Genomic DNA, 231,264 nt, shown 5'->3' on the forward strand with positions numbered 1-231,264 from the left:
TTATTGTTCCGAAATCGTGAGATGCGATCTGGTGTGATGTAGGTTTCAGAAAAACATTTTCTTTATCGTGCCAACGTTTCAATCTTTATTGAGATCATCTGCAGGGTCTGGGATTTACAAACATTGTTTACATTTAACAAATACATGTAGGATGTAGAAAAAAGTTTCCAACTCAAGAATGGCACAATTACACAGAAGACAAACACTTTGAGTGAGAAGAAATACTTTGATTGAATATAAAAAATACATTTTGCATTGCATAAATTCACTTTTTTCCACATCCTACATGTATTTGTTAAATGTAAACAATGTTTGTAAATCCCAGGCCCTGAAGATGATCTGAATAAAGATCGAAACGTTGGCACGATAAAGAAAATGTTTTTCTGAAACCTACATCACACCAGTCCGCATCTCACGATTTCTGAATAATTATCGATTAACGGTCACTAATCACCTCACATTTACTTCCTTTGTTTAAAAAACTGCATGACCCTCTTTTATCTCATAAACGTACCACTAAGCAAACTAAGCGTTTAGTTCAAAATTATTATTTGAAAATAAACACTTTTGATATGATATAATGTAAAATTGTAAAGTTAATATTACATTTTTGGTTGTTAATAGTCAACCCTCTACCTTTTCTCGCTCAAAGGGAACATTTTTGATTTACATAAAGGTATTTTTAGACATTGGTCAATGATTTGAACAAGTGCCTGAGGATGGTGATGATGCAATACGAACTGCATCATTAGAAACACACCCGTCTGGCCTCAACAGTTTTATTTGTAGTTTCCTTATATATTTTCAAGAAATGGTAATTTCGTAGTACCACATTAATTTAATACAGGAAAATTTTAAAAAACCTTTACGTTGCACTTTATTATTTTTGGGATTTTATCAAATTGCACACACCCAACACAAGCATCTAAGGATGTAACGAGCAATCTGCACAGCATCTAAAAATATGTCGAATGCTTTGTTCAAAAATTGGCTAAACAACTGGTAAAATATTAACTTTGAAGATTTCACAATAAAATAGCTAGAGTATAATGAATTTCACGTTTGTACTTTTATCGTCTGGAAAATATTTTTTAACAATATAAAGTTTTTTATTTAACTACAAACTTTTAACTGCTGCCTAATGCTCTAATGCCAAAATCGCACAATGTGTAAAGTCCTTTATTGGGAGAAAATCTTTCTAATAACAATAATTTTTTTTTTTTATTAACAGATAATCCTTTTAATTTCATCAACAAATGTTTGGAAAGAAAATGTTACCTATAAAACATGCTAAACTATTTCTTTTGCTTCGAAACTTAGCGTTGTTCTTCTAGGTGTTGGTTAACTAAAATTTCTCAACAGTCAACTCTATTTGAAAAGTTCTTTTTTAAATGGAAACTGAAATTAAAACATTCTTTTTTGACTGTGTTCTAAATTTAACAATTCCACTTCGAATAGAACCAGAACTTACAAAAACCTTTATCATTTATCAGCTAGAAAATCGATATAAACTATTCTTTTGCGACCGAAAACTAGGTTTAAAACTTATTTGCCAACTTGAACCTAAATTTGAAAGAACTAGTTTTAAAACTTTTCCAACTAAAACCTGAATTTGAAAGAACTAGATTTAAAACCTCTTTTCCCACTGGAACCTGAATTTGAAAGAACTAGAGTTAAAACTTTTCCAATTAGAACCTGAATTTGAAAGAACTAGATTTAAAACTTATTTTCCAACTAAAAACTGAATTTGAAACAACTAGATTGAAAACTTTTTTCCAACTAGAACTGAATTTGAAACAACTAGATTGAAAACAAAAACTGAATTTGAGAGAATTAGATTGAAAACTTATTTTCCAACTAAAAACTGAATTTGAAACAACTAGATTGAAAACCTTTTTCCAACTAGAACCTGAATTTGAAACAACTAGATTGAAAACTTCTTTTCCAACTAAAAACTGAATTTGAAACAACTAGATTGAAAACTTTTTTCCAACTAGAACCTGAATTTGAGAGAATTAGACTGAAAACTGCTTTTCCAACTAAAAACTGAATTTGAAAAAACTAGACTGAAAACTTCTTTTCTAACTAAAAACTGAATTTGAAAAAACTAGACTGAAAACTTCTTTTCCAACTAGAACCTGAATTTAAAACAGCTAGATTGAAAACGTCTTTTCCAACTAGAAACTGAATTTTAAACAACTAGACTGAAAACTTTTTCCCCAGCTAGAATCTGAATTTGCAACATAATTTATCAGCTAAAAACTCAATATAAACCTTTTTCGCTGGAAACTAGATTTAAAACTCCTTATCCAACTAGCATCTAAATTTGAAGCTTAATTTTTCAACATGAAGAAATCTCACACAATAATTTATCAGTCAGAAATTTAATTGTTATTATTATTTGTTTTTAGTTTAGATTGAGATTGAATAATACTTTTCCGGCTGGAAGCTATATACTTTTTTCCGAGGTAAACGCAATTTTTTGAAAACTGCTTTCTTTCACCAAATACTACTGTAGGTAATAACAATGGCCTAGCAACTGGTAGCGGAGGTAATTAGACGGGTTAGAAATGGACGGGATATGGCTGAAAGAAAGCCCAAGTGCAATAATTTTTGCCATTGATTAATATCGATCTAAAATCTATCTTGTCTATCTAATTTATACAAATTTATGTAAAATCGCTCGCATAAAATTCTGACAAAAACGTCGTTATTCAAAATGAGGGGATGTGCTGGGCTGTTGGTGGCTCAGATTTGGAGAGGGTCGCCATGACGACGGTGGCTTTGACCGGGAGAGCGGAAATTCTGAGGAAAATTGAAAAGAATTTCACTCTATCACACTTCTGTCGTGCCTTAGCCCGGGCGACACTCATCACTCGACCTGCGTCACATCGGGAACGGTGTGATGACCCGGCTGGGAATCCGGGAATGGATAAACGCCGAAACTCATTCGCTGGTCGTCTACCCCGTCTTCCATCCCGATTCCCCCCAGACGGTTTTTAATGACAGATATGCAGAAATGGCAAATTGCCTCTGACGACACTTGACGCCGTTCGAAACCCCATTCCACATCTGGAACCGCTACAACACGAATTTCAAACGGCAGAGTAAGTGAATTTTCGATTCATACGTGTCCGGACGATTGGAATTTCTCTATCAGTCACCATCAATTTAGGATTTTTTTTCAGAGCATTAAAGATTATTTTTACTTACTTTTTCTTTGGATACTGACACTAATCAAAACATTACAACGAAACTAAACAAGAAGAACAACTCAAACAGCCAAGAAGAATTTCACTCTCAAAAACTGAAAGTTATTATTTGTAAAAATAACAAAAACCTTCTCCCTATTGGAAAAGCAAGGCTTTTGGTTAAAAAAAATCTCAAATTTCTTTTTTTTTTTATACAAAAACTACTTACATACTGTAAACTTAATGCAAAGCTAAACTTAACGTAAAACTTTTTTCTTTACAAAAAAACCTAATTTTCTTCTATAACCAACGTAGGAACTTTTCTTTACAAGAAAAAAACAAACTAGAAACAACGAAAAAACTTCTTTTTTGCTAGAAACATAACATAAAAACTACTTTCTATTATGTTAGAAACAATTTTTTTTTAAATAAAAACTACTAATATTCGACTGTAAACATAATGTAAAATTACAAAAACTAATTTTCTTTTATAAATTTATTGTTCATAAAAACCCTTTCTTCTCTAAACTAAATGATTTGCTTTTAAAAAAAAACTACTGTTTTATTAGAAATACTTCTTTTTACAAACAAGAACTACTATAAACTAATTGCAAAATTCTTTTTTTTTTATAAAAAAATTTTATAAACTTAATGTAAGATTTGTTTACGAAAAAACTACTTTTCTTCTATAAACAATGCAGAAACGTGTTTTTTTTTACAAAAAATAAAACTTCATTTCTACAAGAAACAATGAAAAAACGACATTTTTGTTAGAAACAATATAAAAACTACTTTTCGGCTAGAATCAATGTAAAATCTATTTTATTTTTACAAAAAAAACTAATTTTCTACCATAAATTTAATCTAAAACTAAAGAAACTACTTTTCCTCTATAAACTTATTGTTTTTTTTAAAAAAAAAGACTAACTTTGTAAAAAAATTCACTATTTTTCGTGGTCCGCTTGACCAACCAATAACATTCAATTAACTAAGGTTTTAAGTGGAGACAAAAAAAGCCAGTGTCGCGAGCGGGATTCGAACCCACGAAATTCACGAAAATTCAAAAAGGTGGGGTTGAGATAGGAGTTTGATGCCCGAGGGGATCGAAGTCACGATGGCTCGGGTAGTGGAGTGACGGCGTGTCAGGCCGAAGGTCGTGGGTTCGAATCCCGCTCGTGACACTGGCTTTTTTTGTCTCAACTTAAAACCTTAGTTAATTCGTAAAAAAACTTCTACTCTTCTATAAACAATGTAGAAACTTTTTTTTACAAAAAATAAAACTGCATTTCTACAAGAAACAATGAAAAAACGACTTTTTTTGTTAGAAACAATACAAAAACTACTTTTCGGCTAGAAAAAAAGTTTTAAAAAAATTAATGTAAAATCCTTTTTTAGTAAAAAAAAAAAATTATAAATTTAATATAAACCTACTAAAACTAACTAAAAAACTACTAACTTTGTAAGAAAAACTACTACTCTTCTACAAACTTTTTTTGTTAGAAACAAAATAAAAACTATTTTTCGACTAGAAACAAGGTAAAGTTAATTTTTTTTACAAAAAAAATTATCAGTTTTTTTTATTATGTTTTTATGAAAAATAGTATCAAAAAACGTTTTTACAATAAGTTTATAGAGAAAAAGTATTTTTAATGTTTTACATTAAGTTTATGGTAGAAAACTGGTTTCAAATTTAATATATATATAAGAACAAAGAATTTTTTCTTACAAATCTTAATATATTATTTTACTAGAAACTAAACATGAAAACCACCTTTTCCACAATAAATATATGAATAGTATAGTTCAACTAGAAAATCTTTGTCGTTTTATATTTACTAAATTTGATACCTACTACTATTTTTGGTAGAAGCATAATATAAAAAACTACTTTGTCAAATTTTGACGTAAACTCAATTTAATTGTCAAAAACATAGAATCTCCATAAAACATGTTTTTTTCCAAATTTTAATACATTATTCTACTAGAAACTGAACATGAAAATCAGCTTTTCTTCATTCAATTTTATAAAAACACTGTTTTTTCAACTAGAAAAACATTGTCCTTTTATATTTATTTAATTTGAAACTAGTTTTTTTAACCTACTTGGTTACATGAACCAATCTCCTAAAACCTAGTTTTTGCCAGATTCGAAATACAATAACTATTTAACAATTAATTAAGGTTTTTTGTTGAGATGAAAAAAAGTTAATGGCACGAGAGGGATTCGAACCCACGACCTTCGGCAAGATACGCCGCTGCTCTTAGCCGAAGGTCGTGGGTTCGAATCCCTCTCGTGCCATCAACTTTTTTTCATCTCAACAAAAAAACCTTAATTAATTGTAAAGTATTAATTGGTCAAGCGGACCACGAAATTAGTGAATTTAATAACTATTTAACTTCTACAATCCCAGAGTAAATGGAAACCTTATTTTTTTCTGCAATGAATGTATTGTAACAACTATTAGAAACCCAAAGAAGCAATACTATTTTAACTAGAAACGTGTTAAAGGTAATTTAAGACCGTTTTTTAAAACACAATAAAATATTTTTTCTATTTCAAACCCAAACTACTTTTTAGCTGAAAAACTTTACATGGAACTAATTTTAACCAAGATAATACACTGTAAATACAAATTAATTAATTAAAATAAACTTAAGAATGTCTTTTTTTAGATGGCTTAATTGGGCTTTGCTACGTGCTTTGGATGAAATGAACTAACCCTCACTTAGCATTTTCCTAATAACTTTATTAATCATCGATGAAAAAAAAAATTCAGTAGCACATAAAAACAAAGTACGAACAGAAAATACAGTCCCTTAAATGTCTGTTACTAATCAAGGAAAAGATTATATATGATTATATATGATAAAAGAAAGCATATTAAGTAAGTTTTATATCGTAAATTGAAACTTACCTAACATTGCATAGAAAGTATTGATTAGGAGAAAATGTTCAGCAAGGGATGTTTTGATATCTTTGATGGTTGTTTTTACTAATAGTTCGGGTTGTTTGGTGATGTATAATTGCAGAATTGTGCCGAGGATAAGTGTTTATACATTGATTGAGGATGCATATCTGTAACTTTTTTCTATTCACCGAAGCATAAATTGAAAAGGAAAGCATTGAGAAAAATTCGGAATACCGTAAAAAATATGGCAAACACCGTGAAGCAGTGTCCAAATTTAACCGACTTGATCCGACACGGATGATGATGCTGTAATCCGGTTCGGATATCGATCCTCGGGGGCTCACGCAACGCTCCGCCGGGGGTCATAAAGGCGCAGACATGTTCCTTGGACTTTACGGATGATCTGCTGCCCCCTCGGGGCCGTGAGGCGTCCGATGGCCCTCCGTGACTTAAGCCTCATTTCACAGGGTGGCCTGAGAACATCTTCAGATGGGGCTCGTGCCAACGCATTCTTTTCACTTTAACTGACCCATGAAATGGTCACAGCTGCGTCCATGTTATTTACGGAACATGACACTTTCTCGGATGACTTAATTTGTCCCTTTCAGACGAATGGAAGAAATAAAAACAACAGAAACAATTTAAGCAAATTAGCTTAACAATGTCAAAAGAACATTAATTATCAATCAAATCGACAGTAAAAGGGGTGTAGATGAAATTTCTAAACTTGCACAAGGTTTTGCCCATATGTTCCTTGGTATTTTAATTGTTTTAAGTTGTCGAATCAAAAGCTAAACCACTGTTATAAAAAGTAGCATAGATAAAAGAAGAACCACCCAAAACCGTCTTTACCGCAATAACTGTTACCAGATTTTGCTCAAACTTGACAGCAAATTAAATTAACATGCACTGTCACTACCATTTCGCATTTTAATATATATCCATTGTGAAAATTTGGGCCCCCCTATGGTGCTTTGGTGGTGATGGACATTCAAATTTCTCCAAGTAAATGGGTCGTGGACCTCTTCTTTGGTAATGAAGCTTTGGAACTTTGGGTATGTTCAAAGGTCTGTGAATACCATTTTCTATTGATGCTATGTCTTAGAAATCACGAAGCTCTTATATGCAATTTCGTACAGTCTATACTTTTCCTTTCCCTTTACTCAATCTTTCTCTCTCTCCCTCTCTCTCTCTTCTCTCTACTTCCGCTTTTACTCTTGCTTTTCTGTCTATTGCTTCTTCTCTTTTTGTACTCTTTCTTCTCTCTCTCTCTCTCTCTTTCTCTTCCCCTCCTTCTCTTTCTTGCTTACCTTCTTGTTCATGCTGTCTTTCTCTTTATCTCTCTTTTTCTCTTCTCTCCTTCTCTCTCTTACTTATTGCCTTTCTCTCTACTTCCGCTATTACTCTTGCTTTTCTGTTTCTATTGCTTCCTCTCTTTTTGTACTCTTTCTTCTCTCTCTCACTCTCTCTCTCTCTCTCTCTCTCTCTCTGGCTCACTCCTCTTTCTTTTTATCTTCCTTGATTTCTTCTCTCTCTCTCTCTCTCTCTCTCTTTCTCTTCCCCTCCTTCTCATTCTTGCTTACCTTCTTGTTCATGCTGTCTTTCTCTTTATCTCTCTTTTTCTCTTCTCTCCTTCTCTCTCTTACTTATTGCCTTTCTCTCTACATCCGCTATTACTCTTGCTTTTCTGTTTCTATTGCTTCCTCTCTTTTTGTACTCTTTCTTCTTCTCTCTCTCTCTCTGGCTCACTCCTCTTTCTTTTTTCTTCCTTGAATACGATTCATTATATAACCCCACGTTTTGAAATTTGGTAATACGGATTTAAAAATTGAAATTGATGTTGATTCATAAATTTTTTTCCAATCATTTCATTTTTTAAAGTTTTTTTTTAAATGTAATCTTATAAAAAAAACATACATATAAAATTAAACATCAGGACATTGACATTTTAGACAGTCTTATTTAGAGTACTAGACTGAAGAAGCCAGGTCCGGAAGGAGGATTCTTTCCTTCTCCGGATTCGGAACCTAGTGGTTATACCATTTTGCTCAACAGAGATGTGTTTTATCCTAAATAAATTGCATTTTAACTCCGAAAAGAATCTGTTACTATCCTGCCAATATTCGTAGGACGAAATTTAACATCTGATAGAAATATAAACATAGGCCCTAAATCTAAATAAAAATAAAGAGGACTTAAATGGATGAAAAAAATCATATTTACTCTTTTCTTTTCCTTTTCTTCAAAGTATATCTTAAAATGTGAAAAAATAGAGCAATTTAAGTACATTGTTATAACAATGGCAGGACAGGATTGGGATAAAAAAATAATGGCTAATTTTTTAAAATATAAATACGAACATTTAAACAATTCTATATAGAAGAAAGGTCCATGCCTTAAGAGAGTTACGTAAATAAAAATAAAACAGTCATAAACAAAGACAAAATAATAATATTGTAAAAACTGACACACTTTTTGTACCAAAACCTAGACTAAACCTGTCGGATCATCATCAGTCAAAAACCTGAACAGAAAAACACGCAGAAAAAAATTATTTGGTTAGAAATTCAATATAAGAAATACATTTTTAATAGAAAACTAAACAAAATTTTATTTTTTTGATTAGGAAATCCGCTTTTGCCTAAAAACAAAATTTAAATCATCCTCTTTACTATTCCAGTTCACGTTTTAGAAGAAACATTCGTTTTTAGATGACATATTTTTATGGATCATGCCACTTACAATGTTCTCCAGTCTGGATAAACAACGACAAAATCATTTAAAAACGTCAGTATGTTTTCGGCTAAAATCCCAAAATAAAGCATGATGGATTATATAATCAAAAGACATCTGACCACAAAAATAAACCAAAGAAAACTAATTTTTTAAAAGAAGAAAATAATTATAACCTATTTGCCAAATGCAAAACCTACATTTCCGGCTTCAAACTTCGGAAATATTTAATTTGTTGACTAAAAACTTATTATATTATACATTTTTAATAGAAATTTTAACAAAAAATCCTATTTCCTACCCGAGAAAATCTTTTCTTGCTTGAAAAAGGGCATTTAAAACGTATTACGTTTTCCACATTTTAGTAGAAATATTCTAAATGTAAAAACATTAATTTAACGAGGAATTCTCAAGTTAAAAATTTGATTGCTTTTTCAATTTGAGCCGAAGGGGAAAATTGAAATAAACTTCCTAATGAAAAGCACGCGTATTCAGTGAGTTTGTTAGATAAACGAACATTGCTGACTTCAGATGAGCACAAGTGACAAATTAATATTTGAAATTTCTTTCTATTGAGATACTGAAATTTTTATGATTGAATGTTTGTTGTTATAAAGAAAAATTGAATTCGGGATGTGTGTTTTGATTCACTTTGATGTTTGATGATGCGTTTTAGTTTTATTTTCCAATTGGATTTAGTATAAATTTGAATATCCTACGGCAAAACATTTGAGAATTTAAGATCAAAAGACGAACATTTACATGTTTTCACCTCTAATCAAAATTGCCGGCCGATTTCTCCCATCAAAGCGACAAAAATATGAATCCTAATTCTCCAGTCGTTCCGTCGATTTTCCTCCGTAATTGGCCTAATACTTTGAGCAAAAGGTAATTGTAAAGGAATATTTTTTCAATTCATGTCCTGCCTGGGGACGTGACATAAATTCCCCACCGGTATTACTTTTCAACTTTAAAAAATTCCAATGTATTCAGGATACAGAAAAAAACCCCGAGCTTTCATTCGCGTTTGTAAAATATGGGACGTACACGTGTAGATTTTTAGGTCACGTGTGACTGATATCTTTGTAAGAATTGTAGAGATTTTGAAGGTTTCTGCGTTGTAGCTTTTGACATCGTTCAGCGTATCTTTGACGGATTTACATATTGCCAATAGGCAGAATGAGGGAAAGCTATAAATGAACGCATCCTCCATTCAACAACTTCCTGCCGTTTATTTAGAGAAATACAGAGGGAAAAAACCTGTCGAATCGCCGCCTACCGAGAGGATTTGTGGTTCTGTATATTTTTATATTTACTATCTTCTTTTTTGTTGTTGTACCTACATCATAAATTTCAGCCTTTTCCTAATTTTAGTGTATATTCTGGGGGCATTTTGCTTTCTATTTATCTACGTGTAATTACGACAATTATTGGGCAAAAAATTGGTCCACTGGCATTGGGATGATGGTCGTATAAATCTTGCACAGCAGTTTTGATTTCTGCAAGATTTTTCAATTTGTCCCTTGAACAAGCATGGATCCAAAAGAGAAATAATCTGAACTATCTGGTATATATGGCGCTTTTGGACTAACCGGTACATACGGCGGTTGAGGACAATCTGGTGTGTTATATGTGAACTAACACGCATATCTGACGGTTGTGAACAATATGGTGTATATGGCAGTTGTGGGCTATCTACTGAGAACTATCTCGTAAATATGCGGTTGTGGATTATGAGGCGTATATGGCCGTTATGGACTATCTCGTACATACGTCGGTTGTGGGCAGTCTGATGTATATGTTTGGTTGTGGACTAGCTTGTACATATGGCGATTTTGGATTATCCGATTTATATGGTGGTTGTTTAATTATCTCATACATACGCAGTTGTGGCCCATCTTGTACATTTGTCGGTTGTGGGCAATCTGATTTATATGGTGAATGTGGACTATCTCGTACATATGCGATTGTGGACAAGCCCGTAAGTAAGAGTTTTGGCAAGAGTTTCATCCCGCTAAGTTGTAACTTTTCCTTGTTCTAGCAAAACTTCTTTACAGTAATTTCTTGCTGGAAAGGAACATCTTTAAATTTTGTGGAGAATTCTCAAGTTTGTTAATGGCTTTCTTCAGCTTGAACCCTCTTAGCTTGCTGAGGCTCATGTGGGATTCTACTGCTTCACTTTCTTCGGGATGTTGAATAGTGTCTTTCGACATTCCACACCCCTGGCAAGAACGAGACCACTTGGGACCGGATTTGATGTACAGTTTCCTGTACATCTCAACAACCGTCAGTCATTGACCAGTGGTCAATCCTTTTATTTTTCCAGAGGAAAATGCCCACTGATACCTTTTCCAAACTGACGTCTCAATAGTATAGTGGTCAAAAACAATGCCCTTCAGTTTTAATAATTTCACGATGACGCTTCAGCGATTCTAGACGGAATCCATTGAACTAAGGTTATGTCGAGCGAGTACAATATTTGTAAACATACTTAGAAAATGACTAAATCCGAAACACGTCTGACAGTCAAAGACAGCGAGGTCAGGAAGACCATGATCCATGACAACCTACTTGCAGGTTCATCACCCCGCAGACCAAACAGAGAAATAAATTTTTATTACTAAATAGATAATGTAGACAATTGTCTAATTTTATTCTCATTTCTCGTTTTAATTGTGTTTTTTAATTTCCTCTACTCTGATCTTTCCACTTGGGAAAAAAGTAACTCAGGAGTATTTCTGGAGGATTTAATCTCGTCTAGGTGTGTCGTTTGCCAAGGAAACCTTGGACCAGGGCCAGGGACACGGGATGCACCCGATCCTTGAAAGGTGTAAGGTGGCTTCATAATTTTTCCATGAAAAAATCCATGATAATGGATTTACAGAATGGTTGTTAAACCCCGTTTTGTTGGCATGTATTTGATTATTGCTTAGATCAATGTTTATTTCGAGAAAAAACACGTGTGTTTGGAGGCTTTTTCTTCTGGTATGATGGCAAGAATAGACGAACTTAATCAAGCCGCTGACATTCGATTTATGAATACATAGATTCTTTTTTCCGGTTTAACATACAGATCACCCTTCACTGTTTGAAATAGATGCCGAGGCGGAAAAACGTCGTGTAAGACGAAAAAAGCGTAGAGCTTTAAGCCGCACCTGCCAAAGCTTTGTCGATAGCCGGGGGGCTCGTCGGAACAGTTTTCCCCTCTGACATCCTGGTTTCCTAATCTCATTTGACAAGAACACAGCAAAGTCGACAAAGCTCGTGAATACGTCTAACCCCCGCGATCCCTCAATTCAAACTGTCTCGAAACGGTTGTTGTTGAAAACGTCCATTTTTCGGAAAGTGATCGTATGAATTTCCTGATACATATGGTCCCATGTTTCATATGCTCCTATTATGCAATTACAAAGGTCTGGTTTGCATATTGCCGGCTCGATCCCGCTAATTAATACGAGCTTTCTCTCCGCCTTCAAAGCCCTGGAGGACTGTCCCCAATTTTTCTTTTCTAAACTGGATTTCGACAAATTGGTATCTTGAAATATTTGAATATCAAAATTGCTTATTTATCCGTTTTGACTCGAAGTTCTTGAGATCTGTTTTTACTCGAAGTTTTTAATGGACTGCTAATTTATATAACAATTCTGAGCATGTATGAGTTTATGCTTATGACTTGCCGCGATAATCACCTGCTTCGGGTTTTGGCAGTCAGGAAGCAGACCTCGGTCTTACTCATCCTGTTGAAGCTACAGCTAAGTCATTTCAGCCCAACTCAGTTTTTTTTTTTTTTTTTTTTTTTTTTTTTTTAATTCACTGAAGTACAATGGTACCGTACTCGATATTCCACCATAAATACCTTTCTAATAAACGTTCACGCTAATAAATACATTCAATCTCAAGATAACAAAATAGAACAGAAAACGAGATATATAACAACTTTACTACATAAAATTAAACAGCCTTCTTTATTTTATTTAGAAATCGTAAGATGCGGTCTGGTGTGATGTAGATTTCAGAAAAACATTTTCTTTATCGTGCCAACGTTTCGATCTTTATTGAGATCATCTTCAGGGCCTGAGATTTTCAAACATTATTTACATTTAACAAATACATTTAGGATGTGGAAAAGTGAATTTATACAATGCAAAATATATTTTTTATATTCAATCAAAGTATTTCTACTCACTCAAAGTGTTTGTCTTCTGTGTAATTGTGTCATTCTTGCGTTGGAAACTTTTTTCCACATCCTACATGTATTTGTTAAATGTAAACGGCGGTAGCCGAGTGGTTAGCATGAGAGACTCTCACGCCGCGGTCGTGGGTTCGATTCCCACCGTCGCCTCTGGCCCTTTTTTCACGATAACCCCCCCCCCCCATTTGAACACACATATAAGAATTGTCACCATGGCTAATATGCATAGATCATAACGAAAAAAAAATTGATGTTATCGGAACCACACACAGCCTTCTTTGGTTTCAAATGCTCGCTGCATTGCTCGAGTAAAGTTGTTATATCGGGAGAGTTGCCTACTTGCTCTTTGTAAAGATCCAAGGAATGACACCCTTCAATTACGTGGGACCTTTTCTCTACGTGCCATACACACCCAAATTATGTCAATCCAATTTGGTCTGGTGAGGATGATCCCTCATCATTCAGATTCTCCGAGGCCATCCATCGACTATGCTCTTAATACGATAAGAGCTTCTATGCCGATTCATCTCTCTGACCATTCCCTTTTATTCATATTTTTATTGCATTTTTAGACTGATTTAGATGAGATCGTGTCGGACAGATCAGGAGGTTGGGACGTCCCAACTTTTAACTTTGCCAACCCGTAGTGAGAAAAAGCTTAATGAACTCGTATTGATAAAATAAAAAAATTAGAAGCCCAAAAAAGATCAAATTTGTCCAATAAAAACGTTTAGAAAGGATTTGACTTTTCTGGTTTACTGTCAATGTCTTTTCAATCCTACTCAGTGTGAAAAGGAAATTATTGTATATTGCAAAATGCTTTAAATATTAAATTCACTAATTTCGTGGTCCGCTTGACCAATTAATATATTACAATTAATTAAGGTTTTTAGTTGAGATAAAAAAATCAATGGCACGAGCGGGATTCGAACCCACGATCTTCGGCTTGATACGCCGCTGCTCTACCACTTGAGCTATCGTGACCTCGATCCACTCGGACACCAAATTCCCATCTCAACAACACCTTTTGGAATATTCCCTCCGTTTTGCCATTTTTCAAGCCGAAGATCGTGGGTTCGAATCCGGCTCGTGCCATTGACTTTTTTACCTCAACTAAAAACCTTAATTAATTGTATGATATTAATTGGTCAATCGGACCACGAAACTAGTGAATTTGATAAGTTTTATGTAAGGTTTTGGTTGAAATGAAAAAGCTAGCGTCACGAGGGGGATTCGAACCCACGACCTTCGGCTCAATACGCCGCTGCGTGCGCTCTACCACTTGAGCTATCGTGACCTCGATCCACTCGGACACCAACTTCCCATCTCAACCCCACCTTTTGAATTTTCCCTCCTTTTTGCCATTTTTCAAATGTCGTGTAATCGGATTGGATTCTCGACGACAAATGAAATGGCCACGGAGAGCTTTAGTGAAGTATACTTCATTTTAAATCATTAAATTCACTAATTTCGTGGTCCGCTTGACCAATTAATATATTACAATTAATTAAGGTTTTTAGTTGAGATAAAAAAGTCAATGGCACGAGCGGGATTCGAACCCACGATCTTCGGCTTGATACGCCGCTGCTCTACCACTTGAGCTATCGTGACCTCGATCCACTCGGACACCAAATTCAATTAATTAAATTCGATTACACGATATTTGAAAAATGGCAAAAAGGAGGGAAAATTCAAAAAGGTGCGGTTGAGATGGGAATTTGGTGTCCGAGTTGATTGAGGTCACGATAGCTCAAAGGTAGAGCAGCGGCGTATCAAGCCGAAGGTCGTGGGTTCGAATCCCGCTCGTGCCATTGATTTTTTTATCTCAACTAAAAACCTTAATTAATTGCTTTAAATTTTGTCCATAACTGCAAAATTTTGTTTGAAAATACATGTACTTTCGGCCATTTTAGTTTGTCGTTTTCTTAAAAAAACATGACATGTTCCCACAGTTCGACATATCTACTATCCCTTGTCGGTGAATTTAGTCCTGAGATGCCGGCTCCTGTCGAAGATAACGTCCATCAATCAAAATTTTATCGCTCATTTATCCAATGGAGTTACGTGCACGCGGGAAAGCGATATTTACCTCTCGTAACCGTTGCGTGACCTTCGTGGAAAGAGGTCGTGGACCCTGGCAAATATGATGCCTCCTGAAGTTTAAAACTGTTCGTTTTTGACTAATTTTGTACTTACATGTTCAAAAAGCGAGAATACCAGAGTACCATAGAGTACCAGGAAGAAAACTTATGTTAAAAAATTTATCCAAAAGCTAAGAATTTGCACAGTTTGACATAATGAAAAAAACTGTATGCATTAGTTATTCAATATTTTCCCCTTCGGTGAGTGTGCCCAGGTCTTCTTCCTCGTGAATAATTTCTCGATAACCGAGTTGGCCGTAATTGAAGTTGGTGCTTGCTGGCTTCAGGGCAAGTTTTAACTCGACCCTAAGTGGTTAATGGCTGCACAACTTTCCTTTCAGCGTCAATAAAAGCGGTATGTAGTTCTTAGGTGAAATTTGCCGATTTCGCCGATGGCGCATTATAATTATAATTTGTCGAATTTTTCGTAGTCGTCTCCGGGGTGGTGACCCGATCATCTGTTCCGCCTGGCTTCGCCATCCGTCCTATGACGATTTTGACGGGTTGGTTTATAAATTTTAATTTTTTAAGTCAGAACCGTCAAAAAAAAACTATATAAATTAAAAATGTCCAGAAAGAACAAAACACAAATTGGTCTAGTGTTCTAATATACCTAGAAAATAACTCGATCAAATCACCCTTTCACGCTTAATCCACTAAATTGACGCAAAGAAAACCTTCTGAAGAAAAAAATGTTCTGATAATGCATATAACTAATTTTACATTATATGACTATGTATATATTTTTTTATTGAAAAAATTTCCTTAAATTTTTCAATAATACTAGAGGTCTCTATTAATCGATGGTCAACAATGATATCACAAAATTAAATATGGTTTGGTGCAGGATAAGATGGATCGAGGATATAAGAGCAGAGCTCCAAACGAGTAGCCGTATTTTTTTATTGTTGTTCGATCAAAGTAGCGCATGGTGATACTCTGAGACCCTTCTTGTCTGCCATATACAAAACGACCGGAAATCGTTGATTCGTTTCTTTAGAACGATAATCTTTTATTGTGTTCGATTCATATCGTTTTTCTTTTTCCTTTTTTCTTTGGAGCAAGTTGTCTGATACTCTCGTTCTTGACATGCGAAGGTAATTGGGTGTATTCGACAAAAAAGATCTTTAATTTTACAAACATACAAACGAAATTTTTAAAATTGAGGGAGTGAGGCAGATACCATTTCTTCGGTGTAGCGCATGCTAGGATATTGAGACCCTTATTGTTTGTTATACGAAAAATTCACGCATTCGGCCATTCGTATATATCCAACCATGACGCCCAATTGGAATGAATTTATTCCATTAAAAATTTATTTTCAACTATTAAGAAACTTCAACTTTACAGATGGCCTACGGGCCGTTCTTTTTCTGTTTCGCCGGTGCAGCGCAAGGGAGTAAATTGGGATCCTTCTTGTTTTTCAAATATGCGTGGGTTCATCGGAGCATGGGTGAAGTACGTCACGGTGTGTTGTCTTCATGACTTTTTCTCATATTTTTCTTCTGCCATTTGAATTTGGCAAGCTATTTAGTTATCAGATGTATTAATGACGAAAACTTTAGAATCAACACCACCCCACTCAGAGTATGTCAACAAAGACTTAAATTGTTAATATTATCGAATAGGTCGTTACTAAAAATCGTAAAAAATTGAATTTCATTATTGCTAGCAAATGCTGCGTGTACGAACTTTACGTCGAATCAATGGAAAGACCTAGTTAATGACCTCGTCATAAAGGACCACACCCGAGAAACCAGCACCGACTAAAAAGAAAATTGCAATAGAACTTTCTCTCCAATTAAACTTTATTATTGTCATTACATTGTATTAGCTTGACCAGATTTATTATAGGAAAACCATTGAATGACGACCTAATTTTATGTTGCAATTGACAATAACATTTGAAGAAGTAAAAGGCGAGATTGGGAAAAAAATATTGGTTTTGGCCTGAATAGTTGGATGGATTGGTCAAACTTTTAAAACTGTGGTTTCATCTTTGAGAGGTCATCCACCGCAACGGAAATATTGAACAAGCGGAATTTTTGCCTCATTGTACACCGGTCGTGTGATTAAAAAAAAAAATCAGCGATCCGTAGATGGGTTTCCCAACAGCTTTTCCCACTGATCACGTTTTCCTGCTCGATCTTCTTGTGCTTAAAGTGTTGGGCAGTTTAGGAAGTGTTCAACAATGGACCCTTTGTACAACACATTACTCTTTCAAACTTCGCGATTTACGCCACATTTCATAAGATAAAAGCCTCCATGAGTTTTCTTCCCGAAGTCCCCTGCTTTTCCCCTCGAAGTTTCCATGCCGGGGAGGAAGCGTGAAGCGGAAGATCGTATTATATTTAGACTTCGGATTAAAAAAAAATCCAGCCGCATTTAATTTAACGATGCCCAGCGGAAAACGTTTACAACCTGTTCATTAATTACTGTATACTAATTAACAACTCTTTTTTTTCACCTCTCTTTTCAAAGGGACAAATAGAAAATGGGAAGAGGATGCCCGTTTATTTTAACGAATGGAGCGACACGGTTTTAAATAACCGACGACTGGAGTCAACGTACAAGAGCAAAATTACGACGAATCTGGAAAGTCAAATAGGGAAACGGGGCAGAATAAACAGCGGTTATCTGTCTGTAAACAGTCTGAACTAACATTGAAGATTGGCCGGTCTCCTTCAGCAGATACATTTCAAGAATCCGTCTGATTTCCGTGGTACGGGGGGGGGGGCAAACAGCGTTTTGACTAGTTTATAGAACTCCCTGGCTCAGACGACATTTTGTATAAATATCTCCTGTCGTGGAAACTCCATCGGAAATGCCTGGTATTTTTCCTCTCTCGTTTAGATGAAATGCGAAGGAAAATATCCAAGCGTACATACAAAAATATGCTTACAAGCAACGTATCAATCATCTCAAATTCCAATAATATGTCTTTTAATGTCAAAAACATAAAAATCGCTTTTTGGGACCAGAAATACAATGGTTTTAAAAAAATCATCTGGTCCATACAGGCTCTACCTACACGAAGTATGACAAGCAAACACACAAAAATACAAATATATAATGAATATATAAACGTACACAAACAACATATAAACTAAACACACCCACACGAACAAATACGTTTTACAATAGATAACACGAACCAATTTAATACAAAAAATATGCACAATTGGAAAAATTCATAAAAATACACACAAATATCTCAAAAATATATTCACGCAAGCAGGTAAGGAAATCCATACCCTTGCAAAAAAATAATTATAAACACACACAAATACAAATAATAATTTAATACAACACATAAATTCAAGTACACTCTCTCTCTCTCTCCCTCTCTCTCTCTCTCCCTCTCTCTCTCTCTCTCCCTCTCTCTCTCTCTCTCTCTCTCTCTCTCTCCCTCTCTCTCTATCTATCTATCTATCTATCTATCTGTATCTATCTATCTATCTTTCACTCTCTCTCTCTCAAACACTCCTTTTCTACCTCTATTTCTCGTTCCCTTGCTACGTCTCTCTCTTTCTTTTTCTATCCCCTCTCTCTCACTCTTGTCTATCACACTCTATTTTATTCCATATTTCTTTTTCCTCATTTATCATTTCTCTCTCCTTTTCTCTTTCTATCTCTATCTCTTCCCTTTCTATTTTTCTATTTCTGTTTCTATTTCCCTCACTCGTTATTTCTCTCCGTCTCTTTCTCCCTCCCTCTCTCTCTTTCACTCTCTCTCGCCTTTCTTTCTCAAACACACTTTGTCTATCTCTATTTCTCGTTCTCTGACTTGTTACTTCTCTCTTTTTCTTTTTCTATATCCTCTCTCTCTCTCACTCTTTTTTATTTCTATTTCTTTTTCCCTCATTTTTCATTTCTCTCTCCTTTTCTTTTTCTATCCTCTCTCTCTCTCTCTCTCTCTCTCTCTCTCTCTCTCTCTCTCTCTCTCTCTCTCTCTCTCTTTTATTCTTATTTCTTTTTCCCTCACTTGTCATTTCTCTCTCCTTTTCTTTTTCTATCCTCTCTCTCTCTCTCTCTCTCTCTCTCTCTCTCCCTCACTCCCTCACTCCCTCACTCCCTCCATCCCTACTTCTCTCTTCCTCTCCATCTATCTATCTTTCTGTCTGTCTTTCTCTATTTATTGATCTATCAGTCTTTACATATTTCTATCCATCCATCTATCTTTCTTTCTATCCGTCTTTCTACCTATCTATCACTCTATCTTTCTATATTTCTCTAACATATATTGCACATACAGACTAAAAAAACACGCATACGCATACGTACAAACATATACTCCAAGACCACATAAACACAACATATCCATCCACAAACACAAGTTATAAACAAGTAGGCACATTTTCCAAATACAACACAGACAACTACTATAGCTAATGAGTTAAATAAAGCCTATAGTACAACTTGTATGTAATTAGGTTTTCTGTTATCCATGGTATAATTTATAGAATATCTTCTCAGTTCATTGTTTGGAAGTTAAATTTGTAAGAGAACACATCACAATGGCAAATAAATTATTTGGTTTATTGGCGTTTCGGGCTTTATATCCTATCATATCTATAATATGTATGTTTAGAAAGTCTACAAATACAAGGGAAATAATACTTATTAAAATTTCATATGCGCGGCTCATGCAAACTGCGACCTGTTCTTTATGTATACAATCTCTCGATTTTTCTTTACAAGATACGCCCATACACCACCTGTAATACCTGGAAATCGTCCTATGTATAAAATATTTTAGCTTTGATTAAACCCCCCAAAAATCGTGTTTTGTATATACCTCATCCAATTAGTCTGTAGCCACTTTTCCTATTATTGAAAATCAATGTAAAACAATATGTGTGGTGATTAGTGACCGTTAGTCGATGATTATTCAGAAATCGTGAGATGCTGTCTGGTGTGACGTAGGTTTCAGAAAAACATTTTCTTTATCTTGCCAACGTTTTGATCTTTATTGAGATCATCTTCAGGGCTCAAAGTGTTTGTTTTCCGTGTGTCGTGTATGTCTGGCACTCTCAACACGACACGCAAGAATGGCACAATTACACAGAAAAGAAACACTTTGAGTGAGTAGAAATACTTTGATTGAATATAAAAAATATTTGTTGCATTGTATAGATTCACTTTTTTCCACATCCTACATATATTTGTTAAATTTAAACAATGTTTGTAAATCCCAGGCCCTGAAGATGATCGCAATAAAGTTCGAAACGTTGGCACGATAAAGAAAATGTTTTTCTGAAACATCACACCAGACCGCATCTGACGATTTCCGAATAATCGTAAAACACAAGGTATTTTGAAATATTCGATACTTCAGTTGAAAATTGAAAAATACTCGAGAGTGGATACCACTAAATCCGTTTATTTCTATAGAACATCTTCCTAGATCTTCAATCTGTTAAATAATGTTATCGTATGATTTTTGCGACTGGTAGGAAATATGTTTGTTACATACTTTTGACATTGGCCAATTATTGATTACGAAACGGGTATTTGTTTTAAATTTGTTCCATCTTTAGAATTCCCCACATTGTTCCCGTCTTTTTGCTCAGATTTGTTACTTATTTCATAAATTATATACAGAAATATCCGAACTCATATAAACACACCCTTTTGAAGGGAATATGACTAGAAATAAATTTTTTCTCTCGTAATTCCTGATATTAGTAAGAAGATGATTCTATTTCAAGGATATCCTAAATCAAAAGAGTCCCGACGCCTCGGATATTTACGATCTGTCAAAGGTAATTTTAGAACAAAAACTTCGTTTTACACGGCAATGTACAGGTGGCGTCAATCCTAAAAGGATATCAAAGATAGATTAAATTCCAACTAAAAATTGTAATTTTTCAAATTTCGTGAAAACGAATGTTTCAGGGTTTCGGACTTTCAAATAGAAGAGAACATTTAGCCTTCGTGTGAATTGGAAAAGCACATTCGTATAACACAAATTAATTTAGCCGGTGTTCATCGATGTAAATTAAACCACGGTGTTTTCGTGCAAAATTGATTTATGAGTCCATCCATTATGGGGTTGTGGTAGAACATTTAATATTCACTGCAAAATATCATAACTACATACTTGATTTCTTAAGTAAACGTAATGGTTTTAATGAAGCAAAGTCTTTATAAATACTTTTTGCATGTTGCATTTTGTATACAATTGTAAATGGAATATTACAAAAAGAATCTTTTTTTGGCAGAGGGTATACATATAAAAAGAATCTCATCATGTGTTGTACCCATGAGGGGACTAAAATAAAATTATTGTTTTTATTACAGTTTTTAAAACCATTTTGACGACAACCCCTCAAAATGGGGTGGAAATATTTATGTATCTATGGTATAGACTAGTTATATTTTTTCTTTTTTAATTGTAAATTACTTATGTGTGTATCTTCGGATGGCAATTGTACCATAAGGTTTTCCATGTTTAGATGCTGATGATGGGCCGTAAGCCCGAAACGCCATGTAATAGACAAAATTAAATAAAATATTTCAACCACGGAGAAATTGGGATTTTTCATCTTTTGGAAAATAAATACAAAAAGAAATAAAATTGACAACCGAGAATGTTTGGGTCTTGGAGTAAAAGCAAAATGTATCGAGCTCCGACATAGCTTGCTTTTTTCTATCTACACACGCGTTTAATTCGAGGGAGTTGTAAAAATAAACCCGACTGCATTAACCAGATCTTTTCAAAAACGAAGTTCGCAACGTTAGTTTTGCTTCATGCCCTGTTTGTTCCGTTGGTTTGAAAACAAACCGATTGAGACTGGAGAAAATATTCTAAATTTACCGCCTTACGTGACACGTGCTGGTGCTTCGTGTCTTCATCAGGCGTCCTTTGATATGTTGAAGTCTGAAAACTTCTGGCCCAGGGCCAGACCAATAACGAGACCCCTCGAGAGAAATCGACCCAGTCGGCCCTATCTTATCCTTAATTAATAACAGGGATAAGACCCACTTAAGTCTTGAGAGTTTATCTCTTCCGAAAGGAGATTGGATAGGTATAGAGTTACGCCCTTTCTGTAAGACCTGGCAGTAAACGGCCGCTTGTGTTCGTTAAGAAAAACAGATCTGTTGAAATTTAAAAAAAAATCTTTAGGTTGTGAGATTTCTGAAAAGAGAGACGTACCCCTAGTTTGGTCAATCCTTGTTATCGGTGCCTGATTCACTATTTTGGTCTGCTCCTTTTGTGAAGTGTCCAAATAAGAAGGACACCCTTTCTAACTCTGCTTTTACTAAGCCATACCTAAAGGACATAACGAAAAATCAGATCAATGGAGACGGGGAGACCAAGATGTGTGATAAACCTGTTGAAACAAGTAACTTGAAAAGAAAGCTTATAACTAAAAAAAGCAGTTATCTAGGACTATCTTACTACTGCTAATAATTCATGATGAAGCATAATTATTTTACATGTACATTAATAAAACACTACATATTTATTCATAGTCCTTTAGAAACCCCAATGAACCTAACCAATTTATTATTATCCCAACCACCAGACTTAATCACTAAAATCTAGCCCTCTGACACTAAACATGCAATAAAAAAACATGATTAAAAGAAAATGATAGTCATTTGGCTGGATCAGCAGAGAAGCTCTCGCATATCAACAGCACTGTCAATAGGTGGCCGTTGGAGGACCTGACTCGTAAAAAAAAGGGTCATCTATGTGATTAGGCATATAGGCCATACTAGGTTGACACACAGACACTTACGTTGGGTCCAGAGCCCGCGAATGTTTCCAAAATGTGGAGAAAGGTTGTTCAATGTATCTCACCTGGGTGGAGAGATACCTTGGCTCCATATAGAAAGCATGTAGGAATGCCACCTGATATGAGCATTGCGCTTGAGCATGGCATCTTCGTGGGGGCCGCGGTAGCCGGTGGTTAAGGCGTCAGACTCTCGGCTAGTAGATCCGCGGTCATGGGTTCAATCCCCACTGTCGCCTCTGGACTTTTTTTCTGACGCCTAAGGGGACTGGTGGCTGCAATTGAAAGAAATTGACACGGCATTCATCAATGGGAGGGCGGGATCAGATCTCAGTGACCCTGAATTTGGTCCCAACTCACTTCAAACATGAGTTTCTTCGATGGAAGAACACCGGCACACCGGGGACTCAAATTCACACTCGGGTTGCGAGCCCCCAAAAATGGAGCCAGGGATAAAGTACAATAAGCTGAACAGCTGCAGTGCTCAGGGGGAACTCTTCCAGTTCCTGGAATCCATTGTTAAAAAAATGGCAGCTTCTTGGCCCCCTCTTCTGATTTTTAATGGAAACAGGGTCGTTGTATATAGTCATGATGTCCCTAGCACGTGTTGAGAGTGAATGTATTTATTAGCATGAATGTGTGTAGGGAGAGAGGGTCAATGGCAGAATATTGAGTACCCCATTGCCCTCAATTAGGTTAGTTATAAGATGATGAAACAATTGAGATTTCCTTCCTGTCCTACCTCTATCGTTCATACTGATACAATTTCCCTCTTCCTTTGAAGACCAGAACATTTGATTTGTTTAAATTAACTTAGAAGTTCCACAATTGACAATACTCGTATATTCTATTTATCATCCTTTGCAATGTAACTATATCACTTGCAAAAATGGCAACATCATATGCAGAACGCAGGCATCTTATATTCAGATTGCCAATCCATACACTATCCTATATATGTATGGAGATCATTTTAAAAACTTGCAAAGAGGAGAGGAGATAATGGGCATCCCTGCTTTACACCATTTTTAATTAGGTTAGTTATGTAATATATGTAAAGGGTGAGGGAGGATATCAAGTACTCCACTACCCTGATTGAATGAATGGTATGTGAATAAGAAAGAATGTTTTTATGAGTGATAGAGAGTGTGAATTTAGAAATTAGTGGCATTGGGTGTTGAAATAACCTAGCTCTTGATAACATCCAAAACCCAACCTTGAAAGCTCAACGAATAAAAGTGAGGTCTGATCCCAAACTGCGAACAGGATTGGTGATTCTTGAGAACTGCTCGTAATTTATTGTAAAATATAAAAGCTGGAATTGCCTGTGAACTCCAAGAAATGATAGTCTCAACTCTGTACATGTGTGTACAGATTTGAACTTATATAAATCAGCATTAAGTAATTATTGTAAAACTTCTTTCAAGCAGCCTTTCAGATACATTAAATAACTGTAGTAAATCTTTACACTAGTAACTATTCTTGATTATTTTTTACCTTTGAAAATAGATGCACTTAGCACAATTAATCAGTGTCAGTTTTTAATCATTGTTCGGTTTTGTTTCAGATGACTTCGCCCACAACTTCACCGCAAAAGCCCACAGGGGCATCCCCAGCAAGATCGACTGGCGCCCCAATGACAGTGGCCAAATGGCAGTGGTCAGAGAGCACAATGCCCAACACTGGGGCCGCCGGGTGGACTCGGGTTTGGCGCCTCGCACGGCTCCTCCTCCAGGCAAACTGCTAGGAATCCGAGCATCCTAGTCATAGAGACCTCGAAGGACTCCTAGATTAGATTATCGTCATCCCTACCTCCTTGTTCTTTTATTATTTTGTCCACCTAAATCCTCTTACCCTTCACTTAATGCCCCATCCCCCATCCCTTTTGTGTAAATATACTTATTTATTAATTTTTTTTTTAAATAAAGCAAAATTAAGAGTAAAAATCATGTTCAATTATTAAAAAAGCAATACAGCAACCCTATTTCAATTAGGTTTTGTTCTTTGTGATAGTGAGTAGTCAATTCAAAAAAATTAAATTAATAACTTTAGGAATTAAGATTGAATAGTAAAACAACCAAAATATATGTTACCACATGGTTCTCCTCAAGGAAAATGTCAAATTTATAATTTTTAATTGTACTTTTATTACACTTATATACATTGTTAACATTCATTTTATATACATAAAATAATAAAATGTTGTTCTAAATGTATATGTTGCTCTTGTCTTTATATCCTTCTATACCCAATTGAAATTAGTACAATATTACATTTTAAGATTATCCTCTTCAAAAAAGTAAAAATTTATCATAAGTAAATTATTTTTTAATAATTATAGTAAAACAACAATGGAAAGTGATTTGGTGTAAATTATTGTATTAAAGAAGTACAAATTATTAAGTCATCAGATAGTCTACAAGTAATGTCCCCTTACCATGAGACTGCTTATTTTAACTTGTTAAAAAAACAATAAAAATTGGTAAAATAATTCATTCTATATAATCAAAATAGTAATATGATTATATATTATAAAATAATTGGGGATAAGACTAATTAAGAAGAAAATACTAAGTTGTGGCTCCCATCTGGGACTTGCAACACCCTTCAACGTTCTTATTTATTTGTCCAATTGTGTAAATTTTGCAGGGCTAGATTTCCCTGGTTTGTGAGGAACATCACGTTGCTCCTGTCTGTGACACCCTTCGACTAACTGCTTAATTATTGCAGAGTTATGTTTCCCAGATTGGTGGGGAAATCACGTCGTTCCCATCTGGGTGATTGCCCCGTTATTTTCTAACCCTATTATTTTGTGTGGTCATTTACCATTGGTGGTCACAACGGATTAGGCATTGACACGGCGCTCATCACTGTAAGGTAAAGGTCCCAGGTTCAAATTCAGCGGCCCTGTATTCGAACCCGACATACTTACAAATGGGCTTTTTTTTTCAAAAACACCGGCACCCCGAGGACTTACATAACCTCTGCTGTTGCGAACCCTCGTAAAAAGAAGAAAAACATTGGTGGACAACTTACACCACCATTGGTGCTTTCATACTGCACATTCACGACAATAATTACATTCACTCTTAACACACGTTAGGGACACACAACTATCATTGCTATATACAATTTAAAAAACTCTGTTTCCTCCTAGAATTGGAAGAAGGGACCCAGATTCTCACATGTTTAAGCACAATTCTCCTATCGATTGGCATTGCTATGTACTCCATATATGGAGCCAAAGAATTGCACCCTTCAATTGGGTGGGCCACACTGAGCAATCTTTCTCGGCATGCTGGACACATGGCATATTTTTAAACAGGTGAAGATGAGCCTTATTCTATGAGTCAGGTCATCCAACACTATTCAGGAGAGCTTTTCTGTCAATCTGGCCCACTGAGTCTGCCGTTTTCTTTTAATCATGTTTTATTGCACTGATTGTGCCAGATTGAGGTGGTTAAGTTTAGAGGACATCCTGGCCTTAGCTGCCTCGTCCGTCTTTTCTTACCCCCCAGTCCTAACATTTGTAACTTTGTAATACAATATAACTTATTATATAATATTATGTATCTATACATATTTATTATTTATTTAAAAAACTACATAATAAACTTTTGTTACAGGAAAAAAGATTTATAAATTAAATATTAAAAAAAAGATTCTGAAAACCTGTTTCTTTATTAAAACCAAATTTTATGTAATTTATTATGATACAGTGGTAAGTTGTGTGAATGCATTGTAAAGATTTATTCAAGACAATTTCATTTTTTTCTTTTTAATATTAACATGAAGTCAATGAATGGTTATCAAATTGAAAGTAAAAATCACTCGTTTTTACATTAAAATTCAATAAATATTAAACGAATAAAATTAATATCAGGCACAATGGACAACTATACACAAATTAAGTAATAGTTAATGAATTTATTATTACAATGCCAATCAAAACAGTCACAAGTGATGGCAATGTTGCAGACGAAGATGAGTAGTGCGGTCCGATTTTTGCAGCATATGCAATTACTCTTGCCACATAGGTTTGTTCATGGACGGAATGAAACAAATGAGCCATTGGACCTGAAAAATAAAACATTCATAATAAATTTTAATTTAAAAAAAAATTTTTAAACAATACCTGTGGCGTATACATTGACGTCTCCTCCACCGTGCTTGTTTTCATCACTGAGTATAGAACCCTGTTGATGGTAAGAGAAAGAAGTGGTGTTTACATATAACGGATTTTCTCTAACCACTTTACCATCTTTTACGCTATAGTGGTAACTTTTATTTCCGACTACAGTGTAACTTAATGTTGTGTAAGGTACACCGTCAACTTTTGAGCTATCTGCTATGCCTGGTTTTAAAAATACAAACAAGAAATGCACTCAACTAAAAATTTTAATTGTACTACTGAAGATACAAAAGTGGATGTTAGGTTGAGTTGATAGCACTTATACAAATATAAATATTTTTTTTATTACCTAAGATACTATTCCCTCTTGCCGGATATCCATTAATCGCCAACGAGTGGGTGTGATCGCTTGTCACTATAACAAGTGTGTCGTCCAAACTATTGAGCTCTTTGAGCAAAGCCAGTGTGCCGTTAACGGCATCATTGAGGGCGACAGTCTCATCCAAGGCTACTCTGGCTGTACCATTGTGGTGAGCCAAATCAATAAGACCTCCTTCAACCTAAAATTAAATGGAATGGTAAAAAGTATGACAACCAGAACTAAAACAAGATTGAAATTTGTCTCATTACTTTAAAAATGTTTTAGTATAGAGACTCACCATCAGCACAAATCCATTTTTGTTATTGTTTAACACCTTGATTGCGGATGTTGTCATTTCACGTAGTGAAGGCATCCCCTTTGGACCATCATCCCTTATATATTCAGGTACCATGTGTTGCTTTGCAAATATCCCTGTGCAATTTTCAAAAATAAAATTATGGAATTGAATATTTACTCTATGATTTGAGTTCTTACCCATGAGGTAATTGACGACTTTAAGATCAAGTGAGCGGAGCTCCTCGTTGTTCCTGACAAAAGCATGTTTCAAGCCTTGACTTTTTTTGTCATTGATCCATTTCTGTGTTAGAAGCCTGCCATCTTTTCGATTACATTCCCACATATTACTATTTAATTCCGATGCTGGTTGTTGGTCCAACACAGCATACCCACCGCCCATTATGACCTTTAAAGGCAAAAATGAAAACCCTTTATCTAAAATTTTACTTCAATCATTCAATTACGTTTAATTTGTTTCCTGGGAAATCTTCGACAAGCTGTCTTGCAATATCTTTGCATTCAGGCGGTAACGGCACTGGCTTGTAATCTTCACATTCCCATTTACGGCTTGCTGAATGTGCATAAAGGGAACTTGGGGTGGCGTGAGTGACTCTCGTGTTGGTGACAAAGCCCGCCGCCTTGCCTGCCTCTAAGGCCCAAACCGAAATTGATTGCAGTCTTGCATTCTGCTTCAAACTGGCTTTGCAGTCGTTTAATGAGACCGTACTGTCGACACCGACAGTTTCTTGGTTGGTTTTAACACCGGTGAATATAGCTGTGGCTGAGGAAGCTGAATCTGTGACTTGTTTGTTAATATTATACGTCTGAAAAAAATTTAACATATAGCGCTAAATACTTAACGATTGTTTATACATACCTTAAGCAATCCAACATGAGGAAATTTCTCAAAAGTAAAATGGCTAGATTCACCACCATGGTAAATACGAGATGCCACTATGGTATTAGGACCCATACCATCTCCAATAAACAAAACAACATTTTTGGCTTGTTTTTCATTCCGCTTAATGTTTAAACTGGTTTCAAGTTCTTCCATAGATTTCGCATGCCAGTAGTCTTGATTCTCTGTGCAAAATAAAATTTTGAACATGTAAATTTAGCAGTTCAATTTGTGTCTGATCATCCGTCTTACTATTCACTCTGATTTTGTCTGTCAGACCTTTTGCCAACTTCAGTGGCTAATTTTCAGGATGATCAGGTGTAATCTAACTACAAATTTATCTACTCGATGTCTCACATCAAAAATAATCGCTAATTGGCAGTTATTTCTGCATCTTTTTTTTTTCTAGAACTCAAAACTCATACAATTTGCAGGATCTTTGCAACTTAAAAGATCGTGGGGTTTTATTTTTCCAGAACTAAAAAACACATGAAATCTGTAAGATCTTTCTCATTTATTTTTCCCTGTCAAATAATTTAAACTTAAAAGATCTAGAAAAGAAATATTTTTCTAGAACTGAAAAACACATGAAATCTGCTGGATCTTTCACAGAACTTTTACACCTGTCCATTAATTTAAATCAACCAGTCTTTGAAACTTGCTTTTAGATTTTTCAGAACTCGACTAAAACTCTACATCTAGAATTTGTAAATAATTGTTTTCTTTTATATTATGTTCTTTATCACAAGTAACATTTTTCTCTCATTTAACATAAGAAGCTACAAGTAGTATTATCTCTTCGTTCATTTTTCTTTTCACAATTAAATTTTATCAAATTTGGTGGGCGGTATGTTTACGCCGAAGCGTAATTTATTCTATTTTCTTTTTAAAAATTAGTTAATTAAAAAGTCTTGTTACAATTCAATGCAGTTCTTTTTATTTTAACTCCGACCTCTGATTGGCCTGCCGAATGATGAGAGGCTTAGTTGACGGACAGTGTGAGACTTGTCTCTTTTGTTTCCGTCAGTTGTTCGATACAGACATGTTTTTCTCTCTGGCCAGGCGCCTTGTTGTTCTGAATGTCATAAACTTAGTTAACGTCTTTCCTCTCTTGACGAAGTATTTCTCCACCGTATTGCAACACGAGAAAATTATCTACTGAAAAGTACTGTTTATGTTTCACAGCCAAGGTGTTAATTACATTTCCTCAACATTCCCGGAGGAAAATTCTAAGGCCTTGGAGTGGACCGACGGGCATTATTCTGCAGGAGCGAATTAAGGTGAGTGAAACATTGCTACTCTCGGCAAGTGATTTTTCAAAGCTTGGCTTAACTCTATAAAAAATTAATTAAGGTTTTCAGTTGAGATAAAAAAGTCAATGGCACGAGCGGGATTCGAATGTGTGGTTGAGATGGGAAGTTGGTGACTGAGTGGATCGAGGTCACAATAGCTCAAGTGGTAGAGCAGCGCCGTATCAAGCCAAAGATTGTGGGTTCGAATCCCGCTCGTGCCATTGACTTTTTTTACCTCAACTGAAAACCTTAATTAATTGTAAGATGTTGATTGGTCATGCGGACCACGAAACTAGTGAATCTATAAAAAAATCTATTTTTAATATTTGATTTCTGCAATGGGCTAAACCATTGGTTCTTTCACAGTTCTTTTACATCTATCAAATAATTTAAATTTGTCTTTCTTTAGAACTTAAAAGTTCACGTTGTTTTATTTTTCCAGAACTCAAAAATCTAGCAATGGTTTTCTCATGTTCCACTGAAAATCATTAACTCCATAAAAACACCTATTTTTAATATCTGATTGCTAAACATATAAAATCAACAGGATCTTTCTTAATATTTGAACATATGTCAGGTAATTTAAATATAGCATACTTTAAAATTTGATCATAATAAAATTTTGTCAATATTGTTACAATTCAAGAAGAGAAAACAATGGGAAAAAATAGCGTGAAATACTTAAGGCCTAAATAATGCCTAGATTAGGAGATTATTATGTTTACAAAATATTAAACATAAAAATTTCCTAAAGTTTTATAAATATTGTTGCTTAAGCTCTGGTTTCATATAACTTTTAAGTTCAACATATGTTTTATATTTTATTTACATTGATTTTCACAAAAATCAAATTTTGACCCGTTTGTCATTTTCACTATTAGCAAACATAAAAATGTATGTTCGGATGAAAATGAAGGATAAGTTGTGTTGAAAACTATATTCAAGTTTCAATTTCAACAAATCCTGCTTCATCAGATGATGATATGGGCTGTATATATTGCTGTACTCCCAGAGAAGAGATAGTCCTCTTGTTCGAAGGCCAAGGTAACGACACGGAATACATGAGATCTCTAATCAACAAATACGATGTTGTTGTCTTTTCCAACGTCCAATGTCCACTTTCCTCTGAGGCAAAGAGCATTCTGAAAACCGCCGGCATCAAATTCTTCTCCTTCGATGTAGATCTGGTCTCATCGACGCTGTCAGAAGCCGTGCAAAATGATCTGTACCAAATGAACAAAACCAGAATGCTCCCGCAGATATTTATCAAGGGCAAGTACATCGGAGGGACTTGCGAGCTTAGACAACTGCGGTCCAACAAACAGCTTTGGGCCATGACACAAGTTAAAATCCCTTGTACCAGACCTGAAGATGACCTCATTCCAGAACATTGCAAATGCAAATACAACTACAATACTTAAACAAGGACAATAAATTACAATTATCAACAAAAATATCACAATCAACCTGGATATCATTGTTGATTCAATCAACAAAATTATAACTAAAAGATATATGCAATATGATCAACTATGATCTTCCTGGTCTGCCTGATTTAGCTGAAGTATTTTGGCAAAGGATTTTTTGTATATTTTTATCAGTGAAGCGGTAATATTTTCAGAAAAGAATCAGTGAAAGTGACAATTGAACTGCTGTCAAATTCCCTCCAGCTCATGACCTTGTATCCTCACAACTCCACTAAAGTCACCTTTTCTCAAGAAAGGTAGAGGAATTGTCCTTGGTAGTGTATCATCAAGCATAAGTCTCTGTTTACCCAGTTTTTTAATTTTTATTACCTTCCTTTTAGAGATAGTTTTAATGTGTTCTAGTGTTTTTAGGTTTGAGGGGCATGTGTACTGACCACCTGCAACTTTATACCCAGTTGAGGGTTTGTGCTACAAGATTTGGGCCTATGAGTTGTCTCAAGGCTCCTTTTTTAGCAAGTACGGTTGCTGCCTTTTTGCCTGTAATTCCCTCATTATTTAGTTTAGGCTATTTGAAGATCCCAGTTGTTTTTCTTGTTTTTGTTTTTTTCAGGGAATTTAGACTGCTCCAGGCAATTTTTGAGGTGATCACTTAGGCTTGGAGAACCTTTAGTGCTGCCTGGTGTCCTGAAAGAATTATTATTGTTGCAGCTTTGAGATGTTTATTATTTCCTATGCACATTTTTTTATGGTTAGCAGTTTGGCTTAAAAGATGTTTGAGGTGGAGTGGAACGCCATGTGGGGCTTCAAAGTTAGGCCCCTTATACGCTAGTTGTTCTTCTTCAAGTTATGGTATATCAAATACCTAGCTCTATTTGTCCAGTTGTTTTGATTTTTTTCATTTTTTAGAGGTAGTTCTTCTTTCTCCTTTTGGCTTTTTCCTTTGGAAATATTACCATATGTTTCTTTTGTTTTTTCCAATTTATTATCATTTTGGTAGGTATAAGTTTTTAGTAGGTTGTTTTTAATGTTTCTTTTTAATTACTTATAGTTATATGTTCCAGAGTACTTAATTGGTGTTCTGGTACAATTGGTGTGAGAGCTGATTGCATCTGCAGTTTTATAACCCAGTTGGGCTTCTTCATTTTCCTGAAGTCCTCACACCCACATTAAAGTCAACTTTCTTAGCCTATCGAAATAAGTTAATCACCCAAGCTACTAGCTAAGGTAGCCATCAGAGAGGAAATTAGAGGAAGTTAACAATCCTAAGGTTTACTATTACGATTAATCTCTCATTTTTGACAATGATGTCCACATGTTGAAAAACACTACCACTTTTAGCAGTTTCACCATTTTTTTGAGAACCTTTTCGTAATTTTCTTTGAAAACAGTTGTTGAACTAACAAATGTCAATGTATCTGGACTTCATAATTATTTAGGGCATGTTGTGATGTTCCTTCTTCTTTATTGAATAGCATATGGGCGAGTATATTCTGTTTGTTCTTATCTTTTCTCAATTCTGCTTGGCATTTAAAGTTTTTCAATGGTTCTAGATCTGACAATCAAATTTGAGACTTTTTTCTACACCGATTGTGCACTCCCACTACAACATGGATTAAATAAGCATTGTTTAAACTATTCTTGACTGCTTGCTGCTTAATTCTTGTTGTGGAATGTTGGAAGTTGTGCTTCTTCTTCTATTGCAAGTTTTTGGACGTCCACGTCCGCAGATAATGAAACAAGTTGGCAATTATGGTATTCATAAAGTTCCTAACTCTATTTGGCTAGCTAGTTCACCCATTTTTGCTACTTTAATCTGTAAGGCGTTTTTCTGATTTTCGCCACTTCAGTGATTGGTTTGCAAACCAGGATGATCGTTTTCACAAACGAATATTTCTGCGTATTTAGTATTACTATTAAGCTAAACATACGTTTTACATATTATTTACACAAATTAAATTTCAACGATTTATTTGTCGTTTTCATTTTAAAAATGTATGTTTAAAATTTATAAAAATGGAGGATAGATTGAATAGTGGAGTTTTTTTTAAGAATGTAATAACATAAATACTGCTTAATAAGAAGATGAAATGGGCTGCCTACACTGCTGCGGACCTAGCGAAGACGCAGTCCTCTTGTTCGAAGGGCGAAAAGACGACGCGAACTACGCCCAAGATCTTATCGACACGTATAAGATCCTTATTTTTTCCAAACTCGATTGCTCGCTTTGCTACGAGGCTAAAAACATCCTGAGAATGGCCGGTGTCAGTTATTACGCCTACGAGCTGGACATGGTCTCCTCGGCGATGGCGGATAGAGTGCTAAACGAACTGCACGGGATCACCAAGACCAAGAAGATACCTCAGATATTCATCAACGGCACTTACGTAGGCGGGACTTGCGACCTTAGGGAACTGCGCTCCACCCATAAGCTTTGGGAAATGACAAAAGTCAGAATGCCCTGCGTTAGGCTGAAGAAGGATGAACACATCCCGAATTATTGCAGAAACAGATTACAGTACTATAACTAAGTATAATAAATTGTACTAACAAAATTTTTGTTGTAACGATCATCCATGGATTGTATTGTTGACCGACAGAATAATTAAAAGGGTTTCGTAGTTTGATCTTGCCGGATTTGTCTGTCAGATGTGTTTCGGCATTTCACCATCTTCAGTGGTGGATTTAAAACAGTTATGACGCAGTTTACTTCCAGGATTTAAATTGAATACTTTAGAAGAAAAAAACTCATAGTTTGTCTGCATGCCTATCCTAGTTGATAATCCTGTGCCGCCGTTTTTGCCGTACCACAAAGCTAGCTCAGTCAAATCTCTTCTTGGATATCAAACTACAGTCAAAATATCCATCGAATCGCAACAAAAATCATTTAATTGAACTCCATAACTTGCCACAAAAATGCATTAGTCAGTAAATGGCAGCTTAGACTAACAGACAACATCTATGCTATGCTGTAATATTGATGTTATGTCATGTACCTATGATTTCAAAAATAAGTAAATCGGCCGACTTTCACGGCATCGAAGACCGTGAATTATTTTGGGAACTTATAAATTTGTAGGCAGGTATAGAATTAGAAAAGGATCCGATACTAAATTGTATGATTATAGACTAGTTTTATGCAAATTGCCTTTACTGTTTACATATGTCAACAAAACATGTAAACAACAAACAAGAAAGCCCAAAGAGAAACTATAAAAAAAAACATGTGTTCAATATTAAATTTATTATGTTCCCGTAAATTAAGTAGTTAAGCTCCGAGACGTCATCCCGTCTAACCTCCATCCTCTAGAAGCAGTTTCAAAAATGATTGGATTTTTAAACGGCGCTCTTCTGAGGGCGATGTCCTCCCACGCCCCCATCCGCCGGATCCATCGGTTCTGCATAGTCTGACAAACCCACCGAGATGACCTCTTCTCGATATGGGATGCTGCAAGAGTGTACATTTGTCGGAGCTCGAGGAGATGATAAAGGAACACAAGGTCCTTCTTATATCGAAGACCAACTGCCCGGCCTGCGTGGCCATCAAAGACATATTCAATAGGATGGAGGTCGATTACTACTCGTTCGAGCTAGATCAGTACGATCCTACCAAGATAGTAGGCGAGGAGGTGATAAGAAGAACGGGATATCAGCGGGTGCCCGTCGTCTTCGTAAAGGGCCACCTCATCGGAGGCCTTTGTCAAATTCGCAAGCTCTGGTACCGCGGCGAACTTTGGGACGTCACCGGAACCAAGAGGCCTTGTTCAACAAGGAGAAAAGCCTGGGAGTTTAACACCTAAACGAACTACCTATGGCTAAAATATAGAAAACACATTTTTTACTGTAAACATGTGTTTTCATTTATTTCTTCAGGATTTTTATCATTAATTTTATACAAACAGACCCAATTTTGACCCTTGATAAGATGTCAATACTAATCATTAAATTCACTAATTTCGTGGTCCGCTTGACCAATTAATACGTTACAATTAATTAAGGTTTTTATCTCAACTAAAAACCTTAATTAATACTAATATTATTTATTTACCGTTACTAATAATATCTACCTCCTTCTGACAATCATGCCCATATCTTGGAAAGAACCACCACTTTTCTTGGTGTTCGTCAATTTCTTTAGAAACAATTGTTTTGGCCTAAGTCCTAGACTTAGACTACATAATCAAAATATGTTCGGATATTTCTTCTTCTTCGAAGTATAGAAAATTGTCAAATATCTGTCTCTTTTGCCCAGTTAGTCTGACTTTTGTCTTCCTCTTAGAAAAATTTTGGAGAATAAAGTGTTCTGGTCCGATGACGATGATGAAGTAAGGACTGCATTTGCAGCTTTATATAATCCAGTTGGTTTCTCAGACTTGGCTGAAGTCCTCACACGCGCAAAAAAGTAACTTTCTTTTTCCAATCCATTAAAGTAAGTTCAATGTAGAGAAAGTTAGCAAACCTATTGTTTACTATTACTAATATTATCTATTGACAGTCAGATCATAGGTATATCCGTACCTTGGAAAACACCATTTTTAAACAATTTTACCAATTATTGGGTGCCTTTTCATATTTGCCTTGTAGATAGTTGTTGCCATAAGAAATTACATGAACAAATAACAAAGAACATGTTCAGATGTTTTTTCTTTGTGGAGAAAAAGCCTGCAACAATAGGCAAATTAGGATGGTAGAGAGCTGATCACACTTGCTCATTCTTCACATTCCTACAATATTTCCTAATTTATCTTAAAGTTGCACCTTTCAGAATCTCTATATTTGTATTTTTTTTCTCACAAAAGTTAACCAAAAACTTCACATTAAGCTTTCATTGGGACAAACAGAAGCGACTTTTCAGAGACTCGTCAATTTACAAATTTTCAGAAGCATTTCATCCTGTGGTCGTTTTTGCCATTAAACAACAAACCAGCTTCCTGTCAGTCGTGAAAGGACAAGACTCCATATTATAAAGTATTCAACAGAAGTAGTCCATGGTTAAAGTAAGTTGACTTTAACTCGGGAGAATTTTTACCTTAAACGTCTGAAAAGTCATTCAAAGATCATTCATTGTTACGAATAGGTAAATTGAAAATATGTTTGTTGATCGACCTGCAGTTAATCTATGTAGGGTTCCAATGTTCTTAAAGGTCATTAGACAGGTGAAAAAAATACTGAATGCTGGGTTCACCGAGCTTTCGGCACCTTATAGTGCCATCATCAGGGGCTTTCCCAAGGATGAAGAAAAGGATAACATGGACAACAATTGTACAAGCAATAAATTAAGGTTTTTAGTTGAAATGAAAAAAAGTTAATGGCAAGAGCGGGATTCGAACCCACGATCTTCGGCTTGATACGCCGCTGCTCTACCACTTGAGCTATCGTGACCTCGATCCACTCAGATACCTACTTCCCATCTCAATTCTAAAAGGTGCGGTTGAGATGGGAAGTTGGTGTCCGAGTGGATCGAGGTCACGATAGCTCAAGTGGTAGAGCAGCGGCGTATCTAGCCGAAGATCGTGGGTTCNTCACCCTCTCTCCCTCTCTCCCTCCCTCCCTCCCGTATCTATGATTGCAAAAAACCCAAGCAAAATCCTACACCACTCGCTACCCACCATTTTGAACACCAACACAACATCGATTTCTATAATACAAAAATATTACACACAGAACAAAACAAACATAAACGTAACTTTTTATAAATGGTTACATTCAGAACAGACACATGTTAACTCAGTCGCAGCTACGCTAATATCATTAATCAAATTCAATATCAATAATGTACATATAAAAATATAAAACAACATAGAAAACAATCATTACATTCCACACATCAAATAGTTGTACATAGTCTAATTCTTCAAGAATTTGTCCTTCATTTCCGTAATTATCCCCGTCTATATAATCTTGAAAGGATAATCAGGCCGAACCAGTACCCATTTTTTCCCATTGTCGGCTCCTTTCACCTCAAAGAAGCCGACTCCTCATATCTATGACAAAAATGTATTTCTATCCTGACTTCCTTCCTCACCCCTTCAAAATCCAACGTGTATAAACATAAAACATCAACATCTCACTGGCACTCTCAACACCACACAATAATGACACATCTACACAGAAAACAAATACTTTGATTGAATCTAAAATTTCTAGCATTGTATAAATTCATTTTTTCACATACTACATGTATTTGAATAATTTTAACAATGTTTATAAATCCCAGGCACTGAAGATGATCTCAATAAAGATCGAAACGTGGCACGATAAAGAAAATATTTTTCTAAACCTACGTCACTCAAGGCACGATGTCAAATAACTTTTGAACTGGTTTGTTTTTGGAAAATTGGAATTATTTTTTAATCTTAAGCACAACCCAAAATTTACTGTCAGATGTTAAGGAAATTTAAGAAATTATCTAATTTAGAAAGAAATTTGTTAGCGTTTGAATTGGTAAATTGGTTGAAATTATCGAGTCAAAAAAAATTAAACAAAAACAGAAAAACTGTTAAATTAAAATAAAATCAAACACGTGTAAAACCGTATTTTTGTCATTTTATTGGCATTTTATTTATTTGGAAAGATTATAAAATGATGTACGCCTAGGTCACTTGAGGAAGATGTGTTTCGATGCGGTGCTTCGCGGTATTCCAGAATGTACCTAAAGGGGAATCCGCACTGGGCCCGCCATGGGATGCTGCCAATCCAACGAGGTCGTGTTGAAGTACGAAGACATCCTGGAGAACAAAGTCGTCCTGTTTTCCAAGAGCAAATGCCCCGCCTGCTACATGGTGAAGGACATATTCGACAGGCTGGGCGTTGAGTATTATACCTTCGAACTGGACTTGGACGACGAGGACCGCGTCATCGCCGACGAGCTGATAAAAAGGACCGGCTTTAGGACAGTCCCAATCGTCTTTGTCAAGGGCCATCTCGTCGGTGGCCTAGCCCAGATCAAACGGCTGTACCACAGGGGTGAAATTTGGGACGTCACTTTAACCCCGAGGCCTTGTTCGTACAGGAGAAAGCCGTGGGAGTTTAACGAAGTTCAACGCTGAATGGTGTATGGTTTTATTTGCAGCAAGATCACGTATTTTCATATAATCCCCTTTTTTTTAAAAACCGATTGGCGATTTTAAACATTTATATCAACTTAAGCCTTGATCTTTCACGATGGCTTAACAAATAAATCACATGTTATATACTTATTTGTTTTAATCAAAGCGATAGTAACATCGCCAGCTGTATACGCAAGCTGTATTTCATGGAAAAAATGCATCCTTATCGTTCAATGAATGTGATCATCCATCTAGAACTATGAGAAGGCTGTCGGGTTTCAACCGACGCCGGCCGTCATGGGGTGTTGCTGTTCTAAAAAATTAACCCCACTCCAAAAAGTATTGGTTTCGAAGAGAGTCGTCCTGATATCGAGGATGTCTTGCCCGATCTGCCCAGTCGTCAAAGACCTATTCGACAGGATGAAAATTGACTACAGGGCTTACGAACTCGACGAGGAAGACGTCGAAGGCAAAGTGGGCGAGGAGCTGATCACCAAGTTTGGCAGGAAGACGGTGCCGGTCCTTTTCGTCAACGGGCGCGTCATCGGAGGGCTCTGCGATATCAGAAAACTTTGGTACAATAGACAACTCTGGGAACTGGCAGGGCTAAGCGCTCCTCCTTCTGAGCCGACGACATGGCAGAAATGCCAAATTTAGTTGACATCCCTCGTGTAGCGGTTTTCAGCGATCAGCGAAACACATCCAATTGCAACAGGCCATCACATTCATACCAAATAAAAATATGATAAGGGATTTGGTTGTTTCAAGTACCTGAAAATATGCATTCCTTATTCTATAATTCAACTTCGAAAAGCTAAAAAACTAACTACACAACACATCAAACGACAAAATCGTTTGTTTTAATACAAGTTTTGACGTTTAAACATATGTAAAATTAAGAAGTAGAAAATAATTATAATAACTTTATAGGTCGAAAGCAGGTAATAAATAAAGAATATGGCAATGAAGTGGCATAGACCGAGTCGTCCAAAAGGCGACCTACACGGTTGAGTGGCCCAAGACCCCTACACCACACAAGGATCAATGACTTAAAATTGGCCATACGTGATTTACGTACGGACACTTTTGGGCCAAAGCCCGCGTATATGTCTTGCATGCTCAAGGTCTCACTTAATTGAAGGATTCCTTAACTCTATATAGAGAGCGAGTAGGCCATGTGAGAATTGTGCTCGAGTACGGCAGTATTTGTGTCCCCTATTCCCAGTTTTGGAGGAAACGGGTATTTCTGTATATTTTTTCTTGGTAAGAGGTAATATTTTGTTTCGTAAGAATGTATATATGTATAAATGCGTGAATGGGTGTTTAGTACAAGAGCGTCGATGGCGGAATATCAAGTAACCTATCATACCTCAATTCGCCTATACTGACTGTAGTATAGTTGGTATAGATATGTATATAGATTTACTACCCTGAAGGTAGCACTGGCACCTGCCGGAAAGCGACCGCGTAGGTGCCCGTTATGCAAGGATAGAATAACGGTCGAGCACATTTTCAATAGTAAATTATGATTAAATGATGTATATAGAAAATATTTTGACATATCATCGGATTTGTAGTCTTGGGGCACGGCAGCAAGCATAGATCGCTGTTCCGGTACCTCAGGGCAACAGGGATTTTTAAATGTATATAGTTTTTTATGTGTATTTGTGTTGTCTTTATGTTAATTTATTGGAATGAATGTAATTTATTAGTATTAACCAATTAATTAAGGTTTTCAGTTGAGATAAAAAAGTCAATGGCTCGAGCGGGATTCGAACCCACGATCTTCGGCTTCGAATCCCGCTCGTGCCTTTGACTTTTTTATCTCAACTGAAAACCTTAATTAATTATTGGTCAAGCGGACCACGAAACTAGTGAATTGAGTTATTTATTAGCATAAAAGGAAGAGGTTGCTTATAACCCCGCCCCGAGGAATATCGAGTACTCTGGGGGAATTAATGTTTGTCGTGATGTATATACAGGGTGTCCCAGTTCCTTCTGACGAAACTCAGGGAATACATTCTACTCTTCGTTTGGAGCAAAAAATGCTCAGGAGAAAATTTTCGGAAAGTTCTCTATTTTAAAGATATTCGTCAATTTAGTTTTTTCATCTTTTCACTACATTACCATATAAAAACGCTTACAACTTCCAAAATGTTGAGACTACAATAAATCCAATTACACCGTTTGAAAGAACGTTAAATTTGCTGTAAGATACTTCTTTGCAATAATCTGAATGACATAAAATGTTAGCCAATATCAGTTGGAACATGTCAAAATTACAAAATTTAAAATTTTGGTCATGATTGCACGTTCTACTGAGGTTACAAAAAAATACCTACAACTTGTCAAATTTTACAAAACCTTCTTCATCTAATATGCTTTACGTTGATATATCCAGATTTTTAAATAACGTTCTAGTAGAGTTGAAAAATAGCAATTGAATCCTTTTAAAAAAGATGGTTCCTACTCGCATGTCGAGAGACGTGTTTGTGGAAACCCTGCAATCTGACGATGAGCTAAAGGGCTCGAAATCCGGATTGTTGCGAAAAAACTTAATGTGAGTAGGAACCATCTTTTTTAAAACGATTGAACTCCACACTCACCCCATCATTTATAATTTCTATAACAATTGAATGCTCGAAAACATGAGCTAAGGGAAATTTTAAATTTTGTAATTTTAGCATATTCCAGCTGATATTTAAGCTAACATTTTATGTCATTCAGATTATTGCAAAGAAGTATCTTACAGCAAATTTAGCGTTCTTTCAAGTGGTGTAATTGGATTTGTTGTAGTCTCAACATTTTGGAAGTTGTAAGCGTTTTTATGTAGTAAGGTAGTGAAAAGTTGAAAACCTAAATTGACGAATATCTTCAAAATAGAGAACTTTCCGAAAATTTTCTCATGAAAATTTTTGGCTCAAAACAAAGAGTAGAATCGATTCCCTGAGTTTCGTCAGAAGGAACTGGGACACCCTGTATATTGTATGTTTTGTTTCTATTCTGTATTTGACAACCTGAGGTACAAACGAGAGACTAGCATTCTAGGATATCAACGTAGTATATATTTGAAATCGGAGAGTCAGTAACCAGATCGAGACGCTCAAATGGCTGCAGTTTAAAACAAAATACGCGCGAAAGAAGAGAAAAAGAAGGAAAACACGCAGAGGGACGGCGATGGCAGCTGTTTGTCGGCCCATAAACTTCCCATTTTATTACTACCCTATATAGTGGTCTGAATAATACAAATTGAAAGAAATTAACAGCAGTTAAATCAAAAAGGAGTAAAGCATATGGCAGAAATATTTTTATTGAGTTTTCAATACTCATCAGTTATGATTGCTTCCCATGGGTTTTTCCTGTAGTCGGGAGTTGTACCGGTCAGCGTCCACAGTTTCCTGTGATACCACAACCTCCGGATTTCGCATATCCCGCCGACGACCTGCCCGTTGACGAAGAGTAGCGGCACCATTCTCATGGCCGTCCTGTTCACCAGTTCCGCTGAGATCTTCCTGTTTGTGTCTTCTATGTCCAACTCGACGGTCCTGTAGTCGACGTTCATCCTGTTGAAGAGGTCCTTGACGATGCAGCATGCTGGGCAGGACGTTTTCGAAAACAAAACGACCCTCTTCGAATTCAATATTTTATCGAGGGACTCTTTAGAACGGCAACATCCCATAACAGCTGACCGTTTCTGGAGAGTTCATAGTTACAGAGGGATGGTCTTGGAATCGAAGCGACTACAGAGGCGTACTCGGCGGGCGGAGATCTAATTTTCGGGAATATGAGCAATAAATCTTAATAAAAATCTAATACCCAACGCATATGATTATTTTTATATTTTAGTGTATTTTTAATTACATCACTAAACTTATTGTTCTTTTTTATTCTTAAAAGAAAACTATTTTTGGTTTCTGTCAGAGTGAGGTTGTCAATTACGTTGATCGGTTATAACAATATATAATAAAGCGACGATTTAACGGGCAACCCAATCTGTTGAACGGAACTTGAAAGCTCGCCCACAAATACACACAATCATAGGGCGCAGGAACGAAGAGATCACATGACCACGTCCTCATCGTACGTCCAGCAGATATAAAAATACAATAAAAATCAAAATACAATAAAAAATTAATAGAGGATCCGCCAAACCGAAAAAAATACATCGAAATGATTTAAAGTTAAAAAAAGCCATCGGTCCTTGACCGGCGGAGGACGGGTCTAGATTTCGAGAAGGGAAAAAGGTCATGGCTACTGTATGACTGTATTTATTAGCTTGAATGAAAAGTCTGAATGAAAAACAGTTCGTATTTGTAACGAGCGAACTGAATGAACGTAATTTTTGGCTTGTAGTATGATCTCCTGAAGTAATGACGTCTGTTCACCGGCACACCCTGTCTATATAAAAAAAGGAGAAGAGGAAGAATGAAAGGAGGATAGAAAGAGAGACAGACCCATCGATATTATTATTCCCATTGTTCCCAGATCTTAGATTATTGGGGGTATTTTGTAAAAACCTATTCACGCCTCAAAAAAACAAGAAGAGTGGATCGAATCCCGCCATCAATTTGATCCTTGATCATTGACCGAAGAACTGCGCAGTCAGGTTTTTTAATAGTTCATCAACCGGATATTTACATAAATTGAGGGCACTGCGGGCTTCGCCATTATTGTTTAATTATATGGATCTGTAATGGCCTGGTATGATGAAAAGAATCCTTTTTTAAATCAGCCGCCTGTAGTGAAATGTCCTTGCAACTTTCATTACTAAAAAAAGACAGGAAACAAATAGGAAGAACAACCTTCAATTTACAGATTTGTGTTTTCAACATTTTTTCATATTTCCCATGTAAAAGACGTTTAAAAAGGAGAGGTTTAGTTTCATTTATATCTAGATAAGATTTTTTGAAGATCGTGAGATGCGGTCTGGTGTGACGTAGGTTTTAGAAAAACATTTTCTTTATCGTACCAATGTTTCGATCTTTATTGAGATCATCTTAAGGGCTCAAAGTGTTTGTTTTCTGTGTAGATATGTCATTCTTGTGTGTCGTGTTGAGAGGGCCCCACACACGAATGGCACAACTACACAGAAACACTTTGTTCCCTGAAGATGAACTCAATAAAGATCGAAACGTTGGCACGATAAAGAAAATGTTTTTCTAAAACCTACGTCACACCAGACCGCATCTCACGATCTCCGAATAAGGTTTGATTAGTATTGTGGAATTTTCGATAACAAGAGCCGATTTAATCTTGGATTAATGGAACATTTAAGTCTAAATACGTAGTTTCGTTTGATACAGAAAATAGAGCATCAAGGATTTTTCGTAAGATTAAGGATTGCGTAGTTTGACGTTTGGCTGAACCTCTTTCATCCATAAGTCCATCGGCTAAACTATGGTGTTGTAAAGCGGCCTTCTCTTTTTGAGAAGTAAGTCATACAGTTTGTCAGGAAGTCAGCAAAGAATAATCGTCTCATAACTTCTTGGCGTTACAGTGGTGTGTGAGGATTACACGTCAAGCGTTTGTACAATCTGAGTTACCGCACCTTGTCCGCAGTTGGGACGGGAATATGTATTTTTTTATTAGACTGTAGGGGGAAATCATTTTACTGAGAGTGAAGATGGATTTGTCTAAATTTCTTGTTCTCTGTTTTTTTCTTTTTTTCACACCAAGACTCTAGTAGAATGAGGTGTTGTTGAAGGTTTTGAGAGGAAATTACAGGATCGGAGTTACAAGAGAGAAAAGATGTACGTCCGCAAATGTGTGTTGGCTTAAAGGCGTTACGGAAATGGCAGGTGTAAACCTGGAACGGTGTGGGGGCCAAAACTCTGCCCTGAGAAACCCCAGCATGGACATGCTTTCCCGTATACTCGTCGTCCTTAAAAGGACAATTGGGATCTTTAACGTCCGCACCTAGCCTATTCGGCCTTATCGGACGTTTTAATTCTCAAGATGAGGGCTGACGCACCTCCACATACGACAGAATGGTGTTACTGCCGCAGCATTGGTGTAGAAGCAGTTCAGCCACGAAGGCCCAAGACAACCTCGCTCCCCGCTTGCCCATTCCGAGTGGTCGGATCTGCATTAAGCATCAGACCGTATGCCGCGCGCATAGGGCTACCTAAGCCGAAATACATCAGCCTGGTCTCCCGCGCACTCCCTAGATAGAGAAGGCCACTCTATCTCCCAGAGTATTGGGCCTTCTCTAGCGTAGAAACTACCGGATCCGCTCCGGCCGCGGATTTGTTTAAAGTGGAATTGCTAACCACCTCCTAGATGAGACCGCCTACGGTAAAAGCCTCCAATCGAGCTCAGCCTACAACTACCTGCAAAGCATACTCGAGTAGGAGCAACCGATTCATTATTCCCAACCGCCACTTCTCACGCATTGGAGGGACTTTTCAGCATAATCATAGCGTCTTCAACGCTTATACGCTGCCATCCGATCCGCCGGATCCCGTGAGGCCGGGTGTATAACGGTGATCATACGCAAGTTTCATACGAAGGTCACAGGTAGAAGACAGCTTCTTCTCTAAGTTCCCGCAGGGGCGTCACCACAACCACTACGAATCCATTCCCAATGTAACAGGGGCTGAATTTTGGAACATTTCTATTACCCCGTAGTACATATAGTTATGCACCCTCCACCGTCTAGACTCGCTACCTGGTGCTCGAACAACCAAGCTGAACTCATTGCTATCCTGAAGGCTCTTCAATGGCTCGCACAGCAAGTGAACAAAAACGCGATAGTGATGACAGCCGCATATCCATTGATAAAATTAAAAATTACAAAGCACGAAACCTGATGGTATCCGACATCAGAAATATGATAAAATCATTGCGTGATAATGACTGGAATATCAGTATTGAAAAGGTACCAGCGCACACAGGGATCCAAGATAATGAGGAAGCCGACGCAACAGCAAAGGAAGCTACAGAACACTCTGAACCAGAAACAACAATCACAGTAGTGCCGAAAAGCTACGTCATCTCCATGGCCTCGAAAATGACATTGGCCCAATGGGAAGAACGTTGGAGACGTACTGCTAAAGGTCTTCAAACTAAAAACTTCTTGCCAACGGTAGAATCAACGACGGCAGTAGATCTGAAACACCACCATATGCTTACCCAACTTATAAGCGGCCAAGGACGAAATCGAGAATATCTCTATAGATTCCACATAACACGGGATTCGGAATGCGACTGTCCAGGGAGACCTCAACAAACGTGGGACCACATTCGACTGCCCCATTCAAGAACCACGTCGAAAATCTCTAATAAGGGACGTTGTATGTAAAGGTGGACAATGGCCACCCGACCTTCACAATTTGATTAGAGACCACATTGAAGCCTTAAATAATTTTGTTAGCAAAATTGTATTAAATTAATTGTAAATAATAATTGCACATGGTTATGAATACCTGAATCGGGTACTAAATAAATAAATTTAAAAAAAAACCCTCCCCCGTCTATGCAGATAGGATCTGGTACCCTAACCCTCGTGTGCCTCTGATAAAGCACCCGCCGACCCGAAGCCGACACGACCCCAGCATGGACAGGGAAATATTCTGAGAGGGAATTACTGATAACTCGGAAAAACTGGTCAATGAGATAACTGCCAGTATAAAAATAGTAGGTAGAGGTGCCCTTGTGCATGAACTGAAAACCCGGGTTCCAAACTCAATAAAAATCTTGACGATCAATTAATTAAGGTTTTTAGTTGAGATGAAAAAAAGTTAATGGCACGAGAGGGATTCGAACCGACGACCTTCGGCTAGATACGCCGCTGCTCTACCACCTGAGCTATCGTGACCTCGATCCACTCGGACATCAACTCCCCATCTCAACCCCACCTTTTGAATTTTCCCTCCTTTTGCCATTTTACAAATGCAAAAATGAAAAATGGCAAAAGGAGGGAAAACTCATAATGTGGGGTTGAGATGGGGAGTTGATGTCCGAGTGGATCGAGGTCACGATAGCTCAGGTGGTAGAGCAGCGGCGTATCTAGCCGAAGGTCGTCGGTTCGAATCCCTTTCGTGCTATTAACTTTTTTTCATCTCAACTAAAAACCTAATTAATTGTAAAGTATTAATTGGTCAAGCGGACCAAGAAAATAGTGAATCTTGACGAACGTCAAGAAATGTCCCAGAGCAGTACTGCTCAAACTAAAGAAAAGAGGCGACAATATCTACCACACGATTGGATAGTTGAATAACAGTTGAAAAAACTGTTGGTCGGAGATTAAAAAATGTAAATTTAAAATTGTGCGGTTTTTACTACATTAAAATTACATGATGATATTAACTTCTGGTTATAATTAAGCAATGAAAAGCGATTTAAACATCATGAAAGAATGATCCTAATTGTAAAAATATTGTTTATCGCTTTAATCACTCCATTTCAATACGGAAGTCATAAGGATTGATTATATCACCAGGGATAAAACATTCTATTATGAGATAAAATCAGATAAAATCTACATAAACAAAATTTCCTTTGATTTATATTTGTAAAAAATGTACATTCATAAAGAAGCGACAAGTTAGAAACACCTTATAGCAAATTTCATGACTGTTTCGATTCTAAATTGTCAAAAGGTTGATTGTTCAAGCCTAGCGACCTCCTGGCATGTCAAATAGGTAACAATGAACCAATTTCCATCAGTTATTGCATATGAAAACGGAAATTAAGATTTAGAAATGACCTACACTAACGAATTGTGGAAAAATTAATTAAACTATGTTTTGTTTACATGTACAAAAATTGAAGTAAGATTATGAAAGATAGTAAATAGAATATGGTAAAAGTAGAGAAAGAATTTTTTTTTTAAATATTGCGTGCATGTAATGTAATGTATAAGGAAATATTATTTTCGTCAACAAAGTAACCAAAATGATTTTATATTTTCTATCTTTATGGGATTTTAATATCGTTGTTACTTTAACGTTGGGTTGTTCCAACAAAAAGTTGTTTTTTTTCTTTTCAGATCAACAAGATTTTTCAATATTTGAAATTATATTTGAACACCAGATAATTTCTTTTATCGGTAAGGATTTTATCAAAAGACCAAATTCTATGAATTGTAAGAGAATTTTTGAAGTTGAAAAAATTCTCTATTGTACTGTTGTTTTTCCTTATCTTTTGATAGATACTAATTTTTTTTAGAAATGTAAGCGCAATAATTTGTCACTAGGAAAAACAAAAAATTCTTAACCTGTTTTGTTATTTCCAACTGTTTTGTACACACTTCGCCCAATGAATGGCAAGAAGGCAAATAAACGGGGCCTTTTCGAAAATTTATTTGTTATAAATTATTTAAGTAGTTATCACTTTATCTCACTGAGTAAACTGAGGCGTTCTTTAAGAAAGGCGAGGCGGAAAGGCGAATTAGTCGACAATGGGCAACGGAGGCAGAAGATCGACATTGTCCAGAACCATAAGCACCATCTCGCAGAGCAATTTCGGCCGTGCTGTCACCTTGAACTTCTCAGTTGCCTTGAAGAAATGGAACGAAGCTAAAAAAACAGATTCGGCCTATGTGGACACCAACTACCTCCTAGGGACCGTCTGAACTGTTTGGTTTGGGGCAGTCAAGGTACATACTTTGCTGATTTGGTCTGTCAGAACCGTAAAATAAACCGTTATTATATTTTGAGCAATGAGTTTCTACTCGATGTAAAAAAAGGCGCTTTGACAAGCAATTCATAATATTCAGATATTTTTGAAGTGAAAATACATGACAAAAATGAACCTGAAAGTGTTGCTAGAAAAGTTGGTTTCAACAAATTGATGATTTTTGAAAAACAATCCTTAGTTTATGCTTGATTTCATGCACTTTGAAGACTTTATATTAACAGATTTCATGTAAATCCTCAATATTTAATCTATTGAATTTAGATTATTTGAAAAACCACATCATTCCACCCAAAATGTTGTCGCAAAGTTTGGCGTGAATATTTTTCTTCGAGTGAGCTTAGTTTCTTCTTAATTTAAAGCTCCTTCATAACTTACTATTAATAGTAATCACTATTGATTATTCGGAGATCGTGAGATGCGCTCTGGTGTGATGTAGTTTTCATAAAAACATTTTCTTTATCGTGCCAACGTTTCGACCTTTATTGAGATCATCTTCAGGGCTTAAAGTGTTTGTTTTCCGTGTAGATATGTCTTTCTTTTGTGTCATGTTGAGAGGGCCAGACATACACGGACACACGGAAAACAAACACCTTGAGCGCTGAAGATGATCTCAATAAAGATCGAAACGTTGGCCCGATAAAAAAAATGTTTTTCTAAAACCTATGCCCCACCAGACCGCATCTCACGATCTTCGAATAATCATTGATTAACGGTCACTAAACACCACACAGTAATCATTAATATTTAGCGATTTTGAGATGAAAATGCTTGAAAAAAGCTACGAATGAACGTAAACGTAAAGCTAGAAAAGCTGGTTTGTAAGCTCATTTGTTTAGTGTGCCACAAGAATAAAACATGGCACTTTGTCAAACCCAACTCTTGACATTGAGCGTTTTTCTAATTTAAAAGGACATGCATACGAGAAAAAATACAGTCTAACCATAGAAATTTTCGTATAAGCAATAAAACCAACAAGAACAAGCAAACCTAAAGACGATCCATGAGACAAAATAACATCAAAATCATTGAAATTTTGGAAAGCTGAGGGACAAAACCAGAATAATCGGAGACGATGGTTCATGAAATAAACCTTCGGATTCTCAAGTTTCGTTAGTCTAATAGAAGAAAATATAGAAAATATTATTCGGAGATCGTGATATGAGGTCTGGTGTGACGTAGGTTTTATAAAAACATTTTCTATATCGTGCCAACGTTTCGATCTTTATTGAGATCATCTTCAGAGTTCAAAGTGTTTGTAGAGGGCACTCTCAATACGACACACAAGAATGGCACAATTACGCAGAAAACAAACACTTTGAGCCCTGATCTCAATAAAGATCGAAACGTTGGCACGATAAAGAAAATGTTTTTCTAAAACATACGTCACACCAGACCGCATCTCACGATCTTCAAATAATCATTAAATAACGGTCACTAAACACCACACATAGAAAATATTATTGACAAGCACAAATTAAATTTTCTGTGCTTAAGTCTAATAGCTGAATCGTGGTTTGATCGCCTCCTTTTATCCTGCTGTGCCTAATGCCAGAGGTTTTGTCTCCGTGGATTCTTCAGTGATTATTTTGTGAAACGAAAAGAAAATTAAAAAAAAAAACAGACGAACGACAATTCTTCACTGAAATTTTTACAATCACACCCCAGGTCACGAAACCATCATTAAGTCACATTGTAGAAATTTATTACAACGTCAGTTATTTTCTTTATACCAGTTAGAAACAATCACTATTTTAATGAAAATAATACAATTTTGTTTTCTTTTTTTAAGTAGGTTAATGATATAATTAAAATTTACTGAAGTTGTATCCTTGAAACAGGCAAGGTGCAACTTCATTTAGTTAATAGGAATGACAAAATTAATATTTCCGGCGAATTTTTATTCAAAACGATTTCACGTTGGACAGAAACAATTTTATATTATTATGTAACAGTTATTATGACGACAATATTTAACAAACAAGACCCGTCACCAGATATTTACTATTGGTCAGTAATTATATAATTAAATCCTCTAAAAGTAAGTTTATTCTATTGTACAAATATATTTCGCTTCTTTTTTTCTTTTTTTACTTGTTGAAGCAAATAAAAATTGCATTTTCTCGACATATTTTATAGACAAATTATTTACTAATTTAAGAATGGCATTAAGCAAATTTTAGCTACTTCTGATAAAACTAATTAGCATTCGAGCAATTTAATTATTATTTAGTCAAATTATTCTCTAACAATAATAAGCCGAACGATTCATGAAACAATTTACGTTTTATTTATTACCTACCTCATAATATTTTCAAGATTTTTACCAAAGACGATAAAAATATAAAGAATTTCATAAATTTCATTTGTTAAAAACAAATAAACCAGATTGGCATTCATTGGCCAATTGGCACACGTATGTCCACAAACAATTTCTTTTAAATGTACCAAACAGAATGGTGAAAATGGCACGTTTTTAATATAACCAGCCGTGTCTAATTTCGGCAAAATGAGCAATTTTCATTTTTTCACATAACAGATTTTCAAAGGAAAAAGCGAGTTGTTCTATTTTACGGAAAAATTCAAAAATTGGAATTCAGTCTCCCTTGGCTTACCCAACGTATAAAGGCGGATTGTGAGTTTGAGGGAGAGTGAGTGAGTGAGTGAATGAGTAAGAAAGTGAGACAGAAAGAGAGTGAGTGAATGAATGATTGAGAGAGAGAGAGAGAGAGAGAGAGTGAGTGAGTGAATGAGTAAGAAAGTGAGACAGAAAGAGAGTGAGTGAATGAATGATTGAGAGAGAGAGAGAGAGAGAGNTGTGTGTGTGTGTGTGTGTGTGTGTGTGTGTGTGTGTGTGAGAGAATCTGTATTTATTATAGTTGAAAATTAAGAAGGCGAGAGAAACAAAGGAAGGTGAATTGAATTGAATTGAAAGGCTTTATTACCTATACACGCAGATATAGGTCATATTGACCTTTCTTACAATCAACGATTTCCACTTGACAAAAATAAATACAAAATAAACAAATGAATATGGAACATACATAGTTTTAGCTCGAATCAGTATTTAATTTAATATGTAGTGTGTAATATAAAATATATCAAATTGTATTATAAACGATGCATCATTTCAATTTATAAAGACTACAAAAGATAAAAAACTATAAACTGTAAACATAAAATCTTGATGTAGATATAAAAGAAAAAATTTTAAAAAAATTAAAAATATATAATCATATTATAACCATTTAACAAGTGAATTAGTGACCGTATTTATCAAGGAGTATTTGGTAGAAAAAATTATTAAATTTAAGTTTAAAAAACAAAAAAAAATTTATTTAAGTATGATGTAAAATTTATCTGTAAACGTAATTAATTGAATTAATTACGCTTTTTATCTAAGAAGGTCTTGGTTGAGATGAAAAAGCTAGTGACACGAGCGGGATCCCGGCAAAAACCTTAGTGAAGAAGTATAATTAATTAAAATAATGAATACTGTCATTTATGACTAATAAATGCATATAAGTAGACATAATAAAAAACTTATATGTAGATTCATAGACAAGAGGATGATTATACAAGTTTTGAAATTAGTGTTTCTTTTAATTTATTTTTGAATATTTTATTTTTTAGATTATTACTAATTGTCTATGACCCTAATGCTTTTTAGTAAAAAAGAGTTGCTAAGTGTTTTTGTTTTGTATTTTGGAATTCACAACTGGTTTGAATGACGAGTATTAATATTGTGTGGTGTTTAGTGACCGTTAGTTAATGATTATTTGTAGATCGTGAGATGCGGTCTGGTGTGTTTAGAAAAACATTTTCTTTATCGTGCCAACGTTTCGATCTTTATTGAGATCATCTTCAGGGCTCAAAGTGTTTGTTTTCCGTGTAGGTGTGCCATTCTTGTGGGTCCTGTTGAGAGTGGCCAAGAGTGGGAAAACAAACACTTTGAGCCCTGAAGATGATCTCAATAAAATTCGAAACGTTGGCACGATATAGAAAATGTTTTTATAAAACCTACATCACACCAGACCGCATCTCACGATCTCTAAATAAGTATTAATATTATACACATTGTAAAAATATTTATAATTTTCATAAAAATATTGTGAAGTGTATTTAATTATTTTGTAATTGAAGGTACCAATTGCTAAAGTTTGTACATATTGCAATTTTAGGATGCCTAATGGTTTATATTCGTCATAAATTTTATCATAATATTTTAAATTTAGTGACCGTTAATTGTTGATTATTTGGAGATTATGAGATGCGGTCGAATGTGATGTAAGTTTAGAAAAACGTTTACTTTAACGTGCCAACGTTTCGATCTTTATTGAGATCATCTTCAGGGCCTGGGATTTATAAACATTGTTTAAATTGTAGATTTATGACATTATGATATATACATTTTTATGACATACAATTATACTTCATGTACAATTATGCAAGAAAATGTTTTTCTAAACCTTCATCACATCAGACCGCATCTCACGATCTCCAAATAATAATTTTTAAATTTAGCATGAATCTTATTAACATTTTAATACACTTTTCAAGTTTTTATGAATTCATAATTCAAGAAACTCACGACTACAATGCGATCAAGTATTTGAGACATAATGAAAAATATATCCTTTTTTATTTGAACTGATTCATAATATGGCAACTTGTTGCATCTGTATATTAGAGTGTTTTAGAGTGTATATTTTTTTAATAATGTAATTTACTTGCCTATTCCATGATGAATTACATAAATTAATGGATCCATCCGGAAGAAAGAGAGAGAGAGAGACATTCAGATTGACCATTTGTATGAATAAAAGTTGAAAATTAAGAAAGCGAGAAAAACAAAAGAAGGCGAAATAGAGAGGATATGAAAGAATGAATTAATATCGTTTTATTTGAGAAATCCTTGCCAACTTAGAGAGAGAAAGAGAGAGAGATTGATTGATCGTTTTGGTTAATCACACAAACTTATGTCACTTCCACATTTCGTACTCCTAACGTGTGAGAGAGAGAGTGAGATAGAAATAGAAAGAGAGAGAGAGAGGAAGTGAGAAAGAGAGAGAGAGAGAGAGAGAGAGAGAGAGAGAGAGAGAGAGACATTCAGATTGACCATTTGTATGAATAATAGTTGAAAATTAAGAAGGCGAGAAAAACAAAAGAGGGCGAAATAGAGAGAATATGAAAGAATGAATTAATATCGTTTTATTTGAGAAATCCTTGCCAACTTAGAGAGAGAAAGAGAGAGAGATTGATTGATTGTTTTGGTCAATCACACAAACCTATGTCCCTTCCACATTTCGTACACCTAACGTGTGAGAGAGAGTGAGATAAAAATAGAAAGAGAGAGAGGAAGTGAGAAGGAGAGAGAGAGAGAGACATTCAGATTGACCTTTTGTATGAATAATAGTTGAAAATCAAGAAGGCGAGAAAAATAAAAGAAGGCGAAATAGAGAGAATATGAAAGAATGAATTAATATCGTTTTATTTGAGAAATCCTTGCCAACTTAGAGAGAGAAAAAGAGAGAGATTGATTGATCGTTTTGATTAATCACACAAACTTATGTCCCTTCGACTTTTCGTACACTTAACGTGAGAGAGAGAGTAAGAGAGAGCGAGAGAGAGAGAGAGCGAAAGAGAGGAGAGAGACTATTAAATAAAGCCTCGTTGCTTTCTTTACAATAAAAATAAGTAAAGAAGTATCCAGAAAATAAATTTAGCAATTCAAATTAATCATATAAATCAATATTTTTTGTTAAACAAACCTAAATCTCACGGTAAAGTGTCGTACAAGGCAAGTCAAACCATTATAATGAAACTTCCAAAAATTAAAAAAAGGTAATATTTTAAAAAAGTAATATTTTGCATTCGCGCGTGTTCTATCTGAGCACAATGAATTCGTACATTCCAACACCCATGTGCTCGAATTACACTTAAATTGAATCTTCAATGGAAGATGAAGAATGAAGAACAAACATACAATCTGCACCTAATAACCTCTATTGTGTATGCCGCAATTCCTACAATTTTTTCAAGACTCACGAAGAAGAAGAAAAAACTTAAATAATTTCGACTTTTTCCATTTAAATATGTTTGACTTGTCAAATTGCTTACAATAAAGGCAATATTTGAGATTTTGACCAATCCCTAATATCATTTTTTATTTATCATTATTTATTAATTTATTTATAATAAGCATATTAGGTTTTAGTGTATATTTGCACACTTACCGACGACCGAAAAGCACGGCCGAAGTATCGCCAGGAGGAGGAGCAGAGATGGGATTAGTGTCATCGTGATTTTAGTTTGATGACCTGCGTGCGCCTTGGACGATGCCGTCCCCGTCCTAAGTGTACGGCCTATTAAAGTGATTATATATATATCACCCCTCTGCCCTACTCTCGTTCTTTACTGTGCTGCCACCTGTTAGTCTCACAATCCTAGGTGGGATATAAACTGACTAGATGACCATTTGTGTCTTCCAGTCTCCTTCGGAACGTCTGTCTACAATGATTTCAAAAGAAAAGTCGATTTTGAAATCAGGATTTTTCAACTAGACTAGTCCTAATTATTTCTTTTATATCTTAGCTTTTTAACAATGCGTCCGAATGAATTATTTAATCCTTCTATTTACAATTTTAAAATATCATATATTGCAATAATAATTTGTTTATAACAAAATTTTATTTTCTTCTCAGTTAAAGTGACAAATAAAAAAATTATAAATTGCCCAAATTATTTTAAGGTTCAGGATTTTTTCCAATAATTTGCACATACTTATTCATAATAATATAATAAAGTTTTCTATTACAAATAATATAAATAAATACTTTTTTTAATTTAAATCCTATAAGAGGACCATCATCTTGTTAAAATATTTTAAAGTGATAAAATTTTATGCTAAAACAATAAAACAGTTAATTTAGTAGACACGTTATACAGTAGATTCTCCTTATCCATGGGGAATACGTACCAAGCATCACTGTGGATAAGAAAAACCAGGCTTCGAACCATTTTCTTCTGCAAACCAAGCAGTCACTTTCTGTATCGCGTTTTCATATTAATTATATTATGAACGAACTTACATATTTCAGGTTTTTTCAATAAGAAAAATACGTGTGGTAACATACATAAATTTTATTCCACTCAGGAATATGTACATACATCAACAGGTATGTTGACCTCAGGATAAATTCAAAAAAATGAGAAAAAATTATTAGGGGCCTAAAAAAGAAAAAATTTATAAAAACGATCAATTAAATCCATATGGTGATAAAGCAGAAAAGTTCCTCATTCATGTTTCTCAAAGAACATTATAGTTTTTGTCTGGGTTTTAAACTCCTGGAAATTTTTCTGGAGAGGATGCTTTGCTGAATTTGCAATAAGATGGCTACAGAAATGTTTGACAAAGAAAAAACAAAATTTTGCCAGACCCTTCCAAATAGAAACAACAATTATTTGGATAAAAGAATCAAATCTCTTAAACTAATGGAGATGCTTTATTATGGAAAATAGATGTTCCGAAAATGGAACATGGGAAGGAGACAGGAGTCAAAGGCACAAATTTTGACCTAGCAAAATCTCTAGGCCCCCACCATCAATTTTACAAGCTGAGATTCATGCAATAGAACTCTGTGCGCAAGAAATCTTTAAAAAAGAATTAAAAGGTGCACAAATTCTCACACAGCTAAGCAGCACTGAAGGCCTTAGTCTCTTCTACCTTCAGCTCAAATTTTGTTTGGGAATGCCTCCTGGAAAAAGTAATCAGGGTATTAAAGCTGTCAAACAGGCTGAAAAACTGGCAAAAATAGGAGCCCAAGTCCTCACACCGCAAATTGACACACCCCAAATGTGGTGCAATACAATCAAAAAGTGACTTAACATCTCAACAAGAAAAGACAAAAATGTACCCATCTCCATGTATGCAGGAATTGAGGAAAATAATAATTTATGCTTGCCATTGGCCATTTAAGTATGAACCACTAAAAAATGGTAAAAACTGAGATAGAAACCTGATGACTATGCCATGATAGCAACATCAGAACAAGTCCTATGAGATTGAAAAGCATTAGCTCAGAAACAGTGTGTCCACATTAGAATTGCAAAACTAAAAATGGAATTGGTGAAGAATTCGGACATCCTCAACTACCTTAAAAGTGGTGTTCAGTGATAGAAAGGGATACCTAAGTCACCACGACCCCCTCCAAAAAAATAAATAAATAAAAATAAAAAACTCAAAAAAGATGAAACTCATTTGACAGACCAAACCAATGAGACTTGGCAGGCCACAATAATATAAGACGAACTTCTGGTCCATCAGCATATAAAGTTACAAAATTACTTCATTTTATAAATTAAATAATAAAAATAATTATAGCAAAGTAATCAGGACTTTGCTTCCATTAAAATTACGTTTTACTTGTAGGATATGCTGGAAGATAGCTTTGAAGAGTGGAATGCTGATTCTACAAAGCAAGATCTGAAGATGAATTTCTTTTTTTTTTTCATATTAGAAATTTATAAATTGTTTAGGCTTCAATATATTTAAAAAAATTTAATTATTTGAAAGACTGTTTCAATTGTCACAAAAGTAAATGTAACGACTCCGACAAATTAGTAAATGTCAATATTATGAATATGTTTTTAATGAAATTGAATGTAGAGCATTTTTATTGAATATACTAGTTAGCCTTACCATTAGTTTATCATCTCTAATTTGCCTATCTGTAAAACAGCAATCCTAGAACAATAGTTATTTGTTCTAAAATTTTATCAAAGCATAATAATACCTAGTTACACATTATTACATAACAAGAAAATCATATTAATGCTATTTTGTACATTTATAATCGAAAACATGTTATCTACCATGTGAAGGAATCGTGTGACAAATATATCATGTTATATTGTTTTGTAAATAAATAATTTCTTAAACAAACCTAGTCAGATATGTCTTTTCAAACAATCCCATTACTGAGCAATTTAGCAGTTAATTATCAAATTTATATTACAATAAGGCAAGTTTATTGTCTGCTCCATGTGTAAATATGAAAAGAAAAAGATTTTTTCAGTAAGAATTTAAATTAATAATGTATAGCCTGTTTATATAGTTGTTTTCAACCAGTATGAATTTAAATTAATATATAACCGGTTTACACAGTTGATTTCAACATCACCATTTCGTAATCTAAATGAATTTTTCTGGATAAGCATTTTTTATTTATTGGGTTGTAATAATTGAAGGAATGTACTGAGAATATACGGAAACAAAGAGAATAAATAATGTTGTACATAAAGATGTAATTGAAACAATTTAGTAGCATATTTTTTAAAAGATGATCTTTAATTAAGTATTTAGGTTAAAATAGAAAAACCTTAAAAAATAATTTAAGGTTTTTATTTTTATTTTTATTTATTTTTTTTTAACTCACAATTTATAAAAATGAAACACATGGTAATCCAACATTGTGGTTCAAAATATAAAATTGAGTAAAGATTACTATTGCTTTCTACGCGCCAAAGTTTGAATCGATTATTACAAATGGTAAGGAATGCTGTGTTATTATTTAAATAATATTTTAATGTTATGGTGCTCGCACACAGAGGGAAGTTGTATCAATCCATGTCGGACAAGCTGGTGTCCAGGTCGGTAACGCATGCTGGGAACTATACTGCCTGGAACACGGATTACAACCCGACGGTAGTAAAATCCCTGATGGCAACACCATCTCCGACAGTTTCAGCAGTTTTTTCATCAACATCAATGAAGAAAAATATGTTCCAAGGGCAATTTTAGTCGACTTAGAGCCTTCAGTAATAGGTATATATAAAACACCATAGCTTATAAGATTTTTTTACTTTTTTGAAAAAGTGAATTGGCATACTCACCCCACCTCAAATCATTTCTATCAATAGATAAGATGTCTATTTCTAATCCTGTTTTTTAGATGAAATAAAAGTCGGAGCGTATAAGGATCTGTTTCACCCCGAGCAGTTAATAACTGGTAAAGAAGACGCTGCGAATAATTTTGCAAGGGGGTACAACACGACTGGGAAGGAAATAATAGACCAACTGATGAATTATATGAGAAAGCTTGCTGAAGGATGTGCCTGCCTGCAGGGGTTTCTTGTATTCCATTCTTTTGGAGGAGGAACGGGTAGTGGATTCATGTCTTTATTAACAGAAAGATTGTCATTGGAGTTCGGAAAGAAGAGTAAACTAGCTTGTACAATATACCCTTCGCCACGAGTAAGTTGCAGTATGAGTACGATTGTTTTTCCATTAGTAAAAGTAACACAGACAAAAAATAACACACAATACAAAATTGTTAAAAATTTAGAATTGAACTAGGTTATGACCTTCCTATTTATTTTCATTACGATTTCTGAAGTTGATTTGTTATAACTATGCCTTTATATAATTGGCACTGGGTCACTTAGGATGATTGAAGAACTCACTGAAGATGACCCAAAGCCAAAATGTATCCGAGGAACATCAAAACCACTAGTGTAGATGTACCCAGTGCCAATTCAATCTGTTTTCACCCACTCACAGACCAACATTTACCACCCACTTTATATAACTATTATCAAACAAGAAATATCATGAATCATTCATTGGTAAAAGAATATACCTATTGAAAACAAAATTAGTTTAATAAACAATGAAGGTACAAAATTTGATAATTTAACCTGTACAGAATCTGAAGTTTTGTCAAAATTAAAAGAATTTTCAAAATTTAAGAATTTAACCTGTGCTAGATTTTAAAATTTTTGATTTATTTATTACATTTATACAGAATACAATGATTTGTCCATTCACGTACCGGTCGTGGGGCAAGTTGCGAGTTAGGGAATGGAGGTTTTGGGCAAGTATCAATCGGGTTCAAAATTGGTCAAGAAGAACGACAAAATTTCAAAATTCTAAAACTAAAAAAGAATTCTATAATTGACTTGATAAATTTATACATTTCTATAATTGTAAGATTTCCTTTTTTTGTTTGCACGTGATGTACATAAAGTTTGGCCATTTCTGATCAGATCCAACACCGAAGAGGCGAGAACTGCATCTGTCTGACAGACCAAAACACCAATTTCTCACATAATCTTAGTTTTAGCAAAGAAGAACATAGTTGACAATTATAGGAATTCTAGTTCAAAACCTTGTAGACAATAATGGTAAAATTTATTTCAGGTGTCAAAGTCTCCTGTCAAATATTTGACAACAAATATTTTCTTTACACAAACAAATCGTCCTACTCAGGCCAAAACAACTAGGATAGGCATTCCAAAATAACAGGACCAAACTACAATTTCTATAATTATTATCACAGAAATAATTTGTTTTAATTTTGAAAGTGATTTTATCGTCCAGCTAGTCCCATTCAATTAACCCACACTTTAAACTGTTAATCGTGGAAAAAAATTCAATTTGTTTTTAAAATATTGCGATTATAAAAATTATTTTAATATTCATTATTTGTAGATTTCAACTTCTGTCGTTGAACCTTATAATTCAGTTTTTGCGACGCATGCCACAATGGAAAATGTGGATTGCATGTTTATGGTAGACAATGAGGCCATTTATGAGCTATGCAATCGTAATTTGGACATAGAACGACCAACATACTCCAATTTGAACAGGCTCTTAAGCCAAGTAATTTCTTCCATTACTTCATCCCTTAGATTTGAAGGATCTCTCAATGTTGATTTAACTGAGTTCCAGGTTTGATCTATTTTTCTTTTTTTTGTAGAATCTTTTGAAAAATGGCTTAATTCAATTTACAGACGAACCTTGTACCCTTTCCAAGGATACATTTCCCCTTGATAAACTATGCTCCGATTATATCATCAGAGAAGGCGCAACACGAGCAGCTATGCGTATCTGAAATCACCAATTCTTGCTTCGAACCAGCAAATCAACTTGTCAAATGCGATCCACAAAGAGGAAAATACATGGCTTGCTGTATTCTCTACAGGTTTATTATAAAAGTCTTTTTTTTTATAATATTGTTTATAATCTCATGAAATATTTCAGGGGTGATGTTGTACCGAAAGACGTTAGCACCGCTATAACTTCGATTAAATCCAGGAGGGCCATACAGTTTGTTGACTGGTGTCCAACTGGATTCAAAGTAATGCGAATTTTTGTTTAATTCTTGGTTCAGCTTTGTATAAATTTGTATTATCGCAGGTTGGAATAAGCGGCCAACCTCCGGCTACCGTCCCAGGTGGAGATTTTGCTAAAGTTCGAAGGGCATGCTGTATGCTGGCCAATACAACCGCAATCGCAGAAGCGTGGGCTAGGATAGATCACAAATTCGACCTTATGTATGCTAAACGGGCTTTTGTACACTGGTAAGTCAAGGCTTTTGTAGTTATTTGAAATATATTTGTTACTTTTGTAAACATGTTGGTGTTTTTAGGTTCGTTGGCGAGGGCATGGAAGAGGGCGAATTTTCTGAGGCCCGTGAAAATCTTGCAGCCCTTGAAAAAGATTATGAAGAAGTTGGTGTCGATTCTATAGATGAAGGAGAAGAAGAAGAAATTTGAGAAAATCAAATGAAGACATGTAAATAATCAAACATACAAAAACGCAATTATTTATATCAATAGTTCATTTATTGTGCAAATGTACAATCATTTAATAAATATTTACATACTAATATGTGTTAATGTATTCAAAAAGGTCAAATCAATTGACATATGAGTATGTTTTGTATATATGTACAACAAAAAAACCAGTCCTTTTTCCACAATTTTACCCATTATTTACACCCGTTTTGAATTTATGTGCAACATAAATTATATACAAACAATATATTTACATCATTTTAAATATGTAAAGTTCAAAGAATCTTATTTGTGATGGCATTAAATGTGTTATCTTTGTTCATCTGCATCGAGGGTTTCTTCTGATTCAATTAGCTCAAGGGTTGAAAGGTTTTGACAGCCAAAGTATTTTTGGTAATCTTGTTCATTTGTACAAGGCGCACCGTAGATTGTTCCGTTGAGAAGTCCTTGAGCCGTTCCTTTGTATTTGACATCTTCAACCGAGTCGTAAATATCGCTTAGGCAGGTTGACGCTGTCATGTTCGACAGCGAGTTGATCATAGAATCCCTCGAATCGTTCACTTTCACTCCAATAATGATGACATTTTGCATATCGTTTGAATGTCTGTGTGCAGCCCTGACCATTTCACCGCCATAGCTCTGGTCGACGAGGATGATGAGTCTTGTCGCTGAGCATTTCACGATGTCCCGGAAAAAATCCCTGATCGAATAGATCTCTCCTTCATCGTGCTAAAATCAAAACAAATATCAATATCATAAGTTGTTACGATTTTAGACGGTTTTTAAAATAAAGAAATGGCACTTACAACTCCATCATTATTTGAATCCCAGAGTAACAAAGAACCATCAGGCAAAGAAGGACTATTGAGGTAGATAACTATAGAATCTGCACACCTTTTCGTCTCGCATAAAGTTCTTATGTGGTATCTTATAGCCAGTTTAATACTTGAAGGATAAACATCACCCAAATCTTCATATTCTTCTGTAAAATACCATAATTTTTAAAAAATGTTCTTTAATTTTACTTTTTTTAATTAAGAAACTGTAAGTTAATTTTAAAAATGAATTGTTATAACTAAAATTTGCATATTAACTTACCATATGAGGAGTCAAGTCCATTGGCAAAAAATATTCTCAAATTGTTCTGATTGAATCCACTTCTAAGAAGTAAAGTGTTGATTGTTCTTAGGTTCTTAATACTCCGTTCATCACTCATTTTTCTGTTCCACCCGCCAGAAATGAGCACCGCCTATGAAAAAAAAATTCTCTTTCAGCAATGCTTAAACTTTTGACTTAACATGAAAAAGGAATATTTAAAGGATATTTACATGATCGCAAGTCTGCATGAAAGCGCATTCGGTCTTGATATAATTGGTCGTATCGCAGAATTTGCTGTTGGTCTCTAGAGGGTCGCAGCCACTGGATATGCGGTGTTTGATCATCGTCGGGCACTCGCCGTTGAAACCCTCAAGGTCTGGAATGCACACGAGACTGTCGTTTTGCGAATTCTCTAATCTGACTTCTGGAAGGAATAGAAGTTTGCATCCGCCTCTTCGTTTCGGGGCCCTCCTGTGGCACATCTCCCTCACCCATTGCTGCAAGCACTGGCCATCTTCTGCGTACACAAATGATAGAATTAATTTTCATAAAATATTTTTTATAAATAAAGTAAAATTAGAAAGTTTATGGAAACATATTTTGATAGGACAATACGCATATTTATTGTTTGCTTAACAAAAAATAAATTGAAAAAATGAAATAAAAGACTAACACAAGGTTATTTAACAACATATTGTTTAGGGTTTTAGCAAAAATTTAAATAATTACAAAAATCTAATGGACAAATAATATAACAAACAGGAAAGTATTTTCAATTTTTCTGAATTGCCTTCCGGTCAGCCCTATCATTGCTGATGTTCTGTTACCATGTTACTTTGTCAAGCATGTATCAAGTCTTTGATTGGGAATTTTAATATAAATAAAAAGAGAAACAACAAAAATAAATTTTCATGATTTGATTGAAAAGTGAGAAAAAGTGTGAAATTGTAATCCTTTAACGAGCAAATGCCAAGCGTTCCTTGGCAAAGAATATTTTACATTTTATGGGTGATAAATAAATATTTATCAAATGTAATATTTAATTTTTAAATTTTATTCTTCTCAATTTTCAATATGTCCATGTTAATTGTGGAATTGAACTATGTAAAAATAACAAATTAATATTTATGAAAGGGTAATGAGTAATACAAATAAAAAATATGGTTATAAAAATTAGGTAAGTATGAAAAATTTCTTGCAGGTTAAATTAACCTTCTGTGTATATAAATTGTGATTTATAAATAAGCAATGAAAGCTTAGGGCTAAAATAATTATTTTCAATAACTTTTCGATTTATAAGTGGGATTTTAACACCTAGAAGAGATAATTGCGGTTGTTGGGGGGGCACCTTCTTCTTAGTCATAAAAGAGTTTACAAACAGGCAAAGAAAGCCGTTCGAAAGTAAGTTGAGCCAAAAACGGTAGAAAGAGGTAAGTTTAAAGGGAGAGATTAAACACCCTAAACTGTTTTCAAGTATGATTAAAACCGAAAAGATCGGTGGAGATTTGAGCCGAGTCGATAAGTATAAAGCCCCCAGGTCTGAAAGTACAACCGTTCCCATCTCATTTTCTACCATTCCCACTCGGCATTCACCCACCGCTCAAAATCCATTTCCACGGGCGTTTTCACAGTCCGGACCGACAATGGTTTTCCGTGTCACTCAAAAGGCCCCACTGATTTGTTTTTAATCTGCCATCAGGGGCCCCTTTGAGCCTGGAGCCGGGCCTTTGATCTCGCCGACTCTTCAAACGCGCCGCCTTCTACGCCTTGGATAACACGTTTATTAATTGAGTGGATGATGCCGGGCCCCTTTGATCTCCGAGGACCCTACGGTAGCTTACCCTTCCTCACTACCTAGCCAATAACTTCTTACTTAAGTTTTACGGCCGTCCCACACGGCGCAGACATCTTCATTTTACATATTTTTACAATTCACTTCTTTTTAAAATAAAAATAAAAAAACAGACCTTAGTAAAGCAACCGCCAAGAATTTCGTAAGTCGCTCCCCCGGAAAAAACATGTAGATCCATTTTATAATTTTGGAAGTTTTGGTCAAAAATCTCATAAAACAATTACCAATAATAAATCATCCAAAGGACAAAGCTGCTTTGCCAGTTTTAGGCCCCAAATCGTCTTCTGTTAATTTTTGGTCACAAATATTTGTCATTTTGTAAACAAATCGAAAATTTAACAGAGGTCAATTTCCTACATAATTTTGATCAGACCCAAAACGATGGAGAGAAATCGGCCTGACAGACAAAAACAATTCCTCACATGACACTAGTTTTCGCAAAGAAAAAAAAATCTTCCAGTAGATCAATCTTTTCCTGTCAGCATTCATCACACATATTTGTCTTTTTGTAATCAAATCTAAAATTTACCAGAAAACAAAGAGTCCCTCCACAGTTACATAGGACCCTAGTTTTATCAAAGAAGAAAAATTCTTTCTGTAAATCAATCCTTGAAAGATTGTGGACAATTATTGTATTTTTATTTGAAAACCTTATAAAAAGACAATGAAAAAATATTTCCAACCGAAGGACAAAGCAGCTTGGCCAAGCCCCAATATCAAGCCCCAAACTGTCTGTCAGTTTTTAGCAACAAATAGTTTTCATCTAGAAAACAAATCTAAAATTTAACAGAAGTCGATTTCCTCCATTTTCTCGTATAAGAGCAAAGAAGAAAAAAAAATTCCATTAGAACAATCCATGAAAGACGGGGTCTGTATCATCTTTGACCACAAATATTTTTGTTTTTGTAAACAAAACTAAAATTTACCAGAAGACAAAGATTTCCTCCAGTTATATCCTGGAGATCAATCCTTTAAACATGGAATAAATGGTGGACAATTATTGGATTTTTGTTTCAAAGCCTTATGAAAAAATAATGATAAAATATTTCCAACCAAAGGATAAAGTAGCTTGGCCAATTTTATGTCTTAAAGCGTTTCCTGTCAAGATTTTTACTGCAAATATTTTTATTTTTGTACATAAATGTAAAATTTAACAGGAGTCGATTTCCTACATCATTTTGATCAGACCCAACACGATGGGAAAAAATTGGCCTGATGGAACAAAACAACAATCCCTCACGTAATCCTAGTTTTCGCAAAGAAGAAAATGGTTGATAATTACTGGATTTTTGGTTCAAAACCTTATAACAGTGGTAAAATATTACTGACAAACGACAAACCAGTTTTGCCAATTTCAGATCTCCAAGTGTCTCTTATCAAATATATGAGAATTTTTTCGTTAATCTGTTTCCTCCAATTCCTCACATTGAACGGCATTAAAAACCAGCTTTTCAATGGAATGGTTGGCGGGTTCACATTTACAATTCGCGTCAAGAGAGGTGTATGTAACTCCTGATGATGAGCGTTTAATGCTATTAATCCGGATATGTAAACAACAATTCTGTGAGTATAAATGTACACAAAATGAATCTACATGCCCACCCCCACCTTCAACATTTCTATAAGATCTGAATGTTAAGATTGAAAAATTAATAATCCATGTAAAAAGATGACAAACACCTGTTGACATTTTCTGCTTTGTCGGAAATCTTAAGAAACTGATATAAAAATAGAAGACGAACCAAGCATGTCAGAAATTTCGCAGTTCAAAACAACACGCATCAGGATACTTTATTTTTTTTTTTTATAAAGCACCATGCGGAACTAACAGCCGACTCGGCGTGCGAGAAATTCCCCTCATTCTCCCCACACGGTCGCAGATGGATTTGTACAAATATTGAAGAAATGTTGAGCCAGGGGGGCTTTTTTTCCCGACTGGCGTTTAAATGGAGGGCATGCCAGCGGCGAGATCAAAGACTTTTTGGCTCGTGGCGTCTCCCCTACCAAAAACTCTTTATTAGTCTATTATCCGTGGAAGGCTCCTTGAGCCCTTTGTAGTTGTAAGGCACCGCCCATCCAGTAGTAAAACAAGGACCCTCTCCAGAAGTGTCCCCTGAAAGAAATCTAATCATATGCCTGCCTACTTTTTTTCCCCTCTTTTTCGGCCGTTACTCCCGAGGAGAGAAAAATAGACGAAGGGTAGGAATTGGAGGAAAAACTAAATCCATTCATAAAAAGGATACATATCTAACGATATACAATATAGAAGACAATGCCCATAAACCATAAAATTGGCTTTGGTGCAATCCAAAAGTTTCAACATCTACTGAACACAACAACAATAAACTCCCTTTTGACAGCTTAAAATATACAAAAAAGCCTACAACAACCATGTTTAATTTTTTCTCGTAAAATATGCTATTTAAAATATAAAATTGTTAAACATTCAACATAGTTTGAAATTTTGATTTTCCTCTTCGGGGTATTGAACCTTTAGTCCGGTCGTTTACAATCACTTCGGTCTGCCTATTTTCGCTTTTAAATCCTATGATTTCAGTTACAAACCGTTCCAATGAAAACCGTTGTTAACTATGATCTTATGATTTATACGAACACCATAAGTTTGGACATTAACATTTAAATCACGCCTTGAAAACTAAGAATTTTTCACGTTGAAATGTTTTAGACTTTCAATTTATACTTTCAAACCTCACGATCATGTTTCGTTCGTGATTGTCCAATGCACAATATTGTTTTCATGAACAAAACCGGAACTTTTTTGGAAGTTGACCTATACAGTCAGGCAAACCTTGAAACCTTTTTTTTAACGTGGACTATTTTAGACTGTTAAACCCTATGATCAGAGTTAGAATCATAAATTTCCAATTTACACTGTTTACTGATACATTATAATTTACATGTTAAAAAACCGAGAATATATACTAACATGGATAACCAGGCAAAATCATAAAACCCGCAGATTTTTTAACTTTTTGGCCTGTTTTAGACTTTCAAACGTTATGATCAATTTCCAATCATAATTTCTAAATATTACTTTTCCAAATATTCATTTAATAATGCATTGTTAAAAAAAAGTCAAATATCAAGCCTCAAGTTCAAGTCAAATATAAAACTATTACTTTATTTATTAAAAAAGAATTGGAAAGAAATTTTATGAGAAAAACTTGTTCTAAAGTTTAAAGTAAATTGCTTTAAAATGCAATACTATTGGGAATTATCATGGAGAAAAGGCTACCTAGTTGAATATAAATGGTTTGAAATTCGAAAATGTATGCTACTTTTTATGGTGGAATTCGTAATTTTAATTCTGCAAAAAGCGTACTTCATTTCAAAATCTGCTAAGGGGCAAGATTTTAAGCATGGTGAAAATTAATTCATGATTGTTGAAAAATTGAAAAAAAAAGGAGAAAAGAATTTCAAATATATATACAAGTAAATTAGTTAAAAGTGAGATTTCTTGCCAGGACATGTCAGAATTTCCTTTGATATTAGTTTCTTATGCAGAATTTCTTATTGTTCATTGAGAAAAAATGAAATATGTTGCACCAGTTTATGTACAGTAATGATCAATATTGACATGCGTACTCGAACTTGGGCTTCTGTTCTAAGCAGACTTCTTGTTCACCGACGAACTTCTGTTCGTTTAAGTCAAACAAGTGAGTCCTGTCACACATAAGTGCACAACGTTCAACACCCGTTTATTATCGCGGAAGAGCCGTTTTTAAATTATTATCAATTAAAATTCCATGAACTACACCGAGATTCGAACACAGAATAGCTTGGCAATTACGAGTCGGACGCCCTAACCTATCGCATTCCCCATATGTATTTTTGTAAATGTAACAGTGGCGAATCGTATAAATCTTACAGTTTTTATAAAATTTAGAAATGTTTTGTAAAAAAAATATAGAACAGATACTGAAAAGTAGTTTGATTATGATGCATAGTGTTTTAAGGTAAATCATGGAATCTGATTATTCCAGAGGAAATTTTGAATTTAAAAATTGGACTCCTAAAAACAAAATTAGGTTTTGTAACATGAATTTCGTATAGATAACCAAATAGACAGAAGAATGTATGTATGTTCCATAAGTGAAGGTGGTAAAATATCACTTCTGACTGTATTAAATCAGCGAGGATGTACTGATCAGGATGATCGTAAATGACCAAACTACAGGTTCATCAATGCGCAGAGGTCACCAAGTGGCCAAAGACCGATTCTATCTTTTTGTTTTGGAACCAATTCAATTGAAAAAAATGACCTTCCTCGCCACAGAGGCGAACTCAAAAAGCTATTATTGTGTATGGCCATGCGTCGAAAATCGGAGCCCGGTTTCTCAAAAACGTTTTCCCCCTAATCACGCCGTTTTCTGTCGCACCTTCCCTCCGAATTTCTATAATTGCTCGGAGACCGTGGCGTCTGTGGAGGATGTTCTTCGTGTTTCCTAGAAGGCTGAAATCAATATCCCATTCCTGGAAGGGGCCCCGCGGCTCTTGCAATTAACTTTGTGGTTTTTGAAAAGATTTTTGTCGAAAAAGCGGTTCGGAAGCGCCGTAATATCGGCGTGATGGGGGGGTCAGAGATATTTTACGGCGTCCAAGTTGGAAAGTAGGCCGACTCGGACCCATCCGTTAAAAAACCATTGAAAATATCATTTTTAACGCCTCAAACATAAATTAAGGGACGGGCTTTATTCACAAAAAGAAAATCGGACAACAAATCTGGAATTTTAAGGCAAAACTTTTGACAAGACACTGAGCGAACTTCAAACAACTTCCCCTAGTTACACTTAAATATAAAGCAGGACTTAAAAAAACTCACCCAATAAAACAGTTCCACGTGTGTTCCCGCAGGTCTCTGCTGTGTGGTTGCCATCGATGAAAAACATGTAGAGCTCGTGGCCGAATCTCTTCGCTGGTGCAGGGTCTAAAACGAGAACAGCGTCGTGCTTACCGGTCCTCCTCCCGCTGCCGTCAGCGACAAACGTTTTGTATTTTACTGTAAACAAGATCATAAATTAATGAATACATATTCAATGTAAATGTAAAAAAATCAAGGGTAAAACCAAGTTTATTTGAATAAGAAGACCTACGCTTTTAAACTCCTTGATACAAATTCCTCATTTTCAGATATTGCAATAACTAAAATAAAACCGGCTAAATTTTACCCAAACCTAATAAAACTTTAATGAAAAAAAGTTAATTGTTTAATTTTCAGCATCACGTTTTAAATTCGGCGTCGATTTATAGAAAATTGAAAACGAGCAGAGGATTCGATCTAAGCTAGTTAAGTCTCGCAGTTCTTTTGTTTATTGAACGAGCTAGATTTATTAATTACAACTGCAAAAATCAATAGTTTAATCAACGGAATTTCTACAGGAAAAGGTTGAAAATAAATGATGAATAGGCCAAAACCAAAATCAATAAACTGGCAAGCACTAGGCAGAATGTGGCTTGAAAGGATGTTACGCATTTTTAACTTTAATTTGAACGAATTTTGTCGTAAAATATTATTTTTTAAACAAAGTTTAAAATCTAATAGAAGAAAATAATTGTGAATCAGAAAAATGCAACTTGAAGTATAGATAAATATAAGAAGAATGTAAAAATGTACAATTTGAACTTACAAAAATACTAAATTGAGCTAAAATTCATTAAAAAAATTTATTGTTATACCAAGTTTTTCCATAAGATTTTCTTATATAAACAAGTACAGTTTATATGTTCACATCGACAGACAAATTTGCATTAAAAAACCAATGGCTTTTATTTTAAGCTTTACGAAAAATAAAAATTTATTTTAAGCTTTACGAAAAATAAAAATACATCGATCTCGAATAACATCCCAGGACAATTTCAAGAGTTGTTTTAAGATGGCAAGATTAGAAAATCACAAGGGATATTTAATAGAAGGAACACAAATGGGGAAAAAGCTTCTTAAGAAAGGAAGGGTGAACGCCGGATCTTTCCGAAAAGTATGAAAAGGCACTGGACAACAAAGTACTGCCGTCATTCATCCATTGTTCCAACAGTAATCCTTCCCAGGACTTGTGTTATTGAAAGGAGTCACTGTATTCTCGTGTCCCGAGGCAAGAAAATCCGTTAGTGGATATCTCCCCTTTACAGGGTTTTTCTCCCCCGAATGTCATTTTACAATTGAGTGGACCCGATAGAAATTGTTAACTGTCCGCGGTTTAGTTTCACAACCCAGGTCCGTAAATTCTCGCTGTTTATGAACTATGAACTGACTCGACTATGATCAGGGACAAAAAATATTGAATAACACGAAAAAATCAATTACAGTTATTGTTTATGCTTATTGATTAATCTGAAACAATTTTTGGAAATATCTTAGTCTTTACACGCTAAATTAAATGAGGAATCTTGAAATCTGCTCTGTCCAATTTAAAAGTTGTCACCTCAACCAAAAGCAAAATAAAATACAATTATTTCAAACTATTCACTAACGTACAAAATGTGGTTTTGCCAAAACCTCTAAAACTTGGTGTCAAGACAAAAAAATCTAAAATGAACAATTTTCCAAAGGACATATGTTAAAGTTTATCACTTTGCCCAATTTGGTTTGGTCTGGTAATTTGTGGAAATATGAAAGACTATCAAAAAACTTCCCAATTTAATAACCCGATCATTCTAAACCTATTTAACACTTAAAATATAAAGTTTTTAAAAATGTTGCAAAAATGCTTTTACAATTTTTAAATTTAAATTATTCAATTAAACTAGAAAGTTGGACCAAGAACCTGAAGAAGTTCTGAATGTTTTTAGTTTTAAAAATATTTTACTTTTTTTTAAGGACAAAATTATAATTTAATTTTCTCTTTATCTATTTGTTTTCACCTAGTAATTTTTGGAAATATGCATCGAGCAGAAAACTTCAAATTTGACTAATTTGAACATTCAAAACTGAGCTGGGCTTTTTATGCTTGTTTACCATATAATTTTTATTATTTACTTTAAAAAATTGCATTTCTGTTGTTTTATTTTTAAATTTTACTTGTTGAATGAAGAAGAAAACGACTGAAATGTATATCTACAAATAAAATTTAAAAAAATAACAAAAGTCACGTCTCGCTTATTTTTTAATTAAACAATAGTTGTTTTATTTGACAATATTTTATATCTAAAATCAAATTGTTTTATATATAAAGAACAAATAATTCTGCTTGATTGAGTGTTGTAGATTGAAAATAATACAAGTAGCAGTGTATAAATGAAAAATTTACTATGCTAATTTCTATTAAACTACATTTAAGAATAAAGTTCCATGGGGTTATTCTACAGTTAGTCCAATATATTAAATTTTAATATGATTTGCTAGAAACTGAAGATAAAAATTGAAACGAAAAGGATGTGTTAAAAAGACCAGGTCCTTGAGGAACTTTGTGCGTGAAATTTTTGTTATAAAGATGAGGCTGAAGTAAAAGTTTCTTACCAGAAGTAGTAGTAGGCGAGACGGCATAGACATAGAAATCGGACTTCTTGAGATCGCAATTCTGGCAGTCGTCGTTGACCAACTTGAACGCCGAGTCTGCCCACGTCTGGAAGACGTTTTCAGCTCCTGCGAGGCCAATGAAGCAGACTGCTAGTAGAGCACGTTGGAAATCCATGACTGAATGAAGTCCCAATACACCCTCGACCCTTATATAGCCACCCCCACTGCGGGCCCAAGTGCAAACAAGAGGGACTTCAAACGGGCCGACAGAAACCCCACCCTTCCGAGCTCCCTCTCTCCCTCCCACCCTCTATATCCCTCTTAATCTCAATCTCCGTTTTACTTATTGTAAATCGTAATTGAATGTTTGACATCGCTCTGGGGATTATCACTTGAGGAAATACCACGGGAAATCCCAGAGTAAATTAAATCCCAGTGGTGCAAATCCTTCCAGCCCCCACAATAGGTAGACAATTTTTTTCTTACAATTTGATGGAATTCCCACAATTTTTATTATTGTCAACATAAATAAATAAATAAAACTATAAACTGGTGAATTTCCGAATTAAAAAAATTTGTTGGTTAATGGTTAATGTTTATTATAAAACAAGAATATGCCTACAGGCCAAAAATTCCGAAACAATCCAAATATGACAAAAAATAACTTAATTATATATCGATTTAAGGAACACGGCCATTTTTTTACTGAAATCATTGTTTACTTGTATTTCTCCTATATCCTGTTTTCATTATAAAAAAATTAACAAAATAAAACAAAAAGTCATAATAGTAACCAAAACTATCAACTGAATTTTAAAACGAATATTTAGTTTTTACTCCCAAAATTACGAAGCCTTGTATGCTGGAACCTTTCCTTCAAATAAAATAATTGGAAAAAATATTCTTATCAAATCAATTGGTATTCACTTTGAAACTATGTTGTAAATTGCAGTGTTTATATGTTTTATTTTTATTGTTGTCGTTATTAGTAACCTTGGTGCTTCATTTGATTTAAAATTTTAAGGCTCTTTTGTATATTTATTATTCCACTGATCTTTCTCTTATTTTCTGTTTATTGCATGTATTATGCTTACTTTTTTTGTCAATTTTGTTTCCGGCTATAATGCGCTTACACTCTAGTAACTCCACTAATTGACTTTATTTTATTTTTCCAGATGATTTTGTAAAATTATGTATGTAAAATGTAACATTATCTGATAAAGAAACTATTTATTTATTAATTCGCAACCAAATTACACACACGTATTTTTTTCTCTGTTATTAACTTTAGTTATATTTAAGGTTTCATATTTTTTATGGACTCCTTCCCTTGATTTGACTTACTTTTTTGAGAATATTTTGTCAATTAATGTTGTGTGAAAAACTTGATTTTCCTATATCATATGTTTAGTAAGCTTTTTATTATTGTTAACAAATTTCCAAATATATTGAACTTATCTGTTGTATTTGATGTTTTCTCTTCATAAATAATTTCATTGTTTGTTTGGAGTTTCTTTTTAGGCCATTTGTTTATTGAAATCATTGTTTAGTTGTACTTCTCCTATATCCTGTTTTCATTATAAAATAAACAAAATTTCTATCGAATTAATATTTTTTGAATAAAGTGTCGTTAAATTTTCTAACGATTTTGAAATTACAGTGCTTATCATGCATACTTCAATATTTTATTATTTCTCTTTGTTAGTAGCACAAAGTTAATTTTATTTGAACTTTTGAAGTGATTTTGTACATTTATTATTCTATTGACATTTTATTTATTAATTTTCTCTAGCTTTAAGTATTTCTATGGTAGAATTGACTTTCGTTTTTGAAAATAGTTTGGAATTGTATTATTCTACTGATGTTTCTATTTCCTTTGTTTCTTATACTTTATATTATCTTGTTTATTGTGCCTTGTATTTTGGGTTATTCGCTTCCTAATAGACATCACTTATGCGGAATATTTTAATTTTTTTCTGTCTATAAGAGCCTGTTTTAAATTTTTTCTTTTCTACTATTCCACTGTTCATCCTTATATTTTCTGTTCGTTATGCCCTTTAGTTTTGTTAATTCTATTCGATGTAGACTACACTCACACATTATATTTTTCACTTAGTTAAAAAATTTACAATATAATATAATAAATTATATTTAATATTTTTGCTTGTTTTATGATATTGTCTGCTTGATTTGACTTCAGTTTTGGAATTGATTTTTGTAAATGTATTTATTCTACTAACTTTTCTTTGTTTATTGAGCTTTTTATTTTTGGTAATTCGCTTTCGAGAAGACTGCATTTAGTTATTAGCATTTAAGTTTTATTTTTTCCTCATACGTAACAACATTAATTGATTTGATTTAGTTATTTGAAATAATTTGATTATTCTACCGTTGTACCTCTCTGTTTATTGTTGTTTTTGCGACGTTTTTCTAAATTTATTATAGATCTACTTTTTCGTCGTTATTTTTTACTCTTAAATGTACTATTTACTATATTCGTCCTCCTGGACGTACTTCCCTCATTCAAATGAACCTGTTAAAATTACTATATTCTAACCAAGATTTCTATCAAATTATTATTTTTGGATTATTTTGCCTTTTTTGTAACGTTGGTCATTGAAGTGCTTATAAGTTGAAGTAATATTTCAATTTTTCTCTTCGTTAGTAACAACACTTTCAATAATACCACAACTTAATTTGATTTGAGCTTATGAGGAGACTTTTTACTTTAATTATTTTATTAATTATGTTCGACTGTTTTTCCTGTGTTTAATAGGCTTCATATTTTTGTCAATTCGCTTCCGAATAGACCGTGTTCGCATGTTTTATTTTTTTCTTCACTAGAAACAACATTCGTTCATTTGTTTTTAGTTTTGAGAAGATTTTGATTTTCTTTTCTTAAAATTTTTATAGATTTCTTATTGGTCTACTTTTTTTCATCCTTTATTGTCCATCCCCAAAGTGCCTCTGGCTCTACAAATATGAATATGTTTGAACTATTTGGCCTATGTTAATGTAATGATAATTGTAAATTGTATTGCTTAGATATTTCCATTTTTCTCTTCTTTTCTTAATCTATTTCTGTATCCTCATATTCTCAGTTCATTACGCTTTATATTTTTGTTAGTTAGCTTTCATGTAGTTACATATTATGTTTACGTCTTTCTCTTCTCTCACAGCAATGAACCATTTGATTTGATTAAGCCTTTTTAGGTATTTAAAATTATCCCTTACCTGTGTTATTAACGGTATTGTAAAATTACAATACGTTGTATTTCATTTTTTTTCTTCTTTTATAACTCGCAGTTTGATTCGATTTTAGTTTTTTTAGTAGATTTTATAAATTGACTATTCCAATTATGTTTCTCTTATTTTCTGTGTTTATTATACTTTTATTTTCGTTGTATGTTTCGAGCAAACAGCACTTATAGGTTATATTTTTACTTTCCTCGTCATTAGTAAGTACATAATGTGCATGGTTTTATACAGCATGTAGACTTGCAATGCATTATACTTTATTTTGCAAATCGTTAGTAAATTCAGTTATTTTATTAGTTTTTAACTACTTCTCTACTTGATTTGACTATAATTTTTAGTACATTTTTGTAAATGTAATATTCTAATGACGTTTCTTATTATATTCTTTATATTTATTTTATAATGTTTTGTGTTTGTTAATTGGCATTCAAGAATGCCAATAAATGTCAAATTTCCATTTTTTCTTCATTAATAATTACACTTCTTTGCTTCATTATAGTTTTGGAGTTGATTTTGTAAAATTATTATTATTTGGTTATTGCTCTTTATTATTAATTGCGTACAAATAGATCACACTATGTATTTATATTTTTATATATTACATATATTTTATATATTTTTCATGTTATATATATTTTTTTTTCTTCTCGTTACTAAATCCAGTTATATTAAAAGTTTTCTCTTGTTTCAAGAACTTTGCTATATTTTAAAGTACAAATCATGAAGAAAATAGTGTGTTGACCTTTGATGTCAAACCGGGTCATTTTTTTTTAATACTTACCATTATTAAACGCTACAAAAATATTGATATTACATTTACAGTTTTATTTGTTATTAAATCTTGGGAAAAAAACGCAAAATTCTTAAATTTCTGTCACTAGACACACCCGAGTATCGAGACGTTCAACATGCCCAAGTTGAATAGCTCAGAAACTTTTAGGCAACTGAGTATTTTTAAACTTCTACTTTTTAAAGTTATAGAAAAAAATCTTTGTCCATTGATGTCTAATGTCAAACAGGGCAAATTTTAGAACTTTTTTTAAACGCAATTAATTATTAGGCTATTACTGGAATATTCGTATGTTTGTATTTTCACTTAATTTTGTAATTTTGTTAATAAAAATATTTGGATTGCACCGTCTGATTTTTTTTAAATTTTATTTAATTATTTATTTTTATTGGAAGCGTGGCCTCTTCAATTTCTGTCACTTGAAAAAGACCAAATGTTTAACAAAGCTAAGTCAACAGGACACACAAGAATAACACATCTACACGGAAAACAAACACTTTGAGCCCTGAAGATGATCTCAATAAAGATCGAAACGTTGGCACGATAAAGAAAATGTTTTACTAAAACCTACGTCACACCAGACCACATCTCACGATCTCCAAATAATCATCTCCCCAAATTTTAATCAACCGGTTATTTTTACATACAAATTTTGTAAACCGGTTTGTGCAACATCTTCGCACTTTACATTTTTCTTTTTGACGCCAGTGAATCAATTAAATTATTCAACCACAGTAACTAAATAGATTACAAATTCTTTAACTTTCAATTTCGAAATCGAAAAAAATATTACTGATAGCTCGTTATAATCTTAAAAGTTAACCATTTTTTTAATCAATTTTATAAGTTATAATGAAAATATTAAAAACTATTCTATTGATGTATAATATCAAACTTGGTAAAAATAATTTACATTTAATGTTTCTCTAATAAGATTATTAGGCTTTAATAATATAAAACTATTCTTGCTTTTTGAGGTAATTTTGATAAGAAGGCAATAATCTGATTCATAGACGGAATACATGACCTCTTACTTTAATTAATTTTAACTTAATTAATTTTTTAAGATTATTGTCTCGCTTGAGGAACTCAAGTATCGAGACGTCTAACTAAGTCGACTATCTCCCAAAATTTTAGTTAAATTAATATCTGTAATAAATCTTTAAAATTATCTTCTTCCATCATTTAGAATATATTTGAAGTGTAAATTCTGAAAGTCAATTTTTGTTTTTTGGAGTATTATTGTTAAGAAGGCAATAATCTTATTCATAAACAGGATACATGGCCTCTTAATTTAATTAATTTTAACTTAATTAATTTTTTAAGATTATTGTCTCGCTTGAGGAACTCAAGTATCGAGACGTCTAAGTCGACTATCTCCCAAAATTTTAGTTAAATTAATATCTGTAATAAATCTTCAAAATGATCTCTTCCTTCATTTAGAATATATTTCAATTAATTAAGGTTTTTAGTTGAGATAAAAAAGTCACTGGCACGAGCGGGATTCGAACCCACGACCTCCGGCTAGACACGCCGCTACTCTACCACTTGAGCTATCGTAAATTCGATCCACTCGGACACTAATTTCCCATCTCAACCTTACCTTTTGAATTTTCCCTCCTTTTTGCCATTTTTCAAATGTCGTATAATCTATTTGATTCTCGGCGATAAATGAAATGGTCACGGAGAATTTAGAATATAATCGACAAGTGTAAATTTTGAAAGTTAATTTTTGCAACGGCATCTTCTAACTTCCACCAGGCGATATCTCTTTTAGACGCCATTGAACCAATAAATTTTTTCTTGTGGCATTCTCCTGACATAAAACAATAGCTTAGTTGATTATTAATGAAAGGAGTCTATTTGTAAGTTAATTTTAAGTAGTAAGAGAAATTGTGAGAGTTTACATTTGTCAGCTTCGTAAATTTTATGTTGAGATCTTAGTTTCCTCTGACTATTTGGTGTAAGTGATTAATCGAAACGTGTAATTGAAGTCAAGCCTTTTTTTAATAAGTTCCAATAAGTACGTAGTACGCGCTGGAACTCACAACTGTTCCGCAATCTATCTAGTGAGGATCTTTGGAAATACCTGGAGCATTATGCTCCAATGACCTTCCAGGAACTTTGTCTTCGAGAGTCGGGCTCACCCACGTCGGCGTTGTGTCAGGGTGCATTGTCTTTAGAAAGCCGCAGACTTTTCTACCAGACTAACAGACCCGAAAATCGACGGGACAGACCGAATGGAAATACCGAATTTGGAACAAGCCAGACTTTTCCGATTCCACTGGGAATTCCCAATTATAATAGTTTATCAGGTGATTAAAATTTAAGACCCCTTTTTTTACCTGTCCCGACGAGGAGAGTTGACACGGAAAGCGTCTACTAAACGGATTACCCCCTGGCTTTTCGACCATAAAATTAACTGGAAGTTTCGCCCACTCCTCGGTCTACCTAAAAATCCGATCCGTTTGAAATTATTACTTTACAACTTCGCCGCGCTCGTAAATCATTTATCCACCTTAAATTAGAAAGGTGGTTTGTAAGTCGGTTTGAAAAATTTCCCGTCCTTCGGAATCCTTTGTTTTCTCAGTATAACGAAGTAAAAGGATAATTCAGTCTAGACTAAAAATAAGAACGATATAAATATTTTGGCCAGCAGGTCAATAACTTTTAAGAAGTGTAGTTTTGCAAAGATTTGGGAAAAGGGTTGAAGGAAAAACTTTTAAGTAACAAACAGCATTTTTTAAAGTTACAGATCTTATCAACAAATAGGAAAATGATTATTCGGAGGACCGCATCTGTGATGTAGGTTTCAGAAAAACATTTTCTTTATCGTGCCAACGTTTCGATCTTTATTGAGATCATCTTCAGGGCCTGGGATTTACAAACATTGTTTAAATTTAACAAATACATGTAGGATGTGGAAAATAGGTTCAAATAGGAAAATCATACCATAGTTGATTAAAAAAAGCTAAAATATGAGATACAGTAACTAAACACTAATAATGAATCAAAGATTGCTAATATTAAGACAAAACCGAAACAGTGGCTTTACTTTAAAAGTTCATACATGTTTTCAAGATGAACAATTGAAAAAAAATAATTGTTTAATAAATGAAATGTTACATATTTCTTTTTAGAATTTGAAGAAGAAACATTTTCAAATTTTGAAGGTTTATATAATTATTTGTCCAATTTTTCTTGTAAATAAATTTTTTTCTTATTACTTACAATAACCCATAGAGGTAGATAAAAAAATGTTTAAATCACTCCGTCTCTGGAGGATAATACAATAATTAAAAAATAAATTTAATAAAAGTACCTAATGAAGAAAACTAATACTAACATTATTATCAATTTAAGATAATATTGTTTTTATGACTTTTTTGTAAATTACCTCGTTCCTTCGCAATGAAATGGCCTTAGGCACCTAGCTGTAAATGTTTGCTAGATCAAATAACAGCTTAAAAATTTAATATTAATGTTTTGACAGAAATTGTTTTCACTACTGAAAAACATTAAAAAAGAAAGGATTCTTTTAATTTTTAATGAATTTTGAACCGTATCATTACAAAAATATTCTCTATATCTAAGTACAGCTTATTAACCTCCTTAAAATAATTTTAATGGTTTGACAATTTTTTCATCTAAAAAGGAAGGATTCGGTTAATTTTTTTATGAATGTTTGAAATGGTTCCCTAGGCATCCTAGGGAAAAATATCCTCTAGATTTAAAATACACCTTATTTTTTCAAACCCTTCAAATTTCAAAAATTCATTAACAATTACCAGACTTTTTTTTAGGTTAGTTAAAAAAATAAGATGTTATTTGATCTAGTTAATATTTTTTTCTAGGAGGCCTAAGATGATTAAATTAGATAGATTTAAAAAAAATTAATACTAGCTTTTGTACTAATTGTCTATAGTAAAAAATGTTTATGACAAAATATTAACATATTATTTTTGGGTTAGTTCAACTGGCTAATGAGATGTTATTTTAATAGTTTTGCTATTAACTATTGACAAGTATTAAAAAAGGAGGTGTTCAGTTAATTTTTAATGAATTTTCGAATTGAGCGTCTTATGTAAAAATATTCTCTAAATTAAACCTTCTTGAACTAACCTAAAAATTGTCCTGTAACTGTTCCTAGAAAATTTTAGATTTAAAAAAATGAATTTGTACAATGCGAGAAAATTTTAGATTAATGAAAGTATTTCTTCTCACTCAGTGTTTGTTTTCCGAGTAAAAATACTTTGATTGAATCTAAAATTGTCTAACATTGTACAAATTCGTTTGTTTAATCTAAAATTTTTAAGCATTGTATAAATTCTTAATATTTTTCCACATCCTATATGTATTTGTAAAATTCAAACAATATTTATAAATCCCCCCCCTTTAAGGCCCTGAAGATGATCTCAATAAAGATCGAAACGTTGGTACGGTATAGAAAATGTTTTTCTAATACGTCACACCAGACCGCATCTCACGATATCCAAATAATCATTAACTAACGGTCACGAAACACCACACATTAAATTTACCTTTTTGCAAATTGAATTCACTCTTTCAATTTAAATTCGCCACCAATCTTTTATTTGAAACCCAAATTCCTTTTCTTTCTTTACTTCAACCAGTTAAGAACAAAAGATCGTCATAAACGCTGATTTTTGAACATTTTAACGAAATGATTTTATGGTTAATGGTCAATGGTTAAAAGTTGATCTTTGATATAGTTTTTTAATTAAATAAAATTTTTTGCAAATAAAATTCACACTTTTACAAATTAAATTTACCGTTTTGCAAATAAAATTCACACTTTTACAAATTAAATTTACCGTTTTGCAAATTAAATTCACTCTTTTCAATTTAAATTCGCCACCAGGAGGGATTTTTTTATTTGAAACTCAAATTCCTTGTCTTTCTTTAATTCAACCAGTTAAGAACAAAACATCGTTAAGTAACTATCAACGCTGATTTTTTGAACATTTTAACGAAATGATTTTATAACAAATAAAAGTTGACCTTTGATATAGTTTTTTTAAAATTAAATACACTGTTTTGTAAGTAAAATTCATACTTTTACAAATAAAATTTACCGTTTTGCAAATTGAATTCACTTTTTTCTAATTCAAATTCGCCCTTTTGCCCAACTCTTTTTACTATATATATGTACATATTTATATCTATTGTAATATTATATTTATCTATTTCTACATATATATTGTATTTAAAAATCATCCAATAATGTTAGTGTGTTATGAAGAAATCAATCTGTAATGATAGAGTAGAAATTATTAAAAGCAATCGAACATCACGTATTAAAAGTCACGTTTTTCTGAAACGATTGTCAATATTTTCCCATTTTTTCATAACATCGGATGGATTTATGAATCTGCAAATTAAAATGTAGGCTACCGTTTGAAAATTCTTACTAATTAACGTTATTCGACTTTTTTTTTAATGTTGTACATATATTTTATATATACTATGTAGTAATTAGAAATACAACATTTCATTTCATTACAACATACAACAGGAAGTAGAAAGAGTGAATTTAATTTGAAATATCTATAACTTCTAAGTTACATATTAAACGTATGTTATTATAATTATTATATTCATGTAAAGAAACCAGTACTAAACATTCCATAATATTGTTTCTAGCTTTAAAATTATCTACCATAATTGGCTTATTTGATAGAAATCATACAATATATTACAATATATATATTATATATTAATTAAATATATTACGATATATCAAACAATAGGTGAAAATTTTGTTTCAAATGAAAAACGTGTTTTGTTAAATATAGTTTTAATTTACAATACAATTAAACGTCGAAAAAGCGATAAAACATTAAATTATACTTTTATTATTTATAGATATACATGTATATAGATATTGAGGGACTTGCAATGTTAAAAATCAATTTTCCTTCTTTGAGTGTTTCTTGACTTTCGGGTTCTTCTTCCTGTACACGCCGTCGGGGTCGTAAAGCTCCTCAAGTTTTTCGAAGTCTTTCGGCTTCTTCTCGACTATGAAATTGATAACTTTTTCGCTTCCTTCCTTCTGTTTTTTGGAACATTTTGCACAGTTGGTGGCAAGTGCGTCCGGCAGGGATGCTGTCAAGAAAAGGAATACATTTAAAATTAATCACTTGGAATTATTATTTATTTATTTTATTTATTTTTTTTTTTTTTTCGTCCGGCTAGCTGCCTGGGCTATTGCCGGCACCTCGCATTTCTTCCACCTCACGTTTTAAAAATTTATTTATTTATATATTTTATTTATTTATTTTTTTAAAACTTAGCTTTTCTGTAGGAAGTCTGGTGATCTTTCTAGTTGTGTTCTGGGAGGTTATTTCTATATTTTTAGCTCTCCCACACGGCTCTGAAAACTATCTCATTCACTAACATTCAGTCCTAGCCTAGCCTATATGCGGGTTTTAGAGTACTCGATATTCCTCTGAAGACCCGCCCTCGTTCACGCTAATAAATACATCCATACATTACGTACAATTAAAATTACAATTAATCTAAAATATTAACCTAGGTTGGTGGGTTTATGGGGTCCTTGATATTCCACCATAGACCCACCCATGCATACACTACTATCGCACTAATAAATGCATTCACTCAAACAGTAACCGATCATTCTAAATTTACAAATAGAAAAAATGCGGAACCATTGCGCATTTAATATTACAACAGTGCCTCCGCCCATTCACTCTAAAAGATATTATAGCCTAATACTAACCTAAAAAGTGGGTCTGTGGAGTACTCGATATTCCTGCACGACTCACCCATACACTCTCACTTTCGCGCCAATAAATACATTCATTCTACCCAAAACACACAAAGAGATATCTATCCTAGTTTGGTGGGACTGTGGGGTACTCGATATTCCTGCACGACTCACCCATACACTCTCACTTTCGCGCCAATAAATACATTCATTCTACCCAAAACACACAAAGAGATATCTATCCTAGTTTGGTGGGACTGTGGGGTACTCGATATTCCGACCACTACACACCCATACACTCACACATTCTCGCCAATAAATACACTCACTTCAGGAAGGGAAAATGAAACCACGCGTGGAGAAGCATTAAAGGCGACCATATGCATTTATTTGCTTCAGATATCCGATTACTTTCTTGCTGTTGTCATTGCTGTGTTGTGAAACCTCTTTCAAACTCGAGGAAAGGCCAGACTTTGTTCTGTGCGGCGCCAATAGTTCGCATTCAGTTAGTAAATGCTTAACAGTTATTTGTGCGCCGCACAATGGGCATCTCCGTGGACTTTTTCTCGCCAAGAGATGACCATGCGTCAGTCTAGTGTGGCCTATTCGCAGTCGGGTCAACATTATTCTCTCTGTTTTGCTCATACTATCCATGGTCCACGGTTTGACCGACTGTTTTAGTTCTTTTAATTTGTCGGTCATTTTGTCCCAGTGGGTCTGCCAATCTTTCCAACAAAGATTTTTCATATATTTTTTGACGTCCGCTGGGCTCACGGGAGTTTCCGGGTCATGTGGCATTATCGCTGCTCGTTTGGCAGCTTGATCGGCATTTTTTTTACCTTCTATGCCTACATGGCCCGGTATCCAGGCAATAACTACCTCTTTTCTTTGTTCGTGTACTTCCCTGATTTTCTCTTGCATTGCCTGGATTAGTGGGTCCATGGTGAAGATATTACGGATGGCTAAGACCGCACTGAGTGAGTCGGTGCATATGATATATTGGTTGCACTCAATGTGTTCAGTTTCACTCAGCGCGGATGATATGCGGTCAACTTTGCGGTAAAGATACTTGCAGCCTTTGGGAGAGGAATTGTTTTAGCGTATTTTTCCCAGCATACTGCGCTGCCGACCCCCTCACTGACCCTCGAACCGTGGAATTATTATTAAAACGTGTTTGAGAATTTAAAGTTTGGTAGTTGATATACTGGTCTGGTTAAGGCGGCTGGTCAGGGTTATAAGCTGGGAGAGGCACAAACCCAAAACAAAAGATGGCCAAACGTGACCAGATAAACTGATCAGAAACGAGACAATAATAAAGTTTACTAGATTTTAAATGTTATAATCCAAATTGTCATCATTGAATCGGATATCAACAAACCTTTGTGACTACGTCCTTTTGTATCTAATTTCTCCCATTGTTTGGAAAAACTCGAGTAGTAATTTTTCATAAAACGAGTTAAAAATATTGGACATACTTGTGCTAGTCTTTGACAGAAAAGCTAACGTTTTATTTACAACAAATATCTTACTGAATAAAATTTTAAATAATTGATTAAACTATACATCCACGAGTCCTACTTTTAACTTGTTCATGCAACAGTTTTTAAGTTGATATTTCAAATTGTGATATTTTTAACTAATGATAATGACCATTTGTGATATAGCAATTATAATCATAATTAAATAGTACATGATAAGAATATTTATACATTATGACGGTCCATTTCTTATAATTTTGACCACTTATTCTGACTTTATTTTTTTTTAAATTAAATTGTACTTCATTTTTTGACCTTATCTCTGTAAAATAAGGAATACATTGAGTAAAATGTGTAATGAATCAGTCATTGTATATTGTTTTACATAAAAAATTTTTAAGTCCGATTTAGACGATATTATGCTTCAAAATTCCAAATTTGTCATAGTTTTCGAACCATTTAACCATTTTAATATATTGTAATTCTCTCTCTACAAACAAAACTAAAAAACTGTAATTTCAAAATTTTTCAAAATTCCAAACAAAAATTATACTATGGAAAAATGAACCAAAACACATTCCCATCTACTGTGATTATTAATTAAGGTTTTTAGTTGAGATGAAAAAAAGTTAATGGCACGAGAGGGATTCGAACCCACGACCTTCGGCTAGATACGCCGCTGCTCTACCACCTGAGCCATCGTGACCTCGATCCACTCGGACATGAACTCCCCATCTCAACCCCACCTTATGAGTTTTCCCTCCTTTTGCCATTTTCAAATGTCGTGTAATCGGTTTGGATTCTCGAATTCAATTGTCGTCGAGAATGCAAACCGATTACACATTTGAAAAATGGCAAAAATAGGGAAAACTCATAAGGTGGGGTTGAGATGGGGAGTTGATGTCCGAGTGGATCGAGGTCACGATAGCTCAGGTGGTAGAGCAGTGGCGTATCTAGCCGAAAGTCGTGGGTTCGAATCCCTCTCGTGCCGTTAACTTTTTTTCATCTCAACTAAAAACCTTAATTAATTGTAAAGTATTAATTGGTCAAGCGGACCACGAAATTAGTGAATTTACTGTGATTATGTTAATGATGTAAAAACTTTGACTAGACTAAATTACATAATCAAAAATTGCTATTAATATATAACAACAATCTACCGAAATGGATACACGTTTTTTAAATTTATGAATATTAGAAACTTGGGCTAGTTTTGATCAAAATTATAAATAAATTGTAAATGCTCATTTAATGTATTTTAACTGCCGGTCTACATATTTCGATAAAACCTTAAAAATTTCACATTTTATCAGACAATTGAAAATTTCTTATTGCAATAAAAAAAAATCGAAATATTCAAGCCGTGACTAATATTATGATATTTGAAGAATTTACTGTTCAAGATTTAAAAAAATTAAATCCATTAGAGTTCGTGGTCCGATTTACCAAATAACTTTTTTCAATTAATTAATCTTTATGTCAGGTATAGGTTGAGATAAAAAAAAAATGGCAAAAAAGGAGGGAAAATTCGAAAGGTAGGTTGAGATGAGGTTTTTTTTTTTTTTTTTTATTTTTTTAAAAATCATTTGTAAGGCAGGGCCGCTGGATTCGAACCCGGGACCTTTACCTTTAGAATGATGAGCGCCGTGTCAACGCCTAACCGTTGCGGCCACCTACGCCCCTGAGGTGGAGAGTTGGTGTTACAGTGGATCAAAGTCACGATAGCTCAAGTGGTAGAGCAGAGGCGTATTTAGCCGAAGGTCGTGGGTTCGAATCCCGCTCGTGACACCGACTTTTTTATTTCAACCAATACCTTATTTAAAGATTAATTTAAAACAAAATACTCTCTCCGTATGTTTTCTCTTCATCTTTGCAGTTTATTAGACTTTTAACAGAAAGCATTAGTTATAATTATCTATTCGGTGGTTAAATCTTAAAAAATCCACCTTACTGTTTTATCAAATATAAAAATTGTCTTACCTTTCAGCTCCTTTCCATCAGGAGGGCACCGGCCGGCGTTGGTGAGGCATTGGAAGTATTTTTTGTACAGCCTTTCGTTGTTGAGGACCACGTCCAAATCGATGTTGTCGTACTTGGTCGTATACTTTTCAGCCGCAAAGGCGACGACGAGGGCCGAAAGGAAGAAAATAGACACTACACACTTCATTTCGATCTGTTGATCAACTGCGATTAACAACAAGTGAAATCTCCCTTTTATACCGTCTTCCTTAACGCTCCGTTTAACAGCCTTCAGAATACGAATTAGATTTTTAGTTTTTTCTTTTTGCATTTTAATAAGTTTCTGCTGTTATTGACTTGATAAATGATCGTTTGGGCTTTTTTTTCTCTACGTGCGTACCAAGGCAGCCATTACAAACAGCGGAAAACTACAAAACCTTAAGGCTTTTCCAGGTTTTTTTAAAAGTAAAACTGACTTTGATATATAGATAACATGCTTTATTTACATTAAAGCGGAGCATTTCATATTATACAATATTTAAAGCATTTTACAGCATGGATGGTATCCGTCTGCCGGAAGTTGATTGTTCTTTTACAGGCGTGCAAAAAATAAAAATAAACTGTATAATAATAGTAACAATAGATAACTATAAATAAAACCTAAATTATATATACGAGCTGATTTTAGGTACAACAAATAAAAAAATTGTTTCGATGTTGTATTCGTACCTATTTTGCCAGGCATGACGTGCAGTGTGCCAGACCTTTCGACCTCTCAATATCCAAGATATTTAACAGATCAAGGAACTGAGACCTGGAAAGCGTTTTAGACCATAGACACAGGATACGGAGCTCTTACAAGATAGGACACTGGGCAACAAAATGAAAAATATCTTCTCTAACTCTTACGTTACAGAGCGCACACAAACAATTTCCGTCGTCTTCCTTCCATGTCACAGAATTGAGGAAAACTTCCTCGCATCTAAGTTTAAGTAGCAATCGAAGAGTTGGAAGTCTCATAGAACCACTATTTTGAACGTTTAGATTAAAATTTATTTATTAAATTTATCTCAACTGAAAACCTTAATTAATTGTAATATGAAGTATACCTTCACTAAAGCTCTCCGTGGCCTTTTCATTTGTCGCCGAGAATCAAATTGATCACACGACATTTGAAAAATGGCAAAAATGAGGGAAAAGTAAAAAAAAGGTATGGTTGAGATGGGGTATACTTCCTTTTAAACTTATTCAATTCACTAATTTCGTGGTCCGCTGGACCAATTAATATATTATAATTAATTAAGGCTTTTAGTTGAGATAAAAAGTCAATGGCACGAGCGGGATTCGAACCCACGATCTTCGGCTTGATACGCAATCCGATTACACGACATTTGAAAAATGGCAAAAAGGAGGGAAAATTCAAAAGGTGGGGTTGAGATGGGAAGTTGATGTCCGAACGGATCGAGGTCACGATAGCTCAGGTGGTAGAGCAGCGGCGTATTTAGCCGAAGGTCGTGGGTTCGAATCCCGCTCGTGCCATTGACTTTTTTATCTCAACTGAAAACCTTAATTAATTGTAATATATTAATTGGTCAAGCGGACCACGAAACTAGTGAATTGTTTAGATTAAAAGTTGCTTTATAATGGTCTAGAGTAAGGAAAACTGAATTTTTGGTGTATATTGGATGTCATGGTTCAAAGTTTAATTTCAAAATGGAGGATATTTGAATCAACGAATTTACTGATGTATTTAAATTCATGAAACTAATCAATAATCGTTTTATCGGAAGGGATCCCTTCGATACTATTTTCTAACATTAAAAAAAAAGATAATATCCTAATTTATTGATTGTAGCTGTAAGAGTAATATTTGGAGATAGCACAGACAAGATGTTGATGTTCATTTGTCAAGGTCTAACTATCAACTGTGAAATGTCTCATTGTCTCGATTGTGTCAAAAGTTCAACAACCGGCGGATGAGCACGATTAATTGGCATAATCGTAGGTATTCACATGAATGGAAGTTTTAAAATGATGTGTGGTGTTTAGTGACCGTTAGTTAATGATTATGTGGAGATCGTGAGATGCGGTCTGGTGTGACTTTTGTTTTTGAAATGCAGGCCCTGAAGATGATCTCAATAAAGATCGAAACGTTGGCACGATAAAGAAAATTGTTTTCTAAAATCTACGTCACACCATACCGTAGTCACGATCTCCAAATAATCATTAACTAACTGTCACTAAACACCACACATTTCTACACGAGAATAACGAAGGACATGGGATTCTATGAATAGATTTCAACTATATATGGACACCAAGCAAAGAGTATTCTGAAGGACATCGCCATCATTCAAAAGAAACTTGCATCACCTATCAATCAGAGAACGTTTTGTTGAAATGCAGGCAATGCAAGGCCCTGAAGATGATCTCAATAAAGATCGAAACGTAGGCACGATAAAGAAAACGTTTTTCTAAAACATACGTCACACCATATAAGTTTTAAAAAGAGTTTTCAATTTGTCATACGTTAAAATAAAGTTCCACGTTATTACCTAAACCTCCAGGAGCGGTCTATTATTGTCGCTCTAGCAAGGACAATAATACAATTAAAGGGTATTATTAAATAAGCCGAAGGAAGTCATCTTTCCGATTGTACTCAGTATAAATTGGACTTTTCCACGTGGGTCAGAACCCCGGTGACATCCGGAACACGATGTGCTCATCTTTTTGTTATGTTCATGCTTTCCTTTTGCGTCGCTGCCGCCGTCACGGTTGAAACACAGACAGGTACGGCAACTTAGCCATAGACGCGGTTCTCAGAAATCAAAGAATGTACAGGATCTATTTGAACTGCCTGATCGACTGGTTGAAATGTACTCCCGAGGCCAGAGTTAAATAACACACACAGCTGTTATTTTATATATATATATATTTTTTTTTAATTTTTAGACATTCTCCCTGAAGCGCTTTGAACCGCTTGTTCCAAATGAACCGACAGGCTGAGGAAAAAGGCGAATAAGGTATTAAGTACCTCATTGAAGATTAACATCAAAGATGACGTCAAACTGGAAAAACATTACGACTCTAACGGAACCTTAAAAAAAGAACTATAAGAAGGAAGCTGAAAATTTGGGGATAGAAATGTTCAAAATAAATTAATTACTGTAAAAAAGTCATATATTTGTCATATCTAAACCAGTTACTAATCGAGATATTTAACATCGTTTCATCAACGTATCAAGAGTGTCGATAGGTGGCCCTCGGAGGACCCGACTCGTAGAAGACGGGTTATCCTCTATTAAGGATAAGCTATGCGACGTTGACACAGAATTACGTCGAAAGTCAGTGACACTAATGACCTCACCCTGGCATGGGTCACTAGAAGGAGCAACGAAAAGGTTGTCATGTTGGCCAAAAAGGGAGACAACATGGACTCTATGGGCCCAGAACCCTACTGTAGTCTAGCAGCCTGCCAAAAAGAGTATACATCTTAAAATGGATCCTTAATGAGTCTAAAACCTGGTGGAACAATACAACAGGTGTGAGAAACGCAAAGAGATTCATAGAAGGACCATACGCAAAACTTACAAAAGAATTACTGGAAGGCAACCGCAACCGAACCAGGATTCTGGTTGGATTCCTGACGGGGGCACTGCCACTTATGAAAGCACATACACCAGACAGGAGTACAGACAGAAGAAAGATACTGCCAGGAAGAGGAGGAGACCGCAGAACACGTTTTATGTTTCTGTGAAGGTCTATGCAGGTTCTTGCCACTAGGACAGGAAAAACCACAAGCAAGATCCTACACTAAGGAGCCGCTGGTAAGGCTATGAAGGTCGATTAACACCTGAAGCTGGCCAGTGAGTTATAAAAAACAGGGGTGCAAAATAGATCTATTCAGGACGAGGTGCAGAAAGCCTTGTGGCCATCTATTACATCCCTATCCCTATTCCTAAGGTCGACGCGGTACTCAGTATTCGAGTACCTCTTACACAACACATTCATGATAATAAATACAATCACTCTCAATATACACAATAGGAAGCACAAAACAAGATTCATTTACAAAGATTTTTACTTTCAAATACTCGCTGCCGTACTCAGTTACAATTCTAATGTCTGGTGGCCTTCCTACACGCTCACGATATGGAGCCAAGGAATGGCACCTTTCGATTAAAAGGTACATATCGAGGAACCTTCCTATACAACACCAAATATAACTTTCTTTCAACTAGGACAAGAAAAACCACTAGCAATATCCTACACCAAGGAACCGCTGGCAAAGCTGTGGAGGCTGGTTAAGCTGGCCAGTGAGTTATCAATAACAGAGGAGCACAATAGATCTATTCAGGTCGAGGTGAAGTAGGCCTTGTGGCCGCCTCTTTTATCCCTATCCCTACTTTTGAAAAAACACCCAACAAAAAAGTGTCCGGCATGTAGAAGAAATATTCCTTGGTATGTCCCACCTAATTGAAGGGTACAACGTCTTGGCTCCATATAGAGAGCGCGTAGGAATGCAACCCGATATGTGAATTGTGCTTGAGTGGGGCAGGGAGTCCTGTATATCGATTCTTGGAGGAAAAAGGGCTGTTTTATTGTATATAGTACTGATAGTTTTGTGTAGTGTTGGTAGTTAGTACTGGTGAGTATTGGAGTGAATGTGTAGAGAGAGAGAGGGTACTCCACCACTCTGACTGAGTGAATGATATGTAAATATGAAAGAATTTAAGAGTGACAGTGAGTGAATTGGAGACTGATTCCGATGGGTGCTGAAATGACCTAGCTGTGAGCTCTCTTCCAACTCATCCAACTAGTTGTGTTTATGGTTTCTTTTTTAATCGATTCACACATATTCTCTGACCGTGTTTAATGGTACCTCACAATTCATGTATATTATAAAAGGATCCGTACCTGAAATAAAGATATATCGTACACACAGGATCTAACCTGAATGCGAAGGTGATTTTCTCTCTAAGGCTACGCGCATAGTGCATATAGGCTGTACAAAGCAATTAGCTTGTACGGGAGATTTTTAATCGCTAACCTCACTTCTTTCTTCAACAATGGCTTTTATCAAAAAGTCAAAAAATCGATATTGAAAGGCGCTTTTCGGAAACATTGGCGATTTCCGCTGTGACGTCTATAGGTTCAAGACGGTTATTGCTGGTTCGAGGTGAGAATTGGCTCTAAATTTTCAGACAACAAGCCTATCAAGGTCGGCATTCCCCAAGGGAGTATCCTAGGACCATTTCTCTACACAGTTTATCCGTTGAAATACCTATACACCGTACACCCACATCACAACCTTCGCGGACGACATCACAATCCTCTCCTCACATATTGACCCTATCCTTGCAGCAAAAACAGCCCAAGATCACCTAGACTTAATTACTCGGTGGCGCAGACTTACACAGGACACGCACATAAAGCAAAACGACAAGAAATCAACCGATGACACGGACAATTCAAACCCAAATCCGCAATGGGTATCACAAAAAATTAACGATAAATAAGGCATTAAATAGACCGATTTGAACTTACAGAGTCGACCAGTGGGATTTAGCCAAGTAAGCCAATATCCAAAGAATCAAATCCTTTCAATCAAAAGTCCTCCGTCGCATCCTCATCGGTCCCTTCTACGTCACTAACCAAATCATTCGTAAAGAACTAGCATATCATTCATGACGGACATGATTCGAACTCGATTCCTTAACTTCCACACCAATTTACTAGCTCAAACCCTCTCTTCAACGTTCGAACAATCCTCCACGCCGATTAAAAAGACATTGGCCTAGTTACCTCCTAACACAACCCTAAAGGAATCAACCACAATCCTAAACACTGAGAGTTCCAGCAATGGCTGGTTTCTCTCCCCATCCATTTTATTTTGTAAATTGTAAACAAATTTTGTAATTTGTAAGTATGTCGGGTTCGAATGCAGGGCCGCTGGATTCGAACCAAGTACCTTTACCATACCTGATGTGTACCTGATGAGCGCCGTGTCAACGCATAAACAGTTGCGGCCACCGACGCCCCCCATCCATTGTTAAATGTATAAATATTTTTTTCAATTAATTAATCTTTATGTAAGGTATTGGTTGAAATGAAAAAAATAGTGTCATAAGCTGGATTAGAACCCACGACCTTCGGCTAGATACGCCGCTCCTCTACCACTTGAGCTATCGTGACTTCGATTCACTCGGACCCCAACTTCCCATCTCAACCTACCTTTCGAATTTTCTCCCCTTAATTGTAATTGGAATTGTATAAATATTGTATAAAAATCAATAAAGAAATAATAATAAAAAGAATTCTTACGAAATCGTTAAAAATGCGACGATTGCAACAGTGAGGTTTCAAGTTATCTGTGAAAGTTAATAAAATTATTTGTCAGAATTTCAAAGGTACGATGATAGCAGATAGCAGGGTTTGCTACAATCTATAATTATGTAAATCTAAAATTTCAATAAAAATTGACGTCAATATAATATCGTTAAAGTTCGCAATTTGTCTGCTAAAAAATCATCTTATAAGCTTATACCAGACCATGAATTTGGATTCCGAACAAAACATTCAAAAATAGACCAAATTCACCGAATAAGAGATGTAATAGAAAAGTCACTTAAAAGAAAACTAATTTGTTCTGCTATCTTCCTTAATATTTTTGACAAGTACTGGCATATGTGTGTAGTACGTGCATACTACAACTGTCTACTAGACTGACCGACACTTTCCTTGATATATACTCCTGATTTCCAAAAATGATTGATGTAAAAAATGGAACGTTTTCTTATATCTTCTAAGATCACAAGGTGTGTAAAAAAATAAATGAACCAAAAATGTAGAAATAGGTTCGATAGGCTAAAATTTGTACATAAAATTTTAAAAATAAAAAATGTACCATATTCCATGTCTCATCATCGATGGAGCTATTATAACATACAACGATACGTTTAGTCATCTGAAAATGACACTAGATTCCAAGCTGGGTCATGCAACAGCACTTGAAATACGATGTACATACCTTACCTAAACCTCTGTATACATGCTGTACTGTATACATTTTCAAGAGGATGCTAAAAATATAGGATATGGGATCACCTATTTTAATGAAACTTTTTGGTGATACAAGAAAGCAATATGTGCATATATATAAATAGAGTCGATTCATTTTGGTTTTAAAAGGGAAGAAAAATAATAAAAAATAATATATTAAATGATATCAAATGTACAAACATAAACAAATTTCAAGTAAATTAGGCATAAAAATTGTTTTTGAAAAAAAAAATGATTCGAGATCGTTTTAGGCATTGAGACTAAAATTGGACTGGATCAGCCAGGGGCAAATTTATTCTAGGATGTGGACCCTAGCATACAAAAAAATTAAATAATTTACAAAACCATTTTAAAATATGATTTTCTTCCTATGTTGTGTATGAAGAATTTTATGTAAGTCGATTTGTTTTTTACCTAGATGGATAAAATAATAAACAAGATTATATTAAGCGGGACTATATATATAAAAAGTTATAAAACCCAAAAGACGCTTCCAGTAAATAGTCCAAAATATTTTTTGAAAACGCGATTCAAATTGGTTTGAGCACCCATTAAAGTCCTTAAATACGAATTTTTAATATCAAACCAAAAAAAGACATTTTTTGCCTGTATTTTGTTTTTCTCAGATATCTGGTGATAACTTTAAAAATGTATGTACTTATTACTCTTCTTATCACGGTATTACGACCGATGGAAAGCTGCCTTTTTCTATTTTCAGAGTACATGAACAGCCTTTGGTTTTTATGTTATATAAGCGAAGACGAAATCAACACAAACACCTCAAACGTTTTATTTTATATCTCCGAATTTGATTTTTGAGGCCCGGTTCGTGGCATTGGGTGTAGTTTATATGCATCTAACTTTCTGTAAAGTGTCCGGTATTTCGATGAAGTAAAATTATTTTAGGAAGCTATGCTATTTTAAAAGACTCAGAAGAGCATATGACCCGCCACTCAATTCATTGCAACCACCGATACCATTATCATATCATAATCCAGAGTTAAAACTTAAAATTAAACATGAAGTTACAATCGTTAATTTTCTTAATATTAAACTATTTCCAAGCGTATTTTAACTTTTACAGCGTAAAATGCAACCCTTTCCATATGAGTCTGCCAGTTTCTGCATATTTTTTTTAATAAAAATTATAAATTCATAGCAAAGTTATAGAAACTGCTCAGTTTACATAATTTTCTAAGAAAAAATGAACTTTTGTTTTATAATTTTTCCTTCGTTTTTGTGAAAAGGAACAATGTTCAATAAAAAGTAGTGTTTTTCAAAAATTAAATTACGTTAGTTTGCTGTATATTTGAGCTAATAAAATTTTTGAAAATAAAAAATATTGATGTCCTTTCTAGGAAGGTTTAGATTGGAATAAAAAATATAACATTTGAGTTAAAAAGTGTTACATTTGCTTTGGAAAAGGTTTCAACTTATGTGTAAAGGGTTACACGTGACTTTTAAAAGGTTTCACGTGACTTGGGAATGCTATAGATAGATAAAGCTGATTGTAAAGGATGGAAAAATTGGCTAAGGCCACTTGGGAAAATGAAAGATCGTATCAAGGGACAACCTTGTCGCATTCGTCCGCTTTATATATAAAAACAATGGTGGAGATGAACTCTTTAGTCAGAAATCAACAATCATGGATTTCAAATGTTCTGTGTCCTTTTGTGTCGTTCTGTGCTTTGTAGTCGGCCACGGTGCTGAGATGAACACGATGTACAACGTCGACATGCACGAGATCCTGCGGAACCAGAGGCTTTACAAAAACTACTTCGACTGTCTCACAAACGAGAGGAAATGCAGACACGACGGAAAACAACTCAAAGGTACCATCATACAAAATTCATTTTTATTTTATTACTGGGTTTTTGTTTTGTTTTTAAATATTTGTTTGTATTTAGAGACGTATTGCCAGACGAGTTGTTCACGAGTGCGCACAATGCAGCGAAAAACAGAGAAAAGTCTCAGAGAGAGTAAACAAGTACCTCACTGAAAACAAGACAGAAAAGGAGGCCAAAGAGCTGCAAAAACTGTAAATTATTGTATTTTTTGACGCAAATATCAGCAGATTTTAAATATATTTTATCCTACACAAACAAAACAGTGAACCATTCAATTTATCCTTCACCTTTTTCCTTCGCTTTTGTGGAAGAAAGAATGAGCAGAATTCAGCAGGATGTACAATCTTTCAGAATGAGAAATGTAATATTTAAATGTTGACAACACATGAATTTTGGAATAACATGTGTTTTGTTTTTAGCATTCCCTGAACCACATGTCAAAATTATATAGGTAAAACCATTTACATATGAAGTATGATTACATAAAATATGACAACTTCTCATAAATAAATAAATCTCCTCAAATGTTCTCAGCAAGTTATGTGTTGTAAATAGGACAAGATCAACCTAATTATTTCTAGTAATTAGATCATAAAATTATTTTTCATTATTTAGAGCTCGTGAGTTGCTGCGGGAGCTGCGACTGAATTTACATGGGTCTGTTCCCTAATTGATGCTGTGTTTATCTCTGTTGATAAGTTGTCTGTTCTAAAAAGTTACATTTATGTTTATTGTGGTCTATGTTTAATATTTTTGGATTGTTGAAATCGATGTTGTGTTGGGGTTCAAAATGGTGGGTAGCCAGTAGTAGAATTTTTTTGGGGGGTTTTCTGCAATCATAGATATGTTGTTTTACCCTCTTATGAGATAATGGGATATAATTCCGATGTATATTGCCGGGCAATTTATACAATTGATTTGGCAAATTACATCAGACTCATTTGTCTCAGATTTTGGTGGGATCTTCGATTTTGGAAAAAAGGGTGTGAATAGTTCTATAGTTTTTGAAGGCTTTGATTAAACCTAAACAATTTATATTTTGTATAAATTTATTCATATCTTATATGTATTTATATAATTTAAACATGTTTATAAATCCCAGGCCCAGAAGATGGTCGCAAAAGATTGAAACGTAGAAAAATGTTTTTTTTTTAACCAACATCACACCAGACCGCATCCACCATCTCTAAATAATCATGGTAACTAAATGTCACACATTATTTTTTATGTGACCGACGCTTAATTAATAAAAGAGTATTAAACTCCTCAATTAGCATCTCTCAGCAAGATTGTTTTGTAAATAGGTCAAGATTAACTGGATTATTTCTCGTAATTATCACCTACAATTATTTTTTCTGTCAGGTTTTTTCTATTAAAATATTGCAGTTTATAATAATTAAGAACTGGGAAGATTCAGAAAAACAAATAAATGCATGAAAAATATCGAAACAGCTTGCAAGCTTATATAAATTTCATAAAGAATGTGTCAACATTACATATCCCTATTGTGAAGTACGAAAATTGAAAAAAAAAGATCATCAAAAATGGGCCAAAATGGAGGAAGGGGGTGGACATCTTCCGTGGGACACCCTGTACATAGGGTGTCATTTTTAGATGACCCGGCTGAATTTCTCTCGAACAGATAGCGTCATCGATAAAACAAACAAAAATGTGCAATATTTTTTGCCTCAACTTAAATTTTTACTGCTTTTTAAAAATATTTGTTGTCAGGATACTACAGAACCAGTACAACTTTGAAATTCTAAATGAGATGGTACTTTTTCACCGAGTGATTTTAACGACGTTTGATACCAAAAACAATAGCGCAGTCAGATTTTAAATTGGCCAAGGAAAAGCAAAGTTATGGCACAGAATGTGAAAGCAAATATCTTAATGTCGTTTTTATTTTTATTTTCATTTGCTATTTTGTTGCCTCGATTTTACGAATTTCTTGGATGATGTTGATGGGTCTGCTAGAAGTGGTTAAGCACTTTTTTCTTAATAAATGGGATTATTTTTGAAAAAAGGTATTCTACATGTTTCGAACATCTCTGTGTTCCTGTTTGTTATTCTTGATGTTCGGAATATGAAGAATGCCTTTTTTTTAATGCAACCGTTCATTAACAAAAAAGCGTACTCCTGCTACCCATCAACATCATCCCAAGAAATTCATAAATATTTTTAATAAACTGGTTCTTAATTTTTTCTCTGCTTTGTGAATGATTGTTTTGATATTGTTTACACAAGTGGTCTTATTGGATTTAGACAACATGAAAAGCATTAAATCTACAATTCAACTTTTGTTAACCTCCATGATCTTTAACGATATGTACGATACTATCATTGAAAATGGCGAAATTGCTTGTCTGCAGTCGAGTTGTACTCCTAGAAAAAACCTAATATGAGGTGATTTGGATCCGTTGAGGGGCCATCAAGAAACCGGTCATATCATTTTGATAAAGAACTAAACATTTTGTTGTATGTTCTCGAAAATCCACTCTTCTCCCTTCGAAATACTGGAAAGATTTTGGATTTTTGAATGAACTAGATTAGAGATGTCCTCAAACCATACAATATTACAACCATATCGCTCTCATCTTGCTGGAACACTGATTATGATATACGGTTAATGTTATAAGAAAATATTCTACCAGTGGACCGATGAATCCAAGTTCGCCACAAGTCGTATTTTCAATCTGTGGAATTGAACGTGGGCACTGGAAAACCCCTGAATTGTTTATAGCATAAATGTTTAGGGTGGACTCCTGTGAAATCAGTTGATTATTTTTATACTATATGTTATATTTCTATCAAACCAATTTAAATGGAGCTCAGTTCCTGAATTTTCTCCGAGAGGATTTACCAACATTGCTTGAAGTTGTTCCACTGCTGGTACGCCAAAGACTGATATTGCAGTTTGACGGGTGCCCCGTACACAATTCGTTGCAAACAGAAAATGACCTATTTAAAAACAAAGCACTGAATTTTTATAAAAATTAACAAAGAAATGACATCTCAAAAAATTATAATAAAAACGATATTTCTTTTCACATTCTGTGCCATAACTTTGTTATTTTTTACCCGATTCAAAATCCGATTGCACCAACGTTTTCGGTGTAAAACGTCCTTTAAAAAATTGGGTAAAAAGTATACTTCTCATGTAAAATTTAAAAGTTGTACTGAACAAATATGTAAAAAAAGCAGTAAAAATTTAAAACTAGACTAACAAATATTCTTTTTGTACGAGGGTATTTCAACTTCGACTTTATATAAACGTTCGGGTGCCGGTGTTTTTGAAAAAAGCCCACATGTAAGTAAGTCGGATTTGAAGGCAAGGCCGGTGGATTCGAACCCGGGACATTTACCTTACAGTGATGAACGCAGTGTCAACGTCTAAACCATTGCGGCTCTCCTTTTTTTTCTTTTTTTGATAACTTTATATATTCCAGAGAAATTTAGCCGAGACGAAAAAGGCCAACCCTTAAATATATTAACAGTTTTCAAGCTTATATTTATTATATTTATTTTTATCCTAGTTAAAAATACAAATCGTCTGATATTTAATTGCCTTGAAATACACAACAAAGGCTAAAAACAGAAACTTGTAAGTTAAGAAATTATTCCACATAATAATTTTTTGTTTTTGACAAACTTACATGTTACACAGCAGCCCAAAGTGGGGTAAGTGAAAAATTGAGAAAAACGATTTAAATTCATGGAAACATACGCTAAAAATCATATTCGTGCAGCATTTTATCCGCCACTCGATTTTGGATTCAATTCACTGCAATCGATATATGGTTCCCTATAAAATATTATATCATATTTCTAAGTCGAACATAAAACTAAGACTAACAAAGAATAATTAATTGAAAGAAACCTGGTCAATTGACCACTAAACATAAATGCATAAAACTAAGGTTGAACTTACAAGTACAGAGGTTTATTAGGAGTACTTCATCATCATTAATTTTTATTATTTCACATCAATTTTAAACATATTCTTGTTTATCGAAGGTGCATTTTCTTTTTTGTTAATTTATTAGCAGACTTGTGTAATTTTAGTATTGTACTACATGTCAGTTAGATGTTTTTCTATAAGAACTATAATTTTTAGTTGTATTTTAAAATAAACACTTTCTCTGAACCTGCTCAATCCTTAATTATTATAAACTGCAATATTTTAGTAGAAAAAACCTCACAGAAAAAATGTGATAATTACGAGAAATAATCCAGTTAATCTTGACCTATTTACAAAACAATCTTGCTGAGAGATGCAGTGTTATTAATTAAGCTGATCAGGTTTTTAAAAAACATGGAAATGAAACAACCAGTTTTTTTGCTAGTATAGTATATTTCGGGACTCCCACGTCCCCTCATCAGAGACAACAGTTTATTCTTCTGGTTTGTCCCACTATAATTGATTGTAAAAAAAAAGTAGTATTATTTTATGTAAGCATCCTTCATATATAAACGGATTAATTTCTATTTTTTACCTATGTAATTTCTGTATGTTGTTCAGTGAATATTAAAAACAAAACACTCGTTATTCCGAAATTCAAATGTTGCCTACATTTAAACATTGACATTTCTCATTCTGAAAGATGGAATATCCTGCTGAATGCTGCTCATTCTTTCTTCCATAAAAGCGAAGGAAAAAGGGAAAGAAAAAAATAAATTGTACACGGTTTTGTTTATGTAGGATAAAATATATTTAAAATCTGCTGATATACGTAAAAAAAACAATAATTTAGAGTTTGATTCCAAGCTCTTTGGCCTCCTTTTCGTACTTCTTCCTGTACACACCTTCCGGGTCGTAAAGTTTTTCCAAAACTTTGAAATCTTCGGACTTGTTTTCAATGAGGTGCTTGATCACCTTCTCTGAACCTTTTCTCTGTTTTTCGCTGCATTTTGCGCACCCAGTGGCCAACGCGTCCGGCAGAGCTTCTATAAATACAAACAATTGTTAAAACAAAAAAATACAGAGTGATAAAATAATCAGGATTTTTTTTTCAAATGGTACCTTTGAGCTCTTTTCCGTCGGGCGTGCATTTCCCCTGGTTTCTGAGACAGTCGAAGTAGTTTTTGTAAAGCCTCTGGTTCCGCAAGATCTCGTCCAAGTCGATGTTGTCGTACTTGGTCGTGTACTTCTCAGCACCGTGGGCTTCCACAAAACACAGAACGACACAAAAGAACACAGAACATTTGAAATCCATGATGGTTGATGTCCGACTGAAGAGGTGAACTCCACCTACGTTTATATATACTCAGCGGACGCATGCGACAAGGTTGTCCCTTGATACGATCTTTCATTTCTCCGGGTGGCCTTAGCCAATTTTCCACTCTTAACAATCGGCTTTATTTAGTATTAAGAAAATTAACGATTTCTTTAACTTCATATTTAATTTTAGGTTGCAGCGAATTGAATACAAAAACGAGTGGTGGTGCAAATGCCCCAGGAATATGCTTTTCCGAACCTTTTAACATAGCATAGTTTCCTGAAGTGATTTGTTCCATGAATCCAATTTGATTTTCACAATTTTTTACTTAACCCACTTTTCGATATGTACGATGTATGTCAAAAGAATGCATATATAGAATAATTTCTTAGCTTACATACAATTTCGAAAATAATAATCACTTTTCCGTCGAAGAGAATTTCAAACTGGTGATAATGTGTGGTGTTTAGTGACAGTTAACCAATGATTATTTGGAGTTCGTGAGATGCGGTCTGGTGTGACGTAGGTTTTAGAAAAACATTTTCTTTATCGTGCCAACGTTTCGATCTTTATTGAGATCATCTTCAGAGCTCGAAGTGTTTGTTTTCTGTGTAGATGTGTCATTCTTGTGTGTCGTATTGAGAGTGCCCAATGGTGATAATATTAAAACAAGTCTACCCATTCATAGGATTTGTAAAGTACTCAAAACGCTCTAATATACCTAAATGACCTAAAGTGACCTCTGTAATTAAATCAGAACCGTAGATATAAAATAAAACGTTTGGGAGGTTTTTGTTAATTTCATCTTTATGTATCTCATTTGTAATGACATTAAATGAGGATTGACATTATACAGACTCAAATATGAAAATGCACCTATCAAACGGTCGAGATTCTGAGAATACTGGATAAAATCCAGAGGAATTAGATATTTTTAAGAGAATTGCCGAACATCGTTGGAAAAAATTATCCAGGCGCGGATAATCCATCAAAAAAGGTTGATTTTTTTGTTTGCTATAAAAATACGTATTTTTAGGTTTTAAAGTGTGCGTAAACGATCTCTTTTTCAAAAACCGCAAGATACGAAAAAAAGCAATCGACGGGCGAGCAAATTGGTTCTTCCAGAATGAAATTGGTATTTCTTTGATCGAGGGACGTAACAGAGTAGGTTAAAATATTGTGTATTAACAAGAAATAAATTTTATATTAGGGCATATATTTGCAAAAAAAAAAACTCTTCAATAAAAATTTTACGGAAAATCAGAAAGAATGTCTCACACTATGGATAGGTGGACTCGGTTTAATGTTACCATGATTTTTGTAATTTTCTGTGACCGAGACACGATTATTAGTTTCAAAATTCATAGAAGATTAGGCCGTTTCCAGTTTTTTTTCTACCGACATATTTTCAGATTGTGATTATTAATAATCTATTTTTTCATGTTTTTCAGCTCCCTAATTCATTATAAACTCATTTTTATAGCGTAAGGAGACAAACAATTTTCGTACTATTTTGGAAAAATGCCGAAACGCGTTTGACAGATTGGACCAGTGAGGATAGGCACATAAACCTCACAGTTTCATCAGCTTTTTGGCTTGAAAACTTAGCAAAGTAAACTTTACGCGTTCTTTATGCAATTTATGTAATCTCGAAAGATGTTTCTATATATATTTATTTATCTATTTTTTCTGAATCTGCTCAATCCTTAATTTTTATAAACTGCAATATTTTAGTATAAAAAAACCTCACAGAAAAAATAATTGCATGATGTAATTATTAGAAATAGTTAGGGTAATCTGTTCTATTTCCAAAAAATATCGTGTATAGAGCTGCTAATTAAGAAGTTTAATTTCAATTAAATAATTTTCTTTTGCTCTTTACTTGTTGTGTCTTAAAATGTTCAAATGCAACATTGTTTTTTTAATATAATCCAATAAGAAATCTTAATAATAACATAATCCTTCTCGTACATACTGGTCCTGGTAGACGAAGATCCAATCCATTATCTTTTGATCAAATATATTACTCGTGAAATATACCTCTTGATCAAATATAAGATTTATTTTTACTGGTTTGTCCCAATATAAAAGTAGCAATATTTTATGCAATCATTCTTCATTTATAATTGGTTTTACCTATATAACTTTGTCATGGTTTTCAGTGAATGCTAGTAAAACACGTTATTCCAAATTCATAAACACACAAATCTCACAATTTCACAATTTTTTTAGTTTAAGAACTTAGCAAAGTAAATTTTATGCGCTCTTAAGCAATTATATAAGCTTGAAAGATGTTTCTATATCTTTTTTGCTGAATCTTCTTAATCGTGAATAATTTTAAACTGCAATATTTCAGTATAAAAAATCTCATAGAAAAAATGGTTGTGTGATATAATTACTAGAAATAATTAAGTTAATCTTGTCCTATTTACAAAACATATCGTACTGAAAGCTGCTAATTGAAAAGTTTAATTTTAAATTGTATAATTTCTTTTTGCTTTTTCTTTTCTGTTTTGTCTTACAATATTCATATGTAATGTAGGTTTTTTTAATAATGCATTAATAAATTTTAATAATGACTCTTCTCTACATACTGGTTCTGGCAGACGAAGATCCAAATACTATTGTCATTTTGCTGAAATATAAGGTTTATTCTACTGGTATATCGTAATTTCATTGATTGCATAAAAGCTTAGTAATATTTTAAGTAAGCATTCTTCATACATAAATGGTTTTACTCGTGTAATTTTGGTATATCGTGCAATGTGGTTTTTAAAAGGTTGAATTTGTATTCTTCGTTCCCCAAAAGCGCAGAAAAAAAGGTGAAAATAAAAATAAATTATACATTGTTTTGTTTAAGTTAGGTAATATATATTTACAATCTGTTAATAATATACATTACAAAATACAATAATTTACACTTTGATTCCGAGCTCTTTGGCCTCCTTTTCGTATTTCTTCCTGTACACGCCTTCCGGGTCGTAAAGCTTTTCCAAAACCTTGAAATCTTCGGACTTGTTTTCAATGAGGTGCTTGATCACCTTCTCTGAACCTTTTCTCTGTTTTTCGCTGCNTTTTGTACTATTTTCAAAACATATCTTGTTTAGAGCTGCTAATTGAGAGGTATAATTTTAATTACATAATATCCTTTTACTTCCTTCTGTTTTGTCTTAAAATATTTAAGTGTAACTTTGTTTTTATAATGCATTAATTAATTTTAATAATAGTAACATAAGTATTCTCGTACAAACTCGTTCTGACAAGAGAAGATACACATACTATTTTCATTTTGATGTTTGTTTACTTTTGTTCAAATATAAAAATAATTCTTCAGAAATAATATTTTTATGTAAGCACACTTTATACATGAATGGTTTGGTTGAACTTATGCAATTTTGGCATATCGTTCAGTGCATGTAAAAACCAAACACACATTATTCCAGAATTCTAATGGATATATTTAAATATTGACATTTCTCATTATCAAAGATTGAATATGCTGGTAATTCACTCTAACTTCAATGAAATATTTTCTTTTTTATCAAACCATGTGGGAATTGATCTCGGTACATTTATGTTGTACGATGTAAATGTTAGGTTTTTCTTTAAAGAGGGGTTGACCTCGCATAATTTCTTCCCAAAGAGCGCAGGAAAAAGGTGAAAATAAAAATAAATTATACATTGTTTTGTTTCAGTTAGGTAATATATATTTACAATCTGTTAATAATATACATTACAAAATACAATAATTTACACTTTGATTCCGAGCTCTTTGGCCTCCTTTTCGTATTTCTTCCTGTACACGCCTTCCGGGTCGTAAAGTTTTTCCAAAACTTTGAAATCTTCGGACTTGTTTTCAATGAGGTGCTTGATCACCTTCTCTGAACCTTTTCTCTGTTTTTCACTGCATTTTGCGCACCCATTGGCCAACGCATCAGGCAGAGCCTCTATAAATACAAACAATTGTTAAAATAAAAAAATACGCATTGATGAAATATACAGAATTTTTTTTAATGGTACCTTTGAGCTCTTTTCCGTCGGGTGTGCATTTCCCCTGGTTTCTGAGACAGTCGAAGTAGTTTTTGTACAGTCTCTGGTTCCGCAAGATCTCGTCCAGGTCGATGTTGTCGTACTTGGTCGTGTACTTCTCAGCAGCGTGGGCTACCACAAAACACAGAACGACACAAAAGAACACAGAACATTTGAAATCCATGATGGTTGATGTCTGACTGAAGAGGTGATCTCCACCTTCGTTTATATATACTCAGCGGACGCATCCGACAAGGTTGTCCCTTGATACCATCTTTCATTTCTCCGACTGGCCTTAGCCAATTTTCCATTCTTCATACTCGCCTTTATTTAGTATTACGAAGATTTGCGATTTTTGTAACTTCCAGTTTAATTTTAATTTCTATTTCTGTTATTTATTACAGTGAATTGAATTCAAATACGAGAGGCGTTCCAAAAATGTGCTTTTTCCAGTCTTCTAACATCCTTTTCCTGAAGTAATTTTTTCACGCTTTTTACTTGATTTTCACTACTTTTTACTTAACCCACTTTCACTGCTATATAAAATGTAAGTTTGTCAAAAAAATTGAATATGTGGAATAATTTCGTAGTTAACATACAATTTAAATAAATAATGCTTCTCAGATAAAACAATTACAAAAATGGTGATAACATCAAAACGAGTCCACCCATCCTTACGATTACTATACAACGTCAAAACATTGTAATCTACATGCAATGGCATAAATGTGGCCTACGTAAATAAATCAGAACAGGAGATACAAACTAAAACGTTTGTGAAATTTTTTATTAAATTCATCTTTACATTGCTCACTTAAAACGACATAAAACAAAAGTTTTCATATAGACTCAAAAATTAAAATGCAGCTTTCAAACGGCCATATCAAATTTTCTATTGTTAACACTCGCCTTTATTTAGTATTAAGAAAATTGGTGATTTCTGTGTCTTCACGCTTATTTTTAATTTCTGACCCTGGAATATGTTATATTTTACAGACGGACATATATCGGTGATTGCAGTGAATTGATTCCAAAATTGAGTGGTGGATAAAATGGCCTATGAATATGATTTTCTGAGCCTTTTAACATAGCATATTTTTCTGCAGTGATTTGTTTCATGAATAAATTTGATTTTTACAATTTTTGACAACCCACTTTTCGCTGCTATAAAATGAAAGTTTATACGATTAAGACTTAACTGACTGTCCTTTACACTTTTATAAGTTATTAAATAACACAAACAACTACAAACCTAACTAGAAATTATTTAATCGCGATGATTTGAAAGAAAATTCACCAAAACACTTTATCCCACTTTTCGTTGCTATGTAACAAGTAAGTTATAAGATTAAGACCGCTAAAAAATTCTAAGTCTTATACTTGTTATGTCATTTAAGAATTCAAATGAATGTACAAAATAAAAAAAAAATTAATTACGATGGTTTGAGAGAAAATTCACCAAACACCGGAAAATTAGTGATTGGCTAAAATTTAATTAAATGATTTTCTGGTGTTTTAGTGAATTTTCTTTCAAACCATCATAATTAAATAATTTTGATTAAAACTCATGAATTTCTGATTTCGTTTAATCTGGTTTACTATAAAATAAGTTAAGTTGCTATTAATATAATATTTTATAAAAATGCAGATAGTTTGACATAAACAATAAAATCGAGTGTCCGATTTTTGGTCTTTGAGTATATTTTAACCTAATTTGTTATGTTCCTTGGTCACAAAATACCAATTTTCTCGCCCGTAGATTGTTTATTTTCGTGTCTTGTTTAAAAAAAATCGTTTTAAAAGCCCTTGAACATAAATTTTTACTGCATAAAAAGTAATTTTTGTGCTGGATCAGCCGAGACCAATATACGGTGTTCTCTATAAAAATGCATGTTTTGAGGAGTTTTTGTTGAATTAGTGTATAGGGAAAACAAGAGAATGCTTATAAAATGATAAAAATTGGATTTCAATTATTTAAAATATGTGCAATTTAATTTTATCGTTTAACAATTGGACACTTGGTAAATATTTTTCGACCGTTCATATTAGAATAAAAAGTCACTAAAATTAGCCTCCCTTCTTAGTTAAAATTTAGACCTCTTGAAAACTGAATTAAACAATTAAGAGGATGTGGGATCAAAGATTTTAATGATAACTATTTTTGGTAACTAGGTCGAAAAATATTAGCTGCTCTTGTCCGGGTTTGCCAATAAGCCCTAGAAGGCTAGAAGCTAGTTTAAATAGTTTTCTTAATTAATTCTTGAAACATTATAAGACGTTATATAAAGAAAATAGGAAATGTTAACTCTAACCCCGGAAATTTTAAAAATAGTACAAAAGCGTTAATATCCCTTTGAGTACCTAGTATAAACATAAAACAAAAATAGAAAGTATTTTTTAAAGGGTTTTCCCGACAATAAATCACAGTTAAATAGTACGGACCCCACGGACAGACAGACGGTCGGCTACCTGTTCCGTTTTTCATCCTGGTTTTTCCTTTCACTGTTATTTATTACGGTTTCCTGCCAGACTCAAATATTAAATCCGATCAGACTGTTATACTTTTACCCAGACGGCTTGAATAAAAATTGTCCTTTCTATTTGGCATGGAATTGCATGCTTTAGACCAAATTTATATTTATTTATTTTTTTTGTCTTGTACTAGTGCACATCTAGAAGTTATTATGCATTATTGTATTTAAAATATTTATGAATGTCGATCAGACGTAATATATTAATTACAAATATTTGTTTTATTATCAACTTACTACTAATTATATATAATATTTAATATATATTTACTATTTACTATATTACTACCTAGTATATATATTTACAAATAATTAAATAGTTGATTTCTATAGAAGTGGGCAAATAATCAATGCTATTCTCCCATTTCACTTCACTTCATCAGTCAGTTTCCGTTTATTTTATTCCACCTTCATTATTATTTTGTCCAAGGCAGATTTTGTCCCCAAGTGGTTGCATGGCTTTGCCAAGTTTTAAGGAAATTGGCTTTGGTATGTCTCCTATTGTCGAAATTTAACCACAAACTGATGACCCCGATTGTCGTTCACGATCGATTTTTCGGGAAAAGATTCATTTTTGTCCGTAGCAATCAACGCAAATCCTTTGGTTCGAATAATCGGGCAATTTGGCTTATCCAATGTTCAGTGACAATTAATGATGGAGGTCTTTCTCGAAGCTGGTTTTCCATTATGACCCAGTCTAAACACAAAAACGTCCCTCGGACACAATTGATTTTTTTCGTATCTTGTGGCTTTTGAAAAAAATGAAAATATCGTTTCAAGCACCTTCTATAGCCTTAAAATACGTTTTTTGAGATGAAATAGCCGCAGCGCAGGGTGTCTTCTCCAATGTTGAGTGAACCACGTAAAAATTCATAACTCCTGTGAGTTTTACCTGATTTTTATGGCATTACGACTGTTTGAAAGCTGCATTTTTATTTTTGAGTCTATACAGGAAAACTTTTGTTTTATGTCGTTTTAAGTGAGCAATATAAAGATGAATTTAATAAAAATATCCCAAACGTTTTAGTTTGTATCTCCTGTTCTGATTTATTTACGTAGGCCACATTTATGCCATTGCATGTAGATTACAATGTTTTGACGTTGTATAGTAATCCTAAGGATGGGTGGACTGGATTTTAATGTATTCATTTTTTTTTGTCAAACTTATATTTATAGTACTGAAAGTGGGTTAAGAAAAATACAGTGAAAATCAAGTAAAAAACGTGAAAAAGTCACTTCAGTAAAAGGATGTTAGAAGACTGAGAAAAGCACATTTTTAGAACGCCTCTCGCATTTGGATTCAATTCACTGTAATAGATAACAGAAATAGAAATTAAAATTAAACTGGAAGTTACAAAAATCGCAAATCTTCCTAATACTAAATAAAGGCGAGTATGAAGAATGGAAAATTGGCTAAGGCCAGTCGGAGAAATGAAAGATGGTATCAAGGGACAACCTTGTCGGATGCGTCCGCNACAAAACAGAAGGAAGTAAAAGGATATTATGTAATTAAAATTATACCTCTCAATTAGCAGCTCTAAACAAGATATGTTTTGAAAATAGTACAAAATTAACCTAATTATTTCTAATAATTATATCTTAAAATTATTTTTACTATTAGGTTTTTATAATATAATATTGCAGTTTACAATAATTAAGGATTGGGCAGATTCAGCAACAATAAAAAAACACATCAAAATGATAATAATGAGGCAGGTTCACTGAGTGTAGTGAAACTTATTTTGTTAATACTTAGTCGAAAATATAAAACACGTGTTAGAGTTCTTGCCAATGATCTGTCTCTAGAAACCGAGAAAAACATTATACATATTTCAAATAATTTTTTTAATGGTTTTCTATGCCTTGATTTCCCTATACACTATTTCTACGAAAAACCTCAAATGTATGCACTTGTATGTCGAACACCGGACATTGGCTACCAAAAAATTTGCCCCAGCTGATCCAGCACAAAAATGTCTATTTTTTGTTTCCTACAAAAGTTCATATTCAAGTGATTTATAGGATGGTTAAATCAAATTTCAGTTAGTTTCTTTGGAAAAGAATTTACCTATTATACTGGAATCATCTTTTGGCTTTTGCAACATTTTACGTATCTATGTCCCGTTGAACAGGATCTTTACTTTATTACATTCTTGTCCAAAATAAAATTACAAAAAATGATACTTGTAAGCTAAGAAATTATTACGCATATTCTTTTTTTTTTTTTTTTTCAATCAAAAGCAATTTACCGAAAATTTCCATTTATGATTTAACCCTCTTTTCACTGCTGACTGCTGACACGGATTGTCTTTTGCCTTCTGTCCTGGAAGTGTCTTTCGATTTTTATACAATTTTATATAATAATTTAGATTAACACGATCCTACATATTATTTTCTTATCGACTTCTATATAATATTCTTGAAATACATGCACAAAAAAGGCAGAAAACCATATCTAAAAACAAAAAAACTTTGTACATGTCTTTGCTCTCTTTGCTAGGATGTGTTTTCGTTTAACAAATTTTTTCTATTACACATTGAACTCAATGTGCTCGAGTAATTAATTATCTTTATTAGTTGAGATTTAGAAAATTTTGTTCGGCTTTTGTGCACATTTTTGTCCTGAATCAGCCAGGGGCTTTTTTCAAGCCCATATCCCACGTTTCACATTAAAAAATCATAATTTTGAGGCGTTTATGTTGAATTCTTGTATATGGACAACAAGAGAAGGCTTAGAAAATCATGAAAAAGGATTTAAATTATTTAAAATAGTGTGTGTTAATCGATTAGTGACCGTTAATCGATAATTATTCACACAAACACTTTGAGCCCTGAAGATGATCTCAATAAAGATCGAAACGTTGGCACGACAAAGAAAATGTTTTTATGAAACCTACATCACACCAGACCGCATCTTACGATATCTGAATTATTATTTAAAATAGGTACAGTATTTTTCTCAGTTCCTAGAATTGATTGGCCAGAACACTCGGACACATGTTTAGTATTTTTCCACCTAGTATCACCAAAACAAAAAGTTTACACTACAATCAGTGGTCCCACGTCCGTAGACTCATTAATATCATTTGGATGTTTTTTTCATTGTTGCTGAATTTGCCCAGACTTTATATTATTACTAATTTTTATATTTTCAGATAAAAATTTATATTTATTATATTATTACTAGAAATAATTTGTTGCGTCTTCTCCTATTTACTGAACATACCTTGCTGAGAGATTCCAATTGAGGAGTTTTATTTTTAATTACATAATTTCCTTTTATTTATTTTTTTGTGTTTTGTCTTAAAATAATCAATGTAACGTAGTTTTTCTTATAATACATTAATAAATTTTATAACGTTATTGCAAAATACTAGTGGATGTACTAATACATTGACGTTTCTTCGTCTGAAAGGTTGAATATGCTGCTGATACTCTCTGCCTCCAATAAAATTCATTTTTATTAAAACATGTGGTAGATGATCTCAGTAGATATACATAGTTTGTTTTGTAAATCTTATCTTCTTTTTTAATAGGAGAGGTTGAATTTGCATTATTTCTTCTCAATGAGCTCAGGAAAAAGGTGGAAAAAAATAAATTGTACGTTGTTTTGATTAAGTTAGGTGATATATATTTAAAATCTGCTAATATTATACATCAAAAAATACAATAATTTACACTTTGATTCCGAGCTCTTTGGCCTCCTTTTCGTACTTCTTCCTGTACTCGCCTTCCGGGTCGTAAAGTTTTTCCAAAACTTTGAAATCTTCGGGTTTGTTTTCAATGAGGTGCTTGATCACCTTCTCTGAGCTTTTTCTCTGTTTTTCGCTGCATTTTGCGCACCCATTGGCTAACGCGTCAGGCAGAGCCTCTATAAATACAAACAATTGTTAAAACAAAAAAATACTGAGTAATAAAATAAACAGGATTTTTTTTAAATCGTACCTTTGAGCTCTTTTCCGTCGGGTGTGCATTTCCCCTCGTTTTTGAGACAGTCGAAGTAGCTTTTGTAAAGCCTCTGATTCTGCAGGATCTCGTCCACATCGATGTTGTCGAACTTGTCCGTGTACGTCTCAGCACCGTTTGCGACCACAAAGCTCAAAACGAAGCAAAAGAAAACGGAACATTTGAAATCCATGATTGTTGATTTCTGACTGAAGAAACGAACTCCACCATTGTTTATATATACGCTGCGGACGAGTACAAGAAGGTTGTCCCTTGATACGATCTTTCATTTTTCCGGGTGGCCTTATCCAATTTTCAATTCTTAACACAAGCCAGAAGATTTGCGATTTCTGTAACTTGACGCTTAATTTTAAGCTCTGACTCTGAGATATGTTATATTTTATTGACATATACATCTGTGGTTGCAGTGAATTGAATCCAAAATCGAGTGGCGGAGTATATTCCCTTCCGAGTCTTTTAAAATGGCATAGCTTCCTGAAATATTTTTTTCCATTTATTTAACTCGTTTTTCACAATGTTTGACTTAATCCACTTTTCGCTGCAATATAACATGTAAGTTTATAAGATATCATAAATTATATAAGTAAATGTATAGTTAAACGAGTCGAGAAATTCATGATTTTTAATTTAAAACAATTTAATTATTGATGGTTTGAGAGAAAATAATTAAAACACCGGAAGAGTGGTAGATTAAAATTTAACTAACAATTAATTCTAATTAACTTACTTGAATACTTTTATAAGTAAGTATAAAACTTAGTTAAGTCTTAATCTTATAAACTTACTTGTTAATAGCAACAAAAAGTGGGGTAAGTGTTTTGGTGAAGTTGCCTTCATACCATCACGATTGGGTTTGCGGTAACCGAGTGATTAACGTGAGAGACTCTCGGCTCGTTAGACCCCTCGGACGTGGGTTCAATTCCCGCCGTCGCCTCTGGCCTTTTTTCACGATACCCTTCCCCCCAAAACGAATACGCATAAAATATTGTCTGGCATTGGCCAATCTGCACAGTACTTAAAACCGTTAAAAAAAATATTTAAAAAACCATCACGATTAACGATTAAATAATTTTTGGTCAGGTTTTATATAAATGTACAAATATTAACAAGCAAATTTCAATATAAATAGTCAATAAATAAATAAATCAGTATTTACAGCCGTAATAAATAATCATTTGGTAAATAAATAATTAATAAATTACTGATACAAATATATAAATACAACTACATAAGTAACAAAGTAAATCATTAATAAATTAATAATTAGACAGATTTTGCGATAATTAATTGATTAATTAATTGGTAATTAAGCCTTCAGTTTATTTTTATTTAAAAATTCAAACAAAGTTTTAAATACAATTTTATTTTCAGAACCTATAAGGCTATTAAAATTGAGGGGCTTCTCTACCTCTTTTGTAACTAAACATTCATTCAAACATGGCATTCCTCGCTTCTTCACACTCCGGACAATCAAACAAAATATGTTGCATTGTCTCGGGTTCATAGCATGTTTCACAATTTGGAGAGGGTCTGATACGAATTCTGTTCAGATAAGCCCCACATACGCAGTGATTAGACCTAATTCTGATAATCGAAAAAATAAATAAATAACAATAGGTCTTAATACATTTAAATATTTTAACACAAAACAGAAGGAAGTAAAAGGATATTATGTAATTAAAATTATACCTCTCAATTAGCAGCTCTAAACAAGATATGTTTTGAAAATAGTACAAAATTAACCTAATTATTTCTAATAATTATATCTTAAAATTATTTTTACTATTAGGTTTTTATAATATAATATTGCAGTTTACAATAATTAAGGATTGGGCAGATTCAGCAACAATAAAAAAACACATCAAAATGATAATAATGAGGCAGGTTCACTGAGTGTAGTGAAACTTATTTTGTTAATACTTAGTCGAAAATATAAAACACGTGTTAGAGTTCTTGCCAATGATCTGTCTCTAGAAACCGAGAAAAACATTATACATATTTCAAATAATTTTTTTAATGGTTTTCTATGCCTTGATTTCCCTATACACTATTTCTACGAAAAACCTCAAATGTATGCACTTGTATGTCGAACACCGGACATTGGCTACCAAAAAATTTGCCCCAGCTGATCCAGCACAAAAATGTCTATTTTTTGTTTCCTACAAAAGTTCATATTCAAGTGATTTATAGGATGGTTAAATCAAATTTCAGTTAGTTTCTTTGGAAAAGAATTTACCTATTATACTGGAATCATCTTTTGGCTTTNTTCCATTTATTTAACTCGTTTTTCACAATGTTTGACTTAATCCACTTTTCGCTGCAATATAACATGTAAGTTTATAAGATATCATAAATTATATAAGTAAATGTATAGTTAAACGAGTCGAGAAATTCATGATTTTTAATTTAAAACAATTTAATTATTGATGGTTTGAGAGAAAATAATTAAAACACCGGAAGAGTGGTAGATTAAAATTTAACTAACAATTAATTCTAATTAACTTACTTGAATACTTTTATAAGTAAGTATAAAACTTAGTTAAGTCTTAATCTTATAAACTTACTTGTTAATAGCAACAAAAAGTGGGGTAAGTGTTTTGGTGAAGTTGCCTTCATACCATCACGATTGGGTTTGCGGTAACCGAGTGATTAACGTGAGAGACTCTCGGCTCGTTAGACCCCGCGGACGTGTGTTCAATTCCCGACGTCGCCTCTGGCCTTTTTTCACGATACCCTTCCCCCGAAACGAATACGCATAACATTGTCTGGCATTGGCTAATCTGGACAGTACATAAAGCCATTAAAAAAATTAAAAAAAAAACCATCACGATTAACGATCAAATAATTTTTGGTCAGGATTTATATAAATGTACAAAGCACATTTCAATATAAATAGTCAATAAATAAATAAATCAGTATTTACAGCGGTAATAAATAATCATCATCAGACACGGCCAAAGGGCTACTCACAGAATTATTAACCTAAGCCATGAATCATTTCACCACAAGAACATAAAGATATAAACATATCCTCCATAACACTCACTACTCTAAATACATGATTTATAGAATGATTATTTGGAAATCGTGAGATGCGGTCTGGTGTGATGTAGGTTTCAGAAAAACATTTTCTTTGTCGTGCCAACGTTTCGATCTTTATTGAGATCATCTTCAGAGTTCAAAGTGTTTTCTATTGTGTCATTCTTGCGTCTCGTGTTGAGAGTGCCCACGTAAGTCACTGGCAAGGGCACTCTCAACACGACACGCAAAAATGGCACAATTACTCAGAAAACACTTTGAGCCCTGAAGATGAACTCAATAAAGATCGAAACTTTAAATACAATAGTTTCTTGGTCCGCTTGACCAATTAATATATTGCAGTTAATTAAGGTTTTTAGTTGAGATAAAAAAAGTCAATGGCAGGAGCGGGATTCGAACCCACGATCTTCGGCTAGATACGCCGCTGCTCTACCACCTGAGCAATCGTGACCTCGATCCACTCGGACACCAACTTCCCATCTCAACCCCACCTTTTGAAGCTCTACGTGGCCATTTCATTTGTCGTCGAGAATCCAATCCGATTACACGACATTTGAAAAATGGCAAAAAGGAGGGAAAGTTCAAATGGTGGGGTTGAGATGGGAAGTTGGTGTCCGAGTGGATCGAGGTCACGATAGCTCAAGTGGTAGAACAGCGGCGTATCTAGCCGAAGATCGTGGGTACGAATCCCGCTCGTGCCATTGACTTTTTATCTCAACTGAAAACCTTAATTTGGTTGATTGATCGATTGAGTGATTCGACCTTAAACTTTGGTGTTTTTTTAATACTTTTTCAAAAATAGAGCTCATAAATAGAGTAGCAAGGAAATATTATACAAACATTCTCTAGCAAGGAAATATGCCAAATTAGAAAAATAAATGGGTAAAAAATTTTCATGACAGAAATTGTATTTTTAGAATAGTTTTGTTGAAAGAAAAACAATATTTGGATGGAAGGAAGTTTCCTACTTATCTTCAATCTTTTCTCAAGGACATTCTCTATAGAGAAAACAATGTTTTATTTCCTGAAAAAAACTCTAACAAGAGTTTTATATAAAACACTGATAAACAACTTTTATTTCTTTATTTTCATCCAATGAATGTTCTTAAAAAGCTGTCTTATCCCGATGAGTCAGCTGTTTAGCCTCAATGAAGTTTCACAGCAAAGGGGTGAAAGACACAGCCAAACTGTTAAAAATAATGTCCAAATCCTGGAATTTAGGCCGATTCAAATAATCGGGCCGGACGTTCGCCAATGCTGAAAGACAATCGCCTAGATCCTTGGGGTAATGTTAATCGAAGCCGTGTAGCGTGTAAAGATCCCGCGGATCTGATTCATTCTGCAGGGAATCGCGTTCAAGGACTGCTGAATTAATTCAACTGATTAAAATAACTTTTAAGCCTTGATGGTAAATGATAATCCTTGAGTGATTCACTTGAACAAAACAATAACATATTTTTTATACAATTTTTAACATATTTGCATATGTATAAACATCGGTAGTGTTCTCTCCCTTGGGCCTAATATTTCTTATACCAGTTCGATTGTATACTGTTAAAAAAATTAAATTATATAAAAATAATTACAATTTGCAATTTTCAACAGTTCAACAAAAATGCTTTCATGTTTATTTATTTTCATGAATGCCAAGTCGATAAAACATTTATTTTCACATGGGTTTTCCTAGAGCAGATACTGCTTAATATAAGTAGAAATGGAACGTCATAATTATGAATAAGCCATATCCATAAAAATAGATAAACCATAATAAATAAGTTATATATTGTGTCCGGCATGTAGAGAAAGGTCAATGTGGTCCGCTTAATTGAAGAGTTTCATTCCTAGGCTCTATATAGAAAGCGTGTAGGAATTCCATCCGACCTTAGAATTGTGACTGAGCACGGCAGCGAGTATTTGAAACAAAACATGGCTGTTTGTTAAATATGGTAATGTTATATATCTCGTTTTGTGTTTCCTATTGTGCATGTTAAGAATGAACGTATTTATTATCGTGAATGTGTAGTGTGAGAGGGTGGATAGAATACTGAGTAACTTAGTTCGTTTAGTTATAAAGTGTGTTAGTTATATTTGGTTTTGTGTAGGAAGGTTACTCGATGTGTACCTTTTAACTGAAAGGTGCCATTCTTTGGCTCCTTACAGAGAGCATGTATGAATGCTATCCAACCTTAGAACTGTGACTGAGTAACAAAACATGGCTGTTTGTTAAATATGGTAATGTTATATATATCGTTTTGTGTTTCCTATTGTGTACATTAAGAATGAATGTATTTATTATCGAGAATGTGTAGTGTGAGAGGGTGGATAGAATAGTGAGTACTCTATCGACCCTTAGTTCGTTTAGTTATAAAGTGTGTTAGTTATATATCGTGTTGTATAGGAAGGTTACTCGATATGTACCTTTTAATTGAAAGGTGCCATTCCTTGGCTCATTATCGAGAGCGTGTAGGAATGTCACCAGACATTAGAATTGTAACTGAGTGCGGCAGCGAGTATTTGAAAGTAAAAATTGTTGTAAATGATAGATATCTTGTTTTGTTCTTCCTATTGAGTATATTGGGAGTGATTGTATTTATTATCATGAATGTGTTGTGTAAGAGGTACTCGAATACTGAGTACCCCATCGACCGTAGGAATAGGGATAGGGATGTAATAGATGGCCACAAGGCTTTCTGCACCTCGTCCTGAATAGATCTATTTTGCACCCCTGTTTTTTATAACTCACTGGCCAGCTTCAGGTGTTAATCGACCTCCATAGCCTTACCAGCGGCTCCTTAGTGTAGGATCTTGCTTGTGATTTTTCCTGTCCTAGTTGCAAGAACCTGCATAGACCTTTGCAAAAGCATAAAATGTGTTCTGCGGTCTCCTCTTCTTCCTGCACAGTATTTCTTCTGTCTGCGCTCCTATCCGGTGCATGTGCTTTCTTAGGTGGTAGTGCCCTGTCAGGAGTCCAACCAGAATCGTGGTTCGGTTGAGGTTGCCCTCTAATATTCCATTGCAAGTTTGCAGAATACGCAAGCATAATATATGATTGTAAATTATTATTTTATTTTATAATTAAGGTTTTTAGTTGAGATAAAAAAGTCAGTGTCACGAGCGGGATTCGAACCCACGATCTTCGGCTAGATACGCCGTTGCTCTACCACTTGAGCTATCGTGACCTCGATCCACTCGGACACTAACTTCCCATCTCAATCTCACCTTTTTGAATTTTCCCTCTTTTTTGTCAGTGTTACTTTTCCTTGTGTTAGTTAGTGTCCGAGTGGATCGAGGTCACGATAGCTCAAGTGGTAGAGCAGTGGCGTATCTAGCCGAAGATCGTGGGTTGAATCCCGCTCGTGACAATGACTTTTTTATCTCAACTAAAAACCTTAATTATTTGAAAGATGTTAATTGGTCAGGCGGACCACGAAACTAGTGAATTTTATTTAATATTGACAGTTGGGATTTCCACTCATCAACCAACAAAATTGTCGGCAGTTTTCTTCTTTGCTTTTCTTGTTCATCTGTTTTTTGTCCAATTTAATTTTTTATAAAACGTCATGCTTAAATGACTTACAGTACCTGGGAGTTAGCTCATCTCTTCAGTTCTTTTTTCAGTGTCACACTGAAGTATTTTACTCATGGAACCCATGGGCGTTCACCCGAGCAAAGTGATTTGTTTGTCAAGAAGTCCATTTTTTTAGAATTAACTCTTGATTACCTTCCTTTTACGTTTAAGCAAAAGTGTGTGATTTTTTGTGCCAAATTTAAATTGTTAGCTATAGCACTTTGCGTCCTGGAGAAACTATATATTGCCACGTCGTCCAAATTACATTTTAAATTGTTTATTGGAGAGAAGGCATTTAAGTATATAAATATAATAAGAAGAATGTTGGTCTTAGAACAGACCCTTGAGATAATTTTGATAGAGGATGAAGTAGCTTGGTTGAGAGATACAGGAAATGATCACCCACTGAGATAGGACAGTATAATTTTGAAGACTACCGTTGTACCAGATTATGTCGCAGGCCTTATCCAGATCTAGGAAAGCTAAACTTGAATGTTTTTTAGCATAGAATACTACCGTAACCTCATGCACTATTTTGGCTAATCACAATCACAGCCATACCGACAACTGAATTGTACTCCTTTCAGAAATCGATTGGATGCCATATGACAGTCCAGTCTTTTTAGTATAATTCAAAAGTTTTACTTAAGAAGCTGAGAAGATTGATTGGCTGGTGACTCGTTGGAGCCGTTAGTGGTTTACCCGGATGTTTTGACGTCAGTTTTCAGAATGTTACCAAAAACTATCCTCGCATTAAACAGAACTAGCCCTCTGTTGGGAAGGTTCTTCAGCAAAATATTCGAGATTCTGTCAAAGCCGGGAGATTTTTTTCTTCGAGTTTACCTTTTGGAATTCTGTTGAACAGTCACTGGGAGAGTAACATCAACTGTTCAAATAATTTTTTAATTTTTTGATTGAGCTGATTTTTAATCATTTCTTGAGCTCATTTTGAAAGAGAAATCAAATGACTATATTCTTGTCTTATCGAGAAATAATACGGTTTATAGTTAACAGTTATAGTTCATAAAAACACAGTGAGATTAAACAGGCCTACCATTGAAATCTTAGCAACTCATCTGTAAAATTCCCCAAGTAAAACAACAAAGGTTTAAATAATAAATGTGATCATCGTCAATGTCCTTGAATACACAGAATTTCAAAATATGGGTCAGCTCCGCCAAGAATTGAAGAATCACTTTGTCTCAGAAGCGGTTTGCGTGTCTCTCGCATGATGGGCTTTGGGAAAAAACGCCTCTAACAATGAACCACGGACAACATAAGACTAATAGAAGGTTGTATCTGAAAGCTCATTAGCATAATTAATTAACAGTGGCCGTCGGACGATTTTAACTGACTTTGTCGATTTGAACTAACAGTTGCCTAGATGCCTCTGACTTTGCTTCATCTTTCCTTCGATTGCAGACGGACATATTTTTTTATTATTTATTTGATTAGATCGAGGTAGTAATTATAAATTAACTAGGATATGATGTAAGATGTAGTAGTTTTTAACGTAGTGTGTTTAAGAACAAATTGAATATTGACACGAACGGACACCCTCACGCAAGAGAAGATGACGTAGTCAAACACGATTAAAGTCTATGGAAACAAAAATAATTGTGTAAATTGAAGATTTTCCCCTGATATGAGCTGAATCTTCTTAAGAAAAACTATAAAATTATAAGAATGTGAAAATATTTAAAATTTGTTTAAAAATTGCTAGTACGGTTCATGTATGATCAATAAATCTGTATGATATTCCACATTACAAAATTATATGATCCACAAATAAGAAGATTATTCTGGTAGACAAAGCCAAGTATAGGGCAGGGAGATCAGGGTGATATTGGATCGAACTTCAGTCTACAAATCAAATAAATCTCTTAATCTGTTTATTTGTGAGGTTTATCTGTGTGCTTAGTGGTTTAATTGTTTGTTTAGTTTGTCTCTTTTTTGCCTAATCCTTTCTGTTTGAGATCTGAAGAAACCTACAGAACTCATCATCCAGGTGTTCCAGGACTCAAAGTCTTAGGTCAGATTTGTTTCAACATGTCGTCATTTTCACTAGTTGTACTTTGCGTTTTGCCCGTACATATGTCCTTATTTGGACTGGTTCGTAAATGCTAAGTTCGGAGTAAGTACTAACGGAATATTATTTTTTTAGTGCAAAAATAACTTACCAAACAAGCAAAACTAGGGTGACCAGGATGATTAGGGGACGATCAAACTACAGTTTTGTCAATTTGTTTGATCAATACTTCATTTAATAGTTTCATAAATAACTTTTTTTGCTTTCATAAATCGTTTCTCATATTTTATTTTTACACGAACCGTTAATAAATCAATTTGTTGCAAAGTGGATATCTTTTAGTGCTTTCACTAATTACTTTTACCTTTCAAAAATTGTGTCCCAGGCGAAATGAAATTTTACATGTTAAACTAGCCCAACAAGATCTTAAGGTCCATTTTGCCTAATGGCTCCTATGGAAAATTATCCCCAGAGGAATCGAGCAAAAAAAAAAGCCGACTTCCTAGCCTGTTTCCTTTCTTTTATTTGCAATTAGAACTAGCATTTTTAATTCATTAATAATCAGCTTTTACTTCACAAAAATTATATAAAATGAATCTTTAGAAGGTTGTTATAACAGAATATTACACACCTTTTGGTTCTTTTATCCATTCTTCCCTATATGTGTAACTATTACTAATATTTTCCCTTAATTATTAATCCGATTCACCCGAAAAAAGTTCGGTATAAGGCTAAAGAAAAAGGAAGAACATGAAAAATAGCTAAGCAAACACCAGTAATATAAAAAGAATCTTTGGATGGTTTTTATAGCAGAATATTACACACCTTTTTATTATTTTATCCATACTTTCATATATTTGTAACCATTACTAATATTTTCTCTTAATTATTAATCAAATTCCCCCCACAATATCAGCCAAAAGAAAAGAAGAAAATGTAAAAATGGCTAAGCAAACACTAGTAATATAAATAGAATCTAACGAAAAGAATCTTTGGAGGGTTTTTATAGCAGAATATTACACACCTTTTTATTATTTTATCCATACTTTCATATATTTGTAACCATTACTAATATTTTCTCTTAATTATTAATCAAATTCACCCCACAATATCAGCCAAAAGAAAAAGGAAGAAAATGTAAAAATGGCTAAGCAAACACTAGTAATATAAATAGAATCTAACGAAAAGAATCTTTGGAGGGTTTTTATAGCAGAATATTACACACCTTTTTATTATTGTATCCATACTTTCATGTATTTGTAACCATTACTAACATTTTCTCTTATCTATTAATCCGATTCACCCGAAAAAAGTTCAATATAAGGCTAAAGAAAAATTAAAAACATATAAAACAAGGTAAACAAACACCAATTATGTAAAAAAGACAATGAAAAGATTCTTGCGAGGATTGTTACCAATAAATATTATCTGTCTTTTTATAGTTTTATTGCATTCTTTCTTTTATTGTAGGCGCGTGTAAAAACAAGAAGTGTGGCTTCTTGGGATATTTTACCAATCTAATAATGGCAATGTTTTGCCGAATTTTACTATATCTACCGCCCAACTGAGTACGAATGAATTGTTGCATTGCAATATTTGATTGTACAAACCAAATCTTTTCCTTTTGTAACTTTTTATGTTTTCATGTAATATATAGACATACAAAAGACAGTTCATTGTATCTACAATTATCAATGAAAAAGAATTGGCTACAGTTGTGGTAGGATTTTTTTGTAAAATTTAAAATGATATTTAGCAACCAAAATCGTTTAAATTAATTAATTTAAAAACTGCACATTTTCAGTTTTATTTAAAACGCCACTAGGCCCAATATTAAACAACAATAGGGTATTATAAAAAATAATACTATTTAATGCATACTTATAAAATTGAAGTATAAACATAAATAAAAGTTACTACTTTTAGTAATTTAAACTATAAATGTTTAAAAAAAATAACATTAACTTTGTAGTTTGGTCGTTACCAATTATTTTAATGTGTGTTGTTTAATGATCGTTAGTCAATTATTATTCGGAGATCTTGAGATGCGTCTGTGCGACGTAGGTTTTAGAGAAACATTTTCTTTATCGTGCCAACGTTTCGATCTTTATTGAGATCACCTGGAAGGCTTAAAGTGTTTGTTTTCCGTGTAGATGTGTTATTCTTGTTTGTCGTGTTGAGAGTTCCCTGAAGATGATCTCAATAAAGATTGAAACGTTGGCACGATAAAGAAAATGTTTCTCTAAAACCTACGTCACACAGACCGCATCTCAAGATCTCCGAATAATAATTTTAATCCAAAAACCACACAACATATATCGACTAAATTGACAAAATTGATTTCATTTTAAAATTTAGGCATTTATCTTGGAAATTCGTTGAAATAAGAAATTAATTTTGGTTATTGACTTTTGCATGAAAACCCATGAACATATTACAAAATCCTAAATATAATGTTAGCATGGAAATTTAAAGTTTGTAAATTAAAATTGATCTACGTATGCGTTTATTATTTATAAATTTAACCTTTGTATAGTTTGTAGAAACAATGATTTAAAATGTACAGGAAATTGGGAGGAAACATTTGAAACCATGATTGATGTAGATTATATTTATTGGACAAATTGGCCAGCTTTGAATTTAAAGATATGTCAAGCATTAATGTGGTCTTGTTAACAACAATGAAATGTTCAGATAAAATGATGTTTAAAGTGCAATAAAAGGTACATTTTGCGTATATTTTTACATTATACACATAATTTGTCTATGGTAAGTGAGCATCAAGCTGGACTTCCAGTCGTCTTATTGGTGCTTCCAAACCTAGACTTGTAGACTCCATCGGGGTCGTAGAGCTTTTGCAACTTTTTGAAATCTTCCGGTTTGTTGTCCACCGTGTATTTGGCCACTTTTTCGAACAACGCCCTCAACTTTTTGCTGCATTTAGCACAGTCGGTAGCTAAGATCTCTGGCAGGACGTCTATAGAAAAATACGCATTGAAAAATACATTTGAGAGTAGTTTAATTTAGAAATTTACCTTTTAAATATTTCTGGTCAGGAGTGCAAGAACCCTCGTTGGTTAGACAGTCCACGTAACGTTTGAAAAGCCTTTGGTTCTTTAGCACCGCGTCCACGTCGATGTCTTCTAAAGCCGACGAGTACGTCTCAGCTCCGTAGACGACCACGAAACAAAGAACGACGCAGAAAAACACAGAACATTTGAAATCCATGATCGTTTGTTCTTTACTGAAGAGATGAATGGACCCTGTCGTTTATATATGGTGTGTCAAAAGGCGATACCATCTCCCGTTTCCCTAATTCGACGACCTTAACCAATTTCCATTCTTAAAGATATTTTTCATTGAAAGAAAATATGTCATTCCTTCCATTATCCTTCTAAATTACTTTATAAAAATATTTAAAACGTTAAGTATGATAGTTGAACCGCACCTTTAACCAAAGTACAACAATTTGAGGTTAACTAAGTTTTCTGGTCTAAAAAATCACTATTTCCTTTTTAAACAAAACATTTTTGCTCGTACAATCACACTTTGTAATGCATAAAAATGAATCTTTAAGATATACCCACTAAAAAATAGTTAAATCCAATAAAGTAACTTTAAACAAGTCAGAAGATATTTGTAATGTTGGTAGTCGCTTAGATCATTTTTCCACCTAACCTCGAATGAAGTAACGAAACATTCTTTGAAGTGTAGGTCTGGGAAAGGACACAAGCGAGAAAAACGCACAGACCCAACACAGGATACACAAACAAAAATGATCGGTAAAGGCCAAATTGTAGGATTATCGCACGAAACTCAACTGTAGTTTATTTTCTTACTTATTTTAGAGTTTTGGTTTTTAACATAAAATATCTAAATACCATTGAGAGATAGACAAAAATAATCTGTAACAATCAAAATACTCAAAAACATAGGTTAAAGTAAATGAATAAGTAAGGAGATGAAGCAACAAACTAAAAATGAAATTTTATAAATAAATTGAAAACAGTCACTACGAAATAATAAATAAATAAGTAAATTTAGGCTAAAATAAGTAAAATACTTACTAATATAAATAAATAAGCTTAAAATTTACTCTTGTTAAATACCTAAACAAACCAAACGAATAAATTAAGAAGTAAACAATCCCAATAAATAAACTATTAAATAAATTATCAATCAAACCAAATTTTATGGGATATTTTGTTCACGTTTGTAAATTAAAAAAAATAAACGATTAAATGAACAAATAATCAAACCTCTCAACAAATAAACGAATAAATTAAGAAGTAAACAATCCCAATAAATAAACTATTAAATAAATTATCAATCAAACCAAATTTTATGGGATATTTTGTTGATGTTCGCAAATTGAATAAATAAACGATTAAATGAATAAATAATCAAACCAAACAACTCAACAAATAAACCAATAAACTAAGAAGTAAACAATTCCAACAAATAAACTTTTAAATAAAGTATCGATCAAAACAAATCTTATGAGATATTTTCTTGATGTTTGCAAATTGACCGATTCGTAGTTTCATTTTATCCAATGTATACACTCCTTGTTATAAAATTGTTTACGTCAAAAATATCGCTTTTTGTACGTTTGAAGCCTCGTTAAGTTAAAAGTCAAACAAAAGAAGTAAAAACTATAAGTTTAATTTTAAATTGTTGTATTTCAACTGAATTATCTTCCATCTTTTGGAAGATTGGCTTTTGACATGAATATTACATATTAGAATGAGTGATTTTGGGCTGGATACGCTTTTTTTAGCGCTTAGATTAAGTTAAGACCGATTATATTAGGTAGGTTCAAGATTAGGGTAAGATTAATATATAGGTTTGGTTGGGTTATTTTATTTTTAAAGTAAATGAATAAATAAACAGACAAAGCAATTAAACGAACAATAAACAAATCGTAAAATTTCTCCAAGTTGTCAGCTAGGTGGTGAACCTAAAATTTGGTCGTTATCATTTTTGTCTAATATCCTCGCTGGTTTGCTCTCGTTTCGGCATTTCATTATCTTCGGTGTCCCTGTCAAGTTTGTAAGTAAGAAGAAGCACAAACCCACAACTGAAGATAGTGAAACGCGTCCCACAGTTCAAAAAATTGGGTTGTTTCACATGAACTGACGGTTATTATTTTAGAAATTCATAAAAGATTAAGAGATTTATTGTTGCTTACTACTAACATATTTACGGATTATTAATAATCATTTATTAACCTTAATTTTTAAAAAACTGCTTAATTTATACCAATTCATTTGTTTAATTTTTTGAAATTCCCTCTTTTTACAAAACAAATTTTGGTGTGGCTTTTATTAATTTCTTTCTGGAGAGTTTTTTTTATATATGAACAAGATGTTCTGAAATCTTCTGTTTCTGGTTTACCTATTTTTAAAGGGTATTCTTAAAAATTCATTTTTTTATGCATTACAAAGTGCGATTGTATGAGCAAAATTGCCTGTTTTAAAGGAAATAGTCATTTTTTAAAGCAGAAAACTTACATCAACTCAAACAGTTGCTCATTGGTTAGGAGGCGCGCTTTAGCCATCATGTTGACTTTCAGATTCAATTCAATTATTATTGTTATTGAATATTTTTATAATTGAATTATTTAGAAGGATAATGGCAAGGAATGCATCTTTCAAAGAAAAATTTGTATGAATGGAACTTGGTTAAGGTCGTCGTATTAAGGAAACGGGAGATGGTATCTCCTTTTGACACACCATATATTAGCGACGGGCTCCGTTCAACTATTCAGTAAAGAACAAACGATCATGGATTTCAAATGTTCTGTGTTTTTCTGCGTCGTTCTTTGTTTCGTGGTCGTCTACGGAGCTGAGACGTACTCGTCGGCTTTAGAAGACATCGACGTGGACGCGGTGCTAAAGAACCAAAGGCTTTTCAAACGTTACGTGGACTGTCTAACCAACGAGGGATCTTGCACTCCTGACCAGAAAGATTTAAAAGGTAAATTTCTAAATTAAACTACTCTCAAATGTATTTTTCAATGCGTATTTTTCTATAGACGTCCTGCCAGAGATCTTAGCTACCGACTGTGCTAAATGCAGCAAAAAGTTGAGGGCGTTGTTCGAAAAAGTGGCCAAATACACGGTGGACAACAAACCGGAAGATTTCAAAAAGTTGCAAAAGCTCTACGACCCCGATGGAGTCTACAAGTCTAGGTTTGGAAGCACCAATAAGACGACTGAAAGTCCAGCTTGATGCTCACTTACCATAGACAAATTATGTGTATAATGTAAAAATATACGCAAAATGTACCTTTTATTGCACTTTAAACATCATTTTATCTGAACATTTCATTGTTGTTAACAAGACCACATTAATGCTTGACATATCTTTAAATTCAAAGCTGGCCAATTTGTCCAATAAATATAATCTACATCAATCATGGTTTCAAATGTTTCCTCCCAATTTCCTGTACATTTTAAATAATTTTTTACATAATACTATTCAAAGATTACATTTATAAATAATAAACACATACATAGATCACTTGTAATTTATAAAATTTAAATTTTTATGTTAACATTATATTTAGGTATGTACTATGTACATGGGTTTTCATTCAAAAGTACTTCAACAAATTCCCAAGATAAATGCCTAAATTTTAAAATAACTATTTTATCAAATTTCTCCCTGTGGCTTGCGGGTTTTTTAGATTAAAATTATTGGAAACGACCAAACTGCAAAGTCAATCTTACTTTTTTTTAATACATTGTTTACACTTCAATTTTATAATTATATATTATTATTTTAATAATACCCTATTGTTTTGTAATATTGGACAGGTGCGTGATATAAGTAAAACTCAATATATGCTGTTTATAAATTAATTAATTCTAAATATCATTTTAAATTTTACAAAAAATCCTGCCATACCTATAGGTAATTCTTTTTCATAGATAATTGTAGATTCAATGAACTGTCTTTTGTATGCCTGTATATTATTACATGAAAGCATAACAAATACAACAGTCATATGAAAGAGTGTAGATTTGGTTTATCCAATTAAAGATTGCATTGCAACAATTTATTTTCTATTTTATTAGTTTTTAGTTAACTTTTATATATATATATTTTTTTTTACAATCTGCAATTTTTGATTACAATATGTAATTTGATGATAATAGATATATTAGATTCTACAATTTACAAATTTACATTGGGAGGAGCAAAAATCAACATTATTCTCCCACTTCACTTCACTAAATGAACTTCACTACCTACTCTTCAGAAAGGAGAATTCGAGGCCATTTCATCGTGGATTGAATCCATTCATCATTACACCTATGGGATTGTAGGGATCAGTTCTGTTGAACAAGGCTTGGGCGAGACTGTTGGGGTGTGTGGGAGATATTTTGTGAACTTGGAAAATTTTTGATGAATTATATTTTTGATAAATGGAATTTTAAGGTTGTTGTGGAGGGTAGCATTTGAGACGTAATACGGAGCATTTATAATTGATCGATAGACTTTAGATGAAAGGATTGGAAAAATTGGATATTGGAAGGTTTAGCGGTTCCCCTACAGTTCTATACCATATGTCTTAATCGGTTGTAAATTCGTCAATAGCTATAGCTTTGTCAATTGTCATCCCAAAATGTGTATAGTAGACCATAGCATCTGTTTAGGTCTTGTCATTTCAATCCGATATGCTGATTCCTCATTAAGCTTGAATGCAAGTGGAACCCAAGGTAACGAACGTGGTCAGTTTTGAGGACAGGAATGTTGTTGCAACATATTGTGAGAGTGCATGTGACATGGATGCACTTGCTTTCATTTACTTTCATTTTCCATTTTCTGTTCCTAAACTTGTGATATGTCCCTGAAAATCTAAAGCAGATCAGGAATAAAAGATAGTACAGCTGCATCAACAGCAAAAGATGTGAAAAGGTTTTAGTGGGAGCATCTGCAATATAAAGGTTATAGAGGATTGGTCCGAGCACACTGTCCTGCAGTACTCCCACAGCCAGAGAGCAGTATTTAGTGTAATATGATCCTTGTCGGACTCTAAAGGAGGATTAAGTAGGGGTATTTGGTAGGACATGCTTTAATTTGTACAGGAGATCCTTGTGCGAGACATGGTAAAACACTTGCTGATGAATAAGAGTTATTTTTTAAATGATTTTGTCTTATTGTTCAATACTTTGGTAGTATTGGTACTATTTTCTGTTTTAATAACCATATTTTAAGCTGAAAAAGCTGTTTTTTAATTAAAGCAAAATGCTATTTCTTATTACAAAAAAATAAAAAGATGCCTAAAAATACAATAAGATGATTATTAATTAAGGAAAAATGCTAGTTCTTGTTACAAATAGAACAAAGAATGCATAAAACGCCAAAAAAAATCTAATAATTGTTGGATAATAATCCATTGAACATTTTTTTTAATGTTACTGATGGTTGTTTAGCTTATATTATATGTTTTTCGTTTTGCTTTAGCACGGAATTGAACTTTTGCCACGTAAAAGCTGATTATTTATTTAGAAAAAAATGCTAGTTGGGATTACAAATAAAAGAGAGGAGGTATAAAACTACAAAAGTCAGATATTAATTAATTGTAATCCAAGTAGAAAATGCAAGTGTAATCCAAGTGACAATTCTTTTCATTGTCTTTTTACATTAGTTTGGTTAGCTGTAGTTAGCTTGGTTATGTTTTTCATTTTGCTTTGGCCTGATATTCTACTTTTGTCAGGTAAATTTAATTATTAATTTGGAAAAATGTTAGTAATGGTTACAAATATATTAATGGATAAATAAAAGAACAAAAAGGTGTGTAATATTCTGTTTTAACAACCCTATTTTCATTAGATTCTTTTTATATTACTGGTGTTTTCTTAGCTATTTTTACGTTTTTTCTTTTTCTTTAGCCTTATGTTGAACTTTTTTCACGTGAATCTGATTAATAATTAAGGGAAAATATTGGTAATGGTTACAAATACATGAAAGTATGGATAAAAGAACAAAAAGGCGTGTAATATTCTGCTATAAAAACCCTCAAAAGATTCTTTTCGTTAGATTCTTTTTATATTACTGGTGTTTGCTTAGCTATTTTTACGTTTTTCCTTTTTCTTTAGCCTTATGTTGAACTTTTTTCATGTGAATCTGATTAATAATTAAGGGAAAATATTGGTTATGGTTACAAATATATGAAAGTATGGATAAAAGAATAAAAAGGTGTGTAATATTCTACTATAAAAACCCTCTGAGATTCTTTTTGTTAGATTCTATTTATATTACTGGTGTTTGCTTTGCCATTTTTACATTTTCTTCCTTTTTCTTTTGCCTGATATTGAACTTTTGTGGGGTGAATCTTATTAATAATTAAGAGAAAATATTAGTAATGGTTACAAATATATGAAAGTATGGATAAAATAACAAAAAGGTGTTTAATATTCTGCTATACAAACCCTCTAAAGATTCTTTTCATTAGATTCTTTTTATATTACTGGGGTTTGCTTAGCTATTTTTTTATGTTCTTCCATTTTCTTTAGCCTTACATTGAACTTTTGTGAGGGTGAATATTAAGCGAAAATGTTAGTAACAGTTATAAATATTCTAAAGATACTTTTTATATTACTAATGTTTGCTTAGGTATTTTTCATCTTGAACCCTCTGTCTGCTCTAATTATTTATTTAATTAATATTATTTCTTTAAATGCTACACAAATAGTATAATATGTAGTTTTTTATTCATTTTTGTTTAAATAAGACTAAGTACATTACATATTAATCCATATGTTTTACCTGGTCCTAGTAAGCCAAAGTAATTATTTAAATTAAATTATAAATTTTATAGTGTGGTTAAGATGAAAAATTCATACCACAAGAAAGACCCTAGCCCTTGAAAATGTTAAATGGTTGCAAATATATGAAAGTATGGATAAAAGAACAAAAAGGCGTGCAATATTCTGTTATAACAACCTTCTAAAGATTCTTTTTACATTACTGGTGTTTACTTAGCTATTTTTACATGTTTTTCCTTTTTCTTTAACCTTATATTGAACTTTTTTCTGGGTGAATCAGATTAATTATTAAGGGAAAATGTTTGTAATGGTTACAAATATGTGGAAGTATGGTTAAAAGAACAAAAAGACATGTAATATTCTGTTATAACAATCCTCTGAAGATTCTTTTCATTGTCTAGTTGCATTACTGGCGGTAGTTTAGGTTGTTTTATTTATTTATTTATTTACGGATCGAAATCCACTAAAAAAAAGACATTTTACAATAACAAAATATATAAATAATATATGTAAAAATACAAATAATATATATAAAAAGAATAAGGACGTATATACATGGTAATGATATAAATGGTAAATATAAATGATAAATATAAAAATACAATTAAAGAGTAAAAACTGAACAACAAAAATGAAAGACATAATTACTAACCAAATAAGGCAGAGGAAACAAAATAAGACAATTGAAACTACAATAATTAGGTACATATTTAATGAAAATAATGCTCTTTGTAAATATATAATAAGACTAGAGTGTGAGAATTAATTGAACCAGTAAATGAAATAAATTGTAATAATTTTGTACAGTATGAAATATAAAAGCATTCAACTAAGGTTGTAGGATATGGTTTTTCACAGATTGCACAGAACTATTAAAAAAGTCAATGCTATTGCAGATGTTGTTACTCTTGATCATCATTCTGTGTAGAGGAGAAGAGAGCATGTAGTTAGAGCTTTAGAATTCAATATAAAATAATTTATAGGTTTTAAGAGAGTGCGAAGGGTAGCTGTAGTTGAGAGGGGAGAGAAGGACTATCAATGAGATTGTTTAATAATTTAAATACAAAAACAATATCAAAGTAATCTCTTCTTGGTGCCAATTCGAAAAGTTTAAATTCAGAGCGGATTCCAGGGTAGACAGAATTCGGAGGAAGATTGAGTTTGTAGGAAAGTTTTTTAAAAATTTGTTTTGTACAGATTGAAGAATTTTTTGATAATTTAGATAGAATGGGTTCCAAACAGGTGTAGCATATTCTAGTATGGGCTGTACAAAAGTTTTATAAAGATGGACAAAACATAGAGGATTTTTAAATTCATAGGTGTTCTGGATGATGAAACCTAGCATCTTCATAGATCTATTTTTTATTGAAGAAATATGTTCTTTAAACTTGAGCTTTTGATCAAAAAGTACACCAAGATCCTTTACGACTTCAACTCGCATTAAAAGAGCATTATGGAGAGTATAGAGATAAATAAAAAAGTTGTTTCTTATGAGAGAATGTAATTGTGTAGCATTTGGAAACATTAAGAGCAAGTTTGTTATTAGAGCACCAGGTTAGCACATAGTTAAATGATTTTATTTTGACTATTTGTTTTCTGCCAGAGAGAAAGCTGGATAACCAATTCAAGGTAGTTCCGGTGAAACCATAATCCATTAGTTTCCTTAACAGTATTGTGTGATTTACTTTATCAAAAGCTTTAGAAAAATCAGTATACACTGAGTCTACTTGGTGTCCAGAGTTTATTGCATCTTATGTTTTTCATTTTGCTTTGGCCTGGTATCGAACAGGTAAATCTAATTATTATTTAAAGGAAAATGCTAGTAATGGTTACAAATAAAGAAAGGATACATAAAACCACAAAAAAGAGAATAAATGCAATATTTTGTGCAATAAAAATACTATGATGATTCTTTTCATTTTTTTTTTTTTTTTTAACATTAATGGTATGAAAAATGCTAGTTCTCATTGATAATATAAGTAAGTTTGCCTAAAAATGCAAACATTAGGTAATAAATAAATAAAAAATTATGACAATTTTTTTTATTATTCCACTCTGTGAAACTTCCTAGAAATTATGAATGATGGAGTGACTGTGGAGTTCAATCCTTTTTTTAAAAAAAAGATGGTTCATACTCACATTAAGTTGTTTTATGAGCTAAAGGGCTCGAAATCCGGATTGTTGCGAAACAACTTAATGTGAGTAGGAACCATCTTTTGAAAAACGACTCTGTGAAATTTCCTTCATTTGCATTTTTTATTTTTTTAGTGTTTTTGCCTTTATTTATTTTTTTTTTATTTTTTTTGTCAAATAAATAAATGGTTATTGGTATAAATTGGAAGAATCTTAGGGCTTGATGTTCTGGGGAAAATTCCCTGAAGCGGAAAGTACTGCATTGGAGCGGCAACCGCGGCAAATCTGGTTAACAGAAAACAGGCCTGGCAGCTCGGCTCTGCTTTCTTCGATTTTCGCAGATTCGTTAAATTTCCCTTGTACTGAAATTTGCCTATTATCAGTTCCCAAAAGCTAAATTAGTCGGGCTTTTCTTCTTTTTACAAACGACGGTTTTTTCCGCGCATTCCAGGTACGATCGCTTAAAATTGGCCCAGAAGAAAACGGCAAAATAACTTCAACCTGAAGTGGAGATCGAAGGTTAAATCGGGTTAGGTGAAGGCAAGCTTCGCAGTATCCCACTTAACGCAACGCTCATAGCCAAGAGCCGAAATACGAAAGTGTATTCTTTCAGATATAACTCGTTTAAACAATTGTAAATAAAAAAAAGGAAGATGCTTCCCGACGGTATTAAAACAATGCACGAAGGGTAAGTAAACAAGCCTCGGAGCTGACCTTTTACCATTTATTTCATTATCCCTCACTCTTCTATTTAGGAAAAAGTACCTATTTTAACTTCAGGTATGGGAGAGAAAGGTGGCAGATGTGACATATACGTCGGGAAGAGGTTCAGGTCCTTCGAGGAGGTGTCAGAGTTCATAAAGGCCTACGAGGCTGAAAAGAAGCAGAAGTTCTGGATACGGAGCAGCCGGTCTGTCGAAGCGGTGAGGAAGATCCTGCGAAGGCCTCTCAACAAGAAGATCAAATATTACGAGTTGCAGTACTCCTGCGTACACGGTGGGATTGAGTTTAAGACGCGCAGCAAAGGTTTACGAAGAAAGGGGTGAGCGGTTTGTAAATTCTTTAATAAGGCTACATTTTTAACATTTTATCTATGTGTGATGGTTATTTATGAGGAAAATATGACTTGAAAGATTTTATGTAGCATTGTGCTATTTGTAAAACAAGACAATTAATTAAGGTTTTTAGTTGAGATGAAAAAAAGTTAATGGCACGAGAGGGATTCGAACCCACGACCTTCGGCTAGATACGCCGCTGCTCTACCACCTAAGCTATCGTGACCTCGATCCACTCGGGCATCAACTCCCCTTCTCAACCCCACCTTATGAGTTTTCCCTCCTTTTGCCATTTTTCATTATTTGTAAAACATTGTCGTGAGAATTGCAAGCTGATGAACCTATAGCTTGATCGTCAATGGTAATGTTTCAACATCTTGAACACTATCTGCTTTAATTATTTATTTAATATTATTTCTTTAAATGCTCCACAAATGTCATTTTTTTACGTTTTAAAATAAGATTAAGTACATTGCATATTAATCCATATATTTTAGTTGGTCCTAGTTAGCCAAAGTAATTGTTTAAATTGAATTATAAATTTTATAGTTTGTTTAAGATGAAAAATTAATGCCACAAGCGGGACTCTAGCCCATGACCTCCGGCTCTATACCTGTACAACGTATATACAGGGTGTCCCAGTTCCTTCTGACGAAACTCAGGGAATCGATTATACTCTTCGTTTGGAGCAAAAAATGCTCAGGAGAAAATTTTCGGAAAGTTCACTATTTTAAAAATATTCGTCAATTTAGGTTTTTTCAACTTTTCACTACCTTACCACATAAAAACGTTTACAACTTCCAAAATGTTGAGACTACAACAAATCCAATTACACCGTTTGAAAGAACGCTAAATTTGCTGTAAGATACTTCTTTGCAATAATCTGAATGTCATAAAATGTTAGCCAATATCAGTTGGAACATCTCAAAATTACAAAATTTAAAATTTTGGTCATGATTGCGTTTCACTGAGGTTACAAAAAAAATACCTACAACTTGTCAAATTTTACAAAAACTTCTTCATCTAATATGCTTTATGTTGATATATCCAGGTTTTTAAATAACATACTAGTAGAGTTGAAAAATAACAATTGAATGTTCGAAAACATGAGCTAAGGTAAATTTGAAGTGGGGGGGTAGAAATTCAGAAAGTCAGTTATGCATTCGAGAAGAGGGAAAACACTTTGAGCATTTCCTCTGAAAAGTTCCTCATTTGTTGTTAGGTGCTTGCTACAAGAAGAACCATTGCATTTTATTGTATGAAGCTTTCTGGTATGGTTTTTGTGAGATTACAGATGGTCAATTTTATTTTACAAGGCGAGTTCTAATTGATTTATTTCTACCCCCCCCCTTCAAATTTACCTTAGCTCACGTTTTCGAACATTCAATTGTTATTTTTCAACTCTACTAGAGCGTTATTTAAAAACCTGGATATATCGACGTAAAGCAAATTAGATGAAGTTTTTGTAAAATTTGACAAGTTGTAGGTATTTTTTGTAACCTCAGTAGAACGTGTAATCATGACCAAAATTTTAAATTTTGTAATTTTGGCATGTTCCGACTGATATTGGCTAACATTTTATGTCATTCAGATTATTGCAAAGAAGTATCTTACAGCAAATTTAGCGTTCTTTCAAATGGTGTAATCGGATTTGTTGTAGTCTCAACATTTTGGAAGTTGTAAGCGTTTTTATGTGGTAAGGTAGTGAAAAGTTAAAAAAAACCTAAATTGACGAATATCTTCAAAATAGAGAACTTTCCGAAAATTTTCTCCTGAGCATTTTATGCTCCAAACGAAGAGTATAATCGATTCCCTGAGTTTCATCAGAAGGAACTGGGGCACCCTGTATATTGTTAAAATGGCGCAAATTTAATTTTCCAGTAAATTCAAAAAACACTGCAAAGTTTTCTTTTTTGACAGATCGTGCCCATCAGGATGAGGTGAATGAGCCTCGCTCTTGCAGCCTCCAGCTGGGCAGTGGATCGAGAGACGATCCATATTCTGAAAGGGAATACCTTTCACATCTAACACAGCCAGCGTTAATAGGTTGGCCACTGTAATCAGTGATGATCAATCTTCTGTGAAATATACTAGCAAACTGGTCAGAAAAATGTCTGATTTCCAGTGTACTGGATTATTCCAACTTGTATTTGCCTAGTGGTTTTGGGTTTGGGCATAACCCTTGGAAATTTATTTGATATTAATTTGGCATAAATATTGTAAAGTGAGTCCAACCCCTCTTCCGTTAGGCTTACTAATTAGGCAATAGAGTAATAAGGAATCTATGAGTATGAAAGATACTGTCTGGAAAAAACTTGGACAAGATTATTACAGAGGCAAACTTCAAAGAAACAATCGCATGCCCAGTAGAGTATAAATTATTTTCAGACTTTATTAAAAAAAATAGCCCAAAAAAACTCAAATGGCAAAGGCAATTAATTCAACATGAAAGGTGACACCTCCTGTCTTGCTATTGCGGGCTACACACTATTTATTTACGGCCATTTTCTGTAGTTACAATTTTGACGCCGTTGTTAATTCTGGTTAAAATGTGATGTTTATATTGTAAATTATTTATTTATTCATATTGAGGAAAATTGTGACAAATTTATTGCATGTATATTTATTTATCTAATTATTTATGAATATGTTTATTAATAGTTAATTAAGTTAAAAAATAATAAAATTAAAAAAGTAGAACATAAACCATTAAGCACAAAAATTTAATAGAATTACAAAACCCTCCGATGCGGCAGTGAGAGGCAACAAGCCGTAGATATAGCCGGTAGAAAAAAGAGGAAGTCACAGATAGAGTAATAAGGAAGTAGTCATTTTTTACCATAATATTTTACAATTAGTGTTATTTCTATCCCTAATCAATGCTAGATAAATTATTTCATCTATTATTATTATTATTGGGTTGTCCGGAAAATAATGCAGGATTTTAAGTTTTCATTAAAAAAAATCTATATAAAATATTCTGTTTACGTTTACAGGATTACTCATTTGTATGAATGTCAACACTTATTAATCCTCTTCCAAATGATATTGTTTGTTTACCTCTGTAGCATTCCGCTACTTGGAAATAATTCAGTCATCCTTATAATGTCAAAGCGAGAATTTCGTACGATTTTCTTTTACGAGTTTAAACTCGGCCGAAGCGGAGCCCAAACGGCTAGAAACATTAACCAAGTCTGGGGCGAGGGTTGTGTTAATGAGTGCACTGTGCAAAGGTGGTTTAAAAAATTTCGGGAGGGAGATTTCAGCCTTGAAGATGAAGAAGGTCGTGGAAGGCCTTCCTCTCTTAATGATGATGTTCTGCGATCAGTGGTGGAAGAAAACCCCAAAACAACTGTTCGAGAACTTGCAGAGCAACTCAAAGTCAGTAAAACGACCGTCGCTGACCACCTCAAGGCGATTGGAAAAGTGAAAAAACTCGAAAATTGGGTTCCACACTCATTAAACGATCGCCAAAAACATCAGCGCTTTGATGTTTGTGCATCACTTCTTTGTCGAAACAAAAATGACCCATTTCTGGCCAGAATTGTTACATGTGACGAAAAGTGGATTCTCTACGATAACACTAGACGTTCTGGACAGTGGCTCGACAAAGGAGAAGCTCCAATACATTTTCCAAAGCCCCCAACTCATCAAAAAAAGGTAATGGTTACGGTATGGTGGGCTTCATTTGGTTTAATACACTACAGCTTCTTAAATCCTGGCGAAACCATCAATGCTGAATCATACTGTAACCAAATTAATACCATGCATCAGAAATTGGCAGTAATGAAGCCCTCTTTGGTCAATCGGAAAGGGCCCATTTTGTTGCATGACAACGCTCGACCACATGTGTCACGTGTAACGTCACAAAAATTATTGGAGCTTGGCTATGAAACTTTGCCTCACCCACCCTACTCTCCGGACCTCTCGCCTACTGACTACCATTTTTTTAGACACCTGGACCACTACTTACAACACATAATATTCAAAAATCAAACGGAACTGGAAAATGCATTTATTGACTTTATCAATTCTAAAAATTCTTAATTCTACTCAGACGGAATTAATAAGTTACCAACACGTTGGGAGAAATGTATTGAGAGTATGGGAAATTATTTTGATTAAAGAACATTGCTTTAAAGTAACTAGTTTCTTTTTTTTTGTTTAATACCAAAATCCTGCATTATTTTCCGGACAACCCAATATTATTAATTTTTAAGGTCGTTTTAACGGCTATTTCATCTATTATTCATATTATTTTTATATTTAATTTCCTTGGGTCTGTTTTACTTGCAGTAGGAAAAAAAGGAAAATGAAGTTATAATCAACAGCACTGCATGGTTGCTGGATTGATCCAAGCATAATTTTTTGTAAAAAAAGTTGAAACTTTTTTTATAGAACATGAGCAGAGAATGGTTGAATGTTTAAAAAATGCACAACACAGTTTTTCTGTTTATTGTTGTCCAAGTGGTCATACTAAACTGGAAAAGTCACCAACAGAAAAAACTGGGGGCCTAATTTTCTGTAAAAACATAATGTAAGTAAGGGATTTGATTTAATGGTATGTGCCTTATACATTTACTTACATCTCCGCATCGCTCCTCGTAGGTGGAAATCAAAAATTTGGTTTTTAGTTTTTCTACAAATTTTATTCTTACCAAATTTTCATACAGCCAGATTTGAGGTTGAGTTGACTTCAAGAAGTCTTTTGCACACTCAGCCTTCCTCAGGTGCTGGTTTATTAAGCTACTAGGGTGTTGGTTAAAAAAAAAATGTAGTAAACATATATTATTACAGGTTTGTTGTTATTTTAAAGATGTGTATTACAGTGAAACCCCTCTACAACGAATTCACAAGACAGAATTTTTTTTAAATTGTTTTCTTTGATGATACAATAAATTTGTGTAAAAAAGTTTTCTTCTTCTTGAAAGCATGTTTTTGAGTCAGGCAAATGCTCTGTCCAACGACGGACGTAGTGTCCATTACAAAGCCCAAGTCCTAGTGTGCCGTGCTCTATCATCCACAATGGTCTTCAGAGGTTTAAGGCCACCGGAAGCCTCAGAAGAGGTGGTCGACCGCAATGTAAGACGGCTAGAGACAATTGTTTTATTGCTCTTACCACACTCTTACCACAGAACCTTTATTTGACAGATAGATGATACATAGTCAACTACAAACATTCTTTAATGCAAGGGTGAGCCCTTAAACAGATATTTGAAGGTTTTGTGAGAATAGCCTGGTCTTTAGACATCTTGCAAAAAAGCTTTCGAAAATGTACTCATGTATTTCCTAAAAATAGATTGCCAAGACATGTTCAAATGAACACAGAACAGGATTTGTGAGGAGAAATAGAACTTCCTTTAAAAAAGGCGAAGAATTTCCTAATAGCTCTGTCAAAACATGAAATTTAAATTAAACTGTTTTTTGTCAGTTAATAGCCTACATGAAACATGTTTGACTTTTAAAAAATTTAAAATGATCATAGCAAATATGTTTTCATACAGGCATTTAATATATATTTTTACTGGTTACATCTAGAGTCGTGGATTACCCTGATGGGGGCTGACGGCAGTGTCCATGATCAGTATATATTTGAAAAGTATAAAAAAAATTTGTTGGGAAGTGTAAAAATTGTTTGTTAATAGAGATGGTGATTAGAGAGGGGAGCCCATTAAGAGGGGTTTCACTGTATCATGATTACATAAATATATTTTAAGGATGTTACTGTTTGTAGGACTTATAAAATAGATTGCCCTGCAAAGATCAAAATAAGAGCAACCATGGATGGCAATCAGTTGGAGATCAAAAGTTTCATCGATGATCATCAAGGCCATCTTGAACAAGAGGTATTGATATATTGTATGATTAAAGTTAATTTCAAGAAATACTTTATACCTTGGTTTATTGTTGTTTTGTTGTAAAAAAATTTTCCTTGGGTATTAATGTCGAACTATTTTCTTTGTATTTTTTTTTTTTTTTTTTTTTTTTTTTTTTTAATGCAGATATTTTAAAATTTGTTTATTGTTAGGCAGGACGTTGGTGCAAAAAGCCGAGGTACAGAGTCGGCGTGTCGGCCTCAGAGGTTAAAAAGGTCAAATCAGTGGGGGAATCAAAGGACTCAGATTCAATGACGGAAAGTGATGAGGATACAGACTTTTTATCTAAGAGTAAAATACACCCTTTGCTAGAATCACTCAAACTGGCAATTGGTAAGCGTTGGCAATCCAATTCTAATTTTCTTAATAAAAGTGAATATAAAATCAATTACTCAATAGCTTTTTCTTGTTTCAGATGCACATGGGTCAACTTTATACGACAACGATGAACATCTTATTGGGATATATTTGACGACGAAGGCTATGGAAAAGTCATTGAATGCTTGGCACGATGTCATATACATCTGGACGATACAGGGCTGGCTTAAACAGAACTTCAGTGTGATCCTTGCAACAATTAAAGACTCGAACGGTGATTTTGAAATAATCAGTGTAGGGCTTGTAGAAGAAGAAGACAAACTTAGCTTTAGTTGGTTTTTTAAAACATTTAAAGAAAATATTGATAATCATAATCTGAAGATAAAATATATTTTCGGAGAAAAACATCTTGTTGAGACGCATCTGAAACAACTTTTTCCTCATACAATCACCTTTGTGTCGTTGTATTATTCTCTGAAACTTTTCGAACGCATCCTAGACACGGAGTCGTTTTTAACACCCAAAAAAGAACATTGTATGAACTATTTTTGTAAAATGGCATATTCGAGATCTCTCGAAGATTATAAAGGTGTATATTCTAGTTTTTGTAAATCGGCCCCTCAAGGTATGGTCGATTATTTTGATGAGGATTGGGGTTCAAACATACAAGATTGGACATTTTTCAATATGACCAATGGTACTCTTGTCGATGATTCAAAAACTTCAGAGGCTGTGGATGCAAGAGTAAAAGAGATAATACAAAAAAACACCCCTCTTTTGTCATTTATAGAACAATTGTTCAAATGGATCAATATTCAAAAAGTTGAATTTAAATTTAAAGCCTCAACATACGTTTTGAAAAAACCATCGAGCCTCAATTTAAGAGGGAGCTGTCTTGATAAATATTCTCAACTTTTGACAAATTACGCTTTTGATTATGTCAGTCATCAAATAAATTTGTCGAAAAATGTAAATATTTTGGAAACGGTCGAAGATAATCTGTATATCACTCAGGAAAATATGGTATTGTATCCTTCTTCTGTGAATTCATGCGAATGCAGGGATTGGCGATCAATGATGCTACCGTGTAAGCATATATTTGCTGTGAGAAAAGCCTGCAAAGAGAATTTTTTTTGTGCTGATTTATGTAACGTGCGGTGGACTAAGAGTTACTACATTGAAAACAGGCTGGAAGTGGAAGAAGTTGAGAAACTGATCAAAGACAAACTCGTTACGTCGGATGTAACAACAGAAGATTCAGAGTATGATAAACTTTCTGAAAACACAAGAAGAGCGATAACAATAACAGATAAGATACTTAATATTTTGAGTAGGCAAGCAGGAAATGAATTGGAAGAAAAAATACAAGTTTTAGAGGAAATTGGAAATTTATGGAGTGACGGGCAAAATGTAAAAGTTACTGCTTTTTCAGCAGGCTCGCCTGAAAAAGACGTCTCCCCTCCTGAAGTACTTCAAACAAAGAAAGTTCAAAAAGTTGTCAAAACAATTCCTGTTAGTACAAACTCGAACGAAGAATTACAAAAGGTCAAATTGCTCAAACATCCACAAATGACGAGTAAAATAATAAAAATTGATCTTAGTCATTATGGAAAAGTGAATGTACCTCTGAAATTCAGCCTAAAGCCCAAAGCGGAAAAAATTAGAATGATGATCGATTGGATTGTGAAGAAAGGTGAAAACCAAAGTTACGGCGAGAATGACGTTCTCGATGTCGCCGATATAGAATCAGACCCAAAATTAATACAACACTCAATTTTGAACGAAACAGTCGATCTCGAGTTGATAAAGCCACGACTTTCACCAGACGCGTTTCAACTATTGTTGACAGTTGTAAATGCAAAAAGAGAAAACGAAATCTGGCTCTGCTTCATCTGCGAAGCCCAGCTTGAAGACAGTTGCGTCCTCTGCGCTTCGTGTCTCCTGTGGTTTCATTCTAAATGCGTTGGTATTGCCAATCCGCAGAAGCGGAAAGTCTGGTTTTGCTACAACTGCCTCAAATCTTGCGATGAAAAAAAATGAACCTGTTCTACTTATTTCAGAGAATTTATTATAGTTTTAATTTTAGAAACATGTTTTTTTTTTACCAAAAATTATACATAGCCTGCTATTTTTCGAAGAAAAATATATATTTAACAGGCATAACACTAATTTATGTGTAACTGCGACTACAATTAATGAAATTGTATATAATTATTTACATGTTTCATCATAAAATATGTTTTTTTTCTTTTATCATCACTATTAATATTTAAATCTATATAAAAGTGGATAAAATATAAAAAAAAGAAAGAAAGAGCCTTATAAAATTATGAATTTACATGCTGTGATTTTAGTTTACAAATTTTCGTGTTTTCCTTTTCAATTACAAGAATGCAATTAGAATTATTGTGTATATCATTTAGTCGTTTATGTATATAAAAATTTGCCTTAATAAACATTTTTATTTTATACATGATTGAGTTTGTTTCAATCTTGAAAATTAAAAACCATTTAAGGGAACTACAATTCTAATAAATAATACTGAAAATGGCGGCAATTTGGCATACCAGATTATCTCGCCACAAATTCCAGATCAATGATAAGTTAAATTTAGTTAACCTAGCTTCAAATTTTTGCATCGAGTTTATTATAAAAAATATTTCAACTTTGTCCATACCTTTGACCAAGTTTGATCTTCGATGTTGAGAACTAAAATGTAAGAAATAACAAATCTAATTGGTCATTTATTTTTTTGCTTTATGGAATATAATTGCTTTGGTAATGATTTTGCTAAACTTTTCTCTTCATTTTGTACTATAGTTTTCTTTTCCAACTGTTTCCTCAGTGGGATTCTTCCTTGGAGTTTTGTTTCGACGATGGTTAAGTTAGGGCTTAGTTGCTTTGACTGTTGATCTATGTTGTTTACATCATATTTGATATCTTCATGATGATTACTAGAGTGTGACTCTGAATTAGATTTGACAAATTTTGTAAATTTCTTTGTTATTTCTGCCTGGGAAATGTCGTGTTTGATTTTGAGGAGATCCCAAGAGCTATCTGTCGAGACATCAATTATTGATTTCCTTTCTGGTGCTGGAGCGACCTGCTCACTTAAAGGTGTTATCATCGTAATTAAGGTCTCCCCTTGTGCAATCGCAGCAATCTTTTCCATTTTTGACATATTCTCTTTGCCTATTATTATTTCCCCTAGGCCGAGGCCGCCTTTCTTTACAGGTTTTAAAAAATATTCGCGTTCTTCTTGGGTACTGTTTCTTGCCAAGTTGAGCAGAGACCTTTTAGACATAACGTTGCTCATAATATGCGCTAGAGGTGCAACATTTGCATTATGTTCAGATTCGTTTTTTTCCCCTTTGACGCGTGATGATTCTTGAGCCAGCAAAATTCTCTGCTGGTTGCTCAATCTCTTTAAAATATTTGATCTTAGCATTTCAGGGTCTGGCGGCTCTTTCTTGTCCTTTGTTTTATTCATATGTGACTTTAACGTATTAATCCTCTCTTTTGTAATTTTTTCAAGCGAAGCGATCGTTCTATCCGACATTTTATGATAAAATCGCATAAACTTTTCTTCTCTTATTACAGGTTTCACTTCCTCCGTCTTTTTATCCATGAGACCTGTTGATTTGAGGAGAAGAGTTAAATTGTTCTCGAAAAAGTCAGGCGCTCTTGTTTTTTTGCAGCTCGGCCCAGCTATGTATGTGATATCTTTTCCATCTTCACTTATAACAGCAGTCCCGGATGAATTGATAGATGTATTTCGTAAAATTGAAAAACCGGCCAAATTGACATCTTCACCGACGGAAATTTTCTTGCAGATATCAACCAACGAACAAAATGAATCTTTCTTCTGTATCTCTGGGCAAGACGTATACTTATCCATGTCTGCAAGAAGTGCGCGGAGGTAGACTAAGGAGTTAGGCGGATTTAATCGAAAAACCATATTCTTCTTGTATTTATTTACATCTCTTATCATCTCGTTGCTTCCTTTCATCAACGTACAGCATTCTGTCTCAGATTCGCTGTTATTTAATACTAATTTTGATTTCAAAAGTTCTGTCAAATAGTTTTGATTTGCTGGCCTCACCAATATTGTCCGCAGAACGTTTATGTTATGCGCCATCGAGATCAAAAGTTTCAACTTTTTTTCATTCAATTCCTTCAGCGTTATTATAACTATGTTGATTATTTTCTCAATTTGCTTATTTATCGTTAAATGAATCTTAATCGGTCTAAAATCACATTTCATCTTCTGGCTCTTCCGCTTCCAGCAGCAGCATTTAATTTTTGAATCTCCCGATTCTATTATATAATTTGGTAGGAGATTTGAATATCTTGTAAACACATTAATTGGCCTAGGTGTATCATCCCTAAAAATTAAGTTTATGATTTAAAACCGCTTTCAAATTATTAGTTATTACTTATGAATAATGTATTTTGAGCCAAAAAGTTGTAAATATCCCATCAAAACATTTTTTTTTTTTTAACAAATTGTTTGATTGCTCATTATCACACTTGACTTTTTTTAATATTCTAATAAAATACTTAGTTAAAATTACATTAGTTTTTCACCGGTTACCTAGCTGTGCAACAATCGGATTGCTTTATAGCAAGAAGATGGAGGCAGAGCACTTTTTCAATATCGACTTCCCCATTCGTGAGTAAAAGCTGTTTTATGCTCTGAAATATGTTAAAAAATATATTAAAGATTGAAGAATAAATAATTTACTGACTATAATTGATACCTCCTCCATTTTAGCATTATTATCCATTTCGTCATAATCGCTGCTTTTGTTATACAATTCGTTGTATGGAGTTGATGATTCCTGCAGAATTTAATTTTAAAAAATTTCAATACTATGAAAACAACGTATATACGATATACAAATTCTTAAAAAAAAAAAATGCAATAAAAATAGTTCATTGCCTTAACTTTGATATACTCAGTACGATCGTTGATCACTATATGTGTATAAAACATTTTAATTACTACTAATATTTGTTGTATATCATCAATTATTATCCATGGTCTGTCAATTCTCCCTGGTTTTGACTGTGGTTTTAGTATTTCTCCATCATCAGTGGTTGGTCAAGGATGTAAGCAAGTTGAAGCATTATTTTTTATTATTTTATAGTTTCATAAAATGTAAAAGGGATGTGTAAGCAACACAGACCATCTCTGAAAAATGTCATAATGGAAGACAAAACCAGCGAGAATCATCATAAATTATCCAGGTTCATCAGCAAGCAGCCCGTCTCTCGATAAAATTCAATATCATGTACTAAGACCAAAGTTTAAAGAAACCGAACTCTGCCTAATTTTAGGTCTTCTTCTGCTTTAAAGTTTTATCTTTACTCAGATATACCCACAGGGCTTTCTTCCGTGATCCCCATGAGCGAATTGTGCTTGTTGACTTTAAAGGCATGGCTTTTTTCAAAAGCTTTTTCTTCGAAATGAATTATACGTAGGGTGTCCCAAAATTTCTTCTCTTCGAAACTGTTCCTTTTTTGCACTTGTTGCTTTGTTATGGACTTGCCTTCCCTATACATTTTGATTTTGACTGAAGCTGGTTGGGTTTTTTTTGTTTTGTTTTACCTATTTCTCTATTTGCATTGACCATATGGTTACTGGATAGGGTAATTAAAAGTAAACATTTTTTATATAATTTTTTTTAATAAAAAAGTAAAGTAACCAGTTACAAATGAGATTTTTGTTAACATATTTATTTGTAAATGGAATTTCCATTATTTATTTATACCATTACTATTTCCATGCCTTCCAGCTCGCCGTCTAAAACAAGTGTGACCAGATGCAAGACGAAACGTATCGAAAACTTCTTTGCAGAATCTACATTGATATGTTTTAATCATGCAGTCAGAGAAAGTGGAGTTGATCAATCTAAGATACTTTGGCACACGAAATCTTTTACCTTTATTAATCTTTTTACTGCAAAAAATATATATTTTAAATAATTTTCAATGATTTTTTGAGCGGTAATAAAATAAAAATGATAATTTTCTGGAATTTCATTTTCAAATGTTATAAATAATCTATTCGTATTTGAACTTCCTAATTTGTGAAATTTATTTAAATAATACTTACTGTGATATTTGAGGCCTGTCATATAATATATTCATCTGTTTTCTACAACAACAATATTGTTTATAATCACAAGTGTTTTTTTTTAATTATACGTTTTTCTCTAAGTATATATAAATCTTGTTACTATTTTGAATAAAATCATACCTATTGTATTCTTGTTCTGCAATTCTACTTAACTCCCTGGAAAATATAAGAAATTTATTTCTTATTGATTATTAAAGAATTTCTTACCTTTCAGTTCCAAAGTGAACATACTGGCAGATGTTTTCCTCGTCTTCTCCACTAATCGCACTGATAAAAATATTCAGTTAAACAGGATGAATTTAAAATTTCAAATAAATATACTCACTTTACTGATGTATGAGGTAGATCTGACCTGTAAAAAATATGTTCTGATTGAATTCAACTTGTTAAAGATTTTTTTCTTTAAACTGTGCCACCAAATTTTAAGCGTTTTCATGTAAAGAGTAGTAAGTATTAAAAAATTTTCCGAACATAAATTGTGTTTTAACATAAAATGGATCTGGTGAAAGAAAACCCTCATACTCTGAAAATAATTTACAGAAGTTTCATATCATCATGGAATCAGACCTTGCTATAAGGTTAATTAAAATTCTTGTAATACATTACAATTAATTAAGGTTTTTAGTTGAGATGAAAAAAGTTAATGGCACGAGCGGGATTCAAACCCACGATCTTCGGCTAGATACGCCGCTGCTCTACCACTTGAGATAGGAAGTTGATGTCCGAGTGGATCGAGGTCACGACAGCTCAAGTGGTAGAGCAGCGGCGTATCTAGCCGAAGATCGTGGGTTTGAATCCCGCTCGTGCCATTAACTTTTTTCATCACATCTAAAAACCTTAATTAATTGTAATGTATTAATTGGTCAAGCGAACCATGAAATTAGTGAATTTAATTCTTGTAACAGTTGACTATAAAACAACCAAAGTACAAATAAATTGCACACCAAATTTTAAATTTTCAGCACGTTGTTGAATAAAAACAATGTTTGAAAAACTCTCACCTATTAAATTCTTCTGTCCTGTTTTGCACAGTATATGCTGATGGTTCTCTGTGTACAAATTTAATAAAAAGCGAACATTAAAAAATATCTACAAATAAAATTCATTATGATAATTTTCCTTGTAAACCTAAATCCTACTTCACTATTTTGAATTTTATGAATCTTTTAACCAATTATTTTATTTAATAATAATAACTAGGGGGTAAAAATATTTTAATAAAATATTGATAAATTTAATTTAACTAGTTTAATGTTATGAATTTAAACATCTAATTTTAGGGGTGTTAGTGGCGGCAATAGCATTGACATGGTTGGGAGTTTTTTAGTATGCCAAGGGTTAAATACCCTCATATAATTTATATAATTCATATAACATATAATTTATTAGTAATAAATAAAATTACCTTATTATTTGCACACGAGTATTTGTATTTGTAGTGTCACTTACGGTGCTATGAAAACAAATCAAATGTAAAATTTTGCATATCGAAAAAATTTTAAAGTGAATCCTTACTTCACTGAAGAGTCAGAGCCAAATATCGTCATTTCACTAAAAGATTTATGACAATCAGCCTTAATTAAATTAAAAATAATTCATTTTTAATAATCAATGCTATCTTACAGTTGATTCAAAATACTCGGATTTGAAGAAGAGTCAGGAAGAGCGTAATTCATATCTTGGGAGTTCCTGCATTTTTAATTTTTTTAAATATATTATGATTAATGAATTTTGAAAAATTATTTACCAGTTGTAGCTTGACCAAATAGATTCCCATACATAGCCTGAGCGCCAACTTTATCGTAAAAACAATTTAAAAAAGTAATAGATTTTAATATAGACGAGAAAAACTTACGAAGGCAGCCCTAGATCAGAGTTCGAGCCATTTGGGTTATTCATATTTCTACAAAAAAAAAATTAATATAAATTAATTTCATAATAAATAATAAGAACACCGCACATGTTGAACATGAATTATACACAGAGACAATGTTTCATTGATTACATGACTTTTTGAATTTAAATTTTTTCATCTAAATCTAAAACCTAATCTTTTATTTCAATTTATTATGCCTGTGCACTTCAAACTAATATTTTGTCTAAGAAAAACTTAATAAAAATAGTACCTTTTATTAAGTTTTAATTTTTAATTTAGAGTTAGCCAGAACATCTACTTTTACATTGAAAAATGCACAATGTTTTCTTTCATATTTAAGTCCTGATCTGATAAAATTCCAATGATTTCATAATATGATTTCAGTTGATATGATTATTTCAGATCCTGTTATTGATACTGTTAGCTTTAAAATGTGCAAGATATACACAAAATTATTTATTTTTTGATATTTGCTTCACCATGGGGCATGCTTCTTGTCGATTTGATAATTAAGTTATAATGATTTTGTCTTGAAGAATTAATAATTAATGAAGTTTCTGAAATGCAAAATACTAATTATTTTCCCTTGTCAACAGTTTCAAAAAAGAATAGCAATTGATCAGTAATTCTCAATTTATCAAATAATCAACTCTCTACAAGTCAACCACTATTTTCGACTTTTTACATATTTACAAATCATTCCACATTAAAAACCACATTAAATTATCAATTTAAGCACAACATTTGTCCATGTTTTGAAGTTAAAAATTTAAATATAAAACAGAACCAGCACTTTATGTGAAAACAAAAATACCATTTAGAAATTAAATGATTATTTAGCTGAAACAAAACAGCTTCCACTCATTTTTGGTGAATCATTTTATATTTTCTTGCAAGTGGCAGCATTTCTGTATCTGTATGTTAAATATTTTATAAAAGTTAAAAAAGTATAAATGAAAAAATAAAAGTCATTACAGAAGGTAAATTTTTGATAGTTATGTTTATAACTGTTAAAAATTTACCTATAATCTGTAATGTTTTCTTGTAAAATATGTTCAATTACAAATTTATTTAATTAATTATATTATGTAAAAAAATTTTTTATGTCACTTTTACTTAGTGTGAGTATTAAAGTATTAAATTATACACAATACATGTCAATATTTAAACTTTTTTTTTTTTTTCAAAAAATGGAAATAGCCAGATAATTACCACCGGCTTACCTCTGTAAATTTCAGAAGTTTCCTGTTCAAAATCCTGCGTTTGAATGGGGCCCAGATGAATCATTGAGTATGTACTAAATGCCAAAGCCATCTGGAATCAAACATTCTTAGATTCATTTTAATTATCCAAAAAATTCAGATTTTACTTTTTATTTTATGTGGAAAATATTGAGTATTGTTGTCATGATTGAAAGGGTGTATACTTTTGTCGACATTTTTTTGTGTTCTTTTAAACGCCAGTCCTTTTCTAAAATTGATTCATCATATAATCAACATTGTAAAATTGGCAATTAATCAAAACACCTTGATAACTTTTTTTTACCAAAAATAAAATATATAATGAGTGAGAGAAGTTAGCTGGTGTGTGTATTTATTATAATTTTTATCTTAATAATAAATAAGGCATGAAATTGCAAGATTTTGGACACTAAAATCGTGTTTTTAAGTATTAAGCAATTTGACAAACTCACTTCAAACCAAATATATATAACAATTACGAAAATTACACACCAAACTAATCTTGACATCAAAATATTTATAATTAAAATTTGGTAATAATAAATATTTATTATTTTCTTCATTCTTCTTCGTTGTTAGCTGTAATAGAATAAAAGTATTGCTATTGATATAATAAAAGGATATTTTGAAATGGTTGTGTTTCTGAAAAAAAAAACTAAAAAGATCTCATAATAAATATTGGTTTACAACAATTTTCAAAGAGGGATTTTGAGTGGATGAAGACATTTATGGAAGAAAAAAGTGAGATTTCTCTGTGGGTGTTGAACCTATAATTTGATCATGCTGATCATCGTTGTCCGCCTATCTTCACTGTGTTGGTCTGTCGGACGCTTTCGATATTTTGCCATCTTCATTGGAGGGTATTTTTCTGAAGTCAAGACCTCTTTTATAAAAAGAAGATGACATATTGCTGAAACGCATCTGGCAGACGGTTATTTCTACAATAACAGAATTGGTTAAGAAAATTCATTTGCGCATTTTCAAGTCTGAAAGTTACATTATGAACATACCTTATCAACATACTCTTTTGTTGACAATACTTGGTTAAACAATTGGTTTGACATTTGTATCTTTTAGACAAAATATATACAACTTTTATGATAGATGTACTTTGTCTGAACAAAAGCTTTTTAGGGTGAGAAACCAATTTTTCATATGGATCTACAAAAGCACTTTACAATTGATGCATAAATCTAGGTGAATTCATAAATGAATGGCAGTCTTGGATTTTTTTTTTTTTTCAATAGCACAATTTGATAAGTAAAATTTTTATGGTGGTCTTTTTTTTGAACATCAGTAGAAACTGATTTGCCTTATGAATTTAGTAGCCTTGGAATTTTCTTTTGCAGAAGCATGGATAAACATATTTTTTCAATTGCTTCTTGGAGTAAGAGTTCAATTGGAAGGACAGCTTTTTGGTCCTTATATCCTTAAGCTTTTTTGGTCAATAATAGAATTTGGTGAAAAAGTGATTTGTTGTTTGAATCTTCAAGGTAACAACATCATGTAGTTGACAACTTTTTGTATTCATGCATATTTTTTTGATAGAACACAAAAAATCGCAAGGTGAAGACGTTTTTAAGGTTTTCATTGGTCTTTTAGTTTGATGGTACTTTTTTATGATAATAGCTGCATTTTTAATCAAATGATTTGACATTTTGATCCTCTAGGCCGAAAGTATTATTGTTTATGATATTTTCCTGGTATATTTTTGAACATCGGTGAGAAAAAAATTCGCCTTGTGGATTTGGGAGCTTGGAAAATTTTTATTTTTATTTTTTCAGTACCAAAATTGGATAAAATTATTTTTTAGCTTGCTCCTTGTGGTAAAAGTCTCCCATTTGAAAGAAAGCTTTATGGTAGCAATGAGAGAAAGAGCAAATCTTACTCAACAATCTCACCTGAAAATAGAAAAATAACTGTATTACAAGACAATGAAAAAACATGTGAAGCCAAAGTAAAAAAACTGGCTGTTAGGTTTGTAAAAACTTATTTGACTCACAATCGCATCTGAAATTTGAAGAATAGCTGAATTGAAAGACAATAAGAAAAAACTTGCCGAACCAAAGGAAAAATGCTGACAGGGATGTCATAAGTGGGCAAAGATGACACAATGGAATTTTAATTGATCTGAAAAACTTTGGATAATAAGTAACATGCAATAATAAAAGTTCATTATTTGGTAGAAATAGTTGGCTTGGACAAAGCAATGAAAAACAAGTACAAAAGGAATAAAATTAGCTATAATCACATCTGAAATATCGCTAAAAATAACTGAATTGAAAGACAATAAGAAAAACTGGTCTAACCAAAGGAAAAAATGATGACACTAAACTGCAAATGTTCAAAAATAATATCATTTAATGTTATTTTTTGATTAACATTTAATCTGGGAAACTAACATATTATAGATAAAATTGAGAAATATAATTAGAAAAAATAAAAGTTTATTAATTGGTTACAAATAGATAGCTTGGACAAGGCAATGAAAAACTTGTAGTACCAAAGGAATAAAATTTGCTGAAAGGATGGGATAAGAGTGCACCAATGACAACCTGAGAAAATGCGCTGTCCTGTAAAAACAAACCTAAAAAAAATTATTTAACTCACAATCACATCTGAAATACGAAAAATAACTGAATTGAAAGACAATAAGAAAAACATGTCTAACACAAGGAAAAAATTGATGGCAGAGATATCATAAGTGTACAAAGGTGATACCATTGAATTTTAATTCGTGGACAAGCCAACGAAACACTTGTAGTACCAAAGGAATAAATTTGCTGAAAGGATGGGATAAGAGTGCAAAAATGACCTGAGAAAATGCGCTGTCCTGTAAAAACAAACCAAAAATTTATTTAACTCATAACCACATCTGAAATATGAAAAATAACTGAATTGAAAGACAATAAGAAAAACTTGTCTAACACAAGGAAAAAATTGGTGACAGAGATATCATAAGTGAACAAAGGTGATACCATTGAATTTTAATTAATCTGAAAAACTGTTGTATTATAGGTAAAATCCAATAATAAAAGTTTATTAATTGGTTACAAATATATAGCTTGGACAAGGCAATGAAAAACTTGTAGTACCAAAGGAATAAATTTGCTGAAAGGATGGGATAAGAGTGCAAAAATGACCTGAGAAAATGCGCTGTCCTGTAAAAACAAACCAAAAATTTATTTAACTCATAATCACATCTGAAATACGAAAAATAACTGAACTGAAAGACAATAAGAAAAAACTTGTCAAACCAAAGTGGTGACACATTATTGCAAGAGTTCAAAGATAATAACATTTAATTTAGTTCATCTGGCAAACTAAGTGTATTACAGGTAAAATCCAATAATAAAAATTCATTAATTTGTAAAAATCATTGATTTGAACAAGATAATAAAAAACTTGTAGGACGAAAGGAATGAAATTTGGTGAAAGGATATGGTCAGTCTACAAAGATGACAACCCAGAAAATGTTCTGAGGTGTAAAAACAATTCTAAAAATGCCTAGAAAAGGCAAAAGTTCGTGTAATCAAGACGCTGTATTCTATCGTAAACAGTTTTAAGGGTTTTGTTTGATATTTTAGATGACGTTAGCACATTTTTAATGATTTGTTGTTTGGATCTTCCGTGCCAAAAATTATATGGTTGACACTTGTAGTATATAAGTTGATGTCGGATGTTGGTCTATAAATCACATGCTGAACCGGCATTGGGTCCGTCTTCACTCATGGGTTTGTTAAACTACTCAAATTTGTTTCGGCATTGCACCATCATCAGTTAAGAACTGTATACCTGTAGTGTTGTTGTGTGGAATTTTTTGTAGTATTAGGATTTTGTTAAAAATGTATTCAAGAAGTAAATTGAAACTAGTTGAATACAACAATGGCCAGTGAGTTGTTATAATTATTTTTCTTGTAAAATTTAATTTTTTGTTAGTTTGAAAATAATTTGTTCTCGAAATTAGGCTAACTTATAGATAGAGGGTAACTGAATCTTTTTGTCAGTGTTAACTTTTTCACGTTTGGATTTTTTGGATCTTCCCATATGAGGGAAATTGAGCCTGATAACATAGCAATCAGCGAGACTGACAGAATCCAATCTGACAGTTATTGCACATGAATTCGTAATTTCGGGAGAAGGCGATTAATCAAAAAGCCGAATTCCTTTTTTTATGGAGTGAAGGGGGTCTGGTGATATTTGATAATCGTTTTAAATAGAACTTTTGGAGGCAAAAGTAGGCCTAACGAGATTTACTGGCCGGTGAAGATCGATTATTGATGATTAATTTGATTTATTGTGATTCTTTATGATTTTAGCTTTACCAATTAAACGCTAAGTTTTTATTTTAAAAAAAGCCGGGGGAGGGAAAATTTACTCCAAAAGTTGTAACATCTTTTAAGGTAAACAGCGAAGAAGAAGTTGTAGGAGAGATAAGGAATAATCGATGAGGTTGTCATCAGTCGAAATCGTCGCGTTTTCAGTTTATCATCATTCAGCAACGATCGCAGGTTACTGAGAGGGTCCAAACTTTTAATCGTTTCCAATCGGCGTTTTACTCTCTCCTCCCGATGAATCGGTGGATTTAGTCGTTGACTTTTTCGTAAAATCCTGATTAAAATTAAACTTTCGTAAAATGGTCTGAGATTTTGGATAGGGCGAGTGTTGGTTATTGTTTTGCGCCGATTCAGGGTGACATCGCTATTTGTGAGACGGGCGTATCGTAATTCGTACATGCTGTCAACCGACTGAACATGCACTTCTGCAGGGAGAACGTCTCCATTTGGGAAGTATGGGTGGACCACGGGGTGTCCGACTGCTTCATGAACACAGTTTCAAACTTGGTACTCGGCTTGTACTTGCTCATTTTCGGGAGCGCACAGCTCTGGATGTACAAAAAGTACGGCACCACGATCAACAGCCACTCCATCCCGACGTCCAACTTGTACATCCTCCAGCTTCTGTTCACCGCTTTACTCGGGATCCTGCCTGTCTTCACCCTCGCCTTCCAGGTCGTCGTGCTCAACCGAGGTGTCATCTACGGGTTTGAGGTACCTTCCAACTTACAATCCAACTGTACGAAGTACATTTTACGTTTTTTATTTTCCATGCAGTCATTTTCAAAATTTATCAGTAATCAGTCTCAGAACCAATTTTTCTACCACCTTACAAATTTTCTTATCATTCCATTTTTCATAATTAACAGTTTAATTAATTTTTTATGATAGCTTTTATGGCTCTGGTTATTTAGTGGAACTGTCATCTTTGTACATTTATATCCTGTTGACAAATTTTATTCCTTTTATTAACAAGTTTTATACTGTTCTGCAATATAATTGGGGTTGTCATCTTTGCAATCTTATCTAATCCTTTCAACAAATTTTATTCTGATGGTTTCACAAGTTTTTCATTATCTTGTCCAAGCCAACTATTTATAGCAAATGGTGAACTTTTACTAATGCATTTTCACTATAATCCAACAGTTTGTCAGATTAATTAAAATTAAATCGTGTCATCTTTGATCACTTATGACATCCCTATCATCAATTTTTTCCTTTGGCTTGACAAGTTTTTCTTATTGTCTTTCAGTTCAGTTATTTTTCATGTGTCAGATATGATTATGAGTTAAATATTTTTTTTAGATTTGTTTTTTACAGTGCAGCTCATTTTCTTGGGATGTCATCTTTGTACACTTGACATCCCTGTCACCAATTTTTCCTTTGATTTGACAAGTCTGTTCTTATTTTCTTTCAGTTCAGTAATTTTTCGTATGTCAGATGTGATTATGATCAAATTTTATTCCTATTGTACTAGTTTATCATTGCCCTGTCCAAACGAACTATTTGTTCAAAATAATAAACTTGCATTTTACTTATAATCTGACAGTTTATCAGATAAATTAAAATTTCGTTGTGTCATCTTTGTACACTTGACATCCCTGTCACCATTTTTTCCTTTGGTCTGACAAGTTTTTCTTATTGTCTTTCAGTTCAGTTATTTTTCATATGTCAGATGTGATTATGAGTTAAATCATTTTTTTAGTCTTGTTTTTACAGTGCAGCGCATTTTCTTGGGATGTCATCTTTGTACACTTGACATCCCTGTCACCAATTTTTCCTTTGATTTGACAAGTCTGTTCTTATTTTCTTTCAGTTCAGTTATTTTTCATATGTCAGATGTGATTATGAGTTAAATCATTTTTTTATACTTGTTTTTACAGTGCAGCTCATTTACTTGGGATGTCATCTTTGTACATTTGACATCCCTGTCACCATTTTTTCCTTTGGTTTGACAAGTGTTTTTCTTATTTTCTTTCAATTCAGTTATTTCTCATATTTCAGATGTGATTACGTTAATCTGTGTTAATGTGTTTATGAGCTGACACCTCATACTTATTCACCAATTTTTTCCACTATGGGTTGATACATTTTTGTTATTGTTTTGAAATTAAGTTTTAAACGTCAGTTTTATAATTTATAAATACTGCACATCACATACCAAAATTTTCCATCTCCTTATGACTTTTTTATCATAGAATTTTTCCATGGTTAATTTGGATTTAGTTAATTATTCAGAAATCGTGATTCACTATTTGATGTAATTAATTTTGTACAGCTTGAGTTATTTACTGGTATTGTTCATTCAATATTCAAAAATTTCCATACCCTGTCACCAATTTTTATGTTCATACATCCATTTCCTGAATTTATATTCAACATTACATACCAAAACATCATCTTACAATTTTTTTTACATTGAATTTTTCCATGCGTAATTGCGAATTTAATTTAATTGAAGAGCCTTTACAGCTAAACAATTTTTTTTTTTTTTTTACATTTTATCTCTTATCCGATGATTCGGTTGATTAAAATTTAATATATGCAACTGTGATAATTAATGCTTAAAGATGTTATCTTTGTACATCTGTTCTACCTTACCTTTTTTTTATTTTTTGCTTGCTTGCTCGCTCTAGATGTGTTTGACTGTTCATCTAGTTTTCTTCTCAATTTGTTAAATTTCAACAACTCAAAACCAAATTTTGATTCTGTTTTACAAATTCTCTTATAGTCAAATAACAACAGTTTTATTTATTATTGCTTGTTGTGTAACTACTAATTAATTATGCGTGTCTATGGCCCCAACGGTTTAGGCATTGACATAGCACTCACCACTGTGAAGTAAAAGACCTGGGTTCAAATCCAGCAGTCCTGCATTCGAACATATTTTTTTTTTTTTTTTTCAAAAGCACAGGCACTTCGAGTTAATTAATCTTGGTAGATGGTTTTTATGGCTCAACCCATCTGCTGATCTGAAATTGTTAACAGGGCTGGTTTTTAATACTTATGTTAACTCTAACCAATTTTATTCCTTCAGTTTGAACTTTTTTCTTGAAACTTGCGGAAACAATGTTTAAACCGTCGAATGCTCCAGACTTAAACTATTTCTTGAATTTAGCGTGATCCTGGTTATCACCAAGTCAATAAGGAGTGCAACAAATATTTATTTTCTTACTGATTGTTGATTGTCCTTGAACATCCAGACATTATAATGTTCTGTTCAAATAATTTAAAGGAAGAAAATGTATATAATAAATTGCTATTAATTTAGAGGTTTATTTTTTTTTTTTAAATAATTATATATTTTGTTTTTAATATTAAAACAGATTTGGAGAAAATATTTGAACATAATTGATCGCTTATCTCACTATTTTGGTTTTCGCTCTCTTCAACGGTTCATCTGTGTGGTTTTCTCTTGTGACTGTGCGATTGACAAAATAACACATAAACCGGCCACAGAAGATGTGGAAGTATGTTTGGCCCACAAAATCTACATGAATGAGCAGACAAGAATGATCAGAGATGACAGTGCTACAGAATTATCACCTTGCATCAGCACAATATTTTCCAAAATTAATTATACTTTTTGCCTTTTTTTTCTGTCACTTATTTGTTCCCATTTTATTCCATTATTTTATGGCTAGAAATACGAACCAAAATAATCTTCATATAAAGGAATGTAGTAATATTTTAACAGGTGGAATTTTTATTTCAGTTAGTTTTTTATTATTATTAATTTTTTTATTATTATTTTTACTTTAGTTTTTATATATTTTATTTTAATCCTGGGTAATGGGGACTCCCCAAACCCCCCCGAAAAAAAATCCATTAATTTATTTTTGTGTATTTGGTTTTCTTCTATCTACTCCACTTTTTTTTTTTTTTTAATTTTTAATTTTTCTCTTTCTTTTCTGTTACAGATCCTAGCTGTTTTTATACAGGTTTTCATCTACCCGTTTTCGATTCTTCTTATATTTTTCGAGAGGAATTATCTTCTTCCATCGGTCCCTACGAGGGGACATGGCCTCATTTTACTTGTGTTTTGGACGCTGATGTTTATATCAGTCAACATCCTTTTTATCAACATCCATCGGCAAGACTGGTGGACACATTTAGAATCGTAAGTGGTTTTTAATTGGTGAGTCAGTCAACAAAACCAAAGTTGTACAATCTAGTCTGTATATTTTATCATGAGTCATGACTTTATCTATCATTGTATTATTGTATGACTGTGCTGACGCCCAGAAGGCTTTACTTTGTAATCAGAATGTACGTCCATGATTGTTTGCCATTTATTGTACTAATAAAACGACTAGAAAGGGCTCTAGATCAAGTTTTCTGTAATTTGCTGAAAACAGAAACTTTTTTGGTTTATTATGATAAAAGCAGTAGACTAATTTTTTTTTAATGTTCATTAATAATAAAACGGATTTCAACGAAAATGAAAATTGCCCTAATAACTTTTGTACAGAATATTAAAAACATTACATAAAGTACATAATTTAAACTATACTCAAAGAGAGAAAAAAAAAAGTTTATTTCAAACTATACGTATTTTTGTCATTATATTAATAACAGATTATATAGGAGCTGGCCTCTCATGGTTTGAAAGAAAATTCACAGAAAGAATTGCTATCTCCAGAAAAGCATTTAGAGATAGATTAAAATTTAACTAACATTGTTCTACGCTTGGAGGTGGCGAACAATGAATGATGGATTCCATCCTTCTTTTTATCATTTTATCACGTCCCGTAAGTGTTCTATGGGATTCATGTCAGGAGAACTTGGTGGCCAATTCATTTTGATAATCACTGACAACTCGAGCTACATGCAGTTGACCATTATCATTTAATAAAACTTAGTTGTTCCCAATGAATGGACTGAATAGGACCACAACACCCAAAAGAATTTTCTCGCTGTACTTTAAGCCGTACTTTAGCCAAAAACAAGTGGCTTTTACACCAAACCTCATAGGATTAACATGGACCACTTGTGAGCAGAGGTGTGTCAGTCCTATCTTGAGAATCTAAACATGTGATAAGGCCATGTGCCTGGCGCGCACGTTAAAGAACCTCATTGTGTGAGATGACATTGCAACCCCAAATGGAAATCATATGTACTTTAGTCAAAGATCCTGTATGATAATTAATTTAAGCATGGACTTGATTCCACCCCATACTGACTGTCTTTGAAAAGGCTGTGACTTATGCACAACACATCAAGCAAAGCATTCTCATCGTCTACTCCACACATGTTCTCTCTGATTGCCACAAACCAAACCAGTGCTCATCTATAAAGAGCCCCCCCCCCATTGTTCAAGTGGCCAAGCGAGATGTTGCAAATATCATCACATATTCAATCCCTCCCCAAGTAGTAGAACCTGATGTGGGACGTCTAGAGGCTAGGCTATTCTCACGAAGCCAGAAGGCGATTTTAGAGCTCACCCTTACTTTACAGACCATTTGGAGTTGGCTATCTATCAAGGAAGCTGTTAAATGTGGGTTCTGTAGTGGGGTAAGAGTAATAAAATGACATCTCTAGCTGTCATACTTTGTAGTCAACTATTACCTTCTCTTTAATTGAGACGTATGGTGGCCCTAAACTGTTGTAGACCATTGTGCATAGTAGTGTGGAATAACCAGGATTTGGGGCTATGTAACAGATGTTACTTCCATCATTGGTCAAAACATCAAGCCCAGGCAAGATCTTCTTGCCTTAAAACCACGATTTTAAGGAGTAAAAATTAATAATAGTTTACTCAAATTTATTATCAAAGAAAACAATTGTTTAAAAAAATTAACTCACTCAATAATTTGACTTTGGAAAGGATGAAATTGAACACTCAAAGGGCAACAAGTTGAGTGATTTTAAAAAATTCCTTCATAGATGGGCCACTTGTCAAATGATTTAACTGGTCTTCTTTAAGTCAAAATTGTATTTTTGCATTGAATCATTTGGCAGATTCTGCGCTTATATTCGTAGGAAAGACAGATTATTTATAATTCTGATAAATTGTCGATGTTTGTTTTCCAGTGATAACTGGATATTTAAATTAGCAGCATCATAAATCTATCACATCGTAAATGTTTAAAAATAGAACAGTTTTGTAGGACTATCAAAAAATTTTAATCTAATTTTGAAAATTACCTTTTAATATTTTGTTTTATCGCATTTGTGAAATAGTCAATTGTCGACTAATGAAGATTTTGTTTAATTTTTGCGATAAACATATTTTTAAAGTGGGTATACCTGGAGATGAAAAAATTATATGTAATAATACTGTTCAGTTCTGTCACAAAAAGTTAAAATATTTTTGTAGTTGTAAATGAATGTATCATATAATTAAAAAAAATATATATATCTGGAATCCTGATATATTATGATAATTGAATGTAATTTAAGCTTAAAGACATTTGCATAAGGAAAAACATAAAACGTGGGAACATGTCCAATTAACCAGAGAGAAAAATAGACAGACAAATACAACCATGCTGCAATTAAATTTCTGTTAAAATACAGATTATTTATGGTTTCTTATTGTTTATTTTCAGTTGGAAAGAGAAAGTACAGTTGGCGATTTTTGTTACAAAGTACATCCTGAGCCTTTTTGTCTTTGCCCTCGGTTTCAGGGCACCTGGCATCTTATCTTCCCGGGAATATGTTAACATTGAGACACCCATGTTTGACTCTATGGTAAGTTATTACAAAAATTATTATGTTTCTCTTGCTATTTTAACAAGTTGGGTTTAATAGGGGAAAAAACAGGGGGATTTCAGTGGCCGATTCTCTATAGTGTGCTAGTGGTTCTTATTTTCGATCCTTCTTAATGGCGATTTTTTTTTACGGTATTTGATGATTAAATGAAAAATGATTAAAAATTCATTGAAACATCTATGTGGTTTATATACCTAAAATTGTTTAAAAAAGTATGATTTTTCTTTTGAAAATTTGATTCTCTCTCTCTCTCTCTCTCTCTCTCTCTCTCTCTCTCTCTCTCTCTCTCTCTCNCCTCTCTCCCTCCCTCCCTCCCTCCCTCCCTCTTGCGCCCGTACGCGCATGTGCACTTTAGCATTAATACTGAAAGTTGTGATAGATTTTCATTTATAGAGTTTATTCACTGAAAAAGGATCTAATTAACTATAAGATATAGCAAATATAAACAAATTGCTTTTGAGGTTGATGACAAAACTGTTCAAAAACTCTCAAAGTGTGAATTAGACAAGTCAGGGAGGGTGAAAAGGGCGTAGATAATTAACATACAAGCTCAACTTGCTGTACGCTAAGCTTGATCTGGTTACATCCTCCTTTTGCTTTCAAAATTCAAATAATAAAAATGTCATTCAAAGAACTGTTACTGTGATAACAATGGAATTAATTGTGCAAACCTAACACATCAGGATAGACAGTTATCAAAACCAGAAAAAAATGAAACACTCTCGGTTGTTTGGAATTTTGAAGATGTGATACGCTATGAAGTTGTTAAACTGTCCAGAAATCTTGGGATCTGAAAGCTTTCTCTCTGTATTTGTCACATTGTCTTTCAGACTACCACCTCTTCTATTCAAAGCATTATGGATTGACTGAAATATCACAATAAAAAATAGAAAAAAAAATCTATTTTCACTGCATCTTTGCAATACACAACAAAAAACATAGAGGCACGATTTATTACAATCCAGAGGGGCAAGTTTACAAAATAGTTCACTTTATAAATTGACAACACTTCTGACAACTTTTAAAAATTGAAACACACAAGCTGACAACATGACAACTTTTCATATGTGTATTTGGAAGAAGAAAAAAATAATATTTATTTTTATTTAATATATTATTTTAGGTTACTTTTATGGTTTCTTTTTTATATATATTTAAAAAATATATATTAATCAATTGGAGATGAACGATCAATATCACAAATATAATTGGAACCACTGTCTTTAGAACTGAACCCTGACACCCTTACCACCAGAATGAATTAGTGTATAGCGTAAATAGTGGTTTAAAGTTAAGTAATCATTTATAAGAAAACTCAGAATTTTTTTAAACTTATATGTAATAGAAATGAAGAGATGGATAGGTCTTTGAGTAATTTTAATTAATCTATTTATTTTATTTTATTAATTTGCATGACTTGTCCATGGCAATAAATGTATTAAATAAGAGACTTTATAACTAATAGAAACCTTTTTTAAGTAAAGTAAGTCACTTGGGCCAGGTCAGTAGAAGCTCTCATGTATCAAGAGCACTGACGATAAGTGTTCCTCAGAAGACCTGACTCGAAGAAGAAGGGTCATCACCCGATTAGGAATAGGCCACATGAGGTTGACACACCGTCACTCACTTTTCGGCCAAAACCCACATATGTGCCTGGCAGAGAAAGCTAGCTTGAGGTGTCCCATCTAATTGAAGGGTGAATTCTTTGGCTCCGTATAGGTACGAGAATTGTGCTTGAGCACAGCAGAGTCTTCTGTTCTAATTCTTGAAGGAACAGGGTTGATATGTATATAGTAATGATATGTGTTGATAGTGAATGTATTGTGTTGGTCTGAATATGTAATATGAAGGGACCATTGGCAGAATATTCAGTACCCCATGGACCATCAATTAGGTTAGGTATGTGATAAATGTAAAGGGGATGGAAGATTATCCAGACTAGACCATTACATCATCCTAACTGAATGAATAGTATGTAAATAAGTAAGATTGTATTTAAAGGTGACTGAGAGTGTGAACGGATTTAGGAACTGATGAAGTTGGGGGCTGAAATGGCCTAGTTGTTGAGAGCCCCTGGATGAACAAGACCGAGGTCAACCGAATGGGTGATCCTTGGCCTGCCAGTAATTTATTGTAAATTACAAAGATGGAATAGATGGTGGTGATAGGTCAACTCTGTACATGTATATTCTAATCAGTAATGAGTAACAAGTCGGTTTTTATGTTAGCCATTAAAGATGATTGCTTCATCGGTGGCTGCAGCGGTTAAGGCGTTGACACAGCGCTCATCACTGTAAGGTGATCATTTGAACCTGACATATTTACAAATGTGTGGTGTTTTTTTTTTTTTTTTGTTTTTTTTCCAAAAACCGTGACACCCTGAGGGTTGTTCATGTGATATCTGCTGTTGTGAACCCTCATTTAAAAAAAAAAAGTATTTTCTTTTATAATCATTTAAAATTGTATAATTTTATTAATTGGTGGTAAAACAGATGTTTCATTGCTATTTGAATAGCTGATCCACTGAAACCTTCCTGTTTTCATCCTTAATAAGTCACAATTATTAAAACTTTTGACCATTTTTGGCGTGACATAAAAATCATACATTTCAATGAAACACAAATTTAATGGAAAATCGCATAAAACAAGAGAAAATCTATTTTAATGAATCAGACAGGTGTTTAAAAAAGCGGGGGGAAGTACAATTTAAAGCGCTGAAATTATCTTTTAAGGGCGAGAACTTTGAAGGAAACGCTAACTACTCGACTTGGTACAACTTATGGAAGAAAATCAAAATCTTAGCGCCTTTCCTTTGGCCGAAAAAAGACTCCTTTCTCCAGCTCAGAGTTATATTTTGTTTCATACTGCTTATTGCAGGGAGGGTGATTAATTTGTACGTCCCGCTGTATAGCAAATATATCGGTGAGTTCATTAAATTGCCGACTTGTAGCATATTCTATCATACTATATTGTCAATTTTGTAGTGAATAGTATAAAAGGGCCGGATTCGCTATTCAGATGGGATCTAGTCATCATTTACGTGAGCTTCAAGTTTCTCCAAGGCGGAGGAACTGGAGGAATGGGCATCCTGAACAACTTGAGGTCCTTTCTCTGGATAAGAGTGCAGCAGTACACAACAAGGGAAGTGGAGGTTGAATTGCTTCACCATCTACACGGTCTTAGCTTGAGATGGCACCTTTCAAGGAAAACAGGAGAAGTCCTCAGAATTATGGATAGAGGGACAGATTCCATTAACAATTTACTTACTTACATACTCTTCAACATCTTACCAACGATAGTCGACATCATTGTAGCTGTTGTCTATTTTGTTGTCGCCTTCAACCCTTATTTCGGTCTAATTGTTTTCATAACAATGTTTTTGTATATATGTAAGTAAAATATTGACCATTCGTTCATTTCTGTTTATATGACTCTAAACAAAACTGTATTAATATTTCAGTAGAAACTATATGTATAACTGAATGGAGGACTAAATTCCAAAGGAGGATGAATATTGCAGACAATGCATCAAAGGCACGTAGTGTCGATTCTCTTCTTAATTTTGAGACTGTTAAATATTACAGTGCTGAACGTTATGAAGTCGACGCTTTCCGAGAAAGTATTCACAAGTTCCAGGTAATATTTATATCCAAAATTAATTTATTAATATTTTTATATTTTCCTTTTTAAAACGGTTTTAACAATTATAGTTTGACTTTTGTTACTCAAGGTTGAAGAATGGAAATCGATGGTTTCGCTCAACCTCCTGAACAATCTTCAGAATGTGACGATATGCTCTGGTCTTTTAGCAGGGTCTTTGCTTTGCGTTTATTTGGCCGCGACGCATCAGGGTTTGGATGTCGGGGATTATGTTCTGTTTGCCGGTTACATCTTGCAGTTGTACGTCCCACTCAATTGGTTTGGGACGTATTACAGGTACGTTGTACTTATACAAATAACATTTTTAAAAATTAATCTTTTATAATTTTTAGAGCGATACAGAAATCATTTGTTGACATGGAAAACATGTTTGATCTGCTTTCTGAAGTACCTGAAGTCAGCGATGAACCAGGAGCACACGCGCTCTCGCTTACAGAAGGATCGGTGGAATTCAAAAATGTGTCATTTTCGTACAACCCCGATAGAACTGTTTTAAGCAACATTTCATTCTTTGTCCCAGCAGGGAAGACCGTCGCCCTTGTACGAATTAATTTAAAATTTGAAAATAAATTTGTTATAATTCACGATTGTTTTCATAATTATCCAGGTTGGTCCATCGGGAAGTGGGAAAAGCACGATAATTCGTTTGTTGTTCCGTTTCTTTGACGTTAAAGATGGCGAGATACTTATCGACGGGCAAAACATCAAATTTGTTAAACAGGATTCACTGAGACGAGCCATCGGTGTTGTCCCACAAGATACTGTATTATTTAATAATACGATTAAGTAAGACAGAAGAAAATCACTGTATAAGGTAGAAAAATATATTAATCTTTTAATAAATTTATAGGTACAATATTCAGTACGGCAGAATAAATGCCCCTGATGCAGATATCATCAATGCTGCAAAAAATGCAGATATACATGACCGAATTTTAAATTTCCCTGAAGCTTATGACACACAGGTAAACCAAATTTCAATTTCTGTCCCAAATAAATTAAAATAAATATTTCATTTAGTCCAATTATTGTTTATTCAGGTCGGTGAGAGAGGTCTGAAGTTGAGTGGGGGTGAAAAACAGAGGGTCGCTATCGCTAGGACATTGCTGAAGGCACCTACTGTCGTCTTGCTTGATGAAGCTACCAGTGCCTTAGACACTCAGACAGAAAGAAACATCCAGGTAAATTTTCTCAGTAAAAAGATATTTATTCTAATATAAAAAAATCAATTTTTATTTTGTTTTTTAGTCCGCTCTCGCGCAAGTCTGTACAAACAGAACAACAATAATCGTAGCCCACCGGCTTTCGACCATCATCCATGCAGATGAAATTTTAGTGTTGGAAGATGGTGAAATCATTGAAAGAGGACGGTATGTCAATTCTTAATTTTTATCAACATTATTTTACACACTAATCGTTAATTTTCTAGGCATGAGGATTTGATCACGAGGGGAGGTAAATATTCGGAAATGTGGCAGCAGCAATTGAAAAACGACGCCGCCGGCGATACAAATCAAACAACTGAGACTCCAAATACAACAACAGAAGAGGCGTAAATTATTTTTATTTTTTAAATAACAAAGTCTGATTGCATACTGCAGAATAATAAATATATTGCAAAAGGAAATTCAAATTTGATTCCTTCTCTGTTATACTCACATAGATTTGTTTTTCTTTTCTTTATTTTTCATTTTGAAAGCTCCCAAGAATTTATTTTATTTTGTTTAACACAAATTGGATACATGATTTTACATATGATTTAAATATATAATAATATTTATAGGATAAAATTTTGTTTTCCTGAGTGATAGCGGAAAAGCAATCCTAGGTCTCATATCATTAGTTTAGTCAAAGCCTGTCAATTGTTGATGAATATATTATATAAATATTTGAATATATTGTTGGATTGATGTAAATATAATTATTTAAACAATAGTCATGGAGTTATTCATATTTTTTGTCCTCCCAACAGCCTGCATGAAGTTCCATATTTAAGTATAAAATAAGGCTGTAGCATTTTTCAATAATTTAATTTTATCCCTTTTCTTTTTCCGAGATCTCATATTGTTTTGTTAATTTAAAATTAATATTTTTTAATACTCCCATACCTGTAATGTTTTTTTATTACTGAAAGGAAAACCCCAACTCAGACCTCTAGGAAAATTTGGATGTGTGTTGTGACGACACTTTAGGAGAAAGCACCTTCCATAAATGGTTCGCTCGGTTCAAAAATGAATATTTTGATTTGGAAGAAAGCAAACTGGACGTCCAACTATTGATGACCAAATTCGAGTTTTCGTCACAAATAACCCACACTAAACAACACAAGATATCACAGAAATAATTATCTCTCTTATTTCAATGCATCTGAGAACAGGCAGATATATTTGTCAGAGCGATATTTGGATTCCTCACATTACAGAATAATTTATTGTACCACATTTCCGTTTGCGATACCCTCTTAAAACAATGTAAACGATGCATTTAAAAAAAAAAATAATAATAATGGATGAAAAGAAGATGCTTTACAACAACATTCATACAGGAAAAACCTGGAGAAAATGCAGTGACGATGTTAACAATCTCAAAAGTCATATTACTTTCCAAGACTATGTGCATTTGGTGGGATTAGAAAGGTATGCTTTATTATGAGCATCTTCCACATAACCAAATCATTAATTATAGTGCATACTGTAGCAATTGGGGACCTTGTGGTTTGAGCATGCAACTCGACCATGCTAACGTTCTGAGTCCAAATCCCAATTATTATAATACTATAATTTACCAATACTAATACTATATTCACTAATTTCTTGGTCCGCTTGACCAATTAATACATTACAATTAATTAAGGTTTTTAGTTGAGATGAAAAAAAGTTAATGGCACGAGCAGGATTCGAACCCACGATCTTCGGCTCGATACGCCGCTGCTCTACCACTTGAGCTATCGTGACCTCGATCCACTCGGACATCAACTTCCTATCTCAACCCATTTGAAAAATGGCAAAAAGGAGGGAAACTCATAAGGTGGATGATAAGAGATAGGAAGTTGATGTCCGAGTGGATCAAGGTCACGATAGCTCAAGTGGTAGAGCAGCGGTGTATCTAGCCGAAGATCGTGGGTTCGAATCCCGCTTGTGCCATTAACTTTTTTTCATCTCAACTAAAAACCTTAATTAATTGTAACTAATACTATAATTTATTAATTTTCAAATTATCTTGTCATAATTAAAAAAACAATATAGGGGAAATGATATATTATTAAGCCTAAATATGTACATTCCAGGTTTTTAAATGGATTCATATATTCAAATGTTAGGACATAATAGACAAAATGTTAAGTGCAAAAGGTGATGATATCCTCTTGACATACGATCCTTAAAAAGAGCATTAAAAATTTTGGTAGAAATACGTGAGCAGTCTCAATATTTTTTATTATCTTCTCAAAAGTAAATAATAATAAAATAATAATTACATAATTATTCGGAAATCGTGAGATGCGGTCTGGTGTGAGGTAGGTTTCAGAAAAACATTTTCTTTATTGTGCCAACGTTTCGATCTTTATTGAGATCATCTTCAGGGCCTGGGATTTACAAGCATTGTTTAAGTTTAACAAATACATGTAGGATATGGAAAAAAGAGAATTTATACAATGCAAAATATATATATTTTATATTCAATCAAAGTATTTCTACTCACTCAAAATGTTTTTTTTTCTGCATAATTCTGCCATTCTTGCGTGTCGGGTTGAGAGGGCCAATCAGATATTGCTGTTTTATGTTTATATACATTGGATTTTGAAGGGGTAGAGAAGGAAATCCCAATACTGCACATGTCGTTTTAATTGATAATATGAAAAATATATTGTAAAATGGTCTGACCCCTCGCCCACTACACCCAATAGGTAGTTTGACTATAAGCCTATTTGTATGACAGAAATCACTTTACATGAAAAATGATTTGTAAGGTGGTCTTGTGTGCAACACCCAATGGGTAGTTGAGCATCTAGTATGACTGAATTACTTTTTACTTTTACCGTATACAATTGGAATGATTAAAGTTATCAATAGATCAAAAATGATAGTACATGGCTAGTTCATAACTCAGGGATTGTTTTCCACCAGGATAACGCTCGTCCTCATGTGACTAGCACGTTCAAAAGCAAATCTATTACTGGGGAAAACGGTACTTCATTTGAGGACTGCAAAAAACATCTACGAGTTCATCACTCAAAAACATGAGCACTTATGGTAGAACAGAATTACAAAATTACATGGAAGATGGTGACAGGTAATGGAACAAAATAGTGCATAGATTGTTGGTTAAATGTGTTTAAAAGCACATGAAAATTAAAATGAATTTAATGAACAAAAATGCTACAGAACTATTTTACAACCTGATAAATGGGTATAATACACTGGCTTGAGGGAAAACAATACAATAACCTGAACATGTAACAAAACAGCAATATTTACTTAATACAATTGTTTCTTATTTATAACTTTCCATAAAACTTTATGAATGAATGAATAATAGTATTTATATACATAGAATACAAACAAACTCAAAATATTTTATGGCATGGACAACAGTCTGTCAGCCAGTGATGTGAGCAAACACAGAATAATAATTTAAAAAAAGAATACATGAAATAATTAAATTAATCTATGAAAATTTTTATAAAATACTGAAATTAAATTAAACATAAAACAAATGAATAAATAAAAAGTAAAGCAATACTAGGGAAGAAAATCGAAGAAATAGTAATCATAAAATCTAACAAAATAGAGAGATACAAAAGTGAAGAGAAATACTAATAATTAAAATAAGGAAATGAAAGCATTATTATAATCATCTTCCTCTCCCTTCTGCTCAATTTTTATTATTTGCTGATGATCTGAAAATCTATTCCATAATCACTTCTCCTTCTGATTGCTTACAATTATAAAATTCTATCAATAATGTGCTAACCTGGTGCTCTATTAACAAACTTGCTCTTAATGTTTCCAAATGCTACACAATTACATTCTCTCATAAGAAACAACCTTTTATTTATCTCTATACTCTCCATGATGCTCTTTTAACGCGAGTTGAGGTCGTAAAAGATCTTTGTGTACTTTTTGATCAAAAGCTCAAGTTTAAAGAACATATTTCTTCAATAAAAAATAGATCTATGAAGATGCTAGGTTTCATCATCCGGAACACCTATTTACAAATCCTCTATGTTTTGTTCATCTTTATAAAGCTTTTGTACAACCCATACTAGAATATGCTACACCTGTTTGGAACCCATTCTATCTAAATTATCAAAAAATTCTTCATTCTGTACAAAATAAATTTTTAAAAAAACTTTCCTACAAACTCAATCTTCCTCCAAATTCTGCCTACCCTGGAATCCGCTCTGAATTTAAACTTTTCGAACTGGCACTAAGAAGGGATTACTTTGATATTGTTTTTGTATTTAAATTATTAAACAATCTCATTGATAGTCCTTCTCTCCTCTCTCAACTACAGCTACATGTCCCTTCGTACTCTCTGAAAACCTATAAATTATTTTATATTGAATTCCAAAGCTCTAACTACATGCTCTCTTCTCTACACAGAATGATGATCAAGAGTAACAACATCTGCAATAGCTATCATCTATAATTCTGTGCAATCTGTGAAAAATCATATCCTACAACCTTAGTTGAATGTTTTTATATTTCATACTGTACAAAATTATTACAATTTATTTCATTTACTGGTTCAACTAATTCTCGCACTCTAGTCTTATTATGTATTTACAAAGAGCATTATTTTCATTAAAAATATACCTAATTATTGTAGTTTCAATTGTCCTTCAGCTTTATTTTGTTTCCTCTGCCTTATTTGGTTAGTAATTATGTCTTTCATTTTTGTTGTTCAGTTTTTACTCTTTAATTGTATTTTTATATTTATCATTTATATTTATCATTTATATTTACCATTTATATCAGTACCATGTATATACGTCCGTATTCTTTTTACATATTATTTGTATTTTTACATATATTATTTATATTTTTTGTTATTGCAAAATGTCTTTTTTTATAGTGGATTTCGATCCGTAAATAAATAAATAATACATTAATAATTAAAGTGTTGGACCTGTTTGCTCAAATATGTAAGTCCAAGTGTGACGAGAAAATCTAATGAGAGGGTGACGCAGATGGCCATCATTTAACATTGCTATGAGTGCAGTCCCATGAAACTGTATGGAAATTTATGAACCAATATAAGTCATGCCATAATGTTTTAATCCACATCCTCCATTGCATGAAGCACTGGCTGATGCCAAACATCTATGCCTATGGACTGCAAGAGTAGGTAGAGTGGGATGATTAGAGGCAACCAAACTACCTAATTATTGGAATTATTAGGTAAAAAGAAATATAAAACATTTCTCATTTGTAATTTTCACTACTTAACTTCTCAATAGAATAATTATTTTTTAAATTAATTTAATCCAAATTTGCTTAGTGGTCATAATTGCCATATTAATTATTCCAATTAATTATTCTTTTTATCTAAGGTTTTTGGTTGAGATGAAAAATTAGCTTTGAAGTCATGCTAGCTCAAGTGGTTACAGCAGTGGCTATTATTGAGCCAAAGGTCATGGGTTCGAATCCCACTTGTACTAATTTTTCATATCAAACGAAAACCTTCGATAAAAAGAATAATTAATTGGAATTTTTAATTAATAACAAAACTAAATTGTTAAAATATTGTATTTTGAATCAATAGTAAATATTTTGATTAATCACACCCATATTTAATGTATTTGTTGTTCTGAATAACTTCAAAAATAAAAGATAAATAAGTTTATAAATACGTATTTGTATTTTACACATAAAAATTATACATGCTTGTCCAATACTTTGCCACAGAATATGAAGATGTATTTCATGTCTACTATTACATTTGTTTTCCATTTTTACCCGCTTTAATTAATGACATATTAGCCAATGGAAGATTTATTTTCTTGTTCAAAGCAAAACCTGAAATTAATTTATAGCTAAAGGCTAGGTTCCAATTATTCGGTCTGATTTATGCAAATTTCCAGAAACATTTGGGGTTTAACTTGGGGAAGAGATTTACTTATTTTTATTTTGTTTTTCAATTATTGTTTATTATGTCTTGTTTTTCATGCAAATTATTAAGAATTTCTTAATAGCTCTATTATACTTTTTAACTCAAACACAGAGAGCTGTAGTCATTTATTTTATTTATTTTTTGCTGCGGTTATCTGTCATTTGGTATGTAAGTGTGATTAATGTGGTTATGCAATAACATAAATAAAAATATGTGATAATACATTAATGACAATGTTTATACAATAAATTTCTTATTCAAACCCAATATTGAAGTTAATTTGGATAGATTTATGTTTTTGTTCTTATTGATGAAAAATTCTGTGAAGCATTAACATTAATTAATGCTTTTTATTTACTTTATTTATTTAAAAACATTATTTACTCAACTTTATGTTGTTTATGACACAGGCCATTATAAATTGCACGTTAATGTTGACTATGTTATTGATCTTTATCATCAGCAACAATCAGACTCTTGGGGACCCTGGTAGGTAGCTGAGTGGTCAGCATATTATCAGTATGAACCACTCCCAGCATAGACCCTGCAGTCATGGGTCCACGCAACCCTTCCCCCCCAAAAAGAACATGCATCACCTATGAAATACAACATCCCTAGGCTAATATGCAAAATTATATAAGGCCATTTAAAAAATAAAAAAAAAATAAAAAACCTTCATGGTTATTTACTTTTTGGTGTTTGTGAGCATTTTAATAGACAATGATGATTTAATTCTATTTTTACATTATGCTTTTTTATACAGTTTAATATGAATTTTATATTAACTGTGTGGTGATTAGTGGTTGGCTTTTCACCTCAAAGAAGCTGACCCCTTAACAAAAACATCTTTCTATACCGACTTCCTTCCCCACCCCTTCAAAATCCAATGTATATAAACATAAAACATCAATATCTTACTGGCACTCTCAACACGACATGCAAGAATGGCACAATTACGCAGAAAACAAACACTTTGATTGAATATAAAAAATATTTTTTTGCATTGTATAAATTCACTTTTTTTCTACATCCTACATGTATTTGTTAAATTCAAAGTATGTTTGTAAATCCCAGGCCCTGAAGATGATCTCAATAAAGATCGAAACGTTGGCACGATAAAGAAAATGTTTCTGAAACCGACATCATACCGGACCGCATCTCATGATTTCCGAATAATCATTTCATATTAATATTCATATTAACTATATAACTATATTTCATATTAACTATTATTATTTTAATTTTCTTCTCTACTTTTCATTTGTTGGTTCACTCGTTCAAAGCCAGATGTGAAAATGTTTTAATCCAGTTGAAGTAAATTTCTGGAATGATTTATTATTTTTTATTTTTTTAATATGCTTTCCTTTTTATTATCTTGCATAAAATAAAATTAACAATTATATTGATGGGCATAGTATAAAGAATAGAATTTAATTAATAAGTAATTACCTGGGTTTACAAACTTGCTTCCTAGATTTCAGTTTGAAATTTAATGAACTAATATGGGCACCAGTGGGAACCTATTATAACTAGTTTTATGTATATTTATTAATGTAAAACGTAATGTTTTATTTTACTAATGTAAAATTAATGTGAAATTTGATCATTAAAAATCCCAAAATGTGTCTGACAGACGATCAAAATTTAAGGTTCATCACCCCACAGACAACAGGGAGAAACCTCATAGTAAAATTAATGGTTGGACAATTTTTAAAATGAAATAATTATATTAACAAGGCTGATGATGGGCCAAACCAAACTCAGACTTGGCCATTTTTTGGTTGGTGGTTGGCTAAAACAACGCCCAAAGTGTGATGAGCCTGTGGCAGTATTTCACCTACTAGTAGAGTGCGAAAAACTTAGAATTTATAACAAACAGTACGGCCTACCCTTAGATCAAAGAAATATTTTAAGGGATAACATTTAATTTTCCAGCGGTAAATGTGTATGATATAACATAATTTTCTCCTTTGCATATTATCTTACTTTAGAGAATGAATGTATTTATTAGCGTATAGTATGTATGAAAACATGGCTTGATGGCCTGTATCTAGGCTAATTAAGTATGTATTATAAGAATGAGGCGGTCATTTCTGAAACATCATGTACCACAGTGGGGAAGCAAGATGGCGGGGTGGTTATGGCGTTAATTTTAATGCATAACATTTCAATTTTGAACGGTGAATGTGTCTGATCAAATATAATCTGCCCCTTTGCAGATTATCTTTTCTACTTTAGAGGATGAATGTATTTATTAGCGAGAATATTCTTATTCTAGATTAACGAGTATGAATGAAAACAGGCCGTTCCGATGTAACATCCCAGCAGCTCGATGGCCTGCATCTAGACAAATTACGTGTGTATGGTAAGAATGAGGTGGTCATTAATGGAACATCATGTAACACAGTGGGGGAGCGGGGTGGCCAGGTGGTTTTTGCTCCTGGGTTCAAATCCCGGCAGAGCTCATGGAATTTTAATTGTGAATGATATGGAAAAAGTATTGTACAATGATTTCACTGACCCCTCGTCCACCACACAGGTAAGCTCGTCTGTATGTTAGAAATTATTTTACAAGTATCACAATGGTCCACCCTTTGTTTTTAATGTTAAATAGTTTAGTATGTATGTCGTGTATAAAAGAATGGTGAGAAACTGTATTTATCAGCGTGATTATGATGGAAATATCGGTAAGAATGTTTGGTTAGTTGTATTTTGTGTGAATGATGATAGGCTGCCATCGTAGCTTACCATGGTAGCACTATAGATGTAGGTAATGGTATGGTTTGGGTTGGTATAGATGTGAGCAGGACTTGGAAAAAGATTTATTCATGCTCTGTTTTTCTAGACTCTTGAATTGCACATTAGCCACGTTTTAAATATTTGTTCCCTTTTTATTAGAGACAATGAGCGATAGTTTCTTAATGATTGCCTGTTTTCTTCTTTCTTTGGCTGAATTTAATTTAATGTTTATTTGCTGAATTTCAAACGGATTGGTCGGTTAACTTTATTTTGTTGGTACATAAGAAGGTATTTTAATTTTATGAAGAATCCTTTCTCCGATCGAACCGAGCGAAGATTTCACATGCGATATCGTGGAAAACACAACGGCGAAGAGTATCGAATCGGCGCTCACGTGGTCGCTAGAGATAAAAAAATGAAAACTGTTTTAAAGGCCGAACCCCGTTCTCCGAGGCGTCTGGGACGTTATTAGCCACGGTTGCGGGTAATGATGAGCCGGTACTTTCTCGTACCTGGCGGACGGAGATGGATACGAGTCGGGGAGTTGGAAGGTGGTGGAGCCGGAGAGCACAATAGGCACCATCCTAATGTGAGGCCGTAATTACAGGGCATCCTGTGCCGACGGTACAATCCGGTTTCTCGGCTCGATCCCGTCTTCCTCATCCATGTACATTCGAAGGCAAAAGATCATCCCGGTCATATTTTACATCTTCATTTGGCCCCGGGACCACTCCTGCCAGGATAGGCCTAAAGGAACTTTTTCATCTAACTGAAAACTTCAGGGCATCTTGATGGCATCCTCTTTGCTAAACTTTGCTAACGCGCTCAAAACAAGTTAAACATACACGTTTTTGAACTTGTACACGGCAACACAACACGTAGAACTTAAAATGGTTAATTCAATAATAATTAATTAAAGGTATTTTAAATCAACTACAAAGAGATTAAACAAGAATTGCTCATCGGCAAAGATCATACAATTGTCAAGGTTTTATTGTTCATATCTAGAAATCAGACTGGCTTGTAAAAAAACAGAAATGTCTTTAGTAATAAAAAATTCTTCATCACAGGCAGGGCGAAATGGGCTGATATTCCCAAGCCCAATGATTCCAAAGCCCAACTTATCCACGATTAAATTCGTAATTGAAACAGTTTAAATTGGGCGTTTTGTTGTAGAGAACTGTGCGGCGATGACCTAAATAACAACCTCTGAAGATGGCAAAATAACAAAACTCTTCTGTCAAGGAATAACAGAAGCCTTGAGAGTCTGTCAGACGCTCTCGAAGTCAAGTCAACGACAAAATAACACACAGACAAACCACTGAAGATCGCGTAACGTCAAAACTCTTCTGACAGAAAATACCAGTTGGCGTAAATGATCTTCACCGATCATTTTGGACTTTATATCCTCGCTGGGGTTTTTTATCGTCAGACGCGTGTAAAACTCTAAGTCAAGTCAATGACAAAATAATATACATACAAACCACTGAAGATGACGTGTAAATTAGCTTCTGTTAAAAGGTCGTTTCAGATCATTCTGATCTGCTTACTCTAGCTGTTTTGCCTTAAGACACGTTTCAAATCAACAAAATCAAGACAACGACAAAATTAAATAAACCTATTTTGTCTATCGACAAAATAACATAAGCACACCACTGAAGATGACAACGTGACCCAACTCTTCTATCAATAAATTCCAGAAGGGAGGTAGGTCGTTTCCGAACATCCTGGTCTGATTTTCCTCACTGTTCTGGTCAGGCTTTTCAAACCCTCTGTGTCATGCCTACAATCGGCCTAACACACGTACAAACTATTGGATATGCCAAACTAAGTGCCACAATGGCTTTGACAGAAAATACCAGCAAGAATAGGCAGCAGTTTGGTCATCCCAGATCATCATGGTCTGTTATCATCACTATTTCGATCTGCCTGAAGTTTTGTGAACCCTCCAGATCATGTCAACGACAAAATAAAACGACGAAAAACCAGTTAATATGGAGAAAGTGAAACTTTGGACTGAAAATACCAGTAAGAATAGGTGAGATAGTATCAGGATATCCTGGTCTGCCTAGTCTTGTAGTTTTGGCTTGTCAAATGCGTTTCTAACTCTTTAAATCATGCCAACGATAAAGTAACACACAGAGAAACTAATGAAGACGACAAAGTGTCAACATTCTTCTGTTTTCTCTTCCTTCTGGAAAGGTGGTAGTTAAGTCCGTGACAAGTCCAAATGTGATTTCTCCTCGGTGTCTGCTGGCTGATGTACCCGAAGCCCAAGCTAACAAACGCCTTCGATCATCCTGGTCTGCCTACTCTTGCTTGCTATTTGTTCAATCATATGCGTTTTACACTCTCTAAGTTGTGTCAACGACCAAATAACACATAGAATGAACCACTGTTAAGTGCCAAAACCCTTCTGAAAGAAATAGTCATTTGGTGGTCTCCGATACTGCAGTCTTCTTTTCCACACTCATTGGTCATGACAACGACAAAGTAACACTCTGACCAAAATGGTTGGAAACTACCATGCTGTTCATCAAACAACGATGAAGTAGCTTTGTCGTCTCTGGTCTGCCTATACACGCTGTTCTGGTCTGTCAGATGCGATTTTATTTCTCGCCATCATCAGTGGTTCGTCTGAGAGATTTTTGTTCAATCGGGTCCTTTTATTCCCACTTCGATCGATGCTTTTAACGAGTTAAGTCAATTTTTTATATTCCAGTCTGTGTGATTTCAGTGATTATTTTCCTTTTTAATTTGTAAAGTATATAAATTATGTAAATGAAATACGTGAGTTGTTGATATTTACATTCATGAGTTCATTTCGTTTTGAATGCGTTGTGTTTGTATATTTTATGTTTTTGTCCATTGTTCGTCATATTTTTGCATTGTTGAGTGTTTCCATGACATCTGTAGCAATTTACATGTTTCTTCCTACATGTTATCCTTTAAATGACGTGAAGTTTTCTTCTTAGTTTTTCTTCTTTTTTCTTTTTTTTCGGTGCATTCGCTCAGCATTTGCTTGTTACATATGCCGTTTTTGTCTAGTAAAGTAGTTACTATTACTTACTACCTATTACTTAGTAGTGTCTAAGTAGTAGGTTTTAATTCTTTTATGCTTTTTGTTGAAAGCTGATTGATTTTTTGGTTTGTTTCTTTCCTGGTGGCCCATTTAACGTCTACTTTTTCTTTTTATATCTAGTTTACTAATTTAATGGTGGTTAATGGCTCTGTTTTTATTGTCATGAAAGTATGAAATTACGGATTGTATGTGGATTATTAAACAGTCATTACATAGGAGATTACACAAGAAATCCATTTTATCTACGAAACAATTTTAGAGAAATTCTCTTTTTAACAAACCATTTCTTTAGCTCCTGTGATATTTTTGTAATTAGAATTTTTACACAGGAAGCCTTTCAAGGGGTTTAAATTCCGACCATGGTTGAAAAATTCCACGTCCTCTCATTAAATGATTCCACCGAATTCCGGAATGGCCATCGGAATCGGAATCTACCCAAGATTTTATGGTTGAAAAAAATAAAATAAACGGTTCTTTATTTACACTTGGAACTAAATATTACTCATGGGTTCTTGGACAAGAAAGGATCTTTAAGACCAGCCTAATTACCCGGACTACCTCGTGTCTTGAATGGCCCCATTTCTGAGCGTAAGCCGTCTTCTGGATGAGCTGCCTTTGTCCAGTTCCATTTTACTTTCTGCCTTTGAAATGTATTGTTCCTATCCTATAGATCCTATCACCACGGTTTCTTATGTGATCATCAACCGCTTCGATTGGCTCGTTTAAACGTTTTACAAATCAAGATTTCGATCAGACATTTATACCAAGTTATGGCCGAGAACGCGTTGTTAAATATAAATATGAGATTTGAGGTTTTGAAACGAGCTCTTTTAAATTTAAACGAAATGCCGTTGAGACGAAACGAATCTGATTCCCGGCTAGACAAGAAATGATAAATTTTAATAATGGCCATCAAAAGTCCATTGACACGCAGACCACCTAGATTAATTTCCAAATAGATGTTTATATATAAAATTAAATAAAACTATAGATAAGCTTCATCTTTCTAAAAATGGCGGTAATTTTCATAAAAATGTTTTTTGTAAATTTTGACCAAATTGTCACTTGAGAAATTGTGACCGCGAAGTATACATAACGTAGTTGGTTTTGTCCCTTAAATGGGTTTCGACATCATCAGTGGTCCAATCTTTCCAAAAATCCAATTTTCTCAAACTTGACGTATACAAATCATTCTTTCTCATCAATCGGTTTCTGTCCTCGTCATTCCATGGATGCAAAATGGTCGAGCATTGTTGATACTATTCGTGTGCTTTCTTACACATGACTCCTATATTTTCCACCTTTAGAAAACGTCTTTGCTTACTATCCACTCTGTGTTACTTCATCTTAAAATCCTATGTAATAGATCGTTGCTTCAAAATAACGTGTATCAATGAATTCTCAGTGAAAAGACCGGCCGCGGCGTCCACCATCTTGGCCTATGCTGCACACTATTTATACTGCCAAATACTCCCTAACAGCCTGTGCAGACGATACAGTCTCCTAACTCAAATCTATCAAACCCGCCTCTAACACCCAGCAGTATCTTGAGCTCATAGTAGAAGGTGCAAAATCGTCTAGACGTCATCAGCAAGGAACTAGACATCAACGCAAGTGCAAAACGTAGGACTCCACGTATACAGTAGAGTGACGTGGAATCCCCATACAAGCGACCATACCTCGCCAGACGACTCGGACCGAAAACCGAAATCACACATGACCTTAAGGGACAGTCACCATAGTCACCGACATACAACCAAATCATCCCAGCATTCCAGTAAAAATTCCTCAGAAGAATTCTCCAAGCTCCTTATGGTTTTCCCATCTATCCACAGTGTCCTTAATTTTCCCTCTGTTAAAGAATTAATGCATTCTCGTTTTTATTTTTTCTTCAATCGTTCAACCTATCCTAACCCTTTTGCTCAAACCATCTCTACTACCTTCGATCACAAGAACGCTCAACAGATTGAGTGCCAACGTTGTCTGTCTTCTCACTACACTGGTCATTTTATATATATATATATATATATTATGCAGGGTGGGCGATCAAGACCCGAGGGGTTAAATGCCTGGGTAGACGTACCCCATCCCTAAAAGGTCCGGGACTTGGTCGGCTCACGTGTCCTGCATAAACCTCTTGGTCTTGTTCACAAACCCCAAGATTTTGGACCATTTAATCTCGGGGAGTGATTTGGTGATGTCCTCTCCTTCAAAGATTTCAAATCGAAACCTAGAATACCTATCACATTCTGCGAGGTAGTGCTTTGCCGTTTCTTCTTTTATTTCGCAGAAACGGCAAAAGGGATCTGGTAGGATACTCATTAGGAAGAGGTGTCTTCTCTGTGGGCAGTGGCGGGTCAGAACTGGTCATTTTACTGGCCATAGTATTAGTGTTGTGTCAACATATAGATAACAAAAATAATTCTAAAATGTACAAGTCTTGTACAAGGTACAAATCAATAGAAAACAAACCCCTACAAATTGGAAACGAAAGAGAAAATCCTACCAAACCTAGCCTTTCCTAACCTATCATAATCCTAACCCTAGCAAGCCTAACTATTTCTAACCTACTCCTAATTCTACCAAACCCATCCATTCCTAACCTATCCTAGCCCAACCGATCCGCACTCCCCGCAAATGGGAAATCGACGATGCAAAAATGGTACCAACAAAAGTGTGTGCTGCAGCCTAACCAGCCCAAAACAAGCAGAGCCTAAGGTAGAATGTATGTATGGGAGAACTTAAGGACCAGCCCAATAAGTGATTTTTTAGGGCTTTAAGTAGAATGAGGAAAAAACAACTCGTCTGAATCACGTTTTTGGCATAAGAACAATATGGCAGGCACATTGAAGATGGTGAGAAACCGAAGCACATCTGACAGGTCAGAACAAAGAAGAAAGGAAGACCAAAAATAGCCTAAATAATAAATAAACAAGATACATATTCACTACCGCTCGGACATCAAAAAGATTTCATTTATGTAGTTTGGTTGTTTCCGATCATTTTAATATGCCAATACTGACAGAGATTGGTATGCGTCTCAAACCAAGGAGGATAGGCAGACCAAAATGTTCGAAAACTATCAAACAGGCCACCATCCGCAGACCCCAGAGGAAATTATAGAAAGCAATTGGTTTGTTCTTGGAAATGCGTTCCCGTTAAAAATAAGTCTTTAAAGTTCTTCAACCAAAGTAGCAAAAGATGTACCAAAATGGCTTGGGAGTTTCTCTCTCTCTCTCTCTCTCTCTCTCTCTCTCTCTCTCTCTCTCTCTCTCTCTCTCTCACTCCTTCTCTATCTATCTATCTCTTTTTTTTTCTTTCCCCTTTTCATAGTATTTTCTTATTTTCTTTTCATTTGTATAATTTAATTGTTGGTTCAGTGATTAAAATTTTAGATGGCTTTTGTTCTACTAAGCTATTTCATTCAAATTTATTTTGTTTTTACGCAAACAATAATCGGCAAATATTCATATGGAGTTTGTATTTACATTATAATACATGTGTTAATATATCAAACAAAAATTTGTCAGCATGTCAGCATCCACCCGTTTTCAAATCCTTGCAAAGTTTGAACCGTTTGTAGCAGGTGGGCACTTTGACACCCATCATATGCCAAAGCTCGCCTGTAGCCCTCAACCTCCTCAGCTCCTCAGTGCCACCGATGAACTTTCCTTTGACGAAGATCAGAGGCAAGATCCTGCTGCATACCATGGCCCGTAGCTGTCGGACGAGCTCTTCCTCTTCCTCGGGTATCAGGTCAAGTTCCAGAGAAGCGAAGTTTATCCCGCTACCGGACAGGATGTCCTTCGCCTCCCACGACAACGGACAGGTCAGCCTGGAGATGACGAGAACTTTATTTTCAGCCAGCATCCTTTCTAAATCGTATTCGTCCTCGCTGTCACTGTCATCCCGCCGGAAGCAACAACCCATGATGGACATAACTAACCATATTTATTTTTGTTAACAACAATAAAAATATTTTGAAAACTTGTAAATTATGGAAAACAAGAAACAAAACATATGTTTTATTCAAAGATTTTTGTAATTTTTATTCAAAAAGTGCAATACTAAAATAAACTACTGTTATACTACGAAAATACAAGATTCTGCAATAATTAACATCTATTGAAATAAACACTTACTTCTATTACTGATGGACATGCCTGGTTAGTCTTGTTTTCTACATGCTACACGTTTATGATTTAAAAAGTCCGAGTTACATTACTCAATATGATTATTTGGTAGTCGTGAGTTGCGGTCTGGTGTGACGTAGGTTTTACAAAAACATTTTCTTTATCGTGCAACGGTTCGATCTTTAAGTTCACTATTTTTCGTGGTCCGCTTGACCAATTAATATCATACAATTAATTAAGGTTTTAAGTTGAGAAAAAAAGTGTCACGAGCGGGATTCGAACCCACGAGCTTCGGCTTGATAAGCCGCTACTCCACCACTTGACTATCTTAATCAAATCAAATCGAGATCGTCATTGCTCTGAGAGAAGAGAAAAATGAAAACGTGATATGTAACTACTTCAGAGCTAACTAAAATAAATATAAAGCCGTTATATAATATAAGGTCGTGGGTTCGAATCTCGCTCGTGACACTGACTTTTTTATCTCTCAACACGACAGACAAGAATGACACATCTACACAGAAAACAAAAACTTTGAGCCCTGAAGATGATCTCAAAAAATATCGAACGTTGGCACGATAAAGAAAATGTTTTTCTGAAACCTACATCACACCAGGCCGCATCTCACGATCTCCAAATAATCAAGTAACGGGCACTAAACACCACACATTATTCAATATGTAAAACCGAAAAAATCATTTTTTTTCTACAGACTACAAACGCCAAATGCCATTTAGTCTGGTATTTGATTGATGGCTGTTTTCACTTCAATCCTTTATCATAAAAAGAAACAACGTAGCATCTATCATCCATGTCTTAATTGTAAAAACGGTAATTAACCAATAGCCCTTTGTATAAAATAAAAACATTTTTTGGCCGATCCCTACTTTCTTCATTATTTTAATTAAGTTCACTAATTTCGTGGTCCGTTTGACCAATTAATATATTACTATTAATTAAGGTTTTTAGTTAAGACAAAAAGCAAGCGGGATTCGAACCCACGATCTTCGGCTCGATACGCCGCTGCTCTACCACTTGAGCTATCGTGACCTCGATCCACTCGGACACCAATTTCCCAGCTCAATTCAAAAAGGTGCGGTTGAGATGGGAAGTTGATGTCCGAGTGGATCGAGGTCACGATAGTTCAAGTGGTAGAGCAGCGGCGTATCAAGCCGAAGATCGTAGGTTCGATTCCCGCTCTTGCCATTGACTTTTTTATCTCAACTAAAAACCTTAATTAATTTTAATGTATAAAATATACATAACACTATAATTATTATAATTCAAGTAATGAAAATTTTGAAAATGGATTAAATGTAGAAATTGTGTAATTGTGCGGTTTCTATCAAGTTGAACAGACAGGCGCTAAATATTTTCACTGGCACTATATATTATTCAGTTTATATGTACTCAGTGACAACATTTCTGTGATATCATGGTCCACTATGACATCATTGCAAATTGTTTTACATGGACACAACCTTTAAGCTGATCATTATCTAAAATAGTACTTAAATACAACTGACAATGTAAAGAAACTATAAGATTTTATAATCCTTTGCAATACTTAAAATTATCTCTAATCTTATAGTTCGATGTGAGCACTAATAATAGGAACAGTTAATTAAGGTTTTTAGTTGAGATGAAAAAAAGTTAATGGCACAAGCGGGATTCGAACCCACGATCTTCGGCTCGATACGCCGCTGCTCTACCACTTGAGCTATCGTGACCTCGATCCACTCGGACACCAATTTCCAAAGCTCAATTCAAAAAGGTGCGGTTGAGATGGGAAGTTGGTGGCCGAGTGGATCGAGGTCACGATAGCTCAAGTGGTAGAGCAGCGGCGTATCAAGCCGAAGATCGTAGGTTCGATTCCCGCTCGTGCCATTGACTTTTTTATCTCAACTAAAAACCTTAATTAATTTTAATTAAGGTTTTGGTTGAGATAAAAAGGTCAGTGTCAGGTTCGAACCCAGGACTTTCTGCTAAATACGCCGCTGCTCTTCCACTTCGATCCACTCGAACACCAACTCCTCATCTCATCCCAGCCTTTTGAATTTTCCCTCCTTTCTTTATTATCCTCTCGATTTCTCGTCGTAGTCGGGGATTTTCTTTGTACATACCTGCATTTACTGCGGTGGGTCCCAATTTTACAGCCTGCGTTGTAAAACACCTTTCTCGGTCTTCTTTCGGCCCTTTGGGTCAAACAAACCGCCAAAGCCTTTTCCGAAACTACCGATAGGTCAATTGAAGCCCTGTTTGACGACTTAACAGTCCAGAAAAGTGTTTATTGCCACAACGGGAATGTTTTGGAGGTAGTCGTCATTTCAACGCCAACTTCAAACAACCTTCCTTAAAAAAAGAACATCATCTTTTCCAAACTCTTCACTCCATATCTAAACTTATATTCTACTTTAAGGCTGAATTATTTAATTTTAAGCCCAATATAAGGCAACAGGAGCGATAAAACTTCATTTCGAAAAGAAAAAAAATCGCACAAATAATTCCCTTTAGTACGAATTTGAAAACAAAAAACAAAACGCTTAGCAATATTTTAAAAGGAGAAAATATAATTGTACTCTCCTCTTAAGTTTAGCTGGACTTAATTCGTATAAATTCAGATAAGGATGATAGTAATGCTCGAGTTTATTGGACGCGGCTTGCGGATTAGGAGCCGAGAATGTTTTATAGGTTTTGCGAAGTCGTCAAAGCCCTCACGGGTTTTTCAGAATTGTGGTTTGAAAAATACAGAAGAGTATTACTGCGCGTTTTAAGTGAACGTGAAAAGATGATGCTAATCTAATTAATTAATCAATTTTTCAAAATAGGGCTGTTTGGGCATCAATGCATACTTCCTCAAGGAATGTTAAATGAGTTGAAATATACAGAAAATTGACAAAAAGGAGGGAAAATTCAAAAGGTGCGGTTCAGATGGGAAGTTAGCGTCCGAGTGGTTCGAAGGCACGCTCAAGTGAAAAGCAGCGGCGTATTTAGCCGAAAGTCGTGGGTTCGAATCCCGCTCGTGACACTGACTTTTTTATCTCAACTAAAAACCTTAACTAATTGAAAGATATGCAGAAAATGGCAAGTTATAGAAGACTTTTCCTTTTTGGCTTTCCTTCCATTATTTTACAGAGGATCACGAAATCTGTTCACAACGAATTAGTGTGAGATATTGATAATTTTCAGAAAATTGTGTCATTCTCTTCTGTCTTGTAGGCTTTACCGTCTTGTCCTGGGTTAAGTTCGCGTATGTAGACGATGGATATTGCAGTATTCTTTCTGAGTTAGTAACTAGTCTAAGAAACTGTACTTCATAAATTTAGCATAGTAATTCGATAGTGCCAGTGTTTGTAAAGGTTTGCAGGGGTGTCGAGTAGTTCTGTTTGAAGGTTTCATCTATAATTACTATTAGAAAGTCATTGTGGGGGTTGGATTTTTGTATTTACCAAGTGGGTTATTTTCGCTTTTTTTTTTTTTTACACTTATTTTACAAGAAAGATAGTCAGATGTAATTCTCATGATGTTAAGATTTACAGGATGCCTGTGAAGTTGTGTGTTATATTATTTCCACCTTAAGAATTACTAAGTCTTAGGAAACTTTTTTCGTTTTACTTTTTAATTCCAAAACACTAGTTTCAATTGTCACCGTCTGTAAAGATTTGCCAGAATCTCGCGTAGTTCTACTTTTATGTCTCATCTACGGTAGAAATCCCATGGTCTTTGCTGTGAATTAATTTTCTCACATTTGTAATTCGTTAAGTTATTTTCAAGTTTACAGTTCATATTCCAAACTGCGGATGATGTAGATTACTGGTTATTATTCTTTGGCATATGTTTTTCATGATTATTTTAATTGGACATACAAGTCAGGTGTTCTAACAGTCTGTAAAGGTTTACGGGCATCTCGTAAAGTTAGAATGTTTCATCTGTAGTCGGAAATAATCTTTTATTTTTCCGGCGGATCGATATTTTTAATTTGAATATTCTAGTATAGAATTATGGCGATCTGTAAAGGTTTGTTGGAATCTTGGGTAGTTCAGTTTTTAATTTTCACCTTCTGTTGGTATTACATGGTCATTGATGAAGCTGAAATATTTTAACAACATTGAATATTGGTAATACAAATCTGTTTTTCAATCGAGTTTGTATCAAAGATCAATCTGTAAAGATTTGCATAGTCTCGTGTAATTTTATTTTTAAATTCCATCTACAGTTGATATTGAAAAGTCATTAAGGAGGATGAATTTTCTTATATCCTATGTGTGATTAGTCTTAGTTTTACTGCTTATTTTTTCGTTAGAATTGAAAACAGTTTTTTTTTATTGCATAGAAGGGATTACATGAAAGCCGTTTAGTTTGGCTTATTAATTTTTATTTTTCCGACCGTGAAATCAGATTACTTTCTTTATATCCATGTAAAGTAATGACTTCATTTGTTGCTTTTTATGTATAAATTGAATTATTTTGTATTTATAAGGAATCATTAATTCTTTCCATTTTTGTTTTTGCTTGATACTGCTTGTAGTACGGCAATTGCCTATGAATCGCTTAATCTTTGTTTTAAGTTTTATTGTGTTTTTGTAAAAAGTTGTCTTTCTTGCTTTTATAATTATTGAAAGGAAGGAAAAACGAAAAATGCCGGCGGCTTTGAACCATTGACATTTTATTGCCACTCGCTTTTAAGATTGCCTTTCAAGTGCAGAACGGATAAATATAAAACGACTTTTACCTGATTTAAGAGAGGATAACCTTTTTATTCTTTTATTCTAGAAACATTCCGAAATCTGGCGCTGCTTGTGATGTTTTTCATCAAATTTACCGTATAATTTTCTTGTGCCGTTTTGTATTTCTAACTCACCTTTTGTTTTGTGCTGTTTTGGCTTTCTTGTCGTTTCTTCCCGAATTTTTTTTTCTACTTTTGATCCAGGGAGGAATGTCGTATCGTCGAAACACAAAGGTGGAACTCTTACCCTGAAAAACCATTAACAACACACACACACACACACACACACACACACACACACACACACACACACACACACACACATATTGCATTGCATAAATTCTATTTTCCACATCCTAAATGTATTTGTTAAATGTAAACAATGTTTGTAAATCCCAGGCCCTGAAGATGATCTTAATAAAGATCGAAACGTTGGCACGATAAAGAAAATGTTTTCCTGAAACTTACATCACACCAGACCGCATCTCACGATTTCTGAATAATTATCGATTAACGGTCACTAATCACCACACATTTCAGTTTGAATGTTTTTATTTTTTCACTTTTTTAATAATTACCACTGTTGGAGAAAAAGAGCCGAAATATCTTTGGAATTGAACTCATCGTCTATTGGAATCCTCATAAAGAGGGTGGTACTATAAAAGGCCCGAAATTTCAACAAGATAAAATGCTAATTGGATCAGAAAAAAATTGTTTTCATTATAACAAATCTAAGATTTGCTCAATTTTTTCAAGATTGATTGTTAAATGTTTCATCGCAGAAATATATTAAGAAAAAATCACATGTTGAGAGTTCCACACGACACACAAGAATGACACAATTACGCAGAAAACAAACACTTTGAGCCCTGAAGATGATCTCAATAAAGATCGAAACGTTGGCGCAATAAAGAAAATGTTTTTCTAAAACCTACGTCACACCTGATCGCATCTCACGATCTCTGAATAATCATTGAAAATAATGCTTATTATTTTGCGTTTTTTTAATTTTTGTATATTATTTTTTTTATCTAAAACGCAAGATGATAACAGAGAGCCTGTCAGATGCGTTTCGTCTTTTCAACATTTTTAGTGGGGCAAGAAGAAAAAAGTGAAAATAGAAAGGAAGTGATTAAATTGCTGGCTCATCACTCTGCAGACCCCACAAGGAAATCTCACAATTTAACATTTATCTGATCAAAATAATTGTAGAAAATAGTACATTGTATCTTTTTTGGCGGAGGATCTGTTCACAACCAATTAAGACGAAAGGTTTTTTATATTTTTCAGTGAACGGTCCCTGTGAAGAATGTTTGACCGAGTTTATAATTCTCATGGTCTGAGGTTTTCAGGAGGCTGGTGTAGTTGTGTGTTAAAGTTCCCTCTGCAGCTGGTGGTCCTAAGACATTATAGAGGATGGATATTCAGTAATATTTTAAAAATTAGTAATTAGTCTTTGCAAACTGTTTTTCATTGTATGGATACATTAATTTCAGTGTAGTAGTTTGATATTGCCACCGTCTGTGAAGGTTTTCATGAGTTCTCATGGATTTTTTTGTTAATGTTCCATCTACAGCTCGTACTCGTATACCATAATGAAGGATGGATATTATACTCTACCTTAAGAATTAGTAGTTTGTCTTGGGAATTTGTTTTTCAATGTATGGATCTTTTTAATTTCAGTAAACTAGTTTGATATTTTCACCTTCTGTAAAGGTTTGCCGGAGTGTCATGTAGTTCTGTTCGAAGGCTAAAGTTGTGTTACATGGCATTGTACAGGATGAATCAAGTAGAGTCAAGAAACTTCTTTTGTGTTTTTTTTCCAGTGGTTGGATGGTTATAATTTCACGCTAGTTTGATATTATCACCGTCTTGGATGTCATGTTGCGCTGTTTGAAGGGCTGCCAGAGGTGTTCTTCAATGGTAGGTCAAGGACATAAGCAGGTTAGGCAATGATTACAGGAATCAATGAGCCAGGATATACAGGAAAATACCAAAGTACAGGTTCATACCTTTAAGGAAGTTTCACAATTTAATATTGGTCTGGTCGAAATATATAATTATTTGAGGTGATTAGTGATCGTTAGTCGATGATTATTTGGAAATCGTGAGATGCGGTTTGGTGTGATGTAGGTTTTAGAAAAACATTTGCTTTATCGTGCCAACGTTTCGATCTTTATTGAGATCATCTTCAGGGCCTGGGATTTACAAACATTGTTTAAATTTTACAAATACATGTAGGAAGTGGATGTAGGCAGAAGACAAACACTTTGAGTGAGTAGAAATACATTTAATATAAAAAATATATTTTGCATTGTATAAATTCACTTTTCCACATCCTAAATGTATTTGTTAAATGTAAACAATGTTTGTAAATCCCAGGCACCGAAGATGAGCTCAATAAAGGTCGAAACGTTGGCACGATAAAGCAAATGTTTTCTGAAACCTACATCACACCTGACCGCTTCTCATGATTGCCGAATAATTATGTAATTATTATTATTTACTTTTGAGAAGATAATAATAAAAAATATTGAGACTACTCACTATTCTACCAAAATCTTTAATTACATGTATACGCTCTTTTTAAGGATCGTATGTCAAGAACATATCATCACCTTTTGCACTTAAAATTTTGTCTATTATGTCCTAACATTTGCATATATGAATTCATTTAAAAAACTGAAATATACATTTTTAGGCTAAATAATATATAATTTCCCCTATATTCTTTTTTAATTGTGACTAGATAATTGGAAAATTAATAAATTATAGTATTAGTATTAGTAAATTATAGTATAGTAATAAAAGGCATGTTAGGCCTGCGTTTTAATCATTTTCTTTCCGTTAATTATTGGCTTGCGCATTCCTGTCTGATTTACTGGTAATTTTCTTTCTTTGAGATATCACGAAAAAAATATTACTATAAACACCGGATACCTTTGTGAATAGATATTTGGCCAATATTGAAAAAAAAAGGAAATATAAATTCATCATAACTCTATTGTAGCAACAGTAAAATAATGAATTTAACACATAAATAACGAGAATGTATTTAATTATTCTAAATATCTTATACATTTTTATCCAAAAGTTTACATTTTGATAACTTTTGAATAGATTTTTTCCTTAGATTGTTATCTTCCTTTATCTGTTTTAATCGGTCTTATATAATATAAAAATGATTGAATTACGTTTACAGGTAATAATAGGCATCTGTAGATAACCCTGCGGTCTCTTTTCATCCCCTTCTTTCCGTTAATTGCAGCTGGCGCATCTCCTCTCATCTCTCCTGCTACCTGCCAGTTTTTCGTCACAAGAAACGGATTTATGTAAAAGAAATAAAATTGATCAAGTCTGATTAGTAATAGGCACAAAAAAAATTATTAGTATTATGAAATAGCACATTGAAAACATTAAAAACAGTCCACCCTGCGAACATCGTCTAAAGGTTTAAATATTTTTTTTATATATTACTATGAATTTTCTTTAAAAAACATTCAATTCATTTTTTCTTCAATTAGAAAAGACAAATCTACTCAAAAGAGCCGCCAGCGTTATTAAAGCAAATTCGCTACGAATCGACTGTATAAATGAGAAAGTATTGTGCAGGGCCACGCACTGTTTCGTCACGGCAGTGATAAATCCAATAGCCGACGGGACAATGAAAAAGTTCAAAAGAGGTTTAAGCAGATATAAATTGTCACACTTAACATCGATTTTATGACTCTTGGGACTTTTGATGCTGGATGTTGACCTGCGGGTTGGTGAATTGATTGGCATTGAGTCCTTTACTAGGTCTGTCTTTTAGAAAAACACCTTTTCCATTATTTTGCCGACGTTCCGACCTTTATTCAGGTCATCTTCAGGGCGTGGGTGAATTACAAAACCTAAGTCCGAAAAATCCGGATTTAAGTAGTTCAATACGCCGCGAGTGAAGACGGCCTCAATAAGTGCCCGAATGCCGGTGGCATCAAATATCATAACGATTTATGCATTTGGTAAAAAAAAGTCTCAATGCACTTTTTGAACATAAGTATGTTGGTATATCAAGATATTATTTGAAATCATGACTTTTGAGGTTAATACGATGTGCAAAAGCTGGTCCCAGTTAGGTCATTCTCAGTCGCCATGTCCAGTGAGAATTTAATGAAAACCTAGTGTATATTACAAAGGAACGGTTGAAGATATGAAGATACTAAAAAACTACGCCGTAGTAACAATGAGAAAATTTGTGTCTCATTAAGAAGCGAAGTCAGCGTCGTGCCACTCCCTGCTTATATCCTTAACTAAATTCTTATCCGGTCAACGTTATTTTTATTAAAGAATGCATGTTAATGAAAAAAATTTGCCTTTCATTTATCAAAGCCTGCCTCAATCCTCATCCTGCTTATAACCCAAGTTTAGGTTTCTTCCTGTCCAAGGAATATTTGCTTTTAAAGGAGACTTTGCTAAATTATTCTCCATTTGAAGTGTCCTTGTAAATATAGGAAAGTTGATGAAACAAACGTACGAAAAAAACTATGTTTGATAAAACTTGTGAATATGTAAGCGGAATGACAGTGTTATGCGCCATCCTACTTATAACCTTAACTAAAGTATTTTTCGGTCAAAGGTATATTAATTTTTTAAGGATGTCATTGTAGAAACTATAAGTACAAATTTTAAATTTGTATGAATGTTAATGAGAAAAATTGTTTCCAATTACATCGTGCCTCACCCTGCTTATACCCTCAGCTGAAGTCTTCCTGTACTCTTCAATGAATAAATTTGTTAGAAATGAGTTTTTAGCGGCCGGTTGTTCAATAATTTGTTGAAATCGTGAGGTGCGACCAGGAATGAAATATTTTAGAAAAACACATTTTCATTTTTTTGCCGACGTTTTGACCTTTACTCGGGTCATCTTTCAGTGTCTGGGTGAATTACAATCGACTTGGGTTTTGTAATTCACCCATGCCCTGAAGATGGCTCGAATAAAGGTCGAAGCGTCGGCAAAATAATGGAAAAGGTGTTTTTCTAAAATATTTCATTCCTGGTCGCACCTCACTTGAATATATGAAAAAAACTTTGTTAGTTTATTCGCAATGTCAAGCCTTCTTGTAAATGCAGGAAAGTTGAAGATAGAAAAGTAGGGAAAAAAGTTTTATATCTAAGTATCCAAAAATTGTCTAATCAAAAAGAGAGAAGCAAGGGTCACGCCTCACCCTGTTTATAACCTTAACTAAAGTTAAATTCACTATTTTTCGTGGTCCGCTTGACCAATTAATATCATCCAATTAATTAAGGTTTTAAGTTGAGATAAAAAAGTCAGTGTAACGAGTGGGATTCGAACCCACGACCTTCGGCTTGATACGCCACTCATGACACTGACTTTTTTATCTCAACTTAAAACCTTAACTAAAGTATTTTTCGGCCAAAGGTAAATTAATTTTTTAAGGATGGCACTGTAGAAATTATAAGTACAAATTTGAAATTTGGATCCATGTTAATAAAAAATTTGTTTCCAATACAGACGAGATGTCAACTCATGCTTCACCCTACTCACTATTTTAATTAAGGTCATAGAACGCGTATGTCATATTTTTTATTTTTTTAAGACACTGAAAATTAAAATTATGTACACTTTGGCTAAAAATGAGATCTTTCTATATTTCAACTTCCAAATTAAATTTTTTTCTTCTAGCCTGTTCGTCTTTTAAAGCGTACACATATTTACTATGTGAAAATGAGAACGTTAAGTTAAAAAGATAAACTTACTTTAAAAATAAATAATAAAACATTTTATCAAAGTAGCAATAAGTGAAAATGTCTTCAATTAAGAGGAGAGTCTGCGATCTGCCCCACCCTGCTTATAACCCTAAAGTCTTTTTAATTATTTTCCGGTGAAATGTGTATTTTGATCTAGGAGCTTTTTATCTTATACTGAAGAACAAACATAATATTATGTTGCGTTGGATTTTTTTTTTTTTTTTTTTTTCAGGAGTTACTGAAGAATTAGGAAATTACTTAAACTGAAGGACTTTATAAGGACTAATAAGTCGTTAATATACGAAGTCAAGTCTTTAAAATAATCTATTATTTTTAAATATGTATTTACGCTTAATTAACATCCAGCTTTCGAAAATTGCAATATTAATATACATAAGAAATGAAGCTCATTTCCACCTCGCAAGTGAAAACCAACACGTACAAAATTGTCTCAATTATTTAACACGAGGCTTATACATTACGAGGATTGCTAGAGTAATAAGGAACAATCGAAACAGGCGTAATAGTAATAATTCAATTTGAATCGTATTTACATAGTCGTTTTGTGATTCATTGGGTCAAATTGCATACCTTGTCAGTCAGAAGACGTCTGAAGACTCACTACCGGAGGAGGGGACTTTTCTGGCTTGGGCGATAAATATCCTGGAAGCCTTGGCCGTCAATTTCACTCCTCCGAACCACCCTGATTTATAGATGTGTAGTGTATTAAAAACACCTTAAACGCTAATTTCCAGCCAGCCCTGAAATTACAACGTTTCGCCTCGAGGAAGGCCAATTTCCATGATTAAATTTGATTAACCCTTCCCTGTGAGTTTTTTCCTACCAAATTAAACCTCTAGACGTTAAGAAGATCCGTGTTTTGTTTTTTCTAGAACCATAATTTATTGTTCAATACATTTTTTTAGTTTTTTCCCAATAATACAAATATAAAATAAATTAACAAACTTCAGAAATAATTAAGAAATGGTTTTATTTGAGCAGGCATTTGTAATGGTAAAGTCTAAACAGTTTTGAGAATTCCGTCTTGGAAGATGGATTGAGCTGTTGCTTTGGAAAAAAAAATGAGTCCATACCAATTTTCTTGACTTCAGGTTATATACATATAAAGTTCGTTTCAGCTGGACTGTATAATATTCTATTTAGGTTTATCTTAGTTTTCCCATCGTCTTAACAATTTGTTAATGGTGCATTTTTGTCGTTCCTTTGTTTATTTATGGGAATTATTTGGTCAAAGTAGCTGCCGATCTGTCTCATAGATATATATAGTTTTTCCAATTTTCCCCGGCTGCGATTCGGGATTTGATGAGACGGCTAATCTCTCTCGGAATTGAATAATGCGGGCCATCAATAACCGACCGGGGGCCGGGTGCCTAATCATTGATGGTAGTCGGCCTTTGTGCCGGGCCGACCGTTGATGACGGCGAGGAGAAAGGGAAGAGGGAGAAGGACGGAGCTCAGGTAATACGGAGCCGGCACTCGGCAGTCAGTTACACTGCTGACGTCCAGCAACGAGCAACATGCTCGGCCCAAGGATTATCCTGCCATTCGTGCTCTCAGTTGTCTTCGGGGCCGGGATCGCCCTCTGCCACAAGTGCGAGAAGATCACAGTACCCACGTGCACAGAGCTCGGCTACAACTTCACCGTCATGCCCAACTTCGTAGGACACGAAGATCAACTCGCTGCAGAACGAGAGGTAATTTGGCAATTTTTATACTCCGCTAGCTTTAATTTTGGTTAAGACTAAACATCAAAAGCAACTCCTATGTATTTCGTAAAAAAAATATTTTAAAAAAGCAATACACAAAACGATTGTTCAAGTGCTACAACTCTCTTCCTTTCAATCAAAACAAAACGTAAAAATATCTAAATAAAGTATAAAAATAAATATAATACTTTAAAAAGCAGTAAATTTTAAGTAAGTAAACAACAGTATGTTTATAAAAACAGTCATTTATTTCATATTTTCATTTCTTCTTGAGTTGATGCACCTGTAATTTGGTCGTTTCGAATTTTTTGAACCTGCAGAAGCATTTCGGCTTCTCGACAGTTTCATTGGTGGGTCTATCGTGTGTGATCAAAACAGCGAGGATAGAAAGACCAAAATGATCGTAAACGACCGAGCTCCTTTCTCCTTTAATCACATTTCGAGAAATGTATGTAATCCGGTATATGATTAATACTGACTACAATATAAAATGTTGTTTCAAGTCATACACAACCCTTTACAAGCTACCCACTACAATTTTACAGTTGCTGTTTGTAATAGTTTTAAATGTTCAAGTACTTTTTTGAACATCATATTTCTTTGAAGTTTTTGAATTACGAACGACAATCGTAAATTTTTACTGGGTAGCGTACAAACATAATACATTATAACAATTAACAACACCATCAGTATGTAGGCTTTTACAGTTATGATTTGTAAAAAATTTTGATATTCAAATACTTCTATTGTGGTTATCATACTTCTTTGAAAATTGTGAAATATATTTTATGATTCAATATTTGATTAGCCCGGAAAATATCAACAGTATGCTAGAATCTAAAAGATGTAAGATAATGAAATGGAAAGGATTTTTTTCCAAAATGTATTCCTTACAAAACTGTAAGTACAGATATCTCCAGTATTTATCACCACATTGGCTACACTAAAGTTAGTAGTCTGCCCAGAAAAGTTTATAGTTGTCTTAATAAAAATTTAGTAGTCGTATAATTTTTTACGATTATCATAGTTTAAATATTCTGAAATATCTATAATCCACAGACAGCATCGACTGTATAAGAACTTCAGCTGTAAAGTTTTACTGGGTAGCGTACAAATTTAATACTAATGTACAGCAGTTGAATTTGTAAAAATATGAGATATTATCAAATTAAAAAAACAATATCAACAGTATTTCAGATTCGTCAAGAAGTGGGAAAATCAAAAGGGAAGAGTATTCAGTTTCAACATTAATTGTGAACTGCAACTGTAAAGTTTTACTGGGTAGCGGACAAGCATAATTCTGATATCAGAAATATTTATTACAGTTTGTACAACTATTCATTTTGCGGGCTATCCTGTAAAACTTTACAGACGTTGTTCACTGAAATTCCTACTGTCTATTGACAAATATTAATCATGCAGTAGTAAGTCTTTATCTTAAAAGTTATGCAATAGAAAACTCATACTGTTGTGCAACACTGATTATTTTGTGTGGTGATTAGTGACCGTTAATCGATAATTATTCAGAAATCGTGAGATGCGGTCTGGTGTGATGTAGGTTTCAGAAAAACATTTTCTTTATTGTGCCAACGTTTCGATCTTTATTGAGATCATCTTCAGGGCCTGGGATTTATAAACAATGTTTACATTTAACAAATACATTTAGGATGTGGAAAAGAGAATTTATACAATGCAAAATATATTTTTTATATTCCATATTTCTACTCACTCAAAATGTTTGCCTTCTGTGTAATTGTGCCATTCTTGCGTGTCGGGTTGAGAGTGCCAGTGAGATTTTTCTGTTTTATGTTTATAAATTCACTTTTCCACATCCTAAATGTATTTGTTAAATGTAAACAATGTTTGTAAATCCCAGGCCCTGAAGATGATCTCAATAAAGGTCGAAACGTTGGCACGATAAAGAAAATGTTTTTCTGAAACCTACATCACACCAGATCGAATAACTATGATTATTAATGATGATTCTTTTGATGTTTTCGACTGGTTTATGGTTCTATTGTCTAAGCACGCGCACTGTACATATTAAGCCCGGTAGACATCGAAGTATCATTGTTTGCTCTTTTTCGACTAATAAAGAAAATTTGAATGAAACAATTTGAAGCTCGTCGCGACAATTATTTAACAGAGGGTGTAAAAGAATTAAACAATATCATTTTTTACTATGAATAAGAAGGCCAATTGTGTATTTAACTTGATCACCCCTGATTACTCAGATCAGCTTATTTTCGCTGTATTCTTTCGCGTTGCTCTGTTTACACTTCAGTCGTTTGTCTGTGTTTTTGTTTATACTCATTGGTAGGTACTAAACAAAAACGTTTTTCTTGCTATTAAGCCTGCGATACCCTGTATATTCGGGATGAGGCGCGTGTAGAAAAAAATTCCCAATACTCTTTATGACCAGACCTCCTACAATTTAGCCCTCCGGGTCCCCTTTTACAATGGTCATAACACGGTTTACGGCTAGGGCCCATTCAAAATCATCTCCCCCTTGAGAGGATGGGATTTTATAGTTTCCTGCTTTAAAACGAACACTTGTCGGAGGCGTGAGTTAATTGAACTTTCAAACTAGTTTTCCTTTGGCGAAAAATTGAACCAGGCCATAAAACAGAGCATGGCCCATTCCCTGAAAAGTAATGCAAGTATGGAAAGCAATGTAAGTTAATCAAAATGTGAAATATTTTTACCTGTAAATTAGATTGAATATAGTTAGATAAATTATTAGTTAACTTAGTTAGATAGCCTAGAGATCTTTTGATGACCAGCTTGCACCCGATTGTAAAAGATCTTTACCAACGCAGAAATTCCTTTAAAACTCTTTACTTTGCTTGATCCGAACTAATAGGAGTATTTAAAGGTGATAGAAATGACATTTCTGCAATATTGCTATCTGGAAAATATCGCTGAAGAGTACATATCAGTCAGAGGGCAAAATGTGGAGAGATGGAAAAAAAATAACCTGCAACTCTCAACAGCATTGTGGGTTCAGCGTGTCTGCTCTTATATCATGTTTTCAAAACCTATGTATGTCAAAACCTACCAATTCCACCAATTTGGATTTTGTAGGAAATATCATGTTACATTTCAGGTTAAAAGGTTCTCCCTAATCAAGGTGGAATCGAGTTGTCTCTCTCTCATAAATGATTTCGAGATCGTAAAATGCTAATATCGAGGGAACAGGCGGCCGCCGTAAATCGTGAAACGGGCCAATCTTCTTAAGAGGCGTCGGAATCTTTTACAAGGATCGCCTTTGGTTTAAAACTGGATGGCGACCGTTGAAATTTCGGTTTCCGGTGATATGTGCAATTTTCTCATTCCTCGCGATTCGAATCGAAACCTGACCCGATCGAGGCCGGTTTTACAGAATTGGAAATAGTCGCATTCCGATTCACAACTGGTGGCTGCATAAAAGGGTTCTGGAAGTGCTGAAAGCAAAGATAAAAGTAAATCCGCCGCCGGTCGCGATCCCCTGCCTTTTAAAGTCGTTTTAGACATTTCGCAAACAAAACTTGCTCCAGCTCTTACTTGTCAACAAATATGGGATAATGGGCACCAAGAAGAAATTGGTAACTACTGCTGTAATAATCAATGTAAATAACTTGAATTGCTACTTTTATTACAAAGTACGTCTGTAAAGTTTTACTAAGTGGCGCATAAAAATAATACTAATATGAATACATGAGGGGGAGAAGTTCGTATTTTAATGATGTTGATATAGAGTATATTTGCAGACTACGAAGTAAAACTTATTAATATTTCTCAAAAGACAATAGGAAATTCAACGAAGACGACTGTAAAGTTTTATTGGGTCGCAAGCTAATTGAATAATTGTCCAAATTGTGATCCTGTTGATATCAGTATTCTTTTTGCATGCCGTACAGTAAAACTTTACAGTTGAATTTCTTCTCAATAAATTGTGAAATGTAGTATTCATCCCTTTTGAATGTCACATTTCTTGACTATTCTGAATTACTTTTGGTTTTGTCTGTTCAATTTTATAATATCTCAAATTTTTACACAATTCAACTGCAAAGTAAAGCAGTATTAAGTTTCTACGCGAGCCAGTAAAACTTTACAGTTGAAGTCCTCAATAAATTATGAAATCTGGTATCTTCCCTTTGGTTGAATGTGACATTTCTTGACGGTTCTGAAATATGTATGTCGATATTGTCTGTTTAATTTTATAATATCTCAAAAGTTTACACAATTCAACTGTAAAGAATATCACTATTAAGTTTGTTCGCTACCCAGTAAAACTTTACAGTAGAATTTCTCAATAAATTATTAAATCCAGTATTCTTCCCTTTTGAATGTCACATTTCTTGTCGATTCTGAATTACTGTTGATATTGTCTGTTTAATTTTATAATATCTCAAATTTTTACAAAATTCAACTGTAAAGTATATCTTTATTAAGTTTCTACGTTACCCAGTAAAACTTTACAGTTGTAGTTCCTAATAAATTTTATTGTTATTAAATTTTTATATTTTATAACTGACAATTCTTTACTTTTCATTATCATGCTTTTTAACGGTTCTGAAATACTGTTGGTATTGTCCGGGCTAATCAAACATTGGATTGTAAAATATATTTCCCAATTTTCTAAGAATTATGGCAATGAAAAAAAGTCTTTGAATATCTAATGTTTTATAAACTAAATGTAAAGTTTTCCTAGCAGCCTGCAAACTGAAGAGGCTGGAATGATATTGTATTATTTGATAGTTACCCCATCATCTTGGTCTGTCTGAAGACGGAGAAATGCCGAAACGGGTCTGAATTAACAAAAATCAGCGAGAATAGGCAGACAAGATGATAGGTAACTATCAAATAGTAGGTTTATCACCTCGCAGACCACAGAAGAAAATCTCTCAAATAATATTTGGTTTGTACACTACCAGTAAGACTTTACGGGCTGTAACATGGGTTATTGTTTATTTCATTAAATGTGATTAGTCAACTTGTCGTATCCGATCATTTTAAATTTTTATTCTCCTTGTCTCACACATTGAATAACAAAACAAAGGCAACATTTTTTGTAAAGCAAACGCATCTGTAAAGCTTCACCAGACAGTCACTATAGTGTTCTTCATATTTCATATTTTGACGTTATAACATCAGTGTTTATACTGATTTGTAAAAAAAAAATAATAACAATGAAAATTGAGACGGTAAACAAAATAAACCTTTTAACAAAGTGGACTTAGTCTAAAATAGTATTTTTGTCCAAATCTTAAGCTGGCAGCTTAACATGTTTCCGGATATTTAAAACGGACAAAAATTTGTCTTTTTAGGGCATCATTTCACTAACGTACCTCGTTGGATCGCCAAACAGCGAGACCATAATCACTTTTTTTAATAATTATTCAGATATCGTGAGATGCGGTCGGGTGTGATGTAGGTTTCAGAAAAACATTTTCTTTATCCATCCACCACGATAACCAACGTTTCGATCTTTTATTGAGATCATCTTCAGGGCTCAAAGTGTTTGTCTTCTGTGTAATTGTGCCATCCTTGCGTGTCGTGTTGAGAGTGCCTTTTTAATAATTTTAACCTACATCAAAAATCATTTGATCTGTTGGTTTACTGAAGATTAACGAGATGAACTTTGACTTCAGTTTATAATAATAAACCTTTGGCTGTACTATTTAATATATTTTTGCTTTGAATATTTTTCTTCTGCGGAAGTTTTATCAACAAATTAAAAGACTAAACCGATTAGGTCAGTGTCCTCTTCTTTGTTTTGCTGTTTTCTTGACTCTGTTTATTACACGTCTTTCAGAAAAGAAGCAAAATAAACGCCCTATATGATTTCATATATGGCTAAAAATTACGATTTGAAGAATTTCTAATTGGATTTTGTTTTCTGTATATTTTTTTTTATTATTAAGACTGTTCCTCAGTGTTTATTTTCCATTTATTTGTCGTTTTCTTTTGGTTAACATTGTCAGAAAGAGTTGATTTCCACGGGTGGGATAGAGTCGAAGGCCAGCTGGGAATGTGAGCACCTCGGAGGCGAGAAGATTGTGAGCAAGGCTGTAATTAGGACAGGCCAACACAAAACGACCAGGCCAGAAAACATGGATAGAGAGAGAAAGAGGGAAGATGAGAAAAAGAAGAAACGAGACTCACTTCACCCGAGGGCAAATGATTTATTAAAAGGCCATTAATGCCAGTTTTATAGCCGGTAGATTCGAGCCGTGGCCCTCCTTTCCACCGGTGGACGTTTATTGCGCTTAATGATCAAACAGGATTAATGACGGATTCGGACGAGATACCATCGCGGCACGGATAAAAAGGCGCATTTTTATTATCCCTTTAATCCCTTTTATGGCCTTTGATAAGGTGTCGAGTCGAAAAATCGATTCCTGAGTTTACACAGTGCTTTACTATCTTTTTTTCGAATGTAGCGGTAGCCGGTACCGGTATTTATTTATACTGAAATGGCACCGTGCGCTTTTCTTATTTCCTTATTTATGCACTCGATTAATATACAATTAAAGAAGCCAACGTTTCAAACCTCTCGAGACAAAAAAAATTATAATTTATTACCGATTTATCACAATAAACTAAGTATTTCTACATAATGGAGTGTTATCGTTTTAAACTATCAATATTTATAGCTTTACTATAGGAAATAATGTAATTTAACAAGTCAAGCTTGAAATGTCAGTAGGATAAGGCGAAAACGTGAGAAAGAATTTAACAATAGATGTCGGAAATTGTGTGTGGGGGTGTGAAATAATCTCAACACCTTTGGCCTCAAAACATTAATTAATTATAATAAGTATCATTGATAGAGAAAGACATGCAAAAGCAAAACTATAAAAATAATAACTACTAGAGAACACATATTAAACCGACACTGGGTCGATCACTCGCGGGTTTTTGATGTTACTCTAACGCGTTTCTGCTTTCCGCCATCTTCAGCGAGGAACAGTCAACGCGAGTGTAATGGAGTCAGTAAGTGACCAGTATCGGTTCAAGATGTGTTCACTGACTCACAGACCATCAACTTTATTTGAGAATTAGATTAGTGAAGAAAGAAAAGAAGTAACGAAGAATAAGTGGAAGAAAGCCGAAAAAGATATTGAGAAGAGAAGAAAATGGGGTAGAATGATAGATTAAATAGAAAATGATAGACAGAAAAAATAGAGTTAAGTTCACTACTTCACGTGGTCCGCTTGACCAAATAATATCTTTCAATTAATTAATCTTCGTTTAAGGTATTGGTTGAGAAAAAAATGAGTGTCACAAGCGGGATCTGAACCCACGACCTTCGGCTAAATACGCCGCTGCTCTACGTTGTCACGAGAGCTCGTGGTATAGCGGCGGCGTATTTAGCCGAAGGTCGTGGGTTCGAATCCCGCTTGTGACACTGACTTTTTTATCTCAACCAATACCTTAAATGCAGATTAATTAATTGAATAGAGTTAAGATTGGTCGTTAGATTAGATAAATCGAATGATAAAGGTATGTATGTATGTACATACAAATCGGATGTAAAGAGAAAGACAAAGTAAATTAAATTGAAAGAGAAAAGAAAAGGAGAAACAATTATAAGGGCGTAGATGAGTTATATTGATTGATAGAAGAAAAATTTATTAATTGAGATACACGGGCGAGGGAGAGAGAGGGAGAGAGAGGGAGAGAGAGAGAGAGAGAGAGAGAGAGAGAGAGAGAGAGAGAGAGAGAGAGAGAACGTCTCGCATATGCATAGTTGTATATTTTTATGTGATTGTGGATCAATTAAACATTGAAAATATAATTTGGTTGTTACCGATCATTTTGTCTGCTATCCTGGCTAGGGTCGGGCAAATTAATAAAAAATAAATAAGTGGATCCCATTTGACAACAGCAGTCTCGAAATGTTGTATATTTTGATAAATATGACAATATTTAGGATAGAATGTACATATACTGAGAGTTATGATTGATTATTTTATGGTAAACAGTAGGATCAGTTTGGAAATATGTTAGTTTGTTCATGTTGAAGTTTGGCTATTTCCGATCATTTTACTATTCCTGTTCGACATTTTGCCTGGGAAAATGGAGAAATGCCGAAACGCGTCTGACATACAAACCCAGTGAGAATAGGACCAAAATGATCGACAACGACCAAATTACAGGTTACTCACCTGGCAGGAAACAGATAAGCTATTTAATAAAACCTTTAGTATATTGATTATTTGTGGATCGTGAGGTGCGGTCTGGTGTGACGTAGTTTTAGAAAAACATTTTCTTTATCGTTGCCAACGTTTCGAACTTTATTGAGATCATCTTCATTTGCGTTGTATTCCTTCATACACGACACACAAGAATGACACATCTACCAGAAAACAAACACTTTGAGCCCTGAAGATGATCTCAATAAAGATCGAAACGTTGGCACGACAAAGAAAATGTTTTTTCTAAAACCTACGTCACACCAGACCGCACCTCACGATCTCCAAATAATCAATGGCTAACCCTCACTAAGCACCACACACTTTAGCATATTATTTTCAATTGTCATATTAATGAATACGAAATTTTATTTTATTTATGCGTGTGCATATGTTTGTTTAAATTGATAACAGAAGAATTTAATTTTTGAAGAGGGATCGGAAATAGTGAGCAGTAAGAGACCGCGCGGATACAAAGGAGGTTCTGTATACCCACTTTACAGTGATTTTAGATAAATGGGTTGTAATCAAGAAAGGTTTTTTTCTATGGAAGCAACCTGTTCTCTAGTGCAGGTTGAAACCCCTATTGAACCCTGGCATATTGACAACTCGGATTAGACAGGAATCACTATGACAAAAACAGACCTTTTTTTTCTCCTTCAAAAGGACTTGAAAATAAAGCCCCCCGTTCTGTATTTGCAGGGCGGCAGAGGCCAATTGTGTGCCTTCGCCCTCAGGCTAAACCCGCTTATTAGGGGTCCTTGCCTCTTACCTGACCAATTGCCACTTTCCGTCTCGCTTTATGCCATAACCATATTTTTCAAGGAGTCTATTTGGAACTCGCCTCCCAAAAAAGGCCTTTGCGACTTCAAAGAAAATGACACGCTGGACCCATTCCGATCCTATTTCATAATTCGTCCCTTTTGGAAAATTCTATTTCGATCAACCGCCGTTTTTATTTTGATTTTTTACGTGTTTCGCGAACATTCTAAATTGCTTTCAAAGGTTAATGCACACGCTGATTAGATCTCATAATTACGATTTTGTGCGCAGAAAGGGAAATGTCACCTTTCACACCAGGAGTCGGAGCTACAGGTTAAATGCATTATGTAATTTATGGCATAGGATGTTACCAAACCCTAAAAGGCGAGCTAACCTTTCCCATGTTGCTTTTCTAACTGTAGTTCACCGGTATATGTTACGCCCAAAGGTCCCAGGCCTTTTACTGTTTCTGACTTTTAAGACAGCACAATGAAAGGGACGAACAAAAAACAAATACAATTACAAACAAGCCCGCCTGTTAAGATGATCAAATCTACTTATTGGCTTTGATCGGTCGGACACTGTTCATTTCGCCAATTCAGGGTTATAAACATAGAGATAGACAATGCGCCGAATTCATTCCATTTATCCATACTTCACCCAAGAATGATGTACAGAAGAGATGTCTTGTCCTCACCCTGCTTATACCCTTAATCAACCTCTGAAATATCCAAACGCGCCTAGCTTACCAAAACAGATAGGCCGACCTGTTTGACCGGAAACGACCAAAATAAAATATGAGGTAGTTTTGTTCCATTCTACTGCATTTTCAAACATGTCAACCTTTTTAAGCAGTCTAATGACACGAATGACTTTTAGCAGAATGTTTCTACCATTAAAAACCATTTTTCAATACGACATAAAGCCTAATTACGAAAATATAATGATACTAGATTGTTTGGTGGGCTGATTTATTTACTTATTTTCTGATTGTAAGGCTGGTTAGTCCGTTATCGAATTTTTATGGAATCGTTTATCCGGTTGCTTCCTTTAATCATTTATTTAAAAAAAAAAGTGTATATATACATCTATTCTTCTAAAACAAGACATTTTTCGCAAAGATGAGAGAAAATGTGTAGGCTGAGGAACAAGACTTATCTGAATTGCTAAATTTTTGATTTCTGGTGTTGATGTCGCTATGTCACCAATTGGATCTGCCAAACTTGCTAACAATTCTAGTAGTTGATCTGTATATTTTTCTCGTGTATGTATAGGTTTATTGGGTTTTGTAGTAGGCCAAGTTGGACAGAGTGGAGCCAGTGTCCTTTGTTTCTATAATTTTTTTTTAAATACCTCGACCTGCTTATCTCCCTGCCTAAAGATATAGAACGCGTTTGAGAGATTGAACTAAGTTCGTTTAAGCAGACTTGGATACGACCATATTTAATTTATTAATTATTGGAGGATTTCATCAGCTTGAGTTGATTTCAATGGCCATCTGGACATCCATCCAGACCTGTGGAATAAACAATAAAAAACTATTCAAGTTAGTTTCGTTTTCCATCTGTGCGCTTTTCTCGTGTCTTGTTTTTGTTGGTGTTGTGCAACTACAAGTTGGACGATGTGGAGTTTCATTTTTTCTGTCGATTGACAAAATAACACCTCGACCTGCTTATCTCCCTGACTGACGTTACTGTGGTATCAAACGAATCTGACAAGCTAAATCGAACAAGGATTTAGTCCTGGATGATCAAAATCAACCAAACTATAGTAAAATTATGGAAGGATTTTTACAGCTTGAGTTGAGTTTCATGGGGTGACTATTCTATATGGAAATTATACATTGAGGCCTGTTTAAAAAAAATATTTTTAGTATCTGCGTTATCTCGTGCGTGTATAGTTTTACCGTTTTTCTGCCGATTGGCAATACAACTAGGAAGGAAGGACACATTGACAAAATTGATACTCTACTTTGACAGTCCTACAGGGAGGCTAATACCAGGATGATCGGAATCCACCAAACTACAGTATTAATTGTGGAAGGATCTCAGCTTGAGTTGGTTTCACGGACCAACTATTCCATCTGGACATCCATTCAGACCTGTTGTATCCTGTGGACTTTGAAAGAAAAAAAAATGAAGCACACATTCCGATTCTCCTTTAATTTCAACGCTGAATGGTCAGCGAATTTTGTACGGTGGCCGAGCAAGAACGAATTTCCTGGAGGTCGGCCGGACTCCACAAACCCGTAACTAACGACGGCATTGAGGCGTTCTGGGCCTTTTTTCGGCCCTGTTGTTATTTACCTACCTCAAATCCGGTTGTCGTCAGCCGTGTACAGAAGGACCGACGAACAGTACTTGCATTCCACCCGGTTTTATCCCTTCCTGTTACTGATCGTGACTCGACCAGCTTGAGACACCCTGCCGCGTCGAAATCGAATGTGAGGCAATTAATAATTAATAACATATAAATAAACAACCAAGGGAGTATTTTTTCCATCGGATTAGGAGAGAGGTACATTAACAAATAAATAATGAGGAGTACCAATGGTTGAAATAGTTTTCACGACTTGTGAAACGGTTCCCACAATTCAATATAAATAGTTGGGCTGAATAAAAATAATGGGATTTTCTCCTTCGCACGACCTTATTTAACTGAGGATACAATTATTAGAGAAAAAGATACGGGTTTTGTTTTTTCACGACACTATCTCTGAGAAATTTCGCTAATTGGAATCGAGGAGCATTTGTGGGCAGATTAGTTTAATCATAACTGTTTCTGGACCGCCTGGTTTCGCTGCTTCTCCGCGTACTTTACAGAAGGAATGCACAAAACGAACACACCTTTGTTAAAGCACAGAACAACTACACATCATTCAACAATAAGTCATATAATAATAAATTTTCCCTATGGGATGATATTAAAAAAATCTAGCAAAAATAAACATAAAATCATAATTTTTCATATAAAAAAACTTAATAATTAGTCAACTTATTTATTGAATTAAATAAGGACTAAGTTTAATCAAATGTTATATATAAAAATTTCTTTATAAAAATTGACCTTATCCTCAATTTTGATTGATTATAAACCTGAAATTCTACATTTTCATATAATGCAATTAATTAAGGTTTTTAGTTGAGATAAAAAAGTCAATGGCACGGTGGGGTTGAGATGGGAAGTTAGTGTCCGAGTGGATCGAGGTGACGATAGCTCAAGTGGTAGAGCAGCGGCGTATCTAGCCGAAGATCGTGGGTTCGAATCCCGCTCGTGCCATTGACTTTTTATCTCAACTAAAAACCTTAATTAATTGTAATATATTAATTGGTCAAGCAGACCACGAAAACTAGTGAATTTTTATGTAAATAATTCTGTATTTAGTAATCAGATTTTTTCATCTTTTAAAATCCCTACAAATTAATAAATAATGATTAAGTTTAACAATATGTCATGTGAAAATTTTTGAATAAAAATTGACCTTCCCCTCAATTTTGATTTGTTACTAGTCTAAAATGAATTAAATCAAAATTAAATTATTGATTAAATAATCTTTTTATGTAAGATTTTGGTTGAAATGAAAAAGTTAAGTGTTTCGAGCGGGATTCGAACCCACGACCTTCGGCTCAATACGCCGCTGCTCTCACCACTTGAGCTATCGTGACGGCGGTTAGACCAGCGGCGTATTGAGCCGAAGGTCGTGGGTTCGAATCCCGCTCGTGACTTTAACTTTTTCATGTCAACTAAAACCTTACATAAAAAAAATAATTAATTGAAAGAAGTAATTTGCTCAATAGACCAGTAAATATAAGGATTTAATGATTAAGTTTAAATTTGCGTAGAATATCATTCTGTAATTTAGTATACGATTTTTTTCTCGTTTTAAAGTTCCTACAAATTAATAAATAAAGGTAATAAAATTTAACATATTCTCATAAGGAAATTTTCTTAAAAACAAAATTCGACCTTACTCTCCATTTTGATCTTTTCTTTCTTGCTATATTGTTTGGTACTGGCCTAAAGCAAATCAATCCATTTGATTTGATCGAATCTGAATTTTGAAATAAACCCAAAATCTATTTTACCAAAAAGAAATTTAATTACGTTTCATTTCGAGGTGAAACGCTTTTGAGTCAAAATAAATGTATAGTCCATTTGGATTTTTGGTTCCTGATTTTTTTTTAAATCTTGGTATGCCCATCCTTGTTGATTCACCCTTCACCTTAAGATGGTGAATCTTTCACAGACGGTGGTTGGTCTGTGTGTTTTTTGTCAATCTACCCTTACATACACCCAAACGTATCTGACGGACAAAACCAGCGAGACTAGACAGACCAGGGTGATCTAAGACGATTATTAACCTATAATTTATTATGGATTTTAGCTCATAAGTCAATATTTATTAAATTTCGTTATATTAACCCTTGATTTAAGTGAGAACACTGACAAAACAGCTATAAAAAAAAGATCAATTTCAGATAATTCATTCCTACAGTTTAAGTGGATTTCAGATCACCACCTCAATATTTTTTTTCCAGGATTTGATTTTTTTTTCTTGGACGGTTTTGTATTCCGTTCTGCCACCTCCGCGAAATGCATGATTTAACATGGCCGAGAACAAACAGCGAGAGGCGACGGACGAAGTCGCCCGACAGCCCATTAAAGAAAATAAATCACACCGAACTCATAAGATGAAAGATGTTATTCTTGAGACTATAGCCGCCTTTTTATATTTTTCTGTTGGATGACAGCTGCAGACACTCCATCCGCTTGATTATTATTAGCCGTTTTTTCTCAAAACACCTGAGCCCGATGAGGACATCAAAGAAACCCCCACCTCATTGTCGGATTATAAATAATCAATATAAAAATGGTCTGGTCTATTTTTCAATTCAAATAGTTTGAAAACGGAACCGGCGTAAGCGGAATTAGAAGCGATCGAGGATTCTTTCGTCGAACAGATTAAAGAGGGACTTAAGTAGGATGGCCGAAAAGGCTTCACGGCTATCTCACGTCGGGATCTCTTGTCATCTCGATCTAATCGTTTTAAATGTAAAAACCCTCTTTGGGATCAAACGTTGCGTGAAAAATACGTCGGACATTCGTTAAAAAATCCCGGCACCGTTTCGGAAATATCTTTTGATCTCTCTTCATTAGCCGGGAGGAGTTATCGGCGGATTGGTATTCAGGATCGGCTTTAAATAGCGGAACGGGAACGGGCCCATCGCGGCTGGCTTCATTCAGATCAAGCCTTTTCATACTTGCACGAGGACATTGCCTTGTCATCCAGTCAATCGCCCTTCAATACCCGTCACGATAAACTAATCAATGGGCACTAAAAGTCACTCTAAAGACTAAGAGAAGGACCTATAAACAATTTCTTTAAAAATTGCCCAAAGCAAACATATAGAATAAAATTAATTGACAAATATTTTCTTGCGATTTGTTCATTTCCGGTCGTTACGTTCAAGGTGGCACGTCGGTGGCCGCAACGGTAGCGCTGACACGGCACTCATCACCCTAAGGTAAAGGCCCCGTGTTCGAATCCAGCTGCCCTGCATCAAACCCGACATATTTACAAATGTCCCCCCCCCCATAAGAAAACACCGGCACCTTGAGGGTTGATACGACCTCCGCTGTTGCGAACCCTCGTTAAAAGAAAAAAAGTTTAAATGTGTGAGCTTTCGTAAACCTCTGGTGGATTCGAACTATTTAGCCCCTGGCTCTTTTCGTCTGTCAGATGCGTATCTGTTTTCGCCATCATCAATAGTGATTATGTGTATTTGTGATTTAAAGGGAACTGTAGTTTGGTTGTTTCGGATAGTCCTGCCTATTCACACTATTTGATACGAGCCATCTTCAGCGGCCAGGTTATATGCCGGGAGAGGCAATGCTCGGAGCTCTTCCATTTATGCTTATTTCACGAGTGTTATAAGCAAACGGTTAACAATAAAGTTATCCTCTCACCGTGTTTATTCCCTAACCAACCGCTGAACCTGGCTTTTGTAATGTCTTTTGACAAGACCGGGAAAATCGGTGGAGGTGAACTACAGTTTGCACTTTGCATTTACACAATGAATATAATAACAAAAAAGTATAGACCAAACACCGAGGATGGCAAAAATCTAGCGATAATAGACAGTTTATCATGATATTTTATTTACTTATCCGACATAAACACAAAATCAGGCTATACTATAAAACAGAATTGCTGCAGTAAGCAAAAACAACCTGAAGCAGATGATGTTTATAAACTTTCTTGCTCAGCCCATCTCAGAAATCCAAAAATGAACACACGTGTGCACAAAACTGAAGAAAGGCTTATAATTATAACGATATTAACAAAGACGTACGAAAGAAAACAAGAACAATCACAACAGGAATGAGCACAACAAAAGCAACATAAACAAAACACACTGAAAAAAAATGGATTAATTAACTTATCATTCATTCAAATATACATACTAATTAATCATTTCACATAAAAAAGTGAAGAGTCAAAAATAAAGTTTATTAGATGGAGTACGTCTGGATGTATTGCATTTGTATCATCTCACCTACTTGTGAGTTAATGGATAAAATGCAAAATGTAATAATAAAGAAGAATAAGACTTGGTGCAGGAGTTTGTTATTGATGGGATTTTTGTAATCCCCAAGAAATAAACAAGATAGAAAAATAGCACCCACCAGCCGTAGAACTGGTCAAACTGAAAAGCTCGAAGTCCACACGACAAAACTTTCTCGTAAGCCACTCTCCTGCAAGTCAATTTCATGCTTTCTTCGTTTTGTTTTCGTTATGTACAATTTGCGAATAGCCTTTCTACGGTGCTTGTTGATTTCAACAAGAAAAAACAACTGTACTGCTTAAAAGTCAACACAAGATAAACAATCAAAGAACATTTTGATCTTTTAAGCACGATCTAACAAAGCATGACCTGGCATAAATAAATAATAAATTATTTATTCATTTTCTGTTAAGTTATATTGCCTATTTATCTGTATTCGCCTGTCTGCGTCTCTGGAGGCGTCTGACCGGACGTTCGTCGGCACCCTTTGACGGTACGATGTTTCCGTCCGGGTGTATGTTCGGAATACTTAAGTACTCTCCGTAGAGGATCTTCAACCGTTATTTTTGTTCTAAATGCACGGATAAATACTCCAGATTGACAGCGAGAATAGGCGGACCAGTTATAAATAGATCTTAGCAAATCGTTCAGACGTTTTGAAAACTGCGTAGGCACTTTTAAAGGATAACTGTTTTCCCCGCTAATGTTCGATGCTTTTTTAAAAGGCAAGACTGCTTCTTTTCCACCGTACCCTCGTCGGTCGTACTTCCAAAACAGGATGACGGCCGGTTCAAGCCCAACGGGCGTGAACGTGCTCTTTGCCACCGGAAGTGGATGGCCGATTTCAATATTTTGTTCAGTTGTTTTAAACATCCCTTCGCCAAATCAAGCCCTATCTTCTTTTAAACATCGTGACCCATGTTAAATTGATTAAGCTCCGAGGGGGTCGTTAATTGAGTCAATATTACAAGAGAGTGCATGACGGATGAAGTCGGCTCACATCAATGGCCGCACAGCCTGCCCCCATCTCCGAAGGCGAAATTAATTAATTCCAGGCATCATAATACAGCTCACGTGGCTTTTAATGAACATATTATTTATAACATTATTAAAATCATTGGTTCGAGCCTGGGCGTAATGAGGGCTATTAAAGGAACCATTGGGTATTGATTGCTTTCCTGTAATCATTCGTTTTCATATTCCACCGCAGTTTCTCGTAATAGAGAATATAATGACAACCAATACAAGTTTTTTTAAATCAACAGTACAGTCATTGTAAAACACAATCAAAACCATTAGAACCCTACGTCTTAAAGAAAAAACAAAAACATTGTAACTAACCTAAAAGAGGACGGCCGATGTTTGGACTAATTCCCACATATTCAAAGGTTAAAATTTCTCTTATAAAAATCGTTTGAAACAAAAACAAGTCAGAAATCTCAAAAAACTTCAAACTTCTATTATTAACTAAATGTATGTCGTTACGAAAATACGATATCTGTAATTCCACCATCATTTGCTACATAATTCAGAATATTCCTCTCGATTTTGCGTATTCAGAAAATTTCGACTTAAATATTTTATTTGATCGCTATCGCTCATTTTGACCTGCCTATCCTCGCTGGGTCAGACTGTCTGACGCATTGGCATATCATCATGTTAAGTAAGCCTGCCAAGGGTATACGTAGGGAAAGGCACAGACCTACAACTGAAGATGATGAATCTCGTATTCATAAGAAACATCCGTTTTTATTATGGACCATTTGCTGTTGGTTTGCCAGGTTTTCGACAAGAAAACTGTCCTCGAGGAAGACTTCATCATTATATCATATCCAGACTACACTAAGTCCTCAAGATTAATAGAAGAAAGCCCTTGTAGGACTCCATCAACCCATCTTACCCCTTTTGTCCAAGCCCTCACTGACTGTCTTCTCACAATATGTATCATTCTGCTGGCGTTAGTGTTTTGTCAACAGATAGATAACAAAGAACAAATTTCTAATATGTAGAGGCACGTTCGGGACACAAATCAATAGAAATTAAGGTACAAAACATTATTCTTTGTATACATGAATGAGAAAAAGCAGTCAAAAGTTTAGCAAACAATTTTTAGCCTAACCTAACCCGTGCCTAAACCTACATATCTTAACGTATACCGAGTCTAACCATAACCCTAACCCTACCAAACTTAACCATTTCTAACCTAACACCCCTAGCCCTGCCAAACCTAACCATTCCTAACCTAACTTACTGTTAACTCTACCAAACCTAACCATGCCTAACGTAATCTACTCCAAACTCTACCAAACCTAGCCCAACCCGTGCCTACTCCCCGAAAACACAAAATCGAAGACACAAAACTGGTCACTTGAAAATACGTGTTCCAGCCAAAACAGGTAGAACCATAGAGGTCCAGTCCAATAAATGATTATTCAATGATTTAAAGTAATGTGGAAACATAACAACTCTCCATATAACATTTTAGACTACCCGCACTGAAGATGGTGAGAAGTCGAAGCATATCTGAAAGGTCAGAACAAAGAGGAAAGGCCGACCAAAAATAACCGGAATTGAACAAGCTACATGTTCATCACCCTTCAGACATATAAACATTTCAATCACATAATTTGGTTGTTCCCGATCATTTTGATATGCTATGAAATGCGAAACTTCAAAATGTTCAAAAACTGTCAAACAGGTTCATCATTCCAGAGGAAATCGTGTACTTTCGTGTTGAAACAGGGTAAGGCACGGCAAAGACTTCTACCAATTATACCAATTTCACCTGTGTTAATGTCGAACAATGTATTTGGTTAGTACTCGACCTACTTATGACCCTGACCAACCTTAAAAATTCGTCTGACAGATGGGAAGTTGATGTACGAGTGGATCGAAGTCACGATAGCTCAGGTGGTAGAGCAGCGGCGTATCTAGCCGAAGGTCGTGGGTTCGAATCCCTCTCGTGCCATTAACTTTTTTTCATCTCAACTAAAAACCTTAATTAATTGTAATGTTTAATTGGTCAAGCGGACCACGAAATTAGTGAATGTATTGTTATAGTTCATAGCTTAGTACTGTTCCTTAAAAAAAAAGACTAAAAATATTCGAAAAATCCTCCTTTTTCTGGATAAGATAACAGATCAATTGAATAAGACGAATTGCGTCTGAAAGACAAAACACGATAGTATGCTAGCTAGGATGAAAAGCCAAAATCACCTCGCAGACCTCAAAATCATTGGCTAGTTGGCAGTTAAACCCTCATTGCTGGGATGTGTTTTGTTATTTTTCTATCCCATGATTTTTATCTTTTCAAGTAAGAAATTCGATTCCTTTTATGGCGGTTGTCTGTCGTCTCTGGAGAGTGACCAGTTTGAGCCATCGTCATTTCATCAGTACTTCTAACATATTCAGTTATGTACATATTACAATTTTAGAAGAGATAAGAGCTGTCACTGGACTTGTAGGAGAATTCGGTTTGCCAAGGTCAGTAGGCCGTAAAAGGGAACTGGGATCACTGACTGCCCGCTGGAATACCTGACATGCCTATGTCTTCATGTATGCAATTAGACGTCGTCGGGTCGTCATTTGATAAAAAGGGAAAAGTTAGATGAAAAGGATGACAAAGCGAGACCGGCCCGAGAATTAAACGTATTTGACAAAAAGACGATTAGTTATTTTGTTCCCCGGGAAGGAAGACGTCGGACCACTTTGACGTTTCTTTATTTTTCCCCCCGTGGCCTAAACCTTTTGTGCCGGGAGAGCGTGAGAGACTCCGCGGGATTGGATACGCTCTGTCCCGTGAAATCGGGAGGCTCCGAAACCCCCGGAGGCCACTAATGGCTCCTGTTGAGCAGCGACGTCTTCTTCCTTTTTCACGGGCGTTCTTGCTTCAATGTTCTTCTACGTAACCACGAAATCGAGGAAATTAAGGGAGGAAAATTGCCACAGGTCATTATAAAACAATCTATCACTTTAGTTCTAGATGGAACAAAAGGCGAATGAATTAAGGGATTTTCGAATCGTTCAAGGATGAAAAAAATTCTCCTCATAAGTTCAATAGGCGTATTTAAGTCGGTGTAACACTGGATTTATAAGTGAAGCGTATTTCTGTACTTTACCATCTTCAGTGGTTGTTCCGTATGTTTTGTTAACCATTAATGTTTGTTGGAATAAGTCTGGGTTTTTCAGTGATTGATCTGGTCGGTAGTGTTCGTCAGTTTTCTTCTTTTTATAATAATAATAATAGTAAATTGAATCTCATTAATATTAATTAATTATTACAAGATATACATACATTACAATATTTAGTTTGTTGAAGGCGTGAGGAGCGGTCGAGAATGAAGTAGTTTAGAAAAACACCTTTCTCATTTTTTGCCGATGTTTCGACCTTTATTCGGGTCATCTTCAGGGCATAAAGTGTGGTGTTATTCTTGTGGCGTCATATTGGTTCTGTGTCACTAAATAGCTCCACACTTTATGCCCTGAAGATGACCCGAATTAAGGTCGAAACGTCGGAGAAAAAAATGAAAAAGGTGTTTTTCTAAACTACCTCATTCTTGACCGCACCTCACGACATCAACAAATTACGAAACAACACTTCATTAAGAAACACACAATACTTAGTATAAATAATAGCATAATTCTTAAACAAATGTAAAAAAATTTAACTCGTTAACATGGGTAACTAGAAATGATATCGAGCTAGACTTTACCTTACCTTTTCGGAGACCTGGCTCTAAGGAAGTTCAACAGGAAACCGTTCTTCATTGTAAGTCAGAAATGCTACAGAGACTTTACAGGTGCCTTTTCGGACACATGACATCTCACTAAGTTGGACCGATGACTGGCTTTTCTTCCTCAATATTTAAATAACTCATAAATAATGATCCCTTAATTTAAATTTTAACTCGCTTTAAGCCGTAAGCCGGAAATAGTTTGGAGATAGACTTTACAGATGCCTTTTCGGAGACTTGTCACCTAAGGAAGTTGAACCGGAGACATTTTGGTTTTTCTTCTACAATGGTTTATCTTTGAAACTCAGCAACAAATCATCCCTTAATTTAAATTTAACCTTTTTATACCGTAAACACTGACATTTCAAGGTAATCAGCCTTTTTTCAGATGCGTTCGAATTTTTGTCAATTTCATTGCGTTGTCTTCATATATTTCATGTTTCACCTATATTTCTGAGCAATTTCTTATTCGACATTGCCATAAGTATGTAAAAAAGAAAAATGCAGCAACATTCTAGCAATTTTACTTTATTGTTTATTGTGTACAGTGTCATTTGAAATGTACATCCATCCAGGCAAACTTTACAGAAGATATATGCTGTTACGGCGAAACGAAATAATACATTATGAAAAGTTTTTGCGTTTTTTGTGCGCTTTTGTGTAAATCGTCGGTGCATTCTACATCAATAAAAATTAACAAGGGTGGATCATCATCCTTTGATCTCTTAGCAGGAACTTTTCGAAAGCAAATGCTGCATTTTTAAATATATTTTCTTTTTAAATTGAAAAGTTTGTAGTTAAGATTTTTTCAGGTCTTCTTGTAAATTGGTCAACTGTGAAATTAGGGGCTAAAGAGATTCCGAAACCCACTACCCACATTGTCATTGTCTCGAGCGTACCTAGTGTACGATGCTTACAAATGCACCCGCATTTTTGGCTCATAAAAAATCATGCAGCTGTTGGAATGCTGATTGGATTTTGCCGAGTTATTAGTTTAATGCATCGTGCACTTAATGGGGCAGGGATTTTTTTTAACATTCCCGGATCTTCGGCTGGACGATTTGAAAAATGCCTCCACCTCCTAATTAGTCGGACCGAAAAGCACCGGTAAAATGGATGTTAATAAACCGGATGACGGTTGCAGAACGAGCTTGCTTTTTAAAGAAGAAACGGCGAAAAGAGAATGAAGGATGGCCGGTCCACAAGCAATCAAACATGTTCTGACTCAGCCGTGCCGACAAGTTCCTTTTTATCCCTTTCTTTCAAACCACATCTCATATACTCAGAAACGAAAGGACCTTTACAACCCCGAAGGAGTAAATAAATTAATTCTAAATTCTTGTATGCAATCATTCCTCTGTAAAGGACGTCTCACATATATGGAGTTCCAGCTAAGACGTGCGTCTTATTAAATTTATTATAAAATATAAAAGTATAATGAGCTAGGCAAGTATGTCCCAAATAACCGTTATTTACTCGTATTATCTAGGAATTTAGGACAAATTGTTTTGTGTAAAATATTAATATCTCAAGTCTGATGGCTCTAATTTGAAACTAGTGATTCAGATGTTTATTTAAAATCCACGCAATTTCAACTCTCGATATAATTCTTCAAACTGTTCAAAACAGACCAAAGATCGAAGAAATTTTAATTAGAGTAACCAGAGAAGATGAAAAATTGTACGATGTACCAAGAGGGTTTATACGCCTTTGAATACGCTAAATGCGCCGCTGCTCTACGTTGTCACGATAGCTCGTGGTATAGCGTCGGCGTAGTTAGCCGAAGGTCGTGGGTTCGAATCCCGCTCGTGATACTAACTTTTTTATCTCAGCCAATACCTTAAATGCAGATTAATTAATTGAATAGAGTTAAGATTGGTCGTTAGATTAGATAAATCGAATGATAAAGGTATGTATGTACATACAAATCGGATATAAAGAGAAAGACAAAGTAAATTAAATTGAAAGAGAAAAGAAAAGGAGAAACAATTATAAGGGCGTAGATGAGTTATATTGATGGATAGAAGAAAAATTTATTAATTAGACCCACGGGAGAGAGAGAGAAAGAGAGTGAGAGAGAGAGAGAGAGAGAGAGAGAGAGAGAGAGAGAGAGAGAGACCGATCATTTTGGTCTGCTATCTTGGCTGGGTCGGGCAAATTCCTGTTGTTGCAAATTAATAAAAAATAAGTGGATCCCATTAGACAACAGCAGTCTCGAAATGTTGTATATTTTGATAAATATGACGATATTTAGGCTAGAATGTACATATACTGAGAATTATGATTGATTATTTTATGGTAAGTAGTAGGATAAGTTTGGAAATAAGTTAGTTTGTTCATATTGAAGTTTGGCTATTTCCGCTCATTTTACTATGCCTGTTCGACATTTTGCCACGCTCTCTTGCCCTTCACCCTGTTTATACCCCTGACCACCCTCTGAGAAAATGGAGAAATGCCGAAACGCGTCTGACATACAAACCCAGTGAGAATAGGACCAAAATGATCGACAACGACCAAATTACAGGTTACCCACCTCGCAGGAAACAGATAAGCTATTTAATAAAACCATTAGCGTATTGATTATTTGGAGATCGTGTGGTGCGGTCTGGTGTGACGTAGGTTTTAGAAAAACATTTTGTTTATCGTTGGCAACGTTTCGATCTTTATTTAGATCATCTTCAGGGCTCAAAGTGTTTGTTTTCTGCGTAATTGTGTCATTCCTGTGTGTCGTGTAGAGAGTGCCACACGAAGAGATGAAAAATTGTACGATGTACCGAGATACATATATATCTTACATATTATACGTATATAACATATACGCCTTTGAATATGGCGAAAAGGTTTCTGTGCAGTTTTTATGCACAGCCCTTTTGGATTTTGCTAAAGAAAGAGAGTCTCTTTTACACGGTTCATTTCAGTTAATGGCACACAGACCAACCAAAGAAGACAACGTAAAAAATGGAGTGATTCGGTATCTTGCCTCTCCCTGTTTATAACCCTGACCAATAAGGATAGTCAGTTGTTGATCGGAGACTATCAAGCTACCCCTATAATTAATAAAGCCATTTGCTCACACACAAACCCAGCACTTATTTGGTTTTTAGATCAACAAAGTGTCACAACTACAAAATTTCTTTGTCCTACGTCATCTTGGACGGTTGAACCAATATTGTCACCATTGTTTGCCAAGAAAAAAAGTACAATGATATACAATAGGTTGAAGTGGTTCGGGATTTTAAGGCTAGTTAGAAATGAGACCAAAAAAAACTTAAAGTAAAAAGTCCTGATATGCAATTGGACTTAAAATTGGAATTGTCATGCTTGATCGCTTGAAAAAGTCCCCTCGATAGCCTTCTATTGAAAGGAAGCAAGAAAACCTCTACAGTAATTTCCTTCAACCCTCGATCTTTTACAAATTCTCAATGAAAACATGTACAAAAGTCCACATTTAATTCAATTTGATCTTTGATAAAGTTCTTTTACTTTTATCTAATCTTCTTTGTGAAAGGTGCCGGCGGAAGGAGCAATTAAAGAGGCCTAAAAAAACCGTTTTAATATTCCCGGCTCTGACCTGGGAAGGCCTACTAATTCTTTTTTGTCCCTTCATCGGCTATTAGATGTCTATTTGCCCTGGGACTTGGACATTATAATTTTTGTTTAATAAATCTTTCGATGGGGCGAAATTTCACAGGTTTTTGTCTATTAAAATCGAAAAATTTCTAAACGGGCGAACCGCCTCCATTAACTAAATGAAACTACATCTGTTAAATTGGACTACAAGTTATAGCGATTTATTTATTAAATAGATGCAGATTCCATTTCTCAATTACACGAGGTTCATTATCTAGAAAATTTGTCATGTATTGGTTTTATTGCCTTTTACTTCCATTTGATTACTTTTTTAATTCCGACCTTGTAATGGTCATCCTCTTATGGTCACATGCTAGAATAATACCAACTGGGGATTTATGAAGTAATGTTAATAAAATATTTTCACACTTGGTTTTATAGACATATCTCTTTGTAATGTAGTTAGATTTGCAATCTTTTCCTTTTAACCGCTGGAAAACCAACTACCTTCATGAACCCTCTTGAACTTTCTACATTCGAAAAGATTAATTACACACGTTGAGGAAGGCGGTAATACCACTTTTCAGCCTGCGTTTTTTAATTAAGGTAGACACCTGCCTAAAAGATTAGAAGAAGATACAATCCTCTTAATTACAACTTTCTTATTTTTCACTTTGTTGTTACCCTAATTAATTTGTTCGGATAAAAAGACCTTTCACTAATTGGAAGTGCAAAAGAGTTTCTTAAGGGAAAATATTTGTCTAAGGTGGAATGGTTGTCATTAAATATGTACCAAAATTAAAATATATTTGAAGAAGTCTGTCGGCTTATTTTTTTTAAATTAATATTGAATCTTCTAAAAACTATATTTTTTAAGCTTATAAACTATATGTATAAAGCTGTGAGATACAAAAATCGCTTTTAAATTAGACCCCAATTTATATAATAATTTAATTAAGAGACCAACTCAACATCTGAAATATGTACAATAGAAGATTTTGTTTCTCAAGTCTTTTAAAATAAATGTGTTTGGGATTTGGTTTCTGGTCAGGTAGAGAAAGAAGTAGATTCTGTGATCACTTGCCAAGCTTTCGGCCTTTATAAGATCATCATCAGTGCAGTATCCTATTTCTCATATTAACATTTCAGAATGATGAAAAAAACCTCAACTACGAGGTCCGAAGTACATGGTTAAGTTGAAATTACGACAAGTTTTTTCAATTTTTTTTTCAAGGAGAGTGGTCTCCCCAAAATTTAGGTCCAGTCGATAAAGAAAGTCACACATAACGTTTTCTTTGTCTCTGGACCTGCATTTTGGGGACACCACTATCCATGAAAAACTTTTCGTAATTTCAACTTAACCAGCCTCATGTACTTCGAGGCCTTGTAGTTGAGGTTTTTTTTGTCATTCTGTAAAGTTAATATAAGAAATAGGATACTGCTCTGATGATGATCTTATAAAGGCTGAAAGCTTGGCAAGTGATCATAGTCTATTTCTTTCTCTTCCTGACCAGAAACCAGATCTCAAACACATTAATCGTCGTGGTTAATTTCTTCTTCAACAAAATAATTTCAAATAAATGTTTCGTTGAAAAATTAGCATAATCATATATTGTCTATGGTAATATAAAATGTAATTTTTACCATGTTTAGATTTGATGAAAAGCCAATTATTAAAATTACTGTTATTTTGTTTCAGCTTAAGAACTTTATGCCGTTGGTTCACTACAACTGCTCGAGACACCTGAGGTTCTTTCTTTGTTCTGTGTTCGTCCCGCTGTGTTCTGAACATGTTGTCGGAGCGATACCATCGTGTCGTGGACTGTGCGAAGAGGTGCAGAACGACTGTCAGCCAGTCATGGAAAAGTTTCACTTCACATGGCCGTCTCAGTTCAACTGCTCGAAATTCCCAGTCGGGGAGAAAAACGGGCTGTGTATGCAGTTTCCAAATGGCTCCGAGAAGAAGGCGAGCTTCGGATCGAAGCAATGCCCTCAGAATATGACATTGACGAGGGACCCTTACGAATGCAGTCCCACATGCGGCAAGGATGTGGAATTCACAACTGAAGAAAAGAGGTTCACGGAGAGATGGAACACATGCTGGGCATGGCTCTGTTTTGTATCTACGCTATTCACGTTGTTAACGTTCTGGGTCGACCCTAGAAGATTTAGATACCCAGAGAGACCTATTGTATTTTTAGCCTTATGCTACAATGCAATGTCTATAGTTTATATTGTAAGAGGTGCAGTTGGGCATTCTATCGGCTGTGTACCATCTTCAGAAGGATATGAATCATACATAGCAACTGATGGCCTTGAAAGTGCTTCTTGCACTATAACATTTCTTGTCTTGTATTATTGCGGGTTATCAGGAAGTGTCTGGTGGGTCATTTTGGCAACTTCTTGGTATCTATCCGCTGCGAAGAAATGGAGCAGCGAAGCATTGTACGGACTGGCGACTTACTTCCATATTGCAGCTTGGGCAGGACCAGCAGTCGCGGCACTACTGGCTTTAGCACTCCATCAAGTTTCTGGAGATGAACTCACTGGGCTTTGCCGAGTAAGTGATGATTCCGTAGTCTGGCTGATTGCGCTGCCTCATGGATTGCTGCTTCTGACCGGATCCGTAGCTGGTGTCTTTGGAGCTGTCGCTCTTATCAACGTACGTTCGGAAATTCTAAAATCTGGTGGGAGCGCAGCCAAACTGGAGCGTCTGATGACAAGACTAGCAGTCTTCACAGCTTTATATGTTTTTCCTGCGCTGGGATCTGTGTTCTGCTCACTGTATGAAACACTTTACCGTCAAGAAGACGTCATCTGCCTCACAGACAATTGTACACCACCTTCACCTACAAACAACATAGAAGTCGCACTTTTGAGAGTTTTCCTTTCTCTTGTCATCGGCATCTCATCAGGAATGTGGGTCTGGTCGGGGAAAACATGCCGGGCTTGGAAAAAGCTCTTTACTTCCCCACACAAACCACAGCCTCTTCCTTTAACAAGAGTCTAATAATACTCTATTTTAAATTATTTTACTCAATACTACCCAGGAGATGTCTTTCATATGCAATTCTTATTTTATCCTGTAAATACAACTTTTGCTCTTAATCAATAATTGTATATTAAGCATATGAGTTCGTGCTTCATCCATAATCGTATTTGTTTCTCCAAAACAAAAAAAAAAACCATAGAAACATCATCCTAGAAAATTTTTCTTAAGTAGTATTGAATCATATCGTTTTGCATTTATTATTAACAGTTTATTTTCATTATTACACTTTTTTTATTAAAAATAACTACTACCAGACTTGGCTGATCTGCTGAAAACAACTACTGTATGCAGGTTATTAATTACTCAATTCAATTTTTTTTTTTTGTATTTGTATATTATTGTAGAAAAATTATGTACAATTTGTATATTCAAGTGTAAATACAATTTGTTTATTAAAACAATAAATTTAACTTTTGAACAGTATTATGGCTATTTTTGTAAATGATACTGTAAATAATGGCTCTTTGCGAATATTGCAAAAATTAAATTTGCAACAACTTCAAGCTGTAAATACAAGTGACAATAAAAAATAATTTATTAAAATAACATGGGATTCAGTTACACCTATAGCATCTCTGCCAATAGTAACATTTTATCATAATGCACTTTTAATAAAATGTACAGGGGGATAGAACAAAGGCATCAACGACGTAATTCTTAACAATAGGATTAAATTTAAACTAAAAGACATGAAAAAAAAATAAATTACAATTACAAGAAGTTAAGTGCATGGTTGTATTTTATTGAAATGTCTTATAGTCATTAGCATTTCTATTCCAAGTAAATACTTTGCGTGAATGCTCAAGGTAGGCACAATTAACTTCGCTCAGTGCTAATAATTTTGTACAATAAAAAACGAGATCAAATTAAAATTTTTCACGGAATTAAAATTATTTTTTCAGCATGGGAATAGAGTTTGCGATATCACAGATTGGCCAAAAAAGAATACTTATAAACGCGTTTTTCTTCCTGAAATAGAATCCCAATTGTAAAAAAGAAAAATATTTTCACAACTCTTATACACAATATATAAAAAATTTGACAATTTTTTAACGACAGGAACTACATAATAGATATAATATATTTATGTACAGGAATTCATTTAAGAAGAATGTGAAATAAACACAGTCTAGATGGACCGATTCTTCATTCTTCAAGCATTCAGAATTCTTCAATGACCCAAATGATGGCAAAGTAGAAATCTGTAAATAAATAAATTTTATTAATAAAATAGGTAAAACATAAGTAATCAAATAGGTCAGCAATATTAACTTGTTAAAAAAATTTATTACACTTATTTGTTATTTACAACTACAAATATTGGGTTGTCCGGAAAATAATGCAGGATTTTGGTATTAAACAAAAAAAAAGAAACTAGTTACTTTAAAGCAATGTTCTTTAATCAAAATAATNTGTTGACATTCATACAAATGAGTAATCCTGTAAACGTAAACAGAATATTTTATATAGATTTTTTTTAATGAAAACTTAAAATCCTGCATTATTTTCCAGACAACCCGATATTATATTAAATATTTTCTATATATGGTGAATTTGTCATTTGAGTGGACTAGAAGTTGCCCAGTAACGACAACACTCCTTCACACTGAAATCTCGTCATCAATCACTGAGAAGGTTTCTGGCCCGATTTTGCTTCAATCGTCTTGGAGAATTTTTTTTTTTTTTTTGTATGGAAGGAAGTGATAACTGTCATGCTAGTTAGATTATTGTCAATGCTCAGTGATTGATGAAATTTTTTATCGTGGGTTTTGATGAGGTCATGTACAAACGGGATGTGTAGATCATTATGAATAGTATGATTTGAATCATAAAAAGAAACATTTATAATTTGATGGGGAATTTCAGACTGACTTTATTGGAGCACTGGAATTCTTGGTTGAGCCTGCACTTCACAATTGTACGTCCAGAGAGGTCTTATCGTTATTTTGTAAATTAAAAGTTTGTTTTTTAATTTTGATCATGAGTCAAGTAGTCTTTTTAATGATTATAATGGCGGTTTGTTTTTTGTCTTTTCAGTTGCTTTATATGAAAATTTCAGGATAACGCACAAGGTCAGTGGTGAGCAATGAGGTTCCATTTATACTCACTGGAGAACAGATACTTTTATGCAGAGTAAAATTTATCTGCATGTTATTTAATGGCCTTATGAACTTGCGTATTAGCCTGAGTACAATGTTGATTGTTTCATCATATATGATGGGAGGAGGAAGGGTAGTGTGAAAAAAGGGCAAGGGGTGTCGGTGGGAAATGAACCCCATGCGGAATCTACAAGCCGAGAGTCATCATGTTAACAACTCGGCTCCCGCGGTCCCCTGTATGCTTTTCATCATGTTTATTTATATTCTCCATTTAGTGATCCATACTGTTAATTTAGGTGTGGTTGTAAGTATTGAGTGTTTATCCAAATTATGTGTAAGAATATTTAGAAGGTATACTGCAAATAGAAATGGATCAAGTATGCTTCCCTGAGGAACACCCACTCTAATACGTAACTACGTGAAAATTAAGTTCTCTGGTGGATTCGGCCAAATAAATCAGTCAAATATGATCCCACTATGAGATAGTACAATTGAGGGAGGATGTTCTTCAATTTCCAAAGAAAGCTTGAGTGCTAGAATTGATCAAAGGCCAGTTCTACATCAAGAAGCAGTGACGTTTTGTTCAAGGGAAGAAGCGATATTGTCAACAATATGTGCAACTGTTGAGTTGATGAGTGAAATGGGCATAATCCAAACTGATAATCAAAAATAAATAATATTAGTATTTTCAATTATCGGCAATAATCGTCAGAGAAAGGATTTTTCTAGAATTTTGGCGAGGATATATAGATAGGAGAGTAATGGGCCGATAGCAACTAGGAAGATCAGAAGGCTTATTTATCATTTTTATTATTAAGATTAATATTTGATTCCCTAATTTCGTGGTCCGCTTGACCAATTAATACATTACAATTAATTAAGGTTTTTAGTTGAGATGAAAAAAAGTCAATGGCACGAGCGGGATTCGAACCCACGATCTTTGGCTACATACGCCGCTGCCCTACAACTTGAGCTATCGTGATCTCGATCCACTCAGACACCAACTTCCCATCTCAACCCCACCTTTTGAATTTTCCCTCCTTTTTGCCGAGAGGATCGAGGTCACGATAGCTCAAGTAGTAGAGCAGCGGCGTATCTAGCCGAAGATCGTGGGTTCGAATCCCGCTCGTGCCATTGACTTTTTTTCATCTAAACTAAAAACCTTAATTAATTGTAATGTATTAATTGGTCAAGCGAGGTAGTGGGAGGTAGTTGTTTAAAAGTTTATCTTATATCTGAAGTAGTAAATGCTTTAGGAAGAATAACTTTAAAATATTTAAATAATTACATCTTTTTTAAGTTGCCTCTGAATGAACCTCTTCTACGTGTTTTGCCCATTGTGGCTGTGCCACAAAGTCTTTCTCGCATCTCAGGCAGAAATAGTCTCTTTTGAAATGGACCTTTTCTTCATGCTCTGCTATCTCGTACCTTGGCATCCACAGGCCACATTCCATACATACCGTTTTTCTTTCCTTTTTTCTCGCAGCCCTGGGGGAAAAAAAGAGTCGCAAATTAAACATTTATTGTTTCACTATGGAAAATCTAGTATCTCACTTTTCCTCGGGTGTGAGATCGAGGTTTTTTCGTTTTTCAGGTGCCGATGGGGTAGTAGAGATTTCACCCGGTGTCCTTGGAGTATGCGCGAGGGATTGAACATTTTGAATCATTAGGTTTAAACCACTGCTGTCTGACTCATCCTTGTTAGATACACCATTTTGTAAAGAACTGCGTGTTGCATTAGCTGTCGATCCAACTTCACCATTCTTAACTGGGGTTATCTATAGACAAATAATATCTAATAAATAGAAATTCTCTTTAAATATTACAAATAAAACTTACAGTGACTGATTCAGGTAGTTCGCACATGAGATGAGGGATTTGGCTTTGAGCGTTAACAGACATTTGTTTAAATTGGAAAAACGATGTGAGCTTTCCCAAGCAAATGTAGCATATGTGTTTCGGCAAATTATCATTTTCCAGAACCTTGAAGTAAAATTTTAAGAATTAAAAATATAAAAATATTACCAGTAATAATTACTAATTAATTAAATTCAGATTATGGTGTAAAGGTCATTAATTAACTGATCTACAAAAAAATAACATTTCCAAACATTAATATTAGAACCTATTTCCTGATTAATCTTTTATTATTTATTAACTTATATTTGTATAATGTATAAAGGCCAAAAATATTGTGTTTTCTCTATGGTTAATGAATTAATGCTTAAATATTTTATTTCAAAATTAAAAACAGACCTAATTAAAACAGTTTTTACATAAATATTTATCATAAATTGCCAAAAAATAAAGGTACATTATTAAATAGAAACAATTAAGTGATATACAAATTAAGTTTGTATTAAATAATTGTTTAATTTTTTTTTTTAATGTTCCTTTACAGTAAGTTATTCAAAGATCGTGAGATGCGGTCTGGTGCGACGTAGGTTTTAGAAAAACATTTTCTTTATCGTGCCAATGTTTTGACCTTTATTGAGATCATCTCTGGGGCTCAAAGTGTTTTCCTTGTAGATGTGTCATTCTTGTGTGTCGTGTTGTCACTAAACACCACACACTTTACAGTAAGTTTGAAGTTCATAATACCAACTTTAATTTTTTTAACATACTACCAAAATGTATTAACCACCCAAGCAACCATTGGATTTGTTGTCACCGACTCCTCAGCAGACAAAATATATATATTTTTTTTAATATAACTAAAAATGAAAAATAAAATGTATTTTGGGACTTAAAAGTTCTCTTGAATGATTAATTATGAATACAATGTATTTACAAAGATTTAAGCTTGACTTTTTTTTTTTTTTGGAAAAATATATACATACAAAATGAAAATAGACTACTATGAAGAATAAATTAAAAATTGAAATTAAGAATCTCCATTGCCAAGAAGTAAGGACAAAATGTAATCAAAGATAGGGATTTAAAGATGGAAATAGATAGGGGTTGGTGGATAGAGTGAGAAATCAAATTCCACCGGTTGGAGGCAGAAATAAGGAAACTGAATGCAGTATTCCTTATATATGTGGATAGAGATCAGAAGAATAGGAGTGAATTTGAAAGTGTGTTTGACGGTAAGACCATACATGTTGGCATGTGAATGGTAATGGAAGGGTATAACCACTTCGTCGGTGAACAGATCAGTCTTCAGTTTTAATATTATAACACTATTGTCATGCGTCACTTAGGCCGAAAACACGCCAGATTAGTCAAAACAGCCTGCGGCTGATCCAAGCTGTTTGCAGCGAGCCAAGATGACCATTTTTGTACAGGTTTGAATGGGGATAAACCGCACCGGCCAAGTCAAATGTTTTGTTTGTGTCAGTCTGCTCCACGCACAACCAGTTATTGCGTGGTGTTGTTACATGAGTCCCAGTTTCTTTCCAAACGTTACCAAACAAAGGTAGCATATGACATCTTTCAAGAAATGACTGGCTGCTGCAAATGACAACATTGTGGCCCCAATAATTCATTTTCTGAAGTCCCAAAAAAACCAAAGACAGAAAACCATACGTTGACTTTTTTTAAAGTTTAATTCTAGACGTAGATAAATTATAATAGGAGAGGAAACAAAAATTTAAACAGTTTTAAATTAACTATATAGGCAATAGAAGAACGTGAAATATACGATGTGACCCTTTCAAATAGTCAAATGAATAGCACCATTTCATCAAAATCCATGCAGCTAAATAATGTTGGTGCGAGCACATCAAAATATTTTGGGTTTAAGAATATGTAATTTTGTGATTTGTCACATAATCAGACCTTACACTAATAAGAGGTTTCACTACCACAGTTCAAAAATGATTAAACATGTTTTGTCATGACTGCAGAGTGGTTTAAAGTTGTTTCAACCATATTCAGCCACAATAAAATTTTATTTTGGTTTTCTTCAACCAACTTGAATAATCCTGTTGATTTTAGACCTTCAACAATTCATACCGACGCAAAGTCCTGTGAAATTTAGTCTTTCGCCAAACATAATTGGCCAATTAAACTAACAATAGTGAACAATTTAATAAGATTTTTTTTGAAAATTTCAAGAATACTAGAAAAAAGGGAGCAAAGAGAAATGACAAAGCATCAAATTTATTAACAAAAAGACATTTTTTTGCAAACGTTTATAACCCGTTCTTATAACAAATTCTTGCAAATCAACCTGAACTTCACGTCATTATCAATGAGAAACGGCAGACCCGATTAAACAAAACTTTTGCAGATCTCACCATAATTTATCACAGATAATAAATCTTGGTTATTACAATTCCACATATCAAACAAAATGCCGCATGTTTTTATAAAGAAAAGTTGATGTACTTTGTAATTTGTATAAGTACCTACATTAACAAAAACTGGCTTAACTCAAATGAGATTACTAGTACATTATATACAGTACAGTAGTAGTACATGAATTTCCTTTTATGCGACTTTATCACTTATACTGATGCAGCATATTTGATTAGTTATGATTCAACCACACCAGGACACGTTTGACTTTTTGAAAGATGACTGATCAGCAGTTCAAACTTGATAAGATAAAACATTTATCTTATAAGAAAAAAGGACTATATTTTAACTGAAATACTTTGGACACTTTAAGATGACTGGTAATTCGGTATAACAGTAATTTCAATAAAAACAATACAAATCTAATTAACGGCTATAGGGAAAATTTGTTGATCATGATCAGATTCAAACTGAAGTAAGATGATAAAAGATTATGTTTTAATATTTCATAATGTAATACAGGCAAAGAAAATACGACATTATATGTTAGCACTTCTGAGGGTTTCACTTTCAAAGCAGCACTTTTCACTTCATAACTGAATTTATTAGACAATTACACTTCTGATTTAAAAAATCTGTAATTTCAATTTAAAAAAAAAATTATGGAAGTAAAAAGATAAATAACAAGACAATAGTTTACTTAACTTATTATTCATTCTGATAAATATATGTAAATATTTAAAAATTAGTATTTATTTTTTTTTCATTTTATGTGTGGTATTTAGTAACTGTTAATTAATGATTATTTTTTGATTGTGAGATGCAGTCTGGTGTGACGTAGGTTTAGAAAAACATTTTCTTTATCAATCGAATGTTTCGATCTTTATTGAGATTATCTTCAGGACCTGGGATTTATAATCAGTGTATAACTTAAACAATGTTTATAAATCACAGGCCCTGAAAATGATCTTAATAAAGATCAAAACGTTGGCACGATAAAGAAAATGTTTTTTTAAGACCTACGTCACACCAGAATGCATCTCACGATCTCCACATAATCATTAACGAACAGTCACTAAACATCACACATTTCTACACGAGAAGAGCGAAGAACATGAGATTCTACGTATGGGCACCAAGCAAAGAGTATTCTGAAGGACATCAACAATGAGAAGAAACTTGCATCGGCTATCAGAGAACTTTTTTGTTGAAATACAGGCAATACAAGGCCCTGAAGATGATCTCAATGAAGACTGAAACATTGGCACGATAAAGAAAATGTTTTTCTAAAATCTAAATCACACCAGACCGCATCTCACAATCTCCAATAATTTTATTTTATTTTTGTATGTATTTTTGTACATACAAAATATCTGTAGTAGTGAATCCAGTTTGGAATAATAGTGGAATAATTTGGAAAAATAATGTGTTGAAATCATGATTTATAAGTCCTATATTTCAACCCATAATTTCCCAGAATACGTTGTGTATGCAGAGCAATAAATAATACATGCAAAGCAAAAAGACAATGCATATCATAATAGCAATAATTTTTTTTTTAAATCACACAACAACAGTTTACTTATTAATCATTTTGATAAATATATGCACATATTTAAGAACTTGTGTTTATACAAATGCAGGAAAATATTAAATTCACTAATTGTGTGGTCCGCTTGACCATTCAATATTCAATATATTACAATTAATTATGATTATTTCTAGATAAAATGTACAGTTAGTACTCTTAATGTTTTTATGAAACTATTAATCATTTAATCATAATTTATTAGGGTACGTTGCATATGCAAAACAAATTAAGGCAAAGCAAATGCACAATAGAAGTTAGCACCCGGTGGGCATCACTTTTAAAGCAGCACTTTTTACTTCATAACCGAATTTATTAGACAATTACACTTTTTCATTAAAAAAATAACTGTAGTTCCAATAAAAACGTTTTTTTAATGGACCGAAAGCAAAATATAAATTAATGTTAAGTATATTGTGTATGCATAGCAAGCGAAAGACAGTGTATGTTAATCTTACAACAGTAGTTCATTTCACAGCAGCACTTTTCATTTTATTAATTTATTCGACAATAACACTTTTTATTAAATTATTAAACAAAAAGTTGAATCAGAATTGACAATAGTTTCCTTAACTTTTCTGAATGAATGAATATCTTAACTAAAATGCAGTTAGTATGTAAACCTTATTTGTATATATTGATTTCGTAATTTATTAGGGTATGTTGTGTGCAAAAGAAAGAAACAGCAAATATGCCTGCAGAAATTAGCTCCTGAGGATATCTTTTCAACTTTTGATTTCATAGGTTAATTTTTATTATAATTAATTAGGGTTTTTAGTTGAGATAAAAAAGTCAATGGCACGAGCGGGATTCGAACCCACAATCTTCGGCTAGATACTCCGCTGCTGTACCACTTGAGCTATCGTGACCTTGATCCACTCGGACACCAACTTCCCATCTCAACCGCACCTTTTGTATTTTCCCTCCTTTTTGCCATTTTTCAAGTGGTAAAGCAGCGGCGTATCAAGCCAAAGATCATGGGTTCGAATCCCGCTCATGCCATTGACTTTTTTATCTCAACTAAAAACCTTAATTAATTATAATATATTAATTGGTCAAGCGGACCACGAAATTAGTGAAGTTAATTTTATGTTGGACAATTACACCTTTTATTAAAAATAACTGTAGATTCAACTAAAAAATTGGCTCAACATAAAAGGTAAATGAATGTAAATGATAACATACATATGTTAACACCCTGTGGGTCACACTTTTCAATTCATAACTTGGACAATGTCACTTTTTATTAAAAATTAATGTTGTTTTATTTTTTATTTAAAAATATTTTATTTGATGATCATATGCACAATTAAATGCACCAAATATCGCATTTACATTTAATTGTTTACCAACAAATACATTATAATTTCCTACATATAAACACCAGTTCTTAAATATCCCACTTATAATAGTAGTACACTAATACAGTCTACACCTTATAAACAGGACTAACAAACAACAATAATTATTCACAATGGCGCTATGACAGTGACTTCATTTTATTGAGTTTAGTTTTATTTGTTTATTCCAACAATGTGTCAGTCAAGTGAACCGAATACAATGAATATCTGCGTCATCGGGACAAAACTGGAAGGTCAAAATCCACCTTTTTGGGATTGCAATTTTAAAATTTTCCCCTTAGATATAAATCCAATTTTTATAGAACCTTTTTTTTTTCTTTTTTATGTGCCCACCAAATTCAATGCAGTTGTCCTTGTCAAATAATATTTTTATTTATTTAATTACATCCTGACATTCTGGTACTTTTAACCCATTATGCAACAAAACTTATAATTGTTTATATTTTGTATTAAAAAAAGACATATTATCATCATCATATGTAGCTAGTGATTAGAGTTAATTTAAGAACAATTGATTTATACAAAGAAAAATTGTGATAAAGAAATTAATTCTAGAACTTATATGCCATGAGATTATAACTTATATGAGACCGTCAACCTGGCTAAGTGTTTATTTATTTGATTGAAATCCACTTAAAAGTATACTTGTTTACTTTGAAAATCTTACATGTCACATGATTGTAACTTATATGAGAATGTTGTTCTTTCTAAGTGTATATTTATGTATAATGTTACACTCTCGGATTCGGAGGCAGAAGCTATTTTAATGTAGAAGCGTAACTGATACCTTCTTGACTTAAAAATTCATATAGTTTGTCTAAGCCTAAAAACTTTCTAGAATATTTACTTATTTCATTTTGCCAAAATTTGACAACAGGTGTGTCCATGATATATGTCTTACTTTTGATTAGCGTTAATTTAAGAACAATTGAGAAAAATATATATTAAGAGATTAATTTGAGAAAATTGAATTTAAGAACTTATGTGCCGTGATATTGTAACTTTTATGAGGTGCATATAACACTAAGTGTTTACTTATTTGGTGGGAAAAGTGTATTTGTTGACTTTGAATGTGTCCCGGGATTGTAAATTATATGAAATCCTCGTCCTGACTACGTCTATATTTATATTGCTATTAACTCGAATTCCGAGGAATAAACTAATTTGATGGAGAAGCTTAACTATTTCCTTCTGGAATCAAACACTTTCCTTCTTGACTAAAAAAATAAAGTCTGTCAGGCCTAAAGACTTGCTGGAATATTAAGTTATCTCATTTTGCCACTATTTGACTTATCCAGTTTTGTCCCGATGGTGCATGTCTGTTGTATATTACTTACGAATAGTACAAATTTGTAATTTACACTTCTTATTAATAAAGACGTATTATTATGTATGACTTTCGATTAAAATTAATTTAAAAACAAATTGAATTATAGAGGTTAATTCTAGAACTTATATGCCATGAGATTTAGATATAACTTATATGAGACCCTCATTCATGCTAAATGTATTCTTTTTTCCGTTCGGAGTTCGAGACAGAAGCTAATTTTACGTAGAACCTACAACTGTTCCCTTCTCGACTTACTTAATCTGCCAGGTCTGCGGGAATAGCACTTATCTCGTTTTTACCAAAATTTGACTAACCCAGTTTTTCCTAATAGTGCAGATAAGACCGCTGTATATTCTTTTTCAATAGTACATATTCTCTGTTTACAGTTATATTAATAAAGACATATTACTTAATGTACCTGACTCTGTATTAGTGTTTATTTAAGAACAATTGATTTATGCAAGGAACTGAAATCAAGAAATTAATTTTAGAAAGTTTACTTTGAAGAATTTATGTTATGAGATTATAACTTATATGAGACTGTCGTCCTGGCCAAGTGTTTATTTATTTGATAGAAATTTATTTAAAAATGAATTTGTTTACGTTCATGATGTTATATGCCACGTGATTATAACTTATATGAGATCCTCGTTCTTTCTAAGTGTATATTCATAATGTTACTCACTCGGATTCCGAGGCAGAAGCTAATTTGATGGAGAAGCTGTAACTGTTCCCCCAGAAAGCTGAAAATCGGGACACTGAATTCGGTTTGGGCACAGACCCTGCACAGAACCTTTTTCGTCGTGTACATCACGTCAACCATTCCCAAATCTGGTTTAAAAAAAACGCTATTTAAAAAGAGTAAAATAAAATAATTGAAAAATAACAAAAAAAGAGAAAGTAGGCAGGTTATTGGTGAACAAACTCGCACGATCGGAACGAGGGCTATTTACGACTTTAAATTACTTACGATTCTGTCGTAGATGACGTCAATAAGTTGTCAGTTTTGTCGATAAACACGAATTTAAATGGAAAAGGGTTGAGAAAAGTCCAGTAACGGAGAGACGAACGTTGTTTGGAGCGAGGAAGGAGAGAAAATGGCCCCACGGCAGCTTTAAGAGAGGAGGCCATCATATATGCCGTTATATGCTCGCCTTTCGGCTCGATCGGCACTGCTTCTACAGTCGCCATCTGTAAAATTGTGATCCGGATGTCTTATATGCTAACCTGGCCCATGGGGGAGTCTACATCTACTGCTAGCCGGCCTGTCTCGATATGCAAGATGTCGATCGGCGAGGGAATATAATTCGTGTGACGGAACCACGGCGCAAGGCCGTTTCGTGTGAACCGGCTGGAGACTCGCTCGCCATCTCCATTAGCTTTTTAGTTCAACTACGATCCACGCCCAGTATTGATTCGAGAATAGAAACGTTGCGCATTATTTCCTCCCCTCTACGTCTCTTGTTTTCTACAAAAAGCCCGATCCCCGTCGCCAGCACCAATTCTATCATTTTATTTATCGGTCTCCACTTTCCACTTTCTAGCCTTTATTCAATTCTCTCCCACCTCCATCCTATATGTTATTGACTTAATGCCCTGGAATTATTCTTCAAATAATCTCCTATTGTCGTACAGTATCACACCAAAGAATAATTGTGCATCTGCATTACTTTTATAATTTGAATATATGTACCTTATTTATTTTTTTACATACATTACGCTTTAATAAGCTATTACTGATATTTTTAAATGCTTAAAATAACATTACATATAATTAAATTTTAATTAAATAATTATGTAAAATCACAAATACAAAAAAATATGTTAATTAATATAACACGCAATACATTCTTTAATAAACTAATAATGATATTTTTAAATACATATAATTTCACTAAATAATTAAGTAAAATCCCAAATACAAATAGCTAAAGNTATGTTGAAAGTGTCAGTGAGATTATGCTGCTTTTTGAGATTACATATAATTAAATTTTAATTAAATAATTACGTAAAATCCAAAATACAAATAAATATGTTAATTAACATAACACGCAATACATTCTTTAATAAACTAATAATGATATTTTTAAATACATATAATTTCACTAAATAATTAAGTAAAATCCCAAATACAAATAGCTAAAGTAATAATATTATATGCAATAAATCCCTTAATAAGCGATTACAGATGTTTTTAAACCTTTAAAATAACATTACATATAATTTCATTTTCACTAATTAATTAATTATGTAAAATTCTAAATGCAAATAAATAAATTAATAAATATTATACACAATAAATCCTGTAATAAGCTATTACTGATATTTTTAAATGTTTAAAATAACATTACATATAATTACACTTTTATTAAATAATTACATAAAACCCCAAATGCAAGTAAATATATTAATATGACACAAAATAGATTCTTTAATAAGCTATTAATGATATTTTCAAATGTTTAAAATTATATAACATATAATTAAACGTTCATTAAATAATGATGTAAAATCCCAAATACAAACAAATTAATTAATATTATACACAAAAAAATCCTTTAATAAGTTATTAATGATATTTTTAAATGTTTAAAATAACATTACATATAATTACACTGTCATTAAATAATTATGTAAAATCCCAAATGCAAGTGAATATATTAATTAAAGATTATTCTTAGATTGTGTGGGTTGGTGTGATGTAGGTTTTAGAAAAACTTTTTCTTTATCGTGCCAATGTTTTGATCTTTATTGAGATCATCTTCAGGGCCTGGGATTTATAAACATTGTTTAAATTTTACAAATACATGTAGGATGTGAAGAATTTTTACAATACTAGAAAATTCTAGATTAATAAAA

The 231,264-nt window shown here is 33.8% G+C and overlaps 17 protein-coding genes and 2 long non-coding RNA genes across 26 annotated transcripts in view; 8 read left to right on the top strand and 11 right to left on the bottom strand.

Annotated features, from left to right (window-relative positions):
* Positions 1 to 24,611, top strand: part of LOC112126483 — a 78,075-nt gene extending 53,464 nt beyond the window's left edge. Inside the window, exon 2 of the long non-coding RNA XR_002909995.1 lies at positions 24,476 to 24,611. This is a non-coding gene — a long non-coding RNA (uncharacterized LOC112126483). The remainder of the gene's footprint in view (positions 1 to 24,475) is intronic.
* Positions 24,612 to 26,570: 1,959 nt separating this feature from the next.
* LOC106668607 (alkaline phosphatase, tissue-nonspecific isozyme-like) lies at positions 26,571 to 54,377 on the bottom strand. Its single transcript, XM_014397514.2, has 8 exons — positions 54,234 to 54,377; positions 28,576 to 28,781; positions 28,163 to 28,522; positions 27,897 to 28,104; positions 27,700 to 27,833; positions 27,390 to 27,600; positions 27,044 to 27,262; positions 26,571 to 26,985 (listed from the first exon to the last, which is right to left on the bottom strand). Exons 1-8 carry the CDS (start codon positions 54,295 to 54,297, stop codon positions 26,816 to 26,818), a joined length of 1,572 nt encoding a protein of 523 aa, XP_014253000.1. The 5' UTR covers positions 54,298 to 54,377; the 3' UTR covers positions 26,571 to 26,815.
* Positions 47,737 to 56,941, top strand: LOC106668609. The gene is made up of 2 exons (XR_001340777.2): positions 47,737 to 47,959; positions 56,429 to 56,941. It is a non-coding gene; the product is annotated as an uncharacterized LOC106668609 (long non-coding RNA).
* Positions 56,942 to 57,435: 494 nt separating this feature from the next.
* Positions 57,436 to 60,668, top strand: LOC106668608 (tubulin alpha-8 chain-like). Its single transcript, XM_014397515.2, has 8 exons — positions 57,436 to 57,547; positions 57,607 to 57,823; positions 57,951 to 58,252; positions 59,489 to 59,728; positions 59,791 to 59,981; positions 60,041 to 60,137; positions 60,197 to 60,360; positions 60,429 to 60,668. Exons 1-8 carry the CDS (start codon positions 57,545 to 57,547, stop codon positions 60,553 to 60,555), a joined length of 1,341 nt encoding a protein of 446 aa, XP_014253001.1. The 5' UTR covers positions 57,436 to 57,544; the 3' UTR covers positions 60,556 to 60,668.
* A 95-nt stretch (positions 60,669 to 60,763) lies between these two features.
* On the bottom strand, positions 60,764 to 71,205 carry LOC106668580. Its single transcript, XM_014397476.2, has 6 exons — positions 71,001 to 71,205; positions 68,370 to 68,546; positions 61,905 to 62,191; positions 61,675 to 61,825; positions 61,383 to 61,558; positions 60,764 to 61,305 (listed from the first exon to the last, which is right to left on the bottom strand). Exons 1-6 carry the CDS (start codon positions 71,173 to 71,175, stop codon positions 60,886 to 60,888), a joined length of 1,386 nt encoding a protein of 461 aa, XP_014252962.1. The 5' UTR covers positions 71,176 to 71,205; the 3' UTR covers positions 60,764 to 60,885.
* Positions 71,206 to 80,868: 9,663 nt separating this feature from the next.
* LOC106668689 (ejaculatory bulb-specific protein 3-like) lies at positions 80,869 to 85,457 on the bottom strand. The gene is made up of 2 exons (XM_014397661.2): positions 85,255 to 85,457; positions 80,869 to 81,174 (listed from the first exon to the last, which is right to left on the bottom strand). The coding sequence occupies exons 1-2, from the start codon at positions 85,439 to 85,441 to the stop codon at positions 80,978 to 80,980; spliced, it is 384 nt and encodes a 127-aa protein (XP_014253147.1). The 5' UTR covers positions 85,442 to 85,457; the 3' UTR covers positions 80,869 to 80,977.
* Positions 85,458 to 93,722: 8,265 nt separating this feature from the next.
* Positions 93,723 to 94,402, top strand: LOC106668594 (ejaculatory bulb-specific protein 3-like). Its single transcript, XM_014397491.2, has 2 exons — positions 93,723 to 94,127; positions 94,203 to 94,402. The coding sequence occupies exons 1-2, from the start codon at positions 93,941 to 93,943 to the stop codon at positions 94,292 to 94,294; spliced, it is 279 nt and encodes a 92-aa protein (XP_014252977.1). The 5' UTR covers positions 93,723 to 93,940; the 3' UTR covers positions 94,295 to 94,402.
* A 4,428-nt stretch (positions 94,403 to 98,830) lies between these two features.
* Positions 98,831 to 99,370, bottom strand: LOC106668653 (ejaculatory bulb-specific protein 3-like). Its single transcript, XM_014397604.1, has 2 exons — positions 99,166 to 99,370; positions 98,831 to 99,089 (listed from the first exon to the last, which is right to left on the bottom strand). Exons 1-2 carry the CDS (start codon positions 99,356 to 99,358, stop codon positions 98,893 to 98,895), a joined length of 390 nt encoding a protein of 129 aa, XP_014253090.1. The 5' UTR covers positions 99,359 to 99,370; the 3' UTR covers positions 98,831 to 98,892.
* Positions 99,371 to 102,216: 2,846 nt separating this feature from the next.
* On the bottom strand, positions 102,217 to 103,609 carry LOC106668581 (ejaculatory bulb-specific protein 3-like). 2 transcript variants are annotated; one of them, XM_024225639.1, is made up of 3 exons: positions 103,382 to 103,609; positions 103,270 to 103,308; positions 102,217 to 102,434 (listed from the first exon to the last, which is right to left on the bottom strand). In XM_024225639.1, exons 1-3 carry the CDS (start codon positions 103,572 to 103,574, stop codon positions 102,277 to 102,279), a joined length of 390 nt encoding a protein of 129 aa, XP_024081407.1. In that variant the 5' UTR covers positions 103,575 to 103,609; the 3' UTR covers positions 102,217 to 102,276. The 2 variants fall into 2 exon arrangements, with proteins under 2 accessions (XP_024081407.1, XP_024081406.1); XM_024225638.1 differs by lacking the exon at positions 102,217 to 102,434 and having other exon boundaries at positions 103,049 to 103,308; positions 103,382 to 103,608.
* Positions 103,610 to 109,529: 5,920 nt separating this feature from the next.
* On the bottom strand, positions 109,530 to 110,063 carry LOC106668654 (ejaculatory bulb-specific protein 3-like). The gene is made up of 2 exons (XM_014397606.2): positions 109,867 to 110,063; positions 109,530 to 109,792 (listed from the first exon to the last, which is right to left on the bottom strand). The coding sequence occupies exons 1-2, from the start codon at positions 110,057 to 110,059 to the stop codon at positions 109,596 to 109,598; spliced, it is 390 nt and encodes a 129-aa protein (XP_014253092.1). The 5' UTR covers positions 110,060 to 110,063; the 3' UTR covers positions 109,530 to 109,595.
* An 11,069-nt stretch (positions 110,064 to 121,132) lies between these two features.
* Positions 121,133 to 121,753, bottom strand: LOC106668596 (ejaculatory bulb-specific protein 3-like). Its single transcript, XM_014397494.2, has 2 exons — positions 121,559 to 121,753; positions 121,133 to 121,500 (listed from the first exon to the last, which is right to left on the bottom strand). Exons 1-2 carry the CDS (start codon positions 121,749 to 121,751, stop codon positions 121,304 to 121,306), a joined length of 390 nt encoding a protein of 129 aa, XP_014252980.1. The 5' UTR covers positions 121,752 to 121,753; the 3' UTR covers positions 121,133 to 121,303.
* A 2,521-nt stretch (positions 121,754 to 124,274) lies between these two features.
* LOC106668597 (ejaculatory bulb-specific protein 3-like) lies at positions 124,275 to 124,928 on the top strand. Its single transcript, XM_014397495.2, has 2 exons — positions 124,275 to 124,502; positions 124,561 to 124,928. The coding sequence occupies exons 1-2, from the start codon at positions 124,310 to 124,312 to the stop codon at positions 124,755 to 124,757; spliced, it is 390 nt and encodes a 129-aa protein (XP_014252981.1). The 5' UTR covers positions 124,275 to 124,309; the 3' UTR covers positions 124,758 to 124,928.
* Positions 124,929 to 130,696: 5,768 nt separating this feature from the next.
* On the top strand, positions 130,697 to 139,950 carry LOC106668655. 3 transcript variants are annotated; one of them, XM_014397607.2, is made up of 5 exons: positions 130,697 to 131,123; positions 131,191 to 131,477; positions 137,225 to 137,336; positions 137,519 to 137,699; positions 137,782 to 139,950. In XM_014397607.2, the coding sequence occupies exons 2-5, from the start codon at positions 131,218 to 131,220 to the stop codon at positions 139,722 to 139,724; spliced, it is 2,496 nt and encodes an 831-aa protein (XP_014253093.1). In that variant the 5' UTR covers positions 130,697 to 131,123; positions 131,191 to 131,217; the 3' UTR covers positions 139,725 to 139,950. The 3 variants fall into 3 exon arrangements, with proteins under 3 accessions (XP_014253093.1, XP_014253095.1, XP_014253094.1); XM_014397609.2 differs by having other exon boundaries at positions 131,198 to 131,477; XM_014397608.2 differs by having other exon boundaries at positions 131,216 to 131,477; positions 137,782 to 139,949.
* A 458-nt stretch (positions 139,951 to 140,408) lies between these two features.
* On the bottom strand, positions 140,409 to 143,329 carry LOC106668671. Of its 2 annotated transcripts, XM_014397632.1 has the most exons (4): positions 143,070 to 143,329; positions 142,445 to 142,525; positions 142,279 to 142,379; positions 140,409 to 142,069 (listed from the first exon to the last, which is right to left on the bottom strand). In XM_014397632.1, the coding sequence occupies exons 1-4, from the start codon at positions 143,247 to 143,249 to the stop codon at positions 140,425 to 140,427; spliced, it is 2,007 nt and encodes a 668-aa protein (XP_014253118.1). In that variant the 5' UTR covers positions 143,250 to 143,329; the 3' UTR covers positions 140,409 to 140,424. The 2 variants fall into 2 exon arrangements, with proteins under 2 accessions (XP_014253118.1, XP_024081408.1); XM_024225640.1 differs by lacking the exon at positions 143,070 to 143,329 and having other exon boundaries at positions 142,259 to 142,379.
* Positions 143,221 to 147,154, bottom strand: LOC106668672. Of its 3 annotated transcripts, none has more exons than XM_014397636.2 (13): positions 147,072 to 147,154; positions 146,926 to 147,016; positions 145,682 to 145,729; positions 145,574 to 145,621; positions 145,450 to 145,515; positions 145,342 to 145,377; positions 145,232 to 145,279; positions 144,828 to 144,875; positions 144,152 to 144,178; positions 144,058 to 144,093; positions 143,947 to 143,982; positions 143,803 to 143,844; positions 143,221 to 143,646 (listed from the first exon to the last, which is right to left on the bottom strand). In XM_014397636.2, exons 3-13 carry the CDS (start codon positions 145,723 to 145,725, stop codon positions 143,445 to 143,447), a joined length of 633 nt encoding a protein of 210 aa, XP_014253122.1. In that variant the 5' UTR covers positions 145,726 to 145,729; positions 146,926 to 147,016; positions 147,072 to 147,154; the 3' UTR covers positions 143,221 to 143,444. The 3 variants fall into 3 exon arrangements, with proteins under 3 accessions (XP_014253122.1, XP_014253120.1, XP_014253121.1); XM_014397634.2 differs by having other exon boundaries at positions 144,034 to 144,093; XM_014397635.1 differs by lacking the exons at positions 146,926 to 147,016; positions 147,072 to 147,154 and adding an exon at positions 145,953 to 146,007 and having other exon boundaries at positions 144,034 to 144,093.
* Positions 147,155 to 151,416: 4,262 nt separating this feature from the next.
* Positions 151,417 to 163,330, top strand: LOC106668646 (ATP-binding cassette sub-family B member 6, mitochondrial). Its single transcript, XM_014397585.2, has 13 exons — positions 151,417 to 151,994; positions 155,201 to 155,400; positions 157,832 to 157,973; positions 160,727 to 160,916; positions 160,979 to 161,383; positions 161,455 to 161,630; positions 161,725 to 161,930; positions 161,987 to 162,194; positions 162,262 to 162,440; positions 162,505 to 162,619; positions 162,695 to 162,835; positions 162,903 to 163,024; positions 163,084 to 163,330. The coding sequence occupies exons 1-13, from the start codon at positions 151,698 to 151,700 to the stop codon at positions 163,208 to 163,210; spliced, it is 2,508 nt and encodes an 835-aa protein (XP_014253071.1). The 5' UTR covers positions 151,417 to 151,697; the 3' UTR covers positions 163,211 to 163,330.
* A 14,727-nt stretch (positions 163,331 to 178,057) lies between these two features.
* LOC106668591 (glutaredoxin 3-like) lies at positions 178,058 to 178,844 on the bottom strand. Its single transcript, XM_014397489.2, has 2 exons — positions 178,731 to 178,844; positions 178,058 to 178,529 (listed from the first exon to the last, which is right to left on the bottom strand). The coding sequence occupies exons 1-2, from the start codon at positions 178,747 to 178,749 to the stop codon at positions 178,123 to 178,125; spliced, it is 426 nt and encodes a 141-aa protein (XP_014252975.1). The 5' UTR covers positions 178,750 to 178,844; the 3' UTR covers positions 178,058 to 178,122.
* Positions 178,845 to 190,504: 11,660 nt separating this feature from the next.
* Positions 190,505 to 217,918, top strand: LOC106668647 (frizzled-10-A-like). Its single transcript, XM_014397586.2, has 2 exons — positions 190,505 to 190,910; positions 216,433 to 217,918. The coding sequence occupies exons 1-2, from the start codon at positions 190,734 to 190,736 to the stop codon at positions 217,741 to 217,743; spliced, it is 1,488 nt and encodes a 495-aa protein (XP_014253072.1). The 5' UTR covers positions 190,505 to 190,733; the 3' UTR covers positions 217,744 to 217,918.
* Positions 217,919 to 218,101: 183 nt separating this feature from the next.
* LOC106668648 lies at positions 218,102 to 229,626 on the bottom strand. Of its 2 annotated transcripts, XM_024225636.1 has the most exons (6): positions 229,376 to 229,626; positions 229,091 to 229,253; positions 221,724 to 221,867; positions 221,439 to 221,662; positions 221,173 to 221,372; positions 218,102 to 218,987 (listed from the first exon to the last, which is right to left on the bottom strand). In XM_024225636.1, the coding sequence occupies exons 1-5, from the start codon at positions 229,594 to 229,596 to the stop codon at positions 221,180 to 221,182; spliced, it is 945 nt and encodes a 314-aa protein (XP_024081404.1). In that variant the 5' UTR covers positions 229,597 to 229,626; the 3' UTR covers positions 218,102 to 218,987; positions 221,173 to 221,179. The 2 variants fall into 2 exon arrangements, 1 of the variants encoding a protein (XP_024081404.1); XR_002909996.1 differs by lacking the exons at positions 229,091 to 229,253; positions 229,376 to 229,626 and adding an exon at positions 224,241 to 224,388.
* Between the last annotated feature and the right edge of the window lie 1,638 nt (positions 229,627 to 231,264).

This window comes from Cimex lectularius, unplaced genomic scaffold (genome assembly GCF_000648675.2).
Source record: "Cimex lectularius strain Harlan isolate CLEC.00 unplaced genomic scaffold, Clec_2.1 scaffold111, whole genome shotgun sequence".
NCBI classification, from domain to species: domain Eukaryota; kingdom Metazoa; phylum Arthropoda; class Insecta; order Hemiptera; family Cimicidae; genus Cimex; species Cimex lectularius.

Excerpts from the sequence above, each read along its gene's own strand:
- LOC106668607 (XM_014397514.2), bottom strand. The coding sequence starts at position 54,297 with ATGACACTAATCCCATCTCTGCTCCTCCTCCTGGCGATACTTCGGCCG. Across the intron at positions 27,601-27,699 it reads AAAATGGATTTGTGCTGATG|GTTGAAGGAGGTCTTATTGA; the intron begins GTGAGTCTCTAT and ends ATTTAATTTTAG. Across the intron at positions 26,986-27,043 it reads CGTCAATGTATACGCCACAG|GTCCAATGGCTCATTTGTTT; the intron begins GTATTGTTTAAA and ends TTTATTTTTCAG.
- LOC106668608 (XM_014397515.2), top strand. Across the intron at positions 60,138-60,196 it reads GGTGTCCAACTGGATTCAAA|GTTGGAATAAGCGGCCAACC; the intron begins GTAATGCGAATT and ends GTATTATCGCAG. Across the intron at positions 60,361-60,428 it reads AAACGGGCTTTTGTACACTG|GTTCGTTGGCGAGGGCATGG; the intron begins GTAAGTCAAGGC and ends TGGTGTTTTTAG.
- LOC106668580 (XM_014397476.2), bottom strand. The coding sequence starts at position 71,175 with ATGGATTTCCAACGTGCTCTACTAGCAGTCTGCTTCATTGGCCTCGCA. Across the intron at positions 62,192-68,369 it reads ACGTGGAACTGTTTTATTGG|AAGATGGCCAGTGCTTGCAG; the intron begins GTGAGTTTTTTT and ends TTGTGTACGCAG. Across the intron at positions 61,306-61,382 it reads ATTCAAATAATGATGGAGTT|CACGATGAAGGAGAGATCTA; the intron begins GTAAGTGCCATT and ends TTTTGATTTTAG.
- LOC106668689 (XM_014397661.2), bottom strand. The coding sequence starts at position 85,441 with ATGAAGTGTGTAGTGTCTATTTTCTTCCTTTCGGCCCTCGTCGTCGCC. Across the intron at positions 81,175-85,254 it reads TGATGGAAAGGAGCTGAAAG|CATCCCTGCCGGACGCACTT; the intron begins GTAAGACAATTT and ends TTTTCTTGACAG.
- LOC106668594 (XM_014397491.2), top strand. The coding sequence starts at position 93,941 with ATGGATTTCAAATGTTCTGTGTCCTTTTGTGTCGTTCTGTGCTTTGTA. Across the intron at positions 94,128-94,202 it reads CGACGGAAAACAACTCAAAG|AGACGTATTGCCAGACGAGT; the intron begins GTACCATCATAC and ends GTTTGTATTTAG.
- LOC106668653 (XM_014397604.1), bottom strand. The coding sequence starts at position 99,358 with ATGGATTTCAAATGTTCTGTGTTCTTTTGTGTCGTTCTGTGTTTTGTG. Across the intron at positions 99,090-99,165 it reads CGACGGAAAAGAGCTCAAAG|AAGCTCTGCCGGACGCGTTG; the intron begins GTACCATTTGAA and ends TTGTATTTATAG.
- LOC106668581 (XM_024225639.1), bottom strand. The coding sequence starts at position 103,574 with ATGGATTTCAAATGTTCTGTGTTCTTTTGTGTCGTTCTGTGTTTTGTG. Across the intron at positions 103,309-103,381 it reads CGACGGAAAAGAGCTCAAAG|AGGCTCTGCCTGATGCGTTG; the intron begins GTACCATTAAAA and ends TTGTATTTATAG.
- LOC106668654 (XM_014397606.2), bottom strand. The coding sequence starts at position 110,059 with ATGGATTTCAAATGTTCCGTTTTCTTTTGCTTCGTTTTGAGCTTTGTG. Across the intron at positions 109,793-109,866 it reads CGACGGAAAAGAGCTCAAAG|AGGCTCTGCCTGACGCGTTA; the intron begins GTACGATTTAAA and ends TTGTATTTATAG.
- LOC106668596 (XM_014397494.2), bottom strand. The coding sequence starts at position 121,751 with ATGGATTTCAAATGTTCTGTGTTTTTCTGCGTCGTTCTTTGTTTCGTG. Across the intron at positions 121,501-121,558 it reads TGACCAGAAATATTTAAAAG|ACGTCCTGCCAGAGATCTTA; the intron begins GTAAATTTCTAA and ends ATTTTTCTATAG.
- LOC106668597 (XM_014397495.2), top strand. The coding sequence starts at position 124,310 with ATGGATTTCAAATGTTCTGTGTTTTTCTGCGTCGTTCTTTGTTTCGTG. Across the intron at positions 124,503-124,560 it reads TGACCAGAAAGATTTAAAAG|ACGTCCTGCCAGAGATCTTA; the intron begins GTAAATTTCTAA and ends ATTTTTCTATAG.
- LOC106668655 (XM_014397607.2), top strand. The coding sequence starts at position 131,218 with ATGGGAGAGAAAGGTGGCAGATGTGACATATACGTCGGGAAGAGGTTC. Across the intron at positions 131,478-137,224 it reads AAAGGTTTACGAAGAAAGGG|GACTTATAAAATAGATTGCC; the intron begins GTGAGCGGTTTG and ends TACTGTTTGTAG. Across the intron at positions 137,700-137,781 it reads ATCACTCAAACTGGCAATTG|ATGCACATGGGTCAACTTTA; the intron begins GTAAGCGTTGGC and ends TTCTTGTTTCAG.
- LOC106668671 (XM_014397632.1), bottom strand. The coding sequence starts at position 143,249 with ATGTATAGGGAAGGCAAGTCCATAACAAAGCAACAAGTGCAAAAAAGG. Across the intron at positions 142,380-142,444 it reads ATAATGCTAAAATGGAGGAG|AGCATAAAACAGCTTTTACT; the intron begins GTATCAATTATA and ends AACATATTTCAG. Across the intron at positions 142,070-142,278 it reads TCCGATTGTTGCACAGCTAG|GGATGATACACCTAGGCCAA; the intron begins GTAACCGGTGAA and ends CTTAATTTTTAG.
- LOC106668672 (XM_014397634.2), bottom strand. The coding sequence starts at position 145,725 with ATGAATAACCCAAATGGCTCGAACTCTGATCTAGGGCTGCCTTC. Across the intron at positions 144,876-145,231 it reads ACTCGTGTGCAAATAATAAG|AGAACCATCAGCATATACTG; the intron begins GTAATTTTATTT and ends ATTTGTACACAG. Across the intron at positions 143,647-143,802 it reads GACAGGCCTCAAATATCACA|TAAAAAGATTAATAAAGGTA; the intron begins GTAAGTATTATT and ends TATTTTTTGCAG.
- LOC106668646 (XM_014397585.2), top strand. The coding sequence starts at position 151,698 with ATGCACTTCTGCAGGGAGAACGTCTCCATTTGGGAAGTATGGGTGGAC. Across the intron at positions 162,195-162,261 it reads CAGGGAAGACCGTCGCCCTT|GTTGGTCCATCGGGAAGTGG; the intron begins GTACGAATTAAT and ends ATAATTATCCAG. Across the intron at positions 162,836-162,902 it reads AGACAGAAAGAAACATCCAG|TCCGCTCTCGCGCAAGTCTG; the intron begins GTAAATTTTCTC and ends TTTGTTTTTTAG.
- LOC106668647 (XM_014397586.2), top strand. The coding sequence starts at position 190,734 with ATGCTCGGCCCAAGGATTATCCTGCCATTCGTGCTCTCAGTTGTCTTC. Across the intron at positions 190,911-216,432 it reads AACTCGCTGCAGAACGAGAG|CTTAAGAACTTTATGCCGTT; the intron begins GTAATTTGGCAA and ends ATTTTGTTTCAG.
- LOC106668648 (XM_024225636.1), bottom strand. The coding sequence starts at position 229,596 with ATGGCGACTGTAGAAGCAGTGCCGATCGAGCCGAAAGGCGAGCATATA. Across the intron at positions 221,663-221,723 it reads AACTACCTGAATCAGTCACT|ATAACCCCAGTTAAGAATGG; the intron begins GTAAGTTTTATT and ends ATTTGTCTATAG. Across the intron at positions 221,373-221,438 it reads GATCTCACACCCGAGGAAAA|GGCTGCGAGAAAAAAGGAAA; the intron begins GTGAGATACTAG and ends TTTTTCCCCCAG.